General features: G+C 39.3%; 1 protein-coding gene across 5 annotated transcripts; it reads left to right on the top strand.

Annotated features, from left to right (window-relative positions):
- Positions 1–57,230: 57,230 nt before the first annotated feature.
- Ccdc85a (coiled-coil domain containing 85A) lies at positions 57,231–241,311 on the top strand. 5 transcript variants are annotated; one of them, XM_038311414.1, is made up of 7 exons: positions 57,231–57,491; positions 63,566–64,520; positions 202,237–202,313; positions 230,653–230,787; positions 234,078–234,197; positions 237,276–237,374; positions 241,222–241,311. In XM_038311414.1, exons 1-7 carry the CDS (start codon positions 57,231–57,233, stop codon positions 241,309–241,311), a joined length of 1,737 nt encoding a protein of 578 aa, XP_038167342.1. The 5 variants fall into 5 exon arrangements, with proteins under 5 accessions (XP_038167342.1, XP_038167356.1, XP_038167349.1 ...); XM_038311428.1 differs by lacking the exon at positions 230,653–230,787; XM_038311421.1 differs by lacking the exon at positions 237,276–237,374.
- The last annotated feature ends 47,047 nt before the right edge of the window (positions 241,312–288,358 follow it).

Here is a 288,358-nt window from a genome sequence, read left to right as displayed (position 1 = left end):
ACTAATGAAAGAAAACACCATAATTCAATGCAAAGTTTAAAACAAAATATTGTAAATATTTCAGAATTGAATATGCACATAGGCATTGCCATAAGTGGCTAATACACACAAATCAAAATGCTAACTATGCTTCCTTCCAATCATGATGTGGGCAGTCTTGGGTTACTCCTATTTGAATAGTCTTTGTACATTTATTATTCTTTTAAATGAGTTACTTCACCTTTGTGTATGTCAAGAAATTGAATCAGATAATCCTACTTACAACCGTAGTCAAGATCGTGGTGCTGAGAGGCATCAGATCTTTTACTCTCAAACTGTTCTTCCAGGGTTCATTAGCACTATGTGGGACCACCAAGTAGGAGAGGGCCTTGTTCCCATGCCTGTATCCTTCTGCTCTAGATTATCCTTCCACTTCAGTAGCTGATATATTATCCCACTTGTACTTAGTTTATCAAGGTTTGCTTTTAATTATCACTGTCTGTGTGTGAGAATGTGTATGTGTGTGTGTGTGTGCATGTATACATATGTGTAGGTGTCTATCTGTGTTATGTGGAGGTATGAGTGCATGAAACTAATGTCTGCAGGTGCCAGAAAAGAGTGTTGGACCTTGGAGCTAGAGCTACAGGTAGTTGTGAGCTAACTTATGTAGGTGCTAGGAACTGAACACAGATCCTCTGGGAGAGTAGTACATGCTCTTAACCATTGGACCATCTTTATAGCACCTTACTTATTTTATGTATTGGAATTTTATATACAATTTCATTTGATGTAAAGTCTTGGCACTTGAAAACTCTATTTGAATACTTTAACTTTTGAGAGTGATGCCTGGACAGAGACCACTTTAATACAAATTACTCCAAAATATAGTTATAATTATCTTTTGAAAGAGTTAAGAATAGTTGCCATAAATGGCTACACATAGGGAATATAATTATAAGGGTTCTGGAGGTCCTGTCCTACTTTCTAGCTAATATTGGAAATATCTCCATTATAGACACAGTCATTTAGGCTGGCCAATTAAATCAGTGTGGCTGGGTGTCATAATCATACCCCTACTGAGCTCCTTGACCTAACTGCATTTGGTGATACAGTCATTAGTTCCAAGTGAGAAGTCCCTCGTGTTTTAGTGCTGATTGGAATCCATAATCATTTCGTTATTATTCCACCAGAGTGTGTTCTGAAATATTTCAACAGCTATTGTCTGTACTTTTCCTTTGTCACTCATGGAACAGTTATATCATACATTGTCTAAGTTATTAGTTATCATTTGTTGCTGCATTGTTTATAATTGTAAAACAAAAACAAAGACAAAACCCCATAAAATCAGGGGCTGGCAATGTAGCTCTACTGATAGATTGCTTCCCTAACATGCATGAAGCCCTGAGTCTGATTCCTAAATTAAATAAACTGGACATAGTGGTGCTTGCCTATTATCCTATCTCTAGAGGCAGAGGCAGTAGTGTTAGAAGTTCAAAATCATCCTAAGTAACAAGGTCAATTTTGGTAATATTTTGTTTGTGATCAGAGTGTAGAACTAAGCCATTAGTTAGCTATAGAAGCCAGGCAATGGAGGAACACACCTTTAATCCCAGCACTCTGGAGACAGAGACAGATGGATGTCTGTGAGTTCAATGCCACTCTGGGCTACATGAGATTGATACGGTCTAAAAGAGAAACAGAGGCAGGCAGTGGAGGTTCACATCTTTAATCCCAGTGCTTGGGAGTCACATGCCTTTAATCTCTGCACTAGGGATGTGGAGACATGAAGAGACATGGCTGGGCAGAAAGAGGAATATAAGGCAGAAAGAGACAAGAGCTCAAGGCAGACAGCCTGAGAATTCCTAGAGGCAGGATCTCCCCCATTCAGTTTGAGGATTAAGTAGAGGTAAGACATCTCTCTAGTAGCTGGCTGCTCTGCTTCTCTGGTCTTTCTTTCAGCTTTCCCCTTTGATATATGACTTCAGTTTTTTTTATTAAGAAGAAGTAGAATTTGTGCTACAGCTTGTCTTTGACTTTGTATCAAAACAAAGTCAAAACCCCAGCTACAAAACCAAAATAGCAGACACAACCTGGATACCTACTGATTGAATGACTGATCATAGTAAAATTGTTCAAGGATGATTAAGTTAGCCAACTGGAGTACACCCTGGGTTTCTCCTTAGAATTAAGAAAGTGGACTCCCTCCTCTCACTGGGTTCAGTAGCTATTAGGATGAGGTAAACCTAGAATAGGAAATGACCTTCTTAGGTACCACATAGAAAGAGCTGAAAAAGGAAGTTAGATACCCACATAGTCTGCAACCCTGAATCCATTTATTCAAAGTCAGTTTGCTTCTTCAACTTCTCTTTAGGTGGTCATCATCATCATCATCATCATCATCATCATCATCATCAATATTTGGAGATAATGGTGGACCATTCACTGGGCTTAGTTTTCAATAAATTCTCGTGAAATAATTCTAATTTGCAATGAGATCAGATAAAATAATATAGTGATTTTATATAGTTTAGGAACTAATTAATTAAGAAAACAGAAAAAGAAAACTGTGAATATTTGTGTTTCTAATAATTAAGTTCATGTAAACTGAACAAAACAAAGGAAAAGGATACTATCGGGATATTTATCTCTCTCAGAAAATGCTTCTTTGTTCTGCAACTTCCTTTTTTTGAGTGAAGATCCATGAGTGATCATACATTCTGCTGCTTACTGTTCTCACAAAATGAATAGAAAACTGATTCATTATGGGATGTCTACCACAAGAGTGTTTTAAGTGCATGTATGGTTACTGGTAATAACTGCTAAAGGTCTTCAGAAGATTGTTTGCTAAGGAAATGAGAAGACAGAATAAGAATTATCCTGCCTAGGTATAGAGAGAAGGAATTGTAAGAGGAATGGCGGGCCACTTCCCGCCACCCAGCTAGCTTTACACCCCAGAATAATTACATGGAAACTGTATTCTTTTAAACACTGCCTGGCCCATTAGTTTCAGCCTCTTATTGGCTAACTCTTACATCTTGCTTTAACCCATATTTAGTAATCTCTGTAGCACCACAAGGTGGTGTCTTACCAGGAAGATTCTTAACCTGTGTCCATCTCGGAGAGAAGAGCTATGGCGTCTCCCTGAAGTGTCTGCCTGACTCTGCTTTCTTTCTCCTACAATTCTGTTCTGTCTACTCCACCTACCTAATTTTCTGTCCTATTAAAGGGCTAAGCCGGTTTTTTTTTTTATTAACCAATGAAAGTAACACATAGACAGATGACCCTCCTCCATCAAGGAATTTTTTAGATCTTTAGGGAAATAGCTAAAAAAGAATGACAAATACAGAAGGGAAGTAAGAGTTACAGCAGGCTAGATGTTGCAGAGAGACTGCAAAAGTGGTGGACATTGAATCTAGTCTGGGAAGCTAATTCAACTCCTATACTACAGGAAATGCACAGCAAGGACAATACTTAAGCTGTGGAAGAAGAGCACTTTTGCTTGTTTTGGACTTTATTATCACTGATGAGTACATCTACCCTGCTGCTGCTGCTACTGATGATAATGATGATGATGATGATGATGATGATGATGATGATGATGCTGGCAGTGGTGGTGGTGCTGCTGCTGCTTCTGCTTCTGCTGCTTGCTTCCTTGGAATTAGAAGCAGCTTCTTTAGGCTTCCCTAGACTGAACACCAGTGACTCTCCACAACTCCTTCAGGCTTTCAGCACCAGACTCGGACTGCCGTGGTAGCCAGTCTGATGGACTGATTAACTATCAGACTATTGGCTTTAAGTGTGAGACAGCTTGTGAGGCAATCTGTAAACTCTAGTTTAATATATATTCACTCTGTCCCTTCTGTTTCTCTAGGGAATCCTAATACAGATTATAGGGGGTAGGAGGATTGAGTAAGACATAATAGCTAATTCTTGTACTGATGAAGAGAATATACACCCAAAGTGGCTTGCCTGGGTTTCCAAAAGTGTTTGAAAGCTAGCTCTTCAATTTACTCCTTTCCTCCCTTGACATAGTTCCCTTTTCATCAGGTGTCTGCCATGCACACGAGAGTCACAGGATCCACAGCTGCCACAGAGCAGGGCTGGGTTAATGTTAGCTCAATTTTCCGTGTGTCCAGTTAATTCTCCATGGTGGCAGCTATGACGGTGACTCACACCATAACTGGAATGGTACTCATTTAGCACAACACTTGGGCAGGGCAAAATCAACCTCAAGAATATGGGTTTGTGCTCCAAAGCCCATTTATAGTATTCTCAACAGGAACTATGACCAAGATCATGCAAATGAGCAACAATAAACTCACCTGTAGTATGAAGTGTGTCTGAAACAGTATACATGAAGTTGGGCATGAGTGGAAGGACTTCCTCTAAGATTCAGTTTCTGGGCTGTATAGCAGGAATGAACTTATAAGATTAACCTGTGGCTCCATGAGCATCTTGAGCCTGTAATATTTTTCCTGTCTATCCCCATTGACAAATATAGTAACTCCTTCTGTGACAGCAATAACCAGCATCTGCTGTCTGGAAGGCCAACTAGGAAACCCTAGTTGTTTAAACCCAAGGTTGTATTGGCTCTTGTGGTTTTGATTTTTTCTTTGTAGTTGCACATAGAAAACATATTCTGGTTAACCTGAGCTAGAGTGATGTAACACTTTCCCATCTTTCCAGACCTTCTGTACAAGAGCATATAGTTACCCACTGTGTTTCATATGTGATGGATTATCTGCTCATGGATTTTTCTTTCTTATGGAACAAGGTTTGTTGTTGTACAAGGCCACTTGTTTGTTTCCCACCTGCCCAGACTCCTGAAGTAACCACACAGAAACTGTATTAATTAAACCTCGATTTGGCCTATTAGCTCTAGCTTCTTATTGCTTAGCTTTTACATCTTAATTTAACCCATTTCTATTAATCTGTGTATCACCACGTGGCTGTGGCTTACTGGCAAGGTTTCATTTAGGGTCTGTCTCTGGCAGGGCTACACAGCATCTCCTTCATTCTGCCTTCTTTCTCCCAGCATTCAGTTTATTTTTCCCCACCTAGATCTGCTATGCCCTGTTATAGGCTCAAAGCAGTTTCTTTATTCATTAACCAATAAAAGCAAAACATAAACAGACTTCGAACACCAAGGGTCTTTCTATTCGGGCCAGGCCTTGAGTTTTCCCCGTGTTTCAACTCTCTAGTGAGGAGCTACAGCTGCAGGCCACTGTGTAGAGCTAAGAAGTCAAGAAAGATTTCTGAAGATGTTTCTCGGCCCCTTGATCTATTTTTTCTTGGAGTGAGCTTGCCATTTATGTACATTGTCTCTCTTGGGGTTGGAGAAACTGGTCTTGAGGAGCTGTTAGTAAAGAGAATACAAAAGGCCATTTCACAGTGTAGCAAACACTATTGATAAAGGCTTCAGGGTTGTGGATGTAATTTGGAGATATTGGTCATATGATAAGAAGAGGAGACAAAGGGAAGTGAGTTGAAAATTGTTAAAGTTTCCAGAGCAGCCAGTTCCAATCCTTTGAATACCTCATCTATGGATCTGAACCCTTGGAGGGGTTTTCTCTCTGTGTTTATATACATGAAAATCCTTTCAGCAGAATGCTGCCAGAAGTGCCTTTTAGGAACCAATATTCTGAACTAAGCATCAGCTAGAGTGCAGAGGAGATCTGAGAAGGAGTGCTACCATTGTTACCAGGACAGCGTGGAGGAGGATTGCTGCCAGCATCATCAGGGCAGCATGGAGGAGGACTGCCGTCAGTGGGTGCTACCAGGACAGCATGGAGGGCAGGAGAAGATGGGAGTTGGAGGCAATTACAAATTAGAAATATAATATTTCCACATCTCTTTGGGACAGCTTCTCGAGAAAGCAGATGTTTCAAAGAATTAAGATGACTTTGCATTGAGATCCATGCTGGAGTTTTAGAACTAGCTAATTTATTCAAGTGCCTTCACGCTAACTAGCCAGGCACATCCGAATTCCACACTGAAGTTATAGCTGTGGCTGAGGTATACAGGTTGATACAGTTTGTGTTCTGACACATGCACTCTCTGTTAAAACAATCACAAATCCATTCCACTCTCTGCTACTGCACTCTTTATATTCCTTGAGGGGACAGTATTACAAACTTAGGTCACACATCAGCCTGAAATTTCCATTTACTTATGACCATTTTGTAGTCCCTGGCGAGGGCAGTGGCAGTTGGGTTTTGATTGGAGATGTGTTTTCTCTGTGGGTAACCATTGTTACTGATACACTGTTCTTGAGGGGAACAAGCTAGAAAGGACATCACATGATTAGTGAGCCAGTCCTGGGCTCATTGACGTTATTGTTATTTCTATGGTTCCCAGTGACAATGTCAGTAAGACCAGAGGAGGACAACTAGGAATGAAATGAAAGTCGTCGGTGGAATAAACACAAATAAAAGTCACTCACCTGCCCAGAAGCAGTAGGTGAGTGGAAAGACTATAATGGGTCCACAATCTGGCTAGTAACTCAAAGGTAATTTCTTGGTGAGAAACTGCCTATTGTCACGATCCTGATCCAGTAATGACTCCTTCCCTGTGAAACTGGGTATATCAGAGTCCAGAAATAACCCTCACATAAATCATGCCTCTTCCAGCGTCTGACAGCTACTGTCTCAACTTAATTAGCCATAAGGCACAAGGAAAGCCAACATCATCCCAGATTCACACGTGTTTAAATGTATAAACATGATGGGGAGAGGGCTCTCCTCAGCTCCGTCTCTTCAGCTCAGTGTTCAGTAGATCTCATGGCTATTAAAGTAAGTAAGGCAATCAAGTGCCTTTTGAGCTGGGTTAAGCAGATTGGCTTTATCTTTTAAAAGACTGAATTAATTTTATCAAAGATATATACAAATAAGATTTGGGAGGCAGAGCAAATGAAATAGACAGCAGAGAACAAGAAGAAACACCCTTAGAAAGCTGCTCTCAGTGCCTGGACAAGAGCCTTTCCTTTTGAGAAGCCTGTTTCTGAACCTTAGAGTGTGAGCAAAGAACAGATCCAGACATCTACGGAGCCAGCGCTGACTCAGGGCTTCTGGGGAAGATGCTGAACAAAGACCATGTTCTATCGTGAATAGGCAGTAAATGTATAGGACCACTTCTATTAATCCAGGTTAGAGGATTTCTAGACAGTGATGTCTCCTCGACATCAGGCTTCTATTGAGGATAATTGAAGGTGCGTGGTTGATCGGCAGTTATGATTCACCAGACAAGCTTTAATATATATAATTCAGTTTTAATAAAGGAAAGGAAAGGGAACTTACAAATCCAAGGTTCCAGCGAGGAGGGCAGGAAAACAAAGAGCAGACAGGCCTCAGGCCCGCAAGATAAGTCAATATTAGCCTAAGGGGGACACGCCTAAGAGGGACACGCCTTTAGACCAAGGGGGGCACGCCTTTAGACCAAGGGGGACACGCCTTACAAAACAAGGTTTTTGGCTAGGCTTCCCCTTCATCTCCCCCTTTTGTCTAAATAAGACAGAACCAAACCAAATACAACTATATTCAATAGGAACAAATAATAAATATAAAATTACAAACAATATTAAGAAGAAACATATAACAAAAGTTTTACTAAGCATTCTATTTCAAGGAGTCTAAATAATGTAGAGGGTAACTACAATTATCTAATCTTCAACCCCATCAAAGATCTGAGAAGGGAAGTAATATTACTTAAGCAACCAGGAAGTACAAACAAGAAACTTCCAAAATGTGCAACAAATGACAGAGACAACTAACTACCTGGGCAGTCACCCAAAGTTTCGTTTTGCAATGTTGAGGCAACCAACTTTGGCTAAGGCCTAACACAACTGACATAACATTTTTCAAATGCAAGGAACTTTTTGTAGAACTGTCCAACCCTGTCTTGGCAAGATAAGACAATCCTGTTTTTATCCATTTACGGATACTCTGAAACTCTGTCAGTGGTCGAGGTATGGGCTTTTTCTTTGCCTAAAGGCCACTTCTGCCAAGAAGAAGACAAGCTCCCAGTGGAGTGTCTTTGGTGCTCAACATTCTCTCGGGAGTAGAGTGGTGTTGCCAGGAGTGATTGTGTCTCATAAGTACCAAACTCTAGGTTAGATTAAAGGCCATGTTCTACAGCTCTTCAAAGAGGTCGAAGATTATACTATCTATACAAATATAATTTCTATGTATCTAAAAAACCTGAAAAACAACTGTGCAATAAATGAGGACAATATCCCCAAACGTAAACAATGTCATTATACAAATAATATCAGAGGTAGAAATGTACATTGCAATATGATAAATATCTCAATATAACAATTGTTTTAAACAGAGGTAGAAGCATACTCTCATACAATAGAGGTAGAAGCATACTCGCATACAATGTTCAATATACAAGAATCAACACCAATGCAATTTTCTAATAACAATAATTCACAAATACCAATCATCCCATCAAACCAGGTAATCCCCCCCTTTTTTTTTCATAAACACCCCTGAGTCCATATAATACCTCCCCCATCCCCTCAACCCTATACCATCTACTAAATGATGTCCCTAAACCAGAGGGCAAACTCTGTTGGGAGAGGGGGCGTCGTCCTCTAAGATTGCTTCTAGCTGACATGGGGGCGACGTTCTTCTCAGGGGGTTCCATGAAAGCAAATGATGGTAAAATTCCCAGAATAACATTTGGTCAAGGAAATTGTAACTAGCCTCTGAGTGTTTTGAGGAGGTCTGGCCAGAGTGTTGTCAAAATTGTACACCATTTGAAACTGTCTTGTGTAGTTGGTACCAAAAAAAAAAAAAAAACCAAAAAAGGTCTAATTTTAGCGCTATTAAAAACATGACGTCATAGTAACCAGGTGAAATTGATGTTGTGGGGCCCCATCTTCATCCTGGAAACTTCAAAGATTACTGAAGGAAAATTTGTTGTTTGTTACAGGAAAGGTAAACATTATCTACAAAGACATATACAGACATATATATTCGATGGAAGGTATAATAAAGACAGACAGATATGAGGAAAGGCAAAGAAAGTTTATCAAGTATCATCATCATCATCATCATTATCATTATTATTATTATTATTATTACTATTACTATTATTATTCTGTCCCATTTCATGGCTCCTGACCTGAGACAGAAACTCTGAGATATCTCTTATAAACAGGCTTGGAATTGAAGAAGGACTGAGCCATAGTCCAACTCCAAAACCAGCTCTATATACATATAAATAAAAGCACTGTATATATGTAAAAAATGTTTTATACTTACTAAACATATTCGGGTTCTGTGTTGATCCATATTAGGTTGTAACTAGTGTCCATGCATCAGTATTTAAATATCCAGGGTCCCTTAAGTTCTTTGAAGATAAGTGGTTTCCTGTGGAGATAAGAAAAGAACCCTGCCCCCAACCTATATGCTTTTCTTACCATCAGTATGATCATCATCCTTGTGAATGAATTATTTTTCTTCTCCAAGGGGCTTCTTCTCTTCAAACCGAACCTTTATTAATTTTGACGGTATCCACAATTTTTCCTCTCCTGTGGAGACAAGAGCAAAACCCCTTCCCCAACGCAGCACATCTCCTGGCTTCCATTGCGAGGTCAGCACATCCTTGAAATAAACTGGTTGATTTAATTCAGCAGACTTTTCCATTATCCAATGTCTTTCTGCAGCCGTTGTCCCCTTCTCATTAGCGTTGAGAAAATTCAAGGTTAATAAAGCACTATGTAACCTATTTCTAGGGGTATTTTCCACCCCTTTCTGTTTGTTTAACATATCCTTTATAGTTCTATTTGATCTTTCTATGACTGCTTGACCTGTAGGATTGTATGGTATACCTGTAACATGCTTAATATTGTAATAAGCAAAAAACTGTTTCATTTTCCTAGAGACATAAGCTGGACCATTATCTGTCTTTATTTGTGTAGGTATACCCATGATGGCCATAACTTCTAATAAATGAGTGATTACTGAATCAGCTTTTTCTGAGCTTAAAGCAGTTGCCCATTGAAAACCTGAATAAGTGTCAATGGTGTGGTGTACATATTTTAATTTGCCAAATTCTGCAAAGTGAAACACATCCATCTGCCAGATTTCATTCCTTTGAGTGCCCTTTGGATTAGCCCCTGCAGGCAGTGGTGTTTGGTTATAAAAAGAGCAAGTAGGGCATTTCTTTACAATCTCCTTAGCTTGTTGCCATGTAATAGAAAACTCTTTCTTCAAGCCTTTGCTATTGACATGATGTTTTTTATGAAATTCAGAGGCCTGCAGCACACTACCAATCAACAATTGATCAATTTCTGCATTACCTTTTGCTAGAGGACCTGGCAGACCCGTATGGGATCTGATGTGTGTTATATACATAGGGCAAAGCCTGTTCCTGATCATGTCTTGTACCTGGATAAACAATGAGGTTAGTTCTGTATCATCAGGTATAAATTCAGCAGTTTCAATATGTAAGATTACTCTTTCTGCATATTGTGAATCAGTAACTATATTAAGTGGTTCTTTAAAATCCCTTACCACCATAAGAATGGCATATAATTCTGCCTTCTGGACAGAATTATAAGGACTTTGTTCCACCTTACTCAAATCTTCTGATTTGTAACCTGCTTTCCCTGATTTATTAGCATCAGTATAAAATGTACGTGCTCCAGTTATCGGAGCATCACGGATGACTCGAGGGAGAATCCAAGAAGTTCTCTTTATAAAGTTAAGCCTCTTGCTTTTCGGATAGTTGTTATTGATTTCTCCCAAAAAATTAGCGCAAGCTCTTTGCCATGGTTCGTTATCTTCCCACAACTTTTTTAGTTCATCAGCAGTGAAAGGCACTATAATTTCTGCTGGGTCTATGCCTGCTAGTTGACGAAGTCTCAACTTGCCTTTTATAATTAATTCAGAGACTTTTTCCACATAAGTTTTTATTTTCTTACTTGGTTTATGTGGTAAAAAGATCCATTCTAAGATAATATCATCTCTCTGCATTAAAATTCCTGTAGGAGAAATTTTGGAAGGCAATATGACTAGAATACAACTGAGCTCTGGATTCACCCTGTCCACATGTGTCTCTTGTAATTTCTCCTCAATCATTCTCAGCTCCTTTTCTGCTTCAGCTGTTAATTCTCTGGGACTGTTTAAGCCTTTTTCACCATCCAAGGTTTTATTTAAATGAATTATCATATCAGGTGTTATGCCAACAGCTGTTCGTAAGCTGGAAATGTCTCCTAACAACCTTTGAAAGTCATTGAGAGTCTGTAACCGATCTCTCCTAATTTGTGCTTTTTGTGTCTTAATTTTTTGCAAACCAATTTTATAACCTAGATAATTAACAGAATCTCCTCTCTGAATTTTTTCAGGAGCAATCTGCAATCCCCATTTAGGTAAAAGTATTTTTACTTCTTCAAACAGTCTTTCTAAAGTAGCCATGTTTGAATCAGATAACAGAATATCATCCATGTAATGATAAATTATCGACTTGGGAAATTGCTTGCGTATTATTTGCAATGGTTGATTTACAAAATATTGGCACAGGGTGGGAGAGTTCAACATGCCCTGTGGGAGGACGGTCCACTGGTATCTCCTTGTAGGTTGAGAGTTATTATAAGTAGGCACTGTGAAGGCAAACTTTTCTCTGTCTTTTTCTTGTAAAGGTATAGTGAAGAAACAATCCTTTAAATCAATTACTATGAGAGGCCATCCTTTTGGTAATAAAGATGGCAGAGGAATTCCAGATTGCAGAGAGCCCATAGGCTGAATAACCTTATTGATAGCCCTGAGATCTGTCACCATTCTCCACTTACCAGACTTTTTCTTAACAACAAATACAGGAGAATTCCAAGGGCTGGTAGATTCTTCTATATGTCGAGCATCTAATTGCTCTTGTACCAGCTGTTCTAAAGCCTGCAACTTTTCCTCAGCTAAAGGCCATTGCTTTGTCCATATTGGTTTCTCAGTCAACCATTTTAGAGGCAGTGCTGTTCGTATCTCTGAAGGGCCATCAATTGCTTTGCATTCTTGTACAGCCCGAACAGCCGGTTTCCGCCTTCTGTAATATCTTTTAATATTTCCCTCAGTGATATAGGCTCTAGAAGCAGCAGGAATGTTAATTTGGGTATTCCATTGCTGCAACAGGTCACGACCCCATAAATTCACTGCAATATTGGCTACATATGGCCTTAATTTTCCTATTTGTCCTTCTGGCCCTATGCATTCAACCCATCTCGTGCTCTGCCTTACTTGAGATAGGGTTCCAATTCCCAGGAACTGAACATTTACATCCTGAAGAGGCCAATATGGATGCCAAGATTCTGGAGTAATGATACTTACATCCGCACCTGTGTCTAGTAGGCCAGTAATAAAAACGCCATTTACACACACTCTTAACTTTGGTCTTTGTTCATTTATAAAAGTCTGCCAAAATACACGTAACTCATCTTTCAGGCCATTTTTGCTTTTAACAGCAGGCATGGGGCTTTCTAATTTTCTTGACGAGGCATGTTCTCGGCAGTAACCGGAAATGATTGGACCACATTTGCCATGGGGGCCTGTGAGAGGCCCCCCATTGAGTTTCCCAGTGGCAACAGGTTGCCTTGTCTATCTCTTGTTGACCTGCACTCATTTGTCCAGTGTCTGCCTTTTCCACATCTCCTACATATACCTGAAGGCTGAGTCCTCCTACGTCTGTTATTTCTAGAAGAGGCATTATTATTATTATTATTATTGTTATTATTATTATTGTTATTATTGTTATTATTATTATTATTATTATTATTTCTGAAAATCCGTTGTCTGCAATTCCTTTTAATATGTCCCATCTTGCCACAATTAAAACATTTGGTAACTTGATGTCTCCTCTTTGCATTAGAAATTGCTTCTTCTACCCATGCTTCAGTGCCATAGTCAAATGATTCAACATTCATTGTATGTAAGACCCATTCGTCCAAGGGCGCTGATCTCATCTTTAAAGGCCCCAGGATCCTTTTACACTCCACATTGGCATACTCATAAGCCAAAGACTCAATTATTATATGTCTTGCTTCTGGGTCAGTTATCCCTATCTGTACAGCTTTAGTTAGCCTTTGTAAAAAATCACTAAAGGGTTCTCTCTGACCCTGTTTAACTCTGATATATGATTCCAGTCTCTGTCCTGGGTCTTGAACCCTGTCCCAAGCCTTTAAGGCTGCTGTAGTACATATGGATAAGGTGTGTTCATCATAATTAGCTTGTTCCAGAGGATCGGAGAAAAGTCCTTCACCTAGAATTTGATCTAGGGAGATCTCAATTCCCTTTGCTCTTTCCTGCTGTTCTAAAAGTTTAGCCTCTTGTCTGAACATGCATTTCCAATTTAATTGTGACCCACTCTCTAGAACATCTGATACTAATTGTACCCAATCATGGGGCGTTGCCTTATTGCTTATAGACCAAGTTTTGAGCATCTCTCTAACAAAGGACGAATGTAGCCCAAAGTTCATAATGGCTTGTTTAATTTCTTTGAGATCATTCATACGGACGGGTTCCCATGTATATTCCTTGATGACCTTAGGGTTTTTGGAACCAGTCACCTTTTCTGACGTTATTATTGGAAAGGCAGGTAGAGCTTTATGGAAATTATCCCGGAGAGTTTTACTCATTGACGGAGTTAAATTTCGCCTTTGTACCATTTGCTCCTGTTCATCATAGTCTATAATTTCCTCAATCTTTTCTAATCTGCTTACTATTGCCTTCTGTAAGGCCTGGATCTCCTGTCCAGAATTATGCTCCAAGGCCTTCATGGAGGATTCCAAAACATGAAGTTTGTCCAGTAGAGTTAGTATCTTATCCTTGGATAGAATTTTCATGGCATGAACTGTGCCTTCTTGTATTGACAATCTGTCAGCCAATCTGTCATATCCTTTAGACAAAGTCCGATTTTCACATTCAGTAGTTTTAATTCTCTCTGATAATGTTTCAGACAGGGACTGAAGTTTACGATCCAAATCAGCTGTTCTCTCCTCCGCAGCAATGAGTCTCTCCTTAATATCAGACTGTAGTTTTTCTAAATTTTGCTCATTTGACCGAGTCATATCAGACAAAGCCCTATTCCCTTCCTTGAGACCTTCAAACTCTTTCTTGGTGTCAGTCTGAATTGTTTTTGCAAATACCTCGACCGACTTAAAGTTGTCACTCAAAACAGTTGTGCCCTTTCTTAAGCATTCAACCTCTGTCCTAAGAATCCTGGTTTCATTCTGTAAGGACTTTATCATTTTTCTATTTTCAAACCATGTAAGGGAGAAACCAAATACGAGAAAAATTGCAAGCCCTATAAACATCCAAGTTATGGGAATATCATATGTATCCTGTAATATTTCTACCATAGTACAATTAAATAGACTGCAGAAGCTTTCAACGGTGATATGGTCAGACATTTTTTTTTTTTAATCAAAAGAAATTTTACCTGAAATGACCGTTCCCTGCCAGTAGGTGGCGAGGGCAGTAACTGCTCGGCCAAACCGAGTCTGCAGTACCGGTGGAGCTCGAATGTTGGGACTCCAGCAGTAACCGCTAGTCTCCGGCAGGTCAGGGCCCAGGCCGAACTCAGCCGGGACTGGTGCTGCCTGAGGGGTTAGCGAGTTCGGACTGAGTCACCCGCGAGCACACACGTCCTTTGCTCCGTACAAGCGGGGCTGGGACAGGCTAGTCTGGGAAACTGCTCTGAAGCAATCAAGAGCCCAAGGCTGAATCCCTGCCACGCAGTGTGGGAACTGGAGCTGAAGGCTCCCAAATGCCCGAGTTGGACGCCAAATGAAGGTGCGTGGTTGATCGGCAGTTATGATTCACCAGACAAGCTTTAATATATATAATTCAGTTTTAATAAAGGAAAGGAAAGGGAACTTACAAATCCAAGGTTCCAGCGAGGAGGGCAGGAAAACAAAGAGCAGACAGGCCGCAGGCCCGCAAGATTTTATAAGTCAATATTAGCCTAAGGGGGACACGCCTAAGAGGGACACGCCTTTAGACCAAGGGGGGCACGCCTTTAGACCAAGGGGGACACGCCTTACAAAACAAGGTTTTTGGCTAGGCTTCCCCTTCAGATAATAAAGGTATACTTAATAAATTTTATACCAAATTGGGTTTATTTGTAGTTTCCAAAGGCTGTACCACTGACAGGCTCTAACATAAAGACTTGAATAGAATTCTAGTCTGGGAAGCAATTTTAAACAGTTACCTATTTGTGTGTAGTAGGAAGGCTGCTTGTTTGTTACTAGCTGCTCAGCTCCATTATAACCACACAGAAACTGTATTAATTAAATCTCTGCCTAGCTTATTACCTCTAGCTTTTTATTGGCTAGCTCTTACATCTTAATTTAACCCATTTCTATTAATCTGTGTATTACCACATGGCTGTGGCTTACCGGCAAGATTCCATCTAGCATCTGTCTCTGACTCTGCCTTCTTTCTCCCAGCATTCAATTTAGTTTTCCCTGCCTACCTCTATGCCACCCTGCCAGACCCAAGACAGATTCTTTATTAACCAATGGTACTCACAGCATACAGAGGGGAATCCCATATCATTTTTGTATGCATGTGTATGTGATATATTTGAACAGGTGTGTGTGTGTGTGTTCTTATGTGTGCATATGAACATGTATGCAGAGGCCATAAGTCAACACCAGGTCTCTTTTTCAATTTCTGCCTACTTAATTTATTGGAGACAGTCTCTCATTGAATCTACCTAGACTGGTTTAACAGCAGTCTTTAGGAGTTTGCCCATCTCTTGCTCTCCTTGACTGTCAGCCCTGATTAACAGATACATGCTAGGGTGCCCTGCTTTTGCATGGGTACTGAGGATGTGAGGCCAGGTCCTAGAACTTGTATGACAAGCACTTTATCAACTGAGCCACCTTTGAAGCCCTCACTTTTTCTCTTTGCTATTTCTTTTAATTTTGAGGCTATAAGAGACTTACATAATTTCTCCCTTCTCACCCTTGAGCCCTACCATACACCCCTCCATGCTCTCTTTATTAAGCATTGTCTCTTTTTTAATTAATTGACATTATATGCATATGCATATGCATATTCATATATTCCTAAATATAACTATTTCAATCTCTATGTTAGTTTCATGTTTATCTTCAGGGTTAGTCATTTAGAACTGAATAAACCATTGGTGTGTTCTTCCCTGAAAAATCCTATTTCTCCCACTCTCAGTCTTCTTACAATATGAGATTTTTAATTGCTCCTAATTGTAAGCAGCATTGGGCATTGCCTTTTAAAACTGTTAGCCTTACTTTCCCACACAGTGATATATATATTTTATATATATATTTATATATATAAAATGTGTGTGTATACATACACACACATATATATATATATATATATATCACAGGCTTTTATTTACATTTGTTAAATATATTCCCTCTTTTATTGTAAATAAATTTTTCTCATATAATATATCCTAATTACAGTTTCTCCTCCTGTAGCACAAATAAAATCCCAGAGACACATATTGGGGTTGAGGTTGAAGATCAGAAAAGCAAAACAGCCAACCACCAGAGAGTTTTTACCTTTTCGAAGGCTGGGAGAGTCTGTCTTCAGTGTGATGGCAGACTGACTGCAGACTGAAACCCTGAGCTTCTGACTCCTCCTGTTTTATATTCCTCTCTAGTGCTGGGATTAAAGGCATGCACCACCACCACAAGGATTCTATGGCTAATGAGTATGGCTTCTGGGTTTAAAGGTGTTTGGAACCTGGCCTCTATGGCTGAATAGTGTTGCTAGCTTTGTATTCTGATCTTCAGGCAAGCTTTATTTATTAAAACACAAAATATCACTATATCCTCCCTCTACCTATCCCAGTTCTTCCCCACATCCCCTCCTGTGTAAATTCACCCCTTTCTGTCTCTCACTAATAAACAGGTTTCTAGGGGAATATAATAAAATGTAAAATAATATAATAACATATAATAAGATGAACATTTTTGTAACACATCTGAATAGGACAAAATAAACAATCAGAAGGCAAAGAGCCCAAAAGAAGGCACAGGATACAGAGATCTCCTTGTTTGCACATTCAAGAATCTCATAAAAATAGTAAACTGAAGGCCATAATACATTGCCAAGGACCTATAGGGAAAAAGAACAATGTATTATATTATTTTATAAAATATATAAATTACATTATAGTTTTATATAATTATATTAATTTTATATTATAGAATATAAAATAAGAGTTTTAAAAAGGAAGGGCCCATAAATGACATTACAGGACAAGGAACTTTCAAGTTTGTTCTTTTCAGATATTAAAATGCCCACATCAGCTTGCTTCTTAGGTCATTTGCTTGGAATATCTTTATCCTTTTACCCCTGAGCTAATGTTTACCCTTGATGTTAAGGTGTGTTTCTTGGATACAGAAGAATGATGGATCCTGTTTTTATATATATTTGGTTAGGCTGTTTCTTTTTATTGGGAAATTGGAATTATTGATGTTGAGATATATCAATGAGCAGTGTTTGTTTATTCCTGTTATTTGCTTTCGTGTCTCATGGTGGGGTGTGTAGGTGCGTGTTTCTCCTCTTCCTCATTTGATTTGCTAGTCTGGGGTTATTTATCCCTTGGACTTTCTTGTGTGTGGCTAAATTCTTCAGGATGGAGTTTTCTTTCTAGTGCCTACTGTAGGGCTGGATTTGTAGACAAATATTGCTTAAATTTGGTTTTTACCATGGAATACATGGAATGACTTGCTTTCTCTCTATGGCCATTGAAAGTTTTGCTGGATAAAGTAGACTTGGCTGTCAACCATGGTCTTTTAGAGTCTGTAGAACATCCTTCTAGTTACTTCTGGATTTTAGAGTCTCCATTGAGAAGTCAGTATGTTTCTAGTACCTTGGTAGGCACCTTCTTTTATTAGGCTAGAGAAATTTTCTTCAATGATATTATTGAAAATATTTTCTATGCCATTGACGTGAGTTTCTTCTCCTTCCTCTATTCCTATTATTCTTTGGTTTAATCTTTTTATAGTGTCCCAGATTTCTTGGGTGTTTGTGCCAGAAATTTTTTAGCTCTAACATTTTCTTTGACCATAGTATCCATATTTTCTTTTGTGCTTTGGACTCCCAAGATTCTTTCTTCCATCTCTTGATTCTGTTGGTGAGACTTACCTCTGAGCACATGCTAAAGATGTGCTTTATCACTGAGCTTCAGCCCCTGTCCTGTCATCATCAATTTTTGTTGCTGGGTTTGAAATTATGGGACCTAATTTGAATGCAGTCAAGAGGCAAGGTCTATAAAAGGGGTTCTTCACATCACTATACCCTTCATTGTATACTTTTAAGTTGTTCTTGGAGGAGTTGGCAAGAGCAAGGGTCACTCCTGGTTAATCTAGAAGAACTGATATCCAAGTAGTTGAAGAGTTAATTCTAAATTCTAGGTCTCCTAAATCTTGGGTCTGTGTATTGGATACAAGGCCACTTCCTTTCAGTGGTGATAGGTGGCCTCAGGAACTCACGGGACAATTTCAGAGTCTGTAGCTAAAATTTTATTGTAAAAGCATGCCTAAGCCCCATATCTGTAGGAGCTGAAAGTGGGTATTGAATGCACCACTAAAAGCCAAATTTTAAGAGATTTTGGAGAAAATAGATTCAAGAATGGAAAAAGTTAGAAATGGAGTCAACCCACATCTTATCTCCTGAGATGTGAACCATCTTTGTTCGGCATATCTTCAGTGAGTGTACTCCTTGCCCATCAGCCACTTAGTAGACACCAGAATGTTTTAATATCTTCAGACTAACTGTGATGTTGTACTAGTGACTGTGTACATATAACCCTGATTTTTCTAATAATTATTCCATTATTAATGATGCTGAAGATTGTATTACTATATATTGTTGTTATTGTTTTGTATCATTATTAGTTCTTGCTGTGAACCTCTTATTTCACTTATAAAACATCATTATAGTTATGTGTGTAGAGAAAAAGCATAGTATATGTAGGGTTTGATACTCTCTGTAGTTCAGGCCTCTTTTCGGACTTCTGGAATGAATGCTCCATAGACATGATAACTACTACACTTTCTACTTTCTAGTTTGTTTTATTTTTCTTTCTTTCTTGTTCTGTGAGACAAGATCTTGTTATGTAGCCTAGGTTGGTGAGGAACTCATTATGTAGCCCATGATGCCTCACATTCTCTTCTATCCTCCTGCCTCAGCTCCTAACGGCTGGATTATAAGTATGAGCTGCCACTTGCAGTCGAGTTCTCCTTTGGGTGATGATAAATTCCATAACTTCATTGTTATTGATGTGAAGTAGGACTTTTCCTCCTTTGCACTTAGACCCAAGTGGGAAACCCTTCGGACGCAGACCCTGTTAGTTACATCCGCCCAGTTCAGTGTTGTGGGGGAGAGGAGCAACAGTGAACCAGCAGTCTGGAGTGGGTAAGAAATTCCTTGATTCCCTAGTCATTTGTTGTAAGACCCTGTGACTTTGTAGGGCAGCTGAGCTCCTCTCACTTTCCCCATCCCTTCCTGGCCCTCCATGTTCACAAGCTCCCTAGTTCTTGACAAGCTGTCACAGGCGCTTCCTCTTTTGTACTCTCTACAGGCATGATTGATATCAGTCTGATTCTTTCTCTTGTGTGATCCTATTTAGGAGCTGGTCCCTCTGCTACTGTTATGCTTCCAAAGGCTCAGGTTTGGAATTTCTGAGTGAATTTTTTTTTTTTTTTGCCCCACAGTGGCCAAAAACTTCCTTTCCTCCCAAGAACCTGCCTGAGCTGCTGCAGACAGTCTGGGGCCTCTTTAAGGTCCCTACAGGCTCAGTTGATTAACAAAGCAGTGTGGATAAATCGGAGAGATAAATATATGCTTTCCTGGCTTGTAATACATGAGAAAAGATGAGACAACTTTGTGAGAAATGAGGGCAGTAATCACAGCAATCCCATAAGGTTGCTTTAGAGAGTAAATAAGTTCATAAGAACGGAACGATAAACAGGAACTAGCACGGAGTTAATGCTCACTGTCAGTCTCGTCTTAGTTTGCACGGTCAACACTGAGGAGGATCTTCAGATTGTGGAAAAAAACACATTTGAAGGCTAATTCTGTCATTCAGAATCAGTGAAGATCTGCCCAAGGAAATCTATCCTGGGAGTAAGGGACACTTGCCTCATCAACTCAACCACAAGACTTCTATCCTTGTGTCTAAATCCACAGATCTTCAGTTCAGCTTTGCACGTGAGAGGCTTCCACCACCAGAGGGCGCTAAGAAAGGTCCCTGAAACCCACCTCTAAGTATTTAAAGCTAGTGAAACCTGCTCTTGAGATTGGATACTTGTCAAAGAAGACCATGGCATTAACCATCGGGGTTAACTCAACCCAGCGGCTTTAGAAGGGCCATTGATGTAGTCGCCACTGAGAGGAATGGGCAAAGGTTGTGGTAGTCCACATCTTATTTAGTAAATCATGCTATCTATCTAAATCTATAAGTTTAAAGAATCTAACATCTATGCAGAAGGGAAATTAGGGCTTAATGCAGATTTTAAGAAATAGAATAGAAACAGGAATATAAAGGAAGGCCTTAGAACCCAGTGAGAAGCTGGACAGCCCTGTCATCCTTGTAGTGCAGGTTGCTGATTGACTGGTAGCAGCACCACATATTCCCAAGTCCATAGAAGCTGTGTGACGGTGATGCTTGGAAAGCCAGAAGTAGATCCCCAGAGTCACTTTAGGCTAGGTTTTCCTTTCTAGATGGGGGATAAGAATACATCCAGGTAGAGATCACCAGTGAGTACAGTTTGGTCTTCTTTCAAGGGTCTTCAGTAGCTCATTTGTCAGATGCTACGGGCAGCAGGGCCAACTCTTTGAGGACAAGCAGTATTTGATTCTGCATGACCTGAGACTGGTAAGTTGCTTGCTTACTTTCTTAGTGTCCTTTAAAGGAAAACTCACATTTGTTCCCCAAGTATTTAAAAGTGGTTGGTTAGATTGTTTTTAATAGTTTGGAATATTTGAAAATAACCTACCTTTGAAAGATAAGGAAGGAGAAGAAATTCTCTTATTTTTAAAATTAAAAATGACTTTGCATGTGTGTGTGTGTGTGTGTGTGTGTGTGTGTGTGTGTATGGGAGACAGAGAGAGAGAGAGAAAGACAGAGAGAGAGAGAGAGAGAGAGAGAGAGAGAGAGAGAGAGAGAGAGAGAGAGAACTATAGCATATGCATGCATATCAAAAGACAACTTTGGAGAGCTGGGTCTCTCCTTCCACTTTGTTTAGGCACTATTATTCTTATTGCTTCTGCCACAGTGCATATTTCAGGCTATCTTGTGGCATCCTTAGGTCCTGCACCATATCACACACGCACACACACACACACACACACACACACACACACACCACATAAATAAAAATAATTTTCTAAAAATCTCTGATTCTTGTTGTTAGATAGTGCCCCCTAGGCATGATAGGGAAAATATACCCATGAAATCTCAATGATACTATTTCCTGAACAAGATCAGAATAACTGCAAAAACAGTTGACATACCAACCTGGGCAGGGAAATTCCACATGGAAATCCCACCCCTAGATGAAGAGCTGTAGGTGGTTCATGTCTGCTGAGGAAGGGACAAAGTTCTGCATAGAATGCCCAAACCAAAAATACAAGCAACACTAAATGGACTCTGTGAACTACATGTACATTATTATTACTACATGTACATATAAATATACTAGTAATAATCAAAGAAGAAATCATAAATTTGGGAGGGGAACATGAGAGGAATCGGAGAGGGGAGGAGGGCGTGGTGTGAGTAATGTACATACATAAACAAAGATCTAAATAAAAACACTATATATTAAAACATCTGAATTGCTTACTGGTTTACTGTATGTAGGACCCAATTCTCTTAACTCTGCATTTCTTTTTCTGGCTAGTTATTTTGCAGATTGAATGAGCATTTAGGCAAAAAGTAATTGAAAGTTGTAATGGGGTGCCATCTACTGGAGAAGCAGAACAATAGAATTTTTTTTTTTAAAAAAAAAAAGAATAAAGAGTTTCATTGCATGGGGAAAGAACTTGAATGTGAAGTAGATAAAAACAAGAGAAGATATGTAATGTTTATATTTCACTTAATTCTGGAATTTTTATTTCAACTATAGTATGCAATATTTACGTGGTATTTTGCTTTAATGTTTGGCAAGGTATTAGCCTAGAGAAACCAGCATTTACTTAAAATCCTGAAACTTTCAAATGGCTAAGACCGTTGCACTCTTGTGCTGCAGATGAGAAGTGAGAGCTCAGTGAGAAGGGACTCACCCATGCTCTCTAGCTGAGCTGTGGCTGAGCCCTGGGTTCTTCTGTCACCAGGATGGGCCTCACTTAGATCAGTGGCTATTTGGCTGAAGGCATGAGGGCTGCTGGGAAGTAGCTTAGACCAGGGTGGGCACCTCTGCTCTTGGCTGGATGGCCTTACAGAGTTGTGTGATTGGTGCTGCTCTTTTGTTTGGCTCTTGTGTTTCCTTCCTTGTTTGTGCTATGGGGCCCCATAGACACCTTCACAGAGGCAGGCTCTTCTGAATAGTTCTGTGACCCTGGCAGGTTAAAAGGCGGCTTGCTATGTAGTTCTCCATTGTGTAAATGTGCTACATATTTCCCTTATCCATTCTTCAGTCAAAGGGCATTTAGGTTGTTTCTAGGCTCTGGCTATGACAAACAATGCTACCACGAACATAGTTGAGCACATGTCCTTGTGGCACAATTGAGCATCCTTTGGATATATACCTAAAAGTGGTATTACTGGATTTTGAGGAAGGTTGTTTCCTAATTTTCTGAGAAATTGACACACTGACATCCAAAGGGGTTGTACCAGCTTGCATTCCCGCCAGCAATGCAGAAGTGTTTCCTTTACCCCACAACCTCTCCAGTATAAGTTGTCATCAGTGTTTTTGATCTTGGCCATTCTTACAGGTGTAAGATGGAATCTCAGAGTTGTTTTGATTTGCATTTTTCTGATGACTAAGGATGTGGAACATTTACACAATGGAATACTACACAGCAGAAAAAAATAATGACATCTTGAATTTTGCAGGCAAATGGATCGATCAATAAAACATGATTTTGAGTGAGGTAACCCAGACCTAGAAAGACAATTATCACATGTACTCACTCATAAGTGGTTTTTAAAATATAAAGCAAAGAAAACCAGCCCACAAACCACAATCTCAGAGAACCTAAACAACAATGAGGACCCTAAGAGAGATATACATAGATCTAATCTACATGGAAATTAGAAAAAGACAAGATCTCCAGAGTAAATTGGGAGCTTGGGGACCTTGGGAGAGGGTTGAAGGGGAGAGGAAAGGCAGGGAGGTGAGCAGAAAAAAATGTAGATCTCAATAAAAATCAATAAAAATAAAAGGCAGCTTGCCTATTTGCTGCTTTAGGTCTAGTTCTGAGGAAAAGAGGGGCAATAAGAAGTGACTATGACTTCACTGAATGTCAGGATTCCTGGTGTACACTTGACCTCTATGAGGCTCCAGACGTCCAAGAGAAGAAGATAAAACTATTTGATTAAATTTCACGGAATAAGGAGGAAGAATAGGATAATTATAATAAGACTGTCCCATAGACAGTCTCATCACAGAGATACTAAACTGCTTAGAATCCAGTCCTCCAAAGGAGGTCACATGTCCTGATACAATTCTGAGAGAGCCTGTAAATGATTAGTGCAGCCACAAATGGAGATGGAATTCCATGTATAAGAAAGGAAGGAAGAAAGGAAGGAAAGGAAAGAGAGGAAATGGAGGGAGGGGATGGAAGGAGGAAGGGAGGGAGGGGAGAAAATGGGAGGAATAAGAAGAGATTAGATTCTGTGTATTGAAAAATGTTAAGTTTAGTGGAGAGGGTGGGTTCTAGGATAGGAAAAAAATAACCCTAAACTTTAAAGGGGAAACAAGTACCCAGTCAGGATGCTTAATGACATTCATAGTTTTGGAAATATTGAGGACCACTCCATGACTGCTGCCATGGTGACCTCTAGAAAGCTTAGCACAGCCCTTCCTTCAAAGGTGGAGAATTGACAGGGAAGCTCGCCACAGGTGATGACAAAGCTACAGGAGCTCCAGATAAGCCAGGTGCATGAGTACAGATAAGAGCCCCAGGATGCACATGAATCAGATTAGAAAGAACAATAGAGGAGGTACCTCAAGTATAAATTGTTTTTCCCATTTTTAAATAAGTGTCTAAAACTAACTTTTTATTAAAACTGAGGTTGAGGTATATGTGGTATGTTGTCATTTCTGAATGTCACTGATGGCCAGGTATCATCAGCTTAGCAGAACCCAACCTCATGTAAAGTTTTAAAGCACGGTATCTAAGTCTTACTATCACAGTGGCAGAAGGTGCTTACCCTCATCCCTTCTGCTAGGCCCCCTCCAGGAAAATGTGTACTATAATTTCTTGATATTCCATCTTAATGATATCTGGTAAAATGTTATGTGAGATGGGGACTTGGCTCTCTTCACCAGCATCATCTTACATACAGTGTGCCTCTTTTTTTTAGTGTTGTTATGATTTCTGGGGATTCCCTCTTCATGTTTGACTCATTGATGTTAGGCGGGAACTCCTAACTCTCCCTTCTGTGAGGATAGCACTCAGCTAAACACTACAGTGCCTTCTCTGCCTCTTGGTTCGTGTATTCACTTGTTTTTTCTCTAGGGTCAGAATGGCTTGATCTGGTTGGCATTGTGGGTGGAACAGCTCTTTCCCTGTGTGCTCTTCTGGAAGTTCTCTGAAAACAAACAGCTAGCCAGCTTTTCTTCCACATCCAGGATTGCTTTACACTGTTGAGAAAGAAAATCTGCCCATTTCTAGTACTGAAATCCCATTTGGCATTCATACTCAAACTGTATTAGCCAAACAAATATTTTCATTTGTATGGCTTTATAAATAACCAATCTCTTTCTCTCAGTTCTGGGCTTGGGAGCTACAAGGTCAATGAGACCAGTAGATTTTGGCATCTAAGGAGGTTTTCTTCCTTACAGCTACTCTTTCATTTTAATTTTACATGGTGGCTGTTAGCCATATGGTTGTATCACTGACAAAGTGTGTGTGTGTGTGTGTGTGTGTGTGTGTGTGTATCTGTGTATATGTTTGTTTGGTATCATTTTGTCCTTAATCAGAATTCCTTAGTTTTATTTGCCACATTGATCAAAACATGGGTACAACAAAGCGGTCCATAAGGTCCCTAGAGAGTTCAGTGACATCCATGCATTTCCTTCAGCTAAAACTCTTTGTTGACTAAGCTAGTGACTAAATTCCTGAGGTCCTAACTTCTAGGGATGTACTTTCTCTTCATGTCCTCCCCAGCATGGGTGCAGTTTCTTAGCTCTGTCCCACCCAGTCTTCTGTTCTCAGGTAGTCAGTCTCCTCTGGGGATCTTAATCAACATGCTGAGACTTTGTTTGCTTTCTTTCTAGTGCTGAATCCTGATATGGGAGTCCCCTCTATATACTATGAATATGTTTTATTACCATTGCTTGCTAAAGAAGCTGCTTCGGTCTATAGCAGGGCAGGATATATCTAGGCTGGAAAAGATATATATATATATATATATATATATATATATATATATATATATATATATATATTAGATAGATAGATTAGATAGATGATAGATAGATAGATAGATTAGATAGATAGATAGATAGATAGATAGATAGATAGATAAATAGATAGATAGAGAGACAGAGAGAGAGAGACAGAGAGTAGGTGGAGTCAAAGAGATGCCATGTAGCTGCTGAAGCAGAAAGATCCCCCAGAATCTTACCAGTAGGCCACAGCCTTTTGATGATACACAGAATAAGAGAAATGGGTTAATTTAAGATCTAAGAGATAGATAGGAATACACTTAAGCTATTGGCCAAACAGTGTTGTAATTAAAATCGTTTTGTGTGATTATTCAGGTCTAACAGTCAGGAAATGAATGAGCAGTCTCTGCTTACAAATGGTGCCCAAATGACTGGGGCTAACATGCATGGCCTGCAACCCACTTTGAGTCCAGGTTTTTGTACACTCTTTCAGGGTTAGGAGGAAAGTAGCTGAGAGGACACCAACAGCTCAGCACTCTGACTAGGTAACTGACCAGAATGGGTCTGCTAGGCATGCACAGGCAGAGAGCATGGTAGATTCCAACTGCCATACACAGAGACATATTCAGGCCACATAGTGCTGCTGCATGGCAGATTTAGCTTTTACTCAGACAAAAAGGATTTATGTGCTGCAAGGTGTTTTCCAGAGTTGAGGTGGCAAGCATAGCTCCCACCCAAAAGTCCCAGAGCTGGTGGTAAACATGCCTCTACCATATTGAAAGGCCAAGAAAGGTGGAGCCAGTGTCCAGGCTGCTGCAACTACACTGCTTACCATTGTAAAAGGGTCCTTGTCAGAAAATAATTTCAGATCCACAATAGGACAGATTCAGACATAAAAGAACTGTAAATGAGACACCGTGTGTTTAAAAATGTATATAGACTTGGGAGAGAGAAGAAAAGAGTATAGATGGTTATAAAAAGAAGTTTGTAAAGAGACAGTAAAAGTAATATGAGTGTACAGACAGTCATAGATTAAAGGGGTAAAGAAAAATAAGCCATGGAAAGATGGAAAATACACAGAGTCTGGCTATGCAAATTATTGTATTTTCTTTGAATTTTTTGACTGCAGAGAGACATTTTATTCTGGGGATTGCCAAGTTAAACCAACATAAAGGTATCTTGATTTCAAAATTTGAGTCTAAGGAATATATTGCTTTGAAAAAGAGGTTCTGCTTTTGTTTCCACAGAGGATGAGAACCTGTGGATTCCTTCCAGGGTACTGTGGTTTGATGGAACAAGAGCCCCTGAAAGGTCTCTGTGAACCCTAAAAATACTTTATCCAACAAACATAGAAAGCAGATTGGAGAAAACTATGTCCAAATTCCCAAAATGATTGTTTTTATAAATGTTTGTTTTCATCTAAAGGGATTGATTATAAGTGATTAATGACTACAGTCAGTAACATAATAATAATAATAATAATAATAATAATAGGCTATGATACAGAGATGAATACTTTGCATTGGTATGAATTTTGATCTATTGATACATACTTAAAGTCAATTTTGTTATATGATATATATATATATATATATTTCTACTTTTGTTCAAGCTATTACATTTATACTGTTCATTTAAAAATATAACATATAATTAAAAGTTAATAGATAGTCATTTATAATAGTCAAAATTGTAGCCATGTTGTTAGGTTTACTAGATATATAGAGATATATTTCAAATGGATAGGCATTCTTCAACCCTTTCAAAGACCTACAGAATATGACATTTAAAATGTTTTAAGGATTTAAACTTTTCTTGACAGTGACACATGTCTGTTATTGGCAGCAACAATTACTTCAGTGAGGTTAATGGGCATTGAAGATACTCATTATGGAATTTGCCTTCAATGTGACAAGGATAGCTATTTGGGCAAGAAACTGTTCTTGCCTGGATGGCTTGATGGTATGCTGTATGACCTGGACATGCAGGACACACAGAAAAGTGACTACTAAACTTTCCAAAAGTCAGAATGATCCTTTAGTGTTCCTGCTTCAAAGAAGAAACTGAGCCGGGCGGTGGTGGCGCACGCCTTTAATCCCAGCACTCGGGAGGCAGAGGCAGGCGGATCTCTGTGAGTTCGAGGCCAGCCTGGTCTACAAGAGCTAGGTCCAGGACAGTCTCTAAAAAAGCTGCAGAGAAACCCTGTCTTGAAAAACCAAAAAAAAAAAAAAAAAAAAAAAAGAAAAAGAAAAGAAAAGAAGAAACTGTCAGACATTCTGGAGGATACAGAAGAAAGCAACTGATGAACTTTGCCATTACAAGGCAGAAGAGACCTTCAAATTTTCTGCTTTACTGAAGACAGGCCTGTAGGCTGAAGACAGATGCCCCAATGTTATAGAATAACTTTGGGTGACTGTCCAGGCAGCAAGATGTCTCTGTCAATTCTAGAGTTTTGGAAGTGGCTTACAAGTCTATTCCTGTTTATTTATATAATAGTACATAATTGTGAAGTCTTTGATGGAGTTGAAGACAAATAGTTATAGTTATAGTCTTCTTTATTTATGATAAAAGATAAATTAGATATAAAACTTTAGAAGAACAAAGATAGGATATTATTTTCCTTTATTTGCCAAATGTGAATGGATTAAATATTGTAACTATAATTCTTGCTTGATAACTGTTTTGTTTATTTAATTTCACTATGTTAAAGTTAGAACTTTTCTTTTGATTTAGACAGAAAAGGGGAAGTGATGTGGGATTCCCCTCTGTATGCTATAAATATGTTTTATTAGCATTGATTAATAGAGAAACTGCTTTTGTCTATAGCAGGTCAGAATATAGCCAGGTGGGAAAAGATGATAGATGATAGATAGATAGATAGATAGATAGATAGATAGATAATAGATGGATAGATAGATAGATAATAGATAGATAGATAATAGATAGATAGATAGATAGATAGATAGATAGATAGATAGATAGATAGATAGATATATAGACAGACAGACAGACAGAGTGAGAGAGAGTATGTGGAGTCAAAAGATCCAGGTAGCTGCCAAAGCAGAAAGATGCCCAGACACAATCTCATGGTGATATACAGAATAATAGAAATGGATTAATTTAAGATATAAGAGATAGATAGGAATATGCCTAAGCTATTGGTCAAAGAGTGTTGCAATTAGTATAATTTCTGTATGATTATTTAGGTCTGAGAAGTCAGGAAATGAGCAAGCAGTCTCTCAGAGTAAAGCCACGCAGGAAACCAGAACACAGATAGAGAGAATAGCTAGAGTCAAAGAGACACCATATAGCTATCAAAGTAGAAAGATGCCTGGGAGAAATCTTACCGGTAGGCCACATTCTTGTGGTGATACACAGAATAATAGAAATGGGTTAATTTAAGATGCCAGAGTTAGTTAATAAGAAGCTTGAGCTAATAGACCAAACAGTGTTGTAATTAATATAGTTTCTATGTGATTATTTGAGTCTGGGAAGATGGGAAATGAACAAGCAGTCTCTGTTTACAGAATCCCCAATTGTATGGATTCTCTGCTTTTGCTTGGTGTTCTATAGTGACATTGACTAATGATTTTGTTAAGTATAGAATTCTATGTTTGATAGAATTCCCCTGAAAATACTAAATAAATGTCCTCCAGAATCCAAGCATGTCACAAGGCATTTCAGGATCACTATTATAAATACATTCTTCAAGATACCAGGAACACTCACATGATGTATCATTTATGACATCATTCATAAAGTCATTTATGATCCTCCATGGTCTTGTTTTATGCTTCTCTCCTTCCCTAGACTCTCTTTTGTCCTGAAGAGAGAACACTAGGCAAACCCCAGATTGGATTTTCCATCTGTATAATTTTCTTGTTCTTTTTCTTTCCTTTCTGACTTCTTATACTTTAGTCTTCAATTTATGAGCAGTAATTAAAATCCCCTGATTTTTCACTGCCCATCTCACCTCTCCTTCATCTGGACCTTGAATTCCAGACTCTAAAACACAGGTTCCAAATAAGAATCACTGATTCTTTGTAAAAGAAACCACCAACTCTAAGATGAAGAGTGATTTAGGGTAAGAGAGTGGATTGCACAGACTAAGTCCATGAATTTATGGAGGGGACTTAACTCTTCCTTTATGAAATATAAAAAAGCTATTATTCTCTTTTTCTCTTCATATACTGGTCTATAGGAGTAGTTGATAACCCTAATTTCTGAATCTTCCTGAAGTGCAGAAACTGCTTTTGTTTAAATTTATTTTTATCTGTTTGTATGTATGTGCATGGCATTTATGTGACTGAGCACAGAGAGGCCAGAAGAAGGCACTGGATCTCCTGTATCTGCCAATGTGGGTGATCTTAACTGAACTCTAGTTTTATAGAAGAGTAGCAAGTGCTTCTAGAAGGATCATCTCTCCAGACCCTCAAGTGTTCATGGTATGTTGTTTTATGCAACAGTCACCACAACTAACTTTAGAACATTTTATTAACTCCCAAACAAATTCATACTCATTAGTAATCTGTCCATTTACTATAGTTCTAGGCAACTGCTGATCTACTTTTATGTGTATGGATTATACCTAGCATTTTGTATAAATGGAATCATGTCATCTGTCATTCTTATAACTGGTTTCTTTCATTTACTGTGAAACATTAAGATTTTATCTTTGTTGTAGAGTGTATCTTTTTTTCATTTTCATTCATCAACGATATTCAGTCTCAATATATGCTATTAGTCCATTCACCTGTTATCAGATGGCTGCATTCTTTCTACTGTTAACCTATTTTGAGTAACATTGTCATAAACATTTGTGTACATTTTGTTCATAGACATAAGATTTTATCTCTTATGACTAAATCTCTGGACAGGTCTATATGTACTCCCTTTGAAGAACTCCTGTATTTTTTTCTCAAAGTGACTGAACTTGTGGATATTCCTGCTAACCACAAGTGAGAGTTTCAATGCTCAGCATCTTTCCTAGCATTTGCTGTAATCTGCCTTCTGAACATGAGCATCATCGTGGGTGTAAGTCCTATCTCATTGTGGTTTCATTTCCTGGTAGTTGGTCATGTTAAACATTCTTGATATTCTGCTTGGTCATTTTAATTTCTTTTTGAGAGTTAGCTACCCAAATTATTTGCTTATTTTTGAATTAAGTCACTTGTCTTTTATTAATGAGTTCTAAGGATTATTTCTTTGCTATATTATTTTTGTTAGTCTTTCATTTGTATGTAATTGTAAATGGCTTACATTAAATCAAAGAACCCACATCTATGAAATTCACACTTGAAATAAAGTAATTGGGAAATTCAGGACTGTGTATGTACATATTCGCATGCACACATTTCTATACTTGGGACTTAGAATAATGGTTGCATCAGTAAATAATGAGAGATATGGGCTTGATATCACAAAACTGGACTTCCAGCACTTAGAAGACTGGGGCAGGAAAATCTTAAGTTTGAGGCCAGTCTAGGCTATGCAGCAGGGCATTGTTTAAAAAAAAGGTTTGTTTCAATAAGTATATGTCAATAATAAACTTCTTGTGAGCAAACAGTCCAAAAGCAATTATAGTCTAAAACCTTTTATATATAACAGTCAAGGGAGATGATAAGTACACACACCATCAAGGTATGTTGTGACCGTCTTCTTTTCTAACCTCTTATTAATGTTGCTATACTTTCTAAAAATTTAAAGGTAGATCCTCAACAGACAGGCAAGAGACACTGAAACATTTGAGTTGTGCAAATGATAAGGTTTATTTTTTGAACTAACAATGCTACAGTAGATAAATTGTTCTATATAAGAACATACCTCATCATGATTGATATATAATACACTCTCTTATCACTGATAGGAAATCAGTTAGACCTTTTGTGAGCCTGAATCCTAGTTGGGTTCCTCAGATTTCAGAGGAAGTCATTAACACCATCCTTCTACTGCAGAACTGAGCCTAGAATGCATCACAGTGTGGCCCACATAGAGCCGATTTTACCGAGTTGTACTTTGGCATTAACTTATACCATAGGCTGCTCTGGAAGGCATGTCTCAAATATTTTAGTTTGCACTATTTTTCTCTTTGGATTTGCCCCATTCCTCTACCTTTTCCTCCTGCTCCTCGCTCCCTTCTCCCCTCACCTTTCTTTCTTTGACGTAGGGTTTTGCTAGATAGCTCAGGGTAGCCTATAATGAGCTATGTAGCCCAAGATGTCCTCAAACTGTTTATCCTCCTATATCAGCATTGCAAGCACTGGGATTACAGGTTAATACCATTATACTCTGTGCAGTATTTATCATAACACCATTTCCCAGAGAGCAACGATTTTCCTTTGCAAGTTTATATAGGAGGTGGTTATGGTGAGAGACCAGGAAAGCAGAGAAGTAAGAAGGTTTGTTGTGTATCTGGGAAATGATGGTTATCTCAGTTTGCCTAAAGAAACATAAAACCAGATTTGGAAAACAGGACAGAGCTAAACTGTTTCATGCACGAGAATGAATGTATAGGAAGAGGGCTGCTTGTGCCATTGAGCTGTGCACATTGCCTCAGGTCCAGGCACAAAGCTGGTCCACATTGCCATCAAGAAAGCTGCAACATGCTGCTTCTCACAAACCCTTCCCAAATGCCCTATAGCTGGACATTCTGCCTGAAAGAGCCAGAGGTAGTGCTGGCAGCATAACTGAGAAAGCTGGCATTTTAAAACTGCTGCTTTTTTAATGCTGTGGCTGAGTCAGGAAAATCACTCTTAAAGGATCTGTGGCATGCTGCCAGCAAACAGCACAAAGCTGTGTTAAACTCTGTAATTTTTTTTTTTGGTCTGGAATTACTTTTTAAGTCCTCTCAGGTTTTAAGTGGATTTAGTTGGCCATATGGGCACCAACCTGTAGGAGGAGTGTCTGCTTATTTGTCCTGGCTGCCCAGCTAGCTTACACCTGAAATAATCACACAAAATTGTATTCATTAAATCACTGCATGGCCCATTAGATCTAGCTTCTTACTAGCTAACTCTTATATTAATTTAACCCATGTCCATTAATCTGTGTATTGCCATGTGGCAGTGGCTTACTCGGTAAAATTCCCAGCATCTGTCTCCAGAAGATCCATGGCATTTCTCTCTCCACTTTCCTTTTCCCAGCATGCCATTTAGTTTTCCCCATCTACCTAAGTTCTTCCCTATCAACAGGCTAAGGCAGTTTCTTTATTTATTAACCAATAAAAGCAACACATAGACAGAAGGACCTCCCACACTATGAATGTTTGTTCACAATAAGTCTCCATTCATGAAGATATTCTGAGAATTTACCCTCTGACAGGGGTTAGAAGGACAAATGATATGGGCAAATTTTTTTTACCTCATATGACTATTATAATAAAAGACAACATCTAAAATATATCTCTCTATAAAACAACAGGGTGTGTGAAAAACCAGAATGAATTAAATCTTCATAAAGATGGAAACAGCTCTGAGAAGGTGACATTGGCGCAAAGATGTGAGGTTGGACAGGTGTCTAGACACGGTTGAACCATCACCACTTCTTAAATGATGGGTCGGAGAATATTTTATTAAAGGTAACAATTACTGCAGAGGCTCCTGAGTAGAAAGGTTTTGGAGCCAAGGAGAAATAACAATATCCAGTGAAGCTGGAGCATGGTGAATGAGGAGACATTAGCAGACAGGGATGAAGGTTTTTCAGGAAGAAAAGACCCTGTTTCTTCGAGAATTGCATAAAAAGCAGGAAAACAAGCTGAATTTTGGAGCAAATAATACATTTTAGTTTCTACATACTTTATCCTATATTTCTAATTGCATTGGGCCAGTATAGAAACATCTATAATGCCGGCAGTTAGCCATGATGTTCAAGGCTGATATAGGCTGTGCAAAGTCTGTATATAGAACTCTCTTTTTGAAGGCAGGAGTGGCATTGATCTGACTTATTCCACAGGTTACTGTTAGATCTGTGTTTCTTTATTATTTGATAATGCTTCAAGGTCATCCAAAGGACTCATCTATTCTCTACAGGGATTGTAAACTGTATTTCATGTGTAGAGATGCATTTGATTGGCTTTATGAAAGATGCAAAATATGCCTGAAAATTTCCTCAAGATTATTTAAGTTGGGTTAGCAGATTTGATTGATGTATTTGGCAAATTAGAAGCAATTGTTGTGCACTCTTCATGCAGCCATTCAGTTAAGTGACTGGAGTTGAGGAGAAAGACATGATTTGATTAACATCAAGGGTTCTATGCATCTTGAAAAGGTTGTCTAGTGCCGTGTTACATGGCATTGTGTATTAGCGCTTCATTGCTGTGACAAAGGTTTGCCTGAGACAAACAATGTAAACACAGGGAAGATTTTATGATTCATTGACTCAATCCATTATTGTTGTCTCTGATTCTTTGGGCGTTTGTAGATACTGCACATCACAGGGGATGCATGTGGTAGAAGAAAACTGCTTGCCTCATAGTGGCCAGGGAGCTAGAGGAGTAAAGACTTGAGAAACTAATCCAGATTTCAAAAGCAGAATCTGAAGAACCTGCTTCCTCCAAGGCCCAGGCATCTAAAGTTTCCACAATCTTTACAGTAGCACATCCAGTTGAAGGCCACAATAAACCTTAATGGGGAATGCTTTAGATCTAACATTTAGTGCCCCTTTAAGAGTGTTTCCTCCTGTTTCTTTAGCAGTCTGTTCTTGGCACTCCGTGAACCTTAGTTCTAAGAGATGGCAGACTATAACAACCTCAACTCGTCCTTAATACGTAGGGCCCTTCCTCTCCCTTCTCTTTTTAAGGGAAACTCCCAATTTCCTTTCAACTCTATGTGTACAAATGATGGCTGTGGCCCCTTCGCATGTCCCTGGTTTCTGGATCATAGCAATGGGGTCAGAGACAATCCATGCTCTTCCTTGTGAGTTCTTGGGTGGGAATTGCTTTCCATATGGGACTGTGTGGATAGAGTGCCACTGTCCGAGGAAGCAGTGGTCACCCTGTGGTGAGCAGCAATAGAGGCAGGGAGAGCCAGCAATGTTCTCCTGAAGATAGCCCTGCCCTTTGCTTACTCCTGCTGATAGACTTGTCCATTGATCCCATTAGCCACTGCTGAAACCCACCACAAGCTCACCTTTTTGTTTTTTAGTTATTTGGAGTTTGGGTTCTTTCACTTGCTATTTGATAAAAAACCTATTATTAGAAGTGAGTTTGAAGACTGAGTGCCCCACACACCATCTTTCTTCTGAATCCATACCTTGAAAACAGTGGTCAGCTCTGCTAGGTCTATGCATGGCTAAAGCAGAATAGCACCTGCAGGCAGTTCCTCAGAGTCAGCCTGGGGACTTCACAGGGCCTTAGAAAGGGGCAGAGACCCTACAATCTAGACATCAGAGATCATATAAAGAAGTAATATTCAGAGAAGATGTAATACTCTTTACATGGTGGAAGACAGTATCTCAGGAGTAGGAGCTCACTTCAGAACAAAGAGCCAGATCTAAAATCTGCTTCTGAGGAAACAGAGTATTTTCCTATTTATTCTTCCTTGTATAGATTTGTTAAGGCTACAAAGCATTAATTCTTTTTCCATCACAAAACCTATCCCAACTCTGTTGACTATATATTGTTTGCCATACAGAAGCTTCTCAGTTTCAGTTATTGTTCTCAGTGTCTGTGCTACTGGGGCTATATTTAGGAAGTGGTCACCTGTGCCAATGCATTGAAGGTTACTTCCCACTTTCTCTCCCTCCTATGAGGCTGGATTTATGATGAGGTCTTTGATCCATCAGATTTGAGTTTTGTAGATGGGGATAGATATGGATCTATTTAGATTTTCTACATGTTGATATTCAGTTATACCAGTACCATTTGTTGAAGATGCTTTCTTTTTACCATTGTATAATTTTAGCTTCTTTGTCAAAAATCAGGTATTCATAAATATGTGGATTAATATTCAATTCAATTCTATTGGTCAACCTGTCTGTTTTTGTGCCAATATCAAGCAGCTTTCATTACTGTAGCTCTATAGTAGAACTTGAAGTCAAAGATGGTGAGGTCTCCAGAAGTTCCTTTATTGTATCACAGACCTGGAAAGAGTAAAACTCAACTTCAAATGGAAAAAAAAAACAAACAGGATAATGTTCCTGATAATCTGGTAGACAAGCCCAAGACCACAGCAGCACTGTCTGGGGGACACAGAAGAGTAATAGTTAGAAGAATTTGTTTACAACTAAATTTCTATTAAATTTGCCTACTAATTTACCTACTTAGGAAAATTTCCTTTGAGCCTCAAAGACAAATCTTCTCCTCTGTTTCCTAAACATCTGAGTCTCCTGTCACCAAAACTACCTTAATGGAGGTGACACTTCTCTCTTGGATTGTGTCACAAAAGGAAATGTCTCAACTAGATAATTGGGATAAGAGACTGGGTGTCCTGTTTCTTTGTGTCCTTGAGTCATCTGGCTTTGAACTTAATGCATAATATGCCACACATTGTTGTGACTTGTAATTTTATGAATTATTAATTTAATCATTTGACTGCATTATTCATGCTTGATGAGCATTCAGTTATTAAAAGTGTATATGATGCTTCTGTTTCTATGCTTTTTTTAAACTAAAGTCACATTCATCTATATTCATGGTTTTTATGTTCACAATGCAGTTTCTTTAATTCACTAAGTAGATACTAGGGTTATATTGTGGGAAAGGTTATAGGCTATTAAAAAACAAAATAGTATTCAATCATTTCTTAAGCTTTCATTTTAACATAGGAGTAGGGAATAGACTCTGAATGTCATCTTATATCAGTTGCGAGTGACTGCTTGGTGTGGTGAGAAGGATTGTGACATGAGGTCTGGTCTAGACTCAGGAGGAAAGAGTCTTATGATCAATTAATAATGTCTTCCATTATTTAGAAATGGAAAATGGCAGCACAGATGTCACATATTTGTAATCCCAAGATTGTGGATGCAGTCAGTCTCTAGAGAGTGGAAGACATTTTGTTTAGTAGACTCTAGTTAACAATTTAATTAGATCTGTTGGGTACAAAGGAAGTGTCAAACAAACATATATATATTCCATGAGCTTGTGCATGTGTTTGTGTGTCTAGGTGTCTGTGTGTGTGTTTATGTTAGGTTTTTATTTTTTTCTTGAAAAGATCTATTTATTAATGTGCTTATATCCTAGAATAACTGTCACACAAAGGAAAATAGAAACTGGATCACTGCAAAAGTTTTGACCTCATCTTGTGTTTACATATCTATCCAACCCTCAAGGAATTTATAATTCAAAGAAAAATAATAAATAAATAATTTCATCTTTATTTGTAAGGTAAAAGCTAACCCAAGTTTTGATGTAATGCTCAACTTTAAATGGAACATGATGTGTTTGTCATTTCTCTTTCATGCTGACATGACTGAACACTAGAGCCCTCAAAATAGCAAAATGAACCCTTTGATTTTAGTAGGAAACAAGATATTCACAAGATGTTTAATTTACTCTTTAGTTAAGATCTAGAAAATTATAAGGATCACTTGTTTATCTACATTCTTATGGCAAAATAAATTCTCTATGATTATTAAACATGGCTTAATGATGACACAGTAAAGTGGGTCTCAAGGTAACACCATAAAGTGTGACAGAAGAATGGTTGAATGTGCAATTTCAAAAGACTTCTGTTAATAAGAGAGCATAGCATTTTAAGAAGCCAGCATGGATATAATCCTTCAGTCATAATTCAGTTTAATAGGTATAATTAGGATGTGGATTAGTCATTAATGTTTTATTATAACAATAAAGTATTGGATCAGCTATAGTCTAGAATACTCATAAATTTTATCTGAATTAGTACATTAACTGAATTAATATACTTTTAATGTATTTATCTTCTGTTTGCAAAGCTGGGATTATAAAGCATATTTTAGAATACATAGTTGGTTAGAATATATCAAAATCACTTTATCATTATATACGTATAATTCTATCATGTAGCAAAATATATTAGTCCCCTCTTGTTAAACAGTTATTTTCAATTCTCTTTAAAATTTTTTTTTGGAAATAGATTCTTTTTTTCATATCATACATACTGACCATAGTTTCCCCCACTGCTGTAGGAGGATATTCTTAATATGTGTTGCTTTCATTGTTTAAATAAAGAGACTGCCTTGGCCTTTTGATAGGGCAGCAGCTTAGATAGGTGGAGTAGACAGAACAGAATGCTGGGAGAAAGGAGGCAGAGACAGAGCCATGAAGCTGCCAGGTCAGACACGCTAAATCTCTCCCGGTAAGCCACAGTCACATGGTGATACACAGATTATTAGAAATTGGTTGAATCAAGATGTGAGAGTTAACCAATAAGAAGCTAGAACTAATGGGCCAGGCAGTGATTAAACGAATACAGCTTCTGTGTAATTATTTTGGGTAAAACTAGCCAGGATCTGGGTGGGACGAAAAGCAGCCCACTTGCCTTTTATAATACCCCCACCACCCCAAGATTCCTCCCCTACCTTTCCTCTCCACCAGATATACCTCCCCTCCATTTCCTCTTCAGAAAAGAGCAGGCCTCCAAGAGACTGCAACCAAACAGGACAAAACAAGATATAATACGGCAAAGAAAAAGCTCTTGTATCTATTATGTCTTGGCTGGACAAGGCAACCCAATAGGAGGAAAAGAGTCCTAAGAGCAGGCAAAAGAGACACACGCTCCTCCCCCACAGTTAAGAATACCACAAAACACTAGGTTAACAGTCATAACATATATTCACAGGACCTAGTACAGTTGCATGCAGTCCCGAGCTTGTCTCTTCAGTCTCTGTGAGCCCATGTGAGCCCTGCTTAGTTGATTTAATGAGTTATGTTCTCTTGGTATCCTCCATCCCTTCTGACTTCTACAGTATTTCCTCCTTCTCTTCTCTGGAACTACTGGAGCTCTGGGAGGGAGGAACCCAATGGAGTCCTCTAATTTAGACTCTCTTTTTACATGTCTGATTGTGGGTCTCCTTACCTGCTCTGATCTGCTACCAGAGAAAGCCTCTCTGATAACTAGATCAGGTGTCAGTTTGTGAGTATAGAGAATATTATTAGGAATTATTTCATTGATTTTTTTCCCTTTTTCTTGTCTTTTCTTTTTCTTTCTTTCTTTTTTTGTGTGGGTTCTACTCTGGGTCTCTGGGCTATCCAGTCTCAAGTAAGTTTTTGGGTATCTGAGCAGTGTTAGGCAGAGGCTCCCTCTCATGGCCCAGGCTTCAAGTTAAACCAAACATTGGTTGGCCACTCCCACAAGTTCTGTGTCAGCATTGTACACATCTTGCAGGCAGGACAGATGATAGGTTGAGTGTTTTGTGACCGTGTTAGTGTCCATGTTCTCTTTCTGGGCCTGCAGAGTACCTTTTCAGTAAAAAATTTAGAAACAGGAGTAAAGGCTCCATGCAGGCACCAACTCGATCTTAAATTAGCATTAAATGACTTGCATTGTTGCTGTCCTTGGCAATGGGGCCCCACTGCCAATTTCAGAGAGTGTTCTTCTGTCCTAGCATCAGCCTGGGTCATTTAGAAATCTCTACAGGATCCCCTCAGCCAGCAGCTCAACTGAATATATCCCAGTCCCTCCAATGGAAGCCCTGCCTGGCTACAAAAGATGGCCAGTTCAAACTCTGTATCTGATGTTACTCAGTGTCCTCACTAGCATCATGGTCATCTATCCAGGAAGTGTCCATTGCATTAGGTTTTCACAAAAACCTCCCAAAAGTCCCCCAATACCAGCTAGCTCTTCCTGCATTCTCTTCCTTCATCCCTGCCCTGCCACACAATGTGTTCCCCCCTCTTCCTGTCCCCACCCACCTCCAGTCTACATGCAAAATTTATTCTATTCCCCTCCAGGGAGATCCATGCATCCCCCTTCACACACACACTCTAGATCCCTCTTCTTTACCTAATCTCTCTGGTTCTGTGGATTTTAGCTTGGTTATAACTTACTTAACAGCTAATATCCACTTATAAGTGAATACATACTGTATTTGTCTTTTTGAGTCTGGGTTATCTTACTGTGGGTGATTTATTCTAGTTTTATCCACTTGCCTACAAATTTCATGATGTCATTTTTTAACCAGTGAATACTTGTCCATTGTGTAATCATATCAAGTTTTCTTTATCAATTCTTCAGTTGAGAGACAACTAGGTTGTTTCCAGTTTCTGCTTATTATAAATGAACATAGTTGAGGAAGTGTCATAGTGGTAAGAAGGAGCATCCTTTGGGTATATGCCTAAGAGTGGTATAGTTGGGTCTTGAGGTAGATCAACTCCAAGTTTCCTGATGAGCTACCATATTAATTTCTATAGTGGTTGTACAAGTTTGCACTCCCACCAGCAATGGAGGGCTGTTCTTTTTGCTCCACATCCTCATTAGCATTAATTGTCACTTGTGTTATTGATCTTAGCGGTTCTGACAGGTGTTAGATGGAACCTCAAAATAGATTAAATTTGCATTTCCCTGATGGCTAAGGAAGTTGAACATTTCTTCAAGTTTTTCTTTATCATTTGCGATTCCTCTATTGAGAATTCTCTGTTAAGATCTTTACCCCATTCTTTACTTGGATTATTTGGCTTTGATGTCTAATTATTTGAGTTCTTTGTATATTTTGGATATTAATTCTTTATTGGATGTGGAGTTGGTGAAAATCTCTTTCTGTTTCTATAGGCTGTCTCTTTCTCTGATTGATAGTGTGCTTCACCCTGCAGAATCTTTTCAGTTTCATTAGATTCCATTTATTAATTGTTGGTCTTAGTTCCTCCACTATTGGTGCTTGTTTGAAAACTTGTTTCCTGTGCCAGTGCATTCAAGGCTATTCCCTAGTTTCTCTTCTGTAAGGTTCAGTGTGTCTGGTTTTATGCTGAGGTCTTTGATCCACTTGGACTTGAGTTTTGTACAGGTTATGATAAATAAATATTGATGTATTTGGACTTCTATGCATGCAAACTTCCTGTTATGTCAGCACCATTTGTTGAAGATACTTTTTTAGCATGTATTTCTGACTTTATAAAAAATCAGGTATCCATAGGTATGTGGATTCATGTCTTTCTCTTCAATTTGATTCCATTGATCAACATGTTTTTTTTTGTGGGGAATATATTTGTATTAAAGATTATTCACAGGCTGTAGTAATGACTCATTGGTTAAGAGTCCTTGCAACTTTTCCAAAGGATGCAAGTTTAGTTCCTAGAACCCATGTTGGGCCTCTCACAAGGTCCAACACATTCTTATGGCATGTGGCATGTGCACATACACATGTGCACACAGAAGGGAGGGGAGGGAGAAAATAGAAGATTATTAATCATCAAGAATTCTAAATTAATTAGGAGTTCTGTTATACCATGTGGTTTTTACTACTATAGCTCTGTAGTACAACTTCAAATCAGGGTTGGTGATACTTCCAGCAGTTCTTTTGTTTTTTTCAGGATTGTTTTAGTTATTTTGTTTTCTCATATGAAGGTGAAAATTGTTCTTTCAAGTTCTGTGAAGGATTGTGTTGGAGTTTTGATGGGTATTGTATTGAATCTGTAGATTGTTCTTGTTAGGATGGCCAATTTTACTGTGTTAATTCTACCAATCCATGAGTACGGGGAATCTTTCCATCTTCTCATATCTTCTTCAATTTCTTCGATTTCTTTCTTCCAATCCTTGAAGTTTTTGTTGTATAAATCTTTCACTTGCTTGGTTAGAGATATACCAAGATAATTTATATTATCTGAGGATATTTTGAATGGTGGTGCTTTTCTATTTTTTCTCAATCTGTTTGTCATTTGTATATATAAAAGCTACTTTTTATTTTTTGAGGTAATTTTGCATCCAGACACTTTGTGGCAAGTGTTTATCAGTTGTAGGAGCTTCCTGGTAGAATTTTTAGGGTCATTTACTTTTACTGTCATATCATGTGGAAACAGCAATATGTTGACTTCTTCCTTTCTAGTTTGTATCCCCTTGATCTCCTTCAGCTGTCTATTGCTTTAGCTAAAACTTCAAGTTCAATATTAAATATATGAGGAAAGTGGGCAATCTTTTCATGTTCTTGACTTTAGTGCATTGTTTTAAGTTTCTCTTCACTTAATTTTATGTAAATTGCCTTAATTAGGTTTAAATATGTTCCCTGTATCCCTAATTACTCTAAGACTTTTTGTCATGAAAGGGTGTTGGATTTTGTCAAAGATTTTTTGGCTTATAATGAAATGATCTTTTTTTTTTTTAAGTTTATTTATGGTGGGCTACATATATTGAAATCTGTATGTTGAACCATCTCTGCATTTCTTGGATAAAGCCTACTCGATCATGGAGGATGATCTTTTATTTAAAAATGTGTTTTTGGATTCAGTTTACAGGTACTTTTATTGAGTATTTTTCCATCGAAGTTCATAAGGGAAATTGGTCTGTAATTTTCTTTCTCCATTGAGTCTTTATGTGGTTTGATTATTGAAGTAACTGTGGCCTCATAGAATTTGTTCCTTCTGTTTCTATTTTGTAGAATAATTTGAGAAGTATCAACATTATCTCTTCTTGGAAAATCTTGTAGAAATCTGCACTCAAACAATCTGGCCCTGGATTTTCTTTTTCTTTTCCTTGGGAGATTTTAATGACTACTTCTATTTCACTAGATGCTACAGGTCTATTTAAATTGTTTATATGATCTTGATTTAACTTTTGTAAGTGGTACTTATTGAGAAAATTGTACATTTCTTTTAGATTTTCTAGCTTGGTGTGGTACAGATTTTTAAAGTATGTCCTCATGATTTTCTGGATTTCCTTCATATCTGTTATTATGCAACCTTTTCTTCTGATTTTATTAATTTAGACATTCTCTCTCTGCCTTTTAGTTGGTTGAGATAAGGGTTTATCTATTTTGTTGATTTTCTCAATTAACCAACTTTTCATTTCATTTATTCTTTTATTTTGTTGATTTCATGCCTTATTTTGACTATCACTTACTGTTTATTCCACTTGGGTGTACTTACTTCTTTTTGTTCCAGAGATTTCAGGTGTGCTGTTAAATTGCTAGTGTGATATCTCTCCAATTATTTTATGTAAACAATTAATGCTGGGAACTTTCCATTTAACACCATTTTCACTGTATCCATAAGTTTGGTGTGTTGTGTGTTCATTTCCATTGAATTCTAGAAGGACTTTATATATATCCTTGATGTGGAGGTGTGTTTATTGTATGCATCAGATGAATGGGCCCCATTTTTATATCTGTTCTATTGATGTGGTCTTTTATTGGAGGAATTGAGTCCACTGATAATGAGTGATATCAGTGACCAAGGGTTGTTAATTATTGTTATTTTGTTGTTGCTCTTGGTTGTGGTGTTGGTGTGTATGTGAGTGTGTGTGTCTTCTTTGGACTTTGCTTGTGAGATATTATTTATTTCCAGTGTTTTTATTGGTTTATTTAACCTCCTTGTATTGGATTTTTTTCATTCTAGTACCTTCTGTAGAGCTGTATTTGTAGATATTGTTTAAATTTGACTTTATTATGGAATATCTTATTTTCTGCATCTGTGGCGATTGGAAGTTCTTCTGAGTATAATAGTCTGAGCTGGCATCTGTGCTGTCTTAGAGTCTGCAGCATAACTGTGCAAGCTCGTCTGGCTTTTAATATCTCCATTATGAAGTTATGTATAACTCTGATTAATTTTTATATGCTACTTGATCTTTTTCCTTTGCTACTCTTTACATTCTTTCTTCATATGTTTAGTGTTTTGATTATTATATGAGTGAGGGGAATTTCTTTTCTGGTTCCATCTATTTGATTTTCTGTAATCTTCTTGTATCTTGATAGGCATCTCCTTCTTTAGGAAAATTTTTTCAATGATGTTGTTGAAAATATGTTCTGGGTTTTTGAATTGGTATTCTTCCTCTTCCTCTGTTCCTATTATTTATAGGTTTGGTATTTTTATAGTGTCTCAGATTTCCTGTATGTTTTGTGTCCGAAAATTTTTATATTTGACATTTTCTTTTTACTGATGTATCCATCTTCTACCTTATCTTCAATTCCTATGACTTTATCTTCCATCTTTTTTATTCTGTTTGTGAAGCCTGCTTCTGTAGTTCCTGTTTGCTTTCCTAATTTTTCATTTCTAGGATTCCCTCAGTTTTGTTTTCTTTATTGCTTCCATGTCTATTTTCAGATATTGAACAGTTTTATTTGTTTCCTTCAACTGTTTGTGGTTTCCTTGCTTTCTTTAAGATATTTATTCATTTCCCCTTTAAGGACCTCTATCATCTTCATATAGCTGGTTCTAAGGTCTTTTACTTATAATTCAGGTATGTTGGGATAGTCAGGGCTTGCTGTAGGAAGATGGCTGGTCTCTAGTGGCAACATATTGCCCTGGATGTTATTGATTGTGTTATTACACTAGTATGTAGGCATCTAGATTTGGGGTGATTATAAGTTTAGCTTCTGATATCTGGTTTTTTTTTATTGGGTAGGTGTTTTGTTTATATTCATTTTCTTCATTTATGTTTCCTTTCTGGATTTTGAGAGAGTGTGTTTGCTGAGTGTTGCCTGTTTTACTGGATTTCTCAGCTGATGTGTTCGTGGGGAATATTGTTGGTGTGAGAGGTCAGGGGAAGGGAAGACTAAGGAGGGATAGTTCTAGGGGTCCACAGGAGACATGGTCAGGGGAGGGAGGGTAAGCTGCAGCTGGTATTCTGTTGCAGCACTAAGGGTGACCAGGAAAACGGGATGCGGGATAACCGAGTGAGTGCAGAAGTCCCTCAGACAGCCTGCTTGGTATTCTCGCAGGTGTGACCTGTGCTTCTTTCAACTTTCTATTTCAAGTAATGTTGTCTTAAATACAATGTAGAATAAATATAATTGTATATAAATTATTTTTATTATGGTGATTCATAAATCTTGGTTTTCAGGCTATGATATTTTGGTGACTTTGAAGACGCAGCATTTTATATTTCTCTGTGTAATTTGCAAGTGTCCTTTCTACTTTCATTCCTTTGATATCACAGTACTGGAATTGGCTTGTTTATCAGTTTGCTAGAGAAGAGATTATGATGGCCTGGATGAGAGCATAATAATCATCCCTCTGAGCCATGGGATCTGCATCAGTAGATTTGCTCAGCATCCAGTCAACAGTACTTGGGACAAGTTGGCTTGGAGTGAACTGATGGGTCTTGTCTTTATTTTCTAAATGATATAGTACAACTCCTTACAAAACACATACACTGTACTGGGGTATATAAAATAACATAGAATAATCTAAATTACACAAGATAGTGTATGTAGCTTATATTTTACTTTTAAAAAAGTTGACTATGTATGGGTTTTTTTTTCTAAATCATTACAGGTAAGAATGATGCTAGATCCCTGACCCCAACTGAAGCTGTGTAGAGCATAGAAGGAAGCCTTATTAGCCTAGCTTCTTGCTTTAAAGTCTGATTGTATTTTGAAGTCTTCTCATTAGTCCATTTAACAAAAGTTTTAACTGATCTTCCACAAAGAAAAGGATTTCTAGAATTTTGCACTTGTTGAATGTATAATCTTCTTTAGTTGTTGCTTGCAAAGATACTCTTGTTATTTTCCCTCCTTGTGTTCTAATCATCAGCCTTTTCCTCCCTTTCCCATAAGCAGCTGTTTTATCTTGTTTAGCATATATGGGAGTATACTGTGTTTTATTTTGAACATCTGTGTATTTTCTATCTTGTGTATCATATTCAAAAATCATACTTTAGTTTGCATTTTCTATAATTAAACACTACATTAGAAAATTAAGCATGTTTCATGTTTCCTTCCAAATGTTCTGAAGAGTTTCATTGTGTTCCTTCCTCTGAGGTCCAAAGAATAGAAATATCTGTGCCTAATTAATCATTGTAAAATAATCAAATGAATGTTTACATGTTGCTACTTGTGAATTAAAAATGCCTTGGAGTTTTGCAGTCATCTACACCTACTATGGATGGACAAGTGTCTGCGAGAGCAGCAGGAACTTCCAGGGAACTTTCAGCGAGCAGCACTCCTTTAGGTCAGCACAGTCTTAGGGAATGCGGACTGCCCTGTGTACACTGCATCGTCAGCTGGTGTAGCATGTATAGCATACCATTGAGTGTGTGGGTGTCACATGTTGCACCATGCCTCTCCCACCACACTATGGGGTGCTATGCAAGCAACAGATTGCTACTTCTGGTATCTATACAGTATCCTTCCTTGATCAGTGAAACAACTCCTTACTCTGTATGTGCTGGATGTTTCTAGACTGCTAGTGGTTGCCTAAAACCATATAAAGTGCCAAACTTTATGTGGACTCCATCCATTTCTTTCCTACATGTACATGTGATAAGGTTTGACTTATAAGTTAGGCACAGTAAGAGATTAAAAACAATAACTAATAATCAAATAGAATAGTTATAGCTGTCATCATGAAATAGCCAATAGCACTATGCTTGACCTTCGGGCATGTCATTAGTTAAAGGCTTACTTGGATCAGAGACTGCTGTGTTACCACAACAGTTGGTATTTGTGAGTACATATCATATACAACATGGGTGAGCCAAATGAAAGAGTGACCATGTACCCACTAAGTTTCCATCACAGTTGAAGACTTACAAATTGTTTCTTTCTAGAATTTCCTACTTAGTATTTCCAGACTGTCATTGTAGGCAAAATCACAGCTAAGTGTGTAGAGAGCTACAACATCCTCAACCTTACTCAATATCTATCACATAGGAAGAAACACTCCAAAATATCTGTCAGTCAGGATCAATGGCACTGCCTCAAGTCTCAGATGCTCTGGAGGTCAAAGCAAAAGAATCGCTTGAGCTGAGGTATTTGGCCCAGTCTGGCTCATGTGATAAAATTCTGGCTCTTAGAAAACTGAATAGATGAATGGGTGAAGAGAAAAAATATCAGTCTAATATTAACCCCAGAGCAACAAAATAGTGCAATCGGGATTTCAATTGCCCACGTGGTGAGCAGTATCCAAGGAAACAGATTGTGGTAGTAGGTAATGGTCTAAGAATCATCCATGACTAACTCTCCTTTTTTTCACAGGCATGTGCAGGACCATACATCTCAGCTAGGTGAAGCTGACTAGGTTGTGCCAACGGAATATACAAGTTATGACCCATGCTACTTCCAGGCCCGGCATTGCAGTCAGCGTGCCATGCCCAAACTACCACTTCTTCTCTGGCAAGGGGGTTTCCCATTCCAGACTGCATAGCTTCAGTATATAGAACACCAGACAGCCTGTGTAACTTGAAACAACTCCTCTTCTTCTCTTCTAATATGCACTGAGAGAGGTTCAAGATCATTAAAAAGTCTTATTGCAATGTTCAAGTTGAGCCCTCAAAACCTAAGGGGAGCATCTGAGGCAACTTGGTATTCAAAGCAGAAGCAGAAGGTGACAAGAGAAAAGACCAAGGCCCGAGGGTAGGACTGGGTTGAGTGGTTTAAGTGGATGTGGAGCGTGAGAGACAGTGCTAAAAATGACTGTGAAATGTGAGAATGGAATTGCTGTCTTCTGCAGCAGCTCAGGTCATCGAGCAACCGATTAAAGAGACGAGAGGAAGCTCAGATTTGGATGGGCTAGCTTTGAGAAGCCAAACGGACATGCATGCTGTGCTATGCAGGGATATCAGAATAGGGTCCCTTACAAGGGGACTGATGGGAAGTCATGTGTGATGGTTGATCCTGGTGGTCAGCTTTACCACATTCACAGATATCTGAGACTGAAGAAACACCCCTTTGGTCTGTGGGCGTGTTTCCAGAAAGGATGGACAGGTATGACAGTGATTGGTGAGGAAAGATCTGTCCTCAGTGCAAGCAGCAACTTCCCTTGGGCTGTAGGTCCTGATGACGAGAAGTCTAAGTAGGCATCAGGCCTGGGTGGAGAGCCATTTTCTTTGCTGAGCCGTGGCATCTGCCACCATTGCACCCATCCACCCATGCTGGCTAAGTCAGCCCAATAAATTCCCTTGTATAATACACGCACATTCTTTTCTTTTTGTTGTGGTAGAAGATCCTGAGCAGTCCAGTTCTGCTAGGTGGAGAGTTAAATACCAGAGGTACTTGGGAGCTCAGCTAGTGAGTCCTGTGAACAGGCTAGTTTGCGTCTTATTTTCCCAGCCACTGAGATTAAGCTGAGTTTCTACAGGAATTGGTATTGATTTTTCAGCAACTACACTGGTACATGAGAGCTCTATTAAGCCATCAATGCTCAGAGTTTGATATTCTGTGTGAAATAAAAGGCTTATAGCCACATGTCTCAAAAAGCCTGCCTCCTTGTGTCTAGAACTCATTTCCAGGCTTTCGGATGTTAGGGATGAACACAGAAGTTTATTTTAAAATAAGGCAATATAAATTTAGCCTTTAAAATTTTCCAATGTTGAGAATTCATAAATAAATAGACTGTATTTACAGCAATTTGAGTCCCTCCTCCCGCAACTCTTCCCAAGCCCCCATTACCATCTCTTGAATTTATGACCTCTTCTGCAATTATTATCGTTGTGACTATTTCTATACATATGTGCACATATACATCTTACAAAGCTCAATTAGTATCATTGAGAAATCATGGCTGACAGCTCCACTGTCATTTCCACCAGGGCCAGCAGTCATCCTGGTCCTCTGGCTCTTACAATCTGCCTTCCCCCTCTTCAGGTGGTCCCTAAACCCTAAGTGTAGAAGTCATGTTGTAGATGATCCAGTGGGGCTCAGCCCTCCACAGTTACTTATTCTTTGCATTTTATCCAATTGTGAGTGTCTGTAATGGCCTTGATTTGATGGTAAATAGAAACTTTTTTGATAAGGGGTGATAGCTGTATTTTGTGCATGAGAACAAATATTTAGAGCAGTTGGACAGTATATAAATGTAAGAAAATGATAGTAATAGCTTTTCTTCCATGTTTTATGAACTTTATAGCCACCAGTTCTTGGCTAGGTTTAGAGTACAGGAATGAGATTTTTTTATTAATTTGTTCTTAAGCACAATAAATATTTGCTGGTTACTTCCCACATATCGGTGCTGCCATTGAAACTTTGGTGTATCTTGCCACGCTGGTCATTGTTGTGTTCAGTTTATAACTTGGAAGGACTGTTGATAACTTCTTCTTTGGCAGCTTGCCCAACACCTCCTGACACTAGGGGAGCTGGTGCTCAGGAAGGAGGCTTCCAGGTCAGCACCAGCACGATCTCTCCAATTCTGTGATGGACGTGTGTGGTGCCTTCAGCAACAGGGTCCTACCTTCAAGCTCTGGCTGATAACCAAGAACAATAGTCTATATTGTTGGGAGGGGGTCACTTGGGCCATCTGACTAACAACTCAAAGGGAAGTATCAATTGTTGGTAATTGGGATTCCTCTCAGATAGTCTATGGCTCTTGAGAGAGCATTGTCCTTCATCTGGGGCAACTCCATTTAAACTATATCTGTATACATATGCATATATATGTATATATATATATATATTATGTAATCTTGTAGAATATAGGTTTCCCTGTGGCATTTTCAAACATCCTTGGTATTATTGATCACTCCTCTCTCCCTCTGCGTTGTTCTCTCTCCCCTCTCCTCCTTTAGGTTGATCTGTTTATTTTTTCAGAGTAAATTATTACATTTCCACCGCAGAGTAGCATTTAGTTTTTAAGCCTGTTACCATAGCAAGAGCTCTCTCTCCCCAGCTCTCCCTGGCTACATTGTTTATATTTCTTAGCCAACATCTGAGTCATTTCTCTTCTCACACTCATGGCACTGCTGCCTACTCCCTCCCTTGCTTTGTTAAACATTCGTGCACTGCACATGTGAAATCACATAGAGACTTCATGCACACTTCTCCCCTTCTCCATTGTTGAAGAGACAAAAATCACGTTGATCGCCTGTTTTCTCATGCCAGCTGCACAGTGCTCTCAGGCTTGGGACATTCCACTGCTAGTTGTCACACGTGTGTTGAGCTGACAGCACCCTGTCTGTGCCTGGTAAACAGTGACTCATTCCTTCTGTTGTGCTATTGCCCCAGTGCCATTTCTGGGACCCGCAGCTCACAGAATGCTTTCTCAGTCTTTATTTCTGTTTATTTTCCTTTTTGTTAATATCATTCCTGGCCTTCTGGTCTCTCATTTTTCCTTTCCTGATTTTCTTTTTTATTTTTTTCTCTCTGTTCTCTTATTTCCAGCTCTGGCAAACATTTTTTACAGACTTGCTAGTTAGAGAAATGTGTGTGTGTGTGTGTGTGTGTGTGTGTGTGTATGTGTGTGTGTGTTTGTGTGGTGTGTATGTGGTGTGTGTATGTGTGTGGTATTGTAGTGTGTGTGTTTGTGTGGTGTGTGTGTGTGTGGTATTGTAGTGTGTGTATGCGGTGTATGTGTGGTATGTGCAATGTGTGTGTATGTGGTATGTGTATTTGTGTGGTATTGTAGTGTGTGTATGCCGTGTGTGTGTTTGTGTGGTGTGTGGTATGTTCAGTGTGTGTGTATGTGTTATGTGTGCTTGTATGGTGTGTGTGTTTTCACTGAAGGGGAAAGTTCTACCTTGAACCCTTTTCCTGTGCACTTCACTTAACTCAGATGCTTTTCTGGAAAGATCCTATGTTGAAAACAAATAACAAAAACAACAATAAAACATTAAAACTATGCTTCATCCCTGCAGCTCATAAAGTGGTCTGCCCTTTACTGGGATATTAGATGTCATTTATCCAAAGCAAGGGTCAGTCCAGAAACTAATGGAAATGAAGGAGCATAGAAGGAGTGGAGGTCTATGAAGGCAAGTACATTCTAGAAAGTGAGCACTTAAAAGAAAATCACAGAAACATATCTCAAAACTGCTTCAGAATTATTTCCCTGACATATTACTACTTACCCAAAGGTTCATTTCTAGTTTGCAAGGCTGTGGTCTATTAGGGACAGGAAGATATCCAATGCATACTCTTAGACCTCATATACTCTTTAATGTGATGGAGGCTTGAGCGCTCTACAAAAAGATTCCCCCCAAAAGAGGAGCACCTTAGACCGTAAAAGATTTTAAACCTCTAGTTTACCATTGGCTTCTATTTGACTCTGATTTGTGTCCGTGCCTCTCACACACCGGTGTACTCACAAATCACCTGGAAACCATGCTAAAAGGCAGATGCCTCTTTAGTAATTCTGAGATGCCCATGGAGCGACTGACTGCCCAGAGCAGCTGGCTGGGCCTGTGGGACTTAGGAAATCTAGTAAAGAGGAGTTTCCCTCTCTGGTCCTCTAGTTCCTCTCTCTCTATTGCTGTCATTTCCAACATCATTCTTTATCTGTTGCTGAGAGTGTTTGAGGGTTTTTGCTCAATCATTGGCCATCTTCAGTAAGTCTAGTGTCTCCAGACTTACAGTTCTTCACATTCCCAAATGTGTATTATCTCTGGTCCCAAAGAAATTACAGTAAAATTTCCAGAGTACTGAATTTTTAGCTGTCCTAATAGTTCTCTAAAGACTATAATGGCCTTTATCTCACCTTTCTGTTTAGAGATGACAACTCACAGTCTTTAGGAGGCAGTATTAGACCTAGAATCTTGCTTATGGCTCTAGCAGGTAGACAAATGGCACCAAAGGCACAGAAAGATGGAAACAGAACTCACAGGACTTTCTCAGGCATCCCAAAGGCTCAGAAAAGGGTCTGTGACAAAAAAGGCAGCTATCATGACCTTGTTGTCCATGGAACAAAAACAAAACAAAGTAAAGCTAAACAAAAATAAATCAGGTAGGGGAGGTGGGTCAAAGAGGTGGCTGGGCATTTAAGAACACTCTTGCAGAGAGTCCAGGTTTGGTTTCCAGCAGCCACATGGAGGCTTATCTGTAACTTCAGTTTCAGGGAATCTGAGGCTCTTTTCTGGTGTTCACAGGTTCCAGGCACACCCAAGATGAGCATACATATACGACGGAAAACACCAGTAACCATAAAATAAAAATAAATAAATGTTCTCTTTTGTTTTTTGTTTGATTTTTTTTATTTTGGCTGTTTGAGACAGGGTTTCTCTGGGTAGTCCTCAGTGTCCTGGAACTCACTCTAGACCATGGCTTCAAACTCAGAGATCCACCTGCCTCTGCCTCCTGAGTGCTAGGATTAAAGGCACACCACCACTGCCTGAAAAAATCTTAAAAATAAAATAAATGTTAAAAGAAAAATAAAATAAATTGCCTTTTAATACACATTTGCCGAACTCAGCACTCATGAGTTGTGGCATGCAAGTTCCAGAAGGGAAGCTGTGTTATGAAACATGCCGCTCTTAGGGGCAGGTGTGCTGATCAGTAAATGTTAAATATCTACAATTCATGCATTTTCTAAAAGAGCTACTGAGGCCTCTGACAGGTCAGTCAGACATAGCCCCAGCAGCTATGTCCCCCACGGAACTCACAGCTTAAAGTGAAAATTAAACAAAGAGTGGTAACAAAAGCTGTTCTTGTACACCTGTCTCTCCTCCTGCCTCTGTCCCCTCAGCATATCCTGCAGGCAGCCATCTTTAATCCCAGTACTCAAGAGGAAAAAAACAGGTGGATATTTGTGAGTTTGGGACCAGCATGGTCTAGATAGCAATTTCTGGTCACATAGAGAGATCCTTTCCAAATATATATATTTGGAAATGGAGAAATAAGGTGGTGGAGTCAAGATGAGGGCACTGATGGTGCTGGTCAGAAATGATGTCCATTTTGATGCTTGGAAGTTGAGCTTCAAGACAAAGGACTCAGCAGCGACATGGCAGTGCAGAAGCAGGGAGCCTCATGTGTGAGCATCTCTGAGGGGCAGAGCAGTAGGGTTAGAAATTTCCAATGCTCCTATAGGACCCAAAGAAACCAGCCCCTACTCCTATGCTAGTGAATTATTCTGCAGTTGGGACTCTATCAGGTGACGGAGACTGGAGATTCCCTTTCTGCTACCCTCAAAGCCACTTCTCATTTTTCATTTGCTCTTCCACTAACGCCCCAAAGTTTTACTTTTTATTGCTTTTTAAAATTTTATTTATTTTATTTTAGTTTTCATTTGTTCTTTCGCTAACGCCCAAACTCTGTCTCATTGAGCTTATCACAGAAGGACCCAGGCTATCCACTTGGGAGCTCTCAAGCCTCTCCTCTCTTTTCTAGCAAACTGTGGGTATCAGAAGTAACTCCATTACCAGCTGAGAGAGTTTGACCTGAGCCTCCACCTCCTTCTCTGAAAATGTCACACATATCCTATCGGTGATCACTAAGACCGTGCATTCAATTTTGAGAAAGAACTTCTTCATTCGCAGTGTGGCCATGACACCTTGGGGTGGGGCCAAGTCTATTCTGAAGGGCACTGAGTAGGACTCCATGTTAGTCTCCTATTTACAACATTGAATTATATGGGGGGAGCTTGACCCCCAGCTGTCCGAGCCAGGACTGTTGGAGAAATAGAGAACAGACTTCCTTCCTAGTCAGCCTGATCCCCTGTGAATACTCGGGGCAGTTTACTTCTGTACACAAGACAAACAAAGTACATGTCACACAAAGGTGTGATGAGGTGTGGTGTTTTCACCTGTGAGCTGTGAACAGAAGAACCACACTCTTCCAGAAGTGATGGCTAAGGGTTCTTTGAGGACAAGCAGCAGTGGGCGAGTTCTGCAGGGATTTTGCCTTGCAGGTCAGACCCAATAGGTAGGCCCTGCCTTTAGAACTCTCTTTTCTCTGTTCCCAAGGTTATGGATTCTCAGAAATACTCCGAGGGATGGGGCCTGCAGGCACGGTTGCAGCAGTGACATTGTGAGTGATCTGTTGTTTGCCCGTATGGACATCCCTTCGGGAAGTCACCCTCCTTTTGTGCTCCTCTTGTGTACACATCAGAGCGGGGAACCCCAGGAACTGAGCTTCAGATGCATTTGAACAGCCTCCACTGAGCTTCTATAACAGTTGTGGTAGAGCATTTACTGATGAATGAGATCCTTGCCCTCAAAAAGGAAGGGCTGTGTAGGGATCAGTAGGTATTCACTAGCTAATAAAGACAGGGAAAAGGTAGCAACTAAAGCACAGCCATGCCTTGTTTTAAGTGGCTTTCTATTGGCTTCCTGTAGAGGCTACAAACTTATTTGTAGGGGCATTTCATTTGCATTTTAATAAATAAAGCTTGCCTGAGGATTAGAAACGTGAAACAACAATACTAACCAGCCTTACAGACCAGGCAGTGGTGACACTCACCTTTAATCCCAGTAGCCATACTAGTTTGCTACAGAAACTGGGCATTGCATGCCTTTAATCACAGCCTTAGAGGGGAAAGTAAGATGGTCCCACTGTTCCTCCTCCTCCTCTGAGAGACCTTCATAACATCTCAGACAATCTCTCTTCCCAGACTGGTTGGGACTAAGGATGGAAACATGTGCCCCTTTTTGCATTGTTATGGCCATATCTAGCAAGAAGAAACATGGGAAAATGGGGATGTTTTGGCTCATGGTCTTAGCAAGTATAGTTAGTTCATTGGGCATGGAGGGCATAATCCTGGTCTCGGAATTGGGTGTCAAAGGTGAACAGTAATGTATTTATGCTGCTTTTTGCATGTTTCCTAGGAAATTTGTTCTTGGTGAAACAAGACAGACTGTTTCTATAGCAGCCTGTGTTACTGGGTTCGACATAAAATAAAGTAAGGTCTATCCTGTCTTACCATGCAGATTGCTTTGGTCCGGCATTATCAGCAAACACCCTGTCTACTGAATGCATTTTGCAGAAATTTGAGGCTAAGTCATTTTAGTCACATTTATCCTAATTTTAAACAATTTTGAAAAAGTTCCAGCTCTGTACTCTCCAACTTCCCCTATAGAACAATTAATTAATTAATTGCTAAACAGCATGAATAATTATTCAGCAGTAATTAATATTTTCAAAATTAAGAGGGTTTGGGTATATGGTGTGGGTTGTAAGGCAATCCAAACAAAGAGACCCGGACAAAGGAAGGTCCCTGGACTGTTCCCTTCATCCTCTTTCCTTTCAGGTTTTAAAATTTAGTGCTTATTCTGAGCTAGGAAGTGAATCTTGTCTTCAAGAAGCCAGAGGCTCACAGAGAGAAAACACACTTTCTTAGCTGGCCTATTACTGGGTGACTTAAAGACATTAGACATTTCTTTCCCACAGTTCTGGAGTCTTTGACGTCTAAGGTTAGGGGTCAGTAGTAGAAGTGGGATTGGCTGAGTGTGAACCTCTCAAGGGGACTGCAAAGGATGACCACATAGGGAAGGAGCAGAAGGACCAAAGATGAGCCTGTTGTGAGTCCTGAGGAATAGGCTGGTGTCTGGGATTACCATAGTTGTTCCAAGGCTCAGCCAAGAAGCTGCCCCTGGGCACTGGGATCAGTGGACTTGACTTCAGCACTTAAGTGCTCCATTCCCACGGTGACCTAAGCACCAGCAACTCTAGATGATTCATTTAAGAACAAGTAGCAAGACTCCTAACTCTCCGTCTTGCCGTTTCTCTTCCCATCCCTGAACTGGTCTGAGACTCTGTTGTCTTGAAAACCTTCTGTTTATTTATTTGAGAGAGAGGGACCTATCGAGAAAATTGCACGGGATGTAATTAAGATCATCACAACAGGGGAGACACTGGAGAAGTTATCTGAAGTAAGAGGGTGGGATGGTTGTGCACCCAGGTGAGTAGTGGGAAGTGCTGGAGGTCTCTGAGAATGCTGATCGACTTTCTACAAGTCAGCTGCTCGCTCCGCCCCCCCCCCCCCCCCCCCGTCCACTCCATCACCCCCCCCGCACCCCCGCGCGCCCCCAGACGGGGAGAGAGAGAGGGGAGCCACCTTCTCTGATGATTATAGTGTCTCCATGTCCCAAGAAAGATTTCTGGGTTGCAAATCTAACCAAACGTTGATGGGGAGGAGAGTTAGACCCCGGTGTTTCAGAGAGGAAGTTGGATGTAGTATGTGCAATGAGAAGAGAGGTCGAGGGCTCAGACATAGAAGCCTGTGGAGAGTCAGTTACATGGTGGGTAGGTATCTTGGTCAGATGGTAGTAATATGGACATCCCTTGCTATCTAGAAAGCAAAGGTCTCAGTCTCTAACTCGTCATCTTTTTAGTAAAAAAGGTGGTGGCTTTGAAGAGGGCACACACTGCCTCACTGGTGGGACAGCGATTGAGATCTTCATGGTGACGGAAGCCCAGGGTGTATGTATGATTTTGCAATGTTCCGGGCCTGTCGGCTTCCCAGAAATGACATTCTCAGGGCCTTGTGCAGGGCTTAGGAAAATAGGGCATTTCAGCTCAAAGAGGTTCGCAATCTACTTAACCAGAGGTTAGCCCACACATAGAATCGAAAGAGTCTACTTCTGGATAGGACCACCGGAGGCCAGCCCAGCCTGTGGCGGCCTGCAGTACAGAGAAGTGCAAAGCTCCGTCGCTATTGGCTGGTATTTCAGCTTGTCTATGAGAGAACCCTGTTTAGCGGAGGGCAGGGGGTGTGCATACCTTAAAATCTAGGCCCCAGAAGAAGCAGAAGTTATTTTATTTTCTAAAAGCCTGGATGTTTCTCAAATGAAAATTTAAAAGGCCCAGTACTTTCCCCTTCTTCATGATGTGGTGAGTTTTTAGAGAAAACAAAGGACTGGGGGTGGGGTGGATGTTCCCAAAGAGCTGGGTTCAACATCCCTTTCCCCTGCTTTTCTGAGCTTCAGGGTTTTGTGAGCTCCGGTACAGGCTTTTTCTCTCTTCTCTAGACCCCCGAACTATATCTAGCTAGTTATTTCAAAGGTCTTGCTCTTGCGCTTTCTACGTCTCCAGTTCTTCCAAGTACTGTCTCTCATTTTGGTCAGCAGGCTGTCTCCCCTGCCTGGTAACAAGTCTAGCTTACAGAGATGGAGGGGAGGGGACCGCCTTCAGTCACTTGGTGGCGCACTCGAGCCTCGAAAGACACTGGCGACTCCTGCTTCGCACCTGCTTTAGACTCCAGCCCCACCCTCACCCCTGCGCTCTGGGAGCCGCGCCCCCAGCCATCTCTGGTCCAGAGCACCGAGTGCTTAGGGTCCCTTGAAGCAGCTTAAGTGTCAGCCGCGTCTAGCCCTAGCAGGAGGTGCAGCTGGATGCGGGCGCCCAGGGCGCCAGCCTCCTCCCTTAGCCGCTCCCCAATCCTCCCCCCTCTTCCACTAGGCTCTGAAAACCCAAGGCTTTTCAGAACAGTTTAGGATCAGCTGCGGGCTAGCCAGCCGGAGGTGCAGAGCCTTCGGGAAAGGGCAGCGACGCTGTGTGCTTGAGCCTTCCCAGGAAGGCCGGGCGCTCACCAAACCCTGGGCTGTTAGGATAGCAGCGGAGCCTCGGGCAGAGCCTGGGGGAGAGAAGGGCGTGTACGTGTGTTTGACAGATCTTGGGGAGGCGGGGGGGAGGGGGAGCAGGCGACTGTCTCTTTCTGGGCGAAGAGGCCAGGGGATTGAGGCAGTGCCCTCTGGATGTCCCCACCCGCTTCGGTTCCCGAGCGCCCTTCACCATGGACTTGAGCGGAGTTGGGATGGACCACTGCAGCCACCCGCGGCTGGCTGTCTGGCCCCGGGACTCGGCAGGTGTGCGCGCGCGGATGGCGAGGTAGGATGGCCGCGCAGCGCGATCCCCGCGGTCCCCACGCAGCGGTCCCCGGGCGGTGCCGCTGACTCTCGGAGCGCACAGGGGTGTGGGCGGAGGCCGCTCAGCCGCGCCCGCGCCTTCGCCAGTCGCTTCTCCTCTTCCACCCACTCGCACCTGCCGCCGCACGGATACCATGTCGAAGGCTGCTGGAGGCGCGGCGCCGGCGGCGGAAAGTTGTCCCTCGGTTCCAGCCGGTGTGTCGCCAGCCCCTGGCGTGGAGGATCTGTCCAAAGTGACAGACGAGGAGCTGCTGCAGTGGAGCAAGGAGGAGCTGATCCGCAGCTTGCGGCGCGCCGAGGCCGAGAAGGTGAGCGCGATGCTGGACCACAGCAACCTCATTCGCGAGGTCAACCGCCGCCTGCAGCTCCATCTCGGCGAGATCCGAGGGCTCAAGGTTAGCATTGGGCTTGGGGAGAAGGCCGGGCTGGGCGGGACAGGGATCTGGGAGTGGGACGGGATGGGAGGGGGCAATCAAAGTTTCCTCTCTCGGTCAACAGGTGAGCTTCCCCTTTCTCCCTGTAGCACCCTGTGTCCCCATCTCCAGCCCTTAAGAAAGTTTTTCAAACTTTGGAGGTTTTTGCTTCCCTTCTACCTTACACTTACTGGCATCCGGCTTTCTCTCTGACTCTTCTGAGACTAGGGAAGCAAGAACCAAGGATGCCAGAAGTCAGCGAGGAACACAGTGAGCACGGGGAACCTAGAAAGTCGATGCTTCAGAATTTAGGTTACAGTCCCCCGCGGGAGATGACTAGGGAGCTTGCCACCTCAGGGCGTCTTTAGGGGTCGAGTGTAGCTGTTCAGGCGCCACTAGCTTTCTGGTGAACAGAGGGCAAAGAAAGGGCATCATTGCTGGGAACAGGAGAGAAGCGTCGGGTTCCACCCGAGGAGCCTATGTGAATGTAACCCGGTGCTGGTGTAGGTAAGCGTCACTTCTGCCTTCAAGTCTTAGCTAGATCCGGTAATTTCCTTTGCCTGCTAAGGTTGGCGTCACCTGGAGTTGCTTTACTTCCCTGCACTAGTCACTCCGGATTTCACATTGTATGTATTAACCGTGGGTAGGGACCACTGTAGAAGGCGCCGGTAAGTGATGCTTTGTTTTTGAGCCAGGTCTATCCCAAACCCACGAACTTTTTTTTTTTTTCTCTCTTTGGAGAGCTCTAATGTGTCAGCCAGGCTGCCGCAGACCTGCGGGGAACCGCCCTGCCGCTGTGCACTGCAAACTTCCTCTGCTCACAGCTTGCCTGGTGCCTCCTGGTATTCCTTCCTCTCATTGTTCTGCTTTTGTTTATAGGAAGCCAGACACAAACGAAATCAATGTAGGAACCCCAGGGACCAAATTCCCTCCAGGCACAAACTGTTCTAGTCTCTCTCCTCTCCCACTCTTTCCTTAATTGCCCCAGCGGTACTGCTCTGGGATTCTGAGGTACTGAGGAATGGGAAGGGCCAGATGCTCCAGGCTCACCTATGTATGAGCTCCAATGGAGATGATTCCCTCAGGTCCAAACCCAGTGTCACACTACAGAATGGTGCAGATAGGAATGTTCCCATAGTCAAATTTTTCTCCATTTAATGCATTACTAATAGAGATTCCAGAGGGAAATGAGAGGAAGGGATAGAATAGAAGGAATATGGTCTTGGAAGTAAGTTTGAATTAAGGACCCTCATCTACCAGGGAGGCAACCTTGCATAATTAATTTCTCAGATCCTTGTTTTGTTGATTAATAAAATATGGATGATAAGATCTACTTCCTAGGGATGTTGTGAAAAATAAGACACAACACTGTAGGGGGAGGTTTGATGCTGAAACTGACTGCAAAATATGGTAGTTACTGTCATCAGGAGAAAGCGCATGTGTAGAACTGCGTGCCTCTAGGATCAGGGGTTCCTAGGCAAGGCTGGGCAATAGGATTTGTTTGCTGTGCTGCTGGTTAGTCTTCTTTCATGGTTTGAAACACAATGTGAATTGGAAGAGTTTTTCATTAACTTCCTAAAGGTTTCGCACAATGAAGAACTAATGTTAATAACTGAAGAAATCCTTGGAAGTTTTTTTTAGTTTGTGTACTCTGTGTGCAGGAGAGAGGGGAGGAGCAGTATGAACCCAGACTAACTGGTCAATCCCTCCAGTAGCCTCATTTAGATAAAAAGCTATTAAGTCAGATAAAACGATTTTGCCCCAAATAGAAAACTTCGAGGTCTGGATTCATGACCCAATATTACAAGGTTTTGTTGGCTACCTCCTTATCAATTTTGACGCAACTACCGTTGGTCACCATGATGTTCTTTTGTGGCTTTGATTCCAGAACCCTAACTAGGGGTGGGAAGGGAATGAAGAAATGACAACAGGCAGACACACACAGAAAAGCTGGATTCGGGGGGAGGTACTCATGCTGATGGAGTTGTGGAACCATGACAGTCTTCAGGCTCAGGGTGCTTATTATATACAGTTGAACAAGGGGAGCTATTGCAAATAGGTAAAGAAGGAGGTGAGGTTATTATATGGATCTGAACAAGGAGGAAGGTTTGGTTAATCTTTGTAGGAGTAGGCTTTATATAGTAGCTGACTTCAGGCTGTGAACCCCTGGTGAAGGAAGGAAGCTACAGCCAATATTTCTGTGCCCACTGTCAACATCCATATTTGAACATGAGGAAGGCCACCCTTTTGAGCCTCTCCTGAGGAGGGCTTTCCCACTCCCATAGGCCTGTGGTACTGGGGTCCTTGACATGGCCATGGCCATGACATCAGCACACACTCACTCAGGAGATCACTCACTTTCTGTTGCAGATTCTTCTCCCTTCTTGTGGTAAACATGGTAGATCCCATGTCTTTGGTCCACCCTGAGTGCACAGTGGGCTGAGGTATCTCTGAGGCCAGTGTTCTCCCTTCTGTTCATCAGCTGGGATTAGAGCTTCCTTGGATTCCATAGGTAGCCATGAATGGGCTTGATTGAATGAATGAAATAATAGGTATATTTTCTTATTTTTTGTCTTAACTGGAAAAAAGTGATTCCATTTGGGCATCCTTTAAGAGCCTGGCACTCTTGAAAACTGTGAACATTGGATGATTGGGATGACAACCCCTGTGACCTGACCTTACAAATCAAATCTAAATATTTCGAAGTGACTAGTGGCAGTGTCATTGTACAGTTTGGTCACCTTGGGAAACTGTTGGCCTTTCAGACTTATTCTTCCAATCTGTTCAATGGGGATTGTAATGCCATATGAGGTTTTATAAAGGTTCAATATTACACACACACACACACACACACACACACACACACAGGCCATTGGGTTGCGAATGCTTTCTCAAGGTCACCCAGAGTGTAATGTTCAGAAAAGGCTTGGTGGGTGTTCTCAGTGTCTAGTGTGTGGACCCAGAAGACATGGTGAAAGGCAGTCTGGTTAGAGAGCTGATGTTTTGAGGAACTAAAATCTATCTGTTTGTACTGCCAAGCTTGGTCCAGATGGGGATGCTCTGGAGGAGTTGAGCAGGTGCAGCTTTGCTGCCCTTATTATATTAATTTCACCACTCGCTTGGCTGTGATGAAACACCCTGGTCAAGGCAATTCATAGAAGAAAGGGTTTATTTGGTCCGATGATTCCAGGGAGATAAAAGTCCATCATGACAGCAAATGGTATGATGTCAGGAACAGGAAGCTGAGAGCTCTCATTTGCAACTGCTAACACAAAGCAGATAATAGAGACAACAGGCAGCGGAGAAAGGCCTTTTGACTTCCTGTGACACACACTTCCTCCAGCAAGTCATACCTCCTAAACACCTCTGAGAAAACAGAACCAACTGGAGACTTGTTCAGATAGCTGAGTCTGGGGGAGGGGGTGTTCTCATTCGAATCGCTGTGCTCTCTAACCCCCGTGTCTGCAGAGAACACAGAGAACCACATGGAAACAATTCTTCTTATACCATAGGTACAGCTTCTAGTAAATTGAAATCTTGAGTACTTTTAAAAGGCTACTTTAGGCACTTAGAGTAATATCTTGTGACCTATGGAGATGTTAAAAGAACATTTAGTGTGTGTGTGTGGTTATTTTTTATTTATTTATTTGTTTGTTTGTTTGTTTATTTATTTATTTATTTTAGAAAGTCTTTCTTTTAATGTGCCAAATTTGAAGAAGCTAGCTCACAAGGTTATCAGTTCAGGCTGGTTGCTTATCTGTCCATCATAGGTGAAAGAGATAAATCACCAGTGAAGATATATTCTCAAGAACAGGATTAGGAAGCAGGAGCTATGGGTGTGGTGATGGGCCCGTGCTGGATCACCTACTCTGGAATGTTGCAAAGTGTCTTTTTTTCTTCTTCTTAAAGAAAAGCCTGCCTGTGCATTATAGTTTTAGAAAGTGAAGAACAGCAGAGACACATCCAGGTTTTCCCAGGTGGAAATCCATACAGACAAAGAACAATACACCTTGAACTTCATCTCAAGTGCCTTGATGGAGCTAAATGTTAATTTCTGAAGCTCATCCAGATTGATTTTGTTTGGTATCATTTTCCTGGAGTACCCTAAGCTTCTGATTTCCTCTAAAGCATCAATATCAAGTGATAACTTACCCTCTCCTTACTGTACAACCCAGGTGCTATCTGAAAACAGCATGGAAGCCTTTCTCAGTAGCTACATCTGTAGCTTTTTTGGGCCATAGGCCTAGAGTCCATAACTAGATATTGTGTCCACAGTACATGTCCGTATGTCCATGCAGGAAAGCATGATACGTGTGTTGCATAGACAGAGATATCAGACAGCTGGTTTTCACATTGCCAGAACTGTACATGAGAAAGGAAATGAAGGTGACGTAGTGAATGCTCAAATATGCTAAACCCTTGAAGCACTGAGTAGGAGCAGCATTCCGTCATGGGTGATGGTACAATGCTGGGGATACTTTTCAGAGAAACCTCTCATCTTGTGTAAGCTCATACTGTGAACAAGGTGATATCTTCTATTTGAAATGCATAAACATAATCAGGTAGAAAAAGGATTTATCAATTTTTCCTGACAAAGGGAGGTACCTGAGGTGTTTCAGGAGGGGCTCAGCATGCAGACAGAGTTTTTGAAGACAGTCTGGTAAGGAATGCCCGTATTGGGGTTAGTGAGGGAAGACAGAGGATGGAGAGGAAGGCAGGGGATAAAGGCAGGGGGAGGGGCTTCCCCCCAGCACTTTTTATACATGATACTGCCAATCTTTGATACCCCTTTTACCAGAGTGAAAGCTTTAGGATTTTAGGTCTAGGGCCTCTTGAGTGTTCATGAACACATTCCTAACGTTTGCACTAGTTCCTAGCACATAAACTGTGACTACTAATTCTTTGTGAATAAATGAATGAATCGCTATTCGTGATGGAGAAGTGCACAGAAACAGAACATTTGAAGCTCTATGAGATTTGAGGGACCCTGTATTCTAAGGACAATGGGAATAAATAAGAAGTTTAAGTTTTGAAGATTCAAATTCCAAGTATTTGTTTGGCTCAGAAGTGGAGGTGAGGGGGAAGATACGGGGATGACCCCTCCCCTTTTTTATAAAGAGTGACAGGTGGAGGTGGCATTTGCTGAGGGGGCAATCTGGGGAGGAGTACTAGAATAGCAGCAGCTCTAGTTGAGTGACTTGGGTGAATTCCAAGTGGGTATGGCCAGTCAGGGTGGATACAATGGACTTGAGTTGCCACTAGGGGGCACTGTGCTTCTCCCTGGGGTCTGAGGGAATGGGACAGCTCTAACCCCTGTTGAGTCTGAAAACTTAAAACCATCTTTTTAAAGAAATGCTGCCCCAGAGCCTCTCCATAGCCACAAGGCATGAACAACATTCTTTTCTCTGTCACTGGCCTGAAACTCACCATGTTGCCTAGATTAGCCTTGAAGTCCTATGGAGGCTCCTGCTTCCGCCTCCCAGGTTACTGGATTACCTGGATTACCTGTGTGAGCCATCACGTCACCTTCTTTGTCTCTGGGGTGCAGCGCACTAATTTCCTGTTGATTAACAGTTATGATGATGTAATGAAGCGTCCTGAGGCCCAGGTTCTTCTGTAAAAGGGTCATAATTATTAATTATCTCCTAAACGCTGAGGTAAAAAACTGAATAACAGAGTATCTCTTAGGGGTCATAACCAGTACCTATAGTTTAACTTTGGGATATCTACAATCTTTCACCTTTCTGGGGGTCTCTCACCTGATATGCATGGTTCTCAACCCTCCTAATGCTGTGATTGTTTAATACAGTTCCTTAAGTTGTGGTGACTCTTAACCATAAAATTATTTTTATTGCTAGTTCATAACTGTGATCTTGCCACTTTTATGAATCATGATGTAAATATTTTTAGAGCTAGAAGTTTGCCGAAGGAGTTGTGACCCACAGGTTGAGAATCCATGTAAGGATTCTCCATGTCTGGGACTTTTCCTAGTGGCGGTTTAGGCTCGATGCCACCTCTTCTGTCTGTCTGCATTGAGCTCCCGTCTCTCTTTTCAGGATATTAACCAGAAACTCCAGGAGGACAACCAGGAACTGAGGGACCTGTGCTGCTTCCTGGATGATGACCGGCAGAAAGGCAAAAGGGTGTCCCGGGAGTGGCAGAGACTGGGTCGCTACTCAGCTGGAGTGATGCACAAGGAAGTGGCCTTATACCTGCAGAAGTTGAAGGAGCTCGAGGTGAAGCAGGAGGAGGTGGTGAAGGAGAACATGGAGCTTAAAGAGCTCTGCGTGCTGCTGGATGAGGAGAAGGGCACGGGTTGTGCAGGCAGCCGCTGCTCCATCGACAGCCAGGCCAGCCTGTGCCAACTGGTGGCCTCTGCTGCACCCTATGTACGGGATGTGGGTGATGGCAGCAGCACCTCCAGCACTGGCAGCACCGACAGTCCTGACCATCACAAACACCATGCCAGTGGGGGCAGCCCTGAGCATCTACAGAAGCCTCGGAGCGAGGGTAGTCCAGAGCACACCAAACACAGGAGCACTAGCCCTGAACATCTACAAAAGCCCAGGGCTTCCGGAACCCCAGATCACACCAAAGCTCTGAAAGGACCTAGCCCTGAGCACCACAAGCCCTTGTGCAAAGGCAGCCCAGAGCAGCAGAGGCACCCACATCCAGGGAGCAGCCCGGAAATGCTGCCCAAGCATGTGCTGAGCGGAAGCCCCGAACATTTCCAGAAGCACAGACCAGGGGGCAGCCCCGAACATGCCAGGCACAGTGGAGGAAGCCCCGAGCATCTCCAGAAACAAGCCCTTGGAGGGAGCCTGGAGCACCTTCCCAGAGCCCGAGGAACAAGCCCAGAGCACCTCAAACAACATTATGGGGGCAGTCCTGATCACAAACATGTAGGTGGCGGTGGAGGCAGCGGCGGGGGCAGCAGGGAGGGCACTCTCCGACGGCCAGCTCAAGAGGACTCAGCATCCCATCACCGGAATGTCTACAGTGGCATGAACGGTGGGTCAGTACACGCTGGGGAACTGCTTTTCCTTGGCAACTCAGTAGACCGTTATGAACTCAGAGGTGCTCTCCAGAGGTACTGGGAAGAGGAGTACTAGCTAAGGGTGGGTAGATAGGAGACCTGACATTTCGTGGGATAATAATAGTCAATCATGTGTTCCTTCACCATTCATATATATATGAAGGAGCTCGGGTGTGAGGATTAGGGAAGAGAAGTGAACTGTTTATCTTGGGGGCTGCTGAGTTGCCTGGTTGAAATGCATTCTGTGTTCGATAGAAATACATTCACTGACTCTGTCCTTGAACACTTTCCTAACTGTTTGATATTTCCTACCAGGGATTGCTTGCGGCTTGGCTTCCAGATGATTTTGAAATCCAGTGAATAGTTATATATAGGAAGAAATGAATATTTAAAAACAACAAAGAAATTTCATGTCCCTAAACGGTCTCTAGGGGTTTTGCTAAACATGTACCTTTGTTTTAATTTTTTTAAAAAAATTTTTCCCATTGGGTTGGAAGTGGTGGCATCTATCTGTGACCTTTATTTGCATTTAACATACAGCAAATGATTCCTTCCCTACTCAGGACCGATCACCCCTCTTCCCCAAAGTCTCAGCCATATGCTGAACAAGATGTACTTGAGCTGCAGGAGACATCTTTCTGGGTCATTTAAATGTGCCTGTTTAAAATGTGTACTGTCTAGAGGCTCAAAAGCAGAACACCCACTGTATTTGCTGAGACGACATTATACTGGAGCTTTCAAACCTTTGGAAGAGGCTTAATTTTCTGCATCTTGGTTCTGAAATCACTTTGAACTTGAAAAAGAAATCATTTCTTAAAGAAAATAAAAAAGCCCGGTTCCTCCCACAGTTCTTTTGTGTTATCTACGGTTGGGTTGGAGTGAGCATGATTGGTTTTTATCAACTGTCCGTTTTCTACTTAAGATATCTGAGATTTATCATTTTATTTGAAAACGGCTCTAGAGTCTGTGAGCAGCCAGCAGGGGTGGAGGCGGCAGCCGGTGTTAGCCATGACCCAAAAGGGTAAATTTTCAATATTGTACCTTGGGGATTTGCCTGTTAGATTCCATTTCATCCTTATCCTTCTCTCGGGGGCCGGAAGCTTGCCTTCCAGTGTGTGCTGTGCTCTTCTGAGTGAAAAGGGAGAGTGGGTCAAACTGCAGATTGCTTCCTTGTTCACATTGAGAGGAGACTGGGAGAGGCCGGACCCCACCGTGCTGCCAGGATGGACGCTGGCCATTTGGCTCCACAGTTCTCTGTAAGAGTGAGGGTCATTTAGAAAGGCAGTTTGGTTGCTGCTGTCATGAGTTGGGTTACTGGTCATGATACTTTCTTCAGGGGCCACAATGGGTGAATGGGAAGGTCAACAAAGGCTTTTCCATTCCTCGATGACTTTTTAATGAGCTGAGAAGTAACTGTGCACTATTTTAAGGAAACTTTTCTTAACACTGAGGGACAAGTGATTGGCTTACAAAATGGTTCTTTAAATAAAGAACTACAGTTTGCTTTTGTTATGCTTAAGACATTACTATTTTCACTTGCAAATAATATTGTACATATTTATTGGGTAAAATGTGGTGGGTTGATCCTGTATATACAACGTGGCATGGTTAAATCCATCTCATTAGCATGTCCATTACCCAGCTTGCCAATCATGATTATGTTGGGAAGCATGGAGTTTGCCTTTTTAGTTATTTTGAGATACATAATACCTTGTTAGTTCCTGTAGTCATCCTGCTATGCTTACTCCTTTGTCTCTTCTGACTCTGTGGCAGAATGTTTGTATGGCAGGTACAAGGTTCTGAGTTTGGCCCTCAGTTCTGAAAAAAGAAATCAGTTGATCAAATATGTGTGTCTATTCTTGGAGTTTCCTATCTTGTTCCATTGGTCATTGTGTCATATAAAAGTTTTTATTCTGCTATGTGGTTTTCTATTATAATCTCTTTATAATATATTTTAAAATTTGTTCTCTTTGTTTAATATTGTTTCAGGTATTCGGGGTCATTTATATATTTATTTTAATTTAAGAATTTTTGACTGTTTCTTTGAAAAATGATGTTGGGATTTTGGTAACGATTGCGTTGACTCTTTCAATAACTCGTAGTGGTTTTACAGTATTAATTCTGCCAATTCCTGATGATAGAATGACCTCTGGTTCACCCCTTTGCATCCTAAGTTGTGTGTATGTGTGAGGTATACGTTTGTGATGTATGCATGTATGTGCTCATATATGGAATTTGGAGGAAGGACATGAAGAGTATCTCTCTCCTTATTTCCCTGAGAAGGGTCTCTTCTTGAACCTGGAGCCAGGCTGGTGACCATCTGTTTCTGTCGTCCACCTTTTGCCCCCTAGAGCTGGGCTGGCTATGCTTGGCTATTTCCGTGGTGGCTGAGAATTAAAACTAAGATCCTTAAGCCTGCACTGCAAGTGCTAACCATCTTACCAGACCCTCTGTTTTTAAATCCATATAGATCTTTTCACTATTTGTTATTGTTTTTTCTAGTGTAAATGGAATTTCCCCTTCCCCTTAATTTCTTTGTTGAATAGCTGCTAGTAGTTAATAGAAATGTTACTTTTTTGGGGACGCTGGGTTTAAACCCTTTAAGGCCACCTAATATGATTACTGAGTTTTGAGAAACTCAGATTTTATATAGAAACTTAGATTTTATATAGAAATCCATGTTATCAGCAGATACAGGAAGCCTCACTTCTTCTTTTCCAATTAGGATGTCTCTATTTTATGTCTTGGCAAGACATTTGATCCTGTGATAAATAGAGTGGGCATCTTAGAGGAAAACGTTTACGCTTCCGCTGCTGAGGATGGTGTGAGCCAGCGGGTTGTACTGTTGGCCTTTGCTGTGCTGAGGTGTATTTCTTCTCTAATCCATTGACTTCCTTTTTTTGTGTGAAAAGTTGTTGATTTTTGTCAAATGCTGATAAAGATGATATCCTGAATGACTCATCATACCCGGCTTCAGGGAAACTTACAGGGCCAAACAAATGATTTTAAAAATATAGCAGTATAATAATTTAAGTACAAATCTATTGCAGTGAGTACACTATTGAAGAATTCCATATCCTGTTTAATTCTTGTGTCTAAGTATTTTCATTCTTAAGTAATGGCTCTTCTGCTAAGAGTTGATATCCTCACCACAGTGGGATTCAAACACATTTGCATTGCATTTTTATTTCAGTAATTAATTGGAAAATAGAGTGGCACAATGAGATATTTCCAGGTCATCAACCTGTAAACTTGGGCATTGGTAGCTTGTATTTATTTTGCCATTACAAATTAATTTTTGATATGGATGGTAAAACATACTTTCCTCTACTTTTAAATCCACACACAATTTGTTGCAGTCATTGGTGTATGAACAGATAAGAACCAGCCAGGAAGTTAATCCTGAATTGCAGATTGACTGAGTCATTTCCAGAGCCACTCTGTTTGGGGTTGGCGTGAAATATGAGTGCTGTGGATTAATCTCTCGCATATTTTTGCATGAATAAAAAGTGGGTGAAAGCAAGTGGTTTGAACTGTGGCAGCTGACAGGTAAACTGTGTGCCTGCGGGACATTGTCCTCTGCAAGGAGGATGGTCCCACTTTCTGCATTCCCATAGCCACACCCATGTGCACGGATGAGCTCTCCCTAGTAGCATCTCAGCTGACTGTGTCTCCAGCATCTTAAACCCTCTCATGCTTTCAGTTACAAACTTTGGAGTCTTTGAACTTCACCTACTGGTTTTTTAGTAGATGATACAGTTGATATAATCCCCACGTAGAATGCTCAGATATATTTTCTCTCTTGAAACGTTCTTAGAATCATTTCTTATAGCTGTTTGCAAAAAGCAAAATCAGCACACAAAGGCACCTATCTTCAAAACTAACCCAAATCTCTGCATGTGGATGTACTTCCTTGTAAGTTCCTTTTTTGTCTTAATTTACAGAGGGCTGAGAGTTCCATTTTTGAAACTGAAGTAGATTCAACATTTACTGTACTTCAATATGAAGGCATTTGTTAATTTGTTAAAGTTGCTTTTTGTACTTGATATTTGAAATTAAAGAAACTATGAATAGCTACTTCTACCTAGAAACATTTACAAACTGGACCCCAAGCATCGAGAAGATATTTTATTACCTGATTTTGTTGAAATCTGACCTGTTTCTTAGGAGGTTCAGGTGTCTCCTTTCACAACTCCAGCTTGAAGATGAAGCTGGATGAGCTTTGCTTTTCAACAGGACTGTAGCTCAGGTCATGGATACCTTGGGTGACTCGGACTTTTTTTAAGCAACATCTCTTATCATGATTTGGTAAACTTATATGTACTGATAGGAAACCAATTCGAAAAGCAGAACCATACTTGAATATGCAAAGCATTTTGCGTTAATTGTAAAAGCCCTTTGATTGAATGACATAAAAATCACACACATCTAAGAGGCAAGCAATTGGAAACTTAGATGGTTTAGCTCAGTTTAAGATGCATTGAAAAGTAGGATTTATTGTACCATGCTTTATGTGCAAAGCATGTTGCATTAATCATGAACTATGTTTGATTGAATGACAAAAACTATTCCAAATAGTATGCTTTTTGTTTATGAAAATCCCAGAGTGCCTGAGAGGCCATTGGAAAACTGGAAAGGTACAAGCTGGTGCTGCCAAACTAGTCCTCCTCTCCACTGGAGTTGATTCCACAAAGTGTGTATGTTCTTTTAATCTAGGTGACCAGTCTTTTCAGTAGAAAGATTGTTCATATTTGCTATGTGTATGTATTTATGTACATTTAGATAACTCAAATATTGTATCTGAACAATGCCAAACACTCAACTGTAGTCAAGCAAATATTGAAATGCCACATTGGCATTTTTGGCACCCAGCCACATGCGTTGTTGCTGTGAATTCAATCAAGGATCTCTTTCCATTGATGAGGAATCTATTAGTTTACACTCAATTTAAATCACTTCCATATTTCTATATTCTGGCAATTGCAACTTTTAGAAGTTATAATAGAAATAACAGGATCATTGGATTAGAATTTAGAGCAAAGCTTGGGAAATACAAGTCTTTAAGCTGTTAAGGGTCATCAGATAAAAGCCTTTAAAAAGTGACCCAGGGGTATAGATGCATGGGTGGATGCTCATCACCATATGAACAAGTAAATACTGTGGAACATAGCTTATACAGAGCTGCCTACTCAGTAACATTCTGGAAGCATTGCTGTAGGAATCTTAGTTAAGCTTCACTGGTCAGAAACAAAAATATGAACCCAAGTTTTTCTGAAGTTATGAGAAAGTGAACAGCCAGAGCATTTGTCTTGTGTAGCACCACAGGGCCAGTGTGTGCTTGATGGGGACACATTTTCCCGACTGAAGTTTCTGACAATAGGTTTTCCCATTTCTCACTCTGCATTCCTGTCCCTGGCTGGGGCGTGGGACTATGCCATCATGCTCTCAGTGGTATTGGCTTCCATCTTAGGCAGGCCTAAGTCGTATGTCATTTCTGATCATCTACTGTAGTTTGGGAAAGCGGATAGCCACACTATTTATAACTGTGTCTAAGAAAAAAAATGATGTTGAGTTGAATTTCTGTGAGGAAAGTGATATCTCTGTGTGCTTTCCCTTGAGTTTCCTCTCTCTTTGGTGTGTATTTATGTGTGTGAGAGCATTCATGTGGAAGCAGTCATTGACCTCTGGTGTATTCTACCTCATCCACCATATTGTTGGAGATGTGGTCTTTCTTGAACCAAGAGAAACCTGGTTTAACTAATTCTACTTATTAGTTAAACTGGTGGTCAGCAAGCTCTGGAGATTTGCCAGTCTTTGCCCGCTAGGATTACAAATGTATATGATCCGAACACAGGCCCTTATGTTTGCCAACTCAACCATCTCCCATGCACCCATTTTTCCTTTTTATTCTTTATTTCCCAGGTCTAGACTATACTTCGGGTAATTGAATGTTTTTGTAATATAAGAACTCAAATAGTTCTATTTCCGATACTTTGACATAAGCATGGCTTGCACTTTATGATATTTTAACACATCATGTGTATAATCAGCATTGTATACATTTGTAAAATTAATTTTGAACTTGAATCCCATATGTGTTAAGAATAGTTTCATGTTCTGAAATGAGCTGATTTTAAGAAATTGGCAGTAGTAGACCATGAAAAGGTTGAAAACAGACTCATGAAATCTCGGCACTAATTTATGGTGGTCTCTAATCCCTGAGGTTAAAGTTCCTGTACTGCCTGATGAAAAAACTGCATTCTCAGGAGCACCATGCAAGGCTTTCCAGGAGGAAGAAGCTGTTCTTTCTTCAGCAGAGTTCCCTGGGTGGCAGAGAGGCAGGAGGGTGGTGGAGGGTGCAGCAGGCTGCTTTTTTATCCCAAGTCAGTCAAGGCTGCCTCTCCTCTTTAAGATAAAAGGTGATAATTGGGCTGTGTAACATGGCTGTTTACTTCCAGTGTTCACACCAATACTCCCAGTCCTGTGCATTAAGGAGCCATTGCTGCTAAGACTAGCAGGGAGGAGACTTCAGGAACAGAACCATCAGAACTTCAGTACTTTACATCTCCTTGATTTTCTCTGAGACAGAAAATGATGGATTTTGTAGTTATGCAAAGACTATACTCAAACAATTTTTATGGTTTCTCTGACTTTCTTCCTTCCTCTCTTTCTCCTTTCCTTCTATGTGGTATGCTTGGTCTATAGAATGCTTTAACTGACATCTTTAAAAATATGTGTTTTCCTTTATAAAATTGAAATAAATCATGTTCCCCTTCCTTTTCTTACCTTTAGCCTGTCCCATGTACCTACCTCTTGCCCTCTATCAAATTCATTCCCTCTGTTTCTTTAATTGTTACGTGTGTATACATGCACCTAAATATATAAATACAAACTGCTAAGTTTGGATAATGTTACTTGTTTGTATATAATTTCAGGTTTGACCACTAGGTATTGGATAACCAATTTTGGGGCTCTTTCCTGGGAAAGACTCTTTCTCCTGCTTTCAGAATTCCTTAATTGTCCTATAGTTCTTTACCTAGGATCGAGGTCCTGTGACAGTTCCTCTTTCACCCGAATGCATCTATTGTTATCATTGTTCAGGTCTTGTTACGACAGTTGATGAGACTTCATAGGTGTAGCATCTCTGGCATTGCTAGGAGACTAAATCTTGCAGCAAGCTTCCTGTTCTTCTGACTCCCATGTTTTCTACCCCTTTCTTCCTCTATGATCCCTAAGCCTTAGGTATGGGAGTGGTGTTATAGATATATCAGTTGGGGCTGTGCACCACTCACTAAGTGTTTTGATCAATTGTGATTTGCTGTAATGGTCTCTGTCTATTGCAAGAACATTTTTAAATTTTATTTAATTTTATTTTTTTTGCCGAGGAGTAAAAGCTATACTTGTATATATAAGGATAAATAGTCAAACATTCAGGTGTAGGTAAAGAATTATGCTGGCTTAGCCAGATCCATGACTTCACTAGCCCTGAGTAGTTGGCTAGGTTTCCAGTACCTGACATGGTTTCCCTGTTGCTGACTGGACTTTAAGTCCAGTTACAGTGTTGTTGGTTAGTGACAAAGTGTGCTTGCTACTATTGCACTCTTAGAGATATTATGTTATACTGGTCATTGATTTAGTTCATCGAATTATAACTGGGTAGGACTGTTGGTTGCTTTGCTCTTCTAGAAGCTTATCTGGTGCCTTCAGTTCTCAGGGAAGAAGCTTTCAGGTCAGATCCAGTCCAGTCCTCCAGAGCTGTGTCCCAAGTGCATGTCTTTTGTCAATAGGGATTGGCCCTCAATTTCTGGAAGGCAACCAAGGGCAATACCAATAGCTTATAATGTTTTAAGTGTCACTAGGATGTCTCTGACCAACAACTCAAAATGGGAGCTTCTCATGCTCGGTCTTGGGATTTTTGTTAGATAGCATATGGTTCTTTGTGCACCATTGTTAGCCCAGATAGGATAACTTTGTTTAAACTATATATGTACATGTATACATAGACTTATATATGGTATATATAATTTTAGGTAGATTGGGCTGGCTAGTATTATGTCAACTTGACACAAGCTAGATTCACTAGAGAGGAGGGAGACTTGATTTAGAAAGTACCTCAATAATGTGGCTATAGGTAGACCTCTAAGATATTTTCTTAATTAGTGATTGATATGGGAGGGCCCAAGCCATTGTAGCTGGGGCCACCCTGAGCAGGTGACTCTGCATTCCACAAGAAAGCAAGCTGAGCAAACCATAAGCAGCCAGCCAATAAGTATCAGCCTTTGCATCAGCTCTTGCCTCCAGGTTCATGAGCTGTTTGAGTTCCTGTTCTAACTTCCTTTGATGATGAACAGATATGAAAGCAAAAGCCAAATAAACACTTTCCCCCCTCCCAACTTGCTTTTTCGTCATGGTGGTGAATCCAGTAGTAGAAATCCTAACTAAGACATAGATTGAAGATACTATGATTCCTTCGAACTTTTTCAAACATCCCTGCTGTTAGTTTTCTTCTTCCCTCCTCCTGTAGTTATCACCTTCTACCCCCCATAACTAAAGATTCCCCATGGTTTCCCTTATTTCCTCTTTCAGATCACTTATACCCTGCTATGACCCTTCTCCTCATATGGTCCCATTTTATTTTCCTGGTTTCTGAAGTTACTCCAGGTTATACTTTCACATTTGAGGATGTAGAGCTAGGAACAGCAGATAAGAAAACATGATGTTTGTCTTTTTGCATCAAAGTATGTCACTCAATATGATCTTTTCTAATTCTGTCCATTTAACTTTAAATTCATGATTTAATTTTTTTCTACATCTGAATAGTATTCCATAGTATATATGTATCACATTTCATTATCCATATGTCAATAGAAGGACAATTAAGTTGTTTCTGCTTCCTAGGTATTGTGAATATAGGCCTGCCTTTAGCCTTATCTTATTGAGGCAATTTCTCAATTGAGGTTCTGTCCTCTCCAATGACTCTAGCTTGTGTAAAATTAGCATAAAATTAATCAGCACAATGGACCCCTTGTTAACTTGACACATCACTTTCTAGCCAGAACCTTTCCTTTCTTATTCATCCCCAATATATCTCTTTCATTGTTTTGTCTAGTTTGGCCAATGGTCTGTCAGTCTTGTTTATTTTCTCAGGGAATCAGCTCTTAGATTTGTCTTCTGTCAGTTTTTAGTTTAATTACATCATGATTTAGAAGATACATGAAGTTATTTCAGATTCTCTGAAACTTTAAGATTTGTTTTATTTAAGAAGATGCCTATTTTTTAGTCTGTTTTAGAGAACATTTCAGATTCTGCTGTGTATTTAGATAGAATAAATATTGTGTAGATAACTGTTACATTCATTCGATGTATTGTCAGTAAATTCTCGGTTATCTCTGCTTAGGGTTTTATTTTTTAATGGGTTATATTGAAATGAAATAACCTACTGTTACTGGATTTATGTCAATATATGTCTGTAATTCCAGTAAGTGATATGAAATTGAGTGCACTCAAGTTTGGTGCACATATGTTTAGGATAATACGTCTTCTTGGCTGATTGTTTCTTTGATTAGCTTGAAGTGTCCTTCTTGATATCTTCTGGTTAGTTTTAGTTTGAAACCTGCTATGTCAGATACAACATAAAAGCCTGTTGTTTTCTGGGCCTGCTTGACTGGAGCTCTTTTGCCCATGCCTTCACTGTAAGGAAGTGCTCAAGATTTTGTGACACAACTTTTCCTGGAGAGGTATAAGACACACATCTACTCACCGCAGACTGAGAACTCACGACAGACCTAAGGACAGGGAACCAACGACAGACCATTGCATGGATAACAAAGTCCAACTTGGTGAACCAATGAAGTCTATTGGGAGTTTTTTACAGAAATATTGGTGAAGGACTGCTTACAAGAGCAGAAATGACTCAAAGACAGATGTATCATCAAGGTCCACCCCAGCATGGGTGACAGCATCTGGGAACCTGGAGCACACTATACAACTCGTAGGCAGCTCAACAGGCTGGAGGTGTTCTTTTCAAGTGACTCTGGTCTAAACCTCATCTAGGCAGCTCTGCTAATTTCTGCTTCTTCTAGACACCTGGTTTGGTCTCATAGTCCTTTTACGTTGACTTGGTTTGTCTGAGAGAGATTCTCAGCTTTGATTGTTTCCTCTGGCAGGGAGGGGGAATTTGTGCATCCAGTCAGTTTTAAGGATTTCCTGAAGCCATTTGGAGTTGTTTACCTTACTGTTTTCCTATAGCATAGAATGTTTTATTTTGGAGGAAGCTGTTACACAACAACCATCTAAAGCTAAGAAGTTTTCCTTGTGTATCAAAAGATATATGGATTTTGTTTATTGATCCATTCAGTTTGTTGTGTCTTTTGATTGGAGAATTGAGGCTATAAATATTAAAAATTATTATTGAAAGATGTGTGTCTTCATTACTGTTCTATTGCTGAGAGAAGACACCATGATCTAAACAACTTTTAAGAAAGCATTTAACTGGAGATTTGCTTAACTTTCAGAGGGTTAATCCATGATTATCACAGCAAGGGATGGGGCAGCAGGCAAGCAGGCAAGGTGTTGGAGCAGTAGTTTAGAGATCACATCTGATGGGCAAGTTCAAGCTAAGGTGGGGGAGGAGGAGAAAAATGGAGAGAGAGAGGCATACAGAGAGACTTGCAGGCAGAGAGAGACACACACATGAGAGAGATAGAGGCAAAAAGATGAGAGAGAGAGAAAGGCAGACAGAGAGATATAGAGCATACACAGAGAGAGACAGAGAAACATACTGGACCTAGCATGGGCTTTAGGAACCTCAAAACCTAACCCTAGTAACACAAATTTTCCAACAAGATCATTTCTCCTAATCCTTATCCAATAGTTCTACCAACTGGGAACCAAGCATTCAAGCAAATGAGACTTTGGGGGAGCCATTCTTATTCAGATAACCACATGTTTGTCCCATTTTATTTTGTCAACTTGACATAAGCTAGAATTGTATGGTAAGAGGAACTTCAACTGAGAACATGCCTTTATCAGATTGTCTGTTTTCAAGTCTGTGGGGGTACTTTTCTTTATTAATGATTGATGTGGAAGGGCTCAGCCTGTTGTGGGTGATATTATCCCTGAGATGGTGGTCCTGGTTTGTATATAGGAAAGCAGGCCCGTCAAGTTATGAGGAACAAGTCAGTAATCAGCATACTCAGATAGGTTGTGTTCTTAGCTACCTAAATGTTTAGGATAGTAACTCGCAGTCTAGGAGCCATGGAGCATATCATGTAGCCTATGTGTTTAGCAGGTGTTCTAGGTTTGCTTAAGAACATGCAGATATTTGCTTAATGACAAAATCACTTTTTTGTGTTTTGGAAAGTATCTCTGCTGAGTGCAGTGGCACATGCCTATAGTCTCAGTGACTCATGAGGCTTAGGCAGGGGGATCATTTGAATCTAGGAGTTCTTGGCTATAGTGTGCTATGGTGATAGAATGTCCTCACTAAGTTCAGCATCATGATAGTGGCCTTCCATGAGTGGGGGACCACCAGGTTGCCCAAGTGGTGGGGAACTGGCCCAGGTTGGAAAATACTCCTTCCCCCAGTGTATGTGTGCAGATGCACAAACATATGTAGTTACTTGTTTTATTATAAATTCGGTTGTGGCTAGATATTTATTTCAGTGTTATAAATAGAAATTAGGACAGTGTAGTTAAGTTCAGTTGGGAAAATCATAATCATAAGACCTAGTTATAGAACTCTCTGCACTAGAGATATCAAAGTATTCAAGCCTTCAGTCTTTTGAAGAAGAAAATGGGATGAATGAGTTGCTCCAGACTGGTTTCAAGTTGGTAGAGAACTAGAGAACTGGTTACTCCTAGGGCACAGAGTAGTTTTATGAAGAGGGCACAATTTGTTTTGGCTTTCAAGGCCACTTGATGTAGGGTTGCTTAAAAGAAATAGAACAATTTTAGTCCCATTTCTGTTGAAAAATTTGGAAACTGAAAGACATAGAATGAGACTGTGAAACAGGTAGTAGACCCTAGCTTAGCAAGTGCTCTAAAGGAGACCAGGACCTAGAGAAGATTATGTGAGTTCAGTTTATTTTCCAGGATTCTCTGGTCACTTTCTTTCTTCTTCTTCTTCCTTTCTTTCTTCCTTTCTTTCATTCTTTCTTTCTTTCTTTCTTTCTTTGTTTTTCTTTTCCTCTCTTTCTGTCTGTCTGCCTTTCTTTCTTTCTTTCTTTCTTTCTTTCTTTCTTTCTTTCTTTCTTTCTTTCTTTCTTTCTTCCTTTTTTTTGAGACAGGATTTCTCTGTAGCTTTGGAGCCTGGAACTAGCTTTGTAGACCAGGCTGGGCTCAAACTCACAGAGATCTGCCTACCTCTGCCTCCCTACTGAGTGCTGGGATTAAAGGCATGCACCACTACTGCCTGACTCTCTGGTCAATTTTTTAAGGTTTATTTATTTATTATGTATACACTGTTCTGCTTGAATATATCCTTGCAGGCCAGAAGAGGGCACCAGATCTTATTACATATGGTTGTGAGCCACCATGTGGTTGCTGGGAATTGAACTCAGGACCTTTGGAAGAGCAGCTAGTGTTCTTAACCTCTGAGCCATCTTTCCAGCCCCCCAAATTCATTTTTATGCGGCAGATTTTCTCATTCTTAGCCTGGAGTCCAGCAACTTTGCTGCTCAAATGGACTCTGCTTGCCCCAAAGCTGCATTCTTTTCTGAGATGCATTTTTGGCAAGATGGACTGACCTTCATCCAGTCCTTACACACCCAACTATACTAACTGCCAACATGCTCTGTGTCTGGAGAAGTATCGACTTCTGGTCAGCAAGCAGTAGAAGCGAATGGGACCAGGAGCGGAGTGAGGGGACCAGCCAGATGGCAACACCAACTGTTCTCAAGAAGCTGTGCTTTTAATAACTCAGCTTACTGCAAACAAAACTGATCAAACCAGTTATTCTGATTATGATATTACAGGCAGAAGTAAAACGTACACTAGCATTCCACTTTTGAAAACAGCAGACAGAAGCAGTCCAGAGACATCAGTTTGTGAGGGGACCCCTACAAAAGTTTGGCAAGAACTGTTTGTTGGGTTATGCCTACTGCTCATGGGCTTAGGTTGATTGGAAGGACAGGCAAATTTATCATTACTGAAGACACCCAGAACTTCTCTTCTTGTGAGGCTCTGGGTTGAACTAACAGTGTATAGTTTCCACTTGAGGATTTTAATGCTGAAAGCAAAGTTATAATTTCAATGAATTTGAGGGCTTGGAATAAATCTAACCAGGCAGTTTATCACCAATAGCCTCCCTAGCATAGAGACTTTCACGAGATTCATCAGAAGCCCTGGGCTTCTCCAAGTCTGTCAGGGGCAGATTTGAACTTTTTCATTCTACAGTGTTTCCTCAGCACTTATACGGATATCAGTTATTTAGCCCTTTCTATCCTAACACTCTGTACAATGTAAGTTTCATGTTTAATATCTTTGATTTCTTGTTGTAGTCTCAAAGAAGAGTGGGCATACTCTAGGAATTATTGGTCTAGAACACAAATACATCTGTGAAAACATTTACCTAGAATATATGCAGTTGTGTATATAGTTGACACTGACTTAGTAAAAGGCAAAAGATTTATACTATTTAAAGAGAAACCAGAGCATATAATACTGACACAGAAAAGATCCTAGATGGCCTTACTATGCTGTTGACAATGAACAACTCACTATTTTTACTTATACGAGTGTCTCTGGATTGTCACCCATGTGGTAAAGTAACACGTAGACACCCATCTTTAATAGGCATATCTAAGATGTATTAATATAGATGTAAAGCAATGGAAAACAATTCAATAAACCCTCTTCATCTCGCCCTTCATCTAAATTCCTTAAAAATGGTGAAATGTCAAGCAGAGGTTAAAAAGTGTGACATGCTGACTTACTCAGGGTGGGCTGGTATCATTTGTGCTCTGCTGCAGTTTAGACACAGAGTTGGCTCTGCCCCCTTCTCTCTGTGTAATCTTTCCCACAGTGTGACACACTAGGAAAAATCATCTGTTTTTTACCATGCAAAAAGCTGGGAGGAGAAGCCTTACATCAGCAGTCTCAGAATTTAGGCTTCACACATAAAATTTGGGGATAAGCATGGAAATGGCAGCTTTTGCATCATTGAATATCATCAATAAAATAATAATCCAATGGCACCATTTCTTCAAAGAAGAACCTTGAACATTCAAAAAATAAAAACACATGCAATCAGTAAACAACACCCTGTTGTTCCCAGAGAAATAGCTGGTGACATTTTACTGATATGTACCTTAAATTTTTGTTTGTTTGTTTGTTTGGATTAAAATGTAATTCTAAGTTCTGATTCATCAATGCTATCTAAGGTGCATTTATAGTATAGAATATGCTTTGGAAATTTATTTCCATCCCAGTTGTAAAAATGTCGTTTTGTGTCTATAGACCTAGGCAGAGTTGAGGTGAGAAAGTTAAGAGACACAGCCCATGCAATTCCTATGGCTTTCTTTCGTTTCCTCTCACTGGTGCAGGAAGGATGAAGACTTGTAGCCCAGGAGTTTATCAGTTTGAACTGAGCCTCCTTTCTAATCTGTTGGCCCAGCTGACTTTCAAAAGTTATAACGCTGAGCTTAGTCTCCACGTGGAGAATGAGGACAGTTTCTAAAAAGAATTATGTGCAAGTGAAGACATTTCACCATGCATGGCATGACCTAAATCCATGTTCTTCATGTTCTGTCTGTACTTTTGTGCATAGTAGGAAACTGTGAGGGCTCCAGCAGTTCATTTAGTATGGTGAATGGACCCTTTTCTAGCAGGAGCGCCACAGCAATGGGCCTGAACACTACAGGTGAACACAGAACTGAGACTGTAGGGTGGGGATGTGGGGCTTGAGCAGGTCTAAAGTCTGCTAATGCTGTTCCATCTGCCTGGGCAGGTCTCAGATGGCATGCATTTGTGTGCTGGCCGTTGTGAAGTGTGCATTCGGTGGAGACTCTTATCTTTCTCCTTCCTTCATGTTACCTAGCGTGCTAGTAAGCTGGAAGATGAGAGTGGGAATATCACTTTCTGTTCTAGCATAGACTGGGTTATCTCAACATTCTGCTGTGTCTGCTCAATCAGATGGCAGAATATATGACTTATGAACTCATGTGCAGGGGTGAGTATGCCACTGGCAAGGTGGTGGTGAGGCCATGACCCCTGGCTTTCTTTGGACGTTGTCATGTTCTCCATTAGCAGAAGTTATTGTCTGTTTTGGGCACAGTAACAGAATTCCTATAAATGGGTATTTTGTAAAGTAAAGAGGTACATTGTGGGTACTTTGTTAAGTACAGAGATGCATTTGACTCATGACTTTGCAAGTCTAAGAATGTCGTTCTGGTGAGTGATTGACTTCTGGAGAAGGCCATGTTCTGCTCCAACCCATGGCAGGAAGAAGGGGAGCACAAGTGAGCAAGGAAAGATGCCAGACTCACCTGCTGTGTGGGTAACTAATCCACTCATACAAGAAATAATCTGATCTCAGGACAAATCAGTCCCTATTAAAGACCCTGCAAGTGCTCAGCCCCATCACTTCACGCTGAGAAAGAAGCCTCAGCATGAGCTTTGAATTGGTTGAACCTATTCACTCTGGACCACCAGATTTTGATTGTCCTTTCCAGGAATCTTTGGCTAAAGATACGAGTTATCCCTCCCCCCTTTTAGCACTTGAGTGAGGATATTTTACAACTAGAACTTAAGTTTGTTTGGAATGAAGCCTTCAGTGAAACTGGGAGGGTCATAGTGACTGCAGGGAAGGGTGTACTGCATAGCCGTTTCACTATAAATTATTGCCTTGACTAATCAGGCAGCTACGCTTTCTAAGTAATGTCAGGGATAATGGAGATTTATTACAACAAATTAAAGGTTAATCAGAGTGTGTCCTGAGATAAACAACGAAGTAAAACAAACAGAAATGACAATAAAGGAAAGGCAAGCTGTAGTGGTGTGTAGGTGGCCGAGGGAAGACAGAGTCTGTTCAGTTTCTCTTGTATCCATTTCTGCACTGTTCTATATACAGAGGAGAAAATGAAAATACACATACACTCATTTATTCCACAAATATCTATTTTTGTGTTCCACATGGGTGCAGTAGAGTGATTGACACTGCCAGGTAGCGCAGAATAATGAGAGGTCAGAAGTTTGGGATCTGACACAACCACAGGATAAGGGGAGTAGTGAAGAGGGTTATATAACTAAAAGCCCAAGGGACAGGGTGTGTGGGTGGAGCTATGGCATTTCATGGTTTGAGACATGGCTCACAGACTACATGTCATACTGGGGTTGGCTGCTCAACAGAGGACTGCTGTGTGGTTGGTACCTGAACGGTGTTTGGGTTTGGGTGACAGGCATGCGTGAGCTGTCTGAGAGGCTGCGGAGGTGAAAATAGTGGCGTTTAAGGATCAGCGAGGAGATGAGCAGAGCAGTGCTCAGCTGTTGTGGATTGTGAGAGGTAGTTTTAGGCAATGAGGCCAGGTTACACAGGCATTAGATGTCAACCCTGGATGTTTTCTAACAGCCATGAGCATGAGAAGTCAAGGGAAATGTTCTCATATTTCCTGTTTCCTTGACCAGATACTTGCAGAAGGCAATGCAAGGGAGAGCTTGATCGTGGCTTATGGTTTGAGGAGATATGGTTATCATGGCCGCCAAGGCATAGAGGCAAGCAGCTCTATGAAGGACACAGGGCGTGGTGGGGTTGGCAGCTGCTTGTTCATACCTCCTCAGTTGAACAGGAAGTAGAGAGTGTACCATCCATACTACTATGTGTACTACAGTACTATGCCTGTAGTGCAGAGTCTGTACTACAGGACCATTCATGAGCTAGACAAGGGCCTGGAGATCTAAACACACAAAGACACACAGACAGAGACATGGGTCATCCTTGAAACAAGAATGCTCCCAGAGCTGCTTATATATGATCTTTAACTGATAGCCAGGCCCCAGCCAAACCCACCAGAAACCACTCCCCTGCCATCAGGAACTCCTGGGGTGTCTCATGCTCAGAGCAGCTGCAAACATACACACACACACACACACACACACACACACACACAGACAGACAGACACACACACACAAACACACACACACACACACACAAAGTTGTTTTGCTCAGAGCAGCTGCAAGCATAATGGGTTGTTTACAGGAAATTCAGGTTCTGGGTCCATAGCCCCCAACAAGAGAGAAGGACACAATCAGGTTTGGAGCATAAACATGAAGACCTGCCCCCAGTGACTATCCTCTCTAGTATTCCCCTCCTAAAAGTTACACAACTTTGTAAAACATTTCCACCTGCTGGGGTCCAAGTGTGCAAACCGTTGAGTTGCCAGAACAGTTCCTCATTCTTTAGACTCTGTGATTAAACTTAGTTAACCAGAGAAGGTAGTGGTCTTAGCACAACAAAATTCTTATTGAAGCTTTATAACTCAGTTTAATTCTAATAGGTTATGCTTTTTAGTTCTTTTCCTAATGGCTCCTGAACTAAAAGGTTTTACATCAGTACTTGAGGGCTTTGTTTTCCCCGATTTAAGCCATTTAATCCCCTTCAGATTTTCATTTTATTTTCCAAGCCAATGTCACAATGAATTCCAGCTTTGCTCCAGCTAGAGAGTTTACAGCCAGAGTCAGCAGTGAAGAGAATCCATCCTCCAACCTGAGTCAGAGATGATAAGAAAGATGCTAGAAGGTGTGGGGAAAATATGGCCTAGTTATCCAGAAGGCAGACACACACTGATTGGTCAGTGAAAATCAATTACCTAATTCTTTACAACCACAAAGACAGAAACATAAGCTGGGAACATGGTCAACTCTGTTTCCTCAGTGTGTGTCACTTCAACACTTTATCATTTTATGTTTTCCCATTGTGGTGTTTTCACCTCAGTTTATTCTGTTGAGTTCTCTATCAAGCCTTGCATAATTTTCATACCTCGCTTCACCGAGGATGTGGAATTTCTTGGGGCTGGTGGACGTACGTGGAGGGGGAAGGGCCACAGTCACTTACCTAGCTCATCACAGATGGCTTTCAACCAAAGCATCCCTATATTAAACTGTAACATGAGGGCCTGCTTGTTGGGGTTTCTGTCCTGCCTGGTTCCCACAGTTGTTATGTCCCAAAGAAAATCACACAGAGATCTACATTAGATATAGATTGATTGTCCCATTAGCTCAGGCTTCTTATTAATTCTTGTAATTTATATTAGCCCACCATTCTAGTATATGTTAGCCACATGGCTTGTACCTTTTTCAGCAGGGCAGGTCACACCTTCCTTCTTCTGTGTCTAGGCAGGACTGGGGAGAAATGGGCTTCCTCCTTCCCAGAATTCTCATGTTCTCATTGATCCACCTCCACTTTCTGTCTGGTTGTCCCACCTATACTTCCTGCCTGGCTACTGGCCAATCAGCATTTATTTAAAACATAATTGACAGAATACAGAATTGTCCTGCACCATTAAACTGGTTGATTGTTTATACCTCTGCTTAATGTCTTCCATGAAAAAAAAATGTGACTTTTTAAAGTCAGAAAACCATTTATCTAACTTCATGAAACCAAAACAGACAATAATTTTGGACACTCAGGTAGGGATTCTAGGAGGGAAAATAGATGCTCCTGAACAATACTATTTCTTTTCTTTTTTGTGCAACTTTGGAAAACTGGGCCTTCAGTTTTTCCTGTTTTTTATCCATTATCAGATCCTAGGGGTTATTTATTTTTTTATTTATTTGACATTGTGCTGGGTAGTGTCAAGTCAGCTTAACACAAGTTAGAGTCACCTGAGAGGAAAAAAAAACCTCAGTTGAGAAAACGCCTCTAGAACAGTGCTTCTCAGCCTTCCTAACACTGCCACCATTTAATATAGTTCATGGTGTGGTGACCCCCAACCATACAATTATTTTCATAGCTACTTTATAACTGTAGTTTTGCTACTGTTGTGAATTGTAACATAAATATCTGTCTTTTCTGATGGTCTTAGGTGGTGAAGGGGTTATTTGACTCCCCAAGGGGGTCATGACCCACAAGTTGAAAACCACTGAGATCAGGCTGCAGGCAAACATTCAGGCATATTATTAATTAGCAATCATGTGGGAGGGCCTAGCCCATTTTGGGTGAGACCACCCTGGGCTGGTGGTCCTGACTTCTATAAGAAAGTAGACTGAGTAAGCCATGGGGAGCAAGCCAGTGAGCAGCACCCTCCACAGCCTCTGCTTCAGCTCTGGCCTCCAGGTTCCTACCCTTTTTGAGCTCCTTCCCTGACTTTCTTCAGTGATGGACTAAGATATGGAAGTGTACGTCAAAGAAATGCTTTCTCCCCAAACTTGCTCTGGGACATGGTGTTTCATCACAGCAGTAGCTGCTTAACTAAGACAGATGCCCTCTGGAGTTGGAGAGGAGGCAGTGTAAATCCTCCAAAGAAAGCAAGATTTCTGGTGTCTGCCTAGAGCTACTGAGATGATGATTCTTAGGAGGTAATGAACTTTTCCTAAGAAATATAACTCAGCATTTCTAGTTGAACCAGGAACCCTTGCTCCTTTCCTGTGCTAACTGTTTCTTCCTTAGTTGCTGTGTACGCAAAATGTTTTAATGGTTTGATTAGATCATTCTGATCTTTCTATAACATCAGTGAGTCACCATTACAAAACTTTTGAGTTCCAGTTTTAGTTCCTTACTCTGCCTTTAATTCGGGAGCCTTACAAGAGCACGGACTCTTTTACAAGCAGTTTCTTTTTTATAGTATTCAGAATGCTAAATTTTATCAGCTTACAAGTAACCAAGCTAAATGACTGCTTACAGCTAACTCTATCTATAAATGAAACCTGAGAGTAGTCTCCCTCTGCTGCCCCTGATGCACATGCACTAATGCATGCATAAGCCCGATGCTGGCAATACTGCAAGCTCACTTCCGTGGCAGCCGTCTCTGGAAAGAGAAGTATACATTACAAGAAGCACAGGAGTCATCCTTCCACACAACCCCAGCTGCCAGAATGATATGTTAATGACCGCCAGGAAGAGTTGTCAGGAATTTACTAGGCACCACATGGTATTTACTGTCCTGGGTGGGGGGGGGGGTCGAGACATCTCCTGAGGCTAGCTTCACTCAAAGGGTCTTTCAACTTTCATAGTGAATGGATAGACTTGAAAATGGTAATAGTGATAGTGTCCCTCATTCCCAGTTGCCTCTCTCACCCCTCATAACCTCATCCAGGGCATGTGGTAGATGAAAGGGAGGTGAGGACAAAGGAACACTAGTAGGAGAATTTCCGTTCTTTGTTTCAGAATGCTTCCTTTTTATTTATATTTTTTTATTAAAAATTTCCACCTCCTCCCCGCCTCCCATTTTCCTCCCCCTTCCTCCACTCCCCTCTCCCTCCCTATCTAGTCTGAAGAGCAGTAAGGCTTCCCTGCCCTGTGGGAAGTCCAAGGTCCTCCCCTCTCCATCCAGGTCTAGAAAGGTGAGCATCCAAACAGGCTAGCCTCCCCACCCCCCCACCCCCCAAAGCCAGTACTGGACTGGGACTGATAAAACCGGACTCCCTGGACATGGCGGACAAGGAGGGCTGCTGAGAAGCCAAGGGCAATGGTACTGGGTTTTGATCCTATTGCAGAATGCTTACTTTTATCTAATACTGGATTGTGTACTTCATAGTCTTCGCTGTTCTATTATAAATCCCAAAGAACCCTGAATTTCCCCAGTACTCCTTAGTAACCTCAAAACCTGTCCACTTATAAATTAGACGAGATGAGGCAAAAATTGTTCAACTTTCTCAAGGCTCCCTTGTGCCAACAGATGATGAGTACAATGTAGCAGGAACTAGAAAGTTAAAAAGGAACTGTGGGTCTGGTGGCAATATTTGGCCATTCTGAGCCTTCATACCCTAAAGGACCAAGGGACAAGGAGGTCTGAGGATAGTGGCAAATGCAAGCTGGTTGCCTGAACTACAATTGGATTTTGATATTTCAGCTTCTGGTTAGGTGGTTGTGGCATTTTCGCGGAAAGTAAATAGAATGCTCATTTGTTCAACCCACTTAAAATAAACATTCTTATTAAATCTCATGCGATTTTTTTCCTGTGCTCCCTAGGAAGAAAATTAAGTAAACAGACAAAGAAATAAAACCCCAGTCACTTACAAGAAGATTAATTTAAGCCTGGATGATATTTGGGAAAAATTACAAAGATGCACATCTGTTTTCTTTCTTTTTCTCTCTCATAATTAACTGTATAATACTCTTTATTGAGTAGTTTAGATGGAAATGGCCCCTTCAGTTGTTTAGTATACTCACGCTAAACAAAGATTTTATTGTGTATTGGACCACGATGAACTAGCTGTATGGTAGGCCTCCACTTGTTATAGAAAGTTTGGAGAACTTGATGTTGCTGCTTTTGAGATCTAACAATGACATAGTCCAGGACAACCAGTTCTGATGAGTTAGAAAATTTTGTCTTTATGAAGGTGTCAAAAAGGGAAAGCTAGATCAGTCCTCATTTGACAATGGCTATTTATTTATTTCTTAAATTGAGCTACTCTTATGTGTTACTCTGAGTTGCTATTTTATGGTCATGGTTCCTGGCTACCTGTGCTTATATTTACCTATGACCGTACTGGTTCCTAGCCTTGGTTGATAGTACCATGACGTTCAGTAACTAGATTGTGAACCATAAAAAACCCAGGGGACATTTGGATGTAAAGTGTATCTTGGAGTATTGGGGAGATTGCAGGCCTCAGTTGAGGCAACACTCACCTGCTGTGTAAGGAAAGGCAGCACCAGATGCTGTAAAGCAGTCATGATGACACCCCGCTGGGCTAGCTCTGTCCTCTTTGGAAAGGGCTCCCAGTTTGCTTCTTCTCCCCCCATGTGTCAGTTTATAGTCTAGAGGACTTCGGTTTTGGGGTTGGAATTCTGTAGCTGTGGGGTGGAGAAGTGGTATTGGGGAGATTCCAGAATCTCCATGTGCTCCAGTTCTGATCTGAATGTTCACTTTGGGAGAAAGTGTAGCAGGTGTGGAAAGCCTCTTTGTGAAACTGAGTTAGCATGACTGGAGGCTGGAGAGAGATGCTATGCAGCAGGTCCTTTGGGCATGTCCTATGTTTTCACTTGCACGAATGTGCTCTTCTCCCCACTTTCCATTCCTTTCCACTGGGTGTGCGCATGTCTCCCTGTCTCACCTCCTCCTGGGAGGCACATGTCCTTTAATTGCTTGATTATTATCTTTAAAATGTTTTAAAGTTATTGCCACTATTGTAGACAACGAAGTCATATTTGGCCTTTCTAGCAATTCCTGGACACTTTAGAATTAAGAAAGCAGAGTTTTCATAAAGTTAAAATATGTGAAATTAGCATTGCAATAGTTTTTATTTCCACCAAAGTTCCTCCTTCAGTGTGAGAGGTAACATCCAGTGTCTCACTCTTGATGGTCTAACTTTTCAGACCATTTACAGACATGGGCAATCTGTCCTCTCAAGCACTCCTTTTAATTGCCCTCATCTCTGCTGTTATTTCCTTGGCTCAGATCTACACTGCTTTTTCCTGGGGGCAAGGGTAGTGGGCCCCTTCCTCACCTTTACTTTCCCAGCCTCTCTAAGACCTTCACATTTCAGAGTCCTCTGTTTCAGAGTGACTGTACTAGAATCTGTCAGATAACCCGATTCTCTGACAATAGGACAACGGTAGAGCTTCATTACCCCGACATAAAGCCCAGTCTCTCTTATTGTATGTTGTACAGAAAATCTCTTGCACAGCTCTTCCATCACAGATTTAGGTTGCTTCATCCTTCTTATACAGTGGTTCTCAATCTGTGGGTCGAAACCCCTTTGGCAACGGTTGAGTGACTCTTTTTCAGGGATCGTCTAAGACCATCAGAAAACACAGCTATTTACATTGCAATTCGTAACAGCAGCAAAACTACAGTTAGGAAGTAGCGACAAAAATAATTTGTGGTTGAGAGTCAATACAACATGAGGAACTGAATTAAAGGGTAGCAGCCTTTGGAAGGTTGAGAACTGCTGCTCTAAGGCATCACATTTCGAGCTGCTCTAGTTGTAGTTGGCTGCTTGCTGCTAGGTATTTGCTAGGTTAATGTCTTAGTTAGGGTTCTATCTCTGTGGTAGATGCCATGACCACAGCAACTCCTACAAAGGGAAACATTTAACTGGGTTTACTTTCAGTTCAAAGGTTTAGTCCATTGTCATCATGGTGGGAAGTATGATAGCTTGTAGGCAAACATGATGCTTGGAGAGCTAGCTGAGTTTTAATGTCTGGATCCGTAGGAAGCAGGAAGGAGAGAAACTGGACCAGACAGGCTACATCATCTGAAACCTCAAAGTCCATCCCCCAGTGATAAGGCCACTAGGCCACACCTACTCCAACAAGACCACACCTCCAAATCATCTTTATTCAAATCACCACAGTATATCTGGCCAAATTTTACACAGCGAGCCTTCTCTGGTGTTCCATTTCCTTGCCAAATGTTTCATTGCTTTGTTTTTGTAGCATCCCATAGCACTTATTTGAACATAATAGTTTGTTTACTGTCTGCCTTTCCAATTCTAATTTAGATATCTTACGGGAAGCAAATCCTTTGTTTCCTTCCATCAATACTTGAAAAATAGGGCTCTTGGTAAGTGTCTGTGAAAAGGCTGACTGAAGCCCAGCGGGGATCTCATGCCAGACTTCTCTCTTTGAGGAGCAATGTTCTTTGTGAACTTACTGTGGGAGAGGAGAGATTTTCGGTTTGTATTTAATAGGGAGAATGCACCACTTCCTATGTTGTTCACATTGTAAGAGAAAACATATTTATTTGGGAAGATAAATAAGGATGTTTTTTTTCCCCACAAACGACATCTCTTGATCATGTCTTGTGTGTATCACCCAAGTAGAAAGTTCTCTGATGAATGTCAAGACAAAGTTTCCTTTGTATGTAATGAACTTGTGACCCTTGTCTTGGGTCTCCCAGGGAACAGCCTGCATTTCCATGGAAATGCTATTAGAAGCTGTTTGACAGAGAAGAACATGTTCTTTGGAGTCAGGTGCCCTCTGCACAGATTCTGGCTTGGATGTTTTCATAAGCTTTGGGACAGTGGGGACAGTGTACACTCAGAAAATGTGGGCAGTAGTTCTGTAACATGCTGACAAATGCTAGAATTTTTCCCTTTTTTGTTCGAGAGAGAACATAACAGCATACTTCTGTTTTCTTTGTTTGACAACAGACTAGTTATCTCCTTTAACTATGGGACTCGCCTCTGTATGCTGTGAGGATGTTTTATTACCTTTGGTTAATAAAGAAGCTGTTTCAGCCTATGGCAGGGCAGAATAAAGCCAGGAGGGAAATCCAAACAGAGATAGATAGAGAGAGTAGGCAGAGTCAGGGAGAAGCCATGTAGCTGCTGAAGGAGAAGGACATGCTGGAACCTTACCAGTAGGCCACAGCCTTGTGGCGATATACAGATTAACAGAAATAAGTTAATTCAAGATGTAAGAGCTAGCTAGAAATATGCCAGAGTCATTGGCAGACCAGTGTGTAATTAATATAGTTTCTGGGTGATTATTCAGGTCAGGGCGGCAGGGAAATGAAAGGGCAGTCTTTGACTACATTTAACTCTTAGTTGCTGGTTGTGTCATTTTAACCTGAGTAGCCAGGAAGCTAATGTACTTATTATTAGCCATGCACAAAAAGGACATAACCTCACAGAGTCAAGAAAACTCAAGGGGAAGAGCTCTTGGAGCAATGGAGATCAGGGATCTAGACAGGGATCCAGGCCTTTTTGTTTGATCTTTATTATTATGTTTTGAGACAGGGTCTCATGTAGCTCAGGCTAGTCTTGAACTTGCTGTATAACTGAGGATGACCCTGAAGTCCTGGTCATGCCTCTGTCTCCCTGGTACAAGGATGGCAGTCATAGCATCCATGCCCAGCTCACTTCTATCAATTCTAACAGCCTTGTAGGGGATCACTTTGGCCACTGCAGTTTATCAAAGAAGTAAGCCCTGAGCTAGGCTCTAGCTGTCTTTAGGATTTCAGAACTTTAGACCCACTTAGTTCTGGGATTAAGCCAACATTTCATGTTTACCTGTTATTTCTCCCCTTGTAGACAGGCTAGGAGTGGCTCCATGGCAAAGAAGTACTAGAACACTTGTCTGACAAAGATCTGCCTTGAAGTTAGGATCACGTTTTGTGTGGCCAAGAGACAAAGCTAAGAAGCTAAAATTTACTGTTGGGGAAAAAAAAGAAGTTCTTCTAGGAATTGCCTTTTTATGGAGGGTGCTGGAGGAAGGGGGAGACAGATGACGTCTGCTTGTGTTCCTACACTCTAGGAACTAGGCCAAACAGGGATTGAACTGCCTCTTAAAATTTTTATTATTCTGCACTCTAGGAACCCCTTGAAAAAGAGACTAATGCACATTTAATGACTGGATCTTAAAGACTATTTATTTCAAGTATAAAAGTTGCTGTTGAAGTGCTTTTCTTTTCTGCCTTGTCTCAATTCAGATAGAGCAAATCTTGGTAACTGGAAATAGAACAATGCAAAGAGCCTCTTTTCATAAATGTCCCTTGATCACAGAGGCTACTGCTTGGTAAGGAAGCTTTGGTAGTGAACTGAAAGTCTGAAGAAGGTCAGTCAGCAGCAAGCAATGACAGAGGCATGACATGTTTCCGGACACATCAATAAGGCTGTGTAGACATGTGGTCCGGGATGGGCTGATGGAAAATGGTGATTCTGAATACTTCTAAGATATGGCTAAACGGATATGAACAACTTTCTGGGGGAAAAGTCTCTATCAGTGTACTGTGTCATTATCAGTGTAGACTCTGGAACACACATCCAATTGCTACTTGAATGACTTTAGACAAGTTATATAATCTTGGGATTTATATTTCTCATTAACAATATTTTAAGTATACTTGCGTTTTGCCTTCATGTATGTCTATATACTATGTGTGTACAGTACCCATGACGGGTAGAAAGAGTGTATCCTGGGACTGGAGTTACAGAGGGTAGTGAGCTACCATGTGGGTGCTAGAATTGAACCTGGGTCCCTCTGGAAAGGCTGTTAATGCTCTGAACCACCACCCTTTCAGTCCAAGAGCTCTCATTTTTAAGAAGAGTCTTGTAATAATTCCCACTGTGTAGAATGTTGAATTAAGAGAATGATGTAGGTAAATCAATGATACTGTATGCAATAAGTGCTACATAAATATCTAATATGAATTATGAGATTTCCCCAATGATCACCAAGCTTTTTGTAAACTATACATGAGAATCAATGGTAAGGAACATGGAGACATGCATAGGGTCAGTGAGTTTCATGGCCGTGGTGGTTTGATTAGGAATGGCCCTGATCGGCTCACATATTTGAATGCTTGCTCGTCGGGGAATGGTACTACTAGGAGGTGGTGGAGTAGCTGTGACCTTGTTGGAGGATGTAAGTCACTGGATGTGGGCTTTGGGGTCTCAAAGTCCTAAGCCAGGCCCAATATCACTCTGCATGCTGCCTATGGATCTGGATGTAGAACTCTCAACTTCTTCATACCATGTCAGCCTATCTGCTTGCCATGCTCCCTGCCATGATTACAATGAACTAAACCTCTGAAACTGTAAACCAGCCCCCAGTTAAATGCTTTTCTTTATAAGAGCTGCCAGGGTCATGTGTCTCTTCACAGCAAGAGAACACTCACTAAGACAGTGGCTTATACCTAGGTATATAGTTAATTTTGAGTTAATATTTATGAAGTTGTATAGTCAGCATCTTTAATTTTTGGGGGGGTCCATACAGGCCACCAGCTGTCTCAGAGTGTCTTCTGAAAAGATGTTTTGTCTCCATTGAACCGCCTATTTCTTTGTTAAAGATCAATGGAATATAATTGTGTAGATCCATTTCTGAGTCCTCGCTTCTGTTTCATTGATGTTTGTGTCTATTCTTTTGGCTATTTCACACTGTGCTAATAGTTAAATAGTGGTTCTTTGGAGTAATTAGAAAATTTGTTTTAGATGACTTCAACAAGTCTTTTGTTCTTTAGAATTGTGTTGGACAATATTGGTCTTTTGTTTTCTTACCTAAACATTAAAATCAACGCATAGATATACAGAAATGTTTTGTTGAAAATTTTATTTAAGTTCCAGTAAACCTATAGGTCAACATTGAAAGAAATGGCATCTTCATTATATTTAGTTCGATCCATGGGCATAGATTGCCTATCTGCTTAGATTTCTCATTTCTTTCATCAGTTTTGTAGTTTTCTGCATATAAACTCATTTTATTAGACTATTAGGTATTATATCTTTTTGGCTGCTATTTTAAAATGAATTGTTTTTAAAATTTTGAATTCTAGTTCTTCATTGCTATAGTTCTTAGCAATAGTTTTATAGCTTCACCTTCCTTGACCTTGCTATCTCCACATTTCTTATCAATTCTGGGGAGTTTCCTACTTAGACAATTATGCCATCTTCCAGCATAAATGCAGTGATATTTCTTTTTCCAGAATTTATAGTATATATTTTCTTGTCTTGTCTTATTATGCTACCTGAGACTTCTATGACAATGTTGAACAGGAATGGAGAGACAATATTTCACCTTACTCAGGATCTAGACTCTCTAGTTTCTTACTATTAAATATAAAATTAACTATAGAGTTAGGGGCTAGATCAATGGTTGTAAGCCTGTGGATTGTGATCCCTTTGATAAAACTCTATGTCCAAAAATATTTCTATTACAATTCATAACAGATGCAAAATTACAGTTTTAAAGTAGCAAAAAAATAATTTTTTGGTTGGAGGGGTCACCACAACATGAGGAACTGCATCAAAGGGTCACAGAATTAGGAAGATTGAGAACCACTTTGTGTGTGTGCATGTGTATGTGTGTATGTGTGTGTATGTGTGTGCATGCATGTGTCTATGTTTGTATATGTTAATATGGAGACCAGAGGACAATCTCAGGTATAATTGCTCAGATGGAATATACTCTTATTTTTGAGATAAGGTCTTTCAATGGCCTGAAACTCACTAAGTAGGCTAAGCTGGTTGGCCAGGGACCCCAGGACTCTCCTTTTCTCCACTTCAATATTGCTGTGATTACAGGCATATACCATCATGCCTGGCTATTTTTGCAAGGATTCTTGAGTTTGAACTTGGGTCCTCATGCTTTCAAGGCAAACACTTTACTGACTGAGCTGTCTAAGCAGCACTTATATTCTTTATTAAGTTGATAAAGTTCCTTTCCTAGTATTTGTAAAGACTAGGTATTAGCTTTCATTAAATAATTTTCCTGTGTCAATTGACAGCATAGGCTTTGGCCTTTCTAGGATGTATTAACTTGAACTTGCCAAAACATCAGTGCTGAAGATTCTTTGGTCTTGTACAGGTAGTTGTACTTTGTACATGAGAAAATTTCTATATAGCAGGGGTTAGTAAACTGTAGACTATGGACTAGGGCCACCCCTGAGCTTGTTTTCATTTGACTTGAAAAGCTGGTGATTTTTTAATATTATAAAATGTTTGAGAAAGATTAAAAAAATTGTAGTGTGAGAATGATGCTGTTCAAATTTCATCACAAACAGATAGATGAAACACCATCGCTCTTAGTCAGAGAGTTCAGATGCTCTCCAAGTCTAAGGTGCCTAGCATTTGACTCTCTGTATAGGAAATGTTTGTTGTTGTATAATAGTCTACGCCATGAACAACCCTCAAGCTATCTACACATTCTACTACTGAGGAGCTTGTTTTGCTAGTTCCTGTCAAGTATGTAAAAAGCTGTTATAAATATATTTATGTGTGCATATTTGTGTATCTGAGCATACAAACTTTGCTTGGAGTATTGTTCCTGAGCCATGCAATATGTCTGTGCTTGACATTGTTGACAAGGCCACATTTTTCAGAGTGCATTGATATTCCAGCCTCCTTTGCACTGTCAGTGGGTGAAGTCTTGATTCCTCTAGATGCTCACCAGCAACTGGTATTGTATAGCTTAGTGTTGTTTGCTATCTGTGTTAGGGCTTCTATTGCTGTGATGAAATACCATAACCAAAGAGCACGTTGGGGAGAAAGGGTTTAGTTGGACTTACACTTCCACATTGCTGTTCATCACTGAAGGAAGTTAGGACAGGAATTCACACAGGGCAGAATCTTGGAGGCAGGAGCTGATGCAAAGGCCATTCAGGGGAGATGCTTAACGGCTTGCTTACCCTGGCTTGCTTAGTCTACTTTCTTATGGAACAAAAGATTGTGTTTAGCATCATCCACAATGGTCTAGGTCCTCCACCATTGATCACTAATTGAGAAAATGCCTTACAGCTCATCTCATGGAGACAGTTCCTCAACTGAGTTTCCTTCCTCTTTGACATCTCTAACTTGTGTCATGTTGACGTATAAAACCAGCCTATACATTTGCGAATACAGTAATCTAGTATTTCTTGTACGTTTTCCTTTTTTGAATAATAACGAAGGCTGTTTCGTTTTTGAATATTTTCTGTGTTATTTCCCCCTTTCAACACACTATTACACTCTGTGTTGTTTTCTTTTCTCAACTTGAAGCCTGCTTTTGCTGATTTACCTAATCCTGCCCATCTCCTCCCTACCTCCTGTATTTTTATTGAAAGGTGTATGGTCATTTTGCTTGCATTTATGTCAGTGCCCCCATGTGCATGTAGTGACAAGGAGATCAGAAGGGGTTGTGATCCTCTGGGACAGAAGTTACAAATGGCTCCGTGCCACTATGCAGGTGCAAGGACTTGAACCCTGGTTCCCTGGAAGGAAAAACAGCTGTTGCTCTTGCCTTTTGAGCCACTCTTCTAGCTCCTTCCTGCTTGTTTCTGATTTTGAGCTCAAATGTATCCATATGATTGCATTTAGTGCTTTTTATTTTAGTAATATTTTCTTTTTTTCCTTCTTATTTTCATTTGAAGTTCATAGTCTATATACATTTACCCAGGCAAACACTCAAGGGCATTGACTAAAAATAAAATAAAATCTTTTTTTAAAAAATTGGACTTTTTTTATTTTCAAGTTAAACTTGAATACTATAAGGACAAAATTCCAAAGTAACAGCAACATCAAAGAAAAAGGTACAATTATTTATAGCAATTTAGTAAGCGATTATCAATTTAAAATGACTTACATGTAGAGTAATATTCTGATGAAATAAAGATGTACCTTCAAGAACTGGGACAGAGGGAGTGGCTTATTGTTTTCCAGAAATCTTATCACTTAATATTCCTTTCATTGCAAGCAGCTTAGCAGGTCAGACATTTCTGAGAAGGCAGTTTGTACTTGATTATTTTTTCTCAATAGCTAAATGGCATTCCGGAAGATTGCACATCAGAAATGTCAGTATTCTTAATGATAGTACAAACCACAAATGGATTGTCTAAAAGCTCCCTGTGACTGGCTTTACCTATCAAAGTAGCAATGGTAGTTAATCACATTGTTATTGCTTTATCATTTCCCAAAATAGCATAGAATGAAAATTTCCCACAAATCTGGAGGAAAAGAAAATATATGCTAGGTGGTCAAGGATATGGGACTCTTGATTTGACTATTAAATGACTTCTCCTCTGCCACAAAAGGTCTTCATTCAGCCAAGTTGGTGTACTGGATTGGTCTATATTTATTCTCTTTTCAAAATAAATTTTCATTTGTGAGAACATCACTTTTAAAGTTCTAATTCTCTTGGTATTTTCTGTGGTTCTTTGCTTTCCTGACTTTCTTTCCTGGTGTGCACATAGCAAGCACTAGCTTATGAACAAGAGATGAACCACATAGAAAAGTCTGACGTAGTCTGGGCTCACAGGTAGGCTGGACTCAGGAATAGACTCTGTCTATATGCACGGTTTATCTTGACATTTAAAATCATCAGCTAGCAAGGCATCGAGTGTTTGAGAACCACATGTGAACTCCACCAGTGGATCTAATCAAGATCATTCACTTTATACATCCGGGAGGAGGGCATGTCAGTTGAGGAATTGCTCCTGTCAGGCATATCTGTAGGGCATTTGCTTAATCACTAGTTGATAAGGGAGTCTACTGTGGGTGGTTCCATCTCTAGGCAGGTGGACCAAGACTGTATTAAAACAGGGAGTTGAGCCAACCACATGGAACAAAGCAGTTGGCCACATTCTCCCATGACCTTTGCTTTTGTCCCTGCCTTGGCTTCTCTCCATGATGAACTGTGCCCTGCAGACCAAATAAACCCTTTCCTCCCCTAAGGTAATTTTGTCATGTTTAATCACAGTGACAAAAATCAACTAGAATGTGCATTTATCTAGCTTTTGCTTTACTATCCCATTTTTTTTCTGTCAAACATTGATGGATGCTAATTTTGCCAAATTGGAGATAGAAGGGCATTGTGAACGTGTCCCACTAGTCATTTGCTTACTAGAATTTGTCTTGTGCATTTCCAAACTTCCTTAATGTTGCTTGCAAATTATTACGCATGCAATTTTAGAACTTAGTAAAACAATATGTAGATGATGAACTAAGATTATAAGAATTAATTTTTTATGAAAAATAGATGAAATATTCTTGAAAGTTGCAGTAATGGTAAATAGCTTAATGAGAAATGCCATGTGGTTAAAAATGGACAAGAAAATGATAAATATTTGGAAACACAATCATAATAATATAGAATTTTCTAAGCTATAAATTTCTCATCCCATTGTGAGGCTTTTAAGTGGTGTTTCTGTCTCACTTTTGCTTTTTGAGGATCTTGCCTTGATGCCCTAGCTGGCCTAGAACATCAGCTTTTGCCCCCTATGTGGAATTAAAGTACATTTCCCCATACCCAGCCAACTGTATCAGAGAGGAAAACTAGAAAATGTTGGTTCTTTTTTATTGTGTCACCCCTCCAATCCCAGCCATAGTTCAGCTTTTAGAGAAATGTCTGCTCATATTTATATATATATAATATATACATTATATTATATATATTATTTATTATAATATATAATATATAAAATATATAATATATTAATGTTGATTATCAAATTGAGGTTTTTAATTGAGACTACAAATTTAAGGTGCAAACACAGTGTTTTAAAACTAATAAAATGATTCCTAACTTTAAAGATCACTAATATACTAGAGTCAGGTACTGTCTTAGGCAAAATGCTGAAGTACGGGAACTCTTGTCTTTGTGCACAGCTATGCAGAGGGAATTCCCTGGGAGGGTACTGAGCTGGAACTCTTCACCTTTCCCTTTTTCTTTTTTAATAAAAAAAATCAATTTGTGGACCTAGTCTGTAAAGGTGAAGTGCAGGCCCTTCAGCTATTAAGGGACCCATCATGGATAACTGAACCATGGAGAGTCAATGCTGCTGCTAATCTGTTCTCTTGGCACATAATATTCAGGGGCACATCAGCCACATTTTCCCACCCATTGATAACATATGTATACGAAGCTTCCAATTTGAGATGTGACTAGGAAGTGAAGACTCAGATTTAACCAATACTCTAGAATTTAGACTTCCAAATGTGTTTACTTTTTCAAAATAGTGTCAGTAGGAAGCTAAGCAATTATGTGAAAGACACTGTCTTTATTCAAAGTCATTTTTAGAACTCATTTGAAATTGTTTTTAAAGATGGTTTATGTGTTTTCTGGGATCATAGCTGAATTGCTTCAGAGTCATACCTGATTTTAAACCAGTGGCAGTTTTACATACTGTGATTTGTCATTGTGGTTCCTAATAACAACCTATTCACCCTCAGGTACCAAAGTTTTCCATAGGCTTGATGTTCACGTGTGTGCACTCCTCAGAGCTCTGAGGTAAATATCAGGAGTGGCAGGTTGGGCAATAAATAAGCTCCACTAAGATGTGAACTACAGCCAGATGAATCCTATGAAGGGTGTGCATTTGGATGTATGTACTGGTTATTAAGCCTCAGCAGAATATAGATATTTTCGACTTTGCAGTCTGTATATCTCCGTTACCCCTATTTCATGCTATACAAAAGAGAGATACGATATTTAAATGAACACACATGGCTATTTGGAAACGTCAGCAGATTGTATATTCAAAGCCCACACAGTGATGTGCTTCCTCCATTAGGGCTTTACTTCCTTAGAGTTCTTAAGTGTGCTATAACCACCACATACAGCACCACCAACTAGAGATCAAGTATCTAAGTCAGGGGAACACAGATTCTTTTCCTACTCAAACCGTACAATATATCAGCTGTATAGCCTGTGTTTAACATTGTGAGGAACTTCCTTCTGTTTTCACAGGGACCACACGTTTATCTTTCCACCAGCAGTAAATGAAGTTTTCTGATTTTATTGGTATGGAAGGTTCTTTTTGTCTTCCCTCCCTTTCTTTTTCTTTTTCCTTTTTTTTCAGTTCAAAAGGGAAGTTTACTGCAAATTACATACATAGTACAAAGTAACTAGTCAACATTACCTGTATACAATTGTTTAATTATTAGGTTTGTCTTTTCCCCAGCAGGCTGAGCAAGGCATGGGGAACAAATCAGTAGGAAACCATCTTCCTTGATCTCTTGTTCAGTAGCTGCCTCCAGGTCCCTGTCCTTTTTTCCTTTTGTAATGCGAGATCTACAGGCAAGGGAGCCGGACTGGGCTGCTGAATGACACCTGGGCATGACAGGGTCATTGTGATCAGGAACTCATAGCAACTGTGGATGCCTGCTCTGGATCTGCACAAGAATGGACTTAGCAGCAGCCAGACATGGAGGTCCCAGTCCCTACCTCTTCCTGCTGAACTATTTGTTACTACAGATTTAGAGGGAGGGAGGAGAGAGGAGAGAGGAGAGAGGAGAGAGAGAGAGAGAGAGAGAGAGAGAGAGAGAGAGAGAGAGAGAGAGAGAGAGAGAGAGAGAGAGAGAGATTGCTTTCAGTCTTCAGTTCTGTACTCAGAAACTGCACATCAGGATCATATGGACAGGCCCAGTCCAGTCACCAGAGTAGCCACATCTCTGATTTTCCTCTAATATTTTTGCTACAGTGTGGACATTTGGATTTCTGATACCCGTAGAGTCTATGAAGATGGATTGAGGCACCAACGCGGGAGTTTACAGAAGTACTGGAAGCATTTTCATGGTTATATGTGAAGAGCCATCTTCCAGTATCTGCTGGTGATTGATTTCAGAGTCCTTCACTCCCATAACAAATTCAGTCCCCTAACTATGACACACGCATATGGTCATTTGGATAGTAATGCCCCTCCCCACTCCATAGACTCATTATTTGAATGCTTGTTCATAGGGAGTGGACCTATTAGAAGTTGTGGCCTTATTGGAGTAGGCGTGGCCTTGTTGGAAGAAGTACATCACTGGGGGTGGGCTTTGGGGTCTCAGAAACTGATGTCTGGCCAGTGTGTCTCAGTCTTCCTTCTGCTGTCCACGGATCAAGATGCAGAATGCTCAGCTCCTTCTCCAGCACCATGTCTGCCTGTACACCACCATGTCCTGCCATGACAGTAATGAACAAACCACTGAAACTGTGAGGCAGCCCCAATTAAATGTTTTCCTTTATTAGAGTTGCTGTGGTCATGGAGTCTCTTCACAGTGCTAGAAAACCTAAATAAGACAATATATCTCCCTGTCTTATACCTTAAACTATGATCAGGTTACTTCAAATACCTATTGTAACATAAATGCTGTGGAAATAGTTGTTACACTGTATATATAGTTCAGTGCGTAGCTGCTCCAGAAGTCCATGTGTGTTCAATACAGACATGTTTCCTGAATATTTTGAACCTGTAAATGCAACCTATTAAAGCAGAAGGCTGACTGCACTCAACACAGGAGATGCATCCTGAGTAATCTCAGCATGCAAACTTTACCACATTTTACTCCAGAAGGGAACAAAAGCCCGTGAAATTCTTCCAGTGTCTGAAAGTGGGTAATTGCTGCTGCTGTGTTGAGTGACATGGTCCTGTTATTGCACATCTATAGCTGTTATTGTAGATCCTAGGAGCTGTGTATGGTACCCCTTTGTTTTTAGCTCCACACAGGAGGCTCCTACAGTTCAAGAATTTATGGTTTCCTATTTGCAGGATGAAAATCCAACAGTTTGGTATGAGTACTGCACCTTTTTCTTCTCTCCACTGTTATCTGTGTGTTTATTTTTAAGTCTTCATCCTGTAATCCAAAGATTCTCTTTCTATATCCCGTCTATTCAATTAAGGGTGTTGATCAAGGTCTAGATCTTATCAGAGCAAAAGTGTGTTGCTTGGCAACTGAAAAGAAGATAAAATGTTTCATGTTTTAAAATAATTCAAGGTTTTATTATTCATTTTGCTAAAATTACTTCATTATTTGTGGGAAAACATCGTGGAGGAAGAGCCATGGCAGCCATTCTTGCAGCTGTGCAGTCAATGTGAGCAGGGATTGGATTTTGTCCTTTGGCCAATGTGTTATCCTGACCGTGTCTTCAGCTCCTGCTCTGAATATCTGTCCCTCCCTCTCTCCCTCCCTTTCTCCCTGCCTTCCTCTATCTCTCCCTCTTCTTTTATTTTTTTTACCTTAATTCCTTCCTTAAATTTTCATTTGGTGTTTAAAAATATGTATTTTGCTTATTTTTTAAAAGCATGATTGATAATGACATCACCACTAGTGATCATGATGAAATGCATGACATCAGTGATTCACAACATCAATGACTGACAGCTATTTTAGATCTCACTTATATGAGGCTTTGTAATTTGTTGCTTGGGGTCTGCTCTGCGAGTTTTGGTGGGATACCTAGTTTATAGAGTAAGGATAAGACTGAAGTATGAGGAGAGAGGAAGAGGAGGATAGGAGAGCCCCGTTTGACCGCATGATGGATGGATATCTGACTTCTGCTGGAGACCAGACAGATTTCTCTTGGTCTGTTAGTCTATTTAAAGCAGAGAAAACATTCCAAAGCACAATTACAAGTGGCCAAGTCTGAAGCCTAGATTGTAAATGAAGCAGGATTTTTCAAAATAATACACGGTACAAATCGAGATTAAGGACTCTGCATCACTTTTTCTTTTAATCTGAGGGCAAGAAGAATTAGTCCTCAACAGATGGGCTTTTGCCAAGGAATCAATATAACTTCACTTTGAACTAACTTGCACTAGCGTAAGCAAAGTATATTTAAATTTTACCTTTGATAGTTCATTGGGAAGACATGTATACACACATACCACACACACACACACACATACCCCACACATGACGCACACACTCAGACATACCACACACACTCTCACACATATATACCACACACACCACACGCATACACTCACAAACCACAAATACACACACTCTCACAAATACACACACACACCACACACACAGACACATATACCACACACATACTCATACACACCGCAACACACATACACACATACACACACACACATGGAAGAGAACATTGGTGGGGTTGATATAGATATTAATGAGGTTGGTAGAATTCTGCTGGAGTAAGTACTGCTGAAATAGCTTTAAAAAGAGACCTTCAGGTGTCAGAATCAGCCAGGCAAATTCAGCAAGTGCCTGAGCACATAGGGACCAGAACATACAGCATTTGACTCTGGATCTCAGGTTTCATTTGTTTTCTGTATTTTGGACATTTTCTTGAGGTTGCCTAGAGTTTGCACAGCCACTTAGATTAATTGAACCAAACTATCCTTTGTTTAAGGCATTAACAACCCATGGTGATATTGTAGGACAAAGACTTACTGTAGGGACAGATACTTTGGGCAGAGACGTAATTCCCCGACATGATGGTAAAATGCAGCAGCTTCTGTGTTTCCTACTTTCCAATTTGACCTTGAAAACAGTGACTCTGTAATGATGCATTCCTAGTGAGCATGTTTATTCTTTTGCTCTGCTGCAGAGCTTGGCTATTCCCTTGTCCTGTAAAGCAGAAATTAGATTTTCATGGCAAGAATTACAGACCCTTTCTCAGATCTTCCAAAGGTTACTTGCCTTGGCAATGTTTTCTTCCTGAATGAAATCTCTGAGCATACTATTTGAGAAAAGCTTTCAGGTTCAGATGTCTTTTAAATTCTCTTTTCAGAGAATTAGTCCTCAGTCGAAAATCTCTGCCTTTGTTTGTTCTCTGTGTTCTACCACCTGCTAAAAATAAGAGCTTCCTACCCTGGTTGTGATTTGGGGACCTTGGTCCTGGCTCTGTGGCTGACCTTTTGAAAGATCCCAGTAGGTCAGTGTTTGGGATCTCCTGCTTGGGGCGCCATTCCATACTCAGGTCTCACTCTTCCCATTTCAAACCCCCACACTCAGTGCATCAAGTGTGGGCCCCTTTCCTGGAGCTGCTGCTTCAAACTCTGCCCCTGAGAAAGCCTGCCAAAAATCAGTCCTCCTTAGGGTTGCTCAAGACTTAAGACCTGGTAACCATATTTGCCACTTGATTCCTCTCCTGTGCTGCATGGAGATGGGTGCTTGTTCTTCCTGGTTGTCTGGTTAGCATACACCCGAAATAATTACACAGAAAACTGTATTAATTAATACACTGCTTAGCCCATTCGTTCTAGCTTCTTATTGGTTAACTCTTACATCTTAATTTAAGCCATTTCTTTTAATCTGTGTATTGCCATGTGGCAATGGCTTACCGCAAAGTTTCGGCATGTCTGACTCTGGCAGCTCTATGGGATCTCTTCGACTCTGCCCTTCTTTCACCCAGCATGCAGCCTACCTTTCTCTGCATAGTTATGTTCTTCACTGCCTTAGGCTCAAAGCAGTTCTTTATTCATTAACCAATAAAAGCAACACAGAGACAGAAGGACCTCCTACACCACTCCTGTCCTCCTTAGGATCACCCGGGAGTTACTTTGCTCTGTTCATTAAACCTGGATTTAGTAATTCAGTTTTATTGGCTTGTTTATATTGCAGGCAGTGTATTTCCTTTTCCTGGGGATTTAAAACTTATCAGTCAGTTCTGTAGTCAATCATAAAACAACAACTGTTTAAGGTTTAGGTTCTTCCCACCTTAAAGGTATTTCGTTAGTTCTTTGATAGGTTTGCATACCGTGTTTTGATTACATCCACTCCCCAATATTCTTTCACAATTCAACTCCCTCTTTTGTTCACCCAATTGAGTGTTCATTTTCTTTTTTTCATCTTTCAAGACTAATTTGTGCTGCTCAAATATTTGTGGGTGTATGGTCTTCTACTGGAAAGTGGATGACTTATTAGGGGCTCCTCTCCCAGCAGCTAATAATTGCCCATAGCTTCACAGCTTGGGATGGGTTGTATGCTCCCTGTCTCCATGCTGGGATTTGATCTGGCTTGTATTTACACAGGTTTTTTTAAAATATTGATGTGTTCATATGTTCAGCTGCCCTGATGTGTCCAGCAGATCATGTTTTCTTGTAATAATTTATTTAGGCTCTTACACACTTTCTACCCTCTCTTCTACAATGATACAGAGCCATTGGAAAGGGTTGCAGTTTAGAAACAAACCAAATATATAAGCAATTTGGTCCTTGGATACTATTTAGTGTTTTTATCAGATTTTGACTCTGTAGGGTGTGATTGTTTAAATAATTATAACTTCTTAGTCACTCCATGTGATACCAGAGTCTCACACTGAAAAGTTTTGAAGAATCAAAGTTTTTTAACTACCTTGTTGGTGAAAGTTCTTAGTCCAATGATATTCTCCCCAAACTGAGATAGCAGGAAGAGCACATAAGTTAACAGGATGAGCTCTAAATACACATGGTCTCTCAAGAGACTAGTCCTTGTAGCCTTTTCTGTCAAAATCAGCCTGAAAGAAGGCAACAAAACAGAGTCATCTTGAGTACTCCTGGCATAGATAAGCTGATGGGTAATGATTTTAAATGATCATATTTAGAGAAAAAAAATTCCAATGGGGTCAACTTTATGTGCAACTTATTGACTTATTCAACTGGAACTGTCTGCACACTGATAGCTCTTCCTGAGAATAATCTATAACTTGGTTTTGACTATAGACCAAGGTTTTGGAAATGGTTACCATTGGAGAGAGCTTTTGGTTTTAGAGAGAACTGTGTTTAATGGCCTACCTTAGTTTTTCTTAGTTACTGTACTATTGCTGTGATAAAACACCATAATCAAATCAACTCATAAAAGGAAGCATTTGATTGGGGTCTGGCTTACAGTTTCAGAAGATTGGTCATGACCATCATGGCAAAGAGGCAGGGAAGAAGGGATGCAGGGAGGCATGGTGCTGGAGCAGTAGCTGAGAGCTCATATCTGATCTGTAAATTGCAGGGAGAAGTGAGGGAAGGAGAGGGAGAAAGAGGAAGAAGGAGATGGAGAAAGAGGGAGAGGGAGAGAGAACTGACAGAGTCTGTTGTGGGCATTTGAAACCTCAAAACCCACCTCAGTGACACAGATTCTCCAACAAGGCCACATCTTCCAATTCTTCCCAAATAGTTTCATAAACTGGGGACCAAGCATTCAAACATGTGAGTGAGTTTATGGGGACCATTCTCATTCAAACAACCACAAGGCCCCCTACTATTTGAAATTAAGTGTGTCTGTATGTGTATTATATATATCCTCAGATATGTTGCATGTTTCTAGTTACAGCTTCAGCTTCCTTACTTCATGTTCTTTTCCCTACTCTCCTTTCTTTCCACAGTTCTTCAGTTCCCTGCACTTTCTTGGGACAGCTAGCTGTATGATGGTGTGCGGGGTTACTAATCTCTCATTATCTGACAGACATGCTCTTTCCATTTTTATAATGCTGCCTTTTCCCCTATACATATCATACCTCTTGGCCTCATTTATTTTTTCTCTGGTCTTGTTCTTAATCCTCTGTTTTGGACTCACCAAGATAGGATAAATAATGGAATATTTTCTCTGAATTTGCCAGTAATGCACAAATAATGACATGTAGACTTATTAATTATAAATTTGGGTATTGTAATTATAAATCTTACTTGATAATTGTTCTTTTTGAATATAGTTTTGCTATCTTAGAGTTAAAAGCTTTACTTTGTAGAGAAAAAGGGGGAAATGTTGTAGGATATTTGTGCAATATGTGAAGGTATATTACTGGTATTAATAAAATTGGTATATTAAAGAATTGAACAGCCAATAGCTAGGCAAGAGGTATAGGCAAGATTTCCAGGGAGAAAAAGGAAGAAAGGGATGAATCTAGGCATTAGGAGAGACACCACAGAGAGAAAACAAGGGGTTCAAGATGAAAGAGAGGTAACACCATGTGACAGAATGTGAATTAATATAAATGGGTTAATTTAAGTTATACATGCTAGTTAGGAACAAGCCTAAGGTGTAAGCCAAGCTTTCATAATTAATAATAAGTTTACATTTCATTATTTGTGCATTTTTCCCCCAGAAGAAAGTCCATCTTCACCTCTGCATGATCTCTTAATGTTGGATGCCCAAGGTCTCCCTCCTCTGTGGCTCTTTCATTTCTCCCTGGTTAGGCAGATTCATCTTCCTCCAATGGTTTTCATGTTGACTTAATGAAGATGCTGTACACATAGCCAGGGCTTCTCCAAGGACCTCATGTGCTTGTTTGTAAATCCTTCTTTAGCATCTCTTTAGGGCATTTCACTAGGTCAAAAGAATTACATGTTCACAGCCAGACTTGGAATTTCTTTTTCAGGGCTACTTTCTTCCCAGATTTATTGACCTTAGAAAAATGGCACCCTTCTGTTTAAAAAAAATAGAAAAGAAAGAAAAAAGAAAAAGATCCCTTGCATGACTGTCCGAGTCCAATTCATTGGCAAGTTCATTTCCATAATTCTACTGATAAAATTTTCCCAAAGTCTGAATCTCTCCTGAAATCATACTGTTCCCATGCACCATCACTGTACCTATCTGAACAATTTGATTTCTAGCCTCCCAACTGACACCTCTTTTGATACAGATTGTATTGGATCATTCCCTCCATGAAAGCTCAATAGTGATGTGACTATCATAGTATCAGAATTCCTTTGCCTTCCTCTGGAGAGGCCCTCCTTGTCTCATTGCTCAGCCCACACAGTCCCACCCTCCATCTCTGTGGAGGCCTCTGCACAGGTGTTGCCACTGCCCGGGATGCTTCTTTTTTTTTCTAGGAAGGCTCTTATTGTCATTTAGATCTCAGCTTACCTCTCAGGCTTTAGAAACTAATTAAGACTGCCTGAAAGTTTTCTTGTTGATTTAGTTGCTAACTTACCTTGTGTAACACTCTTCTCCACTGAGGAGAAAAGCCTGTGCTCCAGCGTGCTCTCAATGAGCCACTCACCTCTTCCTCCTCCTCAGCATCTCTGAGTGAGTCTATCTGGAAAGTTATCTCAGTCTGCCATGGATCCTGAAGGCCCCAAAGGACATGATTAACTTGGTTTTTGTGGACTACACAGATCTGTAGGATAAGATCAGCTCAGTAAATCTTAGCATGCTAACTCACAGTAGGTTCCCACATTTAGTAGGACCTCACTAAATAGCTCTTAAATTGTGCATGTCAGGGGCTTTTTAAAATCTTCATGTTTAACAGCTGTTCTTATTACCCCAGAGTGTTTTGGCCACAGTTGCTTTTGTGATAAATGTTATGCCCAGATCACAGAGTCCTTCCTAAACCAACTAGGAGACCAAGTCCTGTATGTAAAAGCAAAGAGCCTTTATTCTACACAAGCTTGCCTTGGACTCTCTGTGTGTCCAATGTATTGGGATGATTGGAGAGCTCTGAGCTCAGTTGGAATGGGTTTTTGTAGTAGAAAAGGTGGGGGGTGAAGGATTTCTAAGATTTAAGACCCCTGATTGGCTGACATTTGTCTAAGGAGTGTCCTGGTGAAAAGCAGTGGGTGTGTGCTGGCAAGTGATCTTATATACAATGGTTGGAATGTTAGGAATTTCCTTTGGATGGTCTGTTCCTGGGTGTTACCTGGGTAGTCTCAGTTTGTGGTCTTTCAGGGTTAACTATTGAGATTCAAGCCTCTATTGTGCTTGTCATGGCTGGGTCCTACATTTCTCCCTTCACAAGTACCAATGACAGGACCCATTCATGGGTCTTGCTTGCCCATGGATTTATGGAGATAGTATTGGGACCTATGAACCATTAGCTAACAGAATTTTCCAGGGCTGTGGCTAGCCTACCAGGCACTGTAGCTCTGACCTTTTGAGTATAACCAAATTGTAGTTATAATCCTGGATGTCCTCTTTGGTTCTGTGATTCTCCATAGGTAGCCATTTTTGCCCCCCATGCCAGGGAGTTCTCCCTTGTCTTAGCATTTCAATCTATTCTGGGCAGGGAGCGTGGAAAACCTGTTCTGTTCTGCAACTTCTTCAAGCTGACATTGGAGCGTTGTCATCAGGGCCCAAGAAGGCTGAAAGGCTGGCCAAAGGTAAGAAGGGAATTCAGGCAATGGGTCACTCATCAGAAACATCCAGTTCGCAGACTCTGTTGTGGAGACAGGGAGAATTCACATCAGCTGGACTGGTCTACATTAGCTTTCAGCAAGTCCAGGGCTCACAGTCATTTATAGCAGGTTGTAGTCAGCAACTGATGCTTAGATGTATCTGCCAGTCAAGTGGAAAACTATTGAGATAGATTTAAAATAGGAATAGAAGTTAAAATTTATGTACTTAAAGGAAAATAATACATTTGAAATTTTCAGGCCTATGTTGAAATCCATATCATAGACAAAAGCAGATAACAGGTATCTATAAACAGCAGAAATAGACTCATACCTTTGAGTCCTAGCAAAAACTACAGATTTTGACTAAAAGCATGTACATTTTTCTGCTGTCCAGAGAGCCAGGTATGTATTGGACAGAGATGTCTTTGGCTTGATGAGAAACACCTTTAAGTTCATATTTAGATGGCAACCAGAGTAAATCTAAAATCTTGAGTTAGTGACATAAACAGTAAGTAGTAGTTATAGTTCTATCAGATTATCAGAACTATACCATAAAAGGGGAAAGAAATGAAAAACATTTTTCTATATCTTAACTTGTACTTACATATTGAATCATTTTTAGACTTTCAAAGCTTAGGAGCTTTTATATCCTCAGACTTTTATATATCTTAAAACATTTTTTTTTAAGTTAAGAGACCTAGTAGCTTTAGAAAAAGCAAGGCTTGATACACACACACACACACACACACACATACACACACACACACACACACACACTGAGCAAATAAGCTGGCTATAGATTTGTGGAAGGATCTGGATACCTGACAGATTCAGGCCTCTATTGAACTTGTCATGGCCGGGTCCTATATTAAAAAGCAAGGCTCAAAGGACATCATGGGAGAGGATGCAGAAAGTCTAGGTACCAGCTGCTTTCTGGTCAGGGCTGTTGCACATTAACGCACAACAGGCCAGGGTTATCTGCTCAAGACCTACAATGGATCAACTTGTCAAAGTTTCAGCATGGGTCAGTAAGGGGCCCCTGAGTCCCCACTGCATGCCTACTTAGGAGCTGTTGAGGGTTAATGGTTGCCAGTGAAAGAAGATTTGCTCTTTTGGGGGTGTAGGCATTGGTACACAGTAAATGATTCCACACCTTTGCGTGAATGGGAAGCACTAATCGATCCTGGGGCTATTACCTACAGGAAAGACAGGAAGACAGGAAGAAAGAAAGAAAGAAAGAAAGAAAGAAAGAAAGAACAAATGACAGAAAGAAAGAAAAGAAGGATGGAAAGAAGGAAGGAAGAAAAGTTTCTGCACCCCCAATAAGCCTTTCTGCCAACACAACAATCCAAATCAGACCAAATCAAACTGAATTAGAAAAAGCCCAGGTTTAATAGATATAATGATCCAGGATAGTTTTCCAGCCCCCCAGAGAGGAGACAGGAAAGGAAGACCAGAAAACCACATGTTTGTTTTCTGGGGGTAATAGTTTAAATACTCTGTGGGAGTGGTCTTGAGCATCTCCTCTAGGGGAGGGGGTCATCATTTGGTATGCTTTCTGAGATGCAGCAGGGTTTGGAGAGACAGATGTGGGAGGGGGTGTGGGGTAAAGCTTCTATCTGAACATTCTAGACTCTTTGGATGTATAGATGTCAGGGTCTGCGTGACACTTCCACCCCAACAGGAGGGAAGGAATGAAGGAAGGAAGGAAGGGAGGAAGGAAGGAAGGAAGGAAGGAAGGAAGGAAGGAAGGAGGGAAAGAGGGAGGAAGGAGGGAAGGAGGGAGGAAGGAGGGAAGGAAGGAAGGAAAATGACCTTGTGTGGAGTGGGGCACTGTGTTTGTTAGTTTTATGTTAACTTGACACACACTAGAGACGTTTGGAAAGAGGGACTCTCAACTGAGAAAAATGTCTCTATAAGATTTGCCTGTAGTTAAGTCTGTTATATATTTTCTTAATTAGTTATTGATGTTGGAGGGCCCAGCCCATTGTGGGTGGGGCCACCCCTGAGCAGGTTATCCTTGAATGGATAAAGAAGCAGGCTGAGCAAGTCATGAAGAATAAGTATACAGTGTCCCTTCATGGCTTCCGCTTCATTTCTGTTTTTGCCATGTTCATGCCTTGCTTGAGTTCCTGTGCTGACTTCCCTCTGTGATGGACTAGGCTGTGGAACTGTAAATTGAAATAAACCCTTTCCTCCCCAAGTTGCTTTGACTGTGGTGTTTTATCACAGTGTTAGAATCCTGATTATGTCAAGCACCAAGGAGAGAATTTTGACAGGGAGATGATCAAAATACATTATAGACATTTCAAAGAATAATGAAAATATTGAGACTCCTAAAGCTGCATGGTGATTTCTTTGTTGTGTTTCCTTCTCAGTCATAGTTCCTCTTGAAGGCCCTCAGACTTTTTTCCCCTCAGATTTGCCATTTCCTTTCAGTCCCTCATGTACTTTTGCCTGAGTTTCATTTTCCTTCAAATGTGCACCTTCTTCACAGCCCACTTAGAGTTTTCCTAAAGATCTACAGAAGCAAGCTCTTCTTTTTAACTTCTTTATTATGTGTTCATCTTCACTCGTCTGACTATTTGCACATTTTTTTCCTGTCCTGCCTGTTTCTGACTTTAGGGAAGACACTATGTTTTAATTATTTGTTGAATAATAATTAGCACATTATGAAAGGTTGAACAGTTTTTTATCATCTCTTCTGATAGAAGATATTCACATCTACCTGTAAACCTGGCATAAATGAGTTCATGTCAGGTTATGAAAAACAATTTAGTAAAGCCAGACTAATCAAAACAGATGTGAGATATGCGGGCCATTAATTTCCACAGAGAGTTATGACTGAGCTGCAAATATCTTCAGAGAGTTACTTGTAGTAGCTTCTTCAGTGTTATGTAGTGTGATGGGGAAGGTGAATGCTTAGTCCCAGGCTGCAAGCTTTTTAATGGCAGTATGGATAAGAAAGCTCATTACATTTATATAGCTGTTAACTTAGACATGGGTGGCTTGTTGTACAGACTATTAGCTCTCTGTTAAGTCCATTTACTGTGGTACCAACTGGAGCTTTGATTCAATAGACATCTCAGATCTATTTTGAACAAGAATATATTGTTTATTATTATTATTATTATATTTATTATTATATTTTATAATAATTAAAATATAATCACTATATTATAATATATAAATATAAAATAACAATATTCTATTTATATTATAAATATAGCCTACAGTGTTGTTTTCTAAATTTGTAAATAAAAAAGTGAAATTAAGGAAAAACTAGATTACCAGTTGAAAAGAATATATTAGAAACTACAAGGAGACTTTAGGTTTTCTTTTGTTCTAAATTGATGACTGTCTTTAAGGCTTTCCTGCAGCATACACATATGGTGTATTGATGCTGAGCAGATGTCAATGCTGCTGCTGTCACCCTCCTGAAGGATGACAGTGTCCTAGAGGAGAGAGAGACCCACAAATTCTAAGGCAAGTCCCATAAAGGTGGTACAAAAATAGGGAATACGATTTATTTATTCTTGCTGATAGGTTCAAGAGATACTCAGAGGAGGTAGGTATGTTTGAGACCAGCTTTGAAAAGCAGTACCTTTTAAGTAGAGTGTACCTACTGGTACGGAAGCCACTAGCTAGCAAGTTCAAAGGTGAAGCATGCAAAACAGAGTAGAAAACAATAATCCCAATTTGGGGGCCCAGGAGTGATGTGGGATCCCCCTCTGTATGCTGTGAATACCATTGTTTAATAAACTGTCTTAGGCCTGCGCAGGGCAGAGCTAGGTGGGGAAAACTAAACTGAATACGGGGAGAAAGAAGGCAGAGTCAGGAGAAGCCATGTAGCCCAGCCAGAGACAGATGCTGAATGGAAGCTTGGCAGTAAGCCACAGCCACATGGTGATACACAGATTAATAGAAATGTGTTAAATTAATATGTAAGAGCTAGCCAATAAGAAGCTAGAGCTAATAGGTCAAGCAGTGATTTAATTAATACAGTTTCTGTGTGGTTATTTCGGGGCTGAGCAGCTGGGAACAAACAAGCGGTTTACTACAACACAGGAGGATTCTGGGAAAGAGGTTGAAAATTCATATTGACCAAGTATAGTATTATTTCACAACACTGGGGATAGTCACAATAGCCCAGCAATAGTAACAACAGAACCATAGCAGTTTTCTTTGGGTCATTGTAAGCATTGGAAATCAGGAAGGACAGGTCATCTGCAGTGCTGGTACCCAACGTGCAGTGCGATTGTTGTTTTGACTAGTGTGGAGCGTTCAGGGAGCTATTCTGGTTCCAACAGACAATTGCCACAGTCATGGCACTGGGAAGCTGGGAGGCATGCATGCCTGAGGGATTGAAGAGAGACCGGAAACAGTGACAGTGCGATTTGTGCCTGAATTCTATGGTTCAGTTTTCACCTCTCCTCTCTCCTCAGTTAGAAGTCACGCATTGATAGCGGTGAGAGAGTTGAGTGGCAAAGCAAGAATGAAGGCTGGATGACGCGGGGGACCTCATGCTCTTGACCACACGTGATCACTCAGGTTTATTTCTTGTCAGTCTCCACTCATGCTTCACACGTCCCAGTTGAGAACTTAAAAGTGACCTGCAGATTGTCTGACTAAGGAGTGTCGTCAAGGCAGACAGGATGACATGAACACCAGACTTAGCTGGAAGAGGTGTGTAGCCAAGCTCCTGAATGAGTTTTTCCCCTCTCTTTAAATGGAAGTTTTACATTTTAGCTTCATATTTATGCAAATCTGTTGGCTCTTTTAAATGTCCATTGCTCTCATTTCTGATCCCATTCCCAAGTGCCTCCGTGATGCTGACAGTGTCTTCCGAGGAAGGGGCTTCTAGTGTAAGAGTGATGGTTCATTCTGGCTCGTCCTTTTCAGTCCTGCCTGGCTTCCCTATGAACGCCTTACTTACTCGTCCTTTTCAGTCCTGCCTGGCTTCCCTATGAACGCCTTACTTACTTGTCCTTTTCAGTCCTGCCTGGCTTCCTTATGAACGCCTTACTTACTTGGCTCTGGGATGTGTTTGCTTGGTTACTAATTTTTGAAAAATGCTGATTTGACACAAAAGGCCATTTCCTCCTAGTGTGATGTTGGAGATCAGCTGTGTTCTGACAGCCTTACTGAGATGCTAGCTGCACCGTTTACCCAGTGTGCTGAGTCCATCACTCAGCTGTGACTTGCACAGCTTCAACAAAGTCAGCTGGTCCTTTCAGGTTGCTGGCATGAGCTGGAGAGTCAAAGGAACCTGTCAAGTGTACCTTGCTGTGATGGTAATCAAAATTACAGGCAGGCCAGCTTCCTTGGCTGGGAAGGTTAGGCTCCAGAACCAGACAGCAAGTGTCCGCAGGTCTTGATGTTGCTTTGATGTGTCACGACTGAGATTCAGAAAGTGGATCTCTAAAGCAGTTCAGCGGGGAAAGTCACAGGAGAATGTGCTAAATGAGAGTAGTGATTGCTAATGTGTTAAACATTTCGTTAAGCAGTTTATTAGAACATTTCCTTTAAACTCCACACAATCCATTGAAAAAAAAACAGCACCTTTTTATGCCTGCTTAAGAGATGACCAGACTGAGTCTGGGAGATGGTGAAGTTTGACTGAAGTCCACTAACTGGTTTGCAGTAGAACTGGCTGTGTCTTCCTTTTTCATCTCCCCGAGTGGAGCTCTTCCTGACGGTGCTCACTGCATTATTAAGGAGAACAAAAGTGACCGAGATGGCATTCACAGTGAGAAACAAATTTCTTTTATTTTTTTTCCTCAAAAATTTAACCTGGTTGTAGTGCTGTTTCCCTAGTACAGGAAGAGAAGAATATCGCCCCCTCATTTCAGCCCTCTCGCCCTAGAGTCTGGCACTGTGGGGTGGCACACATGCGTTGTTGATTTTTCTGAATGTGGGAAAAACCAACCTTCAGTGTGTTGTTGAGGGGTCCGACGGACATGTTCTGGTCAACTGCTTAACAGAATGGTGCCTTGGAGCGGTGGCTCTTACCCCACATGACAGAAGGGGCTGATGAGGTCTGAGAAGGTGTTTGCGGTCTTTGAATGCACCCAGTCAGGCTGAGAAAGTGCACTGCCCCGCTCTGCGCTCACCACTGTGCCAAATACTTATTCCCTCACTAAAAATAAGCAAGCATAATAGGCAGTACGTACTTTCACTAGAAATAGCGTTTATCACTTGTGACCTTCCTGGCATAGTCTGTGCCATCCATATTGTCATCTCTTGAACACTGTACAAGTCAAGAATTTAGACTATAAAGGGGGAGTTTTGGAAGTTATTTCAAGGACTTGTCTTTATGTGGATGCTAGTTTAGTCGGAGGGACTAAATTGTGAGATTTGCTCATAGACACAATATCAATTTTTTTCTTATAAAAATTGATAGTTTTCTTTATTCAGAAGTACTTTGCAAGAGTAAAAAAGTATCATACTGCTTTTGAAACACGGCTTCAGCACAAGCCCGTCCTTTTTACGGAAGGGTGATCCGCCTCAGTGGTGTCCTGTGTTGCCTCGGTTGCTAGGCTCTGCTGTGGCTTTTGTGACGGTTCTTTAACGACTCTAATTATTCCTTCATTTTATTTCCTAATGAATTGGAGTAGCATACTGAAGCATTTCCTTGCTACCCACAAGTGTGAAGGACCCTTATAATTAAGCACTCTTTTATTAGCGGAATATGAATACAAGAGTTTCAGAAGGGTAGACATGGTTGCTCTCCAGAGTTTTAAATGCTGAAGCAGAATGACTCTGCATTTCAAGGTTCTTAGAGCAGACATTTTGTTTTCTGCCGACAGATGTCAAGGTCATTGTATGACTGTAGAACCACCCCTTATGGCTCAGAAACAAGGATAATTATATGTTCTCATTCTCAGTGTAGCTATCCGAACAATCCTTTTGTTTAAACATGCTAAGCAGGAGAGACACCTCTGGGTGGTGAAAGCCCCAGGGGGAAAGGCCTGAAGTGACCTGCTTGTGCAGGCCCCACCTTCTGCCTTGTCTTTGCTGACAGATTTCTTTGTATGGATTATCCGCCATGCTTCTATTTCCTCTTCCAAATAACTTACAGGAAACTACAAGATGCCTGGAGAGAGCCAAATGCCTCTTACTTAGACTAGGGGTCTGTCTGAAGGACTGCAGTACAGCTCTGATGTTTACTACGCACGCTCTGTGACAGGGTGTAATTAGCACTGTTTGTTTTAGGATGGAAGGTTCATTAAATGGTGTTTCTGGACTGAGGTTTGCGTTGTCTTAGGTGTCTCAGCCCTCATTAATTTTGGTTCTTCAGGCCAAAGCTGAATTTAAGCCTGGGAAAGGGCATGGTGGGGTCTTATTTGAGTAAATATTTCCAAGCAAGAGTGGCAGTCACTGGAAACACGATGGCTCAGCAGCTGACTGATTCTGTCAAGAGAGCACCAAGCACACTTTGAAAAATTATCATAGCTTGAGACTTCTTTGCCCATTTTGTTTCTGTATGTATGTATGTATGTATGTATGTATGTATGTATATATGTATTTATGTTGTACGGCATATTTTTAGTGTGGTTACTCAAGCCTTACCAAAACTTGACATACTTTTAAAATCTGTTCACGACTCAAGTATAAAGCCTTTTCTCTGAAAATTTTGGAGATAAGTTGTATATGTTGTGATTTATTCATTGGTATTTCCATGGTCTTAAATATTCAGGGAACTGTATAGCAATCAACCTTATCTCGTTTTAATTACTGTTTGTCACACCAAGAAGGAATAGCACACCTGTTAGCAATTAGCTACTTCCTTTTCCTTCAGTGAGTGGCAACCTCTAATCCATCTTATGTCTCTCTGGACTCTCCTGTTGTGGACATTTCATGCAGACAGACTTGTTTAACATCATGTAACCCTTTGTGTTTGTATCTTTTACTTCATATAAAGTTTTTAAAGACTCATTTCTCTGTATCAGCAATGATTTTTCCTTTCCCAGGCTAGGTAATAGTTCATTGTGTGGATGTCTGTCTGTCTGTCTACCTATCTGTCTATCTATCTATCTATCTATCTATCTATCTATCTATCTATCTATCTATCATCTATCTATCAATCATCTATCTATCTATCTATCTATCTATCTATCTATCTATCTATCTATCTATCTATCTATCTATCTATCATCTGTGTATATCTATCTATCTATCTATCTATCTATCTATCTATCTATCTATCATCTATCGATCTATAGATCTCTGCAAATGATATGCATATATATATATCACATTTTATCATTTTATTTATCAATTCGCCTGCATATTAACATTAGGTTATTCTCACAGTTTTTACTGTTTTGAATAATGCTACATTAAATTTACGCATGGGCATTGATTTTGAATTTGTATTGTTTTTGGTTACTCTCTGCTTAATATTTTGTGGAGCTAACAAACTGGATTCCAAAGCAGATACACCATTTTTCATACTTACAGGAACATGTGAATATTTTAGTTTCTCCACATCTTTGCCATTATTTGCTATTGTCTGTATTTGGATCACAACTATCTTAGGTATGGGGCATTAGTTCATCATGGTTTTGATGTGCATCTTTTTAATAACTAAGAAGCATATTTTTAGTGCCAAATATGTTATCTGGAGAAATGCCTATTCAAATCCTTTGATAGTTTTGAACTGGGTAATGCTATGATTTTAAAATTATGTATTTGGAATGTGATAATATTAAAAGACAGAGTTTTTTTGAGATGATGTAAGCATGAGTATTCCTCTCTGATAGGATTAAGGGCCCTGTAAAAAGGCTTCACTCTGTGTGTGGCTAGCTCACCTCTCTATTTCTTGTCCTGTGTGCTGTAACAAGGAGGCTCTCACCAGCCTCCTGGGTCTTAGACTGATCAACCTCCAGAACTGTGAAAAATAGATTTTATTATTCATAAATTACTCAGTTTCAGGTATTCTATTGTAGCAATTGAGAGCAGACCTAACAATTTTTTATATATAATATAGGCAAAACCTCTGTGACTGAACTCTAGGCCAAGTTCCTTATAGAACCCAAGCACACACTGTTTATTAAATATAATCTGCAAGTCCCTTTTCTCATCCTGTCATCGCATTTTCCTGTGAGTGTCCTTTGACGCACAAAATTCTTAATGTTGATAATCAAGTCCCCTTTGTATAACTTGACTTTAATGTAGATAATAAAGTCCCCTTTGTATTATTTGACATTGCTTTTGGAAATTGAAACCTGTTCTAAAATCTTAATTAAAGTATATATTTTCTTATAAGAGTTTTATAGTTTTAATGATCACTTTAAAGTTTTTGATTAACTTGTTGTTATATGATGTGAAGTAAATCTGACTTCACCGTGTGTGTGTGTATGTGTGTGTGTGTGTGTGTGTGTGTGTGTGTGTGCATGCACACACGTGTTCAGTTGTTCCAGTAATATTGGTTGGGAATATTGTTCTTTCTGCAGTGAATGGCATTTTTACCTTGTCAGAACTCAGCTGACTCTATATACAGATGCATGCTAACTTTCATTTGACCTACAAAGATCTGTGAATCCATTTTCACACTGTCTTGATTTCCATAGCAATTTCTAATAAGACTTCATTAGGTTTATAACATTTTCAGGTCTTCTCTTTCTGATGACTCTTTCAATTATTCTGGGTCCCTTGGTTTTTCGTTTCCACCTTAGGAGCAAATTAATATTTGCAAAGATTTTTATGACTTTGATAGATTTTGCCAAATCTGTAGGTCATTTTGATCTTTAGTTACCATATTAACAATGTCAAATTTTGTGGTTAATGCCAATTTATTTTAGGCTTCTATAATTTGAACAATGTCTTGAAATTTCCAGTAGATAAATTTTACATTCTGTTCTTGAGTTTATCTCTGTGGATTTTATCTTTTTATGAGCTTCTTTTTTCTTAATTTCAGTACCGATAATATGCAGACATGTAATTGGTTGCTATATATTAATGCAGTATTTTTGCAAACTAAAAAATATACATCTCAGTAGAGTCAAAACGTAAAATATGGGAGAATGAATGATCGGCTTAAGCTGACCCGAGCTGTCACTGGGTAGTTAGAAACTTCTGCTGAAAGAAAGTGTTGGTATGATTTTGTTTTGTTACATGGAAGGCTGATGGTCTAAAGATCCTTTGTTTCTGACTTCATGCTGGGAAAATATATTTATTTGGAGAGAAGCCAGTTCTTTTCCAGTCCTCTTTATAATCCAAGTATGTGCAAGAGTTGTATTATTACAACATTCAAGAACATTTTATGAATATTCATTAACTCATTGATTACTAACCATAGCAGAACATATAAAGACCATTAAAAGATGTAAACATCGATGAAGACACCATAGGGAACATGGGGGACCTCATAGTAGATGGTAGAAGATACATTTTCCTAATATTATCTGTAAAATTCAGCTATGCTTGTAGTTTTTACTTAAATGGCTTTTAAAAAGGAAGTCATTGTGGGACAAACTAGCAGGGAATTGGGTGTTAGTCTTGACCATCCTGTCTGCTGCTTCTCAAAGTTGTTCAGAGGAGGCTAAACTGTTCACGGGAGGAAAAGAAAGGTTCCTGCTGACATGCTCCTGTCTGCCAGGGCATCACCTGCTATGCAGAAAGCCTCAGCAACTTCATTTTCCTCTCTTACGGGATCATTTCAGCAAGTGACAAGGCATATAAGTGACATTACTCAGATGGCTGTTTCTAGATGTCTCAATTTCTGCATGTCAGGATGTCATCAGGATAAATGCCTCTGCATCTAAGTATTCTGCAGCAACATTGGCTGGGGGGGGGGGGGTGGGAGGATGTTTTGCCAGCTGGCACAAAACATAATGGACTTAAAGGGAAAGCTGCATTAGCTTGGCTGGCCCTGTCCAGTCTTGGCAAGCCCTTGCTTGGGTCTCTATCCTGATGACTTCTGGTTTGTGACTGTGCTCTTGTTTTCAGTAGGTGCCAGGATATCACGGTGCATGAGGACTTAGGCACCGAACCAGCTTGTCTTTGTCTGGGCCATTTCTCCTGCTCCTGAGTACTTTTATATAGTAGCTGTGATTGAGCCAACTGTTGCATTCATGATTCTGTTGTCATGAAAATACTCTGAACTGGGTTTCCAAGAACTCTTGTGTTGCAGAAGCTGGAAAAAGGCAGCTCATTACATTCATTTAAAGTCACAAGGATATTGACTGGCAAAGTCAGAATGCTGATCACGTAGTCTGATTCTGTAACCTATATGTTGAGCTATTATAATTGTTTTGAAGAGCATATGGGCGTGGGCCTGGATAGACTAAGGCAATGCTGATTGGACCCTTAGCAAAGAGAAAAGCTGTGATTGAGACCTTTAGTTATACTGAACACGACCAGCCCAAAATGATAACTGGTAGTAGGTTGGTTGCTAAGTACCATGACTTTATCCTCTTCTCTTCCCAATCACTTTCCTTAAGTCACTTCTTGGTTATCAATACTAGAGAGGATCCAGAGGCTGAAGGGCTTTATTGCTGCTGCCCATATAGATCTGAGATGTGGGAGAGGAAATTGTCATCACCGAAGGAGCATGGGCTTTCCTTGGGGTAGAAGGCTGATAGTTACCCAAGGCCAACCCACAGCTTCCTGGGAAGCGAGTCTACTTTTTTCTTTCTTTGCTTACATTTCTTTCCATGGAATATTATTGCGTGGGTCCTATGAAAAGCTGTAGGAGCGGTGAGACAGATTGGCAAAGTCTTTTGGGGCCCAGGGCTGGCACCAGAGTGAACCTGGGAAAGTGTGTGGGAAAAGTCTTAGAAAGCCTGTTTATTAATCCATTCCTGAAGGGCAACCTCTGAAGATACATTGTGGTGGCTCTGAGGTCAGTGTGTCTTGGTCGACAGCTATATTTAGGCCAGTTGGCTTTGTGTGCACAGCACCTTTCCTTGATAGAGAAACATGACCTTTTTATACATTATGCGACTCCAGGCTTCAAGAAGAATCTTGCATCTGTTTTACTTTGACTTTTAAGCAAACACTAGTTTTTTTTTTCTTTTTCTTTTTCTTTTTTTTTTTTTTCCTAGAGGAAAGGTCTTCCCACATCTGGACGCCTTGTGTGTTTTGGAAACCTTGACCCTGAAAAGGCATAACCTGTAGTTGTTTCTACGTCTATACCTGGGTCCTGGGGCATTGTGTCCTTTGGCTGCTCCTTTCTCTGCTAAACTTACTGAAGGTTCAGCATTTTCTTTGTCTCATTAAAGTTTAATTTGCTGTAACATCGCCAGCTCCTGCTGTGGCTATATTTAAATGGCTTTGTATCATACATTGCATTGCTCCTTCTGAGGATTCGGAAGCAGTAAATGCCTTCAATTGTGCCAGCAACCATGAAGGGCAGGTGGGCTGTGTAGGTGAGATTTGTCTGGTCAATAGTTTTGCTTCTCTGCAAAGCCTGCAAGTGAAGATGGTGGGATGGGTCTACTGGGACCAAGGGATTGCTTGGAAATAGTGTTTAAGAGCTTGGTACTTCTTCAAGATTCTGGGAAGTTCACTCGATGCATTGCATTTTGAAAGCTAGAAGGCTCTTGTAATGAGCAGTGGAAATATTTCTGTACTCTCGTCTGTAAGTGGCACAGAAACAGCAGTGGTGTTTTAAAACGAAGCCTAAGCCCATGAAAAATAATCTCAGGAGTCAGAAAACAGAGTGAACCTTCTATTTAGACCTCATCGAGAAAGTCGGAGATATATCAAGAATGAGATGATAAAGACCCAATAAGGGACAAGAAAGGAATGAGAAAGAGGTGTCCCCCTGCCCCCAGCAACATGCCCAAGGCAGCCTGATGATCTTGGGAAGAAAGCAGTCAGGAAAGAGATGAGAGATGAGAGTGTTACTTAGAATTTGTTGATCCCGGGAAGAGTCCTTCTTTCCCAGGAGATGCCGTTATTTCATTTGGTGTCATGAAGCAGAGATAAGGTGGCAGGGAAGCAACTGTACAAAGTTTCTTTAGTGACCAAAGAATAGAGAGACAGTAAAAGTTAAACAAAACTCGAGGAGGTGGAGCCCAGGAGATCACTTAGTCACAAATGCTTGCTAGATATGCATCAGCAAGGACTTCAGTTTCATGCTCTCCCCTCTGAAATCCTGGCCTCTGTGAAGTGCTCTTGTAATCCTAGTAGTGAGGTACATAGATAGAACTCCTAGGGATTGTTGGCCATGTGGCCTGTCCTCTTTGGAGAGCCCTGGGAGAGACCTTATTGAGAAATAAGGTAAGTAGTTCCAGTGGCATGACACTCAAGGTGGCCTTTGCATTCCTATGCATATGGACGCATATACAAAATACCAAAAAATAAACCTAACCAAGGAGGTAAACTATCTTATAATGAAAACTTAACGTACCAAAGAAACAAATTGAGAAAGACACTAGATTAGAAGATCTTTCATACTTGTGGATTGTCAGAATTAATATTACGAAAATGACTATATTACTGAAAGTAATCTACATATTCAATACAATATTATTACCGTCAATGCAATCCCCATCAACTTTCAAATTATATTCTCTACAGAACTAAGAAAAACTATCCTAAAATTCATATGGAACCACAAATGATCATGAAAAGCCAATATAAACATAATTAACAGAGAAAACAAAGAGAAAGAAGGGGAAAAAAGGTCAAGATTCAAGAACAGTGAAATGGTAAACACACCATATCCAGAGGAAAATCCATCAATATTACCCTATGAAGTTTCCCTTATTTTCTACTACTCCTATTTGCTAAGATTTCACAGGGCTCTCTGCCTTTCTGCCCTTGCTCATTGCTGCTGCCTGGAGTCTGCTAGCTCCTGTGTGCGTTGCCACCTCTACCACCGCTGTCTCCTCTTACCGTCTTCAGTCTTGTTGTTGAGGAGCTTTGTCCCTTTTCTTTTCTCTCTCAGCCTTCCTAGCCAGCACAGGATTACCTTTCCAGTGTAAAAAATATTCTGGTGTATTGTACCAGAATAAACCTTAGAAAGTGAAAGGGGCCCTGAACTAGTAGAAGGTCCTTAGCAGGACAGAAGGTGGCTGTGGCTTGTTTTATCCAAGATACTGCACCATTTAATTTGATCTAGTCTTATACTTTTCAGTGAAGTCATCCCGCTATAGTTTCTCTGGTTTAGCCATTGAATATTAAGTACTTGTCTTCACAGTTTTCCCCTGTGGCATTTACAGTTGAGTGGGTTCATAGTATGCATTAATCAAATGATATAAAAATTTCAGCTGTGAAATATGTAATATATAAGAGGGGAATACATATGACCATTGTGTACTATTTTTAAAAGGTACTTATTAAAGCAAAATATATAGGACAGAAGCAAATGTTTTATAGATGAATAGCTCTATGTATCTGCTCATTAGATTCTCATGGTTAACATAACATTATGAAATAGAACCTCACCAGTACCCAGAATGTCTCTCATGTTTCCCTTGAGTTCTTAACTCTCATCAAAGGACAAGTTGATTGTATTTTTTCAATGAGGCAAGTCAGTCTAGAGGTTTTTATTTTGTATGGTGGTCAGAACTGAGAGCTGAAGGGTGAATAGGACAGGTAATTAAGAAGAGGATTTAAGGGAGAGTTTCCAAGTGAGCCATTTCAAGGCAGGATGGAGCATTTGATGAACTAAAAGAGCAGAATAGGATGGAAAGAGGCTCCTAAATAGGATGAGACCGGAGTCAAAGGTAGCAATGTAAAGATGTGGGTGGATCTGAAAGGGCCAAGATTGACACATGTTTTTGGTGGATAAGCCATGGAGACGGGGAAGGAAAGGTATTAACAGTGACGTCTATGTCTGTCTTGGGAAGATGGAGGATTAATGGAACTTAATTGACTCTTCAGAATATATTTGTGACAAAGTCATGTTGCAGAATGACAGGTTGTGATTGGTTTCATGCCAATTTTTGTAGATGTTGACTTTGATGATTTTCACTTGTAGATTAGCATATTTAGTTATTAACTAAATGGGCATTTAGCTATGTATCTTTTATTCCCCTCACCTGAGAAGAGTATGCAAATATGTGTGTGCATTATATGTGGGTATGTGTACAAATCAATAACCATCATTTCAACGAATGTTATGATAGCTTTGCAGATAATAATACTATTCAGTACTTTGCATGTATATGTAGTCATGTGATCAGCCTGGCCAATGGGCCATGAATGGTTGTATACATATACACACATACATGTAGTTCAATGCATAGTGTATGTATACTTACCTTTTAGTAGGCAGAAGTTATCAAATTTGATGGATAAAAGAGGATTAATATATCAGTCTGTTTTTTCTCCTAAACCTTCTTACGAGCTCTTATGGTAGTGGTCCTTAACTTTCCTAACGCTGCAACCCTTTAGTGCATTTCCTCATGTGGTGACCCCTGATCAAAAGTTATTCCACTCATCCTTCATAAGTGTAATTTTGCTACTGCTATGAATTGAAAGGCAAATATCTACTATGCAGGATATCTGATATGTAACCCCCATGAAAGGGTCATTTGGCCCCCAAAGGGGTCATGACCCCCAAAGATTGAGAACTACTATCGTAGAGGGTTCTCTGTTGTTTTCTCTGTTATTCTCCTGTGTAGATTTTATCAGTGCTGTCTCATTACAATTGGGAATGGGAAGTTAGCAGTGGTATTAAGGATAAGTGTACTATGCCATGAAAACAATTGAATAGAAAAAACATTTAAATGAATATTTATTATATACTCTAAAAACAAGTATATAGTGTTATGAGAGCACACAAATAGAACATTGGATCCAGTTAAGGGCATCTGTGGAGACTTCTCTGGAGAACTGATCCAATGACTGGAGAGGAATATTGTTGGATGGAGACCATGGAGAGGGGCATCTTTTCTGATAGGGTGTTTTGAAGAAGTGAGAGGGAATGGTGGAATAGGATATAGGAGAAAAACATGCCCTAAGTTTTAGGGGCAGCAAAATGGCTTATTTTGTTTTCTTGGTGTGGACATTCTGTTTTCATAGGACCTTAGTGAACATTAATTTATGGATGTATCCCTTTCCAAAGTATTGTGTTCACTGCAATGTGAGAAGAGAACATAGAGCCCCCACTCCCATGTTTTTCTCTATTGCTGTTCAGAAGTAACTTATCATGTTGGTTCATGACCCATTTCCTTGGCCATGCTGATCACATGACTACATGCAATGCACTGGATAGTGTTTTCTGTGTGTGTCTATGATAACATTAATTAAAGATATGGTTATGGATATATAGAAGTAACTATGTCAATAACTATGAAGATTTGTCTCATGATCATTTAGTGGTTCAAAAATGTGCATAAGGAGTTTTAAAAGAGAGAGGTAGCTTTTGGTCCCGGATGATAAAGGATCTCGGGGAGGAAGAAAGGAAAGAAGTTTTAGTTCCAATTTGTTCACAGTGTTAGAAGAAGAGGCTATTGGAGGTTTAGGATGGGATCTTTCCAGAGGAGTGGGGCTGTAGAATGTATTTGGGGTGGATGTGAGAAGAGAAGAGATCAAACTTTGTATTTGGACACACTTCCATATCTATCTCCAGGAACAATAGTGTCCTCAAAAGAGAGAGAAATTAGTCAAATGATGGTACCTGGATGGATGGCAGCTGGGTAAGGACATGTCAGAAAGAGTGGTGACCAGCACTGTCAACTGCTGTAGAAATTGAAGATGATGAAGAATAAGAACATATTTCTGGGTCATTTGAGGGACTGGGAATGATGTGGTTGTTAGGCTAGGTAGGAGGAAAACATAGTGGAATGGTGTGAGATTATTAAAGTAATTGCTCATTGCCTTATTTCAGGGGAAGGCATAATATCAGACACGATGGCAGGTATAGAGTGTGGGGATAAAGAGGGTACAAAAATGGGAAGATAGGATTTAGAGGATTCAAGAGCGAGAGGCTATCTGTAGTAACAAGGAAGAGCTTTTCATTCTTCAAATAGAAAAGCCATGCAGAAATTTTAAGGGCCACACCATGAGGCATGAGGACCCGAGGTCAGTTATGGGAACCCGTATGAAAATGCTGGACACTGGGGTGTGTGCTTATGTTCCAGGGCTAGAGAAATGCAGACAGGCAGGTCTTGTGCTCTTGTGGTCAGCTGGTGGAGCCTATTTGGTGAGCACCAGACCAAGGAGAGAATCTGTCCCAGTGAGGAGTAGAGAGCTCCTGAGAGACACCAATAAGTCTATCTTCTGGACTCTACATTCAGATACTCATGAACCCATATACAGAAACACGCACAAATAAAAACACAAATATATAAATACAAACTAGAAAATTAAAAGTTAGGACGTTATTTGAAGCAGTGAACATGTTGTAGGAATAATTAAAACTTGTGGGTCTTATAATTCAGAATCCTTAAGGATTGCCTATATACAATCCTGACAGGTATGATAAGCTTTTTTATTAACTTGAGTAGGTTCAGAAAGGTGAGAATTCAACTATACCATAATTACAGCCTAAAATAGGCAGATAACCTATAGTAGTGAAGGCTTTATATTGAGTTAACTTTGCATTTTGTGTCATGCTTATTTTTATGGGAACTCAGGTTCAGCCTGCTGGGTGAAAATGACTGTTTAATCTTTATAAGCTGTCAAGGGTATTTTGTAGGACTGTGCGTGAGAATTAATTAATGAGAATATCTTTCAGATGTCAGGATCCTGCTTATTATTACTGTTTATTAAAGGAGCACAATGTGTCCTTGGTGGCCTATTGATCAGTGTTATCAGTTTAGAACTTGTCAGTCACCCTAGCTGTGAATTGCCTGAAGAAAATTCAATTATAAAGTGGCTGACTAAAATAAAATAGTTCATGCATAAGGACAGAATGAATTGTACCTATCAGAATTCATTTGTGGTATTAAGTCAAATTTATTTTAGGAGATTTGGTCTTTGTTGTTGATGTGAAACTCAAAGTAGCAGACCTTTTTACTCCTTGAGTAGGGTGTATACAGTTGACTTGGGTATTATTTAGCTGGGTTTGATTTCATCCAGATAAAGAGAACCTTCCTGGCTCAATGCATATCCTGTCTGAAGAACTGTTACTTAGATAAATTCACTGTAACTTTAGAATTTGTGAAAAGAGTACACACTCGTCAGAAGACTAAAGAAGAATAAAATCAGCCACCACTTCAAAAGTGTTGCTGGATGAATGTAGGTTATATTTTGTTTTATGCTTGAAGGTTTTAAAAATAACTAGATAATCCCAAACAAATTCAACTTGTCAAAAATGTTTGGTAGGGATGGAGAAAATCTTGTTTATGGAGGTGAACTCAGCTGAAGCCTACGTGGCAGAGCCATGCCATCTCATCAATGTGAACTAAAGCGACATGTGGCTCACTCTGAGACCAAGTGCAGGTCTTATACTATTCCAGGTGCTATGGTATATATTTTAGGGAAGTGAAAGCATGAGGCTCAGTCTTTGGCTTATCCAGAGGAGAAATGGTGGTAAGGTTGCTGTAGGGACGGCTTCTGAAGAAGGAATTATTTATAATGTGAGGTGATGCTACATTATAGTGTAATAGTAGAAGGTGGGGACAAATATTGAGTAGTAAGAGTGCAATAAAAAGTAAAGGTATAGGCAGAACACAGGTAGGAAGAGCAGAGGTGAATGTCATTTTATGTGGCTGAAACAAAGGATGGGGAAGGAAGTCCCTGGAGAATTATCAGGGAAGAACGTGACATTATAAACAATATGGGGACCCATAGAATCTTCATTATGGGGACTCAGGATGTGGTACTCTTTTAAATAAAGGGAGTTGATAACAAGACATTTAAGATGCTTAACCAAGTGTATAATTGGGTAAACATTAGAGATAAGGGGTATTGGAGACAGGAGATGTAATGGTACAAGTGAGAAATCACAAAGATCAGAACCATTGAGTGTTGCCCTCTGCACTACCGGGAAGGGAAGTTATCAAAGGGGCTGTAGAGGTCTCATCACTGGGAAGAAATGGGAAAGGAATTGGAGGTAGCAAGATAATGTTGGTTTTCTTTTCATCAACAGAAATAGTAGGATCAGAGGCAAGGACTGTTTTGTTTAATGAATCTAACAGGTTTGCATCTGGACTTGTCTTAGCCATAGTAGGACTGACTCATCAGAGATCTTCCTTGGAGTATATCCATGTACCATCAACACACCATTGGAAGAATGAATCAGTCTCCAAAGAGGGAGTAGGAGAATGTAGTTGGCAGAGTACAGAGTCCAGCAGGTCACCTTAAGATAGGAGGTGGTAAAGGTGCTACCAAAGTGCGGCTGTGTCCAATGGAGGAGAAACAGGCAGGGAGAAGGAGAGTGGGTTTTGCATCCTCTTCTTGGCACACAGGACTGTTCTCTCTGTGGCCACACTGAGTGTAGGATAAGCAATGTGTCCAAGGAGAACTTCCAGACCACTGGTATGCAAATGTGGAAGCCATTACTTCTCCTGTTCTCTTCTGGCTCTTTGGTGTCAATGGAGTTCTATCCTTCAGGTAATTCTCTCAGCACTTGCAGGCTGTGGGCAGATGCCTAGATTTCTGCTTGAGTCCAGGATCACTCCATATCCGGCTTGTTTGGTTGGAATTGCTACCTCCCTAGATGTGTCTTACACCTGTTTCCCAAGGTGTGGCTACTCATCCTTTAAGAGAAGTCCCGCTTCTGTGTACTGAAAATAATGCCACTGTTTTGCCCTATAAGACCCAAGAGTGACAATGCCACACATTCTCAGTTTTACTCTGTTTATTTGGATCTGAAGAAATGTCAGATTCGTAATTACTCATCTTATTCCGACAGAGGAATTATCTCCATTAAACACAGGAAGGCCTGGCTCCTTATGAATGGGATTGCAAACCCACTGTGTTGTCATAATGAGTTGAAGGATTTGCTGAAAAAAATATCTGGCAACCAAGGTAGGGTTTAGGACTGCAAACAGAAGTAGACTGTGAAAGAAGGGAACCAGAAGCCAAAGTGCAATGAGACGGATGGATGTTAGAGCCATACCCACGTGAAAGTCAGTGAATGTCCTTTGTTCTGTGTGAAACCAAAAAGATAGGGAAGACTGGGCAGGGAGACAGACAGAAGATGGTTAGTGTTGTATGGATATTTTTCCTGCTTTTCCTAACAGTTTCAACTAGAATTAGAGTCAGCCAGGGAGCAATGAGAAAGTTAGAGTCAGATAGACAACCAACAGAATCTTTCCTTTGACCAATGTCCTTTTTAGGAAGATGTTGTGTGTGTGTGTGTGTGTGTGTGTGTGTGTGTGTGTGTGTGTGTGTAAAACATGAGAAATTTGAATGAAACTTTAGTGGAAATAACTATTCACATTTAAAACTGAGAACTTTATCCAGGTTTTTTTTTTTTTTTTTTTTTTTTTGAAAAGCCCTTTTCCCCTCCTTTTTCATTATCATTCCATGTGCCTGTTTCAGCACACGTAGAGGTTAGGGACAGTTTTCTGGAGTCACTTCTCTCCATCCACTTTTCCTGTGTCCTAGGGATCAAATTCAGACTACCAGCCTTGTGTGGCAGGTGGTCCCTGGCTCACAGGTTCCTCAGTTTCTCTAAGGTCTTAGTAGCTTATCTGCCGGCAGAAGTAGCACAGGGTGTAGCTTCATATTTCCACCTAATGAGAGGTCAAGGCTGTGTTAACAATTGTGCTGTGTTGGTGACCTTCATTAGGTATGGCAGTCATTTGGGGGGTGAGGTGGCCTGCCAATGGCATGAACCTAAGTGACTATGGAACATACGCATGTCCCATGCACATTTGAATAATTATTGACTTATTCAGTTTATTTCTTTTGGATATAAGAAATTGCAAAGACTTTAGAAGAGTGCTACCTTCTAAACCTTTTATTTTATTTTATTATTACAAATTTTCACCTCCCCTCCTCCTATTTCCCTTCCCCTTCCCTATTCTCCCTCCCCTCCTTCCCCAGTCCAAAGAGCAGTCAGGGTTCCATGCCCTGTGGGAAGTCCAAGGTCCTCCCCCCTCCATCCAAGTCTAGGAAGGTGAGGATCCAAACAGACTAGGTTCCCACAAAGCCAGTACATGCAGTAGAATCAAAACCCAGTGCCATTGTCTTTGGCTTCTCAGTAAGCCCTCCTTGTCAGCCACATTCAGAGAGTCCAGTTTGATCACATGCTCCATCAATCCCAGTCCAGCTGGCCTTGGTGAACTGCCATTAGATCAGCCCCACCGTCTCAGTGTGTGGGCGCACCCCTCGTGGACCTGACTTCCTTGCTCATGTTCTTTCTCCTTCTGCTCCTCATTTGGACCTGGGAGCTCAGTCCAGTGCTCCAATGTGGGTCTCTGTCTCTATCTCTATCCATCGCCAGATGAAGGTTCTATGGTGATATGCAAGATATTCATCAGTGTGGCTATAGTATAAGGCCAGTTCTCATCTGCTCAAGGAACAAGCTGGGGACATCTCCTTGGACACCTGGGAACCCCTCTAGAGTCCAGTCTCTTGCCAACCCTCAAATGGCTCCCTCAATTAAGATATATACTTTTATAGCAATTCTGTTTGCTGGCTGTTTTAGCTAGCCAAAACTGTCTCTGTTTTTCTAGGGTAGTGAATCTTTCCTATTATTCATACCTCTTGTAATTACAAAAACTAACACATTTTAAAATGATTTTTTTCTTTTCTTCTCTCTTTTCCTTTTTTCCATTAAAATTCTTTTTTATTTTTAAAACAATCCTTTTTTAACATAACTTTAAAATAACTTCCTTCTCTCTCCCCTCCTCCTGCTCCCCTCACCTCACTCCCACCCCAGCCCGATCCACTCCTCAGAGAGGGTAAGGCTTCCCATGGGGAGTCAACAAAGTCTGATACATCACTTGAGGCAGGACCAAGGTCTTCTCCCCTATATCTAGGCTGAGCAAGGTATCCCTCCATAGGGAATGAGCTCCAAAAAAACAATTCATGCACTAGGGTTAAATATTGGTTCCACTGCTAGTGGCCTCACAAACTGCCCAAGCCACACAACTGTCATCCACTGATGGAGGAAGGTCATCTGTCTATGTGTTACTTTCATTGGTTAATAAAGAAACTGCCTTGGCCCTTTGATAGGACAGAAAATTAGGTAGGCAGAGTAAACAGAACAGAATGCTGGGAGGAAGAAAACTGAGTCAGGCAGTTGCCATGAAGCTCCGGACCAAGATGGATGTAGGTTAGAATCCTTCTGGTAAGCCACCACCTCGTGGTGCTACACAGATTACTAAATATGGGTTAAAGCAAGATGTGAGAATTAGTCAATAAGAGGCTGAAACTAATGGGCCAAGCAGTGTTTAAGAGAATACAATTTTTGTGTTGTTATTTGTGGTGTAAAGCTAGCCAGGTGGCGGGATGCAGCCCACCATTCCTCACCACAACCCACATTCAGATGGCCTAGTTCAGTCCTATGCAGGTTCTCCAGCTGTTGTTATTCCAGGGATATTGAGAACCCACTCACTCAGGTCAGCTGTTACTGTGGGTTTCCCTATCATAATCTTGACCTCTTTGCTCATATTATTGCTCCTCTCTCTCTACAACTGACTCTAGGAGCTCGGTCCAATGAGTAGCTGTGGATCTCTGTATCTGCTTCCATCCCTAGTGGATATAGGTTCTATGATGACAATTAAGGTAGTCATCAATCTGATTGCAGGAGAAGGGCAGTTACAGCTAAGGCACCCTCTCCACTATTACTCATATTCTTAACTAGTATCATTCTTATAGATTTCTGGGAATTTCACTACTGTTTGGTTTCTGGATAACCCCATAATGGCTCCCTCTATCAAGATATATTTTTCCTTGCTCTCCTTCTCTGTCCTTTCCCCAACTTAGCCTTCCTGATCCTTCATATTCTATTCCTTCCTTTCCTTCTCCCCTCTGACTCTCCTCCCATCATCCCCCTCCTTACACTCCCAATTTAAGCAGGAGATACTGTCTATTTCCCTTTCCTTGGGGGATCCATGTATGTCTCTCTTAGGGTCCTTCTTATTTCCTGGCTTCTCTGGGGTTGTGGACTGTAGGCTGGTTATCCTTTGCTTTATGTCTAATATTCACTTATGAGTGAGTACATACTGTATTTGTTTTTCTAGGTCTGGGTGACCTCACTCAGCATGTTTTTTTCTAGTTCCATCCATTCGCCTGCAAATTTCAAGATGTCATTGTTTGTTATTGCTGAGTAGTACTCTATTGTGTAAATGTACCATATTTTCTTTTTTCTTTTTTTGGTTTTTTGAGACAGGGTTTCTCTGCAGCTTTTTTAGAGCCTGTCCTGGAACTAGCTCTTGTAGACCAGGCTGGCCTCGAACTCACAGAGATCTGCCTGCCTCTGCCTCCCAAGTGCTGGGATTAAAGGTGTGTGCCACCACCGCCCGGCGTACCATATTTTCTTTATCCATTCTTTGGTTGAGGGGCATCTATGTTGTTTCTAGGTTTTGGCTATTATGAATAATGCTGCTATCAACATAGTTGAGCAAATGTCCTTATGGTATGAATGTGCATCCTCTCAGTATATGCCCAAGTGTGGTATTGCTGGGTCTTAAGGTAGATTGATTCCCAATTTTCTGAGAAACTGTCCTACTGCTTTCCAAAGCAGCTGCGCAAGTTTGCACTCCCAGCAGCAATGGATGAATGTTCTCCTTACTCCAGATCCTCTTCAGCATAAGTTTCATTGGTAGTTTCTATCTTAGCTATTCTAACAGCTATAAGATGGCATCTCAGAGTTGTTTTGATTTACATTTCCCTGATGACCAGGGATGTTGAACAATTTCATTAGTGCCTTTCAGGCCATTTGAGTTTCCTCGGTTGAGAAGTCCCTTTTCAGATCTGTTCCCCATTTTTTATTTGGTATTTTGATGTCTAGTTTCTTGAGATTTTTATATATTTTGGAGATCAGTCAGATATGGGGTTGGTGAAGATCTTTTCCCATTCTGTAGGCTGCCATTTTGTCTTTTTGACTGTGTCCTTTGCCTTTCAGAAGCTTTTCTGTTTCAGGAAGTTCCATTTACTAATTTTTGATCTCAGTATCTGTGCTACTGGTATTATATTCAGGAAGTAGTCTCCTGTGCCAATGCATTTAAGTCTGCTTCCATCTTTCTCTTTTATGAGGTTCAGTGAGGTGGAATTCAGTTGAGGTCTTTTATCCATTTGGACTTCAGTTTTGTGCATAGGAATAGATATGAATCTGTTTGCATTCTTCTACATGTTGACATCCAGTTATGCCTGCACCATACATTGAGGATGCTTTCTCTTTTAAACCATTGGATAATTTGAGTTTCTTTGTCAAAAATCAGGCATTTATAAGTGTGGATTAATATCAGGGTCTTCGATTCGATTTTGCTGATCAATTTGTCTGTTTTTGTGCCCATACCAGGATGTTTTCACTACTATATCTCTATACTAGACCTTGAAGTCAGGGATGGTGATGCCTCTGGATTTTCCTTTATTGTACAGGATTGTTTTGACTATCCTGGGGTTTTGTTTTAGTTTTTGGATATAGAAGTTGAGTGTTGTTCTTTCAAGGTTGTGAAGAATTGTACTGGGATTTTGATGGGAATTGCTTTGAATCTGTAGATTGCTTTTGACAAGGTTGCTTTTTTACTATGTTGAGCATTCCAATCTGAGAACATGGGAGATCTTTCCAATTTTTGATATCTTTAGTTTCTTTCTTCAAAGTCTTAATGTTCTTGTCATACAGGTCTTTCACTTTTTGGTTAGAGTTACTCCAGGATATTTTATGTTGTTTGTGCTATTATGAAAAGTGATGGTACTCTGATTTCTCTCCCAGCCCATTTATCATCTGTATATAGGAAGTCTACTGATTTTTTTGAGTTAATATTGTATCCTGCCTGGCACATTTCTGAAGGTGTTTATCAGCTGTAGGGATTCCCTTGTAGAATTTTTCAGGTCACTTATATAAATATATCATCTGCAAATAGTGAAAGTTTTAATTCTTCCTTTCCAACTTGATCTCCTTTTGTTGTCTTATTGCTCTAGCTAGAACTTAGAGTACTATATCGCATAGGTATGGAGAGAGTGAACAGCTTTGTCTTGTTCCTGATTTTAGTGGAATTACTTTGAGTTTCTCTCCATTTAGTTTGGTATTGGCTGTTGGCTTGCTGTATACAGCTTTTATTAGGTTTAGTTACGTTTCTTGTATCCCTGTTCTCTCCAAGACCTTTTTCATAAAGGGGTGTTGCATTTTGTCAACGACTTTTTCAGCATCTAATGAGATGATCATGTGGTTTTGTTCTGTCAGTTTTTTTATATGGTGTATTAAGTTGACAGATTTTCGTATATTGAACCATCTCTGAGATGCAGCCTACTTGATTATGGTGGATGATATTCCTGATGTGTTTTTGAATTTGGTTTGCCAGTATGTTATTGAAGATTTTTGCATCAAGGTTCATGAGGGAGATTGGTCTGTAATTCTCTTTCTTAGTTTCATCTTTGTGTGGTTTGGATATCAGGGTAACTATAGCCTCATAAAAAGAGTTTGGCAGTGTCCCTTCTGTTTCTGTTGTGAGGAAAAGTTTGATTAGCATTAGTTTTAGATCTTTTTTGAAATTCTGGATGAATTTTGTGCTGAAAACATGTGGCCCTGGACTATTTTTGGTTGAAAGATTTTTAATGACTGCTTTTATTTCCTTAGGTGTTATAGGTCTCTGTAAATTGCTTATCTAGACTTGATTTAATTTTTTTATGTGGCATCTATCCAGATAATTGTTCATTTCCTTTAAATTTTCCAATTATTTTGAGTACAGGCTTTTGAAGTATGACCTGATGATTCTCTGGATTTCCTTGGTGTCTGTTATGTTCCTCTTTTCATTTCTGATTTGTTAATTTGAATATTATATCTCCGTCATTTCATTAGTTTGGATAAAGTTTTGTCTATCTTGTTGATTTTCTCAAAGAATCAGCTCTTCATTTCACTGACTTTTAGTATTGTTTTCTTTGTTTCTGTTTTATTGATTTCAGCCCACTATTTGATTATTTTCTATCATCCACTCCTTAGTGAGTTTGCTTCTTTTTATTCTAGAGCTTTTATGTGTGCTGTTAAGTACTAGTGTGAGATTTCTCCAGGTTCTTTATGTAGTCATTTAGTGTTATGAACTTCTCTCTTAGCACTGCTTTCAAAGTGTCCCATAAATTGGGGTATGTTATATATTCATTTTCATTAAATCTTTAATTTCTGTCTTTATGTCTTCCTTGACCCAGAGGTGATTCAGTTGAGCATTGTTCAATTGCCATGAGTGTGTGTACTTTCTGTACTTAGTGTTGTTGTTGAATTCTAACTTAAACCATAGTGATCTGATTAGACACAGGGGTTTATTTCATTTTTTTCCTATCTGTTGAGATTTACTTTGTTACCGAATATGTGGTCTATTTTATAGAAGGTTCCATGAGGTGCTGAGAAGAAGGTATATTCTTTTATGTTTGGATGTAAGGTTCTATAGATGTCTGTTAAACCCATTTTTGTCATAACTTCTGTTAGTTTCTTTATTTCTCTGTTAAGTTTCTGTCTGGTAGTCCTTTCCAGTGACGAAAGTGGGGTGTTGAAGTCTCCCATCACGAACGTGTGGGATTTGATGTGTGGTTTAAGCATTAGTAGCTTTTTTTTTTCAAATGTGGGAGCCCTTGTATTTGGGGCATAGGTGTTCAGAATTGAGACTTCATTGTGATGGATTTTTCCTGTGACAAATATGAAATGTCCTTTTTATCTCTTTTGATTAATTTTAGTTTGAAGTCTATTTTGCTAGATGTTAGAATATCTATACCCACTTGTTTCTTAGGTCCATTTGATTGGAAAATCTATTCCCAACCTTTTACTCTGCGATAGTGTCTATCTTTAGAGTTAAGGTGTATTTCTTTTATGCATCAGAAGAATGGATCCTATTTTCTTATCATATTGTTAGCCAGTGTCTTTTTATAGGCAATTGAAACCATTGATATTAAGAGATATTAAAGACCATTAATGGTTAGTTCCTGTTAATTTTGGTTTTGGTGGTCTTGTGTATGTGTTTCAGTTCTTTGGTGTGAAAGAAGTGTGGTATTGCTTGTGTGGTATTGTCTATTGCTTGTAATTTTGTGGATATAGGTAACTTCCTTGGGTTGAAGTTTACAGTCTAGTACTTTCTGTAGGACTGGATTTGTGGATTGATATTGTTTAAATCTGGTTTGGTCATGCAATATCTTGTTTTCTCCATCTATGGTGATTGAAAGCTTTACTGGGCATAGTTTGGTCTGGCATCTGTGGTCTCTAAATGTCTGAAGAACATCTATCCAGGACCTCTGCATTATTTTCTTTACATCCTGATTATGGGTTCCCCTCCCTTCACTCCTTTCATTTTTCCACTACCTCTCTTTTGCCCCTCTTCCCCAAATCTACTTCTCCTCTGTTTCTGTTCAGATACTGCAGGCCTCCCATGATTTTCAACAAAAAATGGCATATCAGGTTGCAGTAAGACTAAGTAAGCGCCTCCTCCTCTTTTTTTTTATTAAGGCTGGGCAAGAAAATCCAGTGTGAGGAACAGGTTCCTAAAAGCCAGCCAAAGTGTTAGAGATAGCATCCTGTTCCTAACATACATGTTACAAGGAACATATATGAAGAAAGTCTAGGGCAGTCCTATGCAGTGTCCCTGGTGGCAGTTTAGGCTCTGGGAGCTCCTAAGAGCTCATATTAGTTGATTCTCTAGGTTTTCATGTCTCTTGATCCCTTTGTCTCCTACAATCCTTCCTCCACCTCTTCTGCAGAGTTCTACAAGCTCCTTCTAATATTTGACTCTGGGTATCTACATCCCTTTTCATCAGTTGCTGGGTGAAGCTTCTGTAATGACAATCAGGGTAGTCATCAATCTACAAGGATAGCTGAATATAGGTAGGCATCATTACATTGCCTTTTTTTGCAGTTACATTTGGTTCTATTTTAGGTCTCTGGGCTGTCAAGCTTTGGGATCCTGGCCCATCAGGCAGTATCAGGAATAGGCTCCCTATTATTGCATTGGTCTCAGGTTGACCAAGTCATTGGTTGGCTACTCCAACAATTTCTGTTCCACCTTTACCCCAGCACATCTTGTACTCACAACTAAAAAATTTTAAAGTACTTTATATTACAAAATAGTTATGTATAAATTCTATTTTCATTTGATTTTTTTCCTTTTAAGACATGAAACCAACTTTGATTAGTACTAAAGCTAACTGTATCATTATGACCTTGGGTTTTTGTCCCTGTGATCTTGAGGAATTTAGAAAGCTTCTTGGCAATGAAATATCCTGACTGTTAAATGGGGTGTAAGGAAATTTCCTTCATTCTAAGGAATGTGAAAGAAACATGTTAAAACTGCAGTAATATGCAAATACCATTCATGAGTTAGAAACAAGACTAAAACTTGTCGAGAGAAACAGACTAGAGAAGTGTCCATCAGCACTGGTGATTACATTTTTCTCCTCCTTTATATTGGTGTTATATGCTCATTACCATCTGGTTGTACACTGCAGCAGGAGTGACCTGCTGCCCTTTAGAGCATTCATGTTTCAGTTAACCAAATTATTATGTTAAGATTTATCTCTTCTAAGCCAGTCTGAAATTTAAAGTGCATTGTATCTCAGTAGGAACTCTTTGAACGTATTCCCAGAATTGTTGAATTGTGTTAGTATAAATTGTCTGGCATACTGAGTGAGCATCCAGTAAGTCCTAGGTATGGTGTTAGATGCCATTAAGTACAAAGATTTTTATGATATGGCTGTGCCTTCAATAGTTTTTTTTTCTCTGATGGAATGAATTGGAGAACAGGAACATCGCTAATGAATTGTGTTCAACTGTGTGAGATATGAAGCAAGTTTTCAGAGCATTTCTCCCATGTTCGCTGCTTACATACCGAGGTGGTCAATTGCCAAAAGTCCAGCCCATGTCTTGTTCTGGCTTTTCTTCATTAATACCCTTTTAGTATCCAGTTTCTAGGTGGACAACTACAAAAAACTAATGAAACCCACATTCCATCTGCTCATCCATCCATCCATCCATCTGTCCAATAAGCACTCAGTGAACATCTGCCATATGATGTTTAACAGGGCTTTGGAGTAGTTTCAAGTTAATAAGGGACACAAGTTTATTTTCACTCTGATGGTAAAAATGACTTGCCAAGAGTCTGCTTGTAGGTCATTGGGGAGCCTCGTGTCGCTCTGCAATTACTGGCCATGTTATCCCGACTCTTCTTTTTAAGACTTGGTTAAAGTATGGTTAGTAAGAGGAGTCTATGCAGAAAGCACTATTTTCAAACTTCCTGCTATTTTGATGTGAATATGAATATATCAGATGTTCTGGGAACTGACTGCAAACAGAATAATCACATTTGTTCATACATACTTATTCCACTCTGTTTTGTAAGTAATTACATTTTTTTCCTCCTGTCTGATACAAATTAGTCTTTTCCCAGATTTCCTTGTCTCCAAAGAGTTTTCTTTTTCTGCATGAGAAGGTCTGGATTGGGGGGAGGGATTTAGATGCTACTGGATAAACTGGTGTGAATCAAGAGCCTGTAGGTAATTGAGAATTGTCTTCACCTCCCTGGGAGATGGTCCTTCCCTATGGTGACCATCAATAAGCCATCTACACATTGCTCAGGTTTCATTAAATTCTCGGTGGTGCTCAAAGTAAGTGGCAATCGTTTTTGTGAGAGACCACAGCAGGGTAGGGACTCATGTTCAAAGTAAAGTTGAGGCAGAACATGAGTTTCTTTCATTTCTGTTATGCTTTATGATAGAGCCATCCTAGGTAGGTTCTCAGTGTGAAGATTATCCATGGAAAACCAAGAGAACAGTCATTAACAAATAGAAAATGTAAGTACTTAATCACTTGTCTCTACCAGGGCAGAGTTTTCCAACTCCTAACCCCAGTAGTTCACTCAATTATATAGTCAATGTATAGCTACAATTTCTAATTCTAATGCTTGGGAAATAGGGAATGCATCAGAGAACATTCTTTTTATCAAGACCACTTAGAGCCTTGATTAACAAAGGCCAATGGGGACTAAATGAATACTTAGTTCAGAATAGCACTAGAAATACACGAATAGCATAAAGCAAGTGAAAGTACATAATTAGAATACATAAAAGTTGACCTTTCTGGAGCACCATGACATCCTATAGAAATACAATAGAGCCCAGAGGCACAGGACTCCTCCTGTGGAGAGCCTGGCACCCCTAGGATTGCTATAGTCCTGATGCTTCCTAAGCTGGGGGCATCATAGTTGTCCTTTGTCTGGCACTTCACACATGGTTAAGGAGAGCATCAGGTTAGCACTTGTTCTTGCAAAACCTGGATGAATGTGAGGAGATAAGTAGATAAATCTACCATTTCAACCCTTGCTCCTTTTGAGGGAAACACTCTGTAGCTGAAACTTATCTCTGTATCTTAAAACTGAGATGAGCTGACTGACGATGGTGCCTGCCGTTAAACCCCTTACCTGGGAGGCAGAGAGAGGCGGATCTTTATGAGTTTGAGACCAGCCTGGTTTACAGAGAAAGTTCCAGGATAGCCAGGGCTACACTGAGAAACCCTGTCTTTAAAAGCAGAACAAAACAGCAGCACTGACAACAACAGCAAGAAACAAAACAAAAACGCTGAGAGTAGTACTCTGTTCTACTCCTCCTCTCTGCTGGCCTGATGGGATAGGTGGAAGTAGCTGACCCGCTAGCTGTTCCTAGAGAGCCAACACTAGGCTCCAAGGCTGTGTGCTCCCAAGTGTGTGCTGCACTTGTATATTAGAGAGGTCCATGGGAAAGGCAAGTATGGATATATGTAAGCATGCATATTTTAGAGTTATACCTGTGTCTGCTGGAGGTCTGTGCTCTGGAGTAGGTTAGTGTGGATAGTTGAGTCTCCTGCTTTCTGCAGTGTAGAACATGGGGCCTGGGAAGTGGGACCAGAATCATTTTCCCTGTACAGTGTGGTTGGTAGGAAAGTTTATGTGAGGCCCCTTCCTAGCTTCCTTTGCCTATTTATTTTCATTTCTTCCAACTTATAAATTGCCACATTGGACTACCTGGGGCTTCAGTCCTTGCTTCTCTTCCTTGTACTGTGACTACCGAATCCTCAGTGGATTCCGAGAAGTCTCATAGCCTCCATGCAGCCATCTTTGTGTACTTGAGTCTCAAACTCCACCTCTAACCTGAACCTCCTTCGACAATTCCAAATGACTGCATTTACTAATCCATCTGATATTTCTTCTAGAATGTCCAGTAGGTTTTAAAGCATCACAACTTGTGAACTCCTAAAATCCTGCCAGATGCTGCCCCTCTGGCTGCCTGCTAAAGAAGCCATGTCTGTTTCCCAGGAGTCACTATCAATTCTTGAGGAGCTTAATTTTGTCTTTTATCCTCAAAGCACCAGAAAAATCTTTGCAGCTCTACAATGAGAATATATCCAGAATTCACCTGTTTCCCTGCCTACCTGCCTGCCACCTGGTCTCAGTCTCAGTAGTTTCTCTCCTGGACTGCCCTTCCCTCCTAGCTGAGCTCCCTGCATGTAACTGCTTTCCTGTGTCCCATGCAACAAGCCCCGCTCTGTCCACAGTCCTCCCAATAGACTCCCATAGGTTTAAAAGTAAACATCCTTACAAACTTAAGGTCAGGCACTCTGTGATCTGACCCCTTGCCTCTCTTCACTCTCTACCTTGTTCATCTCTCTCCAAGCCATTGCTTCCTTTCTCTTTAGTTATACCAAAAACTCTTCTATCTTATGACTTTTGTTTCTGCCATTCCTTCATTCTCACCATTATGTGTCTGCACAACTCTGATCCATATGTTGTTTGGGTCTTTCTTAAAAGGTCACACTTTAAAGGGTCATTTCTACACTTGCGCTTGTTAAATTACACACTCACAGTTCCCCTACCCTTAGTTTCACCTCTGCCTTTTTGTTCTTTTCTCCAGTGTGTCTTCTACATTGTGGCTAAATGTCTAATGTCTCTAATGCTGCTTGTGGCTATTTCAGACACTTTCAAGTCTTAGCAAGAAGTAGAAAGAGGGAAAGGGAGGAAACAGACCTTGGAAGGGGTAGGGGAAATACATGTTGAAAGGGGGTAGACAAGCTATAGACAAGAAACAGGTTTTGTACCATTTTCCCAAAAGTCTTACCAGGTTGAAACAGCTTCCTGGTCGGATTGGAAACTGTTCTTCCTTTTGTCCGTCAGCCATTGCTGTTGTCATCTGCAGCCACACCCCTAATTGTATTCTGTGTACTAAAGATACAAGTTGTTAAATGATGGTGCTGGGGATACAGCAGCAGTGAATCCCACTGCTCTGCCGTTGTGAAGCAAACAACAGGCTAAAAACCTAGGAACACTGGAGAGGGTGGCACAGTTTGCTTAGAAGAAAATTTGAGTCACTGTCCCATTGGAAACACTGGAGGATTCTATTTATGAGTATTTAAGTGTGCTTGCATGCACAAAGATAGGCTTATTTATTATTTTTCTGATGTCATGAAATGATAGTGGAATATGTAATTATGGATAATGAAATGTGTTTATGGGCTTGGTCTGTGACATTTCCAAATGAGAAACCACCACTGTTCTAAAATGGAACATTGTTCACAGGTCCTAAAAATAGTCATCAACTCCTCCTCCTCACCTCTAGGCCCTACAGTCTTGTTAATTCTGTGGGTCTCACCACCTCTAGCCAAGGCAACAGAATGGATTTTATGCCAGAAACCTAGGCCAACCTAACAAACAATATTGGATTTTTAATTTTACTTTTGATAACATATCTGAGAAAAGAACAAATCTACTGGCGGTAGGTATTTTTAAATTCTCTTTGCTTTTTTCATGTAATTCACACTTAAAATAATTTTTACTCTATTTTTATTAATGTAGATTTTGATTCTTCCTCCAAAATGTAATTGATGTATTTAACATAGTACATAGAGCCCTGAGTTCATCTTGATTTGGGTCAGATTGGACAAGTGTAGAATGACAACTTAGCTCAGGCATGCTGGCATATAGTGCTAGTCCTGGAGGTATTAAGGTTTTACTAATTGCTTACAACTTTACAGAGCAGGAAACTGGTTGTCTTACACAGTGAACCTTAGAACAGAACCAAACACACACGTTTTGCTAAGAACATTAAAGTGGTATTTAGCTGAATTCTAGATTATTTTGGACTTCCATTAGGACTGTATTTATGATAAAATATGATTGGTCAAATATCAGTTAGGATTTAGAATCATCTGGATTAGCTCTTTTAGCATCATTATAACAACAGACTAAATGGTTAGTGGTCTTAGGAGTTGGTGATGTTTGGTATGATGTGGTTGTTAAAAAGTCAACAATAGTTATATATATATATATATATATACATATACATATATATATATGTATATATCTTCTACTGAAAAACTCAGAAGGTAATTCAAACATTCCTCCTAGCAAAATTTATTGAACTATGTTTTCATTTCTTTTACAAATTATTAGCAGTTTGGAAAAATTTTAGCTTTCAGTAGCAAAATTCCATTTATATTTTTCTGAGTGAGGTCAACTTTGGAAAACTTTATTAATAAAGTTTATTTTGCTATCATTTCGTAAGATTTGGGAGTCTTTTCCATAGATTAGTTTCTGGCTCTGGACCTTGATTTCAAGGCCGTCTTCCTGCACATCATTTCTACTTGCTGATGAACATTGCAGGCACATATATTTTACAGTCTTTTGTCTCACATCTTTAAGTAAGAACAGAATGTTCATCAAGCAGTGGACAATACCAGAATTCCCAGAAGCCTTTCTCTATCCACACCTGGAGAAATGACTTTCCTCCTTACTCAAAATCACATAAGCATACCCAAAAGTCCCAATTAAATGAACTCTTAAATACTTTTTAGTATTTAAGTAGTCGGTATTAGGGTCTCTAAGTCCCTGTATTCCTGCTGTATCTCTTAGCAGGGATGTATGTATACAGGAAGGGAGACAGGCTGAAGCAGGAGGAATTAGTCTTGTAGTGATAGCAATAGATCACACTTGTTCAGAATGTGTAGAAATGTCAGTCAGTGAGATCGTATTCAGAGGGCTCCCCCCAGGTGCTCCCAAGAGGCTCCTGTGAGGCCTGAAGTTGTGTTTCATTATCTGCACAGTAAGTTGCCTTTGCTAATACTCAATGATGATTCACTGAGTCCAGTTTTACAAGTGCTCTGTAGAAGCAGTGGGACACTTCGCTAGCAAACCGGATCTTCAGGATCACTTGGGTGTCTCAATTTATGCATGTCCTTTGAAATTTCTGAATGTAGTTGACGCTGTCTTGTTCATCCAACTGGCGCCATTCTCCTCCCTCAAATGCTCACTTTTAGGTTGGGAATACGTTGCTATTACACGGGTTCTGGCACAAAGTGGAGTTAACCCTTGCCCATCCCCTTGTTATCTCAATAGTCCATTCCTATGTGCGGCATTACTTGGTTTTCCATAGTATAAGCTTTGCCAGTGATTTTTATTTTATATTTAACACAGAGCATGCAAACCTGTCAGCTAGATCATGGATAATCCTGTCTGATGAGTGTTTTCCCACAGGAGTGGTGTCATCAGGCTGACTGACTGTCACATTCATCTCATGGAGAAATAGCCTGCCATGTGTTTTCATTATGTTACAGGAAGTCTCAGATTTTAGAAGGGATATATACATGTGCTTATGTTGATCCAGATCAGATGTTTGCACTTTCATTTTCACTAATTAGTCATAGATTCCAGAAAGGTGTCGTGACTTAGTGGATGAAAGCTGGCAAAGTTTCAGAAATTATGGAAAAGTTAGCATCTTTCTTCTAAGTGTGATTCATATAATTTTATATGTTAGTATGGAAAACAATGTCTTAAAAATGGATCAGTTAATTTTCTGTCCCTATTGTTTCACTAATGCTAACGTTTTAGAATAGTCCTCTGCAGTCAAACACAATATATCTACAACTCAGTTAAAAAAAAATGTGATTGTAAGAGCCGGGTGGTGGTGGCGCACGCCTTTAATCCCAGCACTCGGGAGGCAGAGGCAGGCGGATCTCTGTGAGTTCGAGGCCAGCCTGGTCTACAAGAGCTAGTTCCAGGACAGGCTCTAAAAAAAAAAAAAAAAATGTGATTGTAAAACAATAAAGAAAAGCTTTGCATTAGCCTAGTATCCTAGCAGTGTTTAAATGATGGGGGTAAAAACAGAACACAGTTTGGTGGTATCTAAACTGTGTTAATGCTGTGCACCTCCTGAGCAGAATTTCCATTTATGTCAAGAACTGCTTAATCCCGAGGAATGGTTTTGTATTATTTTTATGGGCTCAAATAAATTTTAATACTCCTTTTTATTTTGGTATTTTAGTGTACACTAGATGTTGAAGTGTCTCAAAGGTTGTTTTGTCACATAGATACGAAATTTGAGGTGCTTCAAGCACCCAGACTTCAGATAAAACTTCTGAATTTGCATTTAGTACTGAAGAGTGGTTAAGGGCACATCCTGCTTTTCTAGAGGACCCGAGCTTGGCACGAGTCTTTCTCTGTCCCATCAGCTCCCGAATAACAACACAGAGACTTCTTATTAATTATGAAAGCTCAGCCTTTGCTCAGGCTTGTCCCCAAATAACTCTTATTGCTTAAATGAACCCATTTATATTCATCTAGGTTCTGCCACGTGGTGTTACCTCATTTCCACACTGCCCATCTTGCTTCCTCCGAGTCTTGCTGGCAACTCCATCTTCCTTATTCCCAGAAGTCTCTCTGTGCCCAGAAGTCTTGCCTATACCTCCTGCCTAGATATTGAACACTCAACATTTTATTACACCAATCACAGCAATACATATTCATTCAGTCTACAAATAGCTCACAACACAAGCTTGGTTTTCAGCACCCATGTCAGGTTGCTCACAACCACTGGTAGCTCCAACTCCAAGGGATCCAATGCTTCTGGCTTCTGGGGGCACTTCGGCTCATTGTACTCATATCCCACAGACATATAACTGAAGACAATAAAATAGATCTTTAAAAATCAATTTAATTTGGAAATAGAAAACTGTTAAATAAGTCGAACTTTCTCAGATTTTTATTGCAGTTCATCATAGAAAGATATTAAATTCTTCATGGTTCTGAGACTTTATCTAATTGTTTGTTCTCTCTTATGAAAACACTGATTGCCGTATGACTTTGTTAAACCATCACAACCCTTTGAATTAGAATTTATTTTCACTATAATTAAAATAGGGAAATAACCTTAAGGAATTGCAATGACTTGCTCAAGCTGCCACAGCTAAGAAATAGGACTGTTATCAAGCACAAGACTACCTAGCTCCAGCATCTAACCTATAATAATAATCTGTAACATTTTACTCTAGGATTTATTAAACAACAGTGATGGGGTGATGGGAAGAGTCAAACATTGCTCAGTTATCAGGTGATGCAAACTTTGCTCAAGGGCGTATCTAGAGCAAAGAAGAGATTCATTTGAGTGATGAACTGACATTGACCTGTACAGTGGTAGACTACTAAGTCTTGTGTGAAGCAAGTGAAGGAGTGGACTAGATCAGCACAGCTGGCAAAGAGAGGACCTGGCACATGCCAGCTCCTTGGCTAGGAGCTTGGTAGGACTCAGGCTTTTGGAAGACGGAGCACTAATTGGAGGTATGAGTTGAAGTGGCACCCATCCCTGTTCCATGTTGGAAGCTTACTTTGGGTTCATAGTCCTACATAGCTGGTGTTGGGAGTGCAGCTGGAGATTGCCTTGTAGAGACAGACTATCAGTGTTGGCCATGCTGGTTTTCCTTCTTCCTGTCAAATTCCTCCTGTAACTGTTATTATATCAAAAAGATTTGAACAATTATGAGGGCCCTGTTGCTGAAAAACTGCCTAGGTCTAATGGAGCGTCAGCCATGGACCAAGGTGAGGGTTTCCTGAGTGTCTAGACATGGGAGAAACACTGAGTTAGCTAAGTCAGTTGTTTTGATTTAACAGATGTAATGTAAGGACATTAAACTCAGGAGTAGATATGAGTCAGGTTAAAGTATTCCTACTCCTGGGCAGGTGTTTTCTGTCTTTATAAAATAATGGCTTTTATGACATACCATTTGGAAGAGCTTTCCTCTTGTCTTATGATTTTTGCTAAGAGTTGGAATCCTGGATAGAAGCTAAGGAGGCTAGATAGTGTGGTAGAGAGACATTTTCAATATGTTTGTCTTTGTGTGATAGGCTGATAGCCTTTATTTTAAAGAGACATAGTCTAACATGACGGCTTCTCCTTGGTTCTGCTGTCCCTCTTCCCTGGAGATGTTATCAAGCAATATTAAAGGTATTAAATGATGAAATTAAATATTAATCCACTGACTAAAAAAATTGATAGGAAGGACCAAGGGTAGCAGGTTTTTAATGAAGTTTAGCAGCGTGAAATGCAGAAAAAGGAGAAGTTATAAGTTTATCTAGAAAGCACCTGCCATCCTGTCAAAGGAGGAACTAACTAGAAGCCGGAAGCAAGTAGATTGGTCTCCCAGGACACTTGGTCATGCTACAACCTCGGAGTCCTACAGAGTGCCAATAGGGTGACTCTTAAACTCCCAGCACCCTGTGGTTCAACAAGATAACACACAAGGGGAGTGTTTAGAGAGCCCTAGATCTTTCTCCACCCAATATGATCAGGTGATATTCTCTCTATTGCATCCCATTCCTTTCATGTAGAAGAATGAAGATTTATTCTTCGGAAAAAAATAATTGGAAAAGCATATGGCTGAGGATATTTCGTGTAGCAAAGAGAAAGTGTGAACCACAGGGCTGAAAAAACAATCATAGATTTTGTAAACCTATGTAGTAAGTGCTTCTGAGGTAGGGAAGTGGGGTATTAGTGATATTTTTGTGAAAAAGATTGACATTTGGATATAAAAGATTTCTGCCTGTATATCTGAGAATCTCCCAGAAGTGAGAAGGCGTTCTCACAGGTTCAGTGCTCTTGAATGTTAGGTTCATTAATGTGAATATGGAGGTAAAAATTACAAGGCATTTGAGGGAAATATTCAATGGTGAAGTCAGAATAAAGTAAACTAGTAAAAAAAAAAGATGAATCCATGTGCAAAATAGTATTGAAAAAATTGAATTTTTATATTGGAGTCAGCATTATATAAACCAAGAACAGAATGGAAATAAGAAGATGATAATGGAAAAGGGATTTTATATATATATATATATATATATATATATATATATATATATATCCAAATAAACTAAAAGAAAGGTTGGAAAGCAACCATCCTACTAACTAAATAAAAGCAATGCAATAAAAAAGTGGGAAAGCAAGGTGCCCACGTTCATATCTGATGTGATATCTGAAAAAGGACCAGAGAATGAGGATAGAAAATTAACATAGAAGTAACTTAAAGATTCTCAAAATGAAAGGAAGCTCATTTGTAAAGAATATACCAATAAACTTAGTATAATGTTGGAGAACCTTGAACAATAGAAATGATTGTAGAAATCCACAAAGCAGAGGAAAAGAAATACATAAAAAGGAATTGGCATCACAGACCTAGAATAACAACATTGGGTTTCAGAAAGCATAGTAATAGCACCTTTAAAATGAGGAGCTCTGATTTTCAGCTTAGTTTTTCACTCCCAAGAGAATGAGCATCCAGTTGTGCAGCAAAATGACCATACTTTAGAAAGATACTAAAATCTGCCTCTCATTAACCTTTCTTAGAAAGCTATGAGTAGGTGTGCTCGGCAAAATGATGGGTAACTGTGAAGAAAGAGAGCATGGCTTACAGAAAGTATGGCAGGTACCACACTAGAGGACAAGCGGAAGCTCCTAAAATGACAGCTGTGCAAAGCCGAGGTTGGGGAAGGGCCGTGTGAGGCAATGTCTAGTGAAGTTGATAGGATGTCTGCTACCGCTTCATTGTGGGGACAGAACTGCGTGTCTGGTGCTAAGTATTAAAGACTAGTAAGTGAAATGGGTCGTAATGATAAACCTTGGTCATTGTCAACAAAGAAATATCAAATGTGGCTAAGGAAGAAAACATGACCACATACATCAGATTAAAACTTTTTAAAACTATATTTGGAGATGTAGGAAAGTGTAAGTCATTTTATAAATCTAAAATATGATCTGTATTTCACTTGGCTCTGTGCAGGTATACCAGTCCTTGCAGTTAATCTAGCAAAGCTTTGTTCCTTTTATCCTTATTTGTCCATCTGTTATGTATCTCAGTCATTATCTATCTTATGTTTGGAGTATGCTGTTTTCCCCTAAACTGTATCAGGGCTCCTCTACATCATGTGTACATGTGGTGTGCGTGTGTGTGTGCACGTGTGTGTGTGTGTGTGTGTGTGTATGTTATTGATGCATTTTAGTAGGAAGGTTCTTCTTCCTCAGTTAGACACTGAATTAAAAGACAGGAACATGGCACAATACACAGTGAAATTGCTCATTAGCAAGTATTACAGAATTCTTAGGTAGCAAAGGGGTGCCCAGAACTGGGGAGAGCACTGACTGTGTGGGTTTGGGGTTTTTACTTGGATTTAGAGTGTCCTACTCAGATTTCCTCTCCCTCTCTTTCTCTATTGATCTAGAGCTGTCTGTTAGCTCCTTCTGTGGCAAGGACTAGGTCTTTGTCTCTGTAACCGCTGACTGGCGAGGCTACGAGTGGATGTCCAAACCTGTGCTCCATAGTGTAACAGGTACGGAGAGATTCACTTCATGGGAGGAGCAGAAACTCTCATTCTCCAGGACAAAAAGTAGAAAGAAATGGAAATTTTCTGCCCCTTTCTGGGCAGAGAGAACAGAAAGAGAAAGAATAAAAGAAGGAGACAGGGGGGATGGAGAAAGAGAGAAAGAGAGAGAGAGAGAGAGAGAGAGAGAGAGAGAGAGAGAGAGAGAGAGAGAGAGAGAGAGAGAGAGAGAGAGAGAGAGAGAGAGAGAGAGAGAGAGAGAGAGAGAGAGAGAGAGAGAAAGAAAAATCCCCGAACAGGGCTGTCTGTTCCCATTCTCCAATCCCAGAGGCCCTTGGGAGAGGACGCTGGAGAAACACGTCATCCAAGTTGAGCTTGGCGAATCATTGTGCTGAGCTTTCTTACAGGAGGATAAATAGTTCTCTCACAGCGGCATGGCTGACTCCAGCCGTGTCAGTCCACTGTGTGGGGACTCATGTATCTAGAGCTCCATGCTTGACTGAGGCAGCTCCCTCAGCTCTGTCCTCAGGAATTGTACACTGCGTTTACAATCTCAGGAACCTCTTGCATCTTGAAACTTTCTCAGCTCCCGGAGCTTTGTTTCTTATTTTTTCCGAGTCTCTTGAGCCTCCTTCCTCCAGTGGGTCTGTTTCAATTCAGAGAAAATAGCTACACAATAATGAAGGGCAGAGATAAATCAGAGCCCACATATCTTTTGGGACAGGTTCCTAATCAGGGTCTACTTTGCTTTTCCGTTCTAGGGTCTAAACACTTTCGCCAAAAAGCAACTTGGGGAAGAGAAGGGTTTATTTTGATAATTCCAGGTCACAATCCATCACTGCGGAAGATCAGGGCAGGATGCTGATGGCCCGCTGGCTCACTCACTGGTTCATGCCCAACTGGTGTTCTTATATACCTCAGGGCTCCTGCCTCAGGATAGCACTTCCCACAGTAGGCAGTTCCCTCTCCTGTCAATCTTCACTCAAGGCAGTTCTTCAGTTGAAGCTCCCTCTTTCTAGGTGAATCTAGGTAGTGTCAAGTTCACAATCAAGGCAGCGTCCATGTGTACAGTTTAAATCTGGTTCAGGAGAAAAGGGATTTTACACTCAAATAGTATGATTGGTGGCTTTGCGAGAATTTCACAGGGTGGAAAGAGGGCATCCTCTTACCTTCCTGTTAGGTAAATTTAGAAACTCAGGAACCCTTTGTTTTCTTACTAGAACTTTAAAGTGTTAAGTGTCAAATTATTCCCTGCATTCTACCCCAACTGATTAGTAAAGTTATAGACCTAGAATCTTGATTTTTTTTTTTAACGTAAGTGCTTCCGTTTTTATGTTCTGATTGCCGGCTCACTAGCTTCTACGGAGGCCTGCTGGAGGGGCCCAGGGCAGTTTTGGGGTTTGGGGAACTTATTTTCACTGGAAGGTGGATGTGCACCTGGATTTCGAATGCCAAACACTACCTTCTGCCTCAGAAATGAACTCTGTTCACAATTTTTAGTTCATACTTTAGAAGCAGGTCTTAGAATGACTGGCACTGCCCTCAAGAGGAGAGGACACAGCCCTCAGGTTCTCTGAGCTGGCTATTCTAAGTCGGAGTTCGTAGGACTCACTCTCTGAATCACACAGTCCTTTCCTTTTGACACTTTTTATTTTCAAGTTCCCTTGTAGGTAAGAGGTTATCTAACTTCCCCATCTTTCTTATTAAACCGCAGAGTAATACAAAGCAAGTCTCCATCACAGGTTTACTTAGAGCTTTTACATAGGTAGACATGGTACTGGAGAAGGAGCCAAGAGTTCTACGTCTAGATTGGCAGATAGGAGGAGCAGAGAGAACAGTGTGGGCTTCTAAAATCCCAAAGCTCAACTGCCATGACACACTACATCCGACAAGACTGCGCCTCCCAATAGTGCCACTCCGTGTGAGCCTATAGGGATCATTTTCATTCAAACCACCACGATCCTCCATGTCAGTTTGCACATCTTTTCTGGTCCTGACCCTCTGCTTTGAGAAGCAAAAAAGAGAATAATTTCTTCATGATATGCTATGATGAATCACTCTTGGTTGTGTGTTAGGTACATTGCAGGGCTTTCTGGTTACACTAAAGTGATAATAAAATGCAGACCAGTGTGGTCTAGCCAGATACTGCTTGATGGTACATGGTTTGGACGTCCCTTATCCTGTTTTCTCAGAGTGCTCAACACTCACAGGGGCTTGGGACAGCAACTACATGGTCCATAGATTTATCTTTATTTCGTCTAGGCTCTTCTCTCCAGGGTGTGTGTTAAACCTGGAGAGAACCTCCTCCTCCAAGCCTGGAGAGGGAGGAAAGGTGTGAACCACCTCCTTGACTGGTGAAACTGCTAACACTGTTGATATGGCAATACAATACACTGGCCTGAGCCCATGCCTCACTGGACAGCTGTTTCTTCTTAGCTCTGAGAGGACACAGCACAGTTGGATCCAGTACTGTTGCTGGGTCTTTGTTTTCTAATTCTTTGGGAGAGCAGTATGGATCTTATTTAAATACCTCAGATTCGGCTAACAGTGTTTTAAGAATGCTTCATAACGTTGGGGAGTAACTTTTTTTTTTTTTTTTTTTTTTTTTTTTTTTTTTTTTTTTGGTTTTTCGAGACAGGGTTTCCCTGTAGTTTCTAGAGCCTGTCCTGGAACTAGCTCTTGTAGACCAGGCTGGCCTCGAACTCAGAGATCCGCCTGCCTCTGCCTCCCGAGTGCTGGGATTAAAGGCGTGCTCCACCACCGCCCGGCTGGGGAGTGACTTTTTATTAAAAAAAAAAAGGGTGATGCTTAAATATCGAAGCTGTTTGCCAACAATGGTGGCAATTAAGATTTAGTAGTTGACAAAGTCCCTTGTTCCTGTGTTTAGTGTAGAACAGAAAAAAATGAGATGTGGGTGGGAGGCAATGATGCTGGCAATTGCATCTCACTGCGAAGTTATTTCTAGCCCATTCTCTCTTTCCCTCCCAGAAACATTTACTGAGGAGATAGTACTATATGCTAATGAGTTATGGTAACAATTATGTAGCTTTATAGTGATTAAACTTCAGATCTTCTTTCCATGTTGGAAATTAATGTTCATAGGACATTGGCACCATCATAAATCTTATTTTCTTACCTTTTAAAGATAAAACTTGAACTAGAATAAGCTGCATATGTTAAGTATTAGTAGTTATAATACTTTCTGAAAACACTGGCCTGCTGCACTGCAAAGAGCTTTCATTGTCTGCAGTAATTTTGTCTTGATCTCTATGTTTCTTATGGGTTCAGTCACACCAGTTTTCATGTGTGTATAATTTGCATGCTGAATGTTTTCTGTGATTTTCTTTTGTCCTTTTAATGGTTTTTTGATTGTGTTTCAGTTACTTAGTATATTTTTCTTTAATATTCTTCCTAATATTGTTGATACTCTAACTCCATGTAACCTGTTTCTCTTTGGCCTGTCTTACTTTACCTTCTCATTGTGACTTTTGCTTCATTTTAATTTGATCCAATGTTTCATTAATAATATATTTTAGTTATAATACTTTATTTTTCAAAATCATTGCTCTGAAAATTACAGCATCCATTTAGAAACTGACATTTCTCGGAATTTATATTATATACTTTATGGTTGATATGTGAGATGTTAAAAAAACCAATTTTTGTTATTTTAAATTTGGGCCTGATATTCACAACCATGCCTTAACCTCCTGATGGCTGAATGACAGTTGGTATATATCACCATGATTATCTTAAATTTTTCAATAATTACATTTATTTCCTTTGTCTCTTGTGTGTCATATCATATATTTTACTTCTGTTTTCATCCTAGACCCAACAGTGGAGTATTACTCTTTCTACAAAGTCTGTTTGTTGTGATGGGAGCAGCGAGCTGCTTCCCGCCACCCGGCTAGCTTTACCCGAAATAATTACACGGAAACTGTATTCGTTTAAACACTGCCTAGCCCATTAGTTTCAGCCTCTTATTGGCTAATTCTCGTATCTTGCTTTAACCCATATTTAGTAATCTGTGTAGCACCACGAGGTGGTGTCTTACAGGGAAGGATTTTAGCCTGTGTCCATCTCGGAGAGGAGAGCTATGGCATCTACCTGAGGCGTCTGCCTGACTCTGCTTTCTTTCTCCCACAATTCTGTTCTGTCTACTCTGCCTACCTAATTTTCTGTCCTATTAAAGGGCCAAGGCAGTTTCTTTATTAACCAATGAAAGTAAAAAAAAAAAGTAAAAAAATAAAAAAAATAAAAAAAGAAAGTAACATGTAGACAGATGACCCTCCTCTATTATCTGTTTTCTTTGAGGGAAGAGGGAAAGGCTGTCTCTTGTTGTTTATATAGTAGCTATCCCTCATGTTCCCTTTCCTCCTTTGAAATTGGTATGATTTTCCTACAACTTAAAGAAATAACTTTTTGTCTCTCTCCATCCTGTAAAAAGGCTATTCACAATACATACATACTCATATACATTTACACACAGTGTCTCTTTCATACACACATATACATACATCATATACACACACACACATGAACTCTCTCTCTCTCTCACACACACATACAGAGAGAGAGAGAGAAAGAGAGAGAGAGAGAGAGAGAGAGAGAGAGAGAGAGAGAGAGAGAATGAGGAGAGGAGAGCATAGCACACAGAGAAAAATACCCTCTACAAAACATGGTAGAGAATTTTGGAAGCAGAAGTCAGGTCCTTTCTTGAGGTCTGGAGTCTGCAGCCTTTCTGTGGGTATTCCTCATCCAATTTAAGGTTAGTTAGTTTGAACCAAGACAAAGAGGCTAATAGAGCCACAAGTTTGTATAGAACAAATCCTGGTTTGGCCTTGACTTTCTTTGATGGTACCCAGGCAGGGAGTCTACTGGCCAGAGAAAAATGCCACCAGGTTTTTGTCTCAGGTCAGGAGGGTGAGAAAGAAGGCAGTCATTTTGGAAATACAACATTCTTATTATCTAGTCTTTTCCCTCTCCCTGTCAGCCTGCCTGTCAGAGAATTGAACTGCTCATCCCTCATGCCTCTTTCTCTTTTGAGTGCAGATAAATGAAACAAGTCTAAGATTTTGTATTTATACCTAGCCTTGTTTTGCCACCCTTGGGGATGAGGTCACAGGGCAACGAATGCTGGGTTGGAGCTTCTCCTTCACTGTAGGGATAAAGATGGCATTTCTGCCCATGGTTGCTCTGAGGGGAAGTTCATTGTAATCCAAATGGCTGCTCCTCTAGAGTTTCTTTCATTTATTTTTATGGTCTCTTTAATGATCTTTCTCAGTGTCTTTGGTTTTCAATGGTTTGACAGTGTGAGGTTATTTGTGATTTTCTTTGTACTAGTGGTTCACTAAGCTTTTTGGATGTGTAGATATTTTCCAGCAAACCAGAAAAGAATCAGCCATTATTCCTTTTACTATTTTACTGCCCCATTCTTTTGTTTCCATTTTCACCTAAAAGTTGTATACCTTAGGCTAACTGAGATTTTTGAGAACATCTTCACTGAAACTTTTACACTTAAAAAATATTTCATCAATATTATTTAAATCCAATAATAAAAACAAATCTGTCTTTAAGTTCAGAGTCTCTTTTCTATTGACTTCAATTTGCTACTAACCTGCTTGGTACATTTTTTAATTTTAAATATATTACTTTTCAGTTCTAGAATTGGTTCACTAAGAGTTCACCATCTGTGCCCTCATATGTTCATATTTCCTCTGTGCCCCTCAACATACTTATCATACATATTTAAAAAGTTCTCTTCTAATTCTTACATCTGGGTGATCTCTTGGCCACTTTACATTGGCTGCTTATTTTCCTTTATCATATCATGTGTTCCTGCTTCTTTATATTATTTACAATTTTTATTGTAAATTCAGCACCAAAGGTAATTCCCTATATGGAATCTGAAGTATAATGCCTTCTTCAAAGGGAAATTGAATTTGTTGCCAGTGGTGAGTTAAATTTCTTTCAGTCTTTTGACCTCATTAAATATACTTTTATGTTAGGATGGTTCTCTTTGAGGCTTGTCATTGGCCTTAAAGCCTACCCTCAACTTTAGAGGTAAGTTCCAATTGTGGCCTTTTCTATCATCTTAGAGAAGGGCTCAGAAACAACTGACTATCTGGACAATTGCCCAAAATCACATTTGCAGCTTTGGGTCAACCAACTTTGGCTAAGGCCTAGAGTAACTGACAGACCATTTTCAGAGGCAGGAAAATTTGAAAAACCATCTTACCCTGTGTTGGCAATGTTTGGTAATCTCTTTGCTTGTATTCTGGTTGTCCAGTCTGGACACTATGCATTTTGTCAGTGGTCAAGGCAGTGGCAGTTCTTTGCCCAAAGGTCAGTTTTGCCAAGAAAAAAACAAGCTCCAAGTGGAGTGTCTTTTGTGTTCAACATTCCCTTGGGAATAGATTAGTGCTGCCAGGAACAATTGTGTCTCACATCAAGAGAATCCTAAATTATTTAAATGCCATATTCTACAGTTCTTTGAAGTATTTGAAGATTGCCTATCTATGCAGAATACAATCTCTATGCATTTAAAGAACCTGACTAGTCTAACTGTAAGTATGACAAACATGGATGACTATTGACCTGTAATTTTTAATATCTATATAGATTAAAGACAAAGGCTTCATATTAAAAAATTAAACAATTTTTAAACAAATGTGCAGCAAATGAGGACGATTACCTCAAAATGTAAACAATATATAAGTATTGTGATCAAAGGTAGTAATGTATAGTGCAATATGATAAGTATATCCAAAAATTGCATTAATATACAAAATATCTTAAGTAGAGGGAGAAACATACATGCATACAATATAAAAAATACCTTTGAATAGGTGTACAAATATTGTAAACAGAAACAGGAGCATATTCAATATAACAAATATAGTTTGAATTTGTTCCTATTCAGGAATCTATATCAATGTAAATTGGCTATAAATAATAGCTCACAAGTAATAATCTAATCTACCTATTATCCCATAACATCCATCGCTCCCTTTTTTCCCTTTTTTTCAAGAGAGATAACTGAGCTTACTTTATTTCCACCCCCAACCCTATACCTCTTATAACCAACCCCTAATAGATGTCCCTAACCCTGAGGACAAACTTTGTTGGGGCAGGGGACATTGTCTTCTAGAATTACTTATAGCTGCCATGGGGGCAATGTTACTTCTATGGGATCCTGTAAAAACTAAAATGATGTAGAAAGAAGTGGTGGGGCTGCATCCCGCCACCCGGCCGCTGGCTAGCTTTACACCTGAAATAATTACACGGAAACTGTATTCTTTTAAAACACTGCCTGGCCCATAGTTTCAGCCTCTTATTGGCTAATTCTCATATCTTCCTTTAACCCATATTTAGTAATCCGTGTAGCACCACGAGGTGTGGCTTACCAGGAGAGATCTTAACCTGCGTCCATCTCGGAGAGGAGAATCATGGCGACTCACTATGGCGACTCACTATGGCGACTGACCTGAAGTGTCTCCCCAACTCTGCTTCCTTTTTCCCACAATTCTGTTCTGTCTATTCCGCCTACCTAATTTTCTGTCTCTTAAAGGGCCAAGGCAGTTTTCTTTATTAATTAACCAATGAAAGTAACATAGACAGATAACTCTCCTCCATCAAAATGATGGTTAAGTTTCAAGATTATTGTCTGGTATAACTACAAATATTCTCTGATTAGTCGTTAGGTTTTTTTTTTAATGGTCTTATTTGAAGGTCTGGCAAGAATGTTGTAAGAAGGGCACTGTGTCAGCTAGTCAAGTTGGAACCATCTTGAGCAGTTTGTAACCTAAAACCAATCTTAAAGTGGTGCTATCAGCATAATGACATCATATCAACCAGATGGAATCATTGTTGTGGGCCCCATCTTGTTCCTGGAAACTTCAAAGGTTACTGCAGGAAAATTTGTTGTTCATTGTGGAAAACATAAACATTATTCATATAGACACATGTTCAATGAAAGGTACCAGAGACAAAAAGCCAGCATTGGTGTGGATTCTGACCATGTTGGTATCAATTTGTTTTCATACAAAAGAGTTCCACAATAGCCCGGAATGGAGTATAACAAAGGTTTATTTATCTGGGGATAAACTCACAGTAAAAGTAGCCATTGGCTGAGGCATTCTCACTGCATCTGAGCATTGAGGTGTCTGTTTTCTGTCTGTCCTGCCAGCCTCACTGTTTCAGCTCTTTAGTCAAGGTCACATGGATGACCTCCAAGCATACTTTTGGATCTCTAGTCTTCTGGGGTGCTCTCTCACTCCTAGAACCTTCCCCATAAATCTGTTTTCTTTAGCAATGGTGAGCTCCAAGCTCCAGCTCCTCAACTTTGGTCCTGGTGATACGAAGCTTCATCTCCCTGTGGAGAGTCTACAGAGTGTCCAAGGCAGGAAGTTCAGGCTTCCATGGGCTGCTTGTGGCCTCTTCCTCTTTCATGGGTTGCTGTTTTTACCTTCCATGTGGAGTGTGTGTCGGAGTCTCATGGCTGATGTTCTGCCATCCATGTGCTTTTTCTCCCACGCCTGTATCAGTCTCCTTCAGTTTTTCATCTTTACCCTTTCTGAATTCTTCCTCTTTTCACAGTTTGCCTCACTGCAAGAAATGGGACATGGTAGCACCCAACAGACAGTGTACTGTGCATATAAATGAGAACTACTTTTGGGAGTGTGAACAGTTTTTCCTAATTTGGAATCTGACTTTAGGTCTCAAGTTCCCCTCCTGTTTTCTTCCGGGTGTCCGTCTTCCCTGCACAGCTGTCACTGGGCAGGCTAAGTTGCGACAGAGACCCTCTGAGGAAGCCTGTGATCTCCTCTTCCTGAGGCCCCCATACAGAGCCTGCTGTCAGTCTCAGTCCTGAAGCCCACAGTTGACAGCTCACTTTCCACTGCTGAGTAGAACAGCAGTGTTGGAAGATCATTCATTACAGAAGGATGGGTGAACTGAGGGGACGGAAGTCTTCAGATTAGTTATTTATGGCCCGATTTTCATGATACAGCAGGATTCACAATCATTCACAGCTCCTTACTTAAAATTTCCTTTTGTTCAGTATTTCTTTCTTTGTAACATCAAGATAATCATCTGCATATTTATTACCTAAAGCAGAACATAGAGATGAATCACAAGGAAAACCATCACCAGTTTTAAAGTTCTTACATTTAAAAACTAGTTCGGTGTTTTGACTGACACTTTTCAATAAATAAATAATGAAGTTATTATGAATTACATTAAAATTAGTTATATTCTCATAGCATATTTTAGCTTCAGAGAAAATGTTTAATTGTGTACTTTTGATCTATTATACATAACTATGTTTACCTCTAATTTGGCATGAAAATTACATTTCCAGAACCAAGTTATATGGTATATTTTCAGACGCATCAATGGAAACTAGCATGTCATCTCCCAGTCCTGATTCTGCTTTCCCCATCTTCCCATTGTCATCGAAGACAAATCAATGTTTTATTTTTATTTTTTAATCTTTTAAGAATCTGGTTGTTCTGAAATGATAAATTTTAAGACCGGAGCATCACATTTAGTGCCAACTCGTAGTAATGTAGGGCTCAATGCTTGAATGGGCTGTGGGACCCTCATACAATAAATGACCATTGATTATGTATGAGAGCTTCATAGGTGGAATGCAGCAATTGTACAGTCATAAACTGGCCTTTACTTACTTTTGTTTTGGCAGTGTAGGCAGCCATGACTTCATAGCTCAAAGGGATTCAATGTGTAGGCCAGCTTCAACTTCCAGGTAGACCTGTCTAAACTGCAGTTAGGAAATCAACTGGAAGTTTGAGTATTCACAAGTACCTATGGTTTTTGCTGATCTGCACAATTTGCTGAGTTCTTCATCTCTTTCTTACGTGGGATGTTTAATATATTTCTTTATTCTCCCTGTGTTTATTAATCACTTCTTAGTAATTCCTATGACAGAAACTGCAAATATAATCTAGAAAGTAAATTGTCATGTAAATAGATCACTCAAGTGTTTTGGTATAATATGGAAGGAAACAGATGTGAGGCATCTGAACCACGTCTTGAAAGATGAGTAATCCTTAGAGCCATGCAGGGTTGTGTGATTTGAGTGGGGACAGGGCGTGATGTGAGAGCATGTTGCCCTTAGGTAGGAAGATAGGTAGTCTAGTGCAGATGGCATGCTGAGCCTAGAGCAGTCATAGCGTAGGTGAGAGATAGGACTGGACAAGGGCACATCAGCCAGTTCTAGAGAAGCCTCCTCAGCTGTCACCTGAAATCTTCTGTCCAATGTTTTTTTTTAATTTATGTACTTTTTACAGAGGAAAATCAGCTCCAATGTTTAAATTGTCATGAGTTTTAACTAGTCGAGTTTAAATTAATGGTTTTATTATTTCTAAAGAGCATCAGTTCAACTCATTAAGACTTTTGAGTTGTAAAAGAATAAGCTGATAGGAAACCTTGTTCTCTTTTTCATTTTTAAAATACTTTAAATATTATTCCCACAGGTAAAGTACAAGAGCCATTGGCTGTGACCTGGCCAAGGTGTATCCCAGAGGGTGTGAATGGTGACTGTCCTGATTCAGAGCCAGGACCTCTCTTCCTGTTCTGAGGAACTCTCTGGTCTTCTGTTCTGTTTTCTGACACTCTGACCACACCTGTCCCTAATTTCCTGCTTTTTTTCTTGAGTTAATGGTGCTATCTCACTTGTAGGGAGTTCTCACTGTTTGTAATCTTTTGATGTAGTCCTTAGGTTGAAGCCATCTCTTTCCATCATTTATGGTACCTTGATTGTTTGAACCTCCATGGTCCACAGAAATCATGCAGATTTTGTCTGTGCTAGCATGATGCCCTTTTTTTTTCTTTCACTGTGTTCCTCCAGCCTCAGTTTTGGTGACAGGTCCTTATGAAGACAGGAGATGGGAAAATATGCTGCTTCTTGTGTTTCCATGCTTGTTAAATATGTCCAGCTCTGCCCCGTCACTATGGCCAAAATTCAAATGGCTTTTGTTTCTGTCTATGGTGAAATCTTGCTGTTGCATCGTTTCAGAATTATCCAGCTTTGGTTGAATCTACAGTTTATAACCATACTTATGGTGATTCCTCAGACCTCCAGGGGGAAAAAAAACCAGAAGGAAACAGCATAAGTAACTCTAAAATCTTGAAATCTTTGATTTACAGAAAACTGACTTTTAGATTTGTTTCAAATGTAGGTGCTCATTATGTCTTGAACACAGAGAATGTCTCTCAATAATTTGGCAATACACACACACACACATACACCCGAATAAAATTATTTCTCAAGTATGAAGACTATTGGTTCTGATTATTATTTCTAGAATAGTGATTCTGCATTAAATATCCAGAATCTTGGATTAAACAGTCACAGTTCAACAGACTTCCCCACACGAATCCTTTTGGAGCTTTTAAATAGCTAGTGTTCATTTTGAACTTCCGAGGTAAGAAAATAAGGAAAAAGGTGTACTGTATCCTAAATTCTTGTGATCTTTAAACTTTTTCAGGATGCAATGTTCTGAACTGATGTTATGAGTTGTATAATAATCACCATGAGCACAATCGAACTGATTGTGAAACTTTCATCTTCAAATTTAAATGGATTGCTTTCTCATTTAGAGACAAATATTGAGTAGAAATAGACTATTGAGAAGAAAATTTTTATTATAATTTTAGTAGCTTGAAGATTGATGCCAGAAACTGATTAGACAGAGCTAATCTGTCTTATTTATCAACATTCAAAAGGCACTGATCAAGTCCTCTACCCTGAGCTGAGTTGTGTGGTTGGCACTGGGGATCCATCTCTGAACAGACAGCATTAATTGTTAGACTATGAAAGCATCTAGTAGTGAATGCTGTGGAGTGACAGCAGCTGCAAAGAAAATCAGGGGTGGGAGGAGTGGGAGCCAGTGTAGCAGGGCTGGTTAGAGAGGTCCTCGCTAGGTAGCTAACGCTTCAGCTGAGCTGTAAGGAATAGGGACATGCCCATCTCTTGCAATGGGAAGAAGGAGCCAATGTAGCAGAACATTTCTAAAGTGGGAAAGAATAGTCTGAACCAATGTGGTTGAAGCTTTTCAAGTTAAAGGCACCAGGAGTGCAATGAGATCATAAATACAGGTAATGTATAAAGCCCTACAAGGGAGGTTACATTTTTAGCTTGTATTCAGAGAAGAATGAGAACCCAATAAAGAGTTCCAGGAAAACAGCAAAATAACCTGGATCACTATAATTAGATTTGCAAGTTAGAATGTTATGCTGATTTCCTCACAGGGAAAATTGTAAGAGGGTCAAAGTAGATAGGCCAGGTGCAGGCCCATGTGAGAGATGGTGAAGTCTAGTTTGTGCACATGTGATTTTTATGGGTATAGATGGAAGAAATTAGGCAAATTTGTGTCATGAGTCTCAGTAATACAGATGCAATAAATCAAAGCATTTATTGAGGCAAATCACTTGTCTAGTTACAGTATGTTTATGGCTTGACAGATGGTGGACATTTTTGCTTACTTCCCTTGGGTCTATCAAGTGTATCCAACCTGTGGCTTGTAAGTCACGTGTGCACCAGGATAGCTGGGAACGATTCTCAACACAAAGCTCTAAACTTACTTTAAACATTATGGGATTGCGGTTGTGTGTAGGTGTGTCATACTTGATTGCGGGTCCTCAGACATGAGCTTTGCAGATAATTTGGTGTCACAATTTCAAAAGATTGCACAGGCTTGTCCTTCCTTTCTGGCTTTCCTAAGATCTTTTTACCTGTCTCCATTCTTTGAGAATCGTGCCTCAGCCTTCTGGGAAGGGGAGGGTGATAAGATTCAGGTGCTTTTAGGTCGCGTGAAGGATGATTTAGCTTGGGCTGTTTTTCTGTTGTAGGTTAGTAGCACCTGGTTCTCACATAGGAGCAGCCCCTCCTGTCATTCCACATGATTCATGCTGGGTTCCTAGGGGTCTCTATGGAGTTTAGGATCCCTTAGATGTATTGATTGTATGTATATCTCCCCTCAGGAACCACCAAAGCATTGGGAGACAGTTTCTGATCAGAGAGCTTGGTTTTTGGTTGAGTATGATCCCATTCCACCAGAGCCAACACTGATTGTCCCATCTATAGAAAGAAGTTGAGATGGGTTGTATTCTCCAGATACTTACAAAACAGTAGCTCATCTTAAGAACACAGCTGACTGAAAGAGGTATTAGATTAACTATCCAACCTTCTTTGTTAGAACATACATTGAAACAACAGTTTTTATAGCAAGAGACAAAATATGCCAGACTCCCTTGGGGGTCTTAAGCCCTACGGTACTAGGTGACATCTCTGATGGAGGGGTAGGTTTGCATATAATGATTCATTCACTACCTATGAGATGTATCAGTTGGACCATTCCAGAATCAGAGGCATTACATAAAAAGAACCAAGGGTGTCTTGGAAATGAGCCTCTGATGTCAGCTTTCTACATCATGGCATTTGTTACTGCTCTTTTCAGAATGAATGACAAGGTTGATGTTATCATGAGGAGTTTTGGTCTGATCTTAGTTTATTTTCTTGTTTATCAAGGAGATGACTCTGCTCAGAGCAGATGATAGCTCTGCTTAGAGTTGATTCACATCTGTTGAGTTGCTTGCTTTCCAATAACATAGGAACCAAATGACCATTGTAGATAAAATGTTTACCTAAGCATCATTAAAATTGAGATTTGTATATGAGAAGAGGATTATGTTTCTGGATTTTAGAGTCAGAGAGGAGCCTTCTAGAAACTTTCACATTGAAGACCAAGTCCACTCCAAGTATTGAAGCAAGTGTTGTCTATTTGGGAGGGCATGGTGGTTCGTAAGGTCCTAAGGTTCTCCCCAAACACCCAAGGTGAGTTTGTGGTATTAGTCCTAACAGTAATGACAATGGCAGTGACATTGGCAGTGCTGAGGTTATGTTACTGAGTCACTGAAGTGTACATATTACTAGATATGAATACTAGGTGTAGTGCGGTAGTGTTTGTATCACCCAGAGCTTGCCTGGTGAGTGCTATTTGCTTGGTTTGTTTCCATTGACTCAAGTAACTGTTTCTGTTTTTCTCTTATTGCCCAGATGAGCCAGACTCTTTAGTAAACGTCTGTGAAAGACACTGGCTCCTAGCCTAAAAGAAAGATGTTGTTGGACCAGTGCAGTGTTTGTGTTTAAATTGAGTTTTTATTCTTGTTGTTTTTATGACTGACTTCTGAGCATTATAACAGATTTTTTGTTGTTGTTTTGGGGCTGTAAGTTCTATGTAAGATTTCCATTATATTTATGAAACATGTTCTTCTATGATTTCTTTCTTCCCAAATGGTCGCATTTTAGCATGGCTTAAAGACAACTGATTAATGTGTAGATAGCTTTTCACTTAAGTGGTTCAGGAGTTCAAGCCACATACAGCTCAGGGAAAGCAAAGGTGTCATTTGAGTCTACACTTCAGGACCCAGATTTCTGGCAAAAGACCTGAGTGACATGTATGGGTCCATCTATTGAGTTGTGGACATCTTCTCTTAGTACTGTTCCAAGTCACTTCTGTTCAAACTAATAAGGCAAAGTATACATAGAGACTTTTCCTCATGAGTGTTGACATATTTACCTAGTATCGAGGAACTCTTTTGAGCATGGATGACGAAGGCCATGCCTGGTGGAGTCCATGTCCCATAGGAAAACAAGACGGCAAGGAAGCAGACTGTATGCATCACTGCCCAGACAGTGGATGTCCGTGTCAGGGTTCTGCTGATGCAGCTGACAGGTTTTCTTCCAGTTTCCAATTAAGTCTCTGTGTGTTAACATCTTACTTGTGATGAAAAGGAGAGGGGAGTCAGGCAGCTCTGAAATGAAAGTCAATCTTTAACATTTGAGTTATAGGTAGCAATTTCCTTTGTCAGAATGTGAAAATGACATGAAGAACTTCGGCATGCCAGTAAGAGCCATTGAGTGTAGCGTTCACGGCTGTGTTTTATTCTCTCTCTCTATGCTCCCTGTGTGCAGGGGCTTATACACACGCACACACACACACACACACACACACACACACACACACACATATATATATATATATATATATCAGCATGCATGCCCATATGCCCATGTCTACTATCAGAGTAGCACCTTGTTAAATGCTTATCTCAAAGAGCCATTACTCGTTCACAAGGTCTTTTCCTTACCAGCTGTGCCAAAATGCTAGGAAAGAATTTTAAACTATTTTTTGACATACTTATTCAGAAAGCCCTGGGGTGTGGTATTTTCCTTAATCCCCCTTCCCATAAACAGCAAATAAAACAAGGAGCTGTGGACTATCCTCACGTCCACAGAAGGGGAAGCATCTAGTCTGTCACTAAGGCACCTTGCCATTAGTTGTTAGTTACATGAGGGGTTCACACAGTCACCAGTAGGGTTCCTGTTGAAAAAAAAAGGTGGTAGCATGTGGTGTAGGTAAGATAGTTTTCAAGGCCTTTCATGTTGATTGGACATTAAGAGCGCATTATACGAAAACACTTTCTTAGGGATTATGGCCTGCTTCGTAAAGGAATCACAGGATGCAGGACTTGAGTCGTAGATTCTGGGTATACGGAAAGGATAGACTGTAGGAAGGGGCTTTTCATTTTGCTCTGGAACTACTGAGTTGTCTCTAATAATGGAGAGAGAAAAGAGTTAGCAATTTAAACAATTTACATAGCAAATTAATAGTGCAATAATTATCCACTGGTTTATTTAAAATGGGCCACAAATGCCTATTCTTTCCATGGAAGATTATTTCGTTGTAAATGCTAAAATAGAATAATGCCATATAGAAAAGCAATAAAAATGAAGTAAGGCTTTTGAAAACATATTAATATATAAAATATTTATTGTAAAGCCTCAGTAGTGTTTGCATTTAATCATTTTTATTGTAGATTGGGGGTTAGTCACTTCATTCTGAATTCTGAAAAATGAACAGAAGATGTTTTGCAAGCACTGCTGTTTCTGGAGTGTGTTCTCAGTGGAATTTACTGAGGCAATACTTACTTGTCTAAAAGCAGGGGCATGTGTCTATAAGCACATTACAAATGCTTCCCACAGTGACACTAAAAGAATCAGATGAAATGAGAGGCAAGGCAGCGAGTCAGGGTTGCTTCCCCGGGAAGGATCCTTACTGGTATTGTTGCTCAGTGGACTACAGAAGAATCGAGAAACTTTCGCTGAAACATTGAGAGGCAGTTTTCTAACTCTGCACTTAGAATATCACCCCTCCCTCTCCACTCACCCCTCCCTCCTTTCTCTTTTCTACTCTCTCTTTCATCTTTGAACTAGCCTATGTTTTCCATATGTGAAATATAACTCATATTCTGGACACAATGTATGCAGATATGATGGTTCAACAGTTAGGGCTAGGCCAGAGGGATGGCTCGGTTGAAGGGCTCATTCCACCAAGTCTGAGCACCTAAGGTTGATCCCCAGAACTCACATGGTGGGAGGAGAGAATGGACTCCTGCAAGCTGACATGTTAGCACACCTAGAGTCCCACTGAGGTTAGAATGTGCTCCTTGAGACGATGTGGGTGTCTTGGATATTGGTGTATGGGACTAGGTCCTAAGCCTTTTTCTCTAAGCTACTTTGCTAGGGTGAGTGGCAACGGACAGATGGTTACCCAGAGCTTGGCACCAACCACTGGCTGTTTAAAAAGCCTCTGAAATGGTAATAGCTTCTAACCTGTTCCATACTTGGGACATTGTGCTCTGCTCATGCTTTCAACAATGTATTCATCTCTGGGAGGAGGACACCTGTGACTCCTGGCTGTGCGTCGTGCACAGATGGCAAGAGGGAATGACAAGGTGGGTCTGAAGCATATTAGCCAGTTTGTATAGCCGTGTATGCTTCCTAAGGTCAATGCTGGGTCAAAAGATGATGGTTTTCTCTTGGCAGATGCAACAGTTGAATAGCAACCCTTGTCACAGATGTTTTCAGGTAAGTGGGGGTTGACTGAGTAGTGCTGGTGATAAAATGATAGAAGGGGCAAGAATATGCAAGGTGAACGTGATATCCAGCACTCTGAGCCGGATAGTGGGGGTAATTGCTGAAGTGTGGCCCTGCTGTGTGAATAAATTCTCTATAGGCCTGATTGCTAGAAAACACCACCGAATTTCAGATCAGAAAGGAGCATCAGTGAAGGAGAGCTCTCATTTCAACTATTTTATTGGCTGCATTCAGGGTTAAAACAATCATGTTCTTTGGTTGGTAAAGCGAATACTTTGAATAAGTTTTTAGATCCTGGATTCTATTTCAGGACTCTGCTGAACTTTAAGAAATTCTAAAGGTAAACTTTACAAATATATATGGCATATTTTGTAGTCCCTGAGGAAATGATGGATTTAGGAGATCTTTTAGCTCGTTTTCACTTTCAATGTTTTTCCATTTCCTTCTAGGTTAATTGAGTCTAGGAGATCACCTAATGGTTTGTGGGGGGAAGTGCTAATCCAAAACTAGAGAACAATTGGAAATCAGAGACCAGGCAGAGAGAGGAAGCTGCAAATTTAGGTGTCACTATTGGGATATTTAACCAAGCATATCACTTCTATTTACCTGTGCGCCCTTTGAAATGCTATGGTTTTATTACCTAGTTAAATTTCAGAATTTTGGAGGGCAGAGGCCTAGTTGGGGGTTGCCCATATAGAACAGCCAGAATAGCTGGACAGAGGCTATGGGTGAGATCAAAGCACAATATCTTCCTCAGCACTGCCATCCTCATTACCATTTGGAACACACAGACCAGAAAATCCAGTCACACGGCAACAGATGCCAGGCTTAGCTGTGCATTAGCGGCAGGCCTGAACAAAGCTTGCTGCACCTGAAGTTCTCATGTATTATTTATCCCGGTACCTCCATTTTTGGTCCTCTTATAACAGCACTCAGTCTGGAAGAAGTGAGGGGGCACAGGAAACCTCAGTTCCTGGCCCTGAGCACTTAGAGAATATTGCCTGCCAATTTAGTCACAGTGATAACGGCAGCAATATCCTTGGGTAGCTTGTTTCCAGGGCACCTTTAATGGGAGGAAAGGATGTAAGGAGGCTATTAGCTGTGGCTATGTTAAGTTTAGAGTGCTGTCAGTGATCCTCTGCATGAATGCCCCCTGCTGATGGCTTTCTTGATTAGTCTGTCCTAATGTTCTTGTTTGGATGCATCTGTACTGAATGAGAGAATTAAAATTCATAACTTCTGCTTGAGATCCTGAGGCCATATACACTCTTTTCAGGGGTACATGTTTCTTCTTCCTTGCTTTGCCATTGGAAACAAATCTTTAAGCAAGTTTGTTGGGCCGTGGCCATCGAAAGTGCCCAGAATAGATGATGGTCAATTAGTTTCTCTCTGATTCACAAGACAAGATTACATAGATTAGCTACATAGATTAGCAAGGACTGTAGTCAAGAAGCTACATAAGGGACAGGCCATTTAAATTCTCCAAAGTAAAATTAGCCATGATTCCTGTGTGCATTGCTCTCTGCCGGCAACATGTTTCTTATAGCTGAATTGAAAAGGGAAAGGAGTGAGTTTTTTGCCAAAGGCCTATGGGGGTTCAGGGTAAGTACAATGAAGGCGATCCTTCAGGTTCTCTGACGAGGTTATTCAGAGGACCTAGTGGGGCATAGAAGAGTTAGCTTCACCTCGCTGGGGAGAACTCACAGAGGGGAAGAGTTGGACAGGCTTGCATGGCACCGAGAAAAAATTCTGGTATAGTCTGTTCACACGGGTAGAGGTGCTGAGTCATTGGTGAACTAAGATAGATATACCCAGCACTCGGCTCTGTCACTCTTCCCACCCAAAGAAGAGGTCTGATCCTCTTGGAGCAAAGCTGACCTCGGGTTTTAGAGATGGCGACTTGAGCTCTACTAAATGGTATTGCTAAGATAGAAGAGAAATATGCCTGCAAAGCCGCAGCTGTGTTGTTAAACGCTTGGGCATGCTTTTGCCTGTCTTCAAGGAGCCATTTCTTTTAAATCAGTATATTCTCTTTTCTTATAGAGGATTTGGGAAATGTATTCAAAGTACAGTCTGTCCAACCAGATGTGCTAAAGCAGGTGGCAGCATCTGGTGTGGCAGTGTGATGGCTAGCCTGCTCCTATGATTTGTCTTTGGGGAATGATAATTTTTCTAAGCATAAATTCAGTGGCAACATTTTTCTCTGTGGAGACAGAGAATCTTTCTCCATCAGCCTATACTTTAAGCCATATTTAATTCACATTTCTTTTTTTTTTTTTCTGTAAGCACAAACTTTTGCTCTGGGGATCACCTGAGTAGTCCGGGTTTTAGAAGTGCATCTCTTGTTCTGTGAGCAGCGGCACTGGCAGAACAGTCAGCAGCCTCTCTTACTGCTTTTCTGAAGTCTGTTCAAGGAGGAAATAAATAGGTTTGCAACTGAAACTGTAGATGTCACCCTCTGGGTTTTAGGTGCTTCTGTGGAAACAATGAAAGGCTGTACAAGCACATTTGTGAAATAAACAGCATGCTGGCATTTATGAACACATGACTAAATGATACTTATATATGTTGCATATACATATGTGGGTGTCTTGTGTATATATAGTGTATCTCATGTATGTTGAATATATGCAGAGTACTGCCAAAAGATGTATTTGCTGTGGAACACTTTATTGGGGGTATGATCTATTGGCTGCTTGTAAGAGAGTCACCCAAGGTCTGGTTAAGATGTGACTAACACTATGTAAATGGGAGGGAAGAGGAAAAGGCTTTTGGAGTTGGCATCGATGGTACTGGAGAAAAACATCAGAGGATGCCAGATATGATTTTTCTAGAGACTGAGGTAGACTTTTCATGCAGGACAAAAAAAGAAAGAAAGAAAAGAAAAGAAAAGACCTAAGTAAAAGGTAGAATTGAAAACAAAGGAACTTGATCTAATTCAGCAGAGAGAAGCATTTGCTTGACAGAGGAGGGTTTAATAGGGCAGGGGATGGGAGGGGGTGGAAGGGAGCAGGTCTCAGACTGGTGATGCCCCTAAAGGTAACACTTAATACTCTGTTCATGGGGTTCTTTTCTGTTTTACCACGAGACACTTCAATACACAGAGATGCTAGAGAAACAGAAAAAACAATTCTGGATGACTGGAGAAATGCTCTTCAAGGGAAAAGTATATATGGTTTTGAACCAAAAGTTTTGAACATAGAGTGGCCAAATACCATCTTTTAAACACAAAGGTACCTTGTTAACCAAGGGCCCCCATTATAACCTCAGCATAAAGCTCATTTCCACATATATCTAAGTTGGACACACCGTGCATTTTGTTTCATTGTGCTGTAAGGGCACTCTTGTGAGCCTTGCTTTGATGGCCTCATATCCAGCCTTGAGAGTGGGGTCATAGCAGATCGTAATTCCTTCTCCTTTGATGGTTTTGCTGACGCTGCGAGGAAAGGAATTTGAGCTCTACAAACTAACTGGGGGAAAGGTTCAGTGACATGCTGAGTGTCATGTCTGGCTGAGTGGCAGATGGGTGAATCAGGGTTTTGGCTTCTCAGACTGGTACTTTTTCTCTTATGAACTATGACTGTTCATAAAAGTGGTGATGCTGATGGTCATAATGATGTTTCAGACACCATTCTCTCCTGAGGAGAATCCATTACAAACCTGTCTCCTTGCATTACAACTTCAAATGATTTACTGTTGGCTACATGGCGTTTGGATGGGCTTTCTGTGGTCTGGGGCCAAGTGTTTCCTACGCCATGTATTTAGAGTCCTGACAAGTAGTAATCATGATATAAGCTCAAGTCAAAGAAAATACTTAACTCCGTGGTCAAAATAAAAAAAAATTTCAAGATATAAAAGATATAAAACTATATTCCACTGTTTTAATTTTTCTATCCGGAGCTATCATTCTTGGCACAATGCATGGCACATTGTTAGCTCATTACGTGATAATTTCATAAAGAAACAGGAAAGTTTGTCACTGGTAAACAACAGCTTAATGTTAACTGGAAACTTGGTCAACTCCGTGGGCTCTGCCTTCGGAAAAGTAGCAGGACAGACACTATAAGGATGGTTCCCACAGTGAGGGAAAGAAGAGAGAATGGGGATGTCTTAAGGTAGCTGTGTGGCTATTTGTCCTCTGAATGTTTGCTGTGTTTGTAGCCCAGAGAAGTCACTAGGCACTTCCACTTTTGATTGAGAAAAGAAAATTCCTAACTTCATGAAAGCTGTGAACTGTCCTGCCCAAATTCAAGGATCAATTATTTGGTAGATATGGATTCAGACCTTCAATTCTGACAACATTAATGGATGAGCAATGTGTCAGTGGATACCCGTGCCTCCTGTAATGGAGACTACCCAGGAGTCTGCAAGGGCAATCTGGAAAACAGGCGCTAAGAGCTGAGGAAGTGGATTCTATCTAACGTGTCAGGAAGGAGCTGTGGGAGAGATAGGATATAAAAGTGTTCATCAAATGGAACTGTCCTTGTGTTCATCAAATGGAAGCCTTTGCTTGCGCTATTTCAATTAGGTGGCTACTGCGATTGTTCCTCGGGTCAGCAGCACCTGAGATTTTGTAATTTGTATTAGGAAATTTCTAAATCATATTCTTCTTAAGGAAATCAGAGGCAGTATCTGAAATCCTATCCCGTTTCATGATTGGTGCCACTAGAAATAGGCTTCGCCACTAAGATTCTGCAGTTCCACTTTTAATTGCAGTTGCACATTTATCTTAGTAGCAAGAAAGCAATTGCCACAGTGTACATGTGGAGGAGATCAGAGGACATCTAGCAGGTGCTGACTCTTCCCGTCCACTGCGCGGGGTCCAGGGGTTGAATTGAGAGTATCAGGTTTGACAGCAAGCACTTGAATCAACTCACCATCTTGGTGGCCCCTGACTCCGTAGTTTTAATTGAATGGATCACCGATAATTGGGGTTTTCTAGAATTATGTAGAATTTATAAAACTGGCACTTTCAACAAATCATGTTTCTGAAAAGTTCTTGTGCTAAACAATATCACTGAAGAGGTGTTTTGCATAATCTTAGCTCTGAGGAAAGCGACAGGCATGGAAATGTGACTTTTGCTTTGCAGCTCTGATAGTTTCCTTTAGGACCAGGAGAGTTCACCAGGCCAAGTTGGCTTAATTACAAAGTGAATGAACTTTCTGTGATTATTTGTGGCTTTGATGGTAGTGTAATAGGAAATTCAAACCGTTTGAAGAACTCACAACGGTGTAATAAAGATAAAAATAGAAGAGCTGAACTAGCAAATATTCAAAGAGGATTTCCTTGTATTCCTCTGTACTTGTAATCCATGGAGAATCTGGAAGATAAGAAAATGATGGACTTCAGTATATTCCTTTTAAACCATGCAACAGAAAAATGTAAGGACATTTATTCTTGAGATTGTTTAGATAATAAAAATGGTATAATGATGGTCTTAAATATTTGGGGGATACAATACCTCTGATACACAACTAAACAATAGAGTTTAATGCATACACTTACTAGTAATCGCTGACCAGTTACCATTTAGTAAGTACTATTTCAAGTGTTTCACAAGCATTAATTTGATCGTCTAATAAGAACCACAGAAATTTAAAGTGAGCTGTGCACAGACACATAGCTGGAAAGTGGGAATTTGAACTCACATAATTTGTAGCTCTGTGCTTTTCCACATGTTTAAGCTTCCTGGGCTTGGTGGCAGCAAGGTGCTTTAGGAGCACAGCATCTGCCAGTTCCCCAGAACGCAAGGGCACAGCCCAGAGATAATGACGTTTCCAAAAGATTCTGTAATTTGTGTATCTGCCTCTCAGGCAACAAGATTAGGTTTCAACAATGACTTAAGTTTCATTAGATGTATAATTCAGCAAATTGTATTTCGGCTTTCACTGATTAAAGCCATGCTCTTGGTTTTAATTGATTGGCTGGTTTATATGTTTAAAATTCAATATTGATATTTACAAGTGGGCATTGGCTGTGATTAATTGCTGAATTTAATTCAGCTCAGAGTACTTCTCATCTGTAATCAGCATTGCTGATTTAATAATCAAGTCTTCCTGCTTCCTAGATAATGATATTAGATTCCAAAAATGACAATTGGATGATTGACACATTTCTTCTTATTTCAACTGTAAATTTGTTCTGAAAAATGATCCACTCTCCCTGTGTGCACTCTCCCTCACTCTTCTCGAATCCTGGGGGAGCCTTGCCAGGAGCCAAGGTGCCTGCAGTGGTAACACAGCAAGGAAGCTGTGACTGCTCTTCCTTTTTCTGCAACTTTATTGAGACTTCTAATACATCACATTTTCTTAAATAATAGTTTTGAGTCAGGTTGGAAATAATCTCCAATATATTTAACTGTCTGCTTGTGTTAAGTAACCACACATACAAATATATATCAAACTCGGAGAAATTTGAGATTACAGGTTTAAGACGGTGAAAAGTGAGAATTATGATTGCTTTATCATTCCACACTTATTTCATACAATAAGTCAATGGCTCATACATACTTCTAGCTGGGAGCCTGGCAAGTATGCTCAGATTGAAAATAACCTTGTTAAGCACTGGCATTAACAGTAGCTGTTTTTTGAACACCTACTATGCCAAACCTGAATTAGAATCTTAGCTATGGCAGTGTCAGCAGGCCCAACCTGTAGGGCCCAACAAGGATTCTGCAGGTGTGAGGCCATCTTGGCCTCAGGCGTTTTCCCTTTCCAGCTGTAGTTCTGGGTGAAAGACATACCGTCTAGCTAAGGTAATTTTAGATGATTTCATATTCTAAGGTGATTTTAGATGATTTCATATAGATTGCTTGAAAATTCTAAGCTCACAGTTTTGCTTATTGATGAGATTGTCTTTTAGATCTTAAAGATGGAGACAAACATTCAAACTGAAAAAAAAAAAATTCAAAAACTAAATCTAAAGCCTAGAGAAAAGAGGAATTATCTTCAGAATTTAGTGAATCTATTTTGAAGTGATGTAGTTGGAGCTTTCATAAAGAAAAGTCATTATTAAGAGTGTTTTTGATCTTATTTTTATTTCCTTCTAAGACGTCTTAGTGGCTACAGAGCTTGCCCCTATATGGAGAACAAGAAAGACAGCAAACAAGTCCATCATGATGAAACTCCACAGTGTGAGATTTACTGCAGATATTCTGAAACATCTGTTTCAAGTACCAGGGCAGCAAGATCAGCATTTTACTGATGTCAAGCTCCATGGACACTCCCCTTTTCTATAGGATGATGCCCAGTCCCCAACCTGGTGGCAAGAGGCAGCATAGAAACTTCCTGATCCAACAAGCACTTGCTGAAGAAACCAGCCCTTGTCTTTACCAGATGACCCTGACACATGAAAACCTCAAAGCATTCTATTTAACTGTTGTAAGCAGGTAAAGGTCACAATTAGCACAACACAGAATATTTATTTTGTTTCAGTTTAATTTAATGATTTCTTTAAAGCTATTTCACCGGGTATTTTTAGAGATCTGAGAATTGAGGCTCAAGGAAATTAAGGTCCGTGGAAATAATGTACTTAGTCAATGTCAGAATCAGGATTAAAACTCATACCTCAAAGATTTCAAAACTCAAGAGGCTTTGCTGCATATTATAAAGAAAATAGATCTGGTGTGGGCTTCATGAGGAACAGCATCCATCCTTGGCCGCAGGTATCAGAACACTGTTCCCACGTGAAATGACTAGGGCAGCTCACAGTGGTTGCTTCATTTTGCTTCTTCTAATGAGCAGGATGCTCCTGCTGTCTCCAACATTGCCTTGAAGGAATAGGACCTCTGGCCAAAGGAAACCATTATGAAATACTGTGAGATTTAGAAGCTTTGATTTATGTAAACTGAAAACAATTTCAGAAATGTCTGTTCTGCACAGGCAGGTGGGCATGATTCATGTGGGACTGATGTCTTGAATGTTTTGAGCAATGACTATTTCCAGGAAAAGTGAGCCTGGCTGGCTGTGTGTATGAACTCAGGAAGAAAAGCCTTTCAATAGGTCATAATGACGCCATCCTCTAGCGCAAACCCTTAAGTGTTATTAGGATGTCCATTTTACGTGAGTCACTTCAATTCTGAAATTCACTCATGCCAATAAAATGCTATTTTGTTTTCATGGTGTGAGGAAGTTTGTAGGGAGGCTTTTGGGTGAGCCTGACATTCTGGGCAGCTCTTGACATTTCTCCAAACCAGCTCTGAGGGGGCTGCACAGGTCGCTGCTCTCAGGTATTTTGTCAAGCATGCTGTTCACCACAGTGTTGCTGTTCTAAGTGTTACTCTTTAAGCTGTTTGTGTACCTGAGAAGAGGACATCCCTGTCCCAATGGAGGCTTAGACTGAAAGGGAAGGCTGTATTAGGGAATCACTTACTGGCATATTAATGCAGAGGTTCTAGATTCACCCAATGTTTGTTTGGACAGCTTGGTTTTATTTAAAAAAGCTGTATCTTGTGAAGATTTACGTAAGATGGGAAGTGATAAGATTTGATTTCTTTGGGCTCAGAACATGTTTCTGCGGCCTTCTATATATGCTGATAATAGAAAACAAAAGAGCAGCAGCAATGAAGTTCAGTCCATGCACTGCAGCTTTCCTGAACTGAAATGGGGACCCAAGAACACCTGCCTTGGCTCTTTGTTGCAGTCTTACTTAATTTTTTTCTTATTGTTTTTAGGGAGTTGTACATTTTTCTCCACTCCCTTCCTTCCCTCCCCTCTCCTATTCTACCCTCTCTCATGACTCCCAGGCTCCCTATTTACTCGGGAGATCCTGTCTTTTTCACCTTCCTATGCAGATCCTTTTATGTTTCCCATAAGGTTCTCTTTGTTGTCTAGTTTCTCTGGGGTTATGGTTTGGAGGCTGGTTTTTCTTTGCCTTATGTCTAAAAGTCACTTCGGAGTGAGTGCATATTCACTGCTTTCTGGGTCTGGGTTACCTCACTCAATTTGGTTTTTGTCTAGATTCATCCATTTGCCTGCAAATTTCCAAGATGTCATTTTTTTTTACCGCTGTGTAGTACTCCATTGTGTAAGTGTACCACATTTTCTTTATTCATTCTTCATTTGAGGGGCATCTAGGTTGTTGTCAGGTTCTGGTTATTACAAATAATGTTGCTATGAACATAGTTGAGCACATATCCTTGTGGTATGATGAGTGTCTTTTGAGTATATATCCAACAGTGGTATCGCTTGGTCTTGAGGTAGATTATTTCCTAATATCCTGAGAAATCACCATACTGATTTCCAAAGTGGCCTTACAAGTTTGCACTCCCACAAACATTGCAGGAGCATTCCCTTTACCCAACATCCTCTCCAGCAAAAGTTGTCATCAGTGTTTTTGATCTTGGCCATTCTGACGGGTGTAAAATGGAGTCTCAGAGTTGTATTGATTTGAATTTCTCTGATGGCTAAAAATGTTGAGCATTTTCTTAAGTGCCTTTCAGCCCTTTGAGATACATATGTTGATAGCTTTATAGGTTTATGCCCTATTTTTTATTGGATTATTTGTTCTTTTGATGTCAAATTTCTTGAGTTCTTTGTCTATTTTGGAGACTTGTGCTGCACGGTCATCCACTGGGAGATAAGAGATCACTTCACCTTGACTCACATTTGTTTGTGAGCAGGAAGAAGGCAGCCCAGTTACTGAATGTGCAAAGAACTGAGTTCACCGGCAGATTCCCTGCAGGCGCTGCCTCATCTGATTTTAGCTCTAAAAAATAGGAATGGCATTAGGCTTTGGAGTCACATGGGTTTAGGATTAACTCTTCATTGTGTACTTTGGAGATTACTGGATGAGGGAAGTGGAAGAAGAATTTTGTTAAAAGGGGCTGGGAAAGAAAGGGTTGTTCTAGAAACCAATTGTCTTATTAGGTAGTGAGAAATGTGGATTTGGGTCTGAAAATGTATTTACTGTAGAACTAATGAGAAAATAATTTTATTAATATAATAGTTCAGTTGAAATTGACATTAAATATGGTTCCTTTTGTCATAATGGAAACTTTTGTGCTTACATACATGCGAAAATTAAATAGCAATAAGCATAAAAATGAAGTTTTGTAGAAAACCTGCTCATAAAAATATTGTCTGTAGAGGAAAATTTCAGTTTTATTTATTGTTTAGGGGATTTTCAGAAGCAAGAAAATTACAAATTACAACCTTACTAAGATGATTAAGATGAATTTTCTTGACAGCAGACCTAACTTATGGCTGTGATAGGCGTTTTTGTGGATCATAGCATCTTTATAAATGTGTTTTATAGGCTTAAGCTTACAACACATTAAGTGACACTGCCAAATTAATCATAATAAAAGCTCCATAGGACCTCATTGGCATTGCAGTTACATTTTTAAAGTGTTTCGTGGTATGCTGATGACCTACTTAATGCCACAATTTACAATATTCTCAAAAAATAATGGTGATCTTGAAGGGAGAGGTATCAAGATTATATGTAGCTTTGGTTAACAAAGCAAAGACAGAAACAAAGTTTGGGGCAGTTAGGTCAACTGGAGGGTAGCTCAGTGGATGGGGAGGTGAGTGTATTTGGAGATGGCTCACATTTGCACTCTTACTTTTAGAAACAGCTTTTGGAGGAGTTTGACCACATGAGGCTACAGTGGATGCTGATGGGTAAGGCTGCCCTTGCCTTTAGACACTGTGAAGCTAGGTCTGAAAGGATGTACGCTGATTAAATTGAAGTCTTGGAGAGTGTTCGAGAATCCAGGCAGTGATGTGTGGTGTTAACTGTGTCACAGCATGGTTGACTGTCAGCTTCATTCCCAGACATGCTTAAAGTTGTTGTCTGTCTCTGCCTCCAGCCACTGTTACCTTCATTGACAGTCTCCAGTGAGGTAGGGTTATGCCCTAGGTGAAATGTCATGACCGTGTTCACTGATGCAGCTGATGGTTGAGTGGATGCTGGCTGACTTTGACAGGGAAGAGACATCTAGGTAGGAAAGATCCCTGAAGTTTAAGGAGCAGTTTTTTAGACTGAGGCAGGGACAGTTTAGGATTGCAGAGAGGTTAGCACATCTTGCTGGAATTTAGTATGCTGCTAGTTAGTATGCCACTAGTTAGTATGCTGCTAGTTAGTATGCTGCTAGTTAGTATGCCGCTAGTTAGTAGTCCTGCCTTGTGTGGCTACTAGAATAATAACAAATCTCGTTGTTCCTCTGGAGCCTTTCACAAACTTCAGAAGAATTGCTTTTAGACAGCATAGTTTTCCTCGTCTAATTTACAACAAAACAGTTGCAGAGTTCAATCACATTGGTCATTTATAGGTTAAGAACCAAGCCAACTCAGATCTACCAGCAAACAATATCAAATTGAAATATCAAATTAAACAAGAGCTGAAATAATTCATGTACTTAAGCATTTGAGAATGCCCATATACGAATGGGCTCCAGAGGAAGCAAAAGTTGTGATTTGCGTTGTTAGAGCTAGTCCCTTCCCATATAATCATACATGGTTTAGAGCACTCCCTGTGACTGAGAAAAAGAAGGAGCTGGCCTTCCCCCAGAATGTAGGGAAGCAAAGCTCTGGGGTAATGTGTGTTCTCCAGGGAGAGGAGGTTCATTTTGTTTGATTTTCTGCTCCAGTTCCTGGGTCTGAATAGACAGGAAACAGACTCCAAGCAGGTCATGCTCTCCCAAAGCTTTAGACATTCGCCTTTCTTCTGATTTGACCTTCAAGGTACCCTTGCAATTTCAGTGAATCTGAATTTTGGGAGACAATACGAGGTGTGATATTTCCCCTCAAATTTCCTATAGGATGAGTAACAACACACTTAAAAGATGTTTTCAGGCAGGCATAATTTTTACATGCTAGTGTTTTGATGTCTGGCATAGAAGGGTAAAAACAGTTTTGATTCATATTTTGTTCTAGATTTAAAGCATTATTGAAAAGTCTTGATCTCTGATGAGAGGGTAGAGAAAGAGAAAGAGAAAGAGAAAGAGAAAGAGAAAGAGAAAGAGAAAGAGAAAGAGAAGTGTAGACATATGTCTCAGTCTGCAGTCAAGCATTTGGAGCAGCCTTTCTCTTTGCTTCTGGTTCACTTTCTGCCCTCACCCACACTGTGGAGCTTGTCTCATCCTTCAGGTTTCTGTGTCTTATCCCACTTATGTGACAGCTTCTGTCAACACTCACACACAAGACTGCCACTTCCAGCAATTCTGATGAGAGTTGTTTTGAAATGGCTTCTAAAACTTCAAGCTAACGAGATGTTAATTGTTGACATTGTTGCAGTTTTTAACAACTTTGCAATGAAGAGAGAGTAACTAACATTTAGTGAGGATCTATCTATGTGACAGACAGGGAAGAAAGCGTTTTTTACATGCATTTAGTTGATAATACTAACGTGCTGAGAGTGTAGTTCAGTAACAGAACATGTACTCAGCATGAGCAAGGCCTTGAGTTTGATAAAACACCTCCAAAAGGGTAGCAATGTAATTGTCTTTGGCAGATAACTAAAATACTCTGAGGACCCCATATTCTTTGAGGTCACACTTGGGGCAATATAGAGAATGAATCCAAGCACCCATTGTGTTCGAAATACTTTTTCTCTTAATGGATTATCTCTAAATGAATTCAGAGAGTGTCTTCCCAAGACATGCCTACTGAATCTATTATAAGATTGCTTGAGTGCATATTCCAGTTTGAGAACAGAAGTTCAGATACAGTGGACACAATGATTCCATCACCCTCTCTCTAGTGGCCTTGGTTGGGTGTGAAGCTTGGTATATCCCTTTTCAGCTTCAAGTGAGGCCAATGATAGATGAATGGCAAAGAACAGCATCAAGTCAGTGTGCTCTCTGGATGACAGTTGTGTGTAGGAGCATAATTATCACTATCATAATCAATAGCAAACACCTCTCAAGTAGCTTTGAGGACAGCTCTCAGGTAATGAAGTTCTGAATTGATGAAATGATTTAAGATGTCTTTTTTCTAAAGGTGTTTTTAATTAGGAATAATTGGGGACCTAAAATCAGAATATCTTACACTAGGCTAGTATACCATGAGGCAATGCTGAAAAGGCAAGAAATAATTTTAATGGAAGGTTCACTGCTCATTACAGCTCCTCTAGTACTATAACTTCTTATGTCTAATATCATTGTTTTGTGATGTAGGTGCAATTTACAATACATTAGGGCCCATTGTATAATCATTGTATGCTGTACATGATACCCATACCATAGGACTTGAAAATTAATTTTATTAAAACCTATGAGTATAAAGGATTATGGCTAGTTTATCTATACTTTATGGGCATTGTAAATCATGTTCATGACAGCTGTAACACCGATTCCTTGCTCAAAAAGAAAGGACTAAATTTAGCAGTTTGAGGAAGAAAGCATGGTGTGCCTCAGTCATATCCAGTTTATACAGTGAGGAAAGGATTCTAACTGGGCAAGGGAAAAGCACTGTCTGCTCAGCACTCTGGTTGCAGCATTCATTCTTTCAATGTATAGTGAGTAAATTCATTTCTGGTTGAGAAAATCTGTTACTATTTACTGAATAGCAGTTGAGTCCTGAATCTCAAGTAATGTAATTTTTCTAATGTTTTGTATCCAAGGGTAGCCTTTCTGGCTCAGATTTGTTCCCTGAAATGCACAAGCTTGAAAATAAGTGAAGCTCTTTAGCATTCCACAGCATTTCCGCACACCCATCTTATTTAGTCACCAGATTATCTAGGTATAATGCCAATCATATAGAAAGATGGGTGAGTCAAATGATATATCATTGCAATCAATCATTGTCTGAAGAGTGTTATTGCTTATATGACCTAATTAATTATACGAGTAATTTTTGTAGTCACTTTACCTTTTATTCTCGTCTTTATAGTCTGTAAATCATATTTATCTTTCTATGCATTTGAGGTTTATTTTAGGTTCTGAACTTATTTGGTTGAATAAAAATAGGGATGAAATTGATAACCTGGTTCTTCATTTGCCTCACTTCTTAGCAGTATTTTTTATCCAAGTTAGTCAGTCCTATGAAGCTCTCTCTCCTTTCTAGCTTACTACCTTAAGCCATGTCCAATGGACCATGGTACAGCCAAGAGGATTTGAAACCCTTTGCCAAGGGTTCAAGCTCTAATAAGCCACCCATTGGCTAAGCTAACTTTGAGGAATTATCTAGGGACTTTAATTCTATTTCCTAACCCCATCTGGTTGCCATGGATACTTGCTGTGGCAGAAGGTTGTCCTACAGGAACGGGTACATGATGTTGCCTCTGGCAACAAATAGCTCAGTGGGTGGAAAAGGAACAGGGCTAGGACACGAGTGCCAGGTATTTGGGGATGACAAGGACAGTGGCTGGAGCCAGCAAAGACTATAGGTGGCATTCTAATAAGAGTTGGGGCTGGGCTTGTTGAGGGAGTAGGTATATTGGGAGATTGTGTTGCTGCAAGCAGGTAATTAGCATTGAGGAGATCTACTAATGCAGCAGGTGATATGAGGACTCCAGCTGGAGGAGATCTACAGAGATTCGGGTGAGCTGGAAGCTGAAACAGAATCCAAGACTGAGTACAAGTAAGGGAAGAGAGTCAAGGGAGACTTGAGTAAACTTGAGTCCTTAGACAGTGGGGGCACTGGGGAGGAAAAGAACAAAAGGATTCAGACAAAACACAGAGAAAGCTTGACTAAAGGCATTTTTGCCTGATGGAATTGATCTTGTGGTCTCTGCTGGAATCTAGGCATGCCGAGTGGTATGGAATGGAGGGAACTAACTGAACAGGAATAGGACGGGCAGTCCTGAGTTCTAGTCTGTGTTTTTCTGTAGGTTTCAGTTTCCTTATCTACTGATAGAGTGTGAGATGATGGTGATCCTCCTTCACATGTCCAATTCCCTGTCAGCCTTTGCAAGAAAAATTGTTGAAATCATTTCGTTTTGGAAATGCTACGTAGTTTATCTTTCCCTTCCCAGATAACAGTTCTAATGCTTTTGTTAATATAAAAGTAGCCCCTGATAAATGGTGATTAATTTATTTTAGTCTAGAGAATCTCAAACTGTAGGACATCTCCTGCAGTTTGTCAGTCATTAACTTACAGACCTGTTGATGCATAAAACCCCTGTAGTTGGACGGCCAGAGCTGACTACTTCCCTTCTCATAGTTTTTAACTCAGTATTTTCTTCTCTTCTTCCTGGAACTTGTAGTATAGATTCTGCTATTGTTTGGAATTTCCCATCCCCTAGCTTTAGAGCTCTGTGTTCTGATCCTCAGATCTTCACTTGGAGGAAGGGGTGTAGATGATGGCCTAATTGTTTCCCCTTCCTTCCCAGAGTCTCGCCTTAGGGATTTCAGTCAGCTCTCCTAGGTTTACTCTAGTGTCTTCATTGACATGTCTCTGCTTCCCACTCCCCTGATTTCCTGTCATAGGCATCTGGAAAATGAACCTCTTGGGGAACATCATGTCTGCCATGGGAGTTGAGTTTTTCCCTTTCCCAACCAGTAATTTACAAGTAGGCATTTGAAGTTCCCATGGGTTGACTAAGGTAAATTCTTCAAGACAATCTGTTTAAACGTTTTGCAGTATGGAGGAAGAAACAGACTAATTGTTTTATCAGACTACATTTTACATAAATAGCAACTTGTCCCCCCTCCCTTTAAAATTTCCACCAACCTTTGGGAATGGAGAAACTTCCTATAATAAACTTAGTGGAAATAAATTTATGGTAATGATTTTAAGATGGAAAGTCTTTGCCCAAATATCAAGTACTTATTCAGGTCATAATGCCTACCTAACTTCTCACTGCCACCCTTCAGGAGTGTGTGTGTGTGTGTGTGTGTGTGTGTGTGTGTGTGTGTGTATGTAGGGGGAGCAGAACCACAATATGAAATGAGTGCTAATCTGTTTAGACCCTCACTGAAGTGACAGGAAATATGGAGTGAATTCAGATACCAGAGTGATTCTCATAAGCTAATTTAGGGAAAGAAGTCTCTGCCAAGATGATAGGATACACGTTCAGTTCTCGAAATTATAGTATTCAGAAAAAGGTAGCAATGTTTAGATAGGCAAATAAATGAGGGAATTTAACTTCTTCAAATAAAGTGTATTGAAACCCTGCTGTGTGTTCAATATTTTTCTTTTATTTTTAAGAATTTGGGTGAGGAGCCGGGCGGTGGTGGCGCACGCCTTTAATCCCAGCACTCGGGAGGCAGAGGCAGGCAGATATCTTAGTTCGAGGCCAGCCTGGTCTACAAGAGCTAGTTCCAGGACAGGCTCTAGAAACTATAGAGAAACCCTGTCTCGAAAAACAAAACAAAAAAAAAAAATTGGGTGAGGGCGCCTGCCCGCAGAAGCCAGAAGAAGTTGCTGGAGCTGGATTACATTTGGCGCTACCCTGTGTGGGTTCTAGAAACATAGCTCTGGTTTTCTCAAAGAGTAGCATCACTTTTAGCCACTAAGCCAACTCTCCATCCCACTGGCTTTGCCTTCTCAGCGATGGAGAAGTTCCCTCCTTTAAGGGGCAAATGCATATGGGAATTATGAGAATGAATGACTGTAAGCTATGATGGAAGGGTGGCCAATTACAAATTCCCTGCTAATTTTAGGTTCAGACTTTCTCAGTATGGCAGTATTGTGTAGATCAGTCAGAGGTGCCAGCTCAGTGCCATGCCTGTCCTAGGACAAGCCGCTAAAGGGTAGTTGTGGTGTGCAAGGTCCATGCTTGTGCTAGGAAGACCAGCTAAAGGGTAGCAGTCATGTGCAAGGTCCATGCCTGTCATAGGAAGACCTGCTATAGGGTAGCAGTGGTGTGCAAAGTCTGTGCTTGTGCTAGGAAGACCCGCTAAAGGGTGGCAGTGGTGTGCAAGTTCCACTTTCACTCTGGGACCATGTCTCAAGAACTTCAGATTTGGATATTATGAATGTCACAAAGTGTTGTCAGCCTTTATTGGCAATAATCCTAAAAACTGTCCTATGGTCACGTTTGTGGTTTGTGTAGCCTTTAACTATTAATTTCAGCTATTGGCTTATAAAGTTCTACTCTAACCTATTGAATAGCAAGGACAAAACTCAGATGGTTTCCATTTTCTTCATCTATTCAAGCCTTAGCATTTCAGTTCTGTTTTAGCTTAGTGTAAGCATCTACGCAAAGGAACAGGCAGTGAAGACCGCAAGGCTCACTTGTAGCTTTGCTGTTGTTTAGAGAAATGAACACAGCATGGATGAAGCTCGGTGGTCAGTTCTTTGAAGCTGTTGACATAGATTGAACCAGATTTATGGTTGACTAATTAAGCCATGTTCTATTTTACTGGACTGGATCGTTTCTGCATTTCCAGATAAAGAGAGATGATATAATAGTTAAAATAAACAGAGTAGCAAAAAAAGAGATATTGTAAGGCTATACTCTCTTTACTATGCTTTGGGGGATTTTATGTCAGCACAGGTGAGCGCTTTCGAGTGCCCATAATGTTTAATAGGTGTGTGGTTCCCATTTATGTTTCAGGTAATTATTTATAAAATGGTGAAAATGTCAGTTTTCTATGGGAAACATACTTGTTGATATTCCATAAATTGAAAGTATTAATAACAGTTGTCACAAAGAGTTTTAAAATAACAAAGTAACTTGTTGTGTGTTATCACACATGGCTTGTAAAGTGTCCCCAAACCAGAGTTGCAAATTTTTTCTATTATGTTCAAGTATATGTTCTATTAATAGGACATATTCTAACTTCAAATATTTATTCAAACAAACCCATATTATCTCATATTATAAGAGATGCACATATACATAAAAGGTGGTGAAATAGACAATTTTGTTTTCTTGTTAAAAACCTGCATTTTACAGAGCTAAGCTAATGCAGTAAAGACTTGTAGATCCAATTGTCTAAGTTTTTTCTTTAGAGTAACAAACTTTAATTAAAGTATATAGTTGCTTTGGTTTCCTATTTATACAATTAAAGGGCTTGTTCATCTCTAAAGATATTTTCATAAATAATTTGCATTTTAGTTTTTCTTTTAAGCAGCACAACTCACTCTAACATGTTTTGGCTAGGAAACATGATGACATTTTTATAAATATTAATGCATGAACGAGGGTTATTTCCCTTGTCTTGCAAAGCTAAGTGGAAAATTAAATACTCAGCTAGGCAACCCAGTTCATCCGTCCCCAGACTCTTCTCTTTCCTCATTACAGGGAAATTTTACCTGTAATATTGAATTGCATTCATAATTGGAAATGAGGCTCTCAGAAGGGCCTCGAAAACACTTGTCTGTTTCAGAGCCTCTTGCAGAGCCTTTTGACTCATGCTCTCAAACAGCCCTTTTACTTATTTATAGAAATAAAATGTTATTTTAAAATAAAATTACTATTTTAGTGTAGAAAAGGAATTACAACTTTGTAAGAGCAGAGTCACCTCCCAGCTACTTCCTAGATGCTGCTTCTTGTCTTCTGTCTATGCCTCCTCAATAACAGATGGAACTGGTGGCTCCTCTAGCACTGCCCCACTATCACGTTTGCAGCCCTGTCTGGATTCTGTGTCCGATATGAAAGGCTGGTGTCTGTTGCACTCGTAATTTACTAACATGCTACTCTGGCATTTTGTGTAGCTCAGTGTGCTACCCCCAATAATACTGGTCTGATCTGCTGATCAGTACAGCATTTCCTATTAAGATATATGGAGGATAATCATGTATCCTAATAACTTAGGTGGTAGATGTGGGGCTTAATGTTTAGTTAGAATGCTTTCTCCTAACGGGGGCCCCTATACATGTATTTTTTGTTGTCTTCAGGTGAATAACCTATAAAACCTTTTATGATGTCTTCTTCTTCACTGAGAAGGGTGGAGTCTACTAAGTGGGAAAGGCTCTCATTTCTATCCTATTGTTTCTCTACCACAGGCCCTTTGTGTGAGCTGCCTTCAGTCTCAACCTTCCATTTTCCAGCTGTGGCTGCTTTCCACTCTCATTAGTTATAAGCTAAATACTCTGACTAGCCAATGCCTTCATAGCACTTACCATGCTCAAAGTAACTTCATGGGGGTTGGAGAGGGGCCTCAGGGGTAAAGGGAACTTTCTGCTCTTGCAGATGATGTGGTCTCAGTTCCTAGCACTCATGTGGTGGATCATAACTGCCTGCAACTACCACTCCTTGGCATCCCATAACCCCTTTCAACCATTGCAGGCACAAGGCATGTATGGGCACATATGTACTTGTAGGCAAACACTCATTCACATGAAAAATAAAAAGTAGTTTACTTGTTTACTTCCTTGCTTCTTATTCCATTGTCCTCTACTATCTCCTCATATCTGCAACATTTGTTGAACAAAGAATTACAGTTTAATGTATCATCCTTTCTCTTTCCTAATTTTAAAGGTTATTAATAACCAACAAATAATTAAAAAGTTTAGTATTAGTAGTTGGACAAATTTTATGTGTATAGTCGTTTAGCCAGCATTTCAAAAAACATAAGGCATATGAGTCCTCCACATGCCTTTTAGTCTTTTTTATTGATTTATAGTCAAGTTTTCACATCTATGCCACAGATTTCTCTTGCTCCATTCCAGTGTCCCCTACAGCAGTGAGGGGGTACTCACTGGAAGTTGTCCCTTGCTGGTGGGACACAATGGCTTGGAATGTCTGAGACAGGAATCTACAGGTGTCTAGGCTGAGGAAGACCATGTGGGTAAATGGTTACATGCAAATGTTGAGTATAATCTTATTTTCTGTTACATCATTGGGGTAGAATAGAAGGAGGCAATCTATTGGAGAGGGCAGAGACACAGGGGTAGTGATATGATGATATCTAAGACACAGGCTGCAACAGAATGAGATGCATGTAATGAAGCTTATTATATGGTAGATACAGACTTAGATGGTGGTTAATGAATGGACTGCTACTGTGAACTTCAGAAAATTATAAATGTCTATTATTGTTACTACTACTGTTATTATTATTGAGATTATAATATAATTACATCATGTCCTCTTTCCTGTTATCCCTCCAACTCTCTAATGTATCCCTACTCTCTTGTTCACTAAGCTACACTCATGAAGTCTCACCAACATGGTTATCTCAGCATGGCTTGAACAAATGTCCCCCTTTTTATATTCCTCATTGTGGCTGAAACTTTTCCAAGTTTATGTGAAGGGCAGAGCTGAGCTTGTAAATTCAAATTTTTTCCCTAGAAATCTATCCAATGGGCCATCAAGATGATAATCACAAAGAGACTATTATTTTAACCATCAAAACCAAAGGCAAAACCTTATTAGCCCAGAATCGAAGAGCTCTTGCTTTAAAATTATGATGTGTACTGCTTCCAAGTAGTTAATTTTTCTCTGAGTGTTTTAGGAAATACACTCCTAGCTTGATCACAGTGAACAGATACGAGAGGATGATTTATCTTAATGATAGATTGACTCCTCAGACACCCCACATAGACTGCTTCTAGGCCAATCAATTTCAAAGGAATTGTTATGTAGACTAAGAAAATTAATCCATCTATAGATAAGTTCATGATAATGGTCTTTTTTGAAAAAATATATACATTTGTAAATGTGGGAAGTATCCAACATTTGTCTTGAGTGAATTTACACAGACCTTGGGACAACTGTTTTACTCTATCTTAATGTTTTTGGTACTTTCTAAGGACAGACTGCAAATTAAAAACAATTCATCTTGGGCTGTTCCTTGCTCTAATGCAATGATTCAAGAAGCCTTCCTCAGTCATTCTGCAAGGCCACATCTCCATTGGCTTAAGCTGTTGATTTTGGCAGAAAGTGGAGCTTCTGGGAGAAGAGAGAAGGGATTGTTCATGCTGATTCTATTAGCCGATCTTCCTTTTGCTTGCATTGCTTTAAATCTTGTGTAATTTTGCTTATTCTTTCGGGGAAAACAGACCCACCATTCTTTGTACACTATGTCTGTGCTCCTATGTCTGTGCACTCCCAGAAGAGCCAGGAGAGGTTGACATGAATAATTAATTAAAGAAATGGGGCAAGAGATACCCCTCTGGCCAGGATCCTTTTATCCAACATGCATGAGGCTATTTTTATTGAAATGATACTTTTTTCTAAGTGTATAAATGTTATTTAATTATTATTACTTTTAATTGGACTGCATCACTAAAACCATATGGGACCACGTAGACTTTTCTTTTTTCTTTAATCCTATTGCAGCCTCAAGTGGGACCTTTCACTTACACTGTGCAGGCTGATACTTTATTCCCAGTATTTTCTAGTTCATAAGTCAATTGCTCGTACTTTATGTTGGCTCCCGTTGTCTTGAGCCTTTTGGGAATATGGTAAACTATTAAGCGTTTTCCTGTGTGCATTGGTTTGGTCATTTACGTCTTCGGCTTGAAGACTGATATCTAACTTGGGTCTTCTCACAGGCATGAAGGTCACAGCCTATTTGAAATTTTTATGGTATTTTTTTTAAACTTCAGATTTATAAATTTCTTTTTGTTTATGAGTTAAGGTCTTTCTTTATCACAATGGTTATGTCCTGAAAATAGGTAACTAAGGTAAAAATGGAAAGGTTTTTCAACATCATCTGCTTTGAAAGGAAAAGCAACACTTGTCTTTTATGGAGGTAAAAAAATAGCTATTGATTTTAAAAAGCCATCTTGTAATACAGCATGCAGTACCTTCAGAGTGATCTAAAAATCAATTTGAAAGATAGTGAAAGCTGCACAAAATATAACAGATTCCATTGTCTGGCCAAAATGAATTTAAAGTATCCTTTTGATGGAATTGTATCTAGTGCAATAAACCATTATTTTAAAAGTATCGTTATTTTAGTTATAAAATTGATACTGTTTTACTCTAGTTTTCCAGATGCTGTAAACATTGATATATTCTTTGAGAGTTCATAGAATTTTGTTGTAAAAAATTATGGCTCTCTCTCATGTATGTGTGTGAGACAGACAGGCATGCACACACACATACACAAACATACAGAGCGAGCGAGCGAGCGAGCGCGAGAGAGAGAGAGAGAGAGAGAGAGGAGAGAGAGAGAGAGAAGGTATGTATGAAGGTCAGTCATTGACATCGCACTCCCTGTTATTTTTTGAGTCGAGGTCTCTCTGTGAATCTGTGAACCTGGAGTACAGATTCAGACAGACAGACTGGGCAACAACTCTCCCGGGATGCCCCTGTCTCCACCTCCCCAGGGCTAACATTACAACCACACTTTTTTGCTGCACCTGATTTTCCTTTTCTTAATATGGGTGCTAGGCACTGAACTTTGGTACTTTCTTGCTTGCTCAGCAAGCACTTTAGCAACTGAGCATTTTTATTTTTAAAATCGTCGTCTGAGGTAACTGATTTCTTCCTCCCACATACCCATGACTACTTCCTCTTGGTGATGCACATCAGATGACCTTTTCTATTTCTCAGGATCAGTGTCAACAGGGTTAGTAGCCAGGACTTTAACGGAATTCGTGATTCCATTTTCTCTGTCTTTCTTGATTGCTGAAAGACAGTTAAGAAAGCAACTCCTGCTAGTCCTTGGTTCTGTCCTAGGCCTCTGAGCTATCCAGCCTCTGGTCCTGGCCAGTGTCAGGCTCAGGCAGGGCTCCCTCTCATAGACTGACTCTCAAGTTGGACCAATCTTTGACTGACCACTTCCCTAAGTTTGATGTCACAGCACATCTTGCAGGCAGGACAAGTTGTAGATTGTAGACAGGTTTTTCTCTGGGACACCAGCTCACAACAACAACAAAAAATGACATGGAGACTTATGAAAGCTCAGCCTTAGCTTAGACTTATTCCTAACTAGTTCTTGTAACTTAATTCAACCCATGCCTTTTAATCTATGCTCTTTTCAGTGGCTTGGTTACCTTTATTACCTTTACTCGGTAATGCACATCCTGCTTCCTCTTTGTCTGGTTGGCAGCTCTGCCTTCTTCTAAGTATTCTCTCTCTGCCTGGATGTCCCACTTGTCTCTCCTGCCTTGCTATTGGCCATTTGGCTTTCTATTACACCAATCAAAGCAACACATCTTCAGAGTGTACACATATCCTACAATAGTAGGTGGAAGGTTTTGTGGCTGGGCTGGTGTACTAGTCCCTCCAACTGGAGGCCTTGCCTAGTTGAAGAAGATGGCCAGTTAAGGCTCCATATCCTCCATTACTATGGGTCTACACTAGAGCCATGGTTGCAGTTTCCAGGGAGTTTCCATCATACTGGGTGTCTACCTCATCCCTGAAATGCCCCCAGTTCTGGTCATAAGTCATCTTTCCCAGTACTACTCCCTCCCTCCCTCCCTCCCTCCCTCCCTCCCTCCCTCCCTCCCTCCCTCCCTCTCTCTCTCTCTCTCTCTCTCTCTCTCTCTCTCTCTCCATCCTTTCTCACCAAATGATCCTTCCTGTTCCCATCCCCACCTTCCCCTAGTCTACCCTCAAAATCTGTTCTTTTTACCTTTCCCAGTGAGATCATTTCATTCCTCCTTGAGCCCTCCTTGTTACTTAGTCTCTCTGTGTCTCTAGATTGTAGCATGATTATCCTTTACTTTACAGCTAATATCCAGTTTTAAGTGAGTGTATACCATGGGTCTGGGTTACCTTACTCAGGATGACTTTTTTGTAATTCCATTCATTTGCCTACAAATGTCATTTTTTTTAACAGCTGAGTAAGAGTAATACTCCATTGTGTAAATATACCATATTTTAATTATCCATTCTTTGGTTGAGGTACATCTAGGAGCGAGAGTCAGGGTTCCTCTCCAGGTCTGATCTATATCCTCTAAATATGTTTTGGTTGTGTAGCTTGGTGTTTCTGTGGGACTCCTAGCAGTGGGAGTGGGGGTGTCTCTGAATATTTTACCTGCATGTGGGACCCCTTTCTTCCTACTCAGTAGTCTTGTCCAGTCTTGATATGAGAGTATGAACTTGATATGCCATGTTTGGTTGATATCCCTAGGAGGACTGCACTTTTCTGAAGGGAAACAGAAGAGGAGTGAATGGGGGGAGGGGGAGACTGGAGGTAGGGAAGGGAGGGAAAACTGTGGTTTATATATAAAATGTGAGAGAGGAATAAATAAATCAAGTAAAAAAGAAAGCAGTTCCTTTGAAATTAAATGGATCAGTAGACTCTCCCAATTGTCTGTCCATCATTTCCTCCTTAGCCTGTAGACTAGAGCTGTATGAAGCTTGGGGAAATTTCCAGGACTTTTACACAGATTAGCAACTGTGTTAGTCAACCTACTAACACTTAGCAGTTTTAAGCATTTGACTGGGATGGCTTGCTTGTTCTTCACTTTGTCTGACTTGTGTTTACCCAAAAGTAATCGTCAAAAAGATGAGTAACTTACAAATGGAAACTGAGTTTTTTCTTCATCAGCTGTATCAATTGGAGTGACAGGTTGTATTTGGGACTAGGAAAGGGAAGAGAGTTTAAATCTAGCTGTCTATACAGTACTTCTCGCAGTCTGTGGGAAGTGCTTTATGGAGGTCTTTGGGGTTGCCCTTCTGGGGTTCTGGCAGTGAGGAGTGTCATGCACTAGGGTAGGTTTAGGTGGTTTCAGGCCTCAGATTGTGTTCAAGAATTATATATAGCCTATTAGTTTTGTGACTTTCTTAACATTTCTAATTGTTCTATCTTCCACCTAAGATGAAGATCACACCTACATCATGGTTAGCCATGTATTTAAATATAGTCAGTCTTGTCTATGCTTTCTTTAGTGATTGACATGGGAAATCAAATAGAACTTAGCAGCTATAGTGTTGCCTCATTTGTTTTTGTGTGATGAAATTGACTGTTCTGCTGTTGCTTAGTAACTGTTTAGTGAAGACAAAAATAGTAGAATCCTTGCAAGACTAGAGAAGCCCAAATGAACCGTTAGCCAGTAGAAATCTTCCTGACCAGACCTCAGGAAGCTTTCAATTATCTCTGCAATCAAAGGGTACATTGACTAGAGTGTATATATTAGGTTAGCTTATACTTAACAGGAAGTTTTAGATTCATTAACAGTAGTATAAAACCTGAAATCTTAATATTCCATACATGTAAAATTTTTTTCTCTGTATTGCTTTTTACAGTTAGTAACAAAGTGGCCTTCCTTTTGGCATTATGTATGTTGTTAGACTCTGTTCTCACTCCACTCCTCCTCTGCCCCCACATCTGTTCACCTCCTTCCTCCTCCACATAGCTTTTCCTTTTGTTTGCATGTCATATGAATTCAGTCAAAAAAATTTCTGAAATTTTAAGTTAGGTTAAAAAATGCCAACAATCAAATCAATGCTCAATTTAATTGTGACAATTTTAAATTTTTTTTCTCATTTTTTTTATTAAAGATTTCCATCTCCTCCCCTCCTCCTCCCCCTTCCCTCCCCTCCCTTCCACACATACCCCCACTCCCTCCCTCTCCAGGTCAAAGAGCCATCAGGGTTCCCTTCACTATGTTAAGTCCATGGTCCTCCCAACTCCCCCTAAGTCCAGGAAGGTGAGCAACCAAGCTGACAAGGCTCACAGTGAGCCCGTCCATGCTGAAGAGTCCAAGCCCATTGCCGTTGTCCTTGGTTTCTCAGTCCTCCTCCACCGTCAGCCACATTCAGAGAGTCTGGTTTGGTCCCCTGTTCCATCAGTCCCATTCCAACTGGACTTGGTGGTCTCCCATTAGATCTGTCCCACCGTCTCAATGGGTAAACGCACTCCTCACGGTCCTGACTTTCTTGCTCATGATCTCCCTCCTTTTGCTCCTCATCGGGACCTTGGGATCTCAGTCCGGTGCTCCTATGTGGGGCTCTGTCATTTTCTCCATCCAATGCCAGGTGAAGGTTCTATGGTGATATGCAAGATATTCATGAGTATGGCAATAGGATCATTGAGATACCATCTTACACCTGTCAGAATGGCTAAAATCAAAAACACCAATGATAGCCTTTGCTGGAGAGGATGTGGAGTAAGGGGTACACTCATCCATTGCTGGTGGGAATGCAAACTTGTGCAACCGCTTTGGAAAGCAGTGTGGAGGTTTCTCAGGAAATTTGGGATCAACCTACCCCAGGACCCAGCAATCCCACTCTTGGGAATTTACCCAATTTTAAAATTTTTATTTTATTTTCAAAAATTAAAGTATAATTATATCACTTTTTTCCTTCCCTTTCTTTCCTTCACCCCTTCTCTGCTCCCTCTCAAATTGAGAGTCTCTTTTTTATTATTATTGATATGTATCTTTATTTTAAATCTGTTGCTGTATATCTATCATCCATCTATAGCTATCTATAACTACATATATTGAATATATATACATATATATTACATATATATATATATATGTATATGTATATGTATATCTGTAGGGATATCTTGCCATGCTGGTTATGGGCATCATGGCAGTGTATTGATGGCTTCCCTCCCTTGGCAGCTTATGAGGTTCTCTCTGGTACTATGAAAACTAGAGCATCTGAGTCCTTTGAAGTGTGTGGAGTCTTCAGTAATAGGCAATTCACTTCAGCCTCTCAGATGTGACCAAGGGTAACAGCGATAGCTGTTGCCATGTGACTCTGCTCACTATAGTTCTATTTCTGCTCCCATTCTCCAGCACAGCTGTTTGCTATTGGCCTCCACATTTAATAGAGAACTCCTCTCTCTTCTTTGAGTGCAAAACTTGGACTGCCTGTTCAATATCTTGACTTAGTTGCCCATTTTCTAAGCTGGAGAGGAACAAAACAGACCCCTTAGTTTCAGATTCCAGTCCCGCTCTTCCTCCAGGCTATCACACACTCATCATTGCTGCCCCTTAATCATTTTTTACCAAAATATGGCATGTATCATCACTTTTCCTTAGTCCCTCACTTATGTGCTTTGTTGAATTACTTCCTAGAGAAACACTAAATCTGTTTTTCTGCATCATTGATGTGAACTCTTTTGCAGCCCTTTCTCTTCTCTCAGCCCATCTGCTACAGAGTATTATTCAGTGACCACCAATAACCATTCTTTTATCTCTTCTCCCCATCATCTACACAAGTCAGAACAATCATTTTAAGGTCTGAATAAAGCATGGCTTTGAGCCTCATTTCTTCCTTTCTCCAATGGTTCTCAGTTACAAACAGTATAAACCCAAATTCTTTAGGTGTTTTATTTCCCTTTCTAAGAGGCAGGTCCATCACTTTTCTGTTGTTCTGTGCTCAAGTCTTTCAGCTACCCTGCTTCTTCTACCCTAATTTTCTCCCTGTTTTTTGAATGCCTCCAGCTCATTCCTGTCGTGGAAACATTAAAATTCTATCCTTGTTTCTTGGAGATTTCATTTTAATGTGTTTGTATTTATATGTGAATTTTGATACCCAGGTCTTGTCTGATGATTTCAATGTAAACTAAAGGATGGTGTATATATATATATGTATGTATGTATATATATATACACACACACACATATATATATGTATATATATGTGTATGTGATATATATATATATATATAATGTGTATTTGTGTCTATTCTCCTTACTACAATATTCTTTGAAGAACAAAAGAAAAGTGGAGTCTATGAAGTGTGTCTAGTATGTGATAGAGGGCCTAGAGCATAGAGAATCCTCAATAAGTAGACTGAGTCACAATAATTGAAAAACACTTAATAAATATCCTAACGTAGATAAAAATATATTTCAATGTATATAGTTTTCCCCTTAAGCAAATTAATTTCTAGTGATCATTTTAACCACGTAAAAAGTTGCAGAAATGAGCATGTTTTGCTACTGTTTCACAGCTAGAACAAAGAATGTACATAGACTGAATTCTGCAAAATCTTTATGAATTCCCAGTAGATGAAGTTCAAGTTAATGACTCTTTGCTATATAATTTGATGTTTTTATTTTTCTGAAAGGTATAATAGCAATAAAAAAGCAACTGTAGGCTTATAACATATCTAAATATATATAAAGCATATTCATTGCTCTCAGAGAAAATAACACTTTATAGGGTTATTTCCTTTTAGAATTTTTTTTACAGATTTTCTTCCTTGTGCATTCATTGACAACACGGTGGAGATGCATTTACAAGGAAGCCACATACGTTAAAGAAAATTATTACATGCGTTAAGAAGACAACTGTTTTTATCGTCTTGCATTAGGCAAGGCTGTTATTGTCTCTGGAAAGTAACAATGACAGCAGCAACAGACTGTGAGAAGCGTGACACATCTCAGCCCTGAAAACCTGTTAGGGTGGTGCTGATGTCAAGTAGCTCTTCGGAATTTGAAATATTTTCTGTATATTCCCCATTCTTTAGCTCAATTGATTGCTACTTACCTGCCTCTTCTTTGTGGGTTTGATGTTTTCAAAGGGTACAGCAGAAGTGACAGCAGCATCCGAGCAGAGCAAGCCAGACTCAGGGAGAGCGCTTACTAGTGTGTTTCGTTTGGGGAACTTGGGCTACATTTCCAGTTAACTGCTTCAGATAGTCCAGGGAACACAAAAAAATTTTGTAAGGTCCTAGGGCATTTTAGAACAGAGCAAATTCAACAATAAGCTATTGAACACCATCGTTCAAAAAACATTGTGATCGTCATAGGAAAGTCCAGGAAAGAACTATAAGGTGAGACCTTGCCAAACAGAGCCTGCAGTCCACATATAAAGATACAGAAATAGAAGCTGTAACAATGAGTTTCCAACTCCCAGGGTTTTAGTCCTTTTCTGTTGCCATAATAGATTATCTGAAACTAGCTATTCCATAAAGGAAAAGTTCTGAAGAAAGGACAATCCCAGAGCTCAGTGCTGACAACTGCTCAGTTTCTGGGTAGATGATGGGTGTGGCACAGAGAAATGGGGCACACATGCCAGACAAAAATGCCCTGTAACAGTAAAGCCACTTCATGAATAACCTGTCACTCCTGGTAAACCCTACCCAATCATCCCACAAAGGTCCCACCTCTCAACTACCATTAGCATGTGATTTGGGGTATTTTCTTTCCAACACATGAGGCTTGAGGGACACATCCAATCTGCATCAAGGAGTAGGATCCCATATGGATGAGGGCAAATATGCAATAAACACCATTTTATTCTAATCAGAAATTTGGGATAAGAGGGATGAGCATATTTCTGATGATTATTTTCTGGCATAAAAATTAGAATATAGACTGTTTTCTTTCTGATTTTTAAAATGATTTAAACAAATTATTTCAGATATCCATTTAGCTATTTATTTTTATATAGAAAATAATGTGAAAAACCAGCAAATATTCTACAAGGCAGCTCTCACTGCACTACAGAATAGGATGCCTGATTTTTCTGTCAAACCATTTTAGATAAACAATTCAGGATCTACAGCATTGTTCCAAACAAATAAATAAGACAGTACCTGACTCTGCTGTTCTTTCCATTTGATGTGATGGATTTTTCTGGTATCAAAGACACCCACTCTGTATGATAAGAATCTCTTCCTACAACCCTGCTCAGGATGATCTCTGATTGCTCACACCCCCTCAGTCAGTACCTAGCTAAACCCTTGCCCTATGTAGGATCTGACCCCTGGGTTTGTTCCTCCTATCAGAGTAGATCCATGGCCGGGGCAGCAGTGGGAGAATGTCCAGATGGCATTAAATGTCTCCTAGTGCTCGTTAGTAACCAAAAGATTTTGTGAATGAAGCACATTTTCCAGTGGAAGGGCACTCGTATTGTGTTCTGAGATTTCAGAGGCTGAAGCTGTCTACATATTGTGCTTTTCTGCTATTAATTCTTTGTCCTCATGTCACATCTCTTGTTCAATCTTCGTTTTATTTATTTATTTTTTCTAGATACTTTGGTGAAATACCCTAACTTCTAAACAGTCTCAGATGTACCAGCAGACTCAGGGTTTGGTAACTGTCTCCTTTCCAGCAATGGCACACCGCTGTGGAGAGGCAGGGGCTCCTTCCAGCCTTATTTGCAATAATTATCATTCTACTTCTCACGATCTAGTTGCCTCTCACAAGCTCCCGTCTCTTAAAATCATTATGATGGGGGTAACTTCCAATATACAAAATCTTGTGGGGACATAATTATTTAATAATAAATTTTTACACACACACACACAAACTTACTTTCTCAACCCAATAAGAAGACATGTCTAAATTTCTTATTAAAATTATTCACAAATGGCTGGATCTTTTGAGAAAATGTGTCAAATTTTCATCAAAAGTTTAATATTGTTTTCCCATGGATTGAAGTACTTTTGTCCATGCTTTTACTCTACAGTGGTACCTTACAGTAAACCGAGGTGTGTTTCTTGTAGGCAGCAGACAGATGGGTTTTGTTTATTTACAGATTCAGCTAATTTGTATCATTTGACTGGAGGATTGAGTCCATTGATACTCAAGATTATTATAGAAATGACTGTGGTAGTTATGATCATCGTGTTGTTGATTTTTTTCCTTAGTAGTATTTTGTGTTTTAATAATTATGACTTCACATTTCTATAGAGCGATTTTTAAAGCAATACAAAAGAACTGATATTGGAGTTCATTTTAATACAATTCCTGTCTTGCATTACATGATTAAATGATTGAAACTGCATTAGTAAATTATTTCCCGGGTGCGTGTGGTTTTGTTTGTTCTATAGATTTTTATTGTCCCAGTCAATATTCTAAAAATTTATACTGTGACACTCAGCACAACAGAAAATATTCTCCCACATAGAGGTTGCATTTTAGTGTGAGAGATAGACCTTATGAAATAAGTCTATGAACAAGCCAAATGATAGGAAGTGATGTAGGATTTTGACAAATAGACATAAAAAAGAGGTAAGACTATAGGTTAGGAGTATAGTGTTAGGATATAGGTTAGGACTATAGGTTAGGAGTATAGATTGTTTTAGGACTGTAGGATCGAGATGATGGTAGTTTGCACATTTAAATGGAGATGATGGAATCTCACTTGAAAGCTGGATTAGGAGCAAAGACTTGAAGAAGGGAAGGTCAGCCATTCATTTGTGCAAGAAAGGGGATACTTGAAAAGTACAGATGACTAAGGCAAGGTCTCTGAGGCAGGAGAATAACTATGGTGTTTAGGGAAAGGAAGGTCCTCTCATGTCCAAGGTAGAGCAAGTGATGGCAGGAAACAGAAGTAACAGCTGGTCAGATCACGTGAGATCCCAGTAGATGTTAAGAGGACTTTGGCTTTTCGGTGGATCAAAATAGGAAATAAAGAAGGATGTGAGTGAGTACATCCCATGTTCATCTTTTTGGGCCTGGGTTACCTCACTCAGGATGGTGTTTTCTATTTCCATCCATTTGCATGCAAAATTCAAGATGTCATTGTTTTTTTACTGCCGAGTAGTACTCTAATATGTATATATTCCACACTTTCTTCATCCATTCTTCCACTGAAGGGCATCTAGGTTGTTTCCAGGTTCTGGCTATTACAAATAATGCTGCTATGAACATAGTTGAACAGATGAACATGGGATATACTCACTCATAATTGGTTTCTAGCCATAAATAAAGGACATTGAGCCTATAATTCGTAAAAAATCCTAGAGAAGCTAAATAAGAAGGTGAATCCAAAGAAAAACATATAGTTATCCTCCTGGATATTGGAAGTAGACAAGATTGCCGGACAAAAAATGGGAACTTGGGGGTGGGGTGGGATGGGGGATGGGGGGATGGGGAGAGAAAAGTGTGAAAAAAAAATAAAAAAAAGAAGGATGTGATTAGATGGAACACTTCAGAAAACCTCTGGGTTCCAATAAATTAAGAGTGAATGTCCATCTGAGTAGGAGGTTCAAGAATGGAATGAGGGAAGCCTGTGAGGAGAGTCTCAAAAGCATGTTCTGATGGTAGAAACAAGAGTTCCCATGGCTAAGAAACGGAGCATGTGAGAGAGAAGCCATGCATAAATTTTTATCATAAGGAAAATAGTTTAAGTGGTTTACACAAGGTTTTAAAACTTGAGTGCTGTGGGAAGGTGACAGGATAAACAACCCTGCTTCAATCTGCTTTTGCTTCCTGCTTCATGACCAAACCAGGCTATGCACATTACCTTCCCTTCTGCCACAAGATCTTTGCCTTGTTAGGGTTTTTGTTGTTGTTGGGGTTTTGTGCATATTTCACCTTTATAAACTGCCTCATCTGCTTAGACTTTACTGTCTGTCTTCCATCGGAATGTTTATTTCATAAGCACCCAGATCTTAGTTATGTTTCTTACCTAGAGCATTTAACATATAGCATCTATATAATATATAGATGAAGATATCTAACATATCTGTTAATGTTAAAGCAAGCCATACTGTACTGGTGTGGTAGCCCCCACTCAAAGCAGAACTACCAGTGCCTGTGGGAATGGGAAAGACTTGGTCAAATATTGAAAGTAGCACTGTGAATAAGTACATAGAGGAATCACGAGGCATCCAGTGTATAACTGTTGGGCACTTGAGAAGAGAGCTAGTAAGGACATATGGAGTGGGACAAATCTAAACGTAGAAATATTGAGCTGCAAAGTCAAAGGTACCATCCGGGCACCCCTCACAAATTATTTGCCATGGAGTTATCTCTGAACACCTGTTACAGTGTTCTCTGCATATGTTCAAAGAAGTTTATTCTAATGTCTAGAGATTCTAATTACTTGAAAGCTACTTTTCATTTTTCTAATGGAAGCATTGGGAACATTTGACTGGGCAATGGAATGCGGAGAGGATGTCTGGCTGACGTAGAGTTAACAGTTAAGGGAATTCTAGGCCAATGAGAGACTCAACTGCTTCCCACAGAAAGTATCTCCCTCAGCTCTCTGTCCAGCTGGCAGGCCTCCGAAGAGTGAAATTAGCTTGAATGTGATGGACATGGGCAAATCTAATTCTACTTTCTATTTATTTAGTGGGATTGAATTTCCTTTTGGGGGGATGGGGCGGGATGTTTATTACCCTAAAGACTGTCTGGCAATAGAATTTTCTGAATGACCGCTCCAGACAAATCTGAAAATGCTAATTTTTACATGAATGTTTTAAAATAAGAACATTAAAATATAGTGAAAATTTTAATCACTTATACTTCTGTAGCTAATATAAATTCTCCATGGAAGGCTGACCTTTGCTTCTCAAGGAAGAAGAAGAAACGAGTTTTGTCAGTTTTTAAGTAATTTCTTTAGGAGTATGTAAAAGCCTGTGACTAGTGGGATTAACATGGAATTCAGAGGAACTGCTTTAGCAGGCAGGTTTTGCTGAGGAGGTGGTCTATGGACTGGACTCTTGCTGAGACTCTTTATTACTCTGGTCAATGCTGCTCTACCAGAGCACCAAAGACTGCCCGATTTATAAGGAGTAGATCTAATTTACTGGTTCACAGTTCTAGAAGCCAAGGCGGAGGGGCCAATATCTGGTGAGATACTGCTTGCTGCTACATCCCTGACTAAAGGACAAGAGAGCGAGATGGTTTGCACAGGCAAACTTCCCTTTTACAGGGGGACCAATTCCATCCACGACAGGGATTTCTTTGTCAGGGCCCCATCATCTCTTCAAGGCCATGGCACAACCTCTCAATTTCAAGCATGTGACAGCAGAATTTAAACCTGAGGTTTGGAGAGGATAAGCATTTGAGCAGTTCTCTCCTTCCTCTCTTTCTGTCTCTGTGCCTGAGAAATAGTGCGCAAAGTGCTGGACAGCACAGTCTTCCGGATTTCTTCCACCCCCCTTTCACCCTTCAAATGTGCTGGCTCTGCTTGAGCCCCACAACCAGACTCTTTTCTTCCCTAACATTTTGAAGGTGAGACAGTACTTTATGTAGTCAAACCTCTCAGAAGTTGAGCAGACCCTAGTCGTCACTCCAGTGATAAACTCTCTACAACAGAGTGATTCATGTGTCATTGGGTATATATTTTCTTAAGGAGAGAAACAACCGTTTCCTTCAGAAACAGGGAGGTAAAGATGGTTTTGTATTTTTGTCAACATGCTTTCAAGCAGGCAGAGGACAGTATGATAGTTCTTTTTTAATTTTTTAATTTTTTTAGTATGATAGTTCTTTATATATAGGTGAGTATGTATCAGGAACGTTAGAATTTTGTCAAGGGTAACGTCCATTGGAAACATCAGATTATCATCAAGTTAGGTCCTTCAGAGATATTTTTATCAAGGTGAAAAGGGGGAAGCAGTGTTGAGATACCTCTGTAAAAGATAAGCATATGTACATGATGAGGGTTGTTCTGGTACCTTCATAATAAATCAGAGATATTAAAAAATGTATTTGAGTATTACATAATAACCTTTAAAGACCAAGTGCTGCAGTGTGATTCTCTCCTCTGAAAACTCTTCTGGGAGCTAGAGGACTACACGGATTAGAAAATCAGTATTGTGTTCCATTTAACCATTGGAAACATTTAGAAAATATACAACTTAGGGGTGGAGAGCTGCCTCTGTGATGAAGAGTATTGGCTAATCTTGCAGAAGACCCAGGTCCAACTCCCAGAACCCAAGAAGCAGCTCACAATCATCTCTAACTCCAGTTCCAGAAGATCTGATGCCCTCTTCTTGCCTCCATAGGCCGTGCAGACACACGGTGCAGAGATAAATAGGTACACAGATATACACATTCATACACATAAAATTTAAAAACTTAACAAACACACACACATATGATTCTGACATACATTTATTTCTGTTTTTCAGTTAATTCTGGAAGTATTTGTTCTTAAGAATGGGCCATCTCTGATGGCTTGGCCTTTGTTGCGTAGCTCAGGGTGACCTTGAATTTGCAGCAATCTCTGGAGAGCTGTGATTACAGGTGTGGGACAATGAACTCAATCTGCATACATTTTGAATGCTTATTTTATGATGAAGAAGTCCTATGAACTTTTGCATGAAGGTTTGGGAGAAGTGAGGTACTTGGAAAGAAATTACTTCTGACTGAGTATCTTGAGTATGTGTTAGAGTATTAAATTGCGTTTCTCATTTTTTATTTATTTTTGTCTAGTTTTTCAAATGCCCCATTGACCATAAATATCCCAGAATGAAATGAGAAATAAGCACTTTCAGGACAACCACAATCAAATTGCCACGTGTTATGTGGTTGCGGCTGTTTTTTTGTACCTGGGACTATGAACATTTTTCTGGGAACCAGTTGGTCCCTCTCTGTGCTGTCACATGACTGCTTTCCTTTTCTGTCTATAATAGGGTCGTAGCACCTTTCTTGTCTCCCTGTCTTGCTGTGGCTCCACATGGCCTTGACCCTGTCATAGTTCTGCTGATCCATCCTTAGGTTCAAGCCTCTCTTTTTACGGAATAAAGTCAACATGGGTTGCTTTATTCCTGTGTTCTAGTATTTATTTCATTTCTTACTGTCACATGAATCTGGATCCTTTTTCTTCTCAGCTAGTTGGAGATTTCTTAGCAATAGGTCCTTCTTTACTTATAATACACATGCATGTTCTCTCTCTCTCTCTCTCTCTCTCTCTCTCTCTCTCTCTCTCTCTGTCCCTCTCTCTCTCACACACACACAAACACACACATACACCAGACACACACACATAGTAATTTATTTGTCTTATGATCTTTTGGAGCCTCACTGTAAAAACTGAAATGACACATGGACATTTCAGTCCTGCAAGGCTTTTCTTCACTGCTATAAAGTAACAAGCAATTTCAATTGCAGTGCCATTTTGTGGTGATTACTTTCTGATAGAAAGAAGGCTCATGTTTGTCAAATAATTCTCTTAGGTTTTTAATGTTTCTTGTGAGAACTGAGAGAGCAGCTTATTTTATAGTTGTTACCATTGAAAATGGAGCGAAGGAAGAGGCAATGGGGTGAAGAGTCATAGAAGACATGGAGAGTAGGTTCTAATAATGAATGGGCTGTTTCCTTCTTACCCTACAAATGATTTGCAGTCGGTTGAGACCAAGATGTAGCTTATGATGGGACTTTTAAAGCCATGGGATTTCATATACTTTATCCTATTATTTTATTTTTAAAAACTAACTCATATATTTTATATTCCATACTGGCTAATTACTACTAGTCAAGTTTGGATGATGTAAGGTTTAGAAATAAATAAAGCTTGGAATTTTAAAACTAACTCATATATTTTATATCCCATACTGGCTAATTACTACTAGTCAAGCTTGGATGACCTATGGTTTAGAAATAAATAAACCTTGGAATCTTAAAAGATTAACAAGAAACGTATTAATTTTTATTTGATGTCATAGTTAGAGAACTGGTTAGTCTTTTCAATGGCTCTTTATATAGAAACCCAGGATCTTCCTGTGATGGAACCCAGGCAAATATACCTATCCACCTCCTTTATGGAGTGTACACACAGCTTCAGTACTCCAGTTTTTTATGAGATTAAATACTGTCCCTGTTTTTGTCTGTAGGAGACTTTTTTCCCCATACAGGATAGCCATTGTTTGTCAAGGAGAATTGTATGAGAAGGTAAGCACTTGGGACAGTTAACAGGACTTCTTGGGCCAGGACCAGCTAGGAATCAAAAAGGGAACTTGTACTTTAAGGAGTGTCTAATGACATAGATTATTCAGTGATTAACACAAAGTTGTCATGTGATCTTCTTATAGAAGAGATTATATTCTTATAGATGAGGTTAATTCTTATAGAAGAGATGAACTCAACCTCTGTCTTTTTGCTTTCATTGTAATATGACAAAATAAGTGTATTTTATCTGGTTAAAAGAACTTCCCATCTCTTTACACCCGAGTCTATACATACATACATACATACATACGTACATACGTATGTACATATATACGTACATATGCATGTGTGTTTGTGCGCGCGCGTGTGTGCGTGTGCATGCATATGACACTTTCAATGTTGAAATCAAGATTTGAAGAAAACAGGAGCTATGTTTGTTTTCTTAAAAGAAAGGAAAAGAAAGCAAGGAGTTGGATAAGTTGGGAACTGGGGACCATGATCAGAATACATTGCATGAAAGAAATTATTTTCAAACTAATTAAACAACAGTAAAGGATAAATAGAATAAAGTGACTGGATATAATCGCTCGATTAAAACAAATTCCTTCCAGTACCATTTTCCAGTCTCAGTAGAATTCACCCTCTTCACAAACTCTTCTCCAGTCTTTTTTTTTTTTTGGGGGGGGGGATTTCAAGACAGGGCTTCTCTGTAACTTTGGAGTCTGTCCTGGAACTAGTTCTTGTAGACCAGGCTGGCCTCGAACTCACAAAGATCTGCTTGCCTCTGCCTCCCGAGTGCTGGGATTAAAGGCATGCACCACCACCACCTGGCTAAATACTTTTAAGTTCCATGACCTCAGAGATAGTGTAGTACAAGGAAAAAATGACTGAACTGTACATTGTGAAAATGGAGAAAATAATCTAGTTTTCATGGCTTAAGTAGAATCAGTTGTTAATTTCAAAGGTCCTTAGCAGGAGGCTGTTTTTCTAGAGGAGAAAACTGGGTTTGCCGAACTGTGTGAGTCAGGAATTCCTCACTGCATCTTGCTCTACAGAGAACTGCAGACTCAAGGTCTGTACTTTTGCCTTTACTATGCAGTGTACTCTCCTTCCATCTCTGGAAAAGTCCACAAAACATAGCTTTAACATTCCATTAAGCTTTGGTGAGAGCACATGTCTAGCAAGTGTCTTCAGTTTCCTCCCTTTCCTCCTGCTTATATGAAAAGTGTCTTGAGGTCAGTGTGTCAATATGTTCATGATATTGAGGGTGATTTTCTGTAGATCTTTGTGAACATGGACTTGCTATGTTTAAATGAGGTGAGCTTGTTTTATTTGTGAATTAAAAAATAATACTTCTCATATAAAATGCCAGCTTCTTGCTTTTGAAGTCCTCAAAAAGGAAATGACTTCATTTAAACAATTCCCAGGTAAAAATAGTAATAATTTTTCATGCTGAATTTCAGATCACAGCATTAACACATAAGTAGCTAAAGTTCCAATGACTGATGCTTTTAGCATATACCACTAATGCGATTCAGTTCCATCATTTGCTTTTCTTGTGTGTTTCTGAGACCCCAGATCATGAAGACCCGAGGGTGATCTGCTGCTTTATTGTTAACTACATATGGGGATATGAGTTGGATGGATTGTTCTGCCATGTGCTTTTTACTACACCTGAAATGGTTCTGTCCTTGAATAATGTCTGACATGCATTGCTAAATGAGACATATGAATATTGTCATTTTAGTGAAGAATTCTCACTAGTCACACTCTTCCCAGTGCAAAACTCTACTCTCTTTCTTCTGTGACCCCTCTCATGCCAAAAAGCTCTAAAATGCAGATTTTGTGTACAAACAGAAATGGAACATAACATTCGGAGTGTCCAGCATCTGAACTTTGAAAAATTTAAAATAAGTATCAATTGCAATTCTGTTGCCTTTAGTTTGCTTAAAGATTGAAGAAGAAAGATGTAAAGCAGACAAAGAAAGACACGAACAACAAATAAACACATCATGGTCCTTGGACCCAGCTAAAATCCTGGTGTAAATATTTAGTGCTTATATGGATATTCTTTAAGTCACAACTAATAATAAGAAGAATAAATGTTTCTCCTAAAAATTCTAATGTCTTTTGGGAAATTGAAAAGGTCTTTGTGTTTGACACTCACTCTAGTTAAAAAGGTTAATGAAATCTAGTAGTTGATTTTGGTTACAGATCATATCACAGAAACATCTTGTGTATGGGACAAATACAAATATGTGAAGAGAGACTCCGGAAGTTCTGAGGCTCAACTGGTGTGAAAAAGCGCAGCCTCCTCATTTACTATTTTCTTGAATACTGACGGACATTGTACAATCCTCAAAACTGTGTAGTGTGTATGTTTTTCCTGGAAAGAATTTTCTTTCTTTTCTAAAGAACAGACGAAGTAGTCAATTGGTCCAATTTAATAATCGACCAAAGATATCCTTAACAGTACAGCAAACAAGACCTTGTGTATAATGTGAGTTCTTTCTTTTTAATTTTAGAATCCACCTTGTCCTATGTTAGGCAGCTGGAGGCCAGAGTCAGACAGCTGGAAGAAGAAAATCGCATGCTGCCCCAGGTGGGTGACTTCCAGAAGTGCATAGCTAGCCAGTGCCATTTGAATTGTAGCCTTTTATTTGAAATTTAAAGTTGCAATTACATGTTCTCTTTTAAGTGATAGAAATCATGTTGTAAACAGCCATTCATCATGTAGACTGTGGTGACGTAGCATGATGGCCATCATTCTCCCCAGACTTCTGAGTGGTGCACTAAAGGATGCGAATGTCAGTAAGGTTGTGAAGTAATTTAACGTGAGGGAGGGACCAACACTCACACTGCCCTTCACACCCCGCGCCGGTGGGTAAAGGGAAGGGACTCATTTACATTGAAATTTTGGTCATTTATGAGCTAAGTAAAGTTGTTGGTTAGAAGTTCATACTTTAATTAAATTAGTGCTTTCTAGAAGTTTTTGATTAAATTGAACTCGTTTAGTGCAACAAAGTGTAACGACAGTAATCGGCAATGTTTACTTTGGAACCTCATTATCTGTCGCTGGTGAGTGGAAAGTTGCGTTTCTGTTTTTTTTTTTTTTTTTTTTCTGGGATATTGAACGGCTTGTCACATATTTCACTCGCAAAATTGTTTCTGTAGCTGTTAAATTGGTAAGAACGAGGCTGGTTTTGTGAGGTGGTGGTTTTCAGAAAAGATTTTCTTGAGAAACTCAACAAATCCACAGGTTGTAGGGTAGCTCCCTCTCTGTCAAGAAGGCAGTGATGCTTTTAAATATCTTATAAAGGTTTCCAAGAAACAGATCCCCTGAATTCCTTCTACCTTTATGACCATTTGTACGTGACTAAGGGAAAATTGCCCCTCAGTAAGTGATATTTTAAATAAGACAGATAAACACATTCTATTCAAAGACAAGATATTTAAGCTTGAGGGCAGACATGCTTGGGAGAACCATTTGAGGTCTAATAATTTGGAGTTGCTTTTAAAACATTTTGTTCAGTTGTGATGATTTGGGCTGTTATGTCCTGCACCTGAGAATGCTTTTCTGTCTCATTCATTGGCCAACTGATTTCTAGAAATCATGGAATTAATGAAGTGAATCTTCTCTTTATTCTCAAACTTCTCCTGTGCTCAAGTTCATCATACCAGAAAGGACAGTTTGTGTTGCAAAATAAGATATTGATACATTTTTCTTTTATGTTCTTCCTTACTATTCTGTTTTTCCCCAAAATATTTCCTTTTATGTTGAATTTATAGTATGACTACACTAGCATCCTTGACTGAAAATATTGAACTCCCCCCCCCCCATTATAAAGAAAAATAAAAAAGAAAAACACAACTTATGCTTGTTATATCTTAGGGAACTATAAATTTGAAAGAAAATAGGAAAAATGAATGTAAAACAAAATACTTGTATTTCCTTTATTAGTGATTGGATCTCATCTCATACATTAAAATGTCAATCATGTGCCATCTTGTTTGAGAAGTCCAACTGATGAGAAAGCGATTTTTTAAAATGTAAGGCTGGTGGAGGTGATATTATAGGTAAAGTTACATGCTGCTGTGCCCCAGGGCCTGAGTTTCATCCCTAGGTTCTCACAGGTGGGAGGAGAGAACCAACTTATGGTGATTGTCCTGTAAACTCCACACATAGTGTGGCATGTGTCCACATACATGTGCAATAAACAGTAAATGTAATAAAATGTTTTACACCTGTAAAAATAAATATAAAACTCCTGAAGGAAAACAGATGCTTCCTTGGGTAGTTCTGAAGTATATGAATACTTAAATACATAGGGCTGCATATTAAACTGAGGAAATATTACATAATCCCTCATATTAAAGTATTGGATAAAGTGTCCAATTATATGCTTTTAAACACATAGGGATTTTGCTCTCAAGAAAAGTCTTTGTCTTGTTTTTCCCCTAAAAAAATGAGCAGGAAGACCATGTTTCATTGAACCTATGATATTGATATAAGCAATGTATTTATTATATATAACATAATAGAAAAACCATACCACATCAAATTCTAGATATTAATTAAACATGGCAAACAGTTTTGCATATTTAACTAAGCATATTTGCATATCAGCTTAAAACAAAATACATTATTTGAAAGGTATGCCAAGACTATAACGGGTCTTAGTTTACAAACAATATTTTAAGTTTTTAACTTTTCAGTATCTCTTTCACTAATAGCTAAGGTGGTTACATGACAGAACTGCTGGTTTAGCTGACCCTGTAAGTACAAGTTCATGCACACACATACACATGCATGTGCACGCACACACACACACACACACACGAGAGCCTAATATGGAGCACTGTAAGTTGATCCCAGAGAAGTGAAATTCTGTAAAGGTGTTCAATGAGAAGACTGAGACTTAGGCTAGATGGCACAAAGGCTTGCATAGCTTGCTTTTAGATTTTGGGTACGGTTGCAAATAGTGTCTGGAGACCCTTCCCCACAGAGTCTCTCTGTACTTTCCTGATGTTGGCTGATGTGCAAGGTCAATCCAGTGCTACATGCTGACATTCCTGCATAAATTAGTTTTGCTATTCAAACACTTGATTTTCAATTATAAGAGCTTTCTCACTGTGCCTTGATTAGAAGGTATCTTTTATTCCTAAATTTATTAAAGAGTGCCCATTTGTCTTTGGATTAATGGAAATAAGAATGTAGTGACTAATTGGATTCTTAAGTATGTCAGGTTCCTTTGAGGCTATAGCCAGGTTCATTTCTGATTGTTCAGAGTTTAGCCTAATTATGTTTGGCAATTAGAGAAGAAGAAAACTCCTCTTAAAACACCCACTTCTTCTCTATATACAACAGTTTGTAACTCACAAAATCACAACTGTAAAAGGTTGATAGAAACAAGGCTCTGTCTTTGACAATTTGGGTGGTAAAGTATAAATAAAGACTGGAGTCCATATCCTTTAGCTAAGCAAAGTTAATCAGGTCCCACAATGAAGGGCTGACTGTAAAGAACAGTTGCAAGATGCTAGACATAATGGAGTTGGTTATAACTGGTGGTAGAGAGTTTCCCACAGGAAGTGGGGTGGGAGCCTGACATCTGCTCTGCAACAAGGTGTCCAGGGAAGGTAGAGTTTCTTGCAACCCAACGGTCATAAGAGTGCCAGGATTATGGAACTGAACTTTAAATCATGTTTATTGGCACTTTTCAATGACATCTGAAGGAACAATCATTTTACTATACTTAGAAAATGGAATACTGTTGCTAGGTACTTTATTTTTTAAAAAAGCCCTTTTAAAGGCCAGTATCCTAACAGCAAAGAGTACCCAAACTGTTCTTGAGCACTAATGTGAACAGTTTATTAAGCACACATTAAAATATCTCAAAGGACTGTGTATCACTCTAGCAATCCATGTAATGCTAAAGCTGTTTAAACTAACCTCTCAGTTCCCTACATGTGTATTGGATATGATATGAACCATCAATGAAAATTACATGGTATTTAAAAAATGTAGCTGATATCTATGCCATTTTATTGGCCTAATCAAAAAAGGTAGAATCATACATATAGCATATATGGCATTTATAAATAACAGACCCAGTGTGGTATGAAATTATAGTTGTTTAAGGAATTTTATGTCAAAATGAAAAGTATCACATCTGTTTTGCTATAAACTCATATATAAATGCAAGATTTTTTTCTGGATATAGGGCCATTGATTCTCAGAATTGGACAGAAACTTACATATCCTTTACTATAACTCACATTTTAAGAGTAGAATATTAAGTTCATAAAGATTAGGATTTTTCCCTGGACAGACAGATAGTTAAGAAGGACTCAGGCCAAGGTAGATGTAGGTTGACCTGATAATCAGTTCATACGATTAATACAAGTCCATATAATAAAGCTACTAAATCTATCATTTTTGTTTATCTATTCTTATTGTCTCATTTGTTCTTGTCTTAAGAAAAATGTTGTTTTTGTGAAAGCAACAGCACCCACCACAAATATAAGAAACCCCGTGTTTCACAGTAGTGTTTCTTCTTGGAGCATGTCCAAGATAGTTTAGAATCATAAAGTTGAATTATGTAATCACAAGTCTACATAGAAAATTCACTCATAACAGTGTGACTAGAGAGACTTTCTGTTCATGGGGCTGAAGTGGCTCAGTGAGCAGAGAGTCACAGTGGTGATGCTCAACTTGAAATTAATTAGCTAGCCCCAAATCCCAGCCTCGTTTCAATCTGCTTATTCCATCATTGCTGTCTTGATGGTCATGGGAATTTATTAATTTCACAGTTTCTGTGCTGGTCTGTAGTGAAGAAGTCTCTTCAACTAGGTATCTTTAATTGGCTGATGTACTTAGCTGATGACCTTAATGTAAATTGTGGTGCTGCCCTTTGAGGGCTTTCATTGCTATTCATATATACCCCTGAAGTAAACTATCATTTTTCTGGAAGAATTATCCTTCCCTATTCCGTATTGACTAAATTTCTCATCACAGTGAGTGGTAAAACTGAAACAAACAGTTTATGGTAGGTCCAAAGCCAATGGAGTGCATTTGTTCCAAGCCCTATTGGGAAATCTGTTCCCTTTGATCAAAAGCTCTGGCAGCAGCATCTGCTTGGCAAGCACTCTGTGTGCTCTGTGCCACCCAGGCCCTTCCATGTACCTGCCCACCTCTTGAGAGCGGGGTCCAGTACAAGCACCCAGTATTGCCTGGTGTCCTTGCCCATTTCTGGGCTGTGTTGCAGCAGACCTGCCTGGCAGACAAAGCTCTGGGATCTCCACCAAGAAGTGCCCTTTCAGCAAACATGGCTATTTCTGTTGTGCTGAAGTATCTAATTTTAGGACTGGCAATGAAAACTTGCCCTCTCGTGTAATTTGGTCACAATGTGGTCTCACAATGCTGTCTTTCAGAGCCCTGAGAATGAATCAGGGCTGTTTTGGAACAAAAGAAAAGAACTGTCACTATTGCCAGAAGTGCTAGGAAGGGTACACAGGAGCGAAGGCAATTGTACCTCTTAGTTCCATGGCAACACAGTCCAACTGCGGATCTCAGAACTGCTCCTGCATCTCTCCTGGATGTGTACAAGCAGTAGCCCCGTGACCAGGCAGAGGTGGCAGGACTCTGACAAATGGGGACCTTGTCTCTTTCTCTTTTCTGTAGTGGAGATTATTATATATTGTCTTTTTCCTTGTCACATTTTCTGACTATATGATTTGTCAATGTTTTTTGAATCTTGTAGGGCTGTAAGTACAGGCTTCTTTTTGAGTAGAAATTACTCTTGGTGGATTAGTAACAATCACATACACACACGCACACGCACGCACACGCACACGCACGCGCACGCGCACACGTCACAGTGTAAGCCTTTCTGGTATACTTAGAGCAAGTGATGATGTTCTTTAGTTACTGTTTGCATGGAAGTTTCTACTCTGGCATCTTGCAGAGTAATGGGTGCAGAATTCTTTTTTTTTCTCATGCATAGCCATCCCAGTATGTCATATGACACAATAGAAGCTAGATATTACAGATAGGGAAGTTAGTTAATCCATTAAAGATTGACTACTTTTGCAGTCATATTGAGGAGAGGTAGATAATTCATATAATTAACAAAAAGGAAAAGTCTGCATAAAGTTTAGTAGAAGAACCTCAAAAGACAAATGAGAACTCCACCAGGGTGGGGACGTTGGAATGGAGGCATATGTAGATACAGAGAGAAAACTGTTAAGTTGGGGAATTTCATGCTAAGAAACCTCTCTGAATGGATATTTAAACTAATGATTCCCAGGGAAAATATCAATGAGTAAAATTTATAGGGGGAAAAAAAGCTCAAGATAACATAAGAGTGTTCCAAATTCCAAACAATATTGCATTGCAATGAGATCGTCTCATTCTAAAAAGGTCTTGCTTAGGAATCTGATCCATAACCACATGTTATCATCCTAATGGGGGATTGTAGTTGAAATAGATATGTGTATTAAGCACATGGTTATGCTGTTCACTACACTTATTTATAAAATCATTGTATTCGCCATGTGTTAAGTTATGGGGGCTATGACATCAATAATTCATCCTTAATATCTTGAAACAAACAATGGGACATTAACAATTATATCAATAGGGCATGTTCAAATTTTTAAATTTTTAGATTTGTCATAGATATTTTTGGATGAATTCAGCAAAAATTATGACTTATTGAGCGTGATATTTCTGTGTAGACACAACAGCTAGAATTGCAGATATTTGATAAGCAAGAGTAGCCAAGACGAGACAGTAGGAGATGGAGTCATGAGAGACTGGTGCTGTTCTGTACCGGAAGTGTGGCTTCTTCCTCTTATCTTCACTCCTCCAAGAAGCCCAAAGAAAAACCAAAGACAAATATAAATCAGTCTGCTCTAACAGGATTAGGTAGCTAGCTCTTGACTTGAAAGTGGAGAACATAGTTTATGTTTGTTTTTAGAATTATTTTACTTCAGTGTAAATATCACTGGGATCCGGATATCAAAACAATGTTAAGAAACATTGGCTTACTAGAGACTCGGACTAATGGGCTGTGACTCCGGACTGGGCTCAGGCTCCCTGGATCTTCATTTCCAGACATAGGTTACTTCCTCTGTGACTAGGTAGAGGTGTCTCCATCAGAATGGCTTCCTCTCTCTGATTCTATTTCCTATAATGGGATTCAAGCCATTTTCATGAAATCTTGTGTTCCCATCCTATTCCTCCCTGTAGTTTGAAGAAAAATAAACATAGCTCACAAAATATAACCTACTGAAAATTAATGTTGTTGCCAATAAATAATTGGTAATCACCTACATGTGTTTTCCATATAAGACAGACAAACATGAATCCAAATAGTCAATATCTTTATCACCTAAACTTAACTATATCATGCACAAAAATGTAATATAGGCAAATTATGTTCTTTATCGATATAAAGTTATTAAAGTATATAAATTTTTAAGTGATTTGAGAATTCCTAAATTATACTTAAAAACTGCTATTGCATGCGGAAGTCGTATTTAAGAAGCCTTAACTGATGACTTTGGATTCACAGTAATCTAATGATTAAAGGCACTGTGACATGCTGGAAACAACACTGGACAGGGGTCTATGAGAACTTGGTCTGAGATTATGATTGCCATTACGTAACTTGTAGACCTGGGGGACACTCCTAAAAAAATTCCCAAGCCCTATATTCCTTATCTGTACAAAAGGATCATCATAGGCAACACAGAAGGTTCTGTCAAGCTCTGTAATTTTATGACTCTATCCAAGGGAGTTAAAACATAATATATACCAAAACAAATGTGAGTGTGAGTCACTTTTATTTTGATATTAAAGTCCCTTAAAACTTTAATGATTTTCTTTGAGATTTTATTTATAAATATGTCTTTCTATCACTCTAGGTTATGTAACCTAATTGGTTCTAAAGTTAATAGAATTTCACCAGGCATCTACCAAAACTATTTAAATAACATCAGCATAGGTATGTATGTTTGTTAGAGGTATAAGTCACATTAAATACCCAATGTAGTGGGTTCATATACTGAACTGTGTTAATCTGCATATATTTTGAGTGATGCACATGTTCCTCAAATATAAACTTCTCTGCTTTTAATTTTTACATGAAATTTTACATAATGAACACCAAGACCCTAGTTTTGCTTAATAATATGCATATTTAAAAATAAAACAATTTAGAAGAATGGTTGTGGATTCTCTGGTTAGGCACAAATGTCTGATTTCCATCATTTTTTCACTTCTAAGTATGGTTTCTTCCAGTTCTGTATATCCTGGGCCTGTATACTGAAAAGCCTGGTTCTGTGTGTACCAGTGAAATAGCTATAATAAACACCATTGGAAGTTATAAAGTAATCAAGCCCTAGAATGAAAGAAAAGTCTTTAAAACTAGAGATTAACGATGACTTTTAAATGGGTTGGGGCTACGCACTGGTGAGGAGCTGCCTGCATTGAGAGCAGGCGGGATATCAGAGCAGGCCCTGGCCAAGAAACGAGAGAGCGTTTATGACATGCACTATTGCCAAGTATTATCAGAGACACTGAGCTGTTTCCTAAAAGTAGTTTGTAAACACAACCTTTAAGCAGAATCCAAAAATGTTATTATGCTTATATTTTTTAAATGAAGTGCTATTCATTAGGTATTGCTGTTTGAGAAGAAGATCCCTTAAAAGTAGGTATAAGGGCTGGAGAGATGCCTCAGTGGTTAAGAATACTTGCTACTCTTCCAGAAAACCCCATTTCAATTCTCAGTACCCACTCCAGGTAGTTTTCAACTGTCCATAATTGCAGCTTCAAAGAGTTGAATGCCTTCTTCTATTTTGTGAGTTGCTGCACAGACACTTGCATATATACCCAGAACACACAAACACACACGCACGCATATGTGCATACACACACACACACAGAGAGAGAGAGAGAGAGAAAGAGAGAGAGAGAGAGAGAGAGAGAGAGAGAGAGAGAGAGAGAGAGAGAGAGAGAGAGAGAGGGAGGGAGGGAGGGAGGGAAGAAGGGAGGGAGGGAAAGAGAGAGAGAGACAGACAGCAAATAGATAGACAGAAATAAAAATAAAGCTTGCAAAATAAAAACAAACAAAAATGATAAATATCACCTCAATTTAAGACATCATCTCTTATACATATAAAATACTTGCAATTTTGCATGGCATAGAAAGATGTGATATTTGATAGAGGGAATTTAGCAAATTATGACAAAAGAGAATGCAAGCAGAAGAAATATAAGACTAGCTATATATCCTCCTACTTCATAGTCCAACAATAGGTAATATTTATTTTAAAATGTACTATAAATTTTCAGCATTCAGTTGTCAGATAAGACAAATCACCGTGGAAAAAAAGATGTCAAAGACACTGGATATCATACATTTAGTTTATTTTATTTTTTGCGGTGCTGCCAGCATGAGCAGAGAAACAGAATAGAAATGCACATAAATCAAAGTCAGCTGAATTGTGACATTCATAAAGAAGAAAGTCCAGATGGAGAAAACATTTCTCAAAAGCGTTATAATTTATTGGATTCATGCCATAGATGCAAGCATCAGAAATATCATCCAGTAGCAGTGGATGGGACCTCTCCGTAGGTTGTGTACCCACACCAAGAAGGAGACAGAAACAGGAGCATTCACTTTAGAGATTCGATGAAGTATTTCTACACTGATAGCAGTAGGATAACTTGGGAAGCAACTCCCACATTTGTAAGTGCTGCATAACTGTTTCCCAGGCTATTCCAGACCAAACAGTGGTCCAGACGGTGAAAGCACCCTCCACTGGCTGTCTGTGAGCTGGTTTGTAGGCTGTTCCCCTGTCAAGTATTCAGGTTTTCAAAACTCTGCCCAGAACCTGATGTTGACTTTTCCTGTTTGCCCCAAGGAACCATCTCTGCAGCGCTCTCCAGTGCTCCAACCATCTCTGAGCTGAAGAAACCCCTTAGGACAGGCCACAGGTCCATCAGTTCTCTCTTCACCCCAGGTTCCAGGCAATGTATGTGGGAAGGAGTAATTACCAGCCAAGTGTACGATATTAACTTTGATTCATGCATGCGACCCTGTCTGATTCCTTCTGTGGGAACTCCATTCCTCCAAACGTCAGAGGCTCTCATGCTAATTGACTCATTTCAGTTAGTGATGATTTTAGAAGTCCTGAGTCAAGACCTTCAAATAATGAAACCCTGTCTCAGACTTTTGGCACATTTTAAATTTAAATTATCTCAACATAGTAGGTAGTAATTAGAGAAATTTTATTGCTGTTGCCTTATGGTGAGATCTGATCACTGAAGCCCTTGTGAATAAAACCATATCCATATTTTAACAAAACAAAGCAAAATTCCTTCTACTTAGAACTTAGTAGCATAGGGACAGCTTTACACTTATTATTTTTTAAAAGGGAAAAAATAAATCACAAAAATAAAATAGCTAACTTTATCATAATTTCCTGAAACTTAGAGTCTAATTATCTTTGTTAGTTCTATTTATGTACTTATTATTCTCAGTGAAAATATTTAACTGAAAATATGCCATTTATCAAATATATATATATATATATATCAAATATATATATGAATTAAATGTAAGGCCGCAAATAAAGCAATCAGTTTGACCTATTCAAAATCCCTGATGCCTCTTATTTGCCACACATAATGCTAAAAACAAGAGTTCTAGTTTTTGACAGATAACAAATAACTAATAAATTTAAAAGCAGATGGGAGCCATTTTGGACTGGCATATTCACTGGCTCTGAGAAAGAAGGCTTTGCGATAGCCAAAATATATCAACTGTTTCTGAACCCATGCTAGGTGTGTCTTCATGTTGAAGAGAAAAAAATGATTTTTAATTAAACATTAATTTATTAATCAAGGATGTTTAATATCTATAACTGCAGAAATGGAGTCCAGTAAATTTGTTCACAGTTAACTTGTGTGTTGTGTGGGGGAGTAGGGTGGGGGGTGGGATGAGTTCTTCTCATTTGGGATGCTTCACCAGGACTGACTGCCAAAAGTGGATAGAAGGTTCATCTAGGACTCCAATGGTATCTTTAACAAAAGGGTTTAAACAAAGAGGTATTTGACAACTCTGTGCTTAAAAGGTGTGGTATTTTTCTTTAGGGAAGCCCCATTTGCTTTCTACTCTTTTTTCCTTACCCAATCATATTGTAATATATGATCTTTAGATTGTGAAGCTTAGGTTCAAAATTTTGTCAGTAAGTGCCAGCTGAGGTTTCTTAGCAATTGAAAGGGTCTCTAATGGTCACTGGTGAAGAGTGTCGCTCATGTGGCCTCATGGGAGTTGGCTCTCTCTGCAAAGAATTTTCTTGGTTAGGGAAGCTGAGGATGCTCATCTTTTAGAGCTTTGGATGTGGCAAAGTTAGATAAAAAGGCATGGTAAGACTACTGCCTTCAAGTATTGCTTCTTAAACATAGATCTTGCTCAGGTTGTTGATACCGACAAAGTTCATCAGACTGAGGCAGGGGAGTATAGTAAGACATCTTTCCACTTAGGTAATTAGTTCAGGTTGAATATTCATAGCTATATATTGATCTATCCTTATCAATTCAGAAGACCTTATTTATTTTGAAATGTTCTGTATTGTTACATTATTTTAATACCTTATTGCTATGTCTGGCAGACTTTTTTCTTTTGGATGTATTTTTGTTTTGCAGTTTTCAATCAGTGGTTCTAGTATGTGTTAAGTCTGTGTTCAAAATCACAAATTTTAGGGTTAGGAGAGAGATTCTCGACCATCTAAAGGATGGTGCGCAGTTCCTGTATCTTTCATCATGAGATAGATGTTCCTGTCAGGAGAGTTTTCTATATCGTATATAATTCTTTTAAGAATCTGCAATTATTCAAGCTAGATTTGCCTTTGTTTGCAGTTGGTACACAGGATGGACAGTAGGGATACCCATTCTCTTCTGAGTTTGATCTCAAGCCCTAACCACTGTGGTCCCAGTTTTGAGTCCTTCTTGATGATGATTTAAATTCTGGCTTTGGCTTCCATGATTATCTCCATTTTGCATATGAAAGAGTGTCTACTAATAGGAAGAAACATATCACACATCCAGAATTTCTGATAGTACCAGATTAATGTTCTTCCCACTTGCGCACGCTTGTTTTTTATATGGCACATGTCTTGTTTCTCCTGAAAAGCAAGGTATCCTAGGTAGCTACACAGCAATACTACCAGCACCATCTGAAGTAAAAGTGCCATGGTGCTGCCGTTGGGAAGCTGGGAGTTCAGCAGGAATCCCAGGCCTAGTATCTGGACTACCTATTTTGATATTTGCTGTGAAATTTTGATATTCTCACAATTAGTCTGATATTGATTGGTCTTATTTTAGAAGAATAAAGAAAATTTATCACCCTCAAATAAATTGTTCCCTGAGGCAGAACATTTGTCTTATTCTTCATCTCCTGAATTAGTCAGTTTCTCTTTAAAATCCTATTTCCAGAAACTTCCCACTATACCAATTTCCTCCTCCTCCTCCTCCTTCTCCTCCTCCTCCTCCTCCTCCTTCTCCTCCTCCTCCTCTTCCTCTTCCCCTTCTTCTCTTTCTTCCATCTTCCTTCTTCCTTCTTTTCTTGTTATTTGAGACAGGGTTTCTCTGTGTAACACCTCTGGCTGTCCTGGAACTCACTCTGTAGACCAGGCTGGTCCTGAACTCATTGAGATCCACCTGACTCTGCCTCCCGAGTGCTGGAATTAAGGATGTGCACCACCATTGCCTGGCTTCTTCTTTATCTATAGAAGTAGGAAAACATCTAAAGGTTCAGTCAGTAAATATTTTCAAATTTGTTATCATAAAAATATGTTGCATTTTTATGCATGCCATCAAAGCAAAAAAATAATGAATACAGTCACAGAGAATATCAAAATAATAAGTATGTTGGAATTTTTGTTCATTTATTTTTAAGCAAAATTTTACTGCATTTAAGTTTGGCAGTAGTTTGCTGACTCTGCCAGATGATTTCAAAGCTAAGGTAAGTTTTCACCAGTTGCTTTGAATGATCTCTTACATCTTCATCTTGTTTTTAAAAGAAAAGTTGGTATCTATGCAGAGATGAAAATTTAGATAATAATAAACATACTTCATTATGCATATAATTTTCAGTTAGTGATCTTTATTTAGTTCAAATTATTTGTTTTGTTGTCCAAAAATCTACTCTAAGTTACCAGTTTTTGGATTTGAGCTCTGCTGTGATTACACGGGGGAGTTGTTGAACACCAGCAAAGCCTTGTCTATGATAGGTCGTCTTCAGGAGGAAAATGTTTCAAGACTGAGATGCTTGGATTTGGCTTGTGCTCCAGTTGAGTAGGAAAATTTTCAGACTCTTATCTATAGCAATTGTAGCTGCATTTTAGTGAGTGATTGGTTATATTAATTTTGTGCCCTGGCTGTTCTTGCATGCCTTTGAGAGAATTCTAAGGAAATAACATGGCAGGGAGGCTTATCTTTAAAATAGATATCACATGTGTGGCAGCTTTGAAAAGAAAAAATAAATGAGTTTCTATATAGTCCTATAAAGACAAGTGAAATTTTAGTTTTGTGTTTACCAATGAATGAGAAAAGCTATTTCTGGCTAAGGAGGGGAGATCTGAAATCAATCTCTCATTTTCCCTTAGGTGAGAGAGCTTTATAGAAGAACGAGATGCTTGCAGACTTTGGTAGAAATTAAGTGAATTCTTTATTTTTCAAGTCCTTTGTATTGATATCCTCTTTTCCCATTATCTTTAATCATGTGTGCTGATAAAAGCCAGGTTGGCCGTTTATGCTGTATCTATTCATCAAGAGTGTGCAGGACACTTTAGGGAGAACAAAAAACTACCATCTGCAGCACATTGTGTGTGCAGTGGGAATGTGACGAGAGCCCTCACCCACTTGTCATTAAGAGGGATTGACATCAGAAGAGCTGGGGATGGAAGGGGCTTTAAAAGATTACACAGTGTGGCATTCATGTTGTAGCCTGTGACACATACAATTACCACTCATCAATTAAAACAAAATAAAGCTTAAAAAGAAACATGAGATAACTGTGTTCACAAAGCTCAGTTGGTGACCCAGTGACAACCTGGCAATTACAAGGCCTCTTCATGGCACTTTGTATTTTCACAGTGCTCCACAATCACATTTATTAATTACCCTTCACAGATGCTGCATGAAGCTAATTGATAGGGCTTGCCTTTCCCCTGTCGAGAGCAAGCGGCTTGCTGAGAGCCAGGCAGTTTCTGATCATTCTACCTTGAATTAGAACAGTACTTTCTTCTTTTAGAGAAGACAGCTTTGACTAACCCTAGAAAACCCACTTCTGCGGCTTAACCTGTCTTCTAGGGGAATGCTACTCTAAAACTTCAAATTCATAAAAGAACCTGAACGTTGACATCCTTAAACCTCCACTTTAGCCTTTTCCAGACATTTTAAAGATCAATGTCTCCAGCAGCTTGGCTTATATGTTAAAGGCTGCCCTTATTTAGGTTACAGCCTCAGGAATTTGGCCATTCCAATCCTTTCAAGTTCACAGAAACATCAGAAGAAAAAAACCAGCATATTTCTAAACTAGAGAGCCTCAGTTTGTGCCTTTACCTATGATTAAGATTTATATTGAGAGATAAGAAGTGATTTTATTCCAATCGTTAATGCTGTCTTTTACCCATAAAATCTCATGTATACCTTCCTGTTTTGAATGGGAAATGTGAGCATTGGATTAGTTCAGCAAGTGTCATTAAATGGTAGGAAATTAGCGGGTTCCATTTACTTTTGTGAGTATACCCAAACAACCCTTAACAATCAGGAAGTGGAATGTTTATATATCAGGAAGGGCTGTCCATTCCATTCTTTACCTCTTGAATGTTTTGAGCATCTTATGCAGCAAACTCTTTTAGGCAATGGGTATGCAATCTTGAGTAAGAATGCTAGGGTCTTTAACCTCAAGCATTTTACAGTTTAGCTGGTGGGCTATTCTTAGAACTGGTGGACAGGTAAGGGATGTCAGGAGGAATCAAGTCCTGTTGGAGGTGTTAGCTCTCAATAGGGAGAAGCCAGATACAGAAACAGACATCTGCATCTGCAGCTCTGTGAAGTTTGAATGAGATAAAAAACTGAAACACTATGATACATGTGCGTGTGAATACCCATTGTAAAGTCATGGGCCTGAATGCGAACTTGTCAGTGGTGTGAGAAGGAGTCCAGGAGGGTGAGCCCAGTAGCAGCCTACGATTTAAAGGAGGGGTGAGAGAAGCAGGTAGTGAAGATCAACAGAGAAACAGACCTAGCCTTTTTATTCTCCCAGGATCTCTGAGTACAGGGGCTTTACTGTGTGGCCTTCACCTGGAAAGTTGTTTTTGAATCCTCTGGTGCCTCTGGAAGTTCCTTTGGGTGTAGTAAAGGAGTACAGTAGTGTGAGTTAAAACATCTTTTCCAGTATAAACTGTTTTGTTTTTTTTTGTTTTTTTGTTTTTTTTTTTGTTAGGAAGCAGAACACACTGGTAAATATATTCAATGTCTCAATTTTCTTCCTAGTAATCCCTGTGTGTAGGTGTGAATTCAGGCTCCTCAGTGTGAGTAAGTGTCAGCTCAGGCTTCCATGTGAGTGGTTGTGAAGTCAGGGTTCTTCTCAGTGTGTGCGACTGAGCTCAGGCTTCTTCCACCAAACCACCAACCAGAGGTTTCACTTTCCCAGCTGAAACACTTGGTAATTAAAGAGGCGGAGGCCACACTAAGTCATTTTGGCTGCTCTTGTTTTTTTTTTTTTTTTTTTTTTTTTCCGTTGTTGTTGTTTTTGTGTGTGTGTGTTAATAAACCTTTCAGCATAAAATGAATATTGATACTTTAAGAACTTCAGTAGATGAGCCCAGCAGAACGACAGCCTGCCAAGCAACTATACTGCCTCCTGCTGATCCCCTGACTTTATGTTGGCTTTCCCATTTTGTGGGGGAGCATTATGTATCAGAAAGCCAATGAAGAAACTTATGGTATTTCTTTCTTTTTTTTTTTTTTTTATACAAAAGCCAGAAAGGTATTCAACTCAACAAGTATTTATCCTAAAGAGCTCTTAGTCACAGGGGCTCTCACGCTGCATGTGTGTTCTACTAGGTTTAATGGCCTGCCGAGCACTTTAACACAGTTATTAATGGGCTGTGCTCTGCAACCAAATGCAATGCTAATGAGCGTTACTTCTTCTGCTAGTGTTTCCATCTGCCAGTTTAGTTCTTTGCCTTTTGATGTGTGGTACTAATTTCCACCTTACCCTTCCCTCTACTGCATTAGCTCCAAACCTAGTGATACTCAGACATATCCCTCTATAAAGCAATATCAGAAGTTTTTTTCTATTTGATATCAATCAATCAGAAGGCAAGTTATATACATCATCCCTCAAAAAAGAAATTCAGCTCCTCACTAGGAGTTGTATGGTTAGTAAGAGTCTAAAATTAAGCACAAACTCATGACTCAGAAGCAGCAGGTACGTGAATGCAGTGGTTCACATTTCGAACCTACTGTTTGCCTGTTGCTTTCTGAGTAGATCTTCACTGTGATGATTTGTCGGTGTTACTCTGGCTCTGGGGATAGTGGGTATTTGCTGCCCTAGGATTTCAAAACCAGTGCTCCTCTTCCTGGAGTCTGATCTCTGTGATTCTAATTTTAAAAAGGTATCCTGCTGTAATTACTTGCATTTATTTGTTTGTTTATTTATCTTGGGAATTATATTTTTATGTTTCAAAACTTCATCATAAGTAACAAATATTTTTATTTCCCCCCAAAATATTGCAGAGTTTAATCTCATATTTTATCACCAATAATGTAGTTGTCATTCCATGAAGCTAACAGCATTTATAAGTTAAATATTTTACGAACTCCTTTTTTTTTCTTTTTAATCTGACACACCAGGAAAGAGCTTCTTTTTGGAGGGTATCAGTGAGGAAAACGTTCTGGGATTTGTATTGTTAATCACCTCTTTGATCTTGGATTTAAAAACCTGAGAGTGGAGTTAGATATTGTTGCTTCCTTTGGTATTTCTTATCCTGTTAAGGACATGACCACGTAGTTGGTACTCAGCCAGAAAGCAGAGAGCCATTACAGATTCTTTCCAACCTCGTTACATCCAAATCCACATCAAGGCTCCGCGGTCCTGCCCTTTAAATCATTACCGCCAGTCTTTTTCGTTCTTGGGCTATTATCCAGGGTAGGCAGCAAGCAATCATTCCTCACTTGGGCTTTTTTGTTAATCACCTTACTAAAACTTCATTCAGCTAGATTTGCCCCATGAAATTATTCTCATATTATTAGCGATATGTCTGTAAAATACAGTGAATTCCCTTACAGACTGTGGCTCTGTCTAAAACACTTTAACTTTGTCACATGACCTGGAAGGTTAATCTGACTGTCTGTCTGTGCATCATGCCAGCTTCAGTGTTGGCAACTCCGAGCCTCACATCCGATGCGGCACTCATGTTTCTGCATTGCTTACATTTACCTGGGCATGTCACCAGTCTGGGGCATCCTTTACTGTAAACTTGAGCCCCGTCTACCTTTCTGATGAGAAACTGATAACTGTTACCGACATGATAAAGGAGAGTACACCTTCTTTCCTGACTCTCTAAGCTAGTATTATCAGAGAAGAAGTATGTTGTGTGTTCTACACTTGCTGAAATTGAAAATATTCCTTCAGCTGACTTTTAGGCTTATAATTTACACACATACATTCATGTTCTTATGGGAATCAGCATTTGATTTGGTGCTCCAAAGATGAAGTCCTTAGTTTTGTTCTGCTAAGCCAACCATCCCTAGTTACTATATTTGAGCATCACTGTATTAAAATAGGAAAATTTAGCATGAAAAAATCTTGAATTGCCTTTATTTTTACTTAAATCATAACAATAATTTGTTGAAAAAGAAAAAAATGGGACTTTAGACTGCATTTAAATTGAGCAAAATTGCTAAGTATGGACTGTTTTTTGAATACCATTTCAGGTCTGTGGGGAGAAAAAGAGAAAGAGAGAGAAGATGAATTCGAAATTAGACTAAAAAGAATGACATCCCCAGACTGACAAGAAAGGGGCCAATAGAATACAAACACAAAGGTGGAAATTTTCAGCAGGAGGGACCCTACTCCTTTATTCTGCTTCATTTATAGCTTGGCCAACATAGTATTTATTCCAAAGTTAATAGTGAAAAAAATTGTACAAATCCTTTAGTGACTTCACAGAATGTCAGGTTTTAAAAGGCCTTATAAGTGCTGTTTCATGAATCTGCTGCCACTGTAGCTATGTACTTAGCAGTAGAATGAACTGCATGAGTTCAGAGCTGGTGCTAAGCCTGAGTGAGCCAGATCATCCCCATCAGTCTGTGTTATATGCTCTGAATGTGGTACCCAAGGCCCAAAGACATTAAGACAGCCTTTGCCCTCCCCTAGGAACCCTGGCTCTGCCTTTCAAGAGCTAGATCAGTGCACAAAAGCAGAGAGTATGCCATAGAGAAATCCAACTAACAAAAGATCATTGTGAGGTGTAAGTTTCAAGAACAATACCAGCCACCCAGTCAATATTTTTAAATAAAGGTTTGGAGCCAATGAGATAGCTCACCAGGTAAAATACGTCTGCAAGCCTGATGACCTGTTTTATCCCCACAACCCATGGTGGAGTACAGACGGGCTCTGAAAAGCTTTCCTCTGTGCTCTGCATGTGTACCATGGCTTATAATACACACATGATATTAAATGGACCATTCATACATGTATACAATAATAGAAAATTAAACATTTAAAAATGGATTTTACATGGCATACTAAACAGTGTCTCCAAAGATGTTTGGGAATACATACACAAGTGAAATGAGTAAATCTAACTAATAAATAAATGTGTATTCTGTCACATATTTATTTTTGTGATATATATCTACTGTAAGCATTTTAAAATATATGAATTACTACCAACATATTGTACAGTATATCTCTTGAACTCTTATTTCTACCTATTGATATACTGAATTCTTTGGCCAACATGCCCTTAACACTTCTCCACCCATTCACCTCTGGTAGTCACCCCATTTGCTCAGCTTCTACATGACCAACTTTTGTAGTTCTACATATGAATAGGATCCTGCCATCTTTTTGTCATGCTTTGCCTGGCATATTTCACTTAACATATTTTTATTAAGGCAATCCACCTTCCCAAAAATGATAGAATTTCATCTTTTCATGGTTGAATAGTATTCTGTTTTTATATATGTGTATATGCACCTTGTATATGTGTGAATGTCTCTGTTGTTAGTTTGTTTAGATATCTTGGTCCTTTACAATAATATTTTAATTAAAATGGAAGTACAGACATTTCTTCAGCCTCATTGGTTGTATGTGCCATTGGATCATACAATAGTTCTCTTTAAGGTGTTTGAGGAGGCTCCATATTGTCTTCCACAATAATTGTCATGGTTTAATTTCTCACCAGCAATAAATGTTACCTTCTCTGTACTCCCTTTCCATTACTTGTTACCTGTTGTACTTATAGTAATTGTTTTTCTAACTGGATTCAGTTGTATTTTATTGCATGTCCATGGTCTCTAGGAATAGTAACAATTTTTCCATTTGCCTGTTGCTTCATTCATTCTTTGTTTTCTTTTTGAGAAATGTCTAATCAAGTTGCTTGCAGTGTCTCTCCCCTGTAATACTAGAGTGTTGGAGGCTGAGGTGGTGGTAGGCTGGTTAGCAAGTTCCAAGCCAGCCTGTGATGCAGAGGAAAGAGTGAGACTTTCTCAAACAAAAATGTGTAGTCGAGTTCCTGCCCCTTTTTCTAACTGAGTTATTTGGTCTTATGCTTTTGAGTTGCTTCTGTCCCTTACATATTTTAGGCATTCATAGTCCATGTCTTATGAAAGGAGGCATTCACATATAATAGTTTGTATTGGCCAGTATTAATATTTTGACTGACAGAACTTTGGTAGTCCTAACACATAGCAGGAAGTCATTGTTTGGGAGCAGTTATCAGTGAAACAAGCCTTCCATGTATCGTCTATGCACTGAGGGGACATGCATGTGAACAGACTGAATGACTCAGTTGTGTGCTAAGGAGACACTCATCACTGCTATGTCCAGATTTCTCTCTGCATGTTATAGAATGCTGTGGTCAGGAACGGTATGTTGTATTTACGTGTCAGAGTCTTTCCTTCTCTTTGTTGGCAGTTTTCTTCTTTCCTAATGAGTGTGCTTAAAATATAGTACAGAATGTTTGCTTTGTGTATCAAGGAAGCTATGTTTTGTTTCATGATTTCCATGTAACACTGCTAATTTTACTTGATATGTCTGTTTTTAAGGTGCTGCAGCTTGCTATGTCTCTCTTTATGGTACCCTGTTCTTTGGGTCATTGCCTTTTGTCTGTCAATTTAGTATGTGATTTTGTATAGTATTGTTACATTAGGGTGTAAGGGCAACTTTTAATTTGAATCCATTTCTTAGAGTAACTTCCTTTTTGTGGATGCTACTTAGTTTGGTTGAGGATGGAAGCATAGCTACTTTAAAAAAATGATTTCAAATTCTAAATATTTCTTCACATGTATCACCTGCTATAGAGTTTGTATTAGTTACTTATAGTTGCAATGCTAAAATACCATGATCAAAGCAGTTTAGACCAGGAAGTGTCTATTTAGGCTTAAGGTTGTAGAGCGAGAATGTATACATAAAGGTGCGGGAGGCATGGATGCAAGTGTGGAGCAGGAAGCTGAGAGGTCACATCTTGTTATAGTGAGAGAATGAACTCAAAATGGGTTGAGGTTGTACAGTCTCCAAACCCACACCCTGTGATGGCTTTCCCCCAGAAGGCTACAGATACACATCAAAGGTTGTCTCAGGGTGACCGTAGCAATGTAGCTTTGTAGGTTTCATATATAGTTTCCTTTTGCTAAAGCAGGATTTCTTAACAATGTGGGCAGTACACTTCTTTGTTCTGATGGGGATGTGACTCTGTGTTATAAGATGTCTAGCAACATTCTAGACATCTATCAACTCAGTGATCATAGAAACTGCCTAGTTTTGACAGTGAAATGCCTATAGACACTTTCTCCCAATGATGTCTCCCTGGGGAAGAAAATTACCCCTGGTTGAGAGATATTTCTATATATAAACAATGTGAAAGTAAATTGACACATTATAGAATGTGTTGACAACCACACCAAAAACATTCCTGATAATGAGAGTAAACACAGAGCAGTCGTATGGGGTAGGCAGCGATTTGAGAACTTGTTTCATGCTTGCTATCAAACCCTTAGGATGAGACATACCATTTTATCATTACCTATATTTCGCAGATGAGGAAACTGAGGCACAGCGAGATCACTGCCTTAAAGTCATACAGCTCCTACATACCATATAGAGTTTATAATTTGAACCTAATATTTTCTATAAAAATTAAATGGTGTTTAATATATGACCTGATAGTTACCTAAAATTAACAAATAATCTGTGTGAATATAGATTTATGTTTAATATGATATTTTCATTAATTCTTTGAGACCCTCATTCATTCATACATACATACAATGTAATTTGATCACATTTTCTTTCCACTCCTCTTTTTCATTATCCTCACCATATTTAATAATTTTTATTATTTTTTGAAGATTATTTATTTATTTTAAATAACTATCTTTCGCATTTTACATACCAATCCCAGTTCCCACTCTCTCCCCTCATCCTGTTCCCTCCACCTTACCCTAGTTCCATCCCCCATTCACTCCTCAGAGAGGTTAAGACTTCTCATGGGAAGTCAAGCACATTGTTTTGAGGCAGGACCAAGTTCCTCCCCACTATATCTAGGACAGCTTGGAATTGGCATAAAAACAGACAAGTAGACCAGTGAAATTGAATCAAAGACGCAGATATTGATCCACACACCTATGAACATCTGAGTTTTGACAAAGAAGCTAAAATTATATAATTGAAAAAAGAAAGCATTTTCAACAAATAGTGCTGATATAACTTGATGTCAACATGTAGAAGCAGATCTATATTTATCCCCAAGCACAAAACTCAAGTCCAAATGATTTAAAGACCTCAATATAAATCCGACCACATTGAACCTAACAGAAGAGAAAGTGGGAAGTAACCTTCAATGCATGGGCACCGAAGATCACTTCTTAAATGTAGCACTAGTAGTACAGACATTGAGAACAACATTTAAAAAAGTAGGACCTCCTGAAACTGAAAAGCTTCTGTAAAGCAAAAGATACAATAAGACAAAAAGGCAGCCTACTAAGTGGGAAACAATCTTTAGCAACGCCACATCAGACAGAGGACTGATCTTCAAAATATATAAAGAACTTAAGAAACTAGATATCAAAATACCAAATAATCCAATTAAAAACAGATCTAAACAGACCTCTCAACAGAAGAATTTCAAATGGCCAAAAGACACTTAAGAAAATGTTCAACATCTTTATCCATCAGGGAAATGCAAATCAAATATGACTCTGAGATACCATATTATATCTGTCAGAATGGCTAAGATCAAAAATGCCAATGATAGCTTATGCTGGAGAGAATGTGGAGTAAGAGGAAAACTCCTTCATTTATGGTGGGAATGCAAACTTGTACAACCACTCTGTAAATCAGTATGGTGGTTTCTCAGAAAATTTGGAATCAGTCTACCCCAGGACCTAGCAATACCACTCTTGGACATATACCCAAAGGAAACTTAATCATACTACAAGAACATTTGTTCAACTATGTTCACAGTAGCATTTTTATAATAATCAGAACCTGGAAACAACCTAGATGCCCTTCAGCCAAAGAATGGATGAAGAAAATGTGGTACATTTACAAAATGGAACACTACTCAGCAGTAAAAAACAATGGCAACTTGAAATTTGCATGCAAATGGATGTAACTAGGAAAAAAAATCTTGAGTGAGGTAACCCAGACCCAGAAAGATGAGCATGGTATGTATTCACTCATTAGTGGATACCAGCTGTAAAGCAAAAAATAACAAGCCTATAGTCCATGACCCCTGAGATGCTAAGTAACAAGGAGAATCCTAAAAGAAACATATATAGATCCCCTTGGGAAGGGGAAATAGACAAGATCTCCTGAGAAAATTTAGAGCATGGCGATGGGGACAGAAGGGAGGACAAAAGGGAAAGAGGAGGGAAGGAGAGGAGTGGGGAGGAAAACCTGAGGAAACAGGATGGTCAAGATGGGGAAGGAACCGAGATGAAGTGCATGGAAAGAGATATCTTGATTGAGGGAGTCATTACAGGGTGAGCAAAAAACCTGATACTAGAAAAATTCCCAGGAATCCACAAAGATGTTCCTAGCTAAGACCCTAAGCAATAGTGGAGAGGGTGCCTGAATTGGCTTTGCTCTGTAGTCAAATGGATAACTATTTAAATGTCACCATAGAACCTTCATCCAGCAACTAATGGAAACAGAAGCAGAGATCCACAGGAGAGCACTAGTCTCAGATCCCAAGATCCAGTTGAAGAGTGGGAGGAGTGAGAAAATGAGCAAAGAGGTCAAGACCACAATGGAGACACCCACTGAAACAGCTTAGCTGAACTAACAGGAGTCTACCAACTCTGGCCTGACAGTGAGGGAACCAGCATAGGACCAAAGTAGGCCCTCTGAATGTGGGTGACAGTTGTATGGCTGGGGCAGACTGTGGGGCCACTGGCAGTGAAGCCAGAATTTATCTCTACTCCTTGTACTGACTTTGCAGAACCCACTCCCCCTCTTAACTCTTCCCAGAAACCTTCATCACGCTCCCTACCAAGTTCCTTTTTTTGTTTGTTTTTTTTAAGAACCCATTGAATTTAGTTAGTGTTGTGGGGCAAGTCAGTGGAAGATGGTCAATCAATCAGGTACCACACTCCTAAAGAAAACTGGTTATCTACTCTACTATTCATGAATGTCAATAGCTCCTTAGCTAAGGGTAGAGGCTCCTGACCTCTCCATCCTCCATGATGGAATGCTGATTGGCTTGATCCAATGGATTCTTGTGCAGGCAGCCATAGCTTCAATGAGTTCATGAGTACATTTCTCGTTCACGTCCAGAAGACATTGTTTTGTCCTAGTCTCCTAAGTTCTTGATCTTAGAGTCTTCCAAAATTTCTCTGAGTCTGGGAGAAAGGGGGTATGATAGAGAAGTTCAGTTTACAGCTAAACATTTCTCAGGCACTTATTCTCTGCACTTTGATGAGTTTTGAGTTTCTATGTTAATGACCTCCACTGAACAAAGAAGCTGCTTTGGTGCAAACTGAGGGCTGCATTAATCTGTGGGCATGGAGATATGTAGTTATAGGAAAAAATTGGGTGCTAGGTTCATTTAGAAAAATAATAGTGATAGGTTCACCCTCGACCCTATTAGCTCCTTAGCAATGGATTCTTAGATGATGGAGGAGGGTCATCTGTCTATGTGTTACTTTCATTGGTTAATAAAGAAACTGCCTTGGCCCTTTTATAGGACAGAAAATTAGTTAGGTGGAGTAGACAGAACAGAATGCTGGGAAGAAGGGAAGTGAGGCAGACACCTTAGGCAGTTGCCATGATTCTCCTACCTGAGATGGATGTAGGCTAAGATCCTTCCCTGTAAGCCACCACCTCGTGGTGCTACACACATTAATAGCAATGGGTTAATCAAGATGTGAGAGTTAGCTAATAAGAGGCTGGAACTAATGGGCCAGGCAGTGTTTAAAAGAATACATTTCTGTGTAATTATTTTGGGTAAAGCTAGCTGTGCAGGAGCCGGGTGGCAGGAAGCAGCCCGCCACCTCAACACTACACTTGGCCAGATTTACAATGCCAGGCATTTGTTTTCTCCTGTTGAATGGGCCCTAAATCCAATTAGAATATGGTTGGTTATACCCATAACATTCCTGCTACTGCTGACCTCCTATGCGTAACTTTCATGGGTGGTCATTTTTGTAGCTGACCGTTTTCATATCTTAGGAAGACTGTTGACTTTTCTCTCCTGGCAGACTATGGAGTGCTTCTGGTATTGTGAGAGCTAGCCAGGGTTGAGAAGGCTTCCTTGACAGCATAGCTGGGTTTCTCCATGTCCTGTCACTAAAGTGTGTGGTATCTTCAACCAGAGTGTCTTACTATCAAGTTCTGGTGAACAGATAAGAATAGTGGCAAGAGTCTGTATTGTTTTGAGGGATATCTGGAAATCCTTTGATCAACAACTTGAAGGGAGGTATACAAAATATTTAAATACATTTTTAATAGATTTTAAAAATAATTTAGGTTTTCTTTGAATAAAAGCTTTTATGTATTGTCTTGAATACAAAACAGGGAGTATCAGCATTGCTAAGCCTACGTATGTAAGGAAAGCTTCTGGGTAGTCTGCCAAGATGATCCTCCAAGTCCATCATCTAATCTGTACTTCTCTGTTTGTGCAGCTTCAGTTCTGCAGGATTTACCAATGGAGAATAGACAAAGACTAAGCAAGGCACATTAGCCGATCAATCTTGAGGCATCCATAGTTGACTTTCTATATTGATAGGAAGAATGGTTCCTAATTTTATTCTACATGCATTACTTCTGATAAGTGGGAGGCCTGTGGATATAAAACACTGCAATATTATTTCATGTAGATGTAGATATTTGTGTAGATGTATGTATTGCTATATATTTTACTCCCCATGTGTCTATAAAAGCACATACCTAACATACACATACATTATTCAATTCAATAATAAGTATTCAATAATAAGTCGGGTAGCTCACATTGCAGAATTTCATAGTAGAATATAAAACTCAGGAAACATTATTATTTTGTAAATGCATTTTCCTTAATTAAAAATGAATCAAGGATTTTAGTGAAAGCTTTATTTTTAAGGCATTTTTTTCTCTATTACAGAGACTACAAATCAAATTGTGAATAATTGTCTTTAATGATTTGCATTTTATCTAAGAGAATAATAGGTATTTTAAAATGATTTTATTATTTATGTAAGGAATAATTAAACTATAGATTGACTCAAATTTGAGGAAAATCATGATTGTAATAAGAAGTTAAATTGTTTCTTTTACCTAATTGGCTTTTGTTTCCTTAGTTTACATATGTAACCCCCTAAGAAAACTAGGAAAAGATAGTATATTTTATCTTAGAGACCCTTGTACATGTTCAGATAATGAGAATCACTCCCTGAAAGAGTCCTGACTAGAAATTAAATGCTCGGATATGGTTCTTGCATGTTGAATATATGTTTAAGTACAGAGGAGTTTGAAAAAGACACCAAACCTCTGACCCCTAGACTATAGGCATGGGCTCCAGCAATAGCCATATGTTGTGGCTATGAGGATGGTTTCCATGTCTTCTTCCTTTCTAAGTCAGTGAGGTAGAAGGCCCTAGATCAGACTGACTCATAAGACCCAGGATAGCTTGAGCTTAAATATGAGCTACTTTATGTTTTCCAACCCTTTATTATTGAGATTTCCAATGAGTCATTATTAGTGGATTAGTCATAATGAGAAGCTTTATTTTGTCTGGTTTGCTGAGAAACCTGGCATTATAGGGGTACACCCTGGACAGTCCCTTTTGTCTTCCTCTTAGGTCTTAATTTTAACTCCTCCTTTATCACCAGTTTCTAAAGCATCTTATTTTCTATACTCTGCCCCTTTCAGAAATGCCTAGAGTTTGAGAGAATAAAAACAAATCACCTCTTCTATTGAAACTTAGGAAGAATGATTTTTAATTTGACTCTCACCCATTTTCTTTCCTCTTTTATATATATTCACTTTTTATCGACTCACTTTTCCAAACATATATAGAGATTATATTAAAGATTATGTAGGAAATGAATACATTTTTACATTTCAAAAATTATTTCAATTTAATGGTAGCAAGACTACTGGGGGATAATTATTACTGTATGGGGCAATTGATGACTATGTTGCTGGCAATAATTCCAGAGGTGGAAATACTAAAGATCTCTTCTGTTTTGTGAAGTTGTTTTGAGAAAATTTTATGGTGGATAACTGGAGTGCTGGCAAAAGGCTGAGATTCTTTGTTGGTGGAAATGAAGAGCAAAAGTCTGTAGCTGTCCCAGAATGCATTTTTCCAGATACCTAAATTTTATAACAAGTGTTGCCATAAGTTAGCAAATCAAGAATTCTGATTCTCCAGAGGCACCTCTTTCTTCCTTAAAATGGTTCCTTAAAATATCATCATCAAGTTAGAGATTCTATTGTAGATTTCATGGATAAGGTAACATTTTACTATAAAGCACAAATGTCAGGATTTAGCCTCATGAAGGAAGAATGAAAATAACTTTAGTCCTGCATGATTTGTTTACTTAACTGGAACTAAAAAATTCAAGGTCTGAGAGATGTGTAAGTCATGGAAATCATCTAATCCAGATGACTTGGAAAAGTATCTATAAAATTTGCATTTATATTTAATGATTCTCTCAGAAATAGAACTGATTAGTGTGGGTGGAAGATAAAAAAACCTATCAACCATTTTTAATGTGATGAATGTAATAATTTTGATAATCAAATGAGTTAGATGTCTACATATGAGATAAGTAACAAAAGAACAATTCTCATGTTGGTATTGCATGCTGAAGCGAGTGTAGAGTTTTCTGGTACATATGAAGAGCAGTGTGTGTGTGACTTGACATGTGTCCCTGGTGTTGACTTCACAGTCCAGGGTTTGGGGTATCAGCTACTATAGACATTTGCCGTCTTTGACTTAAGTCCATGGTGTATTTTCCTCTATTGTCCCTCAACGTTACAATGAGAATGACACCAAAGTGCTACCTTTCAGGAAATGGAAATTAAAACTAAAGTATTTTGTAAAATTCCTTTTACTTTTGAGGTTATAATTACATTATTTCTCCCTTACCCTTTTTCTGTTCAAACTCTCTCTTATACTCCTTGTCTTCTTTCAAATTCATAGCCTCTGTTTCATTAGGTTTTGTTATATGTACATATGTATACACATATATGTTCCTAAATATAACATGGTCAGTCTGTATAATGTTACTCATATGTATGTTTTCAGGTATTGGAAGACCAAGTGTTGGTCTAGTAGACAGGCAGAGTAGATGGGGAAAGATCATGAGACCTCAGCCTTACAACAGAGAACTAAAACATTTTATTCCCAGCTCCAATCTCTCAGAATTCACCCCCTCATGTCTAGAATGGTATTGTTGGCCATTATGTGGGAGGGATGTTTGGTTATTTTTCTGTGGGACATAGTAGCTTTAGGAAGAAAAAGACACCGTGTTCTAATAAGTTCATTTTCATATATATTTATACAGGTTGGTCATGCAGAAAGTCTGCAGTTTCAGGAAACTTATTTTTAGAATTTTCTTTTGCCAATTTGTATTATTCCTACTATCAATTAGTATAGAAATTTGAACATTGATTACTTAATAGAAATTTGGCATTGAAAAGTTATTTTAATGCCTCTTAGGATTTTATAATTTTTCCTATGCAGCAGTTTTGGTTGAGAATTTGACATATTATCAGTTTAATTTCCAACTTGTATTTATTACTAAGCATTCATATTGCTTCAAACTGTATTACTAATGATTTCTGTTAAATTCAGAAGTTCCACAGTTTATATATCTGGAAGATTTGTGATAATTTTGTTGCTAATAAGTGAAATCTGTGAAATGACAGCCTTTAACTATCTTTAAGTACTTTTCTTTAAGCTCACCCTTATCATCTCCTTTTGATAGCTTGGGGTTGCAGTTGTCATTGCCTAAGTGACAGCACTGTTAGTTTCAACATAAACTTCTGACTGTCACCTTGAACTTCCCCCAGATCCAGGTGCATGCTACAGCTCGCCATTGTGGTCATTGTGGTTCATCTCATTAAGCTTCTTATTCTGTCTGCTTTCTTGAGTCTTGGGAAAAAGTATTTTTCTGAGTGATTGTACCATATTGTTCCAAATATAAGGCCACCCAGAATAGAAGTCAACCTCCAACTAGAAACAGCTCAAATATGGAGAAAGGCTGGGGGCCCAGAGCCCGGCGGGTCTTGCAGTGGTGGCAAGGGTGCCGAGGAATAGGACGATGCCTGCCCTCTTTCCCGGTGAGTGAAGATGAGCCAGTTAACTGCATTTGCTTGTGTATAACCAGATGGCCTCTGTGGCTAGAGGAATCTCTATAATTGGGGCGGTGGGTAGATAATGTCTGTACACATGGAGGAAGATGGCTGTATGGGTAGGGGTAGAGATTCTATTTACATGGAGGAAAGTTGCTGTGTGGGAAGGGGCCAGGAAAACAGGAGTATAATCTTTTACCTTTTACCAGTTATCTTAGTTTATTCTGAGCCAGGGGTCAAGGTTGATCAAGCCCAACTACACAAGAAGACAAAAATGCCTTCAAGAAAAGAAATGAAAGTCCAGGTGCATCCAGGAAGTCTAGAAAATTATTCCTTGCCCATGCACTGGTGACTGGAGATTTTTGCATATTGTATGTGTTTGCAGCATTTCTACATATGTGGTTTGAATGCAAGCAACTCAAGATCAAATCATATGTCCTATTTTTTAAGGTTTTTCTATCTTTAAATTCCTTGTTTTCAGAGCCAGTCTTGTATGGTTTAAGTAAGAGACCTTAATCTTATTGAAACAAGCTCTGAGAGACTCTTCGGTATCATTTGTTGTACTGCATTCTACTCAGTAGGACATTAAAAACTAGTTTAGCCAAAATATATAAGTCAACCGAGAGTACCTACTGAATGAGCCTACGTAATTCTCCAAATTCCTCAGAAGCATTTAGATAGATGAACTTCTACTCTGTTAGAGGAGACAGAGTGAAATGCTGGATCTAATGTTACAATCTAGAAAGCCATTTAGTACATTTGGTATTAATCTTTACCATGTATTTGGTTACTTTTGGGCCTCCAAAGTAGATACACACACAGACACACGCACGCGCACGCGCACACACACACACACACACACACACACACACACACACATGCATAATATTTGGGGAAGGAGGGAGGGAACACACTTTAATCCTCCTGGATGATTACTAGTCCATGCCCTCAAAGCTAATTTAAATTTAAAGTTTTGAAAGATAATACATTTCCCCTAATAAATATTACAAGTGAGAGCTTATTATAATCGTTTTCAAAGGAAACTAATAAGCCAGGTGGTGGTGGTACATACCTTTAAGCCAATACTCAGAAGTCAGAGACAGACAGATCTCTGCAAGTTTGAGTTCAGCCTGTTTAGCAGAGGGAGTTCCAGAACAGCCAAAGATACCAAGAGAAACCCTGTCTCAAAAAGGAAAAAAAAAACACCAAAATGTTTATTTCTTAATAGCTATGATAAGTACAGGACTCTCTCTAAGTTCAAGCAATCCCAGCTGGCCCAGATGATTAGGTTTAAAGACAATAGACAATATTAATGTTGACTTTCAAATCTTTATTAAGTCAAATTGTTTTTAAAAACAGGGGATCCCTACCTAAGCATGCCATTCCTAATGTACCTGTTTATTGGCTAAATGCAGAAAGAGAATCTTTAAGAAAAACTGTGCATAAAAGAGGGTTAAGAAAGGAAATGGCAGGATAGTCACCCACATGGCAATATTTATTGTCTTGTGTCTCAGATCACCAAGCAGAAGAATAGTGCACTGTTCCAAATGGAAGGTGAGCTGAATGCACACACACTAAATGTGCTTTTCTGAAAGAGTTGCTAGGATGGTACCAGCTGGGGAGAACTGCAGACAAACAGTGTCACTCAGGAAGAAGAGTTTCATTGCCACTCATCCAGTTTGGAATCACTTAATCTAAAGAGAAAATTTGTATACAGTTTAGGGGCTGGAAAGGTCTGTTTTCCAACTATCATTAAATCTCAGGAAATTATCTCATTCTTATGCATATCAGTGTTATTGTGTCTTATTTAAGATACAAACCTATAAAAGGCAAACTTAATAATTTAATTTTCAAGAGGGTTTGGGGGGGATGTTATATTTAACAAACCTATTTCTTTACCTGCTCTTAATGTAAGACTTTGTAGCAACCAAGGAGAGAGTCTAAAGAAGTATAACAATGTCTCATTGGACCTCAACCTCTTCCTGGCGGTTAGTTTGGGTGGGAGGCAGGAGCAGTTAGATTGTATGGTTTTGTAGCTTATCCTTCATAGACTTGTTGGAAGTAATGTAGAGCCTTGAGCTATGGTATGGAAGGAAATGACAGCAACAAGAGAAGGGATATAATATTCCAAATTTTACGGGTTGTTAAATTTTATGTGAATTGCATTGGATGCTTATGGCCTGTAACTATAACTATTGCTGTGTGCAGCTTGGCCTCCACTCCCTGAAAATGTTCACCACGGACAATCTTCTGTGGTTGTTATAATCTAATGTCCCAACACTGTTGTCTCTTCCTTTATGAATTTACATTGCACCTTTAGTGGTTCCTACTACTTAGGAAGATTTTTTTTTTTAACAAGACCAACTAACATCACTGATTAATCTATTAGTTGTGGCTAAATCTTTAGGTTTTTTTTGATGGGCAGAAATTAAAATTCTTCAGGTCCCTTGAGAATGAAATGCTCCACAAAAATACAGGTTTGGAAATTTCCCCTTGCTACTTTTCTAAAGAAGATAATTGTTGCTCTCTTTCTCCTTGTTGATCCATTATTAGCCTTTCCTCAATCAATATTCAGAAAACCTGTAGACCGCTGAGAGGATGTCCTAGGTGACTATGGCTCACACAGGTTTAATTAATCATTTCTCACCCACTGAGTTGAAGAATAATTAATTAACAAATATGTAACTTGTATATATTTTGGTTTTCATTTTAACAGAGGCTAGGAAATGAATACCTGCTTGAGGAAATGTTTAGCAAGCAAAGCCTTTTTAAAAAATGTTCTGTTATTATAGGCCTTTCCCCCAACAAGGTTTTTTTCAAGAAATACAATTTCTCCAGTGTAACAGTGTTACGTGTTAGTGTTTTCCTGAGTCCTATGAACTATGACATTTGACCTGCTGAGTAAATGTGTTTCACTTAGTTGTGGAGTAACTCATGCATGAATTCCTTGCTCTTCGGGTCTTTAGGTTTCAAACATCAGTCTTGAAATGTTCTTAAGAGTCATTCCTTGTGGGTATTGCACTCTTTGGTAAACTGGAGATGACATCCAGACTCTTATGGGGATGGCTTCTTTTTTTTCATCACTCGAGGACAGCTGTATTTCAATGGATAGAATGAGCATGTCTAGGATAGGGTAAGAAAACTGAGGGGGAGGTGATAGAAAAAAAAATAATAAAATGGCTATTGCTCATTTGATGGTGAGACTGCATATTTAATGGCATCTGTACGGTTATAAACGACTTTTGTTTTAATAACAAAGTTGTTGGTTTTCTACTAAGGGTTCTTTTAGGTTGTCATCAGGGGCTGAAGGGAGTAACAGTTCCCCCAACTCTCCAGCTAGCTTCAGTGGACATACCACATCTTCTCAGCAGCCTGAACCTGTGGTACATTCTCTTAAGGTAACCAATGTGTGCACCCATTTCTCCAGAACCTCAGTTGTGTCGTGGTTTGCTTGCTGTAGTCTGGCAGTCCTCAGTCTTGCTGTAACCATAGATACTTTATTTTTAACCCTCTTTTTCGGTGTAACTTTTTAATCTGTGTGATTTTTTTTTTAATTTGTGAACTGACAGTGGGCTTGAGTGTGGAAGGTTAAATACCTACTTTTGTTATTCTGCTTGAGTAATGTGATTCGTTTCTATCTGCATTGAAACTGAAGTCTGTTGTGCATGCATATCCATGTGAAAATGTTGTTACAGGGTTTCTGTGTGCAATGCTTATGGCATAGATATCACCACACATATGGCATTAGTAAGACTGTCAACGTGAGGAAGGCAGTTGAAGTTATTACATGAAGTTATTCAATGACTATTTTTCTATTAAGTCTAATTAAGTCTTCAAATCCCAGTTACTGTTCCTTAACAGGCACATTAGAAAAAAATAAATGGTCTCTAGTTTTGACTTTTACTTCAGATTCAATGGTGACAATGAAAATTTGGGCAAAATTAATAATTTATTTCATTAACTAATGATGTTTTCTAGTAAATAAAATTAAGCATTACAATTAAAATTAGTATTAAATAATTTAAATGATTACCTAAGATTATAAAGTGTTTATTTATGCAGGCAATAGAAATCACTTTAAGAACTGAGACAATTACTAAGTATGAATTGTTGTCCTTCAGATAGGCTCATATTTTGAACAGTTTTAAGCAACCTTATCTGAACCATAAAGCACTAAGAGGGCTTAAGGTTAACTTTTGATATATAAGCTTTCTAACTCTTCTTAAAATTATTTCACTTACTTAAAATTATTCCGACTTACCATCAGACTAAACTTGACCTTTTCGAGAGTATGCCAAAGCCTGGTATGCAGATAAATTGATGAGAACCTCAAAGACACACTTTGATTTTTGTGATTTAACTTCAATGAGAGATTTAGCTCTCAGTGTATTTTGCTTTGGTTTACAGAAAATGAATTCATGTTCCTCAAACATGTACTGATTGCAAGTAAGAGCACCACTCTGGTGGATACTGTCAGTGCGCTAGACTCCTGCCTTAGGAGAAAACACAACCAGCAACTGAGTGGAACAGGTATAAAGTAACAGCAAGGTTTTAGGGCCCTGCTCTGCCTCTGGCAGGTGTGGGCTTAGTGGCAGATCAGGCCTTTCCTCTCTGGTTGAGCTTTAGGGTGAATCAGGCACCAGCCATCTGAAAGCATTTAGAACTGGAAAAGACCCACAGATCAGCTTCAACCTTATAGAAGTTCAGATTTTTTTTTCTTGCAAAATTTCCAAAAGCAACACCTTACCCTGTTACTCAAACTGTTTGAAAGCCATTTCAACCTGCAGCCTTTTTGGATGTCAAATGTGGCAGTTAAATTCAATGCACATAGTGAGGCACACTGAAATCTCCTAACTTCTCAGTGCAACTTTGAGTGTGGCCTCGAAGGACAGGAATGGCAAGAAAAGGACCCTTAATTTTCTATGAAATGAGTCTTTAATTTCTGTGTAAAATGTTGTCTGGAGAGAGGGTGGGTTTACCAGGAGACACATGGTTTCCTTCTTGGGTGAGTGGTGAGACTAAGCAGGCAGACATCTTTAGAAGATCTGGAATATCCAAAGTGCTCACTTCTGGGACTTTCCATGTCAGAAGTATGTGCAGACATATACACTGGAAAATACCTCGTAAGATCAGTATGCAAAATAATACGGCAATAGAAAATAATTCAGTTTCTCCCTTTTGATACATTTGAAAGAAAACACCAGACTTTAATGAACACTGGGCCTGTTTTGTTGAGAAATGTTATAAATCAGTGAGAGAAGCTGGTCCGTTTTAATAAAAGTATGTTTCCCTGGCTCTAAAGTATATGATTACTATTAATGGCAGCTTAGTTTAGTAGAGATGAACTGATTTGAAGTACACGCTGTTTTCAGGTGTATTACAAATTGAATGTGTAGGCAGATGTTCAAGGGGATCTTTACATTTTCAGGCTGAAGTGATTTCGTCTTAGTATGTAAAGAAGTCTAGTATCAAAAATTTCAAAGAAAATGTTGGTATCAGTATGGTGATAATGAAAAGGAGATTTTGAATAAGACTATTACAAAATTAAACTTAGTCTCAGTGTTTATGAACTTGACATGGAGACCCTAATTACTCACTGGTATTAATTATTGGGATACACCCTTAGTTGTTGCCTTCCTGACCATGATGACAATAGGAATAAGCTATTTAGTAAGTCCTAGTCTGGGGTGGATGCTGCAGAATAAGGATTGCTTTTTATGCTATACCAATGCTTTGGCTTGCAAACCACTCCAACAGTGACAAGTGGTACCCTTCTGTACCACAGGCTGTTACTACATGAAAATGTTGGCATTTAAAAAGCAATATATTTGGCCTATTTAGGGACATTTTAGAGAAGTAGAAACATAGGCCAATAAACATGTTTAAAAGACAGTTAAAGCCCACTGCTCAAATGAAAAAAATATCTCAAGTGTTGCTTGGATATTTTCACTGTAAGAAGTCAGGAAGTATTTCTCTTCAAGATCTGTCCCCACATTCTTTCTTTGGCCCTAGTCCAGGCAAGAACACTGAACTTGTAGTGTTCATCTGCATACTTCATATGCATATTCTTTTGTAGCCATCTTTTCTATAGGCCTTGTCTACATATCACTTGGACCATTTGGCATATAATTAATTGTATTCACTGTTGCATTGGAGCAAGAGTTATTGACTATACCCTAAATGACTCACACTATTAGATATCTTAATGACTAACTTACTGCACCTAATTATTTTAGACATTAATGAATTCAATTGACCATACGTAACATAATAGATTGCTTTGAACAGCCGCTTGAAATAAATCAACAAAATGCATTTCAGGTTTCAGATTAAAAAAAAAGATTTTGCCATATATGAACCTATTCTGATATGGGAGAAAACTTAAGATTTGACAAAGCTGAGATCCTTGATGGTGTTATCATAAACTGACAGATTTACCCCATGTGAAATTTGCTTTTCTTTTTCAACAAATCCAGGTCTTGGATGTTCAGGAAACTATAGACCGTCAACAGGGTAAAGAGTATGACCATGACCTTAGTGAGACAGAAAAAGCTATAGTCAGAGAAATGTGCAATGTAAGTCTGATGTGCTTGATTGTGTATTCTGTGTTACAGCCTTATCACAGTTCAATTATTCTTTTAAGAATATCTACTTTGAAAATTGCTGGCCAAATGTCTTTACATTTTTTATATGAAAATAAAACAATTGCCCTTGTTTTTATTTTCAGTTTGTTTTATTGCAAGGATATTCATACAGTCATGCTGAAAACCACCAAGATCAGTGGGTTCGGCAATATAGTGCTTGCCCACTACATGCAAAGCCCTGGGTGTGATCAGAAATGATCAGTCAGTTCTGCATTCCAGAATGACCTATGAACATTTTTAGCTATTGAATTTAAGACATTTTAAAAGGAAAAAAAACTTTCAATGAATAACCCCACAAATCAATTACTTTCCTAGCTAATATTTACTTGGTTCATAGATGATATATGCACCCTTCATATCATACTAAGTATTGTTTTCACATTTCGTAGCCAACTCCAACTTAGACACTGGTAAGGCAAAATAGGTGCACCAATGGGATAGCTGAATAAACATCTATCCACAAAGTTAGAGAAATTAGTTAAAACTTGACAATGTAATTGTTAGTTGACATAATATTTAATCAAGAATACAGTCATGCAACTTTGAAGAGGTAAATGAATTATTATAGAACAATGCATTTGTTAAATATAACAAGCCATGATTAAGCCCTAATCTTAATTGGCTTTGTGTTGTTGCATTGTGTTTTTATCCTCATATTTTAGGTTTGTATCATAGAATAACAAACTTGTTTAGAAATCTCTTCTAGCTTTACATGTATTGAGCTCATATATTCTCAGATCTGGTTCACCACCTCATGATATTTCTGGAATCCAGTAAATGATCTTTAAGTCCCATGGGCATTTTATATGTGCTGAGGTGAGAAATTTCAAACCTCTTGCTTGCCTGTGTTGTGGCTGCTTTCATTTTGCAATCTTTCCCAAGCACCTTTCATTGCTACATATCTGTTGTTTGGTTTTAAATGATCATGGTTCTACATATCATTTCCTAAATATATTACTGTTCACCCGCTGTAGCTTTTCAACTTGTGCTTAAGATCTTTCCATTTGAACATTTATCCTATAAATTTACAGCTTTGAGTCATAAGCCTAGGGATCTTGTTGCTTCTCATTTATTTACTGTCAAAATGGAAGTAAAATTCAGTTTATAGGCACTTTAGTACTGGGAGAGAAGCACACAAACCATCCTCTGGTAGCCTCTTAGAAGTGTGGGGAGCTCCCTAATTGGGTTTCTCTATTTAACACCAGTTACAGGTTATTTGGATGTATCACCTTGGCCAAGAGCCCCAACACTCACATTATACGTTTGAAGGGATTAAGACCCCAAAATGAAGCTACTTGCTCAAAGTGACTAAGGAACTTGCCTGTGTTGTGGCTGCTTTCCTTTTGCAATCTTGTTTAAGATCTTTCCATTTGAACATTTATCCTATAAATTTACAGGTCAATGTTTTAGCCAGGTCTCCTTTGAGGACCAGCTGTTTTTAACTCTCACCATAAAGAAAACTTCCTAAACACGTTTTGTAATGATGATTTCTTTTTGTTTGCCTTAAAAGGAGACTATATTCTCATGATCTTTTAACTATACAAGATTATAAACTCAATTCACCCATCTTATTTATTTTTATAGTTCCTCTCGGGTCTCTTTTTCTAATTGTCCATGTTTGCAGTTGGTCTCTATATTACAAAGAGAAAATGAAAACCAAACCTTAGCTCTGGTTCTTAAACACCAACTTAGAAACAATTTTAAATAGCACCATTATAAATTGCATAGACCTCAGCTGTTACACAGAGAAACCCTGTCTCAAAGCAACAGCACCAACAAAAAATCAAATGGCCATCAAAAGCACACAGTAAGTACTGGAGAATAATCAAAGGTAATAAGGAAAGAAGATTACAAGGCAGTTTCATAAATAATCTTCCTGGAAAGCAGGTAACAACGATTACAAAGATTTCCTATTTTAGGATCTATAAATTGTTATAATGTCACAAAATTGTGTGTGATATTATAAACTTAATAAGTCTCTGAAAAAAAACTCAAGGTAATGGGATTTTTTTCAGTTTCTGATATTCTTCCTGGATGTAAGTGGGTGACATCAACTCACACAAAAAGACTCTTATCCACATACTATCACACTGTTTAATGAACAGTTAGTTGGTTCTCTTCTAAGGATAAACATACTGCCATCTGAGAACTGTAACCATCATCTTTAGCAACCTTGTCATTTTAGGCTTGTCTGAAATCTTCCAGTGACAATTAAGATACCTGATCATTTCAGTCCCACTCTGGTTACAGCCCTTTTCTGTTTCTCATCAAGGTAGTACCCCTTAGTGGCGTTGTTTTATTAGAGACTCCTGCCTTCAGTAGGAGTTTCCTTTCCCCTCACTGTATTACCTGGGTGTGGACATTCCACAATTCAGTAACTAAAGAAGAGTTGCACATTTGCTTTGCAACAGCCAGTGTTTTTACATCTGCAGTTATTCTATGGTCTTCAGATAGATCCCTTGCTTCCAAATCAGACATTCAATCATTCTGGGTAGAATTGATTCTATTTATGAGCTGGAAAGGGTAAATGCATGGCATCTTTTGAGACTTTCTTGGCTTTTTGTGTATGGCTGAAGCTGTCAATTGCTATAAAATTCTATTCCTTGTATTTAAAGACCATAACTAAAATTACCCTTGAGGGTAATACGCTGTTACCCTATACAATGGTGGGCTCTTTTAATTCCACTGTCTTGGAAACGAAGAAAAACAGAAGTCTCTGTGTATCACTGTAAATGGCAATCATTGTCCCTAGTGAATCTAATTGAAAGCAAAATAAAAAGAGATAGTCTCTTTGTTGCTAATGAACTACTGGCTTTGTGTTCATACTAGAGCACCATAAATTTGTGTGAAATTTATCAGGTTAACACAGTCCTCACAGTGAATAGTCTAGGTATTATGATATTATATGTACACTGTGTGTATACATGCATCTGCTTATGCCAGTTAGTACTTGTCTATTGGAATTTTTGCTGACCTCAATAATTTAATACGTTATTCTTAATATTACCCATTTTCTAATATCCATTAAAAATGGCCCATGTTTTAATAGGTTGGAATTGTATTTCTTTTTGGATTTCCTTAACACCATGTTTAGTTGCTTTCTGTTCTGGAAATGAGAGAATTCCCTGGTAGCTTGTTATCTGAAATTCATGACAACCACATATCCTACTTTGCAAAGATCAGGAAACCAAAATTAGAATATTAGGACTTAATGTGGCTCATGAATGCAAATTCTCTTTTCTAAATGAATTAGACATTTTGTATCTTTTGATATATATATATACATACATATATATGTATGTGTATATATATATATATATATATATATATATATATATATGCTAGAGGAACCAGTCTGCTCTTTGAACTAAGGGCTCTTTATTGTATATGCACATTTAAATCACTTTAGGAACTTTAAATAAAAATACAGATACCAGTGCTCCTCTCTGCCAGCGTCCTCAAAACTTCTGCAGGTGGGAATTATTGCTAGGCCAGAGTTGAGGACCACTCAGATAGCTAGGGGGACATGTCAAGTCTCTATAATATCAGTTCTGGATGCCGGCGGGTGAGGTATAGCATCCTAGCTCTAGAAAAGCCCTTGTGTTCTAGAAACTCTCATCACCATGCTTTACTTTGTGTTTAAACCCATTCGTGTGGAGTTTGTCTTGTCTTTTGCACCTATCTTTGGCCCTCTCCCAGTCCCCCTGAAACTCATGCATCTGTTTCCGTAAGACAGTACATAAGATGCTTATTTCTTTTTTTTTTTTTTTCTTTTAAGGTTGTGTGGAGGAAACTTGGAGATGCTGCAGGCTCATGTCCTGGAATTAGGCAGCATTTGTCAGGAAACCAGTACAAAGGGCCCATGTGAGAAGCACTTCCTTCAAACATGACATCATCACTACCAGAAAGTAAAGAAAAGAAGAAAAAGAAAAAAAGAAAAAATGTCGATTCCTACAAAATGGGACTCACTGCATCACATGGAGTGATTGTACATTGCACATATCTCCCCTCTAAACCCTTCAGTGCAACTTCCCTCATAAAGCTAATTTGTGCTATACTCCTCACTTTAGTGTTCACAGCAGTCTCAAGGTAGCTTCAGAAAACCATTGTTTCCATATCAATATTTTCATGACAACTGAAATGTGTTCAGCTCTCCACATCTATGATTAACACATTGGGTAGTCTGCATGGTTGGATGAGTCCAGTAGCGCCTCCATGGCTTTGATAGAGGTGGTTTATTGTATCTTATAGTGGGGGACTTTTGTACTGTGTGGAAGAGGTATTTTCCAGCATACAAGACTAGGTTGAGAAGCTCCCTCTTGTAGTTCGATTGAGGAAAGATTGCTTCCTAATGCATAATTAGTTGGATGCAAGATAATATTTGATTTCTGTTTTGAATTCTGAGGTGCTAAAATATCACAAAATATTTTACCAGCTAGGAAGGTAGTCGGAATTTTAGAGTGCTTATCAGAGAGTATCACTTTTTTTTAACTGGTCAGAATAGGTATTCTAATTTTGACGGGTTGTTTATAGAGGCAGGTTTTAGGGACATACCACCCTTCATATATATTCAGCATAACAATGTCAACTAACAAGGAAACAAATGTAATTTTTCTAAGTGTTTCGAGTTGTGAGATTGTCTATTTCTACAATTTAGTTTCTAGATATGCTGTATATTTAATAAACTTTATGTAAAATTTAAAATATTGCACTGAACTTATGAAACAAAAGCTTTCTTTGCCTATTTACTGCAGCTATCTAATGTTTTATGAAATTAACGCATGTCCATTATTGAGGCTAAAAGCTCCTGTTCAGATCGCTTGAGCTGTGCTAGCTTTGCTTAGTTTTCTTATTTTTGGTATACATATATAATATTAGAATGTGTGTACTGGAAATGCTGTGATAGATATTTTGTGTTTATCTAAACGCAATGATAGTTTCTTGTATGAATGTGCAAGAGGCCTGTGACAGATGCTGTTTTTACTATAGCTTAAGACTATAAAAGTAGGGATGCAACAATTCCTGGGTATCTTCTGAACTTATGATTTGATTCAGTCAAAATTCTTCCTTATTTTTAGATGGGCTTATTGTATACCATATTAATGGTTATTGGCAGGGGGATGAGAAAGAATTTTGTCATAGTAAAAAAGTATAATTATGATTTTAAAAACTGCCCTCTGAAATACTTTTCTAAAATATTTTTTTCTGAAAATACTTACGAATTCATTTACTATAGAAGGATATTTCCAATTACCATAATGGTTATAATTTAAGACTCTTCCTTTAAAATGTTATTTGTTTAGTGTCTAAGAGAAAATTGTTTGCTCTGTGTACACCTTCCCTCACAGAGGCACCCCACGATTGTTGTCCGCCTACAATCAGAAGATATTTAAACATGTTTTGTGCTTGCAGCGGAGCCTGCAGTAGCAGATACAAAGGACACTGGTCTTTTGACAAAATACTTCTGTAAATTTTGATACTGTATTAAAACTATTTTTTTAAAGTTCCACATAAAATTGAGTATTAAGTATATGTGTTCATCTTAGCAACAGTAATAAATTATTTAATCTCACAGTACTTTTGTCTGTTTTGAAATGTTTCTCTTTAATGGAGTAGATTTCTAATTGTCAATGAAGACCATTCTGCTTTGTGTGATTGTGGAAATAATAGTACCATAGAGGATTAAGTATAGAAAAAAGGCATAGTTTTAAATATGCGAACAAGAGACCTAATAGTTAGAGACATCTTAATTTACACCATTGTCTATTACAGTGTCTGGGATGATTATTTAGTGACAGTTGAAATTATGTATTAAAATCCCCACTCTTTATAAACATACTTGTAAGGGAAATACTAAAATAGCTTTTTAAACAATTAAAGTTATTTTACATATTTGGGGAAAAATATACAATGGTACACAAACTTCTCAGAAGATGGCAAAATAAGGCTTCCTACACTGAGCATTACCCAAGTTTTAAATAGCAGAGCACATTGACCACATGAGTCACACTTAAAAGCTCATTTTAATAAATTTTTTATCTAACCATTCCTGAAACAAAGGCTATATACGTATCTCAGTAGTACCCTTAGCTGCAGTGGGGCTGATAGACTGACAACCACAATCTGACTTCTAATGAATGCCTTTCTCATTTTTAGCACATACTTAAAGCCTAGTAGAAATTCAGACCATCTCTTGTGACAGTTCAAGAGTTCAATTGGTAATGATTGCCAGTGAACACTTTGTGAATGCCTACCACTGCCATAAAGCATTGGTTCTCAACTCATGGCTCTTAGGATGTCAAGACGTGCAGGGATGAATATATCTGCAGTGTCAGCAGGAGCTCCCATTATCCTGGATACCTAAAATAGGATTGTCTTAAATATCCATTTCACTTGAGCTGAAGAAAGAGCCCCCGAGTGCCTTCCAGAGTTCTCAGACTCTGCATGCTGTAATAAGCTTCTTGCTGTTGCATCCTCTCTCAACCTAATGGAGAAACTAGCAAATCTTGGCATTCACTCCTGTAAAACTTCCCATAAACTAGCTTATCAAAGTGGATCACCAACAAAATCAAGACAACTGTGAAGAAATCACACATTGATTTCTAAAGAATCAAACTTCTCCACTGTTTTTAAGACAGCATATTCATCTGAACAATATGAGACTTCCACACATAATTTTTGTCTGTAAAAACAGCAATCTCTTAGGTTCATCCTCAGATAAGGAAGAAATAAATATCTGTTAGAGAAGAGAGAATAGCCGCATTGGTCAAATCTGTGTTAAAATCTGTAGACCCACTAAAGATCAGAATAAAGAGTGTTTGACTTTAGATGGGCCAATGTTGAACATGCAAATTCAGAATTTGACTATAATTAATTCTGTGAGTTTGAACAACTTTACTGAGTCTCAATACTGCCACACACTGACGAGAAATAACACACTGCTGAGTCATTTTAAAGGTCTTACTGTGTGTGCCGAGTATCATGTTCAATAGATAGTACTTGAAGAATAATGTAATTTCACTGGGACACAGAAGCCTAGACATATAGGATATGGTAGTAGCATTGGGTTGGCAAAGAAAAGCATCAGAGCTTAAGTGTCTGTCTACCCATTATCACATAATGACATTCTTAATGAGGACTTTATAGCTGCACAATTATATACTATCACATTCTAATTTTTATATATCATCCAACCTACAAACCTTATATTATATGGTAACTGTATTATAGTCACAAGAGTCTTATTTCTGATTCCTATCAATGAATATTATTATTTTAAGATAAGATCTGCAATTGTAATTCTATATTGTTCATGTCTTTGGGGAAAAAAATCATGATAAATATTTCTAATTCATGATGGCGAAACCTGCTATTGGTTCCTCTTTTGCTCAGACCTTAAAATGGTTGAAAAGCCATTTTAATAAATCTATGATCACACTACAGCAGATGAAACAATATGCTCCATGGCCTAGAGACTAGTATTAAGTCCCATAAAAAGACAACTAGATCTGAGTGAGGAAAAAAGTCTACAACTCAGCATGCATGATAGAGGCTACTGTTGACAAAGAAAGATGTTCTAAAGAAAGTAAAGTTTGATATGTGTATTGTGGGACCCTGGGGCAAGGGACAATAGCCAGCCACTTTGAGTTCTGCATATAACTATGCCTTCACTGGAACAGACAAAGAAAAACAGCGATGGTTTCTCCCAGTATAGAGTATAAAGAATGAGAACACCGATCTCAAATTGTAATAATTTGGATGGGAATGGACCTTTGAAACTCAAGTCAGTAGCCCTGGTACAAACTACCCAAAAGTTTATCTCACTGTTTCCTTCATTTCAAAGAGACTTCTATGTCTCCTAAAACTCAGTGAGCCCAAGACACAAAAGTAGAATAAATATCACAGGCCAAGACGGGTTTAGCATTAAACTGAACATTTATCATCGACTCCAAATTGGAGGGAAGACTCAACTATACAGAAACAAAACCGAACAAAGAATATCCACCAAGTAAAATAAATTGTGAATTTTATTTAGAAGAGATAAGTTGATGCCCAGTGTGGTGGCACCTGCTTTTAATACAAGTATGTGAGAGGCAGAGGTAGGCAATCTGTGAATTAGAGGTCAGCCTGGTCTTTGAGTTCAGTGAGTTCCAGGGTAACATAGTGGGGCTCTCTCAAAAAATTAATTCAACAAGGTGAATTAATATTGAGATTCATTATGATTGAACAGAGATGCCTAGCTGTCACTTCCTCTTCTCCAAGGACAAATTAAATTGAAAGGGATCAATGACTGAGAGAACACAAAATCTGCAACAGACTTGAACCTGGTCAGATCCCGAGACTGAGACAGCAGCATAGTAAGAGTAATGTGGCATCTGCAAGCCTGGAGCCACAGCTGGGGAGAAGGCGTTTTCCCTTCACAGGGGTAAGGGTAAACAAAAATCCAAGCCAACACTACAGATGTTGCCTGTCCTGGCTATTGGAAAGATTAGCAGTCCCCACAGGCTTACATATAAACAAGGAACCCAGCCAGCAGTATAGATGCTATCTGTCCTGACTACTAGGAAACAAGCAATTCCACAGGCTCACACAGCCACTTGTACTGGAGTTGAAAGCTGCTTGTGCCCTTACTTTGGAAGGGATTTCACATTCTGGAAAAAAAAGAAAAGAAAAAGAAAAAGCTGTTCTCTCAATTTAGGCTGTTTTTAGGATCCGAAGCTCATGCATTTTTCTGTCACTGGTGCTCTGTTGACATCCCAGTATGCTGGCATCAGGGTATAGCTGCCACACTACAACTTGACACAGTGTAGGGAATGACCTAAGCCTGCTTGGTTTGCTGCACTCCATGGAACTGGTGTTGTCACCAGGAAGGCTGTGTTGTAAACTGCCCCCAATATTCAAGAAGTGTGTGACCAGGCAAGATTTCCAGTGGAAAAATTAGGACACAAACCCAGGCATATAACCTTCAGTTTACAATTTGTTCTGCCTTTGGTATGTATTGGGGGAAGGGTAGGCACAGAGATTATAGGGTGGCCAACCAAAGAGTGTGAGCCCACCCTTGACACTGTCTGGAGTCCAGAACCCAGAGGCTGGATGTCCTAGAGACCAAGAATAGAACCAAACATTGGAGAAAAAAAGTCAATATAATGATGCCTAGTAATATTCTGCTATACTCATAGTTTGGCATCTAACCCAATTGTCATCAGAGAGCCTTCATCCAGTAATGATGGAAGCAGATGCAGAGACTCACAGGCAAATATTAGGCTGAGTTTGGGGATACCTGCTGAAGAAATGGAGGAAGGATTGTTTGAGCCAGATCCAGAGGGCTCTAGACATCATGAGGAAACCCGTAGAAACAACTAACCTTGGCTCACAGGAGCTCACTGATTCTGAACCCAGCCAGGGAACCTGCTGATGTAGGCCCTCTACACATATGTAACAGTTGTGTAGCTTGTTCTATTTGTGGGACTCCCAGTTTTAGAAGCAGGGCCTGTTCCTAATACTTTGGCTGACTTTTGGGAACCTATTCCTCATACTGGATTGCTTTGTCCAGCCTTAATTCCAGGGGAGGTACTAGTTCTATCTTAACTTGATATGACATGCTTTGTTGATATAGAGCGGCCTGCTCTTTTCTGAACAGAAGCAGAGGAGGACTTGGGTGGGGGGAGAAAACAGGAGGAGAGAAGGGAGGGGAAACTTTAGTCAGGATGTAAAATAAATAAATAAATTCAATAAAACAAAAAACAAATATTAAAAGAAAAACCTCCTTGTTTCTCTACATCCCAGTTTGTAGGTTGATTATTGAGATGCATAATGATCTTAGTCCTGGCAGGCACTGTCACCAGAAACACAGAAAGGAACAACAATTTCCACATCACTCTGTCTACAGTTGTTCCCACTGACTTTCTCCACACCTGGAGAAGCATATCATGCACAGAATTGTTGTGAGTGGCAGAGAGGCATCACATCAATTTTGATATGTTTGTAATCTGTGGATAAGGAGTTGTTATCTGGGAGATCACCAGGCAGTGGTGGGCAATTCTATCTGGGTCCATGCTGGCTAATTTGGACATCAAATACCTTAGGAGCCTCACTACTGCCAATTTGAAGGGCCTTGTTAGTAACAAGGCTACAGTGAAGGGTGCCTGAGTAATCTCTCATTGCTTCCTAGGGACTATGACACCCCTTTTTGGAACAGGACATCATGAGCTGTCACCATACAATACTCGCTGAACTACTACAGTCTCCTCACTGTTCCATGGCCTAACTCCAGCTCTGCCCAAGCATATACTGGGCTCAGGTTTATTAGAGTGAGAGAAGCAGCAGGGAAAGCTAGAGTGTCAGCTATCACTAAAGCCAATATTAAATACAAAGCTGACACCTTAAGATACAATTTCAGGAGAAACAGTTTACCATAAGGTCACTTAATAAATAAGGCAACAGAGATCTAATATAATAGACATGCAAATCTCAGCAAGTCCTTCCTCAACAAAACATGAAAAATGCACTGCAGTGTGATACCCACAGAATCAGAGCACTCATCAGCTCATCAGTAGATTCTGAAGCTATCAAAATGGATAAAATCCCTAAAAATAAATGTAAGAGACCACTATTTAAAGAGGTCAATGAGACTCAAAATAATATAAGAATCTCAAAAAGAGATTAAGAAGGCATTGAAGAGTTGGTGTGGGATGCTGTGAACATGTTTTATTACCATTGGTTAATAAAGAAGTTGATTTGGACAATAGCCTGGCAGAATAGAGCCAGGTGGAAAATCCAAGCAAAGTTAAAGGTAGAAATAAGGTGGAGTCAGAGAGACACAGGCAGCCACCCAGAAAGCAAGGAAGTAACAAGTCATGTGCCTCGTGGTAAAATATAGCATAATAAAAATGGGTTACTTTAAGTTGTAAAGATAGATAGATAAAAATAAGCCTGAGCTAATAGTTCAAACAGCTTGTGATTAATATTAATCTTCAGAGTGGTTATTTAGGAATTGGCCTGCAGGAGAGACATGGATCTATGTAAGACATAAAAGAGTTTAAACAAAACAAAGAGGACATCTAGACCGACAAAAACAGGAGTCAAGTTCAGCTTTTTGTTAGCCACATGTCTTCAGATAGTCTCTGTTTGCTAGCAGCAAACAGATGTGCAACTCCTTTAAGATAGAACTCCCTGGTTTGTGTTGTTGGTAAGGATGGCTTTTTCAAGAGGTTCAGCTATGGAGCACTTGAATGATGTTTGAGTACAGTGTTTTACAAGCTGCCTGAAGGTGGCCTGGAACCTCTGAGTCCCTAGAGTTGGGGCAGCAAGCATGGCTCCCAGAGCTGACAGTGAACATACCTCTACTATGTTGGCAAGCCAAAGGGATTGGAGTCAACAGCCAAAGCTGCATCATTGGTCCTAGTCATTCCCACTTAACATTGTAAAAACTCCTTGATTCTGCCTCAAAGTGATTTATCAGACTTTGTGACTCCCTTGGGAAACCTTACCCCATCTGAAGAGTGGATGGGGGATGGGGTGGGTTAAAGGTGGGGAAAGTGGGAGGAGGGGAGGGAGTGGGAACTGGGATTGTTATGTAAAATGAGAAAAGATTGTTTTTTAAAAAGCAAATAACCACTACCACCAACAACAAAATTTTCCTGCTCAGAAAAACAATTACAGGTACACAGTAAAGACAGATTCAGACAAAAAGGCCCCTAAATGGGTCACAATATATTTGATAAATATGCATAGGCTTGGGAGAGAAAGGATTAAAAGATAGACAGAGTCATAGATTAAAAGAATAATTTAAAGATAATAAACTGAGGTTCTTAAACAGGAAATAGAATAATAAAAATTATAATAAGCCATGTAAAGATAGAAAATACACAGAGTCTAGATTATGTCTAGATTATGTCTTTTCTGAATTTTTGACGGTTAATAAAGTAACGTCAGAGAGACATTTAATTGTGGGGGCCGCTAATCAAAACCAACATAAAGGTATATTGACTTCAAAATTTGGATCTAAGGATATGTTGCTTTGGAAAAGAGGTTCTGCTTTTGTTTCCACAGAAGATGAGAAGCTGTGGATTTCTTCCAGGCTAATATTAGTTTAATCAAGTAAGACCTCCCCCCCCCCTCCCCGAGAGGTCTTCGCAAGAGCAATGGCCCAGGTGATCCAACATCTAGAACAGCTTCAAGGCAACTGTCTGAGATAATACAGCCTCACAGACTGAAAGACCCCCAGTGTGGGGAGACTCTCACTCAAGTCTCTGGATAACACGAACCCCCAGTAACTCATTAGAGACCATCTTTGCTGCAATCACAAGAGGTTTAATCGATGAGATGGGAACCAGTGCACTGGGGCCAAGATTCAAAACCCACGCAGGGAAAGAGTTTGACCCCGAGTGACCAGGAAAAGGGGTTTTTAAGAGAAGAAACCACAGTCCAGTGACCCGAAGGGGGTAGGGAGGACGTCACAGAAAATTCTGAAAGTACCAGTAATGATCACAGGGGGGCAACTCCCTGCCTCTCAAGATCACTCTCAAGATCATAATCAGCTAGTTCCTGAAACACAGTATCCCAAAAATACCAATGATAATCACAAAGGGGAAACTCCCTGTTTCTTAAGATTGTCAAGATTACAATCTAACTTTATCTTCAGCTAGTTCCTGAAACACAGTCACTGAACCGGCTAATGCTAGATTTCTGATTCTCTCTCCCTGCTTAGACTTTTAGCGCTATTTTTTCCTGCTTGGGGGGGGGGGGTCTGTATTTATCCAGGTATTTCAAGACTACTACAGCCAAGATTTAACCATAATTCTAAATTTTCTCAGGATTCCCATAAGATTGCCAGCACCTCCAGTCAGCAGGAAGTAGGAAGAAGTAGTAAAGAAAACTATGTCCCCAATCCCAAAATATTGTTAATAAATGTTTCTTTTTATCTAAAGAGGCTTAGTTATAGATGGCCAATGGTCATAGTCAATCTCTTTGTGAAGAAAAAAAGGGGGAAATAATATAGAAATGGTTAGCAGGTAGATTATTGAATTTACTTTAATTCAAAAAACAACTTTTAATATCAAAATACTTTATATTGATATGCATTTTGGTTTACTGATATATATTTAAGGTCAATTTTGTTATACTATTTGTATTTCTACCCTTGTTTAAGGTATTATGTTTATGCAGCTCATTTGTTATATATAGTTAAAAATGCAAAGTAATAGTCAAACTTAGGTAGGTTTTCTAGATATGCAGAAATATGTTTTAAATGAATAGGTACTTTTCAACCATTTCAAAGACCTAAAGAATATGGCATTTAATGTATTTTAAGAACTTAGACTTTTCTCAACAGTGAGAGACATCTGCTCCTGGCAGCACCAATTACTTCAAGAGGATCATGGACATAGAAGTTCCTTATGAAGTTTGTTTTCAATGTGGCAAGTCTAGCTATTTGGACAAGAAGCTGATCTTGCCTGAATTGCTTGACAACATGCTGTTTACACTGGACATATAGAACCCACAGAAAAATGACTGTGGAACTTGCCAAAACAATGTGAGACCATACTTTAGGGTTCCTGCTTCACAGAAGAAGCTGCCAGACATTCTGCAGGACACAGAAGAGAGTAGCTGACAAATTTAGGTTTAGTCCTTCAGATTATTGTTTCTCTGAAACATCTGCCAGATACCCTAGGCCTGTAGGCTACAGATGGTGGCCTCAACATTAAATAAGAACTTTGGATAACTCTCTAGGCAGCCAGATGTCTCTGTCATTTCTAGAGTTTTAGAAGTTTCTTGCAATGCCCTTCCTGTTTACTTAGGTAGTATTATATCTTTTGGGGTTCTTTGATGGAGTTGAAGACTAGATAGTTATAGTTTTCCTGCTTCCCTGAGAAATCTGCCAGATATTCTAGGCCTGTAGGGTGAAGATGGATGCCCCAAAGTTACAGAAGAACTTGGGTGACTATCCACGCAACCAGATATCTTTGTTATTTTTAAAGTTTTGAAAATTGCATACTATGTACTTCCTGGTTATGCAGGTAATATTATATGCTTCTGAGATCTTTGATGGTATTAAAAACTAGATAGTTATAATTACAGCTTTCCCTAGTTATGAAAAAAGATAAATTAGATATGAAACTTTAGACTCACAAAGATAGAAGATAGAATATTTTACAAAATACAAATAGACTAAATATTGTAACTATAATTCTTGCTTGATAACTGTTTTGTTATTTGTAATTTTATTATGTTAAAATGAAAACCTTCCTTTTGGATTAGGCAAAAAAGGAGAGATGATGTGGGATGCCCCTCTGTATACTATGAATATGATTTATTACCAATGGTTAATGAAGAAGTTTATTTGGCCATTGCAAGGCAGAATAGAGCCAAGTGGAAAATCCAAGTAAAGATAAAGGAAGAAAAAAGAAGGAGTCGGAGAGATGCCAGCAGCCATGGGGTAAGGAATATGTGAGGTGACAATCCATGAGCCTTATGGAAAAATATAGAATAATAAAAATTGGTTAATTTAAGTTGTAAGAGATAATTAATAATAAGCCTGAGCTAATAGGCCTAAGAGCTTGTATTTAATATTAAGCCTCAGGGTGGTTATTCAGGAACTGGCAGGTAGTAGAGAAACCTCCAGTTACACAGAATATGAGTGAGAAAATCAGCAGACATTTTAAAAAGCCACACAGAACTTGAAGTGCTTAATAAGTCAAACAATCAAGATCAAGTTGAATGAAGAATCTCTGAGAACACAGTTCATTTGAACAATCTCATACTTTTTTTTAAAAAAAACATACAGCATTCAATTAATGTGGAGTACCATATTAACAGCAGTCTGTGCTTTTGGAAAGTGTACAGTGAAAAGAGACAGAGAAAAGAAAACCTGCTCAGTATACTAACAGCTGACAGTGTTGCCTAACTACCATAAGATATGCACGTGCAGGACTTCTTTAGAACAAATGTCCTCATCTGGAAAGATCTTTACAATGGTGCATCTGTTGAAATGTCTAAAGCAGAAGACAAAGAATTGATGTGGGTGTCCTTCTGCATATGTGTTCCTTTTATTGGTTGATGAATAAAGCTGTTTTGGTCAATGGCTTAGCAGAGTAAAGCCAGGCAGGAAATCTGAAGAGATATAAAGAGAGAATAGGCAGAGCCAAGGAGATGCCAGCCGAGGTAACAAGACATGTAGAAAATGAGGTAACACCACGACCACATGGCAATACATAGACCAATAGAAATAGGTTAATTTAAGATGTAAATGGGTTAATTAATATAGTTTCTGTGTGATTATTTGGGTCTAGGAAGCCAGGAAATGAAAGTGCAGTTTCCCTTTCCAGAGTATTTTAAAATCTGAAAAAAAAAAAAGACAAGTCACATTGAAGGGTATTTTTTAAAGTAAGAACAGTTTTGCTTGTTTGTTTGTTTTTCTAGCAAAAAAAAAGCCATTATGAGCCCAGAGGGAATATAGTGACACACTCCAGATCCTGAAAGAAAATAACTGTCTGACAAGATTGCTTTATCCAGCAAGGCTGTCCTTATGATACAAATGCAAAATCCTTCCAGGACTAGGAAAACCTGAAGGATTCATGACTACCAAACCTACCAGAAGATGCTAAAAAGTGAAATATTTTCAGAAACAAAGAAAGGAATCTGTTATCACGAAAGCACAAGGCATATAAATCCCACCTGTAAGAAAAGAGTTTCACAGATGACGCCTAGAAAGAGACACTATTGGTATAGAAAACCATTAAGATAAGACGGGGAAGAAAAAAAAGTTTTCAAATCAAGTAGAAGATTATCATGGACACATTACAATTACATTATCAACGACTATAATCTTGAACACAAGTAGACAAAATTCTCCATTGAAAGTCAAGATGATACAGGCAGTTTAAGGTGAAAAGATGGAACATGATATTTCAACAAGGGAAAATATAAAGCCAGCAGACATAACTAGACATTGACTGGTGAGAGTTCAAGACAAATTGTAGGGAAAGGTAAAGACCCTAACTACATAATGACTGAGTAATCAATATGAGGGTGTAGTGCTTACAAGTTCATGTCACTGAATGTCAGGGCCACTGATCGTTATCAAATGGACTCTGCTAGGCTCTCAGAGATGCATGAACATTATGCTCATATGTACAATAATAATGGGAGACTTAATAAACACCTGGATAAGACTCCAAAAATACTGATATAAAAGCAAAATATGATAGACAGGAGTATTTCAAACTAGGATGTAATAATTAAAGAGTGAATATACAACTGACAACATGGGATAATATATTCAAACAATTCAGGATCAAATTCCAAAATATTTAAGCAACACAAAAATGTATTAAAGGTAGGAAGTGGGCCAAATACTTTAAAAATTGTGCAATTGAACTTAGGAGAACATTCTCAAGAACAATAAATATATCAAAAAATTCTGATATTTTTAACATAAGAAAAATGAATATCAGAACACAAAAAGACACCACATTACTGTAGAATGGCCATTGCGATGAAAATAAAACTTAAAAACTGCTGGCAATGGCCCAGCAAGAAAACACCAACTCTGGTTTCATGTTGGTAGATATGTAAGTTAGCATAGCTGTTGTGGCAAAAACATTGTCAGAGGTACCTCAAAAATAAGTTGTATGCATCACATGATACAGATATTATACATAGATGTAAAATAAAAATCCTCCAACAGGCTCATATGCGTGAATATTCCCCCCCCCCCTCGCTTACAATGATTTGGGGGAGTTGTAGGACCTTTAAGAGGTGGGCACAACTGGATCAAGTGAATTTTCCCGGAGGGGCAAGAGCTAGAGGTTTAATGCCTTGCCCCTTCCTGCTCTATTTCTACTTCCTCATCTTTAGTTATGAAGCAAGCTTGGCAGCAAACTCCTGCTGTGGATGGGTCTTTCCACCTTCCCACCCCAGAAGTGAGTCCAAATAAACCCCATTCCCTTATATTTGTTCGCATCAAGTATTCTATTAAAGCAATGTGAAAAGCTGCTAATACAGAAACGGCAGCTATACTCTTATTGCTACTAATGATGAACCTTGCCACAAGGTGCTCAAGCCTTTGACAGTTGTTTTCCAGAGCATATGGGTTTCTCGTTATGGGCCAGGACCCTTTAATGCCGTAAGTAGAGCTTAATGGACCATTCTGATGGGAGCGGGGAGACCAGAGTGCTGATAGAAACGGGGCAGTGAGGGCCTCTTTCCTGAACTTTCAGAGAACAAGGGACTCTCTTGGGATTGGGCTCGAGGCTTTCACGCTGCATTCTAGCAAATTGTACTGAACCCCGAGTCAACCTAACCTGAAAGTAATAAAACAATTTGCTCGATGTAGGAAATTTTAGTATGCCATAATATTTAGGATAGGATGTAGTTAAGGATCACTGAATTTACCAAGATTTAGAGAAAGAGAAGAAAATGTGCAGCATAGCAATTACAGGCGAAGGCAGGATAAGCACAGATAAAGTGGCTATAATTATTAGAGAGATTGGTTCCATTAAGGCAAACCCCAGATTACATAAACACAGAAGGAAAGGTGACATGAGGGAGGCACCCCACACGTCATGAAACCCAGGGGATATTGCAAGTTTGTTTGAAAGAGGAGAGCCTTGAGAAAATACAGATGCAGGCCTCCCTGCAGCATCCCCGGGTTTAGTCAGGTAGGTCCATGGAGTCCACCACGGATGCTGAAGAAAACAGCTAGACTACAGCTTGAGCAGGCAGCAGAGCTTCTAGAATGCAAGATGCAAGAGTGAAGGTGCAATGGGAGGCTTGCGTATAGAGAGCCACTGAGGCCATGCAACGCAGAGCAAATTTGGATTTCCTGCAAATAAACCCCGAGAGAAAACCTCATGCAACTATTAGCATGCAGTAGAGAAGCCACCATATTTGACATGTCAGAAATATGATTCATTTGCCAGGCAATGATGGCACATATCTTTAATCCTAGCATTCGAGAGGCAGAGGCTGGAGGATCACTGTGAGTTCAAGCCCGGCCTGGTCTACAAGAGCATGGGCCAGGACAGGCTCCAAAGCTACAGAGAAACCCTGTCTCGAAAACATAACAAAACAAAAAGACCATTCACACACAGAAAAAAATTCTAGTGGAACCACTCCAAAAGAAAGGTGATATGCAGCACAAATAATAAAAACCCAGAGACTGATTTGGGGTTCAAGCTGAAGATCAAAGAAGCAAAGCAACCAACCACTGGAGAGATCTTACCTCTACCAAGGGTCGGACAAAGGGGTGATCCTGCAATGTTCTCCACTAACCTCACACTCCACCGAGTTCCTCTCTTCCACTTTATATTCCCCTCTCTGCTCAGCCATATCGTTCCTGTATCCACCTCCCTAGTACTGAGATTAAGGCTCACCTTTGTGTGAACTGTTTCTCTTTTAGACAGATTCAATCTTGGGTAGCCCAGAGTGGCCTTGAACTCATAGGGATCCATCTTCCTGTCTCCCAATTCCCGGGACTAAAGGTGTTTGCCACCACTCTCTGGCCTGTAAGGCAGACTAAGATGGCTGCTTTGCACTCTGATCTTCAGGCAAGCTTTATTTATTAAAACAAAAATAATATACCACTATAGTGATAAGCATCAAAAGCAACAGAGTTGTAAGAGCAAGGCTATGCAAATCCTGTGGAACCCAGAGGTGCCCCAAGAATCCCGGACACTGAATTAGACTGTTTGGCATTTTCTCAGCTGCCTTTCATTTTTCTTTTGGTCTGACATTTCCTTGCTGTGCCCTTATTGCTTGCTTTTGGAATAGAAATGTTTACGCTGTGATATTGTATGTGGTGTACTCCGTGCCTGACACTTTCCCAGGTGGCTAAAAGCATGAGACTAGATAAACCATGAACCTGGGGGGGGGGGGGAAACATTTATTTCTGTTCTGATAAAGGAATATAGCAGTAAAATGATTCCTAACAGAGAATGGGGCAGCATGCATAGGACCTGCACACTCCTGGGCTAGGAATGGTTCTGGTGTCCACATGGGAAACAGATACAAACCTGCATTCCTAACCTATCTCTAACCGATAATGACTTGCAAGGGAAGCCTCCAATGGAGTCTCTCTGGGTATACAAGCCACACACACTTAAGGGCAGGTCCCATGTCCCGATAGACAACAAACACTGAATTCAGTTAAAGTTTTGGGGGATTTTGTCTCAGTGCTTTGTATGGCCTTTTCTTTTCTTCTTTTTTTGTTTTGTTTTGCTTTGTTTCTATAGGTCTATTGTTTATATATTGTGGTTTCTGATTTTGTATTCGTGTGGGGTTTTGTGCATGTGAATGTGTGTCTTGTGTGCATACTGTTTTTGTTGAGAATCCAAGTGTGGATCCTAGCCCCCACATTCGAAGCTCACAACTGCCTACAACATGTTATCTGCATGGATTTCTCATGTTTTTTCTTTGACTCCATTTTGTTTTCTTCTATTCTGGCTTGTTTTTGTTATTTTCTTATTAGTATAATTTTTATTTTTATTTATTTATTTAATTTTTTTTTTTTTTCGAGACAGGGTCTCCCTGTAGTTTCTAAAGCCTATCCTGGAACTAGCTCTTGTAGACCAGGCTGGCCTCGAACTCAGAGATCCGCCTGCCTCTGCCTCCCGAGTGCTGGGATTAAAGGCGTGTGCCACCACTGCCCGGCTTAGTATAATTTTTATATATCTGTTCTTTTTTTCAAGAGAGATAGAAAGAATGGAAAGGTGGATTTTAGTGGGTAGGTGGGGGAGATAAGGAGGATATGGGAGGAACTGGAGAGAGGGAAATTGTAATCAGAACATATTGTATAAAATATGTTTTCATTAAAAATGATAATAATTATGATAAATTTTCATTGTAAAACGATTCTGAAATCATGGGAAATTTATTTTGTGATGCTTCTTTTTGTACTGTACCCTTCTCTTTATTTTTCTTTTCAATTTGTTTTTAAGTGCCTTGTTTTAAGAATGTTTCGTTAAGGTTTATTACAAAATCATTTGGAAGGATTTCATGGTAAGTAAATTACATTCCTTATGTATACTAAAAAAATCCATGTTTATTTCCTCTAGAACACAAAGTTCTCTTATTCTGCACATTTGATCACTGCTTTGATGCCTGACTTATGATTTCATCTGGTCATATAACTAAGAATTTTTTCTTACAGTTCTGGAATCTTTAACTGTCTAGATTGTGCTTTGAGTGATAGCTTGCAACATCCACCACCATAATTTCCATGGCAACAGTTTCATATGGTAATCAGGAATGCAGTTTTATGTAGCAGCATGAAGCTTCTCTGTTTCTTTGCATCTCCCCCGCCCATTTATACCATTATTGGTTAGGAGCCAAACTTTATGAGCTTAATATAGCATTTCAGGAAGTTTTTATAGAAATCTGATGCTTTGGTTTTCCAGAAGCAAGGTCAGCCAGAAACAAAGCCTTGGAAAATCAAACACTAGTCTCTAGGGTGACTTTTCTTTCCTCCTCTACTATGAGCTTTTCCTAGACTCAACGGTATCCTTCCATTAAGTAGCCAAACACATTGATTGCCTACCCTGGAGTTTCTTCTTCTCAGCAGTCCTTATTGCTTGTCAGCCAGTCCCTTCCACAGAACCAAGGAGAATCAGGGGAACTGCTTTGCAAATACAGAGGCACACTTTAGTCAGTCTGATGCTGGACTCTTCATAATTGTCTTACTTCATTTCCTGTTGCTATAACAAAATAACTAAGGTTGACTAATTTATAAGGAAATTTGGTTTATTTTGGGTCAAAGGTCTAGAGGGTGAAAAGTACCAAAACACAGAGTGGGAAAAAAGCTCAGTCCTCATCCCTGGTAGAAAACAAATGAGTTAGGAAGTGGCAAAGCACAATCCTCATTAGCTGTAACTACAGCCCCAAGAGAGCAAGAATCTACTCAGTGCCATGAATAATAGTCCAGTCCCACCAGAGTGGAGCAGTAGAACCACCAATACCTTTAAAGCTCCCACTGCCTCCCAACACTATTCCACTAGATCAAGTTTGTTTTCCTCTTTCTTTTCATTTTTAAACAATCTTATTTTTAATCATGTGTACTGTGCATGTGGGTGGTACATGCACACTAAATTCTAGTGCCCTGAGAGATCAGAGGCTTTGGATCTTCCTGGAATTGGAGATACAGGTGTGTGAGCCACACAATTTGGACGCTGGCAGCTGAACTACAGTCTTCTCCATGAACACTACACTCTCTTATTCACTAAGTCTATTTCTCCCCCCACTCCAGAGTTTATATGTGTGAAGTGTAGGTATGCATGCATGCATAGTGTGTATGTGTGCAGTGTGGTATGTACTTATGTGTGGCACACATGTTCCTGTATTTAGGGATGTATACACCATGTGCATACACTCAGAGATGACAGAGAACATTGGCTCTCCTGCTTTATCAGTCTTAGTCTTTTTCCTTTGAGACAGGGTCTCCCACTGAACCTAGTGCTAAGGTGATGGCCAACAACCCCTAATGGTCTTGTCTCTGCCTGCCATAACAAAACTGTCATGAGCATACACAGAGCTATGCTTAGGTTTTAGGTGGGTTGTGGTCTGGAACTCAGACCTTCACCCTTGTGCAACAAGTGCTCTTAACCATCAAGCCATTTCTCTAGCCCCTAAGTCCAAATTTTTACATTGGTTTTGGAAGGCACAAATTATATTCAAATCATATCTGTAATTCTACTTTCCCTGATAATCATGAATTCGACAATCCAACTTAAGTATTTAGTATATGGCAGGCATCTCTGTCCCAATGGTGGCTATATGATCTAAGGTGGCTTGTTTCAACTCATTGGGAAGTATTTTTACTTCATGTATAAGGTAGAGGTTTTTGTCTTTTGTCTCATCCTGGCTTACATTAAAGAAGTCGTTCGAAGGTGAAAATATGAACACACAAATGGTAGAGCCAGAATATTGGAAAAAAAAATCTCTGAGACCTTGATTAATTCATGAGTGAAGTCCTTTTCTTTTTTAGAAATTCCAAATATGAAGTTTAAAAATCACTTTAATGTTTAAAAACATTTTAATTTGAGATAGTGTTATGATTGTGTGAAGAATGACTTTGGTGTCTTGATAGGACTTGTATTAAGTTTACAGGTTGCCTTGTGTGCCATCGCATTTGCAGGGTATTATTTCTTCCAGCCCACTGATATTAAAGAAGAGAGATAAATAGAAGATATTCCATGTCTTTTGCCCATGTTTTACAATTTTTGTTGTACAGTTCTTTCATCTTCACTATTAAACGTATTCCTCCATATTGTACTTTTTGTAGCTTTATAAATGGTATTGTTCTCTTGATGGCTTTTTCAGATAGCTTACTATATTTTTATTTCATATATAATGTAGGGTTTTTTCTGTCTCATGAACAGATGTCTTTGTCATATATATATATGAGAAAATGAATCTTTTTGTGTGCAGACTTTTTATCTCGAAACTTGCCTGAGTTTCTTAGTTCCAACAGCTTTATGGTGAAGTTTTCAGGGCTTTCCCTATCAAGATCATGGAATCTCTGGCAGTAACAGTTTGACACAATTCTAATTTAGATGATGTATCTTTTGACAAGATGATCTTGCCAGGACTACAGCGCTTTGCGAATTTGTTGTGAGTTTTTATCATGAGTAAGTTTTAGATTGTGTCGAATGTGTATCTGATCATGTACTGTTTTTCTTTATCCTCTTTATGTGATACATTGCATTAACAAAATTTTGAATGTTGAACTAAATATAAATGCATTGAATAAATAAAAAAATTGATCATGTTCTGCAATTTTTAAAAGCATGATTACTTTTTATTTATTACTTCTAAAGGTATTTCTGTACTTTTATATTCATCAAATATTATCTTTATTCTTCTGGCAGCACTTTTTAAAAATGATTTTAGTTTTAGAGAGTAATATTTGCCTCAAAGAATGATTCAGTATTCTCTGCTTATGCTTTCTGGAAGATATTACAAAGAATTGGTGAAATTCAGTCCTTAAATGTTTAGTAGAAAAAAACAGTGAATGAATCTAAACTTAGTGCTTAGTGAGTTTGAAGATTTAAAATTATTTACTAAATTTTTTTAATAAACACAGGAAAATTCAGTGTGACCATTTATGAGATCATAAGTTTTCCAGGCTGAATCTTCCAAGGAGTTGATCCATTTTACCTAGGACAAAGATTTGTAAAGTAAGATTTCCTTATTCATCCTTTAATATCCATGGGATTAGTAGTAAGGGTCCTCATTGCATTTCTGATAACAGTAATTTGTGTCTTCTCTCTTTTATTCATTTTTTCCTTACATACCTAGCCAGGGAACATTGATTTAATTGGCCTTTTCAAGATTCATCATGGAGGATGGATAGGTGTGTCAGTGGACAAATGTTTATTTCGTAAGTGCCTCAAAATCTCAGGACCTGCTAAAAATCCAGGTAGGCATGGTGGCCATCTGTAATTCTGGCACTGGAGTGGCAGAAAGAGGAAAACCCTGAAGCAAACCATCTAGCTAAGAATAGCTGAGTTAGCAAGCTGTGTATTCATTGAGTCATGCTAACTTAACAACAACAACAATAACAAAAAGAATTAAAGAGAACACTTGTTAATTTTGTGCCTCCACATGCATACATATACAGGCAAACATGCATATAAACTTTCATAACACACACACATAACACACACATACATACACAAACATATAAACAAACACACATAACCAAACACACACAGTAAACACATACACATATATGAACGCATACACAAATAAACAAACATACAAAGACATATACATAAACCAAAACCAAACAGAAAAACGCACTGAATCTATGAGCTTCCTGGTTTAAATTTTCTTGTTATCAAGCCAGGTGGTGGCACGGGCCTTTAACAGGCAGATCTCTGTGAATCCAAGGCCGCCCTGGCCTAGAGAATAAGTTTCAGGGTAGCTGGGGTTGTTACATAGAGAATCTTGGTCTCAAAAAAACTGAAAAAAATTCCTTGTTACCTGATAAACACACAAACACACACACACACACACTCATGCATGCACACACACACACATGCGCACGTGCGCACACACACAGACACTCATTTCTTTGCTTCTGCTTTCATGGACCTAATTTGCTATGACTTTTCTTACTGTTTTTGCTTCCTAATTACCAATCATAGTTGACTGATTTTTGCTTTCTTCTTTTCCTCATACGCTGACATGCTATTATTTTAGGTACACCCTATACTTTTGAAAAAAGTTATTTTTTGTTAAAGTATTGCATGTTTTTGGGAAGTTTTTCTTTTACTTATGTGTTAATTGGGAATATGTTTTCATGTGTGAAGTGAGAACCCACAAAATTCTGTTTAGCAATTTATTAAGGGGTGAAATGTAAAAACAAATTTATGAATACAGAACAAAGTAGATGCTGTCACGGATCCAGCTGCTACTGTTCCATCATTCTCCCAAGGGCAATGATGGCCAACCACAAGGCTTGCTCCAGCTCTGACTACCCAAGGGAGTGCAAGCAACCCTTCTCCTCCATTTTATCCATTCACATCTCAGGAGAAAACTCCACCCATGGCGAGTCACCCCAAAAGTCATTGGCTAAATGGATTGAGCTCCCACAACATTCACCCCTTTCTTACAATTAATATGGTTCTAATCCAAGCATAAACTATATATAGTAAGAACTATCAAGTATTGCCCTGAAGAAAGAAAAGATAATAACATAAACAAAAATGAAACTACAACCACCAAGAACAACATCAAGTAAGAATAACAATTATAATATTTAGTATCTTTGTATTTGGCAAAATTAAAGAAAATATGCTATCATCTATTCTTTCTTTGTTAGTCTACAGTTTCATATCTAATTTATCTTTTGTAGACAGAGGTTGCTCATTTGTTCCCGGCCACTGAAACCTGAAATAATTAAAATACGGATTGGCCAACCACTTAAGTGTGTTGCTAGCTAGCTCTTGTATATTAAATTAAACAATTTCTGTTATTTTATATTTTACCATGAGGCTCATGGTTTACTGACAAAGTTCTGGTTGGCAGTTGCCATCTTTCTCCTCTGGGGGCTACATGATTCATCTTTTCTTACTCCAATTGAGGAGTGGTATAAAAATATTGTGATCTGTATTCACTTCCTTTTTTCACCAATAATTTTGTCAGTCATTAAAGAATTCTTCTATCCATCTTGAGCAGCATTATAAGAATGATCCTGAGCACAGCATGTCAAATTCCAGCCATGGTACACAGAGGCATAGAATGCATGTGTGGGCTGGCTGCATACTCCCTGATGGGAGCATGACCCCAAGAGTGAGGGAGGATGGTAAGAGTGACTCTCTCTGGTACCCCCACCATGTTGGAAGGCTGATCAGGGTGGAGTCAGCTGCCAAAGTTGCTACTTTGGTCCTAGTCACACCCACTTAGCATTTACAAAACTCTCTGGGTCAGAAAAATATTACAAATTCACCACAAGGACAGATTCAGACAAAAAGGCCTCTAAAGGGGTCACAATGTATTTGATAAATATGTATAGACTTGAGACAGAGAGCACAGAGGATAGACAGAGTGATAGATAAAAAGAATAATTTAAAGATAATAAACTGATTTTCTTAAAAAAGAAGTAGAATAATAAGAAATTATAATAAGCCATGTAAAGATAGAAAACACACTGAAAGTCTGGATTATGTATATTATTGTGTTTTCTTTAAAATTTTTGACTGTTAATGAGTTAACTGCTGAGAGACATTTGACATTGTGGGCTACTAAGTTAAACCAACATATATATTTTAAATTTATCTTGACTTCAAAATTTAAGCCAAAGGATATGTTTGTTGCTTTAGAAAAGAGTTCTGCTTTTGTTTCCAGAGAAAATGAGAAGCTATAGATTCCTTCCAGGTCAATATGGTTTGATAGAGCAAGATCCCTGAGAGGTCTCTGATGGAAATGATGGCCCAGGTGATCCAACATTCACAACAGCTTCAAGGCTACTAGTTGAGATGAACCAACCACAGAAAATACCAGTCAGGACTTGACCATAATTCTAAATTTTCTCAGGATATCCTTAAGTTTACCAGTGTCCCCAATAAACAAGAAATGGTATAGAAAACTATGCCCAAATTCCCAAAATATTGTTTAGAAATGTTTGTTTTAATTTAAAGGTCATTTGTTACAAATGGTTAATGCTCATAGTCAATCTCTTTCTAAAGAAAAAAAGAGGGATATGATACAGAAATGAATATTTTACATTGATATTGGTTTTGGCTTGTTGATATAAATTTAAGGTCAATTTTGCTATACTATTTATATATTTATACTCTTGTTTACTGTATTATGGTTATGTAGCTCATTTAAAAATGTATGTATAGTTAAGAAATATAAATTAATAGTTATCTATAATAGTCAAACATACTCATGTTACTTAGGTTTTCTAGATATGCAGAGATCTATTTAAAATGGATAGGTAATCTTCAAATGTGGCATTTAAAATGTTTTCAAGAACTTGGACTTTTCTCAACAGTGAGAGATGTCTGCTCCTGGCAGCACCAATTACTTCAAGAAGATGATGGGTGTCAAATAAGCTTCTTATGGAAGTTCTTTTCAGTGTGGCAAAGCTATCCACTTGGGCAAGAAACTGTTCCTGCCTGGACTTCTTGACAGTATTCTGTATAAACTGAGCATGCAGGACCCACAGAAAAAATATTGATGAACTTGCCAGAACATGGTGGGATAGTCCTTCAGGATTCCTGCTTCATGGAAGAGTCTGCCAGATACTCTTCAGGACACAGAAGAAAGAAACTGAGGAATTTTCCCCAAAGAGGCAGTTCAGTCCTTCAAATTTCTTGCTTCCCTGAGAAATCTGCCAGATACTCTAGGCCTGTAGGCTGAACATGGATACCCCAATGTTATAGAAATCTTGAATAACTATCCAAGCAGCCAGAAATCTCTGTCATTTTTAGAGTTTTGGAAATTGTTTATAATGTACTTCTTGGTTACTCAGGTAATATTATATGTTTCTGAGATCTTTGATGAAATTGAAGACTAGATAATTATAATTATACTTTCCATATTATGATAAAAGATAAATTGATATGAAAGTTTAGACTCACAGTGATATAAAAGTAGATGATAGAGTATTCTCTTTAGTTTTGTAAAATATGAAGAGACTAAATATTATAGCTGTAATTCTTGCTTGATAACTGTTTGGTTATATGTAATTTTACAGTGTTAAAGTTAAAACCTTCCTTTTTAGAGAGAAAAGGGGAAATGATGTGGGATGTCCTTCTATACGTTGCAAGTATGTGTTGCTCTTATGGGTTGATGAATAAAGCTCCTTTGGCTGTGGCAGGACAGAATATAGCTAGGCAGGAAATCCAAGCAGAGATACAGGTGAAAACAGGTGTGGTTGAAAGAGATATTAGCCAACCACTAGAGCAACATGTACTAGAGAACAGGTAATGCCACAAAGTCATGTGTCAATACACAGATTATTAGAAATGGGTGAATTTGTATGTAAGAGGTAGTCAGTAATAAACCTGAACCACTGGCCAAGCAATTATAGTTAATATTAAGTCTGAATGATTATTTTATAAATGGTTACAGGGACCAGCAGGCAGGAGAGAAACCAGTCCAATGGGACTAGCTGGGACAGAGAAAAGCTTCCAGCTCCACATGTGTCTTGAAGAATTTTATACCTTTCATCTTGTTATTCAGTGTGCATTAATTGTTGAATTGTGCCAGTTTTACTTTGTACAAACTGTTGTTTAGTACATTTTAAAAGGGTATTTATGTTACCATGAATTTATTCATTATTTAAAGCTGTTTTTCTTATGAAGTTGGAGTTGGGGATGCATGTCACTTTGCTGTTTCTGGAAATCTTTGAAGACCTTGCAAAGCAGTTTAATCTCTCAAGGCTTGCTCCTATGAACTACTACCTATTGCTCTATTGTATTTCTGATTTTGAGAGTATAATATACTCACAATATCTCGCTGTTCCCTTTCCTCCCTCCAAATCCTTCCATATAAGCACTTCTTGCTTTACTTCAAATTATTTGTTTTTCGGCAATTGTTATTTTATGCATGTATGTATTTGTACATTCATATATAAACCTAAATATAACCTATTGAGTCCATATAGTGCTCAGAATATTGTCTGGAATGTGCCAGATGCTTAACTGAATGTTATAGATAAATAAGTTCATTGTTTTATGATCTTTCAGTAGTTTTTAAAAAGAAGTTTCAACTACAGAACATTTTCAGGTATGTGGTATAGTTGATACAAAAATTTTGTGGGTCTAAAAATCATTGATGCATTTAGATTTATATGCAATCTTTTCACTGTTGCAAATAAGAAAAAGTAGGTTGATAAACATCAACAAAACAAAAACTCATAAAAATCTATAAACAGTATCAGACAACGGAAAACTCTCCTGATGCCATAATAGTTATATGTTTTTGTTATTATTATTATACTTAGCAATTACTTTACATTATAATCTCTTTTCAAAGACCATTTCATTGACAATGTATAACTCCTATTAGTTCTTCTCTTGTTGATAAACTTCTGCAGTGCACAAATTAGCTGTAGAGGAAACTTTTGTCATACATGTCCTTAGAGATGGACTGGGTGTCAAATATGGAAGCAACTGTGCACCAGTGATATATATTAGTACTTGAAATTAAATACTCAACTCCCTGACACTCCATATGTAAGTGTACACTTACTGTGTTGATCTGATTACTCGTAGAAACAATTTTAATTCAGTGTGAAAGGTCAGTGGATCCAGTGGAGATTCACTTTAATTATGATTTTTTAAGAGCAGCTAATGTTTGATTTTGACAGCTATTTTGAGTATAATAAGTAATAGGAGGAATTTACACAAAACATTATGGTTTGGCAAATCAATCTGCAGCAAAATTCAGCAGGACCACAGCAGAGGAGAAAGAATGGAACTAACAGAAAACACAGCAGTTATTTCACTTTTAGAAAGATGCCTTTATTCTTTCACCATGCTGGAGATTTCTTTGATTATGTGATGCCTTCTTATTTTTCTACTGCTGAGTGAAGTTTTCTTCACTTTCTAATCTCTCTTTAAAAGGTTTCTTAATATATTATCACTACAATTTCAGATAATAGTGTGTGTGTATGCGTACCTGTGTGCTGGAGAAACTATTATTGTTGCTATTACTGGCTCTTATCCCTTTCATCATTTAGGTCCAGTTTTGTAGCTTTTTCTTGCAGGTCACTCAAGGTTCCTTCATAGCACCTCTTACTTAATTCTCCATTGTGACAAAATGTCACAACCAAGGCAATCTATTAAAAAACATTCAATTGGAGTTACAGTTTTACAGGGTTAGAATCCATGATGGTGGAACAATGGCATGGTGACAAGAACAGCTGGGAACTCATCTTGATGTACAAGTTATCAGTCAGAGAGAGAAAATGGGAATTGTGTATGTCTTTCAAAACTTCAAAGCTAACCCTAGTGACACACCTCTTCCAACAAGTCCACACCTCCTAATCCTTCCCAAACAGATTTACCAACTGGGGACCAAGTAGTCAAACTTAGCAAATTAAGGAGATCACCATACACCCATGCACTAGTGAGAAGCAACAATTACTGGGAATAGTGTAGGACTATTTTACCCATGCTAAATCAGAAACAATGCAAGTGGAGACCAAAATGACCAGGGCATGTGCCTTGCTCAGTTTGCATTTCTGCCACAGGAAGAATAATCACCTCAGTGACTCCCAAAAGCACAAAGCATAGAGCCTTCATGGGTCTTCTCAGCTGGAATCAGTAGCCAGCTTCTTCATACAAGTTATAAACAATCACTAGCTTTCCTCTGGTTAAACAGCTTCTTCAGGACAGTGATCAGTCATGCACAAAAGTCCCAGTTTACCTGCACCTACCTGATGATGGGCTCAGTGTCAAGTTAAATTCAGATGTGGAAGCACATGAGTGCTCACGATTACATGTGAAAGGTCCATCTAGCTTTGCACAACTTCAGAGGTGGAGATGGTGTTCCAACTAAATTTTGGTCTTTCTATGGATTCTTCCTCAGACCAGCACACAATTCAATAAAAGCAGTCCTCCAGATAAGGAGAACCTGGCACTGTCTGTGAGGCAATGCCCATAAAACACATGTTCTGATTAAGCCCATGCTAGTCTCAAAAGAATGTGCACACACACTTTTTCTAGGGTATGGTTTCTGGTTCTGTCTATCACTGTGACTAATTAACAACTACATGCCCCATATAAACCTGGATCTCATCATGCAGACTTGCATAACATACTCCAAACATCACTGTCTAACCAGGAAAGACAACCTGCAGCCCTGCTCAGAGATGATTAAAGAGACCATCTCCCAAACCTTCTTAACAGCTCAGTCCAGCTAGTGGTCCCACCAGACCAGGTAATATAAAAGTAAAACAATTTAGCAGCAGAAAAGAGGAAGAAACAGCCAAAGTAGTAAGTGTAAATACCAAGATCTCCTATGGGTAATGATTAACAACTGGCCCATCTCAGGCGACACTAGATGCATAATAAAGAGAAGTCTATATTTATAATAAAGAAATAGTCCTAATGAAGAACACCTGCAAAGGAGAGAGGATGCATATTTCTTAGATGGAAGGCATTAATTTTAGAAAAATAATATTTAGAGATCAAAGAGTGGCTAAAGAAGTGGCTCCACAGTTCAGAAAGTGTACTGCTCTGGCAGCAGACTTATGACAGGCAGCTCCCATGTACCTATAAAGCTATCTCCATGGAGTCTACTATGTTTGTTTGGTCTCCAGGAGCACCAGGCATGCATGTAGCCTATAGGCATACATATATAAAGAAAAAGGGGAAAAATCCTTAATATATGTATATTAAATTTCCCAGTAAAAAGGCATACAGAATATACAAGGATTAAAGAACTAGATCTGGTCATATGTTGCATATAGAGGGTCACTTTGCTAGTAAAGCCTTGTGTACAGAGAATAAAAATGAATAATGAAAAAAGATCAATTTCAATGGAATTTGAAAGAGAACAGGAATAACTTCACATACATCAGGAAAACACTTTAAAAAAACTGAGAAAGGACACAGGGAAGGTCATTATACAATGATAAAGAAATAGAAATATATATGGTCACAACATTGCAACAACTAGATTAAAAAAGCAATCACTAAATGATCTGAAGTGAGGTGTGGATTGCAGTGAGGGACTGCAGTGTTTGACTTTTAACAATGGATAGAGAGTCTCTGAGACAGAAAAAAAAAACACTGAAGAAAATTTTGTGCTAGAATCAAGTATTGAAACAAATGAATCTGCTAGATACATGGACTCCACCCAAGAGGAGCAGACTATATATAATCTCGTCCATACATATGAACATTCTGAAGGAGAGATGTCTACAAGACAGATATTAAAATATTTATAAAGATTGAAATCATATCAAGTAACTTTTCAGATCACAAAGGGGTATATATAAAGGCATAAATAATTAAATCTCAGAAACTATGTATGTATTCTAAGGTTAGCATGTTCTAAAATTACAAATGACCCACAGCATATGTTTTTAAAAGTTATGGACACAGACTTGAGCAAAATTAAAGTGTAAAAAAAACATGTCTGGTTATTGAATGCAGGAATGGTTCTAAATAACGTGATAAACACCCATATGCAGAAAGAACAAAGATCACAAGCAATACAAATTAATACTAGAAGAAGGGCAAGCTAAGCAAAAAGTTAGCAGAAGGAAAAAATTAATGAAGGTCAGAGTAGAATCAAGCAAACTGGAAGGTGGAAAACAGAGAAAAAATTATTTTCCTCAGTAGTGAAGTTCATGGTGGTTGCTCGTGGGTGGTGTCATGCATGCCTAAAAATATGTGCATCACTAATTAGACTTAGTGGGTTATTAAAGCAGGAGGAGATGGTAGAAGGGAGAGAAGATGAAGAAAAATAAAAAATTATAAAAAAAGACAGGAGGATGAAGAAGGGGGAACAAAACAAATTTGGTAGAGCGGTGTGGGGAAGGAATTGAATGGGAGACTGGAAAGTGGAAATACTCTAAATATATTGTGTTAATATATAAAACTACCAAACAACAAATAAAAATTTAACAAAACCACCCAAACCGAGGTTTGGTAAAGTAATAGCAGAAAAACCCTTTGTCAAATTAATGAAGAAAAAGTTGGAGACTGCTTATTTGCGATGAGAAATGAAAAAGAAGGTATAACAACTGACACCATCAAAATTCAAAAGCTCAAAAAATTACTCTCACAGGGCCAATGACAACGGCACTGGGCTTTGTTTCTACTGCATGTACTGGCTTTTTGGGATCCTATTCTCTTTGGATGTATATCTTGCTCAACCTGGATGTAGTGGGGAGGGCCTTGGACTTTCCACAGGGCAGGGTGCCTTCCCCTCTCTTAGAATTGGAGGGGGTGGGGAGGGTGTGTGGAGGAAATGGGAGGGGAGTGGGAGGAGGGGAGGAAGTGGGAATTTGGATTGGTATTTTCTTCCTTCCTTCCTTCCTTCCTTCCTTCCTTCCTTCCTTCCTTCCCTCCCTCCCTCCCTCCCTCCCTCCCCCCTTCCTCCCTCCCTCCCTCCTTCCCTCCTTTCTTTCTTTCTTTCTTTCTTTTTTTCTTGTCTTTCTTTCTTTCTTTCTTTCTTTCTTTCTTTCTTTCTTTCTTGTCTTTCTGTCTTTCTGTCTTTCTTTCTGTCTTTCTTTCTGTCTTTCATTCTTTCATTCTATTATTACTTTAAAAATACCAATCCAAATTCCCACTCCCTCCCCTCCTCCTACTCCCCTCCATATCCTTTCAAAGACCCTCCCCCCAACCCCTTCAACCCTAAGGGAGTACCATGTACCCCGCCCTGTGGAGAGTCCAAGGCCCTCCCTACTATGCCGAGGTTGAGCCAGGTTTACATCCAAAGAGAATAGGATCCTATGAAGCAGGTTTATGCAGTAGAGACACATCCCAGTGTCACTATCAGTGGCCCCTCAGTCTGCCCCAGATATTAACCCCCTTCAGAGGGGCTTTGTTGTTCCCATGCTCATTCACTCCCAGTTCAGCTGGAGTTGGTGAGGTGCCATTAGCTCAAGCAAACTGTCTCAGTGGATGACACCCTCATGGTCTTGAATTCCTTGCTCATATTCTCACTCCTTTTACCCTTCAACTGGATCTTGAAAGCTCAGTCCAGTGCTTGGATGTGGGTCATTGCCTCTGTTCCCATCTGTTGTTGGGCAAAGGTTCTATGGTGATATTTAAGATAATCATCAGTCTGACTACAGGGTAAGGTCAGTTCAGCACCCTTTTCTCTATTGCTTAGGGTCTTAGCTGGGGTCATCCTAGAAAAATGGGGCATTTTTCTAGGGCCAGGTTTCTTGTTAATACCATAATGGCTCCCCCAATCAAGAATCTCTTTCCTTCCTCTCATATCTATCCTTCTTCCATCTATAATATCCTATTCCATCAAGTTCTCCTCAACCCCCTTATCCCCTTCCTTCTACTCCCTGCCCCCCCCTGCTCCCAAATTTTTGTCTGATTCTAATTTCCAGGTGGGTCTATATATGTTTTTCTTTGGGTTCACCTTATTACCTAGTTTTTCTAGGATCCTGAACTATAGGCTCGTTGCCCTTTGCTAATGACTAGTATCCACTTATGAGTGAGTACATACCATATTTGTTTTTTGGGGTCTGAGTTACCTCACTCAAGATAATATTTTCTACTTCTATCCATTTGCATGCAAAATTGAAGATGTCATTTTTTTTTACTGCTGAGTAGTACTCTAATGTGTAGATGTGTCATACTTTCTTTATTCATTCTTCAGTTGAGAGGCATCTAGTAGTTTCCAGGTTATGGCTATTACAAATAATGCTGCTATGAACACAGTTGAACAAATGCTTTTAAAGTATGATTGAGCAACTTTTGGGTATATTCCCAAGAGTGGAATTGCTGGATCCTGAGGTAGGTTGACTCACCGACACACTGATTTCCAAAGTGGTTGCACAAGTTTGTATTCCCACCAGAAATGGATGAGTGTTCCCCTTGCTCCACAACCTCTCCAGCATAAGCTATCATTAGTGTTGTTGATCTTAGTCATTTTGACAGGTGTAAGATGGTATCTCAAAGTTGTTTTGATTTGTATTTCCCTGATAGCTAAGGAAGAAGAGCATGTCCTTAAGTATCTTTCGGTCATTAGAAATTCTTCTGATGAGAATTCTGTTTAGTTCAGTACACCATTTTTTAATTGTGTTATTTAGAATTTTGATATTGAATTTCTTGAGTTCTTTATATATTTTGGAGATCAGTTCTTTGTCTAATGTGGGGTTGGTGAAGATCTTTTCCCATTCACTAGGCTGCCTTTTTGTCTTATTGACTGTGTCCTTTGTTTTACAGAAGCTTCTCAGTTTCAGGAGGTCCCATTTATTTATTGATGCTCTTACTGTCTGTGCTATTAGGGTTATATTTAGGAAGTGGTCTCCTGTGCCCATGCATTGAAGGTTACTTCCCACTCTCCTCTATCAGGTTCAGTGTGGTCAGATTTATATTGAGGTTTTTAATCCATTTGGACTTGAGTTTTGTTCATGGCGACAGATATATGGATCTATTTTCATTCTTCTACAGGTTGACATCCAGTTATGCAGCACCATTTGTTGAAAATGCTTTCTTTTTTCTGTTGAATCTTTTTTCTTCTTTGTCAAAAATTAGGTGTTCATAGGTATGTGAATTAATATCCAGGTCTTCAATTCTATTCCATTGGTCAACGTCTCTGTTTTCATGCCAATACCAAGCTGTTTTTATTATGGTAGCTTTGTCATAGAGCTTGAAGTCAGGGATGGTAATGCCTCCAGCAGTTCCTTTATTGTATAAGATTATTTTGGCTATCCTGGGTTTCTTGTTTTTCCATATGAAGTTGAGTATCATTCTTTCAAGGTATGTGAAGAATTGTGTTGGAATTTTGATGGGGATTGCATTGAATCGATAGATTGCCTCTGGTAAGATTGCCATTTTTTAAGTAATAAAATAAATAATAATAATAATAATAATAATAATGAAATTACTCTCACAATACTACAACATATTTGGTGACATAGTGAAATATTTAATATATTCCTAAATATACAATTCAATTTCAAAAGATTAAAGTCCCAAATATAAGATGTGAACTATAAATAAACAGACAAAAACATAGGCAGAACTTCTAGACATTGATTCAGAAAAATAATTTTCTGGTTAGAACTCCAAAAGCATAGTGAACAGAAACAAAATATGAGTTCATTCTAGAAGATTTCTGCATAGAAAAGAAGCAGCAGGGGAAAGAATCAGCTGACAGAATGTGGGAAAGTATTTACTAACTTCTCCTTTGATAGTGGGTTAATAACTAAGATATACAAATAACTCAAAAAATTAAAAGTTATCCAGTTAAAATGGGTAAACGACCTGAAAGAACACATTTTTGCTTATGTATTTTTTCATGTTTATATGCCTGGATGTGGGCTCTCATATATGGGTGAGGGCATGTATACACGTCTGAGTATGCATGTATCTTTCCCAATTGTGATCCACCTTATATTTAGATGCAGTTTCATGTTGAATCTAAAGCCCACCAATACAGTCAGCCTGGCCAATTGGCTTGGCCAAGCAGCTTGCTCTGTGGATTTACTATCTTTTGATCATATACGAGGGAATTACAGCCTAGCCACCATACCTACCCAACTTGAAAATCTGAAATGCAGTCATCACTCTTGGGTTAGAAACACTTTATTTGATGAACCCTCTTTTCAATCCTGAATAGGCATTTCTCAAAGAAAAATGCAATGTAAATGAATAATATACATGATGAAAATTTTCTCAATATACATAGTCATCAGGGAAGCTTAATTACAATCAACAAAATACTATGTTATAATAGCTATAATAAAACAACTAATGAATGTTGGTGAGGGTATGGAGAATGGACACATTACTAATGAAAATGAAAATTATCACCATCATTATGAGAAGAGTATCAAGATTCCACAAACATTTAAGAACAAAACAACCTGCCCTCTGAGTTCTAATAAATGCGCAGATGAGCAAAATCAGTCTACAAAGAGTCATATACACACACATATTCATCATAGCCCTCCACTCAGAAGTGATGGAAGAAATGGCTTTAGCCTAGTTATTCATCGACAGAGAATATAGTATATAAGTGTGTACGTATATGTGTGTACATACATGCATATTACAAAGAAGATGGTATACATATGAAAGGAATGCCATTCACCTATAAAGGAGAAGCAAATATTTTCATTTTAGACAATTTTTAGAACTGGAGGCAATTATATTAGTGAACTAGGAAACACCAAAAAGCAAGCAGCATATATTCACCCACAGAAACCTAACATAAGGTCAGAAAGGAAATATCACAGTCATCACTAGAGACTGGGAAGTGGATATGGAGTCAGAGTACAAAACAAAAAAGGAAAAGTGAGGCTGGGCTTGGTCATTGCATGCTACATACATGACCAGAATCACATACTTTGAACTTAATGATTATGTAAATGAACATTATCAGTGACACATTGTAAAACCCCGCGAACAGGTTTGTATGAGGAAGCAATAGTTTTCCTTATATGACGAAATAAAATAACAACATTCTCTCAATTAAAAGCAAAAAGTAGAACTGAGCATAGTGGCACAAGCTTATATCCCCAGGTGCTAGGGCATAGATGAAGGAGAATCATCTGTTCACATCCACTTTAGTTACATAATGCAACCTCCCTCAAATAATCAAATAAATAGGTAAATATATCTTCTCAAACTCTTTGGAAGAAAGTTAATGTGGAATGATTTTTGTCAATTTTTTCTATAAGGCTAATACCACTAACCACTACACCCATATTATGATACTACAATATACAAAAACTATGGGAATAGGACATTACCTTGCATTTCCATCAATAGACTATGAAAATTTTTAATTGAAGAGGAAGTACATCAGAAGTACTCACCATAATCTAGTGCGGTATATCCTAAGGTTCAAGAATGGCTCCACTTATTCCTATACAAGAATATTATCACCACATTCATAAGATGAAGCGTGGAAAAAGTCATGGGGTCATTCAATAGATACAGAAAGAATATTTCACAAAATGCAGTGCTGATTTATATAATAGTCACTATCAATAGCATAGGTATTGGCATGTGGTTTTGTGCTGCTTTGGAGGAATACCAGAGGTTTGGTATTGCATAAAGAAAACAATTATGGCCAGCCTGGTCTACAAGAGCTAGTTCCAGGACAGGCTTTAGAAACTACAGGGAAACCCTGTCTTGAGAAAAAAAAAGAAAACAATTATATATCTCAAGTTTTGGAGGCTGAACACCCAAAGTCCATGATGCTAGCTCTTTTTCTGGTTACCAGGGCCAAATTACATCATGTCAGATGGCATCTTGCAGGCAATATGTCCTGTGAGGAGATCACATAGTGAGACAGGAAGCCAGAGACCAGGAATTAGATTTAGTCTAACAACCCTATTGTAGGAACCAATGGCATCTTCTACTAATTCTTTTCCAGGAAATTTCCACAAATATCTTTGAAATTTTATTATACTCTACCTCTTAAAGTTCTTATTAATTATCAGTGCTGCCAAATTGGGATCATGCTTTTAATGTATGAGCTTTTGAGGTACAACCTGTTGAAATTATAGCAGAAATTCTATACCAGATACATATGGTAAGCCCGTGTCTGATATCTCAACACCAAAGCACTGACTGTTCTTTAAAAATGTGTCAGCACAAGAATGTCCATTTTCACTGATTCTATTATATATGGTAATAAATGTGCTTGCCAGAATTGTTAGAGAGACATAAAGAATAGGCATGCTAATAAGAATGAAAAAAAGTGAAATTTCTTTCATTTTCTGTTAATATTATTTTTATACAGAAGATTAACAGGCACTAAGTCCACAAGAAGGCTACATAAAGTCCATATAACTTGTTTACCTCAGAGCAGGAGCTAACAATGATGCTGTAAGGTGTCCTTCATGGCTGTTGCAATTCTCCATCTTGAAATCAGGGATGCTGCTGTGGTCTTACTATCTTCCAATTATATATCTCCATTCTACATTTGAGGCTTAGGCACCAGGAAAAACGATCCCTGGTTGGTAGCTTACCATCTCCAGACCAAGCTGCTGTCTATGTCTTACCCAAGCCAGCTATGGGTCAACGGACTCTTGCCTCTATTTCCCTGCTACTGCTGCCTCTTGCTTTAGCGTCTGATGTCAAGCTATATACAACCCCTGGGATAATAATGACATGGCTACTCAAGCAGTCCTGTACTCGTGTGAGTGAAGTGCCCTGGGGAAACAGCCTGGACTGCCTTGAATTGTCATGCATTTCTGTGAGTGAACTGACCTAGGATAACAGTGGTGTGGCTGACCACTGCAGTGATAGCTTTCTCACCAGGCATAGGTTTCAGCAGCACCCTGCTTCCAAAGTAAATTTCATATATGCCTTGGGGCTAAAACATCTTAGCTCACAGAGTCTGGGATTCAACTGCATTCTAATATTCCAATGTCCAGAGTTATCACTACCCAGAGCTTCATCCTCTAAGACCCGACCGAGCTCCTCCAGCACCCTGTTCGATTTTGTTTCCAATTTGCTGCTCTGACCTGATTTTTGGTTTGAACCTCCAGTCTTCTCCATGGTCAAGCCAGTACTGTGTCCTGACCCCTGGGGTCAGAGTTGTGCTGCAGTCTGCATCTGTCGAGGAGTGCTGAGCTGCCATGTGGTGCTTCAGGATCTCAGATGTCACACCTGGTGTGCAGATGGTGCTCTGCACACCATCTGCATTTGAACTTGTCTCAGAGTGTGACGCTTGCACACCAAAGCTGAGTAGAGAATAGATTTATGAAACCTAGCCTAGGATAATTGATTTATGGCTATTCAGATCACCTACACCTGATAATCTGGCTCTACTGAACTCCTTGTAGGCTTTATGAAAACTAATACCAGGAGGGCACCCCTTTCTTGTCTTCCTACTATGGAGAAAATGATCATGCACCCCCAAAATCTGTTGACACCAAGAACATTATCATGCCATTGTCACCGCCATTGGTTTTGCAGCTATGTCACTGAGAAGACCACAGTCACTGTTGGCTTTGACCACAGCTGCCCAGAGGGCCACACCTCTTCGTCTGTTTGGAATTAGAAGTTTCACAACCTTCCAAGGATGTACTGTAAGGCCAATTTTCAGGTGAATGTCTCTCTACAAAAGACACTGTTAGGAATAGGTGATCTTTGGGTTCACAGACATTGAAGAAGGAATGCAAAGTGTACGATTCAGAGAAGCACAGCATCACAAAAAGATGTGGAAATTCTCTAGTGGCTGTCTACAAAGGAAGGGGAATCTATCAGTTACCTGAAAGGAATTCAAAATAGTGATACAAAAGAAGCTTTAGGTAGAAATGAAATCCAGAAAAAAAATTATGATCACAAGAGAGTATGTACCTCAGCATGGAAAATAAAAATCACCAAGTAAAGCACGAAGAATAAGCAAGAACTGGAAGCTTTCTTATAAGATCTGGAACAGGGCAAGAATGAAGTTGCGTGGATATGGAGGTGTGGAGGGACTGGGAAGTGCCAGGGGAAGGTAAAATATGATCAAAATATATCGTATATAACTATTTAAATTAAAAAGCACCCATTTTCACTTCTATTTAACACAGAAGGCCCAACAGAGTACCTAGGCAAGAAAAAGGAATAAATGCATGTGAGTGGCAAGCAGGAAATACAATTTTCTCTTTTTTTTTTGCAAATTTTTTAGTTTTTAAGATATTTAAAAAATTTAAGTTTTCATGAGAAGACTACCTAAAATAATAAATTCAATAAAGTTGCAGAATGTAAAACGACCATGAAGAATAGCATTTTATATGCTGAAAGTGAACTCTCTGGAAAAAAAATCCAAGAAAATAATTCATTTATAATAGTAACTAAAAAGATGTCTATGGAGGAAGTTAAAAGTCTCTAGGCAAAACTGATAAAGCAGTAACAAAAAAAGTGAAGTTCACAGAAATGAAAAGATATTCCATATTCATTGTTTAGGAAAAATTCTACTATAAACATTTCCACACTACTTAAAATTTTTCATAGATGTGATAAATATTTTATCACAACACTAAGGATATTTATTGTTTACAGAAAAATAAAAATTCTGAAATTTGTTTGAAAACACAAAAAATTCTGAAAAGTCAATGAAATTTTGTGGAAGCAACACTGAAGTATCCCCCAACATTCCAAAACAAAGTCAGACACATCACACTGAAAATACACCAGAAAGCTATAGTAAATAAATATGTGACTCAAAAGAAGACCCACAGAGTGGAGCAGTAGAAAATATGGACCAGAAGTAAATCCATACACTTTTAATTGGTTGACTCCAGACAAAGGCGACAAAAACCTCACTGGAGAAGAATGGTATTACAGAGAAAAGGCTCTACAGAATGGGGTGCCCTCATACAGGAGTTAGTGCCTTATCCCACACTGAGTCCAACAATCAACTCAAAGTGGATTAAGGGCTTAAATTTAAGACTTGCAACTATAAAAGTGCTTCGAGAGAAACAGGGAAATAAAACATAGAGAAATTGAATACTATCTACCTGCAAAGTTTCTGCATAGCAAAGGAAATAAAGCAGGAGGGAAGGTGGGAAGGGGAAATGATGTAAATAAATATAAAAAAACTGTAGAAACAAGATATTGTATGGGAGAAAGTAGCGTCGAGTATAAATTTAACATGAAGTCTATGTCTTATTTGCACATGGAATCAACAGCAGAAAAGAACAATAACTTAAAACAATTCAGTTTATAAATCAGGCACAGGCTGGAAATGAGTTCTGTGGTAGAACATATGTTCTGCAAGCAAGAGGATTTGGTTTTTATCCCCCAGGGAAAAGGGAAGAGAGGAAAGAACCCAAATAAACATTTTTTTTTAAATTAAATCACTGCTTGGCCCATTAGCTCTAGCTTCTTATTTGCTAACTCTTACATCTTAATTTAACCTATCTCCATAAATCTGTGCATCACCACGAGGTCGTGGCCTACCAGAAAAGTTCTGGCACATCTGTCTCCAGTAGCAGCTCCATGGCTTCTCTCCCAACTCTGCCCTCTTTCTCCCAGCATTCAGTTTAGTATTCCCTGCCTAGCTCTGTTCTGCCCTGCTCTGCTATAGGCTCAAAGCAGTTTCTTTATTAGCCAATGGTATTCACAGCATACAGAGCGGAATCCCACATCACCTCCCCTTTTCTGTTTAAATAAAAAGGAAGGTTTTAACCTTAACACAGTATAAAATTACATATAACAAAACAGATATCAAGCAAAAATTACAGTTACAATATCTACATTCATTTTATCTTTTATCATAACTAAGGAAAGCTATAACTATATATTCTTCAACTCCATCAAAGATTCCAGAAGGATATATTACCTAAGTAAACAGGAAGTGCATTGGAAGTTCACAGAGACATATCGCTGCCTGGAGAGTCACCCAGAGTTCTTCTGCAACATTTCAGGCACAGTTTGAATGGCCAAAAGACACTTAAGGGCATGCTCAACCTCCTTAGCAATCAGGGAAATACAAATCAAAACAACGTTGAGATACCATCTTACACCTGTCAGAATGGCTAAAATCAAAAACACCAATGATAGCCTTTGCTGGAGAGGATGTGGAGTAAGGGGTACACTCATCTATTGCTGGTGGGAATGCAAACTTGTGCAACCGCTTTGGAAAGCAGTGTGGAGGTTTCTCAGGAAATTTGGGATCAACCTACCCCAGGACCCAGCAATCCCGCTCTTGGGAATTTACCCAAGAGATGCCCAATCATATTACAAAAGCATTTATTCAACTATGTTTATAGCAGCATTATTTGTAATAGCCAGAACCTGGAAACAACCTAGATGCCCTTCAGTGGAAGAATGGATGAAGAAAGTGTGGAATATATACATACTAGAGTACTACTCGGCGGTAAAAAACAATGACATCTTGAATTTTGCATGCAAATGGATGGAAATAGAAAACACCATCCTGAGTGAGGTAACCCAGGCCCAAAAAGATGAACATGGGATGTACTCACTCATAATTGGTTTCTAGCCATAAATAAAGGACATCGAGCCTATAATTCGTAAAAAAATCCTAGAGAAGCTATATAAGAAGGTGAACCCAAAGAAAAAATATAGTTATCCTCCTAGATATTGGAAGTAGACAAGACTGCCGGACAAAAAATGGGAACATGGGGGTGGGGTGGGATGGGGGAGGGGGGATGGGGAGAGAAAAGTGTGAAGTGGAGGATAGGAAGAGCTTGGGGGAATAGGATGGTTGGGATATAGGAAAAGTGGATATGGGAACAAGAAATTATATATCTTAATTAAGGGAGCCATTCTAGGGTTGGCAGAGACTTGATTCTAGGTGGGTTCCCAGGTATCCAGGAAGATGCCCCCAGCTAGGTCCTTGGGCAGCTGAGGAGAGGGTGCCAGAAATGTACAGATCCTATTGCCAAACTCATGAATATCGTGCATATCACCATAGAACCTTCACCTGGCATTGGATGGAGAAAATGACAGAGCTTCACATAGGAGCATTGGACTGAGATCCCAAGGTCCTGATGAGGAGCAAAAGGAGGGAGATCATGAGCAAGGAAGGCAGGCCCGTGAGGAGTGCGTTTACCCATTGAGACGGTGGGACAGATCTAACGGGAGACTACCAAGTCCCGTTGGAATGGGACTGATGGAACAGGGGACCAAACCAAATAAATATTTACTTACAAATATGATATGATAGTAAACTGACATATGAGAAATTCTCAATCTCACTAGTAATCAGAGAAGCAGATTAAAATCACACCCAATATCAAGAAGTAGGGAACATCTCAGAAAAGGGGTAAAGAAGATTTTAAGAACCAGCACTCAGGGAGGACTACTGTGGAAAAGTCCCTGGACAGGATAGTCTTCACTATGAATTCATAGTCTCACAGCAGCTGCCATTGCCTGTCTAAGACTTGCCCAAGTTCGAGACAGTCACCATTTTCACAAGGAAGAGGAAGAGCCTCAAGAGGATTCATCCCTAGTGTGAAGCTATTGGCAGTTAATGACTGCTGTTTTAGAATTGGTCTTCATAATCTTATTTGTTCACAACTAGCATAATATAGTGGGAGATAGAGGACAATGACTGTTAAATATATAGAATTTTTAATATACAGATCAGATACCAATTTCTAAAATAAGCTGTTCATATCTTACCCATGGATGTTCAACTCACCTAAGTTCAATTAACCTCTAAAATGGGTTAAAATATTAACACAGTTATGAAAAGTGAATTAGATACTTGTAAATGCAATACTTGACATATGGCAATATTTTACTAAGATTAAATACAAGTTTTAATATATGCCAGAGCTCCTCTCCTTGGGTTGTGCAGAATTACTGAGGATGTTTTCAGTTAATTAAATTGTCTTTCTTTCTGTCGAAAAATTACAGCAACATTTCTGATGATGGTGTGTGACATGGATATGTTTTGAAATTCCTCAGGAGGTTTTGATGTATTGATGTTTAACAGTGACTGATATTTGTGTGAAATATGTAAAGAAAAGATTAGTTGAATCATACATCCTTGCTTTCCATAGATACTGTCAATGCAGAAAATGTAGACCTCCCCAAGACACAGGAGAGAGGCCTTTGGTGATCACTACTGTGGTAGCCATTTTTCAGTAGCTAAGATCATTCAGAACTTTTATTGGAAAATCTACTTTTACCTGGTAAGGTCAAGATGCTATATTGAATTCTTTGATCTCTGCTTTGCATATTTCTGGTGAAACTGGTTTAGAAAAATGCACAGAGAACAATAACAAGTAACCTCTTGGAACTGTGACTGATACTTAAGAAATGTGGCATTCTTCCAGAGAGTAAGCCAACATGGATTTGAGTCTCTTGAGACTTCATTATAACTTTATACTTGGTTGCTCCTTCCTTGATTACTTTTCTGAGTATGGAACAGACTCAGCATTAGATGATGAGAAGTTTTTCCCTAAATGAAGGCCTAAGGGGCTGACATGGCAGTCCTAAGTTTGGGATAGGCAGTTCTAAGCCCTGGTTTCTCTACTCCCCTGATCCTAATGCTATTGTCTGGATGGCTAGAGAAATGCTAACCTTCTGCAGGACCTTTCCACATCTCGTCATTGTGTTTCACTAATGCTCAGTCCAGAGAGGCTCAGCACCTAAAATGGCACGACTAGGATAACTAAGGCCAGACCTTTCCTGAGTGTGCTAGGTTGACATCCTTTTTTGAGACAGGATATTACTATGCAGCTCAGACAACATTCCCTCAGCCTCACAAGTGCTGTTAGGGCAGGTGTGCCCCACCACACTTTACTCTGCACACTGGATTATGATGACTCTTCTACTTCCATCATTGAAGGAAGAATATAGTATTTCTTTCACGGTCTCCAATCTTTTGCATTCCATCTTTAATGATGGCAAAAGTTTCAAGCTTATAATTAAAGATGGAAGAAGAGAGAAATACAATAGTTATGCCCATGAGGAGAGTGAAAGTTGAGTATTGTATAGTGAGAGGACAGTTAAAAGACAATAAATGATTAGAGGAAATAGAGTAGAGAATGACCATAAAGAAAAAACACAAGACTGTAGTCATGTCTAGTGAACCACTTGTATTTTTCTTCCTAGAAGCCCTATCCTTTTCTACCACCTTCAAGAAGAGTTCTCACATGGAACTTTCCCTAGTCAAGATTCCTGACACCCAGAAGAATCCATAGCTACAGACACAACTAATAAAGTTTATCAGGGCTCTTCCTGGAGACTGATATTGACAATGAAATCATACATGAATGATGGCAGACTCTCATCCGCAAGAGAGTGTACGTCCTAGCATGAAACCACACGGAGTCAGGAAAACAGGAAAAAAGAAAGCTTATGGTTCTGTTGAGTCTAGACCCATCCTATCTCTCAGTCATTCCCCACCCCCCAAAAATAGACTAGTTTCCTCTATTACCATGTTAGCTAAGCATAGTTGCTGTCATAAAAAATATGATCTAGTTCACAATTCTGAAAAGAATTATTCCTATACAGGCACCAGCAATAGAATAGTTTCCCCCTAGACTCACCTTGAATAGGCTGCCTCTCCTGGATAGCAATGATTCCTCTGGAACTAGTCCCTTTGTAGGCATTTTGCTATAGTCATTCCTCACATTTATTCTGCCCCTGTCAGAATAATAGTTCCTCAGGCACATTCCAGATTTTGACCCAGAACACCCAAGCACAGGTGGGAAACAGGCGGTTTTCTACCCAGTTTCATTCTTTTCAACAGAGGCCACCTTGTTAAAGCCTTCCTGGGAAATGGAGCATGTGTAAAGGCTGAAGGAGAGAGGAGTCGGCCCTGAAGAAATAACTGCATATAATGAATGGAAGCCCTCCTTGACCCATTCTATTTCCTCTCCCTGGCAAGACTGCTTTAGACCCAAGAACTGAAATAATGCATTAGACGTATCCTCAGGATGTAGTGGAGGTTATTTTTTTTTGAAGGAGACATGTTATCGATTATTGTGGGTGGGTAGTGCTAATTAGGTGTTTTTGAAGAATACTGAAAATAGGTTTTAGAGAAGTTTGATCCATTTCCTCACATACAACCTGACGCTAGGTAGATTAAGATGTGTACTGTTCCTTGGCTGATTAAGAGGAACATTGCACAACAGACAAATTTCCTCAACAGTCTGGGCCAAGGAGAGCCATGTCATGCTATGTCCTGAATCTTAGGCAGGAGTGATATCCCTTTACTGTGCACATATGCAAAGACTGAAGATTGTCTGGTTTTCACATATTTGGGGGGGAAATAACTGCAATATCAGAACAGAATCAGACACAATACATCCTGCAGTGCATAGAATACCCTGTCATGTGTGTCCTAACATGTGCATCATGCTACAGTTAAGAAAATTGCCAAAATTATCTGTAGTACCAGGGAACATGGGTTGATATGGGGGAACACTTTTATATATGTGCATAGTCATACTCTTTCTCAGTATGAATAAACAGATAAAACATGGAGAAATCTACCTGGTTTTCAGCAGGAAGCTTCCTCCGTACTGACTACTGTTTGCAGTGCTGAAAGGTGCTGTGCACACTACAGGAGGAGACAAGTAACCATGGATCAGCTATGTACCCTATGACGTACAGTAAAGATGTATCTAATAGTGGAATAGTGGCACTAATCCTGTGGGAGTAACCAATCGCTTTTGATTGATTTAAGATTTGCTTCATGGGATAGAATTCCTACCTGACACTGTCAAGTAGATGAAGACCCTGTAGCTAGATAAATCATGTACCTAAGGCTGAGGGTATTACTTTGCTTAAAATACATAGCAATAAAATGATTTGCAGTGACATATTGCCATACCCAGATCAGTGCATTCCTCAAATCTCAGAAGAGAAGCTGCTTCTCTTAAGTGAATAATAATTAACACAAGGACATATAACTGGTTAATGCATAGAGAATAAGAGACATGACGATACTCAGCCCTAAATGGTATATATGAAACCCAGCCCTCCCATCTAAATCTCAGGAATCTAAACAGAAGAAGGAATGGAGAGAGCATAAAAGCTAGAGGTCGTGGCTGATTTTAAGGAAACAGTGTTTTTCAGTCATGTGAGAACAGATAAATATAGGGACGCTCAGTGTTTGTGATAGTCTGCATGAAACCCACAAAAGGTCCAGGCAGACAAAAATCTCAACATGGAGAAGGGGACGTGGGCTCAAAGTCTCATCCATAGCTAAGGAGTTATTAGAATTTAATAGCTGCTGGGAAAGGGAAAGCCAGTTTTCTTCAGTGGAGTGACACCCGGTATATAAACCATTATCCAGGTCAGGCTCCATGCCTAGGAGTGTGGACTAAAAAAAAGAGAACTGGGGGCTTTTTTTGTATGTTTGTTTGATTTTAATTAGAGAGTGGAGAGGGAGCTAATGACGCTGAGAGGGTAGAGAGGTACAGGAGAATCTGGGAAGAGTTGGAAAGGGGGAATGGATGTGATCAAAACACATTATATGGAGTTTTCAAAGAATACATAAAACACTACTTAAGTGCAAACATATAACTTCACAAATTATCGCCTCATTCCAGAAGTAATTTCTTATCAATCTCACCATCATCACTCTTACTGACTCGCTTCATTTATGTCTTTCCTGCATTTTCAGATGATTTTCTTAGTCTTCTTCCGTCTACCTCCAACTTCTAGAACATTTGTTACAACACGGGAACTAAATAATATTGGCAGAGATCCAAAACCAAAGAAACAAACCATCCAAACAATTCAGATCACCCAGTTTCTCTGCTCAGTCCCCTCCAGTTGTTCCTGTGTTATTCAGAGTCCACACAAATGTCCATATAGTTCCCTTGCAAACGTGTGTTATCTATGCAACCTTTCCCCTACTCTGAATTCAATTATCCCCCAGTTATTCAACACAGACGGGAGCCCCTGCTGCTTTGCACATGAGCATTGGTGTACATCAGAAACTAGCTGTATACGTACAGCTCTTCTCAGTCTCCTCCTGGTAGTCTGGTAGACTCCTTACACATATACTACCTCCCTGTGTTGAAGAAAAGGCAGAAATGAACAAGCTCTTCTGAACAGTTTCATAGTGGTGCCAGGAAATAAAGGTGCCTGAATAGTTCCAGAGAAGAGCTGGGAGGGGAGATTATGGGACTCCGAAGGACTGTGGAAGCGCTGAGAAGACAAGACTCAGCAGATTGTGAAATCACAGAAAACAAGATGCTGCAAAAGAATCAAGCAGAAAAAACGACTAAAGACCCTAGTGCTGGAAGAATTCTCAACCTACTGACAGAAGCCATTCAGAGTGACTGAGAGCCTAAGACACCAACCACTGAATCTCAGGAGCTGCTAACAGCAGCTGGATGGTGCCGGGAGACCAGTTTTGACAAGATCACAGTAAGTCTCGGGGACTAGAAACTTATACCCCTAAGTCTGATTTTGCAGAACTAGAGCCACAAATCTCTGGCTCTTCAGGCTTAGACCTCTAAGCCTCTGCTTTGAAAGCCTAGTTTAAAAACTGCTGGTACCCAAGCCTCAGACCAATAAACTTCTGAATCATAAGACTGGAGTCATGAGCCCATGATTCTCAAGATTTAAAGCTGTAAGTGTCTGGCTTTGCCAGTACAACTCATATGCCTTTGCTACTCAGAGACTCAGGGCTGCTGACATTCATGAAGACACTATTTCCTACTTGTGTTTCCACCTGAGATGACACTTTGCACAAATAGATTTTTATAAGCTTTTGTGCAACTATCAAACATGCCTTATTTTTCAAGCATGCCTTATTTAAAACTGGATGCAGATTTCAGAACATGGTGGGCAACACAAAGGTGTTCTCTGCTCAAGTCTCCAGAGAATAAAATGGGGAAAGTTGGCTAAGAGCTATCAGAAGTGAATGACTGCCAAAAACCTTTATTTCAGTGGGGATGTAAAACTCTGTCATGAAGGGATAGGCGCAGCATTATCTTTCCAATGAGAGGGAATGGCAGGAGTCATGGACAAAGACCGAGAGACTCAGAAAATTAGCACTGTACCTTCCGGAACAGAGGCTTTAAAAGGGTGGGGGAGACAAAAGCTAAGCATGGGAACAGGAGCAGGAGAAAAGCTAATTAACCCGCTTCTGGGGAAACCATGTAAGAAGCTGAGTTTCTGCTGAGTTTGTGACATCTTTGTAGCCTGTGAATCACACTGTAGGAACCAAGAGTTTCTACAGTAAGGACTATATGCTGAAACCTGGCTGGAGAATTGTCTCTAAAGTGTGGGAAAGAAACTTTGATTCAGAACTTCATATATTCAGCAAGGTAACATCCTAGTTGGAGGAATTATCTGTAGGGGAATACAAACACAAGTTCTAAGCTGCAAGTCAGATATCAAGAAGGATGGCCATCACTGGTCAGTTGACCAAGTGCTAAAAGAATGTACAAAGATGTCACCAGTGTCCATGATCCTGCCCCTTAAAGGACACACATTGATGGAATCAGAATCTGTGATGTGACTTCATGAAGGACTATGCCTGAGTGTGCATGGCATCTAAGAGCTCAGAAAGGAATGTTGAAAGTTGAAGCTAGAGCCAGCAAGCAGATAGGACTGAATAAGACTCTATGTCATCCTTTTCTCTGCCTTCACACTTCCAATATGTCAGTTGAGTAGCCCAGCTCTGATGTGCTCTGTTCTCATCTTTTCTCTCTCCCCAACATTTCTTCATTTTCATCTTGATAGAATTTTTCAAAGAACATAGGCTGACCTTGTTTGCCAGGTCTTTGTGTCTTGTCCTTCATTTTACTTTTAGTCAGAACTGTTTTGTTTTCCCTACCTGCCCTTACTGTTTTTCCATTCTATTTATTATTCCTGCTTTAATGTTTCCTCTGTCAATCTAGTACTAATCTCATTTTCACTCTGCCCATTTACACTTATACCCACAATAACTAGTATCTCAGTATACACAGTACTGTCAATATTCCTTTACTTCTTAAAACCATTGGGATTTGATATGCAGTGGTTTTTGCTTGACTATTACTTAAATTTTCGTAGTAGACTGAGTGCCTAATGACTGAGCTAGACTCCAAATATGTAAGAGAAAAATAATATCTGAAGCCTACTACAACCTAGTCTCTCTTGAACATTCTAATCATTTCAACTGAAAATAAAGGATGATTAAAAAGCTCAATGATCTAACCCTAGATGCAGAATTTGTGAGATAAAACCACAAGAAACAAAAATCCAAGGCAATCTACTGTAGTGGCATTTAATTTGTTTTTTTTTTTAATAATAAATAAAGCTTGCCTGAGAATCAGAAAAGTAAAAAAAGCCACACTGGCCAGCTTTCCAGACCAGGCAGCAATGACACACACCTTTAATTGCAGTAGCCATACTAGTTGGCCATAGAAACCAGGTGGTAGTGGTTCATGCCCTTAATTCCAGAACTAGAAAGGAATATAAGTTGGGAGGAGACAACTCTCACACACAATCTCATTGTGAGGAATCCTGGAGGGAGGATCGCCATTTTGGACTGAGGTAGAGGTAAGAGCCAGCGATGGCTGTTTTGCTTTTCTGACCTTCAGATTGAACCCCCAATTTCTATCTCTGAGTTTTTATTAATTGTGCTTTAATATACTACTTCCAAAATTGCTAATTTCAAAGTAAGACTTCCAAGAGAGTAAATTAGATGAAATTCTATACAAAGAATTCAAAATAATAATTATAAGTAAATCCAAAGGTACCTAAAAGGACACAAATTCCTGAAAGTGTTTTCAAAGAACACAGTGAATGAAATAAGGAGATGGAAACAGAGTAAGAAAATAGAACTCAATGGAGAGAAATATTGTTGAGTAATGTTTTGTATGTTGTGAAGATTTTGGAAAAGTCTGTTGGATACTATGGGCCTGTAGGCTGAAGATGGATGCCCCAACGGTACAAAAGAACTTTGGGTGACTGTACAGGCAGTGAGATATCTCTGTCATTTCTAGAGTTTTAGAAGTTGCTTACTTCTTGTTTACTTAGGTAATATATCCTTCTGGAGTCTTTGATGGAGTTGAAGAATGGTTAGTTTTAGTTTTCCTTTGTTATGATAAAAGATAAGATAGATCTAAATATTGTGACTGTACTTCTTGCTTGATGACTTTTGTTATATGTAATTTTACTATGTTAAAGTTAAAGCCTTCCTTTTTGTTTAAACAAAGGGGAAATGGTGTAGGAGGGTCTTCTGTCTATGTGTTACTTTCATTGGTCAAATAAAGAAACTGCCTAGGCCTTTTGATAGGGCAGAACTTAGATAGGCAGGGTAGATAGAACTGGATGCTGGGAGGAAGAAGGCAGTGTGGCAGACGCCATGGCTCTCCTCTCTGAGATGGA

This window comes from Arvicola amphibius, chromosome 1 (genome assembly GCF_903992535.2).
Source record: "Arvicola amphibius chromosome 1, mArvAmp1.2, whole genome shotgun sequence".
Classification (NCBI taxonomy): domain Eukaryota; kingdom Metazoa; phylum Chordata; class Mammalia; order Rodentia; family Cricetidae; genus Arvicola; species Arvicola amphibius.
The sequence above is the reverse complement of the archived record's forward strand: the minus strand, read 5'-3'. Positions and strand labels throughout refer to the sequence as shown.

What these genes read in the sequence shown, in the direction of transcription:
- Ccdc85a (XM_038311414.1), top strand. Translation starts at nt 57,231, where the DNA reads ATGTCGAAGGCTGCTGGAGGCGCGGCGCCGGCGGCGGAAAGTTGTCCC. An exon ending in TGTCTACAGTGGCATGAACG is followed by an intron (nt 64,521 to 202,236) that starts GTGGGTCAGTAC and finishes TTTTAATTTTAG; the next exon opens with AATCCACCTTGTCCTATGTT. An exon ending in GATGCCTGCCCTCTTTCCCG is followed by an intron (nt 230,788 to 234,077) that starts GTGAGTGAAGAT and finishes TTTTCTACTAAG; the next exon opens with GGTTCTTTTAGGTTGTCATC.